Here is a 253,297-nt window from a genome sequence, read left to right on the forward strand (position 1 = left end):
TTTACGTACATGAGAACTGGTGCAACAACAAGACAATTATAGACAAGCGCTGTTCCCCTGACCTCCAGTAAATGTCTGTAAGATGCCGGCCTTTTTTCCTACCAAGAGAGCTCACAGTAGTGATTGTCACGGCTGTGTACATTGCACCCGACGACAATATAAACACGGCGCTCTCTCTCCTGCTGAACGCCATTAATGAACAACAGTGGACCCACCCTGACGGTATTCACATCATTGCAGGAGACTTTAATAAGGTCAACTTGAAGACTCTACTCCCAAAATTTTATCAACATGTTAAGTGTTCTACTAGAGGGGAAAACACTCTGGACCATGTTTACTCCAACATCAAGCATGCCTACAGAGCCAAACCCCTCCCCGAACTCGGCCAGTCCGACCACCTTTCTCTCCTGCTCTCCCCAGCCTACACCCCCCTCAGACCAGGGTCAGGCCCATCACAAAGCCTATTACAACCTGGCCTGAAAATGCACTCTCCACACTACAGGACTGCTTCGAACAGACAGACTGGGACATATTTGAACACCAAGAGCTGGAAACACGGTACTGGACTATATCAAGTTCTGCATCGGAAATGTGACTATGGACAAAAACATTTGGGTTTTCCCAAACCAGAAACCCTGGATGACCAGCCAGGTCCGAACACTCCTCAGAGCCCGCGACGCCGCCTTCAGGTCAGGTGACAGAGCTCTGACCAGCCATAACACACGGGAGGTGTGGCAGGGAATACAGAACATCACAAATTACAGAGGCTGTGATGCAACAACAGGAGATCTGATTGCGCCGCAAGTAGAGGAGCTAAACTGCTTCTTTGCTCGCTTTGAATCATCACAGCAGCAGCACTCACCTGCTCCAGCCCTGCTCCCCCCCGCCGGGTTCCTGCACCACTATACTCACTGTAAAGGAGCACGATGTCAGACGGGGGGCAGTGAACCCCAATAAGGCTACCAGCCCAGATGGAGTCCCTGGTAGGGTGTTCAGAGCGTGTGCCCACCAGCTCACCCTCATCTTCACCAAAATCTTCAACCTCTCCCGAGCCCAAGCAGTCATTCCGTCCTGCCTATAATCAGGCACTATCACACCGGTGCCGAAGACGACTCCCATCACCAGCCTAAACGACTATCGCCCTGTGGCCCTCACTCCGGTAATCATGAAGTGCTTCGAGAGACTGGTTCTCCAGCACATCAAGGACTATTTCCCCCAAGACTTCGATCCCTACCAGTTCGCATATCGTGCTAACAGATCCACAGAAGATGCCATCGCCGTAGCTCTTCACTCTGCGCTGAGCCATCTGAAGCGGCAGCAGAGCTACATCCGGATGCTCTTTGTGGATTATAGCTCGGCTTTTAACACAATCATTCCTGACATTCTCATCACCAAACTGGTCACTCTCAGCCTCCCCCCTCACATGTGTCTTGATAAAGGACTTTCTTACCAAGCGGCTCCAGACTGTGGGACTCGCCCCCCCCCTCTCCTCCATTCGCACACTGAACACCGGATCCCCACAGGGCTGTGTGCTGAGCCCCCTCCTGTACTGTCTCTATACCCACCACTGTAGTCCAGCCCACAGCAACAACCTCATCGTCAAGTTTGCTGACGACACCACAGTGATCGGACTCATCTCAAAGGGAGATGGGGCAGCTTACAGAGAGGAGGTTCCATCTCAAAGGGAGACGGGGCAGCTTACAGAGAGGAGGTCCCATCTCAAAGGGAGACGAGGCAGCTTACAGAGGAGGTCCCATCTCAAAGGGAGACGAGGCAGCTTATACAGAGAGGAGGTCCCATCTCAAAGGGAGACGAGGCAGCTTACAGAGAGGAGGTCCCATCTCAAAGGGAGACGGGGGCAGCTTACAGAGAGGAGGTCCCATCTCAAAGGGAGATGGGGCAGCTTACAGAGAGGAGGTCCCATCTCAAAGGGAGACGAGGCAGCTTACAGAGAGGAGGTCCCATCTCAAAGGGAGACGGGGCAACTTACAGAGAGGAGGTCCCATCTGAAAGGGAGACGAGGCAGCTTACAGAGAGGAGGTCCTGAAGTTGGCAGCCTGGTGCTCAAAGAACAATCTGACTCTGAACACCAAGAAAACCAAGGAGATCATAGTCGACTTCAGGAGGCACAGCACCGACTTAGCCCCCCTCTACATCCACGGCGAGTGTGTGGAGAGGGTCCACACCTTCCAGTATCTCGGCATCCTTATCTCCGCTGACATCTCCTGGACAGACAACATCACAGCAGTTACCGAGAAGGCACAGCAGCGGTTACACTTCCTGAGGGTCCTCAGGAAGCACAACCTGGACTCCAACCTGCTACTGACCTTGTACCGCTGGTCCAGCGATAGCCGGCTGACGGACTGTATCACAGTATAGTACGGAAACATGGCAAAAAAAAATAGTGACAATAAAATGTATTCTATTCTGTTCTATTCTGAAAAATCCCTCTGATTAAATCTGAGGTGTTTAAATAACTAGAGTTTATGTTAATAAGGAGATGATCAACTATCTACTGTGGTGTCAAGACCACATCTTGGTCACGAGTGATGCTCCTTCAACACTGCTGCACTGGCTGCCCTCTGGGACCATTAGCTTCCTCAGCAGTGAAATGAAAGTGGCTGCAGTGCGATCCCGGAGACTTTTCCAGTGGTCCTACTTTAAAGTTAGGATTTAATTGCCTTGCTCACTAAAGTCAGTAAAGCGTGAGAGTCTCGGACGTCTCCTAATTGTGAGCAAAGAGGCTTCACACCTCAGCTCCAAAGGCACATCTGCATGTGCAGGAAGAGTTGACAGAAAGGAAGTAAATATCTTTTGGACATCAGTTATTTCTCTAATAGCTGAATATGTTTTGGTTTTAAGGGCACTGTTTCAAGAACCGTCAAATCAGACTAATATCGCTGCTATTTTTATCTCCCATGTTTTCAGAGATTCATTTGTATCTCCTTAAATCAGGTAGTTTTACATCAAAGTTTTTTTTTTCCATAGAAGACAGTAACTTTTATTTCTCCAGAAAGATAAATTGGATTTTGTTTTTCTGAACATGGGTGTAAATTATAAGGGGGATGTAACCCCCACAATAACCAAAACCCCCTATACCCCCTTACATCAGTGCCCCTTACAATAAGCCCCAACCCCAACCCCCCCGTGATTGTGCCGTTATTCTGCATATTAATTCCCACGGGGTTTCCGTAAGCAGCACAGTTAATAACTCTTTTCCAACAGCCTCGGTCTGTAGGTGGGAGCCAGCGGCATTGTTAAGTCCGCCGTAGGGACGCGATGGGGAATCCCGGCGGTGCGATAACGGGCTCAGAGCCGCGCTCTCCGCTCCTCTCCCGCCGCGTACAGACAGCTTGGAGTTTTAATGAACGTCATGGCAACAGTTTACGGGGAAGTTATTATCGCGGCGCCGCACAGTAATGAACACGAAAGCAGACACCTCAATTATCAGAAGCAGGTAAACTAATGAGCTCGGACCTTATTTGCATGCACCATGGTGATGGGTCTGGTGCGGGGTGACTATTTGGGGGGCGTCCGGAGGCCTTTTGCGTCAATGCATAATTAAAACCAAAAGGCAGTTTCTGTTTGAACGCTGGTTTCCCTGCGGTGTCGAGGACTGGCGATACAGAAGGGCATCCGGGGCGATGGTTAGGGGCAAGGGCCGGTTGGGGTCAGGTCACCCACTGTTTGTTGTTGTCTCTGGGGAACGGAGACTGAAAGAGATGTAAATTTGAAACATTACATCTACTTTTTATACCAGTAAATCTGTTATACACAAGGGCGTATGGCCCTAAGGGAGTGTGGGTGTTGGGGGGGTTGTCAGCTTTATTTACCCCCGCCCCTCCCATATGAACAGACCTTTGTATTCAAATTTATAAGTCTTATTTGTAATAATGAATTTATTTGCCGCCCCCTCAAATAAACAGACCAATATCAAACTCTCAGGCATTGTTGTTTGCACATCCATCATTTTGAAATATTGTTCTATCGTAGTATAAAATGCGAAAACATCCCATCCTGACCGCCCCATCTGATAGACAGCAATAAAAATTAAGCCAACCGCTGCTTTGCAAAGGCTCGTGGGAGTTTTACTTACACTAAAATGTTTTTTTTTTTTTTTTTTTTTTTTTTTTTTTTTTTTTTTATGTGAACATGAGACTTTTTAAATGTGTCATTTTCTGTGAGACCAAACAATACGTTTTTCCACAGTAAAATAAAGTTTTTAACAATACGTTCAGAAATAAAATTACAGAGGTTTTGCCAGAAATTCGTGACAACAGGGCAATGCCAAAACAAATGCACAACAGATTCCGGGTGTTCATTACAGAAGTTACAGGTAATATCAATGTCCTTTTTAAACCGTCGTTTAATAAACCATTTAGCTGGGTAGAATCTGTGAATAAGTTTAAAATAAATTTCCTTAATTTTATTGGTAATTAAATATTTATTAGGGAGAAGCCAGACCTTCTTCCAAGTCACATCATCCACAAACTGACTCCAGTATGAGATCACACAAGGTATAGTTGTAATATCTCTTTGAAACAGACTTCGTAAAGCCCTTTTGTTATTACGAGAATCAATGGAAAAGCATATCTTACCCACAGAAGTATGCACCAAAGATATATAGGGCAGATGTTGGGCAACCCTAATTCTCTGCTGAGATTTAAATAGCATATTAAGACCAGAAGGTATTGCACCAAAAACTTTTGCATAATCCCCTGGAGGAATAGGAATTTTATATTCTGATAAGAACTCCTGATACGTGAAGAGAAGACCATCCTTATTAAATAGCTGATCCACCAATACAATACTATTATCAAACCACTGCTTCATAAAGAGAGATTTATGCTTATACAAAATGTCCTTGTTATTCCATATATAATAATTGTGAGGAGAAAAATTATGTTTGTAGATGAGAGACAAAGACAAAAAAGCCTGGCGATGAAATGCAGACATTTTAACAGGAATTTTATCTATATCATAATTGCAGACAAGAAAAAAATGCAAGCCACCTAACTGAGATAGAATATGAAAAGGTATAACATTCCAAATGGAGGTAGGATGTTGAAAAAAATTCTTTAGCCAATTAATCTTAAAAGTGTTATTTAAAGTACAAAAATCAAGAAAATTAAGACCCCCATTTTCATAAGAATTCATAAGAACACTCTTCTTTAAATAATGGATCCTATTTTTCCACAAGAAGTTGAAAAGCATTTTATCAATCTCTTTTAACATCTTACCATCAAGATGTAGAGCCAAAGCTGCATAAGTCAACCTAGAAATTCCTTCTGCTTTTGTAAGCAATACTCTACCTCTCAATGACAAGTCTCTTGAGAGCCATTGGTTTAATTTTCTTTGAGTTTTTTGTATAATAGGATTGAAATTTAGAAGTGAGCGACTTTGTTGGTCCTTAGCAATTAAAATCCCTAAATAACGGACTTCATTTTTTACTGGAATGTTATAAATGTCAGATCTAGAGCATTCCTTAATGGCCAAAACTTCGCACTTATTTACATTCAAACATAAGCCAGAAGCCTTAGAGAACTCCCTGACTACTTCAATGACAACAGGAATTTGGTTTTCATCTTTCAAGAATAAAGCAGTGTCATCTGCCAGCTGTGTCATGATCAGCTCTCTGCCAAAAAGGTTAAGACCTTGCACAGAGCTAGATTTAATATGGTTCGCCATGAGCTGGGCCACTAAAAGAAAGAGGTACGGAGACAGAGGACAACCCTGCCTAATACCTCTAAACAGATTAAATCTAGGAGATGTCCCCCCCATTAGTTTAATAGAGCTATTACCATTTTTATAAAGAGTTTTAACAGCCGTACAGAAATAACTACCAAAACCAAACTTTTGTAAGGATTGCAAAATAAATTGATGCTCTACAGTATCAAACGCTTTGTAAAAATCTAAAAACAAGATGAATCCATTATCATTCACTAAATCTGAGTAATCCAAAATGTCCAAAACTAGTCTGATATTATTTGTAATATGTCTGTTTGCCATAAAACCTGACTGGGTTTCTTCAATAACTGAGTTTAATACTAACTTAAGTCTTTTAGCCAATAGCATGGCAAATATCTTATAATCATTATTCAGCAAACAAATTGGACGCCAATTATCAATCAGTAGTGTATCTTTGTTAGGTTTGGGAATTAATGTAGTCACCCCTTGAGTCATAGTGGCAGGAAGACACTCTTTTTCTATACTCTCTTTAAAGGTTGCAAATAAAAAGGGAGCCAGATCATCAACAAAAGCCTTATAAAATTCTGCAGTCAAGCCATCAGTACCTGGCGACTTGTTGTTCTTAAGAATATTCACGGCAATCTTAATTTCCTCAAGGGTAATGGGATTATCACATAACTCCATTTCACTCCTGTCAATAGAATTAACCATCAGAGAGTCCAAAAACGAATTAGCTGAAGTTTGACACAACTTAGAGCTATACAAATTTTGATAAAAATTAGTACAATAACCTGATATTATTTTAAAATCCTCGACAACAACCCCATTAATATTCAATCTATTAATACTATTATTATTGGCATGGTGTTTTTCTAGATTAAAAAAATAGTGTGAATTTTGTTCCCCTTCTTCAAGCCATTTTGCTCTAGATCTGACAAATGCACCTTTTGCTTTTTGGCTGTATAACTCATCTAATTTGATTTGCAGATAAGCTAGCTCCGACTTTTCCTCTTCTAACAAAGTAGCAGGGTTTTTATGAGATAAACAAGTTATCCTTGTTACTATCCCTGCCTCCTCAGCCCTATTAGAAATGGCCTTCTGCCTGCCAAATTTTCTAAGGAATTTGCCAACTTCAAATTTTAAGAGTTCCCAATTAGTGCGAAACAGTTGTTCTTCTTCAGCTTTGGACCAAAAGTATGAGATCAGATCTTTAACCTTTTCTTTAACTTCATTATTACATATTAAAGAGCTATTAAGTTTCCAATACCCTACGTGAAAAGAACCAATTTTAGAAGTAGAAAGGTTCATCTTAATGTGTATAACTTTATGATCTGTTAGAGGCGTAGGACATATATCTGCAACAACAGCATCTTTGTTAAAACTTTCAGAGACCAACCAAAAATCTATCCTTGACTGTCTAGAACCTGTTTTGTTGCTCCAAGTAAACAATCTATCACTAGGATGTTTTACTCTCCAAATATCTACGAGATTGAATTTATCCATAAAGACCTTAAGATTAGAATTAGTTCTATTATGCTGACCAGGAGGCCATTTATCCAAATTGACATCCAGAATATCATTAAAATCCCCTCCTAACAGTAAGGTGGCATTTGGAAATTTATTTATCCAGCGTAACAATATATTTTCTAAAGATAAAATAAGATACCTATTTTCCATGTGTGTATTATAACCATAAACATTGCACACTATGAAAATAAAATCACCATGTTTAATTACCTGGCAAATAAAGTGTCCATCTGAATCACATTCTGTGAGTAAGACATCTCCATTAAACCTGTACTTTAAGGTAGACACCCCAGCTGAGCGTTCAGTGCCATGAGACAGCCATATGGAGTTACCCCACTGAGTCCTCCAAAAATTGACATCATTTAGGACAGAATGAGATTCTTGTAAAAAGACAAAATCTGATCTAAACTGCTTGGCAAAAAGGAATAAAGCTTTACGTTTAACATTATTACGCAACCCCCTAGCGTTAAATGATACAAAAGAAAAAGTAGACAGATTGACACAAACAGTGAAAAATGAACAAGTAACAACTGTCTTATAATTACTTTGAGATAAACAAACTCAGAAATAGCACCGAGATCAGCACCATAAAATATTTGTAACAAAAACTAAGCCAAATTCTAAAAAGTTGGCTAAATTTTGGTCCATTAAACATTTATTACCTTTAAACATTTTCACTTTAACCATTAGACACTATCAATGCTACATAAAAACTAAACAAAACGACAAAAGGCAAAAATTGTATGCTTCCCAAAATACATACAGAACGTCCAGTGAACCATCGATACGAGTGAAGATCAAACCCGTGACCTCATCGACCACTTGCAGTAACTTCTTGCCGTGGATGGATTTCAGTACCATTTATGAAGCCTCTACCTCCCACAAAGTATGCCGATTTCCCCATCTCACGTGCGTTCTTAATCATAGGCCACAGTCTATGCCTGCTTTCTTCGATCTTCTTTTGACAAGTCCTCGGTAAAACGCAGCCCTTTTTTCTTAAGGAAAACGCTATTTTTAGCAGCTTTCCAAACTGCATCCCTGTGCTGCCGGGAGATGAACCTGAGGAAGATGGCGCGAGGTTTTGGATTGTCTCGGTGCGGTTTCCCCACACGATAAGCAACATCTACAGCGTCCGATATCCTGTCCTTCTCAGAGTGTAAAACCTCTTGACATATACCAACCGCCTGCGCACGAACATCCTCCTTTTCAACTTCTGAGACGCCATGAAGCCTCAGATTCCACCGCCGACCATAACTCTCCAAGACAGACACACGATTCATACACTGTATCAGAGTTCCCTCACTCCTCTCTACTCTTTTTTCAATGCAAATGACCTTATCATTTATGTCTTTTATCTGGTCACGGACAGATTCCACCATTTTCTCAATCGCGTCACTCCGAGAATTAATAAGGTTGGCCAAGGTACGAACTGCATCATCAGATATTGAAGCATTATCATGATGAACCTGAGCAATGGTAGGCTTTTTAGCGACCGGTGGCTTGCTTGGGGTCACAGGCAATAAAGGAAACTCTTCCTCAAAAGCCGCCTGCTCGCTGCATCCCATCTCCTTGTCGTAGTCGTGGTCGCTAGACGAAATGCTAGCAACTCCTTTGCTCGGCTCACTTGGTCGCTTTTGAACAGATTTACGCATTTCTTCTTTTATTCCTAAACCTGTCAGAACAATATTATGTGTCTAAACCAACTTAAAGACAAATACTGAAAAATAGCTTACAAAACGCATTTAGTGCCGAGAGCTCGATAACTTTCCAACCAATCACACCGCCATCTTGCGCCTCCCCCCCTACACTAAAATGTTGTGAGAGCAGAAGGAACAACAATTAGTTCAGAGAGATAACCAATCAGATTTTAGAGTAGGTGGGTCCAAGCAACTAGAGGAGGCGGGACCATGACATCTGATTGGTAGAATGTATGATAAAATAAAAAATAACAGTAGTAGCAGTAGTATTATTTTAGTATTATTTTAGATATCCCCCTAGGCTACCTGAGGTGGTTCTGTCCAGAGAGCCCTAAAGAAAGACACATTTTTGGTGTCTTTCCATCCTATCCATGCTAGTTCCCAAATTAGGATCCTGAAAACTCTACTGCTGCTTCTTCGGGGTCAGATGGAAAAGCCAGTTAAGTCCATTGGATCAACCTGGAATGGAGCAAGGAATCGATGTTTACTGTGATGTGTCTCTCCCCACATCTGTATGTCATGCCAAATACAAAGAGAAACAGCGTATCGAAGAGATCAGTCATCACAAAATACAAATAAAATAAATGCTATTGCCGCCCCTCTTACAGCAAACTACCACCTAATGAGCCCGTTCACCCTTGTGAAAAACTTGGTTCTTCATTTTGGTGAGAAAATCCATGGGGCTAACTGGTCAGGCAACTTGGATGAGATGCAAATAGACGGTTTGCTCTCTAATTTGCCCTCGATAGCCAAACCAGGGCTCCAGGGCTCTCTCTCCCACACACATACAGAATGACCTCATTTTAAATCATTTATCAATCAGTCACAGGTAAGTAGAGGTGCTTGGCCTTCTCCCTCAAAACATCCCTGCCCTCCGAAAGACTGTTAAATATAATCTCTTTTCTTGGCGTTCTGTGTGCTGACTTCCTGACCCAGGGAGGACGGAGATGCAAATTCTGACACATGCTAATGTCCAATCCCGTCTTTCCAGATTCGCTCGCCGCGCCCCCGGTCTGCGGACAGCATCTGATTATTTTGATGCCGCGGTCGTTACGAGCGCGTTTACGTCGGCAGAAGGTGACGTGTGACGGGATGCCAGCCTGGCGCACATGCAGGTCCGCGGGATCGTTCTTCTGCTCTGGGTTGAGAAGGAATTTTAAAAAGGGGGGGGGAGGTGTAAAATCACATGTTGGGGGTCTTCACAGGGGGGGCAATCACTGAAGTGAAGCCGCGCAATTTGTCTGTCGACCCTCTAGACAACTAACCTATGGGCCTGAAAAAAACGACTGAAAAGAAAATCCATCATATTACACTGAAATTGAGCACAAAATTGTGATGTATGGGCAGCTTCCATATGATGAACATAACCAGCACAAACCATCATAATTCTGCATAAATTAATATTACATAAGAAAGTGGAGTTTCCCGAAAATGTAGGTCAGTACTAGCAGGTAACCCAGAGATTAAGGAAATGTACACTTCATAGACAAAAGTACTGGGACACCTGGCTATTACACCGACAGGAACTTTTATAGCATCCCATTCTAAATTCATAGGCAACAATATGGAGTCGGTCCCTCATCTGTAGCTATAAGAGCTCCCACTCTTCTGGGGAGGCTTTCCACAAGGTTCTGGAGTGTGTCTGTGGGAATTTTTGCCCATTGATCCGGAATAACATTTGTGAGGTCAGACACTGGTGCTGGATGTGAAGGCCTGGCTCACAATCTCTGTTCTAGTTCATCCCAAAGGGGTTTGATGGGCTTGAGGTCAGGGCTCTGTGTCAGAGCCAGTCAAGTTCTTCCACACCAAACTCACCCAACCATGTCCTTATGGACTTTGCTTTGTGCACTTTGGCACAGTCATGCTGGAACAGAACACAGCCTTCCCCAAACTGTTCCCACAAAGCTGGAAGCATACAATTGTCTAAAATGTCCATCCATCCATTTTCCATGCCTACTTACCCTATGCAGGGTCGTGGGGGGGCGGACTCTGTCCTGGAACCTACTGGCACAAAGCAGGGAATAACCCAGGATGGGGTGCCAACCCACCGCCATTTCAATGAATCATGGGAAGTAAAATATTCCATAACAACCCAAAGATGCCAAGTGGTTCTGGTTCAGGTTTTTCTGTGTAGCACAACACTTGGGCCCCCGACAGTCACTGAAGATCGAATCTGGTGACCCTGAGGCAAAGATAGTCTGATCCCAAAACCAAAAAGAAAATTTAAGCGGATCTTCCAGGCTGTAAAAGTGAAGTAGCAGGACGGCAGGCTAATTGCTACCGGTAATAAAATCCACATCGATTCGTACCTTTAGTTTATATGTTTCTCTTACTTTTCTCAGCTGGCTATGTAACTCAGTAAGCAACTCAGCAAGAAAAGTGAACAATTCCAGAGCTCTATATTTCCGAAGGAGATTTTTTTCTACACATCACGCCCCATCTGTCTGATCCTCCTGTGTGCCACGCCCCCCTCGTTAACCTCGTGTGTAATCCCGATGTAACCAGCTTCCCGTGTTATTTCTGATTAGTCTCTTGTATTTAAGTCCGCGTTCAGTCTGTCTCCCTAGTCTTACCATTAACGTTGTGAAGTCCTGACGAGTTCTGCTGCCCGTATGTCCCGTATTTGTTGTTTTCCCTTCAATAAAACCCATATTTTCCCCGTATTATCTCACGTGCCTCCCTGCCTGCACCCGGTCATGACACTACATATGTATTCATTTGACTTATTTCATGTCCGTTTTGCCTGGAGTGTTAGAAGAACTTGAATTGTTTTGCTCTTTTTATTTTCACTCCTTGTCGTGACGTTCACACATATGGTCATATATGTTGTGCACAAAATTGCAGTTTAAGTGCATAGAAACACATTGTCAAATCACCATAGTATGAATAAAATATTTTTTTTGCTCATATATAAGCTTACCAAATTTTACCACATATATTAAACAAAGACTTCAATTCCATCCATCCATTTCCTGTAACCGCTTGTCCTATGTGGGGTCACAGGAGGTCCAAGAGCCTATGCTAATAGCTTCAATTATAAACAATTATTAAAACAATGGCAATTACTTCAGGAAGAGGCTTCTTAAGGAAGGAAAACAGAACAAACAGCCAAGATAACTAAAAAGGCATCCATCCATCCACCCACGCATCCATCGATTTTCTATACCTCCTTGTCCTATACAGATTCATGAGCACCCACATCGATTAATCTAACAGTGCAGGTTAAAATGCACGGTAATTTCTTGTCATATCGGCGAAAATGCACATAACATACCTATTCGCGCTGTTACATTAATCGATTGCCGCACGTATCGCATTTTTAAAAGTGAATGCGTACAGTACTTGCGTACCAGTTACGTCAATCCCTGTCTATAACTATTGTCCATAAACAATTCATACAAAATTAAAAAATAATAATAAAAAAAATAAATAAAAAATAAACAATTCATCCATCCATCCAGCTCCCATAACTGGTTACCCAGGAAAGAATCCTGATAATAAACAGATTAAGTATTTTTCTAAAAATACCCATAATTATTGTGTGTAATTGTTTTGTTTGTCTCATTATTTTTGTTACATTATCTCTCACGAAAATGAACAAACTCAAGATGGATCCAGAGATTCTTTTTTTTAATTAATGTAATTACAATCTTTCCCGTCCACCTCAACTGGAGCTCCTATCTCTAAATCATTAACTAGATGTAGCCATTTACAACCTTATTTCAAAGAAATCTGGACGCTTTTTGATTCAAACACAGTAAGGTGCTGAAGATAGCTTTCAAATGCAAATGGAAGAGATTACATCGATCTTTTAAGTCCTGCCTTGCCCAGCTGTACTGTTAATGGTTCTACATGAGTTTGTCATTTTTTTTTCCCTTCCACAGGAGGCTGCCATTTTCAAGCATAAAAAAACTAAATACCTATCCCCTCCAGCAAGTTCTTCCAGAAGTGCTAACAAGGCCTGAATCATTAGTTCTAGGCTTACCATATTTGGTGAGACGAACAAGAGGACATATCCAGGGATCAGAATATTAATGAGCCTTCACATTCACTGACCAATCAGGTAGTGCTTCTCTCATAAATATTAACGAGACCCCCCTGCCCACCTTGTAAAATGAAAATTTGCGTCTGGGGAAACCCGGACGTATGATAACCTTTTTAATTCCTTACAGTTTTGCCCACCGAACACAGAAGAGAACAGCAGCTAGATTCCTGTCATGTTCACCTTCTTGTGCAGTGCGAAACAAAACCAACATCCTTTGATGGGCGAATTCAGATCCGCCAAATGGCATCCGTACCCTACAGTCTCTGGAGTTTGTTCCTTTCACTGTCATGTAAGCTTATTTTTAATGCAACTTTTACAAATGGAGTGATTTGGTTAAAATCACTGGCTTCAAGACACCCATGTGGAAACTGCACTGTTGACGTTGAAAGTTTGTCAAAAACTTATGTCATGGTGACCCTACAGGTGGGAAGTGAATCCTTTCTGCGAATGGGAAGTCATGTCGAGTGATGCCTAGGTGTCACTGTTGGTTTCCAGTGAGGATCTGACCAATAGGAGGCAGGTGAGCTGCCTTTTACCCAGGGGAGCGCAGTGGGATAATCCTTGTAGTTTTGTCCAGATGTGTTGTGGTTAATCTTCCTGTCTTTGGCAAAGGAGCCTGGTGCTTATATCTGTGCCCACAATGGAGTCTCTTCACATCTAAAGAGGAGGTCTACAATGGAGTCTCTTCACATCTAAAGAGGAGGTCTACAATGGAGTCTCTTCACATCTAAAGAGGAGGTCTACAATGGAGTCTCTTCACATCTAAAGAGGAGGTCTACAATGGAGTCTCTTCACATCTAAAGAGGAGGTCTACAATGGAGTCTCTTCACATCTAAAGAGGTCTACAATGGAGTCTCTTCACATCTAAAGAGGAGGTCTATACGTCTTTCCGTGGGTGGACGCTGCTTCCTGTGAGAGTGACGGCTAGACTCTTCTTTTCTTCTTTTCTAAGGGTATTAAGAATTTTGTTAAAAATCCATCAGAAAGTTGTACATCTCTGAGCTCAGGAAAGCAACAGAAGACAACAAAGGGGGGGGGGGGGGTGACTTGGATTCATAGTGAAATAAACCTCTAATATAATTCATTAGGGTTTAGCAGGTCGAATTCAAGCACAACTGTTGAGAATAACAGTATGTTTCCCTGCCATAATGTTATTTATCAGAACTCCGCATATATCAAAACACCAGAAATGTAAGCAGTTCTTTTGATCTCGAGTGAGTGTACGCCACGCTGACTCACCAGCGCATTGACGAATGAGGCTGCATTGAAAATGATACTCCACAGAACAGAAAGGGAGTTTTATGATGTTTTTTTAGTGGCACTAGAACAGTTCGCGTATCACAAATAATTTTCCGGGTCATGGATATAGCTGCAGACAATTTCCACACTTAATTAACACCTCACTAGCAATGTTACTCTTACTACGCTCCTGGTACTATGCTAAAATTTATTTACCCAGCCCATAGCCATGCAGTCAGTTATATAAACATTTGTGAAAAAATGGGTCATTCTGCAGACCTCAGTGAATTCAAGCGTGATGCTGTCAGGATGCCACCTATGCAGTAAGTCAATTCATGAATTTTCTTCCCTGCTAGAAATTCCAGGGTCAACTGTAAGTGGTATTATTTCAAAGTGGAGGCACTTAGGAAGAACAGAAACTCAGCCCCGAAGTGTTAGACCACATCGAGGTTACAGTATTATTGATGAAATAGTTGGGCTGTGGTACCTATTAAGTAATTGTTTAGGTCATCCAGCAGGGATTTACTGGTGCAGTACGGCATATCCAAGATGCACAGATGTAACTAGGTATTGTAAGTTAGCTATTGAAATAAAAAACAGTTTGTTGTAGATTTGGAGAATAGTTTAGACTGGGAAATATAAATTTCAATGAGAAACTACCAGTGATTATAAAAGCAATTTCAGAAATTTATGAGATTGGTGCTGTGAGTTTTTCACCCATTGATACAGTCAAGTATCGACCCAGACGCTGCCTGGGAAATGGAACCCCTCCTGCGATTTCAATCGGCCAATTCAATTCAATTCAATTCAATTCAATTCAATTCAATTCAATTCAATTCAATTCAGTTTTATTTTGGTATAGCGCCTTTCAATACAAATTCACCCCGAGGTGCTTTACATGGGTGTGTTGTGATACATTCTTGCATCATTTAAACTGAGAAAAGGGGAAAACAAAGAAAGAAAGAAAGAAAGAAAGAAAAGAAAAGAAAGTCAGGTGACAATGGAAGAGAGGAACCAAAAACCTCCAAGTAGGGAGAAAAAAAATCTTCTGGGGGTCCAAGGTCAACTGGCTGCCCCCCCCCCATGGAAATGTCAGCATTATAAAGAAAAAGAGGGGGGGGGGCTGCCAAATCCAAAACACTACTGGAGCCACTTTTTAATTGATTTCCCATCTATTGTTGAAATGTTGTTGCTAATTTCAGACAGGGAAGAGAATATGTCACGTTCCTGTCACGACGTAGAAGTCATACGCAGTGCATGTATTTTTAAATGTCATGAAATGTGAAAAATGACCGACTCCAGTTAAAGGGGTCACCGTGCACAAGTCCGTGGGCGAGAAATCCAATCAGATCAGCTAACCTTTTCATCCAGTGAAACTAAACTTGGATTTGTTACAGAGCATGGCAGTGACCAGGCCTGTACCCAGGGACACCGGACATTTCCGGAAGCAGGGGTGTAGGTTTCAAATTAACATGGGGGGGGGGGGGGTGGGTATGTGTGGGTCAGACATGTGACATCACATCGCATCATAAGGCGATTCTGCAGTCTCCCTGTATTCAGTTAGTTTTTTAAATTCATTAACTAATTACTGTTACAAGTGATATTCATCTTCACTAATATGGCAGTTTAAGTCCGGTAATGTCCCACATTGTGTACACTGAATTTGCTGTAATTATCAAATTATCATTGTACCACCTTCAGGGTACAATGTTTGGACCATTGAGTTAACACAGTCTTCCAGAATGGCTGGGTAGTCCTTGGCAGGGACACACTCATCCACAACAAGCAGTGGACCTGGGGAGTGCCATGACATTGCAGCCCAAACCATCGATGATCCACCCCTGTGCGGTGCTCTCGGTGCGCAGCCTTCCAGGTGGGGAGCCTCTTTGGGGCGTCTCCACACTGTAACTCCCCCGGATGTGTGAAAGGCAGTGAAGATGGACTCATCGGAGAACGATACATGATTCACATTGTCCACAGCCCAAGATTTGTGCTGCTGTCACCATTGAAACTGACCTTTGGCATTGGCATGAGTGACCAAAGGTTTGGCTATAGTAGCCCAACCATGAATGTTGGCCCTATGTTGCTCCCGACGGACAGTTTTGGTGGAAATAGGAGATTTGAGAGCAGCTGTGGTTTTATGATTTATTGGATACATTCCGGGTTAGTGCCAGGACATCCCTTTCAGTTACTCCTGTTAGATGTGGTCCGTCATTCATGGCTGGTATGCCAACATTACCCTGGAAACCGTGACTCTCAATACACCACAAAGACTCGCTGTCCTGGTCACAGATGCGCCAGCGAGACCAGCACCAACAATTTGTCCTGTTTTGAACTATGATACGTCTCCCATTATGTTGTGCGGATTGCAATATTTGATGTACAGCAGTGCTAATTGAACCTTCACTCTCTGCTCTTTTTGATGGAATGTGCAAATAGTGAAGATTGGGTACCAGACCGCACATATTCATGCGTGAAACCTCAAACACTATTGACCAGTAGTTTCAGGTTTTTTGTCCACCCTCTTTATGTAGGGGCATAATATCTTATTTGTACCCGATCAAATAAAGTGTTACCTGTTTTATTAAATGTAGGTGTTGCCATGAGATAATCCACTAGCTCTTCCGCTGATAAGCGCAATATAAGCCCACAAAGTCGACGCACAATTCCGCCCCAAGGTGACGGCGACTTTGGCCTTTCTGTGCTCTTATAATATGACTGTCAGCGCCCAGCCATGGATCAGCGGGAGGTGAAAAGGCACAAATCACTCAAGTGTGAAAGTGCAGCATTAGTCCGGTGGGGGGAGGTGGGGGGAGGGAGCAAAGAAAACGATTTGAGTTTTGGGTGCGTGAATTTTGCCAAAGGTTGTTTGACTCCGTGATTTACAAGACACCGTGTTCTATGCCGGCAATAAACAAAGATGACGGAGGAGACAGATAAATACTATTCCACGTAGAGAGGGGTTCCACCGCAGGCTTCTACACAGTGCTGTGCAGTTTACTTCCTCCCACAACACGTAAATCCCCTGACAGGTGCTGTTATCTTCAAAGCGGAGCTTCAGAATCGTAGCATCTCCCCTCAGAGACTGTAGAGGCAGCAGCCCCAAAGCACGGCATTGTGGGACAGCCACGGAATAATCCGCCGTGAATTGCAATGCGATGTGCAGTCATCGTAAGGTACGACATCATCATCCTTTTTGCAACAACTAATGAAGACAATTCATTTATGTTGCTGGTATAACATTTTGGATAAGGTCACAGGACAGAATGCAGTTTCGACTCAGGTTACATGGCATTAGGACCAGAAATATGCTTATTACTCATAGCTAATATACTGCATATGTAATGCTCACGGAAAGTCTTGGAACGCTTCCTTAATTTGGCAAAAATATTTCAAATATTATTAAACAAAAATCATTACCATCCATCCATTTTCTGAAACAGCTTGTCACAGGGGGTCTGGAGCCTATGAGTGCAAGGCAGGGAACAACCCAGGGTGGGGCAGAAACCCATCGCAGAACACGCTCACACCCCACTCACTCACAGAAGCACTCCTACAGGCAATTTGGTGAGTCAAATTAACCTCAGCACGTTTTTGGACTGAGAGGGTAATACCTGAGTACCCAGAGGAAACCCCACAGTGACACAGGGAGAACATGCAAACTCCACACATATGCAACGGCAGTGGAGACTCGATCTCCAGCCCCCAAAGTGTGAGGCAACACCTCACCACCATGCCCTCACCTACTGTTGTCTTTTGTTTACAAAAATACACATCGCTTTAGAAACAACCATTGACACCCAAATTATAGTTCATTGACAAGCAGTTCATTAGCTGTTCATTAGCTGTTTATTGTTAAGCAGTCTCATTGGGTGCTTTTTAATTAGTGACACCTTTGTAATAACATAAGACACCAAACATTTGCATTTAGTATCCCTCTGGGAGCCAGTGACTACAACTACAATTAACAACAAAATGGCAAAGTGAATGACTCAAGCAAAAAAAATCATGACACTTAATAAAAGGGAAATATCTGTGCATATGATACATCGTCTTTCACGATGAAACCAATAAATTTGCAACATTGTTACAGAATTAAGCAAGTGTCCCAAGACTCTCTGTGAGTGGAGATAGTTATTAAAGCCACTCAATGGGATGTTTTACAAGCTGCACATTGGAACCATGATTTTAGTAAATAACAGCCATTACATGAAGTGCAGGAATAGCATGAGCAAACCAAACCCACAAACATTTCTGGTAAATTCCATGGTGGGTCATGTCAACAGGAGGGCAAGGAATCCCGAACCGGTGCCACCTTCACCATGGAAAAACTGTAGGAACTTCACCGCGAGTAGGTCCTGGATTTCCAGCTTCTGCCAAATCCTGGCGTCTTCATGTAGATGTAAATATCTGCTGACTGCCTGGCAGTTGCTGTGCTGAAGGAGCCTGAGACGAACCAGCCAAGCCTGCTATAGTGCTTTTACTCGTAGGCATTTGCATTAAGGGCCAATCAACACGTCCAGCCCGGCCCCCATCAGCCTGAATGTCATAAGAAAGCTACAGTCATATGATGCATTCTGTGTATAAGTACTTAGAGGACAAACATTCCCCCTGGTGTCAGTATGGTCTAAGCTTGTGTGTGTGTGTGTGTGTGTGTGTGTGAGTGCAATAAAAGCATGAAAACACATAATTATTTGTGTGGTATTAGTTTAAGCAGACTGTGTTTGTCTATTTTTGTGACTTAGAGGAAGATCAGATCAGATTTTATGACCAATTTGTGCAGAAATACATATAATTCCAAAGGGTTCACATACTTTTTCTTGCAACTGTATAGATATATTCCTTGATGCCGAGGTTATAGATGCAGCTTGTTTGTTATGGTGGCATTTTACATTGAGCAAACCCTAGTAATTGCAGTGGTAATGTGAGCGAGAAGCTGAGTGTCTTCAGTGCTTTTAAAGGCTGTTTCTAGGCCAGTGCATTAGTGCATTTCTCAGTGCCCATTGTAAGCACTGACATTATTAGGCTCTGCCATATTCATATTGCCATTTTTTTAAATAAACACACAATGAGAGAGCAGAGTCATGCAAAGGAAATGGGCGGCAGCAGTTTCATCTTGGAGGTACAGTGCCGTGCAAAAGTCTTAGGCAGTCAAAGAAAATGATGTTCAAATGATCTTCATGTTGGTGTAAAACTATGATTGTCTGTCAATCTCTCCTAAAATCACCCCAGTATTTGCGGAAACCATCCAACACAAAGATGTATTTTTTGACTCATCAACTTCCCCCCCATGTTTGGGTAATTAAAACCTCATTGAGTTATTTAACTAATTACGTTCATTAATTAATTAAGTTAGTAGCGACATTTTGGGAACTGAAGCTAAGTGTTTATCTAGCCATCCAACAGGATATCAGCAACGTTTTGGAGCACAGAAGATATTTTAGTAGCTCTTATTGTGTTAATTTTAATCTGCATATGTTTTAATGTTTTGAACTGTGTTTTGTCTGAGCAAATATACACTTATTACCCAGATAAATAGCCTTAATCATTTTCTTTGACTACCTAAGACTTTTGCACAGTGCTGTATAAATCAGGATGTTGCAAAATGCTGAACCGTGGATGGGCGATCTTGCTCAGACGATAGGGAAGAGGCTGGAATTGACTGGCCAATCACACGGCTACAAAGCCCACCTGTGTTCAGATACTGGTTTTCCTCACTTCTGAATTGGCTTCGAAATCTCACCAAATCGTTTTAAGGCAGCTGTGCGGCTTATACTTCATAAAATGTAATAAAAATAGACACCGGACAGAGTGTTTCTCCTGATAACATAACAGCCGTATCTTAACCAGCATAACTCATGTCTGTCTCGGCACGGCAACTGCAGATTTTAATTTTCCAGAATCCTTTTGCATTACAAATTTTAATTGCTGATGGACAAGTTTAGAATGGAAAAATAAAAACAAATTCTTCGAGACAGAGAAGTTATCTCGATCCTATCAAGTCAAACCCGCCTTATCAGATTGTCCAAAATTGGTTTGGAGCAGCACATTCTTCGCACTTCCACTGAGGAAACGGAACAAGCTAGGTGGTGATCAAATGGGATCCATAATAGATCTGCTTCCCACTGGAGGTTAAGTGGTGATCCACACCCTAGCTTTCAAGGATAGACCTGCTTCGGCCTTTCTTTGCAAGGGAGCTGTTACTTTATGTGGAATTTCTGCCAAAGTACCAGTTTCAAGGAAATGTGTGAAACTCCTACCCAGAGCTATAGACATGGCTCCGGAGGCCCAGCTCTCTAGGGGAAGATCCATCCCAGCATCTGTCAAACCCATCTGTCCCAAGCACAACTGACCCACTCCTGTCCTATCAGCCAGGCTCAGTGTGATCACCGACAAAATGGGCTGGCGATTTTCTGACAACTTAATCAACTAAGTCATTGTGATTCTGCTGTGTGTAAAAATGACAAGGTTTCTGATAAAACAATCACAGTTCATGTTTTACAGCTCAAACAAAAAAAAAAAAACAATCCAGAATTCTCTTGAATTAATCCTAGTATTTAACAAAGAGTCTCAGTAATTAATTATATTATTTTCTTACTTGGGTTAGCGGCCTTTACCTGTGCTTAAAATTATTATGTATATTTTTCTAGATTGGAGAGAGGTGCTTAAAATAAATGTTGCATATAAAAACTGCTACTTTGTATTATCATTATTTAATTGGTTTAGTTCTACTTATATGATTGGGTGATACTAATCGTACGTTAAAAAGATCACCCTGCAGTCGTTTGTAAAGTTTGACCGCGCCTGATGAGCGCTCCCCTGCCCGCACGCGGAGCTGCCCACGCTGCGGACCCGGCGCCTCACGTGTCACCCCTTCGGAGCGCGTGCGGTGCCAGCGAGGATGAGCACGTGACCGTGCGGTCTACCTCCGCCTTCTTCTTCAGGCAACTAGGACGCAATTAAAGTTGCATCTCATGAGTATATTAACATTATTTTTTAAAGTCGATTTACGGATGAAAGCAAATATGTGTCTATATCAACAGCGCTATTTACCACCACCCCCTCAAATAAATGTACACTAATTAAATAGTGCGTTATCATTAATTTTCATGAAAATCAGACCGCTTTAGTAAAGGATGAGTCCTTTCTATAAATCTGCAGTGACGCGCCTAGTGAATGTATACGCATATATTCTAGCATATATTTACGCTACATATGACAAAAGGGGAAGAATGTAATTATGTATCGAATGTAGCCATTCCTGTGTAGTTCTGTCACAGAAATGTTTGTAGGACTTAAAATACACCAGCTATTGTAATACGGCCAAACGTGCATGCTCCTGCAAGCAATATAAGCACCTTCAACCATGATTTCCTTTCAGTCCGATATAAAACAAACGAATGTTACCGTGTGTAATGGAGTGACATTAGCACACTGAATTCCCACGCCGGCGGACCGAATAAATAATGCAGTGTGTTTCCCACTCGTTAGTATGTGACGTATTTTTGCAGGAGAGGGGAGAGCGGGATTCCATTTTCCTTGGCTCACTTTCAGGGGGAGAGTACCCCATGCACTGAAGTGCCATGCACATCACCTTCTGCAATTTCCAGAATTAATTACTGGACTTTCGTTTTATTGTACGTGACTTTTGAACATTTATAATAGTTTTTAAATAGGCTACGTTTTTCGTGAGGACATATATAAAGACAAAGAAAAAAAAGACTCAATGTGAATTCAGTTCGACAACTGATAAATGTAATGGAGAATTAAGATAAGTAAAAATCATTTGAAATTTAGTGCATCCGTAATTTCTTTGGAATATCCGGATCTATGCTGTATCTGAAAGCAATGCAGTATTCAGCGATTTCATAGAGGCGATCGCAGAGTATGCCGTGCCAAAAGGATTTGGAGAAGACGCTGATCCACTTTTGGGAACAGACTGGTAGCTTTCGTACCCTAGTCATGCATCCACTCACGCCTTAGCTGATTAAGCCTGATTTCTCGTAGCTGTGACGGACATTCCCGCTGTTTAGCCTACTCATATGAAAGTAGTGACGTGGGATGGAGAATATTTTCTCTTCGGGATATAACTGGGCTTTCTAGCCACGCAGGCTGAAGGATATATCCCGCAGTTAACACCATGCCATTTTTTAGCTGCCGGTGGTTGGATACAATTACCGAAACTCCGGATATCTAAGCGGAGCGCATCATGGACACGGCGGAGGTAATTGTCTCTCTCCTGGTAGTCCTGATTATAATCGTGTCGTTGCTGTCCAACGTGCTGGTGCTGATCTGCTTTCTGTATAACCCGGAGATACGGAAGCAAGTGCCGGGTTTATTTACCCTCAACCTCACCTTTTGCAACTTGTTGCTAACTGTGTCCAACATGCCACTGACTTTGGTGGGGCTTGTCAACAAGGTTCAACCTGGCGGGGAAGGTTTCTGTCACATAATCGGATTCTTGGACACCTTCTTAACCACAAATTCCATGCTCAGTATGGCAGCGCTGAGCATCGACAGGTGGATCGCCGTGGTTTTCCCCCTGAGTTACCACTCCAAGATGCGCCACAGAGATGCCGCGATCGTGCTGGTCTACACGTGGGCGCACTCCATGTCTTTCTCGACCGTAGCCGCCTGTCTGTCGTGGACGGGATACCACCAACTTTACGCCTCTTGCACTCTCTGCAATGCCAGGGCGAATAACAGCCGGACCCAGTTCGTTGCTTTTACTGTGGTTTTTCATTCCCTTACCTTTCTCATGTCTCTGATAGTACTGTGCGTTACTTACCTTAAAGTGCTCAAAGTGGCGCGGTTCCACTGTAAGAGGATAGAAGTTATTACAATGCAGACTTTAGTGCTGCTTGTGGACATTCACCCAAGGTAAGTCATCCATTCGACTTTCTGCTGCATAAAATTGACCCATATTTGTTATATAAAGGATGTAGGGATGTACATACAGTAGTATGCTTTCATAAATGATAGATTTAATGAAAATATGTGCAATTTGTTGACTGGTGCCAGGTGATGTATCTGTCAGCCGCATTTCCGCGCCTTGGTCAGATTCACGCAGGTCTTGATAGGGAGTCGCACTTTATCAACGTCACCCCTACACAGTTCCTTAAATAATACTTAAAGGTCACATATAAAATCCATCATATTTAGATGATGGTGCCTGAATACCCTACGTACTTATCGCGGACCCACATAACAAGTCGACATCGCACAAATCACTAGAATATCTCATATGTAGCCTATATACAGATATTGCAGTCGAAACGCATTTATTTTAATACATATCGGATAAAAATGTTCCTAATGTTACAGACTTAATTTTAGTTATTTCGTTTTAAAACGTCATTTTATATTCAAGAGAGAACGGCAAAATGACTGTGATTCAAAGCAATGCTGTTTTGGCATAGAAGAAAAATAAATTATTCAAAAACTAAATCTGTACATTAATTCACCTGGGGGAGATTATTAGGCCTACTTAGTTAAACATTTCACATTTCACTGGTACATGAATTACGAGTTATTTAACAAATTAAAGATAACGGCTATTTTTCCAAGCATCAAAATAGATTGCCCAATATATTCCCGGTGGACGCATTCTTTGCCATGTAATATTCACATGGTAACTCTCGGTCAGCTTTGTGTTTAAAGTAGCCGCTATCGCTTGGGGTATACAGTAGGATACGCGTGAACTCGCTAAATAAATAACCGTGTTATAAGTTGCGGATGCATTTATAAATGTAACTAACCAGCAGATTTACGCAGTTTTTTGCAGCCTTGTCTTATCTTTGTCACTTTCAGCATAAGTGTGGACAGGCACCAGTGTAATAATGAAATTAAAATGGTACTTTGGAAATCGGCAGTCAGTAAAACTTTAAATTAGGCGGATTTGCATGTTTAACATGTGGTCCCACGCTCTGATTTCCAGAACAGTGACCCACCAGGCATGTTCATGAGCCCTTGCCATCTGCCCTCATAGTAGCCTTGCATGGCGTGACGGCGGGGTACGTGCCCTGACACAGCCTTCTCGTGCCCCTCCCCCCCCCACAGTGTTCGGCAGCAGTGTCTAGAGGAACAGCGGCGACGGCGGCAGAGGGCCACCAAGAAGATCAGCACCTTCATTGGGACCTTCGTGCTGTGCTTTGCACCATACGTCATTACAAGGTGGGGACAGCGATGATGTCATTTTCACCACCCTCGAACCCCTGTCCTCACAAACCAGTGTTTGGCATCCCCAGCTTCTCTTTCTATCCCTCGCCACCCCCCACCCTAGTCACGATTCTTCAGACCTACGCAGTAATCTGACCTCCTGTTAATGAATACCCTGGCACACTCGCATTTGCACTTTTCCCCCATTCCAGAACCTTCCGCAGTGGATGGGTCATAGCTGCCGACTCCTGCTGGGCCCCATTTTTTTCGGGGGGGGGGGGGGTCTCTGTCAGCTCATATGGCCCGACATGGGATTCTGGGCCTTCTAGCCCTGGATGTGGATCGTGCCTCCTGATTGGCCCGATTTGACTCTGGATGCCTGAGTGCTAAGGAGCATTCATGCAGTACCAGATCGGATCAGGCACAAATAAACACAGATAAATTACGGATTTGAACTGCTATACTTTCCCCCTCAAAAAAAAAAAAACATTTATGGGTACTGGTCAGGTTCAGATACAGTATATCCTGAGCTCAATTTTCATTTGGTTGATTAGTAAAGTAACTTTGACTCCTTGCCCAATGAACTACAGGAAATAACCTGGTTAATTATTTAAAAAGCAATAAACTCAGGCACTGGGGTAATGTAGAGTTACACAAATGTAGTGGTAAAATCTTATCTTATTTTTTTAAGCCGTATGAAAAGATTGCTGAGCCAAAGATCCATAGTACGGTTGCTTTTTTCACACAATGTTAATCTTTTTGACCTTGAAAACTTAACCAAGATTTAAAAAATCTCTTTAGTGAGATATTGGACAGTTGGCTTATAAATGGGTTACGTAGAGCATTAAGCAAGGATAGAACCATTTCACACTAAAATCCCTTCATGACAAAACCACTTATATAAAGTATTATCTCAACACACAGAAAATGATCCAATCTTTTTCCACCCTTTGGAATGTTGTGTTTTGTTAGGAAGCCCAGCTATCATAGTCAGGATCATTTCACAACGCTGGGAAATTCAGCTAGAAAAAAAAAAATCACACAAACAGAAGCCCAAAGAAGTGGATGTGAATTGATACAAACACACCTGTAGGCTTGACGGCAGGTGGCTGAATCTAAAAAGAGGTCGAGGGCAGCTGTGAGTTCGCTTCAGTAAAATCAGCTCTCCAGTTTGTCACGGAGAATCAGAATCAACGACCCACTGGAGGGGGCGGAGTCTTGGTGCTCAGGCTCACGGTGATGCAGATGTCCTATTGGCCGCCCAACACAGATGGATGTTTACATTACAAACAGACTGATCAGTCAGCATCTAGAGGTCACACAGCGCAGAGTGTCTACTTAGGCTTTTGTGTCGAGACTCTGCATCAGAACTCAGCATGATATTAGCGACTGCTTCTCCAGTTACGTACACTTCCGGCATAAGTGCATCCATCTATGAGGAGTAGGTGTGTGGTCTTGTGTGGGTGCATGTTTGCATGCAGCCCATACCTTACCGACATACCATGTAGCAGACATTTATATTCATGGTGATCTGCACAGTTTACTGCTAGAACATTCCTGCAACTGAACAGTGAAGTCATTCGGGTGAAGCTCCCTTGTTGATTCTTGAATATCAGCGAGTGGATAGAACAGGACCATACAGGGAAACGTTGTGATGTTCTCACCAAGGCCTGATCAAGGCTAATTAAGGATCTGAGTCCATATTTGTGAGCTAAACTATCGCTTTGTGTAACATTTCTCAACCCGGTTCTCAGGGACCCCGAGACGGTCCATGTTTTTGCTCCCTCCCAGACAATCCACATTTCTCCCAGCTAGATAGTCCCTGGTAGGGAGCTTGGAGGCAGCAAAAACGTGGGCTGTCTCGGCGTCCCCGAGGACCGGGTTGAGAAACACTGCCTTAGTGTAACCTGAGTATTTACTTTACCAATTCAAAGAATATGAGAAGACTTATTTTTTCCCACATTCATATTCATCATTAGTGAATTTCTTTTGAATATATATTTGTGATGTATTTGCCATTTAATTACAGGTGAATGCTAAGCAGGAGAATGCACTGTGAAACTTAACAAGACAGTAGGAATCCATCAGCACTGTAAAATGGCATCTATTAGTACAAATTTTTACATTTTGAATTGGTAACAGATTACAGTTATTTGTGATATTTAAATGTAAAGGGAGACTAAAATTATTGCTATCCAAGACTAAAGGCTATTTGTTTTTCCCACTATAGTACAATAGACTTAATTGAATGCTTCTTAATTGAAATTTCTTCGAGATTAATGTACCATTAGATTTGTTCCACTGTTTCATGCCTTGAAATGCATTATTCTTAGGCAGTAAAACTGATAGCAGCTACAAATGTAACAGTAAACTCCCATGGCACATGATGCACAGTCTGATAAGCATTAAAGAGAAAAAAGCAGGAAAAGGCAATTTCTGTTTCATACGGACAGCAGTTTGTTGCTGCCATGATAATTATTTATTAGTGCAGAGGAGACTTTTATCGAAAAGGCCTAAGTTTTAGACATGAATAGATTTGGATATAGATGGAAGCACCAGACTCGAGGATTAAACAGTGACGCCTCTCCTGAGGATTGACCTGGAAGTTAATCGGTCAGGAATCACATTTTGCTGACCGTGACCTGGAAGTGATCTCAGGAGTGCATGTGGAGCCTCGCCCTCCGCCTCCTGCACACTCTCAGTCTGTGTGTCTCGGCAGGATTCTGGAGCTGTTCCCGGCAGTGCCTATCAGCCCTCACTGGGGACTCCTGTCCAAGTGCTTGGCCTACAGTAAGGCCGCCTGCGACCCATTCGCCTACTCCTTGCTGCGGCACCAGTACCGGAAGACCTGTGCCGACATAATCAACCGGATGCTGAAGAGGAGGGCCCTGAACGCATCGGGACAGGGGAGGGGGAACCATGTGGTGCAGACGGCAGACTGAAGTCTACCTGCAATGGGGAGGGGGGGCGGCTTTGGAATGGCAGGGGATGCTGAAGCGGGCGCTTGTCATGCTGTCTGGGAGACACGTGTACCAGGGTCTGCTGGAACAGGCCTGTGTAATGGATCAAGTACAGCCTCCCCCCCCCAGGGAACCGCCCCCTCGTTCCCTGCACCCTGCACCATCAGCGCTCCATGTCCGCTTGCTTTTGCATTTCCATACGTTCCCTGTGCTGAACACTTATCCCTTAGTCGACAGTGGTCATTTCCGAAGGTCATAGAGCATGGATCTGGGTCTCGGGGACAGGATATCGCTGCTGTAGGTGACGACCGGCTCTTCCGGGGACGATACACAACCTGAGGAGTGTGTGATGTCCTCGTGGACCAACGTGACGGAGAGTCCAGAGAAGCGAACCGCTCTACCTTCACACCTCCTCATTATATTTGCCTGGGTGCGTCTGTGTGCTTGGGTGGGATGCAGGGATGTGACCTGGTTGGTTTCTGATTGATACGTTTGCCTGCAGGGATGTCAGCATGTAGCCACTATGTCAGTTATCTACATGATCATCAGTAGTTTAACCACAAACCTATGCAAGAACAAAAAACTCATCCCTTGGATTTGGTGAAACGTTTGGCCATTTAACCAACTGAAATATTTAACTGATTTCAGCAGTTTAGAGGCACATAGAATCACAATGTGAACTTGTCCGGATGCATGTGATACAGAAAGTAAACTAGTCTAAAAGCAGTACATCATTAGTTATTGCCTGTCTTCACGAAGTGGTGTTTTACGGCGTGATAAAGTGATATTCACCCATGTTCCTTAGTCGCCCAAGTGTTTCATCCAGTGAGACATCTGACTTACACTGGCGTCTGCAGAACTCTTCTGAAACATCGTGGTTTATCGGCCACCTGTGCAGACAGTGTGCGTCTTACGTCTTGGAAGAGCTTTTTTGTGTTCTGGTAGGTAGCGATATGGAGTGTAGCGCCAATGACGGGTTGCCTGGGTTTGCTGTCGTGGCAGAGAGCGTGTGTCCCACCATCTGCAGGCCGAACTGGTGTTATGGACAGGCACGTAGCCACGTAATAAAATTACAGGTTCCAATCCCCTCCGCCACAAAAATAAAAAATGTATTTGCTATGTTCAGACACAAAGCCAGTCATGAAAAACTACTAATTTGAACCCCCTTCGAAATCTGATCGCCCTGATTTACCAGGGACCGCCCCCCGCCACGATCATCAAAATCGACCGATACAAATTTACTTCTGCCCCTGGGTATGGTTGAGGTGAGAGTAAACCGAAGGGCATCTTAACGCAACTCTGTCTGCAGCCTCTCATGCTCCTAGCTCTGCTTTATGGGTTTTTGCACACACCTTAATGGAACATCCTGCTAATGAAATAATTACCGAGTGGAGCTTTGCTTTGATGAGAGCTGGAGAGGGTTTTACTCGCACTTACACACGGAAGTATTGCCAGTGCCGCTTTCTACCAGTCTAATCAAGTATTTTTAGACCAACTTTTTGTGTTTTCAGCAAGAAATATACTTTCCCTAATGTTACAGGACTTACTGTCAGGTAATTGTATTTAAATGGATGTTTAGGATGTAAACGTACAAAAACACTACTGAGAGCCACCGTTACAGCAGTTTCAAACATTCAAACACAGACACTGTTTTTTGACTTGGTTAAGTTAGTGTGCGTTTTCGGTGTCAGGACCGTATCCTATATGAGACGAAAGTGTTTTACATCTTACAGCTCGCTTTCTCTTGTCAATTGTAATCTTCTATTTGTCTTAAGTATACAGCAAGCGATTGCCGCCGCTATGTCAGGCAGGTATGCTTCCCGCAGTACATTTTGTGCAATTTCACATCGATGACGGTCTCAGTAGACGCGTAGGAATTGCTGGCACAGTGCGGACGACCCGGGTGTCCTGATGAGACGCGCGGATCGGGTTGCAAGACGGGGTGGGGAGGGGGGCTGAGTCATTGAATGAACAGCACGGTTTGACAGATATAATAGCGCAGATAATTACAAAGTGGCTGCTTTTCGGGTCGCACGGATAACCGGAGCGATCGGTGTGGGTGTCCGGTTACACGTGGGCAAGTGTAGGACTTCACTAGCTCTGCCGTTGAGCGTGATACATTCTAACCCCCGATCATTGTTTTATGGGGCTGCAGTTGCTGCTTCTAAGCGTAAAAGGACACCTACGCATACACTGGGCGGCAATTATGGAATTAATCCTAGAACGTGTTATAAGATTAAGCGATTACTGTGTGATTAATCCCGTGATTGATTAGTGAAGTTGAACTGCCATATAAGGATCGCAGGCATATGGATAAACTTTGATCTTTTGATTTGAAATATTCTGTGATAACAAATACATTGAAACAGAAGCTGCATGCTGTATTATCAGCATTCATTTTGAAACTAAAGTTCCTCTTGAAATGTTTATTCAGCCAAGAATGGAAGAAATTAAAGTCTCCAGTTATATAAATCGTGTTAATCTGTCTTTTTATAATGCATTGTTCGCGTAATTATCCATAACAAAGACATGACACGCAGAGAGAAAACTGTCAATGATCTGAAAGCTTATTTACTGAAAAGGGCTACAGAAGCCATTGTGCTGTACGTTTCAGATAAGGTTGTTTTGAAGTTAATTACTGCATATGCCATTTTGATAATCTTAATCATTTACCACACGTGACCGTCAAGACAATGGCGTAGAAATCAGTCACAATTAGAATGGCAACCACCGTAACCTTTAACAAAATGCAGTTGTACTTATGAGGCAAAAAAAGTGAACACGAGTCGCGAAAAGGAACGTAAAACACTTTCATTTTGCTGTAAAAGGAACATAGCTTTGTTAGCATATCTGAGTAGAGTTTAAAGGTAACTTCTTCCATTCAACCTTGAATATGATTTCTATATTGCTACCCCTGCGTACGTATGGGAGCGTGGGAACTATTTTCAGTTTCATACCCTATGTGTTTAATCTTACACGCATCTAGCAACGTAGCTGCACTTAAGAACAAACTTTATAGTTTTCAGAGTTTTGCTTTACATACACACATGTGGGGCCGGTAAACTGGTCTGTACTCTTTTACTTAAAATACTACACAAATTCTATACTCATAAGTATACTCTTGTGCTATGTCCCAGGGAAACTCCACTCTGTCTCAGTCACTATGACCATTAAGCTGTCACCAGGCTCTAGAAACAATCTCTTTCAGTACTACCTGGGAATGATCTCAGCCTTAGATGACCTTAATATATGTTTACCCGGGCATTCTGAGCACTGCCAAGTGTCCATCTGACTGTTTAACACAACGCAAATATGTGAGTATGAATTGTCATGTTTGAAAATGTAGCATATTTCCAGAGCAGCTGCCCAGAGCAGGAGTCATGAATTAATTACCAGCAAGGGGAAGTAGCCTATCGCGTGCATGATGTAGCAAGTAGGCCTAGCTGAGTTAGCAAAAAAAAAAGGCACAAGAGAGACTTTTGAGCAGTGCAATCGTCCATCATTTACATTTTCTCACCTTTTTATTTTCATTAATTTAAATGTTTGTGCTGATCTCTGTATGCATATTGTTAAATACGAAACAATATAAACCTCAGCAACATCAATATTCAGAATAAGGCGGTGCATAGCTGCCATTCAGCTCACCTAATGATTTCTGCATGATCACAACTTCCAAGGGAAAGAACAATACCTCAGATGCTATCAGACATACCTCCTGTACAACGTGATCGGGATTTCGGAACGCAAGCTACCAAACCAGAACATCTATAGGAAATGAAGTTAGCACAGAAGGAGTGACTTACGAGTAACTTATGGCCTTATCAGCGCTTATCTGTCTGTAAACTGCAGGATCTGGTGTCCGCATCCGTCAGACTCCGCACAGTCGGTGCCTGCTGAGGATTTCATACATCATTTGCACTAAAAGAGTATTTGTGGACACGCGTGCTTTGTACAAACTAAGTTGTGACTTGTTGCTTTATTAGTCAAAAAGTAGAACAAAATTAATTGGCAGTTATGTATAAAATTTATATAAAGTAACGACAACATAGACTGTGTTTGTTTATCGGTAATTTTATTAAAATGTGATTCAACGATACATACTTTGTACAGAATGTTCTAGAATGTGGTTTACCATTGTAATTACAGGTTTTTATACATTTTCACAATTTCAATAGTACAGTGACGACTGGTTTTAGCTCTATAGTGTGTTGGTTTATGGAATCTGAAAGTTAATATGTGGTTTATATTATTACCCTCTGTGAAGAAGGTAAGCTACGGCACCAAAATCATTGTTTATGGACAAAATATTTTTAGATTAATGCATTTATCCGACCGCAAGCATTTAAAATATGGTTTAAGTCATACTGAACAAAAAAGCTTACCTATAATGCTCAGTTGTTCATAGTGCATATTTGATATAGAGTTAGATTTAATATTGAATAAATACTTAATATCCAATATAACTTTTCTATTTATTAAAAGACCCACACGTTAATTCGCTGCATCAGCTATACAAAAGGTATTATTTCTGTTCTTAATAATTATTCTTATTGCATTACTGAATTTATGCTGCCAAAATTACAATGTTTATTTTTTCCCCTTGTGTTTAGGTGTCGATGTAAAACATGTTGGTTTATATTTTTGTTAAAAGCAGGTATTATTCGATTTTCCTATCATATATTTATTGTATATTTATTGTAAATTTGTCAGAATAAATAATGTAATGTTGAAAGAACATCCATCTGTTTCCTGGACTATTTTAAACACTTTCGACTGATAGGTCTAATTATGCATATTAGTTGACAGTAATAATACTGCATTATCTGTTCTGAGGCTTTACTACTGCGAATTTTGAACATATTTACGGTAATACTGACGGGAAATGCCACGAACGCTGTTTTACGGTGAGCGGAACAGCGCGCGAGGCCATCACAGTGTCACGATGACGTGTCCTTGGCTGCAATAAAAGACGCTGACATTCAGCAAATCCTTTATCAATCTGACCACCAAAGACCCCAGCGATCAAATCACTCTTGCCGTCCTTGTTGACATTTTCTTCCAATTGGCCAGTTCATGGTTGCATAGCAAATATTTAAAAAGGTATTTAGCTGGTGAGAATATGGGCGCTATACTCAGGAATGACTCAAGAGTTAAGAGAGGTTGTGCTTTTTAAAAGGCTGCAACGCCAAATGTTGCTTGGGTATTAAATATACAGTCTTGTACACAGTTGCATGTCACAGTATTTATTATGGGACTGGACAATGGTAACGGCCACTTGTGGATCGTCTGCCTTCTACAAATAATTTCTGCTTCAGGGATAGCTCTCCCAATCACTCCATGCTGCTCTCTGTAATGGAATGACAGCAGAAGCCTCAGGATTTGCATCTGTAAATGGCTGCGATCTCGATCCCTGACCCCTGCCCATGGCACCCCGCCTTTGGGTGGGGTCAAGCAGAGAGGCTAATCGTGGCCGAGAGACAAATCTGTCACCCTCACCGGAGGCTGGCAAAGCGGCCTGCGAATCACTGGGATGGATTCAGTCATCCTGTTTGTTTTGACTTTGGGGTCAGGATGTTTACTCCCAATTGCCTGCGAGATATTACACAGATACTGTAAAAGGAAACTTGATGTGTTTTCACACCGGTGTTTACATTTAATCTGTACTGTACCTTAAAGCCCGAGTTTCACACCATGCGACGTGCAGAATGATAATCCGGACCTCTTCTTAAAAGGGGTGAACGGTATTGTTGAACCTGACATCAAAAAGCTTTATGTGAATTTAATCATGCCTGTTTAGGTAATCAGGGGTTCACTGGTGTATCCCGACACAGTCTTCTGAACTTTGGCTGATCATGGATGCAGAAACATATACAGTGTAGCAAATATTATTTGTACATTGTGAAAAAATGGATGATGATGAAATTAATTTGAAATCGTTTGAAAACCACTGCGGAGTACGTTTTGAATAAAAGTTCATCTTGTTTCTGTACATAACACACAGACATAATTGTAACATTTTAGACAGTTTTTAAAGTTTGTTCTTCAATATCCTCAATATCATTTCCATTTTTGACCATTTTTTCGCAGCGTACCAATCATTTTTGGCTACACTGTAGTTATTTTCGAGGCTAACGGATGCCGCCCCCACCCCCCCTTCCCCCACGAACAGTGCTCCAGTTATCGAACTGCCCTGGCAGGTTCAGATAAATTAAATGAGCTATTTCCGAAGCCCCACCCGCTTCCTGACCCTCACCCCCGCAATCCGGTCAATTTTCATTTTTAATTTCTCATTAGGAATCAGGGACCGCGAGGGGGAATGTCACGGAAAAGGTGTGATCTATTTGGGACGATCCACAAACAAAAGAATTTAAATCAGAAATATTCAGTCCATCCCCTGTATATATTTATTGACAACATGTTTGTGTAGTATTGCATATAATATAGGGAGCATCTGAAATTGCCCCCACCATCCTGGTAATGAGGGATCCTATCTCATCTGGGTCCATCTCTCCTAGTCATTTTCAATCTACAGTTCTAAAGTTCTAAAACAGCCCACTAGCTTAACCTAATATTTTATATACCTAGATCCAGGCTTCTTGTCTCAGGCCCACAAGTTCTCACAACTTCCCCAGGCCGAGGGGGGGGGGGGCGGTTGCACATCAGGGGGGCCCTTTTGAAGAAATTTTGTCTCAGGCCTGGGATTAATAACTGGTGGGCCTGCCTGGAGCAGCCCCCCCACCCCCACCCCCAGACACACACCTGTTTATTAACATATTCAGTGCTTTTCATTGTAATGTAGCAATAATTAAATAAAATGACTTGCACACGGGATGGTGGGCGAAACGTAAGGTACCGCTTATTCTGACACCTATATTTGACATGTAGACAGGTTTTGAAAATCTCTCAAACTGAAAACATTAGGGTGTTGTTCCTGAGGTCACATCAATTCTAGTGAAAAATTATACATACATGTATTTCACAGGATTCCACCTGGGTATCAGACTGGAATTAGTGGTATTTCATTCAGCTTTTTGTATGCTTGACCCGTGCCTGTCGAATTACTTTCTGGAAACGATTTATCTGGTTTCATCTGTGGGTGCGTGGCGAGATCTTTCTTCTTGTTTGATGTCCATTGACTCATCTGCGTGTCTAATCTGTTTCCCTGACGCGAGCGGATCAGTCCTGTCCGAGGGCGGCCGCCTGTTTAAGCGTATGTGATGCTGGCAGACTGGTGTCCGTTTCAAAGGCTGGACGAGCTTCTGAGGAGCCGCCGTCCTTTGAACCGCTTTCGGGGGGGGTCGCTCAGGTTCTCTGCTCTTACTGCACATCTGCATGGCATTAGAGTGGCAAGGCTGGGCAAGACGGCATAACCCTACCCCGACCCACCATTCTAGCCTCTAGTGGGGGGGATTTGAGTCAAATTTGTCAGTATGATTTCTATCGCTGAACTCTACCACCTTTCCCCCCTCCCCCACTTTGAAAATGTAAATAATTAGGTAAATTTAGTGAAAGCTGCCATGTATATCGAAAACTACTGTATCTCCTTTTCTGAAGCTACCTGTAGGAGGCGCTGTGACAGGGGCCCCCATGGACTCCTGGCCCGTCTTCAGAGTGCGGAATCTCCTGGTTGTTTTTCCACAAAAAGCAAAGAACAAAGGAACAAAAAAAAAAAAAGGGACTGCTGCTATGAGCGAAAATGGCAGCGCCCCGGAGGAGATAATGGAAATCAGCATAGCAAAAGGAAGACACGGCGCCCCCTGATGGGAAGCCCCAGGAAGAGCCCTTGCGTGGCTGATGCTCCAACAGGCAGAAATATCACGTGTGGGATCACCATGATTACACAAAAAGCAGGACCGGACCACCGCCACGCCCCACTCGCACTCCCTCTCACAAATGTCCCGCTTTCCAAAATTAAACCCCGACCCCCCTTTAAAAACCACCCACCCATGACTCAACAAAGCCAAGAAAAGATAATTGGTAACCAATTACCATTTTTTTTTTTTTTTGATAGGAGTACAGGGTGTTTCTTATTTTTTAAATTCCCGGGAGGGATACAATGAAGTCGCTCTGGAACGGAGGCCTTCCAGCAATTGTGGGGCTGTGTGACTCGGAGTATGTGGGCGATTCTCTGCTTTTTTTTCCTCCTTCTTCTCCCTTTCGCGAGCAGGCAACCATGACAGCTCGCCGGAGCCTGAGCAATTAGGCTCTCCTGCCTCCGGCAGCGCGGTACACGGGGCCCTGTGGAAGCCGCCGACCGGGCAGAAAATAGACAAATATAGAGCAACGTATAAGAGCCAGGACCCCGAGTATCCGGCACAAACTGGAATGAGAGTGGGGAATCCACTGAGTCAGCTTGCATCTCTCTACCCGAGGGAACGATAGAAAAAAATCACACAGAAAGCGGAGAGAAAGATGGAAGGATCAGTAACAGTCATGAGCTTCTGGATATTGTTGATGTGTATAAAATGTTTATTGCATATAACACGTAGAATTGAATAGTACTGTTCAGTATGACAATAAGACGATCATTCATCAAGCCTTTCTGTCGCTTATATCTAAGACCAACTTCAGAATAAATGATTCCCCCTCTGAAAAATGACACATATCGGAGAACCAATGCCACAGCTGAATGCATTTCCCAATTTTTTCCCCCTTTTTATATATATTTTTTCTACACAAACATTAATTTTCGGCATTTTTCTTGAATTTCCTGTTAAAGGTTTTCTGTATCTTGGAGATACGGTCGAGGATATTCTAGGACTCAAGACGAATCGCCCGTTAGAGTCCTGAAGCTAAGGACACTAACTCCAGACAGCTATTACAATACAACCAGCCTAGCTACAGTAAGACTAGCTGCTGCTAATTTATACTCGGATTTGAAAACAGTAATGTTATAGACAATACATATTTTACATAATGAATACGTCATACTATTTATACTGTGAATATAAATTAAGTTTGAACAACATACGTAATAAACTGACACAAATGAGAACAATTAACCCTCAAATGAGAAGAACATTCCAGTACAAAGAAACGCCTTCGTACAGAAGTACAACATGTCTGAAATCTTAATTTAGACTTAAAGATACGTCTCTGGTCTCTGTAAGTATCGTAATTCTGATAAATAATCACAGGGAACGGGATTGGGAGGGGCTAATTTTTTTGTAATAAATGATATATGCTGGTTGTCACCTTGCTATAACTCACAAGATGTTACATGAAACATACGAGATAATCACAAGGAAACCGGACACTGCAGATTGCAGTTTTTCTGTTCACCCTTTGAACTGATGTCACCTCAGTGCAATGGCTGTATATGAACTAATTTTCACGATGACAACAGGGCATGCATTTAAGCAAATGCCAAACTAGGGTCAGAATCAGTGTGTGAGTAAGGAGCATCAGCCACTGTCTCACTCTTCTTCAAGCATTCAATCCAGTACATCACCTTATTATAATTAATAAGTTCTGTAAATGCTTGGAGTAAGCTTTGTGTGAGACAATGTATCCGTCAGATTAAAGGCGTGATGACTTTTCTGGAAGGATGGGCAAGGAACCACAAAACATGGACTAGCATTCACCATAACTGTCATTCTGCTACTGTAACAAGCAATGTTATACGAGTGTGTATTTTAGAGTTAAAGAAAAGGATAGAAACTGTCTCTTTTTAAAGATGCATTTCATCTTTTCGAAAGACACAGCTCTTACATGCGGATTTCCGTATTTTTTCACCGCTTCCGTTTTTTTCCACAGGTCTCACCATAATTTGCATAAAATCATTGAGAAACCCAGTCGGGGCGGGTGGGAAGTTTGGTGTCAGCTTCCCTGTCCTTTACGATGATGGGTCCAGTCTGTCCCAGTAAACGCGGCATGTCCCCATGCCTATGCCCCGCATCGTCGTTGTGGGCGGGGCTGCGGCGGCCGCCTGACAGGAAGGGGGCTGTCACCATGCTGCTTGCTAAATTTATCCATGATCTCCTTGATGCGTGACAGGTTGGTGCGGGTGATGACGAAGTCGCACCGCGTGGCCCCGATTTCGTAGCCGACCTCGCACACTTTGCTGGTGGAGGTGTAGCCGTCGGCCCTGACGATCACCTTGTACTCCCCGGGGTTCAGCAAACGCCAGTAGTCTCCGTCGGCCACTGGTTAGGCAATAGACAAACCGACAGAACGACTGAGCTATAAACGTCAACACTGAGAACACAGGGGACCATTATCAATTACTGTCCATGTGTTACATTTAGAAACAATGTGTACAAAGTCTAGCGGTTTCCAATGGGTGTATTAGCATGTTAGCACATTAGCACAAAACAGTAAAATTAGCATGTTAGCACATTAGCACAAAACAGTAAAATTAGCATGTTAGCACATTAGCACAAAACAGTAAAATTAGCATGTTAGCAAAATAGGACAAAACAGTAATATTAGCATGCTGGCATATTAGCACAAAAACAGTAATATTACATCATGTTAGCATATTGGCACAAAAACAGTAATATTAGCATGTTAGCATACTGGCACAAAAACAGTAATATCAGCATGTTAGTATATTAGTGCAAAAAGTAATTCAACATGCTAATCCTACTGTGACTATTCAATATGAGTTCTAATGTCATTTTGTGGATGCTGTGTTCCTCTGTGGGTTAATACTCTGTGTGCCCATGAGCAGAAGTTTGCCTGTTAAAATCCCATGGCTGTAGTATGACTGATATCATCATCGGCCATTGAGCAAAACATTTAATCTCAACATATCCAGTGACCCTGCTCTCTGATCCTCAATTGTATGTTGCTTTGGAAAATGTGTCTACCAAATAAATGTAATGTGATACATTTTTTGATTCTACTAATAAAGATTTTAAATATCTTGGTGAGTCCCGTCAGAGCCGGCAAAGTGAGATCAGGAAGCTGGGAATGAACGGCAGCAGGAATGCTGTTCATGTTACGGCTGCATATTCCCCCGGAGTTTCAAAACTAGATCGAAATCAAGCCTGGTCACGTTTTCCTGGTCCAAACTGCGCAATTAGTTGATCAGCCTGGCCTGCACACTCATGCACCACTGCGAGTCTCGTTCAGCTATGGCATTTTCAGAAATTTTCAAAAACGGGGAACAAATACATCCCAATCGTTTTAAATTCTGCTGCCCAAAGAGAGTAAAAAAGCCAGGGGAGGAGAGGTGGAGATTTTAAAGGTTTCCTGTCGCTATCTGAAGCCCATTTGGAGAGGCTGTCAAGTCACCGTACGCTGTTATTATGGTCGTAAAAGCATCGCTTCGGCGGCTTCTCACCTTCAGAGGAAAAAGGCAGGTGTGGAAGTGGCAGTTTGGTTTGTTCTTTTTTATTTTATAAATGTTTGTAAGAGAATAATTACAGCACCGCACAGTAGGAGCACTGCCCTTCACAGACATCCTACACACCAGGACTCTTCATTTCTGCACGGCAACCAGGGCGAGAGACGGACGCGGCGTTTTTCTGCAGGAGCAAGGCGGGAATCCTGGTCCCCCACAGCCGAGAAAAGCCCTACGGGTCATGTTCCGACGGAACGTAAAGCATATGAAACGAGCACCTCCCACAGAAGTTATTCGGGGCCCTATCTGGCTGAGGTTAAGAAAACGGACGGTAAGTAGTCAAGTTTGATGAAGTCCCCAGGCAGTCCCACCCCTCCCCCGATCATTCAGCATGGCCGGTGACACGACTGTCGCCCCCCGATGGCTAATTAGTGCAAGTGCGGTAGCTGCTGTGAAACTGTCAGGTACTCAGGTAAAGAAGCAACCAACATGAGAAGGATTCCCCCACGAAATAAAAAAATAAAGTCCAAGGACCAGAAGGTCACATTTGAGTCCCTAATGATGACAAAACAGTGTCTCAAAGTGACAAATAGCAGAGTTTTAATAAAACTGCAGGGGCTGAGGTGCACTGCTTGTGTTCCCTGGATGCTAAAAATAGTACAGCGTGCCGTCACACTGCATTTACCCACCTCGCACCCCCTGAGGAATGGCATCGCGTGTGGGGGGGGGGCGAAGTCAAACGTGAACATCCCGCGAGCACTGGTGCTGTTCCAGCGGGGGAGGGGGTGCTTAATCTCACACCGACTAGCCGCAAATTAGCATTTTCTGGATAGGGTTTGGTGCTTCCCGGACAGCCGCGAGTCCTAACCGCCGACGCGGCGAGTTCAATGCTCCACGTTGGAGTAAATATTAAACGATCACCATAGTGAAGCATGGCAGTCGTGCGAACAGGGCTTGAGGTTCCATCTGAAGCAGATGAGCAGCTGTTACCTTGACAATGAAGCAGACTGATGGGGAACAAGCCGCGCTCACACTGCCTGCCTCCCTAACGGAAAATTCTGCGTTTTGATACCTCAGTGGACAGACCGTTCTAAATGAAATATATTTTTCCACGTAAAAATTTCTATTTGGAAAATGAACAAGCCAAGACAGAAAGACGGACGGACAGACAGACAGATAGATAGATAGATAAGCATAGATAGATAAGCACACATGAACACACACATATATAAACTCGAGCCATATGAGCTATAACTTATATTTAAGACAATGGTAATGTAATTCTTGGAGGTTTGTAAAAGTAACGATTGAGACTTCCAAAAAGGTCTTTTAAAAATGCCCTAAGGACTGTTCCTCAGTCAAAGAGTCAAATCTAAGACACGAGTCAAAGCGATAAATCTCTATCTTGCAGTAATCTAATTTTTCATCTAAGAAACAGTACAGTCAGGCCTCAGCACAGTTTCCCTTTCTTCTCTTGGGTTGTAATTATTAATATCGTTGGTCTAAGTGACAGACCATGTAAAAACGGAGACTGTCATTAAGGCGGCTGGAGACCGGGCTCTCTGATTCACCCCGCACGTCTGCATTTCACATCTGACGTGCGCCTTGACACTTTCGTGCGAGGTCTCACAAGACAGAGACCGGCACAGAGGAACTCTGACTCCACTGCACTTGATCCCCGGGGGGCATTTTGAGGCAAAGTTGGGTTTTAATAGTCATGATAGAGAGACTCTACCTATTTACCAAGCGTCCTTTATTGACGGCAGGCGTTATGAATCATCATTTATTATTAACTTCACTTTCCTCGTTACGCCACACAGGGCCAGACAGATGTTCCGTACTCAGGGACATGACCGTGACACGCAGAACACGCTAACTCCTGCCTCGGAATACACTTTTCAATCGTCTAATTCGTGTCACCACAACTTCTCTGGCGCTCGATGAATCATTCTCTTCTTCTTCCTGCCTCTTTCGCTTTCTTGAACTCTTAAGGAAAACTCTGTGTGCCTCGCCGAGTCGGGCCGCTTGCCTCTACCGGAGCAGGAGAGCCTGCTACACGCAAGGATGCCATAGGTGAAGCGTCGCTCGGAATGTTCCGGCTACCAAGGGACCGTCATTACCAGCATCTCTTTACGGAAGCCATAACCAGCTCTGACATTTAATCACACTGGCGGGGATGTAAAAAACAGGACATACAACAGCGTTCCGGGCTAAATTAATGTGCTCTCTAAAAGTTATTTTGAGATCTATAATCATTGTGGAAAATGGCTGCTAATGTCAATTTTATGCCATAAAAAGGCATTTAACTCAAATATATGCTGCACAACAGAAATTATTTTAGGAAACAGGTAAGACTCACTCGATACGCAAATGCACATCACAGAATATTTAATATTGAAAATGGTACTTTGTCAATAGCATATCCAAAAGCCTGATGATAAACAGCTGTTTGGGCTGCTTAATCCACTCTGCTTGCCCAGTGTAATCAGGGTTCATTTATTTACTTCCTTTTCTCTTCTGTCAAACAAAACAATTTTCCGCACAAATATCACGCGCTGCAGGCAGCCCCGGGGCATGAGGACACGCTGGGGCCAGGCGCCTCACCGGTGTCGCCGCTCTCTGACACACGTGCTGTCATGTGACCAGACGCTCATGTGACTTTCAAGGGTGTCCAGTCATGGAAGCGCAAGACACTCCGTTAGAGAGGTAGGTACAAAACCGACGCGAGACGGGGGCTCTGCAGCCAACAGCATGCGCGTGGGAGTGCACGGTAAGATGTTTACCATTTTATTTTTACCGGAGACGCGCAAATTTGATTGCACTTCATCGTTTTGCACACTGATCATTCCACATAATGAAGCCTCTGAGAATTTCAAATCCTTCAACCGTAATAATGTAAACAAGTCCTAAATTACGTATCTTTCATCAAACCGGGGTTTGTTGATTCAATCGTTGTCTATTAAAGCTGGTTCAACTGTGGGATTTCTGCATACATCCAAACTTGATTCCCAAGTTATCTTTTTCCTTCCCGTTCCTGACATTGGTAATACTTCTGCTAGTGCTATTACTGTGAATACATAGTAATCCCTCAGCGTTCTTAAAAACACTTGCAAAAGGGCTTCCTGTGCCCCTCCAGAATGTACAATGGGCGAAACTCAATGTCCTGTCTCACAGTGTTGTAATGGGATCAAAGCTCAAGGCCAAACGGGGAAATTCTGGTTGTAAAGTTGCGTTTCACAAGCTGAGCACGTTTCACAAGCTGAGCACGGCTCATTAGCTTCAAACCGGTACTTTGTGTTCTCGGTACAAAATAAGTCAAACCGAGAAATTTCGCAAACCGGCGCGTTGACGTGGGCCCGGCTGGCACGATGGCTGCCTAGTTTTGCTTTGTTCTTGGCCTCCGCTTGCGAGAAACTCGTCGCCGAGGAGCTAATAATAGTGATTCCAAATTGGGTGCGATTTGGCCGCACGTCCCAAATCCGTGAGAGGACAGCGACCCCTCGTTAAATCTGGAGCTGGAAGCCGCACCACGGCTTGCAGATTCGCATTTCGGGTGCCCACGCATCTCCTGTGCGCGTCGGTGCGGCACGCGTTCATGTTGCGTGCATGCAGGGCATTCCAGCGCTGGACACTGCGTCACATCGCCACGCTGGGTTTTGTGAGCCGCTTTATTGCGGTGCTCAGAGCTCGGCCCGTTTGTGAGTCACACCCCTGATTCCTGTGTCCTCCTCGTCCTCCTACCCAAACATTTACTCGCTCCTGTAAACAGTGATGTTAAAGCGCCGTGATCAAAGCCACATGCGGTTTAGTGAGAAAACCTCACTTCAGATTACAACTGGGAAGACGAAATCAGCTTTAATGAGGCGTTACCTGAATGAGCAGAGCCTAGTGTGACTGGATTTCCATGGTGTATGAACACTAGTATTATATTTTTGGGATAATAATATGAGGAAATCGCTTTTTACAAAGTATTCGTAATGAGGAATGATCTAGTCATTTACAGGAGGATATATTATCATTATGTTATTGTAGGTTATTGGTAGCGTGAAGCTAATAATCAATTTTATATTAGGTAAATATTTGTCTGTGAATACTCTGATGACAAATGAAGGCCACAGGAAAGAGCAAAGAGGTGGAAAGTTCAGGAGCTTCAAGTACGAATCCAGACCAAGATTTTGTTCCAACCAACCAGTTGAGTACTCTGTGAATGTGACTCTTTATATTAGATTGGTTGGTTGAAACAAAATCTTAGTCTAGATTTGTACTTTCTGAACCTGAACTTTCTACCTCTGAAGGAGCGGAAATCCTACGGTGCATCTGCAGTGTGTCTGCGCCTGACCTGTGCGGACGTCGTGGTTGATTCCCTCCACGGAGACGATGGCGTTGGCGACCCCCCGTCCTTGTGTGTCCCTCACCACGCCTTTAATCCCACGATGCACCTGGACAAGAGAGGTACCGTTTAGCGCCAATGGGCTGCGTCACTGCCTCGGCTACCTTAGCCGATCCTCCCTGCACTTCATCAATCATCGGCTGACTCACTCACATGGAGACGGCTTTGCACTTAAGCACATGACTCAGTCTTGGCTCACTAGGAACGCAACCTGAAATCACTCTCGTGTGATTAGCAGCGCACAACAGCAGTTTGTTCTTTAAGAGTAATGATCACGCTATAGTTCCCCATTTGCCAATCACGTCACTACTTTTAAGACCATAAATTAAAATGACTGATGGTGCAAACAGGACTCAGCAGGTATCTCAGTCGGCTCACACCTGCCGGGTTCCTCTGTGTTGTGTGGGTTCCTTCTGAGTATTCTGATTCCCTCCTGCAGTCTAAAGTTACGCAGCCTGGCTAACTGGTGTCTTCAAGTTGCCTGTAGCATATGGGGATGTGTGTATGTGCCCCAGGGTGGATTGGCATCGTGCCCCAGGGTGGACTGGCATCCAGTCCATAGTGCTCCATGCTGCCTGAGACAGATTCCAGGCGCCAAGTGACCCTGGACTGCGTAAGTGGCTAGAAGATGGAATATTAATAATACTAATAAATAATAATAATAATACACTTTGAATGAGGTGTTATTTAAAAGCTGGCAAACTCCAACCCCATCAGCAGAGTCTAAACCTCCCCGATGTCTTTTTAGTCAGCTGTGACACCGTCAGCTGGTCTCCTGATTTCGGTCAGCGTGAGGTTGTTGTTTTTCCACGCCGAACGTGCAGGAAAGGCAATTCGAAACCACACGCGACGAAACAGAATAACGCAAGGAGCCTCTGTACAGTCGCCGGAGTCGCTGCCCACGCCCCCCGGGACCTTTCTGATTGCGGCGCTCCGTTCGGCGTTGCGCGGTGAGCGGGCAAACGTTTTCACAGCTAACCCACATTTCAACTCCCTCAGCGTAACACCAGGCTGCTCAATGTTTCATCCCCCCTGCTGAACTCGTGCTTCCTGACTGTGGGATAGTACGGCTTCCATCCCAAAAGGATTAAAGTAAATGAGGTCTAGTTCAAAAAGCCAAAAGACCTAAAAGGCCAATGGAATAAACAGCCACTCCAAATCAAACCATCAACACCTCTCCTGTTCCCCTCCATTTTTCGTTCATTTTCCACGTTAATTTTCAGCTCCAAGTGCACATTCTTCCTTTATTTTCAGTTCTCAGCATCTAAATCCTTTGGGGTATTTTTATTCCGTTTATTTTTAAATAATTATACAAGCATTCGAGGCTCAAAGTCTTCTTCTCCAACAGGAAACGCAAAAGCCAGGCACTCTGTCCGCTCTCATCTCTGCACTGCACGTTAACGCACTTGCGGTATGCTGGTTTCCGCTCAACGCACGTTACATTCTTCCGCTAACTGGCAGACAATCCAGACAGCCCACAGGCAGATGCATTACATTTATTTAAAACAAGCATTTTATCCTTGTTGTTGAGCTGCACACCTGCATGTACTAAAAATCAATGTCATTATGACTCATCAGAATTAAGGCAGACAGCGAGTCTGATTTTGTCTTGCCACCCATGAGCACATCTGAAATGTAAATTAAAGATTCATAGGAAGAGATTCTACACATTATTTCACCCCCACTGAGTCTCTGAAAGCCTGCAGTACTGACAGCGCTCCACCGGGGGTGGGAATGTGGTGTGGAGGGGGGGGGGGGGGGATTTACGACTCTGAAACACCAAAGAGCTGAGCAATTTATGTCTTAAACTGTGAATTTTTGGTTCCTATACTTAACAATAAGACATTAAACCTGTAACTGAATGAATAACTAGTGAAATAACTACCATTACAGAATAACAGATGCATGATGCATTTAAATCTCAAATTTCTGTTTTTTTTTAAGTTACAAAGTACCTTAACAATGTGGTCTGATTGATTAATTTTTATTGTTATAATCCTTAACGATTGTCAACCCCCCCCCCCCCAGTTTTTATTAGCTACATGGGCTGGGTGTCACTAATGACCCCTAAAATTCACAGGAGGATAAAGCTGTATAAGGTGTTAGATGGAGATGTCTGGGAAAAAAATCCATTTCGCATCTGAATGTCAAAGGACACCACTGTGAGTCACGGACGCCACCGGGGATAAGGGACTGTCGGCCATTCTGTCTCTCCCGCCATCCCCCTCCCACCCTGACCCCCCCCCCCCCCTCACGGTGAGTCATGCTCTGGAAGCCCACCGTTTCACCTGTGCCCCGCATCATCGCTTACAGTGGAACGTGCCGGAAGGTCAGACAAAGAGCACAGAAGAAGACTGACATACAAAAATCTACGTGCGACACGAGCCGAGCGTGAGTGTGATTTGTAATGTTTTGGGCTTTGATACTAAGAAGGCTGATTAGCTTCGACAAATCCGCAAGCTCAATCAGAGAAACTCCAATAACTATTTACGGTACCCTCTGCCTCCGATGTCATTTTAAATAAATCATTTCATTTAGTCTATTATTGTTGACGTGACAAGTCTAATTAGGACACCCGACTAAGAAAATAACTGTGCGACAACATTTTCTTTGTGCACAGGAACACCAGAAGCACGGATTTAAATAAACATATTCCACGAATTTGAAATCTTTGGTCCTATTGACCCCCAGAGCCGATTAAACTGCCAAATTATATTTATATTTTCACATCTTGTTGGCAGACAGATTAATTACATTCGAACAGAGATGGAAGCAAGGATTTTACATAGACATATTAGTTCAGGAGTATCCCTGTCTGTAACCGCAGTGTAGAATGCAAACTATCCCAACATGGCGTCCCAGTGCTCAACATCCATGGTGGCCTTACAGCTGTATCTTAACACTATATATTTATCATGTTAGGGCTGCGACAAGCCAGAGTCTGTCACAGCATAGACAGGTTGTACCTTAAACATGACACCAGCCAATCACAGGTTCCTAACCATACAATATACAAATTACGCTACCAAACCACCCAATCAGAGGATCCCTTTGAAGGGGACCGGGGTTTCCCACAAGAATGTGGTGAAGTCACGGGCAGAACATGCAAACTCTAGGTCCGGATTTGAACGCACAAACCTGGAGCTATGAGAACTTTAAACAGCCTGTCTCTACGTTATTTATAAACATTCAAAACATGTAAATCATGCTGTCATTATAAGAGCGAGATGTAAATAATAATAAGTGAAATGTTGCCAAAAAAAGCACATAAAATTGCTTTGTTATAGTGGTGTCAAAATGAGCCTAAATCAAGTCCTTCTATAATCTCTCCCACGTCTGAAATTAAACAAAAACTTCCCTGGGTGTTTCTGTCACTGAAAAGCATATGTGAACGACTTTTTCATTTAAATGTTTTGTTTACTTGGTGCTAAACTGGTTTACCTCTCATGTCTGTCAGACAGCACTTGGATATCTCCTTCCTGGGAATGTCGTGCATTTCACGAGTGCGACTCGAATAAAAGAGCGAGGTAATTCATGCGGAGGAACACCAACCCGTCACATTCGCTTAACGCTTTCATCGAGCGAGGATACGGGGGGCATGTGGGCGGGCGTGTGCATCGGCAGGGGCACGCGGGGGAGGGGCTGTCTTTGGGTTTGTCTGTGTGTACGTTCCTGTGGGTGTGCACACATAGATATGTCTACGACTGAATTCCGGAAAGTACCATTTTTTGTTATTTTTTATTTCACCGTATGTTTGTAACACTTGTTTTTCAGGTCAAATAGGCGTCAGGAGGAATTACATTTATTTACTGTTAGATGCCATTTCGTGCTTTTAAGCAAAGCGATGTACATTTTCGAGAAAACCTGTGGAGCATCTGAGGATTAAAGGTCTTACTCACGGGTCCAATAGTGAAATCACTCTGCTGACAATGGGATTGGAACTGGCAACCTTCCGATCAGTGGCGCATTAGAAGGTTATGTAAAGCTATCGATTTCATCTAACAGTGTGTCTGTGTTACCGTGTTTAACCCACCCGTACGTGCATGTGAGATGGGACAGGTGGCCACACACGGCGCCCTGTTCCCCTGTCGAGAGGGCGCCCCCTACCTGCTCCATGAAGACGAGCAAGGATTCGCGGTTGTTCTCCCACTCGTCCGGGAGCTCGCTCTTGTGGGGGAATTTGTCGCAGCCCACGAACATGGACATCTCGAAGCAGTTGGTGTGCAAGTAGCTGAAATCGTTCATACCTGTCAGAAACACAGCCATTTACCTCCCAGCCGGTGGCCTAATTAGCTCTTTGAGCAGAGGTTTGACGGCCCTCGTCCTGCCCTTCTGTATTCGGCTCTGACAGAAAGGCAGGCCTAGGAAATAAGGGGTAATTCATCTTACCGTCCGGCCCCATACCACCTTTCAGCTCCCCCCTGGTATTTTTGTGAAATTTTTGTTCTAGAAAAGGCAGGATCCCACCTAATTCCACACTATCCCCCCTACTTTTGAAAGAGGACAAATCTCAAACAGAGTTTATTATGTGTTCCAGATTCAGAGTAAGAACTCGAGTCTTTGAAAAATGGATGGATACAGGGGCGGGGTCACAGGGGCACTGGCCCAAGCTGAAAGCTGATTGGCCTCCTGAGTGCCCCCTCCTGTCACTCACTGATTCAAAAGATATTATTGGCTAATGATAAGATTGCCCCCCCCCCCCCCCCCCGTATAAATTATGGATCCTTTTTTGCCCTTCACCTTAAAAAATGCCAAAAAACGCCCCTGGAGGGGGTAGAAATGGAGCTGTCAAAAGTGAGTTAAAAACTTCCACAGGCTTGGAAGTTTGAACTGAAAAATGCAGAGACCTGAGCTGTCGTACTGTTACTTATTTAGGTACCACCCCGGATTTTCTTTGGCAAAAGTATTTCTACGTAACCATGTAACTACATTTGCAAAGTACGTTTGGTTTGAAGAAAAGCTTAAGGAACAATAAACATGATAGCTTTTATTTTCTAGGTTTCAATCCAGTCCACATTTTCACTCCTTCCCAGCTCCCAGCCAATCAAAAACACCAAATACCTGGTACAGGCAGGTTGTGAGCTGGGAGGGAGCAAAAACATAGGCTGTCTGGGGATCCCCAAAGACTGAGTTGAGAAACACTGATATTACAGCAAGTTATTGTATTACAGTATTATTACTATAGTAGAGTATTATTATTAGAGTATTATTATAAGTCAGAGTACTATAGTATTACAGTAATTTATCATAGAGTAATATATACAGACTCCCTGCAGCCGTGTGCCAGGAGGCCCCGTTGACAGTCCCATCCTCCTTGGCGAAATCCACCGTGTGGCAAACTCGCCGGCTGGCGTCCGTCATCAGGCGGTGAGTGGAGGCGTAGGAGAAGGCCAGCCAGCGGAAAACGAGGTCGTCCGGGGTGGGCGTGGCCTCCCGCGTCTTGCTGCGGAAGCGTGTCCGGTCGTAGGGGTAGGACACCACCAGCTCGCCGCCCTGCAGGTTGCCCCCGAGCACGAAGGGGATCTTCTCCATCCAGGCGATCAGGGCCCGCGTCTCCACGGCAACCTGATAATCGAAAATGCACGGGAGGACCGGGGGGACAGGGGGGGCGGCGAAGCGATCGTTACGCAGCTACAACATGTGTCTGGTCCTCGGAATAACGGGCATCTCCGTGGCTTGGTGTAGGTGGAATTCAAGCCCCCCCCCCCAAAATGTGGGGGTGGATTGGTATTTCCTTGAGGCTTTTAGTCTGCTTTACGCTCTATTGCTGTCCCCATTTCCAAGTGGGTGCTCGGTCGTTTCCGTCTGATCGGCCGCTGTCATTACGACCCCAAGCATCCCGCACTGCCCCTTGGAGCAGATCTGGGACAATCTTTTCAAGGGACTTCATTTCATGATGCAAACAGGCCTGAGCTCAATGCTGCATGTAACCTACAAATAAAAGCTTTCTCAAGTATCTAAGCCACCCTACAATCTTTACAGGGCATTTCTGAACAACCATTACTTGGGATACTTTATATAAAAAAAATAAGCAAAGTTTTTGGACAGTTTTTCTTTTTCTTGAACTTTAATCTGTATTTTATGATTTTATTTTTCAAGCAATATGTAGGAATATAACGATATTGGATTTGTGAAACTGGTTGCATGAATAATACTAGTTATATATCCGAAAAACACGACACAGGTCATGTGACCATGTGATGTCCCACCCAATCCCTGCTCTTCCCCACACTTACCGTGGCGTTCTTTGCCAGGTACCAGTCTGGGATGGGGATGTGATGGTTGAGGACTCTCCGCGAGGTCAGCTTCCTCGCCTCGGCCTCCCAGAGGATGGAGTTCAGGTCCGGAAAGTTGTGGTGGATGTCCAGGCCGTCCTCACTCCAGCGGCCCAGAGACCAGCCACCCAGCTCTGAGCCCTGATCAGCAGGGAAGCACGGCAGCCCATGGACATGAAGGGGTTAACGGCCAACAATATAGATAAAGGTTCAACAGGCTGACCAAAACAGGGGATTTAAGTACATTTTAAGGAAGAACTCAACTGATCAGAACCCCAAAACCCTGTACTGGGTAGGCAGTTATAGATGACCATGGATAGAAGAGCTTATTTTCAACAATAGTTAGTCAAATTAATATATGAGGCTGTACGGCTACTTTCCCAAGGATGACAGTGGAGGGTTGATCACAGTTAATCAACTGATTCCTTGCGGTGCCTGACCTGCTCTCTGCCACTTTGTATAAGTGTGTCTCGAATGGCAATGTTCTGCTGCCACCAAGAGCGCGACCGAACCATCAGATTGGTCGAAATGCACGGCGATCAGACAGACCCAGTGATCCGCTTCGATATGCATGGATTTTCTCAAGGAAAAGAAGGCATATTCTATATATTATTTTCTTGTTGGTAGTATCACACATCGCAATACAGACGCTCCTCTACTTACGAACTTTCAACTTACGAACTTTCAGACATATGAACGAAGAGGACTGTAAGTCCAAATTGTGTTCATTGGGCTCCCGTTTCCTGTCCGCAACATCAGTTTTTTTTTCTGCGCGCCAAATCTGTCTAGTACGACTTCTACCTGCTACTCCCACCGCGCAGCAGCGTAGCGTGCGTACTCCCAGCATCCTAGTTCTTTGTACTTGCGTACACCCTTAAAATGATGTTGAATAACGACTTACGAACATTTCAAATTATGAACGGCCATTCGGAACGTATCTCATTCGTAAGTAGAGGAGCGTCTGTATATTGAAGCCTTCCTGATAACTCACAAGTTGAAAATTTTCAACCTCCTACTTAAAAAAGGACTACAGAACAGCTAAACGGAATAGATTCATAATACAAATTGACGCAAGCGAATGCTAATTCCACTAGTGTTTGATGCTAATATAACACAGCAATTCTCACAGACGTACTAGTGGAAATTAGCGCATAGAAAATCATGATGTACGCCTCGTGAACAGTAAATAAGCGTTGCTTCGGTTTCACACTACTGTCGCTCTCCAAACCCGATGCCTTTACTGAGCCGACCCTCTTGCAGTGGAAAACCGAAGCGAGCTGGAGCCGCACTGTAACTAGTCTCTCTTGGCGGTACGGGTCGGGTTCTGTATGCCAGTGGAAAAGCGGCATAAATGTCATTGTAATATGGAAACAATATAACGTAAGGTGACAGCACTCTATAACTAAAAAGCAAACTCTCAGCTGGGATTTTCACTGTATTATCATGTATTACCCTGTCATAATTCACGCCTGACTTCATTTCCTCAGTCTATCTTATCAGCCCTGCCGTTTGGCAGCGACGTTCATCCACAAACTCGCATTTCCAAGCTACACGCACGTCCTCCCTGCTCTGCCTACATACCAAAGGGCTTGAAAAAGGCACTTGTGTTGCACACAGTCATGATACCTGCAGATAAATGAACGTGTTTCCCAAATAGTTCATCATAAATCCAGGCAGTGCGGTGAGCATTTCATCAAAGTGTCACTCCTCTAGCTCTTTTCGGTAATGCTCTTCCCGTATGGAACCTACCCCAGGAAGCACATGGCAGAAGGGTAGGGACAGCCGACATGGGATGCCGGTAATTACCAAAGGTAATTAAACCAAAAGTAATATTAATAATATTAATTAATAGAAATATTTAAATTCCTTATAGGTGCTGAAATCTGACCCCAAACTGTCATTAGGTGGAAGAAGGTCAGTGAAACACATTAAATGCCGTTAAGCACTGATAGTCGAAATACACTTTGGTTTGAATATGAAGGGAAAATGAATAAAATGAATAAAAATAAAAACAAGGAGCTCCTTCGGCGCCCGGTGGTTAAGCTGAGTGTTGGACACAAACCCTGGGCGGTCCAGAACAAACGGAGCAGCGGCAGCAGGGTCCTGCGTCTGCACCTGCTCGTCTCTCGCATGGGCTTTGCTTTTATTCCACTGGATACGCACTGGATCTGCCAAACTTTGGGCCGCACCCGCACCCAAAAACCACCACGCCACCCGATGTCATCGACATTAGCCAGACCTCCTTCCCAAACCCACCACTTCGAAGGCCTTCTCGTAGCCGTCGGGGTTGACGGAGGGGAGCAGGTGGATGCGCGTCTCCTCCACTAGGTGGCGTATGCGTGGGTTTCCCGCCAGATACTCCTGGCACATGAACTGCATCAGTAGCAGCAGCAGCTCCCGACCTAGCACCTCGTTGCCATGGGAACCAGCGGTGTAGCGGAATTCCGGCTCACCTGACCGAAAGATAGTTCGATCAGTTCAAGTTCAAGTTCATTTATATAGCACATTTACAGACAACCACTTGCTGCCCCAAAATGCTTTACATATAATAAAAATATGCCGCAAAAACATATGCAGCAAATTTAAAAAAAGAAGCAAAGAGTAAAACAACTGGAATTAAAAGCCAGTTCAAATAAATGTGTCTTAAGTAGAGAAGTACAGCGTTCCATAGTTTAGGGACAGCGACTGAGAAAGCTGTCGCCTCTGGCCTTTAGTCTAGAAGTTGGAACATCCAGAAGCAGCAGTTCAGAACGACACACGGAACCCCAGTAGAGACGTACGCAGTACTACAAACGGGTCGCCCCTGTCGAATATTGACACAAACGAATGTGAACTTAGTTGGCTAAATGGACACTTCCTCACCCAGCTCGTGCTCCCCTGGGTTGTCAGATATCTCGATGGCGTAAAGTTTAAGGCCATCGAAGCTCTTGCCAATGTTGTAGATCCTTGTGATGTTGGGGCACATTTCATTGACGATCTTCATCAGCTGTAGTGGATGAAAACGGCAAAGTAAACTATTTCGCAGGGAGAATGTATAAAAAATAAATAACAAACAAAACAGTATTCTTACTGCAGCTACCCTAAATCATTTTATATAAATTGGGAAACGACACTACAATAACAAAGCATTGTGAAGAGATTGAGAGGAACTGCAATTAATTCTTTAGGACGGATACTGGACAAAGCATTTCTGTCATTTTATGTCTGGCTGAAGAATAATGAAAAATGAACAGGGCTTCACATTAGTTCTGAGGAAGTTTTCCCACAATCTAGATGGAATCAATCATCATAACTATTATCGTGTCTTTGGGAAACCTGGACGGAAGAGGGGATGGAAGAGGGGACAGAAGAGGGGATAGAAGATTGGACGGAAGAGGGGATAGAAGAGGGGACAGAAGAGGGGACGGAAGAGGGGACAGAAGAGGGGATGGAAGAGGGGACAGAAGAGGGGATGGAAGAGGGGACAGAAGAGGGGATGGAAGAGGGGACAGAAGACTGGATGGAAGAGGGGACAGAAGAGGGGATAGAAGACTGGACGGAAGAGGGGACGGAAGACTGGACGGAAGAGGGGATGGAAAAGGGGACGGAAGAGGGGACAGAAGAGAGGACAGAAGACTGGACAGAAGAGGGGATGGAAGAGGGGACAGAAGACTGGACAGAAGAGGGGATGGAAGAGGGGACAGAAGACTGGACAGAAGAGGGGATGGAAGAGGGGACAGAAGACTGGACAGAAGAGGGGATGGAAGAGGGGACAGAAGACTGGACGGAAGAGGGGATGGAAGAGGGGACGGAAGAGGGGATAGAAGATTGGACGGAGGACTGGACAAAAGAGGGGATAGAAGATTGGACGGAAGAGGGGACAGAAGACTGGACGCTTTGAAGCAAAGGTATCAAAAGCAATTGTAGGGCAGCAAGAAGACGCAGCATAACATACGATGCTGCTCTTAAAGGCAAACAAAGCACACTACAGACAATCAAAATAACCAAACACTGGCAACAAACTGTAATCCACGTTCCATTTCAAAACGGCACCAACCTGCTAGACAAACCACTGACCGATGCTGAATGGAGGGAGACTTACTTAATGCATTCCTTTCGGAAACATAATCAAACAGCATAAATTACAGCTCAGACGTCAGTTTGCCTTCAAGAAACAGTGATACGGGGAGAGATTCGGCCACTGCGTGCCAATACCTGGAATATATTAAGGTCGATGCTCAGCGAAAATAGACAAATTCTGCACAGTACTGGGTAACGTTCAGCCAAATTCGTGCTGACGATTCAGGAGTGAATGTCATTTGGGCCCTGGAATTTCCCCAAGAAAAGTAGGCTTCTGTCATCACTGTTTTAAGTGTTCTAAGGGTCAGTGGAAAAGACCAATGACTGTCATAACGTTCCCGACAGAACGCAAGGGCAAACTTTTCTCTTCCAGAAAAGCATTCACTGCATAAACATGGCAAGTCTGTTCACAGTAAAACAATATCACACCATGCAGCTAGTCTAGTTTGCACGCTAGAGAGGACAGAATTACAGACAAAAAAATACACATCCGTATATCTTATCTGAGAAATGGATTTGGATTAGTGCTGTCTTTTTGTGTTGAAAGTCAAGCACGACGTGCATGACAAAGAGCTACTGAGATATATTTTATGTATTTCCTTGACTCACACGTTTGTCCAAAGAAAACTATCGCACACAGCTTACAATGTTGAACACCCACATACTGACAACTCCTGTGGCTGTTATTTAAGAACTTGAAGGTCCCCTGAAGTACAACAGCAGATCAATTGCAGGGATCGGGGCACGTGACAAATCAGCTGACCGCATGCAGAGAAGCGGCGAGCCGGATGCAGGCACGTCAGAGAAGCTGAATGGGGACAGCGGGACTTGGCCCGAAATTCAGCTGTACCGCAGCGCCATTTTAATCAGCCACTGGGTCCGTCTGCGATGGCGGCTTCACGGATCGCAATCCGCCAGACGAAGAGCAGCCCCACCGTCGCGAAATGAGACCAGCAGACCATTACTTAGTGAAACTGGGTTGGAGGCATTCCAAAAAAATAAATACCCCATCGTAGTGGTTTGTTCAGATGCTGCGCCGACCTCATATTCGAGTCCTTTTTCCCACCCACATTTTCAGCTGCATGGTCTGTTTTGAAAGGAAAACATTTAATTTTTATACTTGTCTGAGGCTTAGCCTATATGTGACGTATGGGGTATTCATAGTGAACTGATTCGGGGGGGGGGGGGGAGCCTAAAACTGTACCTCCCTGTGTCTGAAGAATTTTCCTTAAATTACTATGCTTTTACACCACGGTAAACCTCAAGCACGCTCAAAAAAGGAGAAAAATACCGGCCAGCGGGTCAGGAAGCGGGTATCAGTACTCTCTCCAAAACTGGATGGATAAAAAAATGATCCAGAAAAGGCTGTGACCTCAAATGATTCGTTTTATAGCTTTGAATATAAAAATACGAGCATACTTTTAAACATAATGTTATTGCGAGTAGCCTGAACTGATCCCCATCTAATTTTTCTAGTTTTTTGTGTACTGTGTGTCACCGGCTGAAAAACATTCTCAGTAAGTCTTGGCGTTCCGTCTTATTTCTGAACGTGTGACTGAGCGATTTCTCAAAAAAAAGAGAAAAAACTGGCTCCTAAAACGAGCAACACAACGCGGCAAAAGAAGCCAATCCGAGTAGCTGTGAAAGGAAGCAAAACACGTTAAAATGATAGAATAGCAACATAAACGGCTTCTCTGGATCACACCAGATGCTGTTGTTCTGGACTGTTTCCATATAACTGAATGGCGGAGCGAATCGTATATTCAGGAGTCTGTATGTCTAACTGGGAGCCCAAATAGACCCAGAAGACAATGATTTAACTGCCACTGCTGAAGGAGAATTCCTAAATGACACGAACACTAGAAACTGGTGACATACAGAAAATAAAAGTTCCCAGGACTGATACATGGAATCACAGGGATGCCAGCTCTCAGGCATCCGGCGTGACACACACTTTCAGACTCTCACTCACGCAATAAGTCTTACGGCAAATCTATAATATTCCACTATAAACTTAAAATTTGACACATTTAAAATGTTGGGGTTGTTTGCAAATCCTACAGGCTATTTTCAAGGTAATATAACTGTTACATAGTATACATGTAAATATGTGTGCAGACTTGTCTCGAATTGGAAATCTCACTCCAGCCAGCTGACCAAAGCCTACCTGTCGCATCTCTTTGTAGCTGTGGTGTTTGAAGTCCAGATTATCTGTGGTTGTTATTTCATTTCTCCTGCGGTAATAATTATTGGGGTCTGCAAAGAATTTGGAAGGGAGACACTGGGTTATCAAGGAAAAAATCATTAACATCTTGGACAATTCTGCAAACTGCACATAGCGGCAGCAGCGATTATACAGATATAACCGATTGTTTAGGCAGCCCAGCCCTCACCTGGCATGGGACACCCCAGGATCTCCACCCGCATGCAGACGCTGCCGCCGCTGAACCACGAGCGCGGGTTCACGCGTATATAGCGCGCCATCACCGGCGCCGGGAACTCGCTCAGCACCGGGATCTCCTTCTCCCTGTTCCCTGTGAAGATCTGCAGGGCATCTCCGCCATCAGTGACAAAGACCGTCAAAGATGAGAAACAGCAAAATTTAAACACTGTTTGTATTTCATTATTATTGTTTTTTTTTGTATTTTGTTTGCAAGAAAAAAAAACTAATTCAATAATAATTTGCTTATTAAATCTGGCACTGCACTAAAAGCGAAAATGAGTTGGCCAGTCAGCCGCTTTGGCGCTAGGAAGTCTGGATGAAGTTTGTCCGTCTGGGGAGAATCAATACTCAAAATTAAACAAATGTGTGTGATTTCCACGAAACAAGGGTACTGGTGCAAGACCAAAAAACTCTAATTAAAAAACAACAAACCGTTACGAAATATAATTGGACGCAGCGCTGCGGGATAAATACACCACATCCGACGTCTCTGCAGCGCATTCCTTGAAAGAGAGCCGCTAAGGAATCAATTACATAAAACCTGGCCAGAAACAAAAAGGAATACTGAAATCTTTTCAACTTCTTTTCAAAAAGCAACGCAAACTTACTTAATGTTAAATGAATGTATATTTCACATACAATATTGAGTTTCTCACTTGGTCGGTCTCGTTAGGTCATTTTGAATACTTTAATGTAATGAAATTTCAGAACTCGGGCCAGTTTCCTCTGATTTATGGTGCATTATTTCACAGTAGGCCTAATTCTTACGCAACACTGCTCAGATGGTACATTTCATAGATGGTATATTCAGACACAAAACTGTTATTTAAAGTTTTAGTTGTGTTGGATTTCAGCACTGTCTACCTCATCTATGGCTTTATATCTGGCGAAAATATGCCTGTACTTTTCTTCTGCGCCTGTGGAGCGCACAGTGTGGAAAGTAATCAGTGATGCTGTGTTTGGTCGGACAGCGGAGCAGCCTTGCTTAATATGTCAAGGCGGACACAATCAGACCCAGGCAGCCCCGTATCAGACTGCTGGCTGGCAGAAACTGTAAAGCTCACCAAGTCCTGGGATCCGTTCTTCAGGGTGACCCACGTGTGGCTGTCATTGCTGACCAGCACTCGGTACGATGTCACCCAGTCACTTCTGAAAAGAACAGCATAAGGACAGAGTAAGGCAGCTGACAGAGAGCCTCCTTCAGCCAGATCCGCTGGCTATATAATTTTTCTAAGTATTCTAACGCACAATTTATTAGTAGTACTTCAAAAGCTCTTTTGTCCGGAATTATACTAACTGCTTTAACTATACTAACGGTTTAAGCGGTTCGTCGCTTCAGGTGCATATATTACACTTCCTGATGTAGTTCCGGTTATCTCTACTGCGTAATTATCACTATATGTACTGTATTATTATTTTTCCAACTTACCTACAAACTTGATTTAAAGACAGAATTAGGGAACGGATGTCGTTCATAACCCGATGACTGCCTGTAATAAGTAATAACACTATTCTATTAAAAATGTACCCGAAACAAACTAAAAATAAGAAAGAACACGTTATAAATGTCAGTTCCTGTGCATGCTTATAGAGCGGAAGGATTTGTACCACCGTAAATTACCTTGCTGTCCCTAAGTCGTATTAAATATCCGACTTAAAATAACTCCAGTAATCATTAATGAGTTGCAATTCGGTGTTTTTCAGGAGTAGCATTTTCCTGTATATTAAAAAACTGCACAAAGTATACAATAGAAGGGAAATTAAACTGAAATCTGATAATTATAAGCATACCTGCTTTATTAAATTGCAACACTGAACATTACATATTTTTTTTTGCAAAAGTAATAAATGTTTTATTTTGTGTGTTTTGTTTCCAGGTGTGGGGGTTTATGGCCAGCAGGACCGTGTGATTCTCAGAGGACCGTTTCAGCCTTTTCAGCACCAAGAGTACATGACAAGGCTGATGACTGGAGAAACGGCAGCTCTGTCTATCTCCATAAAGATCACCTATCGGGGTGTCGTTCCGAAATGTTAAGCATATAAGTACGAAAATGACAATGAAGATCACATCCATCACGAGTTAACATTTACATCAGAGAAATTACGGAGTGTGAAACTGCTCCTATGTTAAGGACTGGAGTGGGTTTGGTGCGAGGCCTTGGTGTGATACAGGCAGATAGGAAGGTGGACGAAACACTTGCGGCTCGCCAGACAAAATGGGGTTTATTTACACATAAAGACAGTAGAAATAACTACAAAAACAAAACCAGACCACGAGTGGTCAAAACTGAAAAGGGATAGCTAAAGCTAAACAACAAAAGGATTATGGTCATCAGGAGCGGGTTGACAGGCATGTAAAGAACTAAACACAAACTACATATACATTATCATCTTCTAGTAACATTCAGACTTTACTGACATCCAACAATCAACAAACCACTGGGGAACTGAGCAGAGGCAGGGACTTAAATACAGAGGGGTAACAAGCCTAACAAGGAGCAGGTGAGATTAATCAACAAGGGTTGGGAAAACTAATAATTAACTCAAGGAACTAAACAGGGAAACTAAGAACTAACCAAGAAACGGGGAAAACAGAATCTAACACTTGGGGTAACAAAACCGATAAAACACAACTAAGGCTCAAAGGAAGAAACCAAAACAATAAAAAAATCGCTGGACTAAACTGATACAAAAGAAACCAAATACAAAGGAGGTGGGGGTTCAAAGACGAGACAGAGGGGTTCACAGGCAACGAGTTGAGCCATGCAGCCAACAGGGAGCAGGGAAAACACAAAGACTGACAACAGGAGGGACGGGATGACCAGCGACGCCTGCTGGCCAAACAGGGAAGGGACACAGAGTGGAACAGGAGATGACCCTGACACCATATAAACCAAAGTGGTGTTTCTGTTCACTGCGTACAGGGGTGCCGTAAATGGAGTGGAATGAATTAGGAGCCAAAACATGCCAGTAGAGGTTGTGTTTCACCCAAGGTGAGTTTCTGCCAAGGGGCCCGGATTTCTGGCTATATGTTGACAGTTTGCTTTATATTCAGACGATGCAGTCTTGAAGTAACCAGAATTAAATGATTATCATTATTTTGGCTAAATTCTCCTGTACAATTCAGTTCACTCTACAACCATTTTCGGCGCTGTTATCCAGATGACTCAGAAGATTGATAGCTAATTGTGTTTTAATCTTCAAATATTTTCCTTAGAAAATGATCCATAGGAACACAAAGAAGTCACAATGAATGGACTGTCTAGAGCAACGATTAGCAGGATATTAACGGGCTACTGATTTAGTGAAGGAAAAGTATTACAAGCTAAGAATGGGTGCGGGATTAGCTGTAAAAAACAGACAGACAGCTTGTTTTAATTAGCTTTACTTCATACACTGACAACACACCTGGTTCTGCTTTGGAGTCATTGGGAATAACACATGCAAGCAGTCCTGTCTTCACAACCGTGGGGCCCGAGGTATTTGGACATTCCTCACAACATAAATCCCTACACAATAAGAGTGAAAAACGGGGCCTACTCAGTGACTGTCCAGGACAGATGTGAGCAGATTAAGACAAATGTGCGCTTCTGTTCTTCAGTTTTATTTTCAGTTACAGTTTGTTGGCTATAGGAAAATAGCTCTAGTTCGTGAATCCACGCTCTACTAGAAGGAATGATGGTGAATCTGTCGTTTTCACATACAGTATGTGGCTGTTCGTGTTACGCTCCAAAGCTTCTCCACAAATGATGTGACATGGTCCACAGTCACCAGTCCTGGACGCCGCTAATGGGACATGAGGTCTGGTGTGGTCCAGTTCCTGTTAATTAGTTCAGTGCGCTAATGAGTATTCCTTTGGTAGAAGTGGCATTTCCAGATAATTGTTCACTGACCCTGAAGATTCACTCTACCTTGATGGCTGGGAAGTGAAGTGCATGTTTGTGAGGGGGGCAGAAACAGGAAATTGGGTAGATGAGTGATCCATAAATCCAGGACAGGCCTGAAGAAGATCATCTGGGCTGCGAAACAGTCGAGTTTCTCTAACCATCTCACAAATATTGAGACCTACAGCTTATACTTCAGTTCCTTAAGCTGAAGGTGAAAAATTACAACACTTGTTTACAACAGCGTTCCCCAGACATGATCCCCAATGCCCAGACGCCTGCTGGTTTTAAGGAATTTTCCATTAGGATCATGCCTGAAACTCCAGCCAAACGGACTTAGTATCCGAATCATTGCTACGACGTCACGATTAAGCGCTGAGATTCAGCAGAAAGTCACAGCTGAGTGAAAGCAGAAGCGAGAACCTCGGTGGATGGTGAGATGGTTCAGTAGGTAATACATGGCCCAGTTAATGACATTAACTGTGAGGTTTTCCATTAGTCTTTTCTTACATGTTATTGCAATAGCACTAGCAATGCCAGTTGGGGTACTGAGGGTGCTTCAGCACCCCCTCTGGTTGTTGGTGGTAATTGCAGTGTCAGAATGCTGTATGGCTGCAGCGCGCCAACGCCTATATATTAACGTAACATAGCGTTATGTTAATTATCTCACAATGGCTCAGAGGCAACATTATGATTATTTCTCCAAAATGACTACAATTGTTAACTTTTGTTAGCTACCGAGGATTGAAAAGAACTTCGGTAAATTCTACTGGTCATTCCAACTTTCAGCATCTTAAGCTCTCATGACATCTCCCCGCGCCTACAGTATGCCTTACTTAAACGTGACGCCGGACCTCGCTGGCTCGACACGTGTGTCGCCTGGCAGCTGTTCGGCCGTCTGATAATGCTAAAGTCGACTTAACACCATTTATCACACCTGCATTTTGAGCAGATGACTTAAAGACGAAAGGCGGCTAACGAAGTGTCGAAAGACGACGCCGCATAAGTGGCATTAAGCTCGTAAATAATTCATACTGAAGGGATGTGATTTATCCCCCCCCCCCATGCCAGCAAGCAGAGCCTTTGTGAAGGGGCTGTGGATGGGTCACTCAAAAGGGGGCCATTCGCTAATCAGGGCAGGCTTGTGTTGTTTTGGGGGGGGGGGTGACAGAATGGGGGGGATGTCACACATGGTCTGGGGGAAGCCCCCTCCCCCCAAATCAGAGACAGCAACATGGCTCTGTGATATACTTTGTGCGTTGCTATGGTTTCCTGCAGTTTCATAATGTTTCGGCCCCAATGGCAGGAGCCACGGAAAGGCAGAGAAGCGTGGAAGGAGAACGGCGTTAAGTGCAAGGAATACATTTTAAGATACTGGTGCAGAATCGGGGAGTCGCACCTCTAAAAACGACGACTTTAACTCAGACCTATAACGATGACCTTTCCAGAAACATCCTGCGCTAACGGGGTTAACGAGGTGGACCGCTGCGGTGGAGTGGACCTGGGGTGCCGGTCGGGCCCAGGCGTCGTGCCGGTCGGGTTGCTCCTTGGCTCGTTTGTTGAGGTGGAAAAGCAAACCCACGGCAGCTGAGGCTAAATTGGCTTGGTCCATTGTCATGTCGTTAAAGCCCTTCCTTACAGGTCACTCCCAAGGTGACAACTAATTTAAAGTACAATGCCGTGTGGGAAGAGAGAAACATGACCGCCTAAAGGGGTGAGTCAGATGACCCAAGTGTATTCTGTTCCTCATAATCGGCCGGTAAACCCAGCTAGACCATTATGCCCAACCCAATGGTTAGTTTGGGTTTTCCCTCCAAATCCAGATAAAGGGATGTTTCCTATCCGCCCCAATGTATTGCCCTGAGATATATTTTTCTCTCTCACCTATTAATTTTGGTTTCCTTTGCTCTGTTGCCCCAGCACATTCTGTGCAAATTCCAAAAAGGAAAACTTGCAAAACTCCATGTCTCATAAACCGGTTATTCTCTGTCAAGTCTCCACCTCGACTCGAGAGATTTTCAGACCCCATTGTAACAGAATAGATGATGCTAGGCAAGCTGACATGTCGCCATGGAAACGAGGGGATCTCCAGACACAAATTCTTCAAAAAAAAAAAAAAAAAAAGCCCCAGCTGATTAATGAATGAGTAATGGCTGACCCCATCCTCACAATGAAAATTTCAATTTGAAAAAGTACATGTGGTCTGCTGGGCATCCTCTGCTCCAATTTCAGACGGAAACGAATCTAAAACGAATGTCATCTGAGGCAGTTATGGAAGGGAAGCACAGCGGCTGCCCCTCCAACAAGAGGCATGTCAATCACCAGCAGAAATAAACCGAGATGAAAGACTCCCTTCATCATTCCGTCTGCAGCTCAGCGACCTTTCCGTCTCAAAGAGGGAGAGGAATTCTCGTGTAGCTAAATGCATTCATTAGCAAGCCCCAAATCAATTAACCTTCTCGCCACACCTATAGTGCCTCCACTCGGATTAACTTTGATCACACGTACGTTTTCTGCTATTAATAAATTGCCTGGTCTCAATTCAGTTTCCGTTATTTTTTTTCTGTCGGATAGTTGTACAAGATTCCTGCCTTTTGCTCGAAATCTTCAGGTTCCGAGAACATTTTTCAAACAAACGAAAAAAGGAAAGTTTGAAAAGCCCCCCACAGCTGTTATATCACAGCTCAGCTGGGTTGTTTTATTAAAAAACATGTGTAAATTAACGTAAACCTTGGTTCACAGATATGAATATCAAACGTTCATAGTTATTTTAATTAGGGGGTTTTCCTTATCAAAGCGAGGACAAAATCAAAGGATATCTGGTGGCTTATGAATCAGCGGGATATCACTGAAAACACGAACAAAGTGGTTACATTTACATCCGATGTGTTTGTTCCTGATGCAAACCTTCTTACTGCAGTCCCGACTTACTGCCAGCACACATCTGAAACAGCACTGGTACATTTCGTCAAGTGAAAAAAAAAGATTCGTTACTCTGCATGGAATTGCGTGTACCCGTGACCGGAAGGTTGCCGGTTCGAACGCCATGGCCAGCAATATAACCGCATCACTTCTGGGCCCTTGAGCAGGTTCCTAACTGCAAACACTGCTGCAGTATAAAAGGCTGACTGTCACCTGTATCTCATAGGACAGTAAGATGGAAAATGCAAAGTCGCTATCTGTACAGTGACGATAAAGGCAGGCAGTCTATTCTGTTATCTAGTCCAGTGTTTCTTGACACAGTCTTCAGGGAACCCCCCCAGAAGGTGTGAATCAAACAATGAAGAACCTGGTGCAGGTGTGCTTGGAGTTGGGAGGGAGCAAAAATGTGGACTGTCGGGGGGGGGGGGCTTAGTACATGACAGAGAAACACTTAAAATGTACAGGAATGTATACCAGGATTTCCCAACCGCCTCTGCCTGTTCTACATGTGACTGGTTGTGTTGCCGTACTACACGGTACCCTCTTCCACTGCAGCGCTACATTCTGGAACTGGTGCCTGCAAAGCATACGCGGTAAAGTCTGGCTGCCATGCGCAGATGTTACATTTGATCAATTAATTGGACAGAGAGAAGATGTTAGAACAATGACACTGTGAAAAGGCATCTTACTACGAAGTCTCATTAGAACTAAACCTCAGCTTTCAACAGGTTGCTGAAAATCAGGAAACATAATTATGGCATTCCTTACAAATGAACCATTCAACTTAATTAGATTCCGTTTAAGTTATTCGACGAATAAAGCACCTGAGTCTTCTATCAGATGCGCAAGAAGTTGAGCATTCCTGTCCATAAGCCTACACGGGCTAATTTTTAATTGCCATTGTCTTAGATAATAAATTAACAATATATCAGTGATCGCTAGGTGGATAGAAATTTTAAATGTCATAGATTGCGGCTGATTTAAAACACTTTTTCTTTTTTTGGGGGGGGGGGGCTTATTTCTCAGCTTCTGAAAAACAGTCATTAGCAGGGAATTAAAAGCAGGGTATTTCCAGCATCCACCTGTAGCTGATTACTACCCAGGTTAAATATTGCAAGGAGAACCGAAGATTCTCTCTGGTCTTTAAACACAGCCTGATGAGAGGAGTAACTCACCATGCTACATCACAGCTGAATCACCGGGTCGCTCTAATTTACTCGCACGAGAATAGTGGCATTCATCTGTGACAGCTGCTGGTGTCTGGAAGTGCGTTGCGTGCAGTGGGAGTTGGTTAGCGGTTAATGAGCTGGGCTAGCAGCCGGGAGGTTGTTGGTTCTAGACCTCTGCATTACATTTCTTTCTTCAGCAGACACCTTTGTCCAGAGCAGCCAATGGCCCAGGATGAGTTGGGGTTAAAGGTTTTGCTGAGGGACCAAACAGTGGTGTGGTTTGATAAACACCCTGCTGAACTATCCACCCTCGAAATGTAATCTCTCAGTATTCTCTATCAACATTACATCAATAGGTGGCACAGTGGTTAAGGAACTGATGTTATGGAAAATATTGCTGAATCAAATCCTTGGTGAGTCTCTGCAGAGTGTTTAAGAAATATATTTGCCCCAAACATTAAAGATCCCGTTAATAAAATTATATACAGCTTATATATTTTGAGGAGTCTGTGCACTGAGTAATGCTAAATTGTATGAAATATTTTGCCAATTAAATTAAAATGTGCTTGTGTTGGATCTGCGAGAGGGCTGCCTGCTCTGGGTGTACTGGGGAGGGCATGGTAGCCATGACGACGGTCTACTCACGACCAGAGGGAACTCCTGCCCTGCGTGATGACACCTGTGAACTTAGTGAGCCTCCTGGCGTCCACCTCGAACCACTGCATTGGGTCGTTCCTGCCCGCACACCAGCCGCCTTCGTAGAACTCATCTTCATAGATCCCGGCCTGTAGGGGGCGACAGAGGGCAGTCTCTGCGTGGGAGGCAGCACCGGGGCGAAATGTATGGGGCTGAACAGCCGTGGAGTGAGCCAAGTGTGGGGGCCAAGATCTTCCCCCCACACGGCTGATATTAGCCACACCCAACTACAACCGGGAGGCTGGTAGAGGTGTGAATCATAGCCGCAGTCATCCTACCGAGCGGGAAATTTACATCAGTTTGTTTTTGGCCCGTGTTGGCCAGTCCATTAACGCTTGTCAGAGGCTCCTCAAGAGCCTGCAGGTTGCCAAGGAAAAGACTAAACTGGCAAGATCTAAATTAGGAGACAAAACAGGTGCTTTCCTGTAAGCTTCCATAAATTTTGAGGGAAAATGGATGTGTAACAATTCAGCGCAGGGGAAAATGAAAGAGGGGCTCTGAGTAGGCCGAGGAACAGCACAAAGGCAGCCCACAGAACTGTCTGTGTCTTTGAGGCCCTGCAATTGTTCCTTGATGAATGAGGTGTGACGATTCAGAACCTCAGTAAAAAGGTAGACTGCCACACACCTACATGTTATCTGCAGAAGCTTCCTTTGTGAGTTTAACTTCAACTCAAGCGCGACGAAAAACTTTTCATTACAACGACAATATGGCATAACACCTAAGCACCTATGACATAAGTCCTATGGCATAAGTCCTATGGCAATAGCATAAGTCCTATGGTATAAGTCCTATGGCATAAGTCCTGTGGTATAAGTCCTATGGCATAAGTCCTATGGAATAAGTCCTATGGTATAAGTCCTATGGCATAAGTCCTATGGTATAAGTCCTATGGCATAAGTCCTATGGTATAAGTCCTATGGCATAAGTCCTATGCCATAAGTCCTATGGTATAAGTCCTATGGCATAAGTCCTATGGTACAAGTCCTATGGCATAAGTCCTTTGGTACAGTATAAGTCCTATGGCATAAGTCCTACTTGTATCTACAGAACCAACCTTTCGGTCTGTGATTCTTAAATAGCCTAAAACATGTGAGAAGAGCCTCTATCTGACACTGACAGTCACATTCTGAAACACATCTGCATTAATGGTTTGAGTTCTTATTTTTACCGCTCAGTTCCTTTCAGCTGAAACCTCAGCTCTATGACGCAGCGCAGACACGTTCCAGACAGAGGCAAACACGTGACACTCGAAAGCTTTGTTTGTTTGGTTGTCTGTGGAAACTGCACATTACAGTGTGTGGAACTCGTTAGCTTAATCTGTTCCAGGAGCTTTGATTCCAAAAGATGAGACAAGTGGTAGACAGGATTCAAGCTTATATCCTGATGTAGACTTTTCTCACAAAGAATCTTTCTTCCCACAAATGTTGCCCCATTTTATTACAGCTATTCCATCTTTTTTAAACAACAGAGCAATAATTTCTTTGCTCTCTGCTTAGCATAATGTGCTTTGAGGCATTTTTTCCAGCAACAGATTTCACAGAAATACATCTTAAGTACGTAGAACAGAAATTTGGATTTTGATTTCGGAAACAAAGAAGCTTAAGATGCTTATTTTCCATAAACGTTCCTGTTTACTTTGTCACAGGGCACCAAAATATCCAATAATGAACAAACATGCCTTATTTCTCCCACCTGTAGATGAATTCTCCAATTATTTTAATGGCAGTAGTAAATTAATTTGCTGTTAATTAATAGAAAGATTAATAGAAAGTGTGGAAAATGCAGCGGTTCCATCACTCAGACATAATGTGAGACAGCCAGGTAAATTCAGAGTGACATCATCAAAATGAGACACAAGGAGCCAAAAATAGTTTTCTTAGCTCATAGTCTCTTAGTCCAATCCATCAAGAAAATCCCTGAGAAGAAAATTTAATATGGAACGTTTCATGTTGTTTTTTTATGCCAGAGAATACTGATGGTAATTAACTTTTCATTCGTTCTTTCCCTTTACTTAAATATGCATGTTATTGTTTCAGTTTCTATTTATTTGTTTAGCAGGAAATTTGAAAATAAATTCAAAGCCTTAACATTAGACGAATTTTTTCCAAAGTGCTTGCTAATGGAATAACGACATCGTATATGAAGACAATGCAAAACTTTTGCATGCTGGTTTGATCTTACTGAACAAGTATATAAAACAATTTCTAAAGTTATTTCTAAAATTACTTTGTAGCAGTAGTTTAGCCATGGAAGCTTATTGAGGAGGGAGGTACACGGTGCTTCTTGAAATCCAAGCACTGGAGTGCAGCACATCTTCCGAACGGAACCAAATAACATGTCAAGCGTGTTCTGATCCATAATACGGACACGAGATGGGATATTTGTCAGATCGATACGGCCCGTTAATGTGCAGCCAAACCACCCACAATATGAAGTTTCCATGGCAACGCAGACTTGAAAGCAATCAATCTCCAAAAAAGAAAACTCGTTTGAGCAGGTCCCCCTGTTCAGTTCCTGTTAGTAAGGATGCCTGCTAATGTGCAATTCTCTGTGTTTTTTCAACGGCGGACCTGTAAGATGCTTTAGTGCTGCAATACCCATGACAAACAGGCAGAAATACAGGCTGCTTCGCACTTATTTATAGACACGGCAAGTAAAATAATTAAAGACTGAAAAATATTGCATCTGTGCAGTGTGTAATAGGTGTTGCTAGCTTATGTTTTACGCAGAATAACAAACAGATGGCAGAACAGGGCTTTCTTTATTTCATAACGAAATTAAATGCCAGAAAATTATTTTCGTCATTTTCCGACAATGCCAACGTAAGTGGCTCCATGCACCGTTCTGATTAACCTACACATCAGCTATTACGCGTGACGTCTCATTCTGGAGCCCACGGGAAGTTGAAAGGCCCATGCCTGTACAGACCTGGATGTTGAGGCGTCCTCGATGCGGGCCCAAGCTGTAGCGCCTCATCGTGGAGGCGTGAAGCTGAAAGTCATCTATTTTCAGGGTCTCCAGTCCCATGGGGGGACATTCTAGAGAAACAAAGCCAACGGTTAGGTCACGAAAAAGGCACGTGTGCACATACTCTATCATTCTCTCAATTTCTATCCCACAAACGTGATTGCAGCTTTGCAGACTGTGTAGGGTATCATCAAAGACGATTTCAGAAGATCCATATTTGCAAACGTCCCAAAAGTGCAATGAATCTCTCACAGGGCAGTTAAAAAAAAATTTTTGTGCCATGGAGGACATGTGCAGATGCTGTAAAATCGAAGGCAGATTACAGTGCAACTCTTCCCACAGAAAGGGTGGGTGTCCGGGTCAAAAAAGAGAGGAATGAGTCTTTAAAGAGACAATAATTATGTCCACAAGAAGTGCAACTTTTTGCATATATCTGCAGCAACTCAACATGTGAAAATACCAGGAAATAATAAAACAATAAAATTGTGTGTGCATATTACAACAATATATATACAAACACATAACTGGAGACTAAACCCACGTGATCACAACTCCATGGAAATCAGCTCTGAGTGTCATGTTTCCATAGCAGAAGTCGTACGCAGAGGCTGTGAGTTCTGCTACACATTCACTTCTGCATAAGTTGACCCTAAAAAGCCATTGAAAGCCACCTGCCAAACAGCATTACACTGATACCTTGCTACCAGTTTACGAGGGATGAGGCTTGGACAATCCACCATGCTCTGCCAATCACCTCCCGGTTCAACCTAACGGTAGCCAATCAGAATTGGACTAGACTAGCTGATGACTCATAGCATAGATTAATCCCAAGGGTTGCACAACATCAGTTCTCCCATAAGTACCATTGGCTCCAGCATTAAGCTTTTTTTTTTATTAATCTAAGTTTTTTGTCAGCATGGTGATAACCGGAAACGAGAAAGTTTGCACTTACAGTGAATATTTTTAACTGGGCACCATTCTGAAACAACTACAGCTGCTAGAGTAAAATTGAGCTTTTCCCTCCGGTGCCATTTCAGTCAATGGGGGGGGGCTGATTCCACACTTCACTTTACTTCCATTAATAAGCAGATGATCTATGAAGCTTTACACGCCTCGTTGCGACACCATTACAAAAGTGTCCGTGTTGGCCTCCTAGTGGAGCAATTCCCCTCCGGTTCTTCGGCTGTTTACTCCGGTTCTGTAAAGTCATTATCGCGCTATCGCGGACGTCTCCGGAAGGGTCACAGCTTAAAGCGGGGCAGCGCACGAGTCATCCCCTTGCAACGGAAAGCGGTCATTCTTAAACAAGACAGGCCTGCTAGTATGAGACTCGAGAAGGTAGCAAGCATACAAAAAACATGCTAGTTCACCCAACGGGACAAAGACAATAGGGCAAACATTGCACCCTACTCACTTCTTATTTTGGGAAATCCGTAAATTAAACAGTAATATGTTAGCTATATGTCAGTTAGCCATGGAAATTGTCAAATATAATAAAAATCAAAATGCTTCATTCTGTTATTTAAATAACATGTTGTTTTTATCAATGGGGCACAATGCTTCACAAACACAGCTACATCAGCAGCAGCAGGACGCTTGGCACTGCTAGAGAAAGGAAATAGATGAACACTAATGAATAAAAAGAATTAAATAATGTGGTTGCTTACTGGTGTAACTTTGCTGGGGGTGGACATACTGGACATCACCTAAAGTGGCTGACAGCGGCGGTGCAAATAACCAGTGTGACCAGCATGTATTGTTGCTATAAAAAAAACATGCTGAGCTTCTTGTTCCATTATGTAGGGACCTTGTCACGTCTGCGGGTCTCATTCGGCTTACCGAGGTTCCACAAGGGGGACCGTTGCTGGTTTACTTGGCAGTAGTGAGGTTAATGCAGTGGGGGATTTAAATCATAGCGTTTGTTTATCGACATAGCATAGATTTATGAGTTACAGCTGGACGTTTTATTGACGCTGAAGTTCCTCCGACGAAGACTCAGCTTGACTTATTCGTGTCCTAATTTTCCATGTGGGGTGGGGGTCCATCCCCCCAGTTTTCCACTTTAAGTATTGTGAACACCCTCCACTTAATTTGAAAAAGTGTCCATTCAAGCTTTAATGATTAATTTAAAAACACACATGAAATGTTCTGTATCTAGCATAGCAAAAACTCTGACGATCGTTATTCCGGAATCTGTGACAACGGGCGGGGCTGCCTGAAAGTGACTCCGTGTTCCTGCGCTATAGCCACCTCCCATTTCACCGTGGTGCCACACTTGCAATTAACGCGTTTAGCCACAGAAGCTACCACCAGCTGTGTGTCTGTGGACGTTTGGTTCTCCTCTGATATAAAAATATCATAACAGCAATCAGGGAAAAACAAAAAAGAGTGTGAATTTTCCTGCATTTTTAAAAATTCATCATGGATACAAAGTTAGAAAAAAATGAATGGATGATTAGACCGACGTTTGATTGGATTAGCTGGTCCTGAGATGTTCAAAGGCAAAGGTACGTGTCAGTAATGTTAGCTTCCGTTTGGCCAATAGGAAAAGCCGACGTTTCTCCTTTAAGAATAACTCAGCAGCTGTTTAAGGAGAACGAGCAATTATGGCCCACGGAGGCGTAAAATGCGGCATTAAAACGTCATTGTTTAATTGTTTAATTGTGACACAGATTGATCTAAAATGGAGCACAATCAAGCAATTATTCAATCTCCAGCAGCGGGAAAAAGGGGTAAATTGTGTTGTTGTCAAGGTTACACTGGAGTATACAAGAATTTGAGCTCCAAAATGGGTGAATTTGTAGCAGGCTTCACACGATGGTAAACCAAGGACAGGAACATGTGGGAAGAGGAGACATGGACGGCTTTTTGTGAACATAATCAATAATGATACTTCATATATTTTTGTCACACTTTCTCCCAATTTATCATGGCCAGTTACTCATTACTTATCACCCCCATGATGGATATAGATTACCTCATTTCCCCCCAATATGTGTGTGCTGTCAGCTTCCCATTTCTCACTGCACAACCTGCAGGATCTGTCAAGCAGAACACCGCAGACAAGGCAGAGGGATCCAACCATTAATCCCAGAAAATAAGTTACCTTGCCTTTCTTGAGCCAATCCAAGTAGGGCACACTTCCCAGTCAATTAGGGTCACTTCCCAGTCAATTAGGGTCACTTCCCAGTCTATTAGGGTCACTTCCCAGTCAAGCAGGGCACATTTACCAGTCAATTAGGGCACACTGCCCAGGTTAGTAGGACACTTCCCAGTCAAGCAGTGTACATTTCCCAGTCGATTACAGCACACTTCCCAGTCGAGCAGTGTACATTTCCCAGTCGATTACATCACACTTTCCAGTTGAGCGGTGTATATTTCCCAGTCAATTACAGCACACTTCCCAAGCAATTAGGGCACACTTCCCAGTCAAGCAGTATACATTTCCCAGTCGATTACAGCATATTTCCCAGTTGATTTGGGCACATTTCCATGGTGCTTTGGGCAGACTTCCCAGTTGATTAAGGCATATGTCCCAGTCAATTTGGGTACACTTCCCAGTAAATTGGAGTACACTTCCCAGTCAATTATGGCACACTTCACAGTCGATTTGGACACATTTCCCAGTGGATTAGGGCACACTTCACAGTCGATTTGGACACACTTCCCAGTGGATTAGGGCACACTTCCCAGTCAATTAGGGCACACTTTCCAGTAAATTAGGAGACACTTCCCAGTCAATTAGGGTGCACTTCCCAACTTGGGTGTGTTACCCTCCACTGTAATGGGTATAGATGCATCTTAAAGGTTATAGTTATAAGATTTTGTAGTACAGCTGGAACATAATGCATATTTGAAGCAGCCTCAATACAACTGCATGGTGAAATCATGATGGGAGTTTAAAATGTCAGCCTAGTGACTGTCCTAGCTTGGACTCAACGCTAACAAAGGAGTAACAAGTAACGTCCATCAGCTCATCAATGGCAATCGATTCATACTACCTTCACACCATTGTTCTCTTGCCCTTGGCTCTGCATCTTACCCTGATGCCAGCCTGGTATGTCTTAGATGTAAGAAGATGAGAAGCAACCAAGTATCTAAAGAGTCTTTTGTTTCTCATGAAACATGTCAGTGAGTTTCTGTCCATGTGTCTATTACATCCACAGTGCCTCTTTGCACATGGGATTCCACGTCATTATGGCAGAAAGTCTTCGAAAGGTTGCTAATTTTTCCAATATGTCACAAAGGCGCTTCAACCCAAACAAATTATTAACTCATCGCCAGTGGAAAGTACAGCCAGCCGCCAGCTCTCATTCACCTCATGGTTTTGTTGGCAACGTCGCATAGAACTCCCCATCTTCTGATTGATTATGGGAAGTGTAACCCTTGCTTATTAGAGACTAAGCCGTTCTGGAATTTTCCTTGATTTCCCTGCATATTGAGCCTTTTTATCGTTGGAAGCCTGATAGCTAACAGCTTTGCTTTCAGCTCCATCACCACGCTGCTCCTGGCCGCCCCAGGTGGCGGTTAAGGGCAACCAGGGCAGGTATTCCTGCCTCGGAGTAGGTCGGTTTTCAAGGACGCTGTATGATACACATGGTTTCCATTACTGCACTGTCATGGGGCCAAGGCCGCCGATCTCACCAGCACGACAGAACCGAAAGCGTAGAGGAAGCTACTGCAGGATGACGCATGGCATAAAGGAATTTAACCCCAAGATGTGCGACCTCCATAAAAGATGCATCTGATCCAAATTACGGAATTTGAAATGAAAGCAAATTAAGCTGTGATGAGACGGTAGTTAGGTCACATCACCCAAAAACACACCTGAACACTCAGGGTGGCCACATCACATCTCAGAGACCTAACTCTCCACCCCCCCCGTGCAAAATCGGGACACGGTTAAGTCTAGCTCAGTCCTTCAGAGAAGGAAGTTAACTTCAGCATCAATAAAACGTCCAGCTGTAACTCATAAATCTACGGTATGCTCGGGTACGGGTCAAAGCATCAGCGTTTAATTCTAATGATGTCGTTCGATGCAAAACGACAAGTTCGTGCAGGAGCTAACATATTAGATACGCCACAAATTCACCCCAGGTTGGCGCAATCGAACCCTGAGTCATTTGCCATATGGGATGGAATGAGGAGAGAGGGTGGCCCAGCAAAGCCTTGAGCTGCGTTGTGGGTCCGTTAACACCGTGTATTAAAGACACCTCCCTAATTAACTATTGCTGCTCAAAGCTTAAATGGAGCCCTAGGCGAGCCACACCAACAGCACCCCCTCCCCCCGCCCCCGGCACACGTTACCATCCAGTTTCACTCTGGGCCCCAATCTACGCCACCTAATGGGTCAATTTTAATCCAAGTTAGCATCAGTTACCAGCAGAGTGGACATTTTTTTAAGCATCGGTGAACTTTTACTTAATGTGCAGATATAAAAAAAAATAATAATGCATGGCTCCTTCATTAAATTTCTGCAGCCAAAACAACAAAGCATGCAATTAAACTGCAGCCTGTAAATATGAGAGGTGCTGCATTTACCATGTGTTTTATTTAGTTGGCACTACATGGTTGGCACACAGAAGAGCACCCATGCATGCAGGGCTGCCACTATTGATTTTAGGCACCTTTGAACAACCTCATATTGGACCCCCATCCTAGACCAGTCCAGTTATGTTATACATTTATTAGGACCCCAGTCTCTCGGGGGCCCTTGAAATCTTTCCCAGTCTTTACATCATCCCTGCATGTATGAAAACCCACACACGTACACGAAGAAAGGTGTGAACAGTGCGCAGCACAATCTGCACGGCTCTGTCTGCGCAGAAGTCAGAGTGCTGGCTTCTCCTTCATTGTTTCCGTTTGCTTTTGAAGACGACGAATCGAAATCAGAGGGAAAGCTTTTCTCATCCCAGGCTCACCTCCCAATTTTCATGCCGTCAATAAATCTCCCATTGTTGTCGCTGTCTAATTATGCCTCTGCTGACATGAATAGAGCAGCCGGTCATTCCCTGGTCTGGCATTCCTGAATCCAGAGGCATCCTAGTTCAAGACACTTGGATCTAATGTAACGTGCATCTGATACCTTATATTTTTATTGATTTTTTCCCCTCTTCAAATGGCATTTGTGGGCAGGACAGCATAATGCAATTTTTTAAATGAATTGGGTTTTACGTAATCAGCGGCTCAGTCTCACTTTTTACCTTAAAGGCTCTTTAAGCTATGAGTGGCCCCAAGATGAGTCAGCTGACCCCACTACCTCTATGACATCACGGAGGAGCAGGATATCAAACCGCGTCATTTAATTACCCAGCCCTACCCCGAATCACTGTTAGCACAATAAAAGCCTCTGTATTTCACCACCAGACATGTGTGCTCTAAAACAACATATTTACCGGAATCCATTAACATTCACATTTGCTCGGAAACTCCAAAGGCCTTGGGCTTGCATGCTTAATTTGAATAACCTTTTTTTTTAAGCATTTTTTAGTGATAATCTTAAAAGGTGATACTGTACTTTTGTTAGAGATCCGTAATTGCTCTGTAAATAAGAAGTTCCTTTCCAACCTTGTTAACGAGATCTGTTCAATTAGCGCTGTGATGTGGCTGGGAAATCATTAGAAGTGTCAATTAAGCTAATCCCCCATAACACCCTATACAAGTTTCATCGATGTTTGGGGTAAGATATGTGTGTTTATGTCTGTGTTAGTATTCCTGCCTGCACTCTGCATGTGTGATATCTTCATATTGTCCGTGTGGGTTTCCTGTAGTCTGTCCAGATTCCTTCCAAACTTAGGTCAAATTTGCATGTGTTCCCTGTGATCGGTGTCCCCTGCCTCGTGCCCTTTGCCTCTTGGGACAGGATTCAAGGTCACGGTGACCTGCACTGGAGAAGTGGTCATGAAAAACGTGTGTATGTACAAAACAATGGAAACTCCACATGAAAAGGACTTTAACTTTCATGTGACTAAATCACAATTACAAATGCAGCTGCAAAGGTGACTCATATTAGGTCGAATGCCAATTAGCAGTACAAAAGAGGTCTGTCAGGACTTTGATAGGTACCTGAACACCACAAAAGACCTAAAAAATGACGACAGAACTGAATCAGCAGGACTGTGACCTGCTGCAAGCTTCAAAAGCTGGAATTTATAGTAGGCTTGCCATTTGGAAACTGCTTGTAACCAAAGCAAATGCAAAAAGATGCATATTCTGGTATAAAGAACACAAAACCTGAACCCCTGAGCTATGGAATAAAGTCAAATGGTCTGATTAGAGTCATTTTTCACACTTTTTCCTACATCCAGATGGGCTTACTGGAGAAAACCAAAGAATGCCTGTCAGCGCTTGTAGCCATATTGCGGGAGTCACTAGGTCACATGATCACTCTGCATGGTTTTATAATGGCCAAGGTATAAGAGGCCATGTTACATCACTTCACTATGATATCCCCATTTTCCTGGATAATAATGCACCTGTAAATACCGCTAAACAAAATCAGGGCTTCATAGACTCTAGATAGAGTCAAATGCTGTCGTGGTTTTCCCCATCATCCGATCTGAACACGACTGAACCTTTATAGAAAGTTCTAGAGCACAGAGTGCAGCGTAGATTACCATCTTGTTCATCCCTCAAATAATCAGAGATTTTTCTTCTCAAAGAATGGTCTAAAATCCCAGTATATATATGACAGAGTGCAACATGGACTAAAACTGTTCTGAAGTGAAAGAGAGACTCTTCTTATTAAATGCTTGACATTAATATGTTGTTAAGTGCTTCCATTGTTTTGTCTACTTCTTGTTTGCATGTGTATATGTAACCTGCATCCCCTGCATTATCCCAGTAAATGAGTATATGGGCTCCAGTGCTGATGTTTACATGCTCTGTAATGCAATAAATATGTTGCAGTTGCTGCAGTTTTATGGCAACGTCAATTGTCATTACCCTGACTTTCATTACTCCACGTACCAATCGCTCACATCAGCCGCTGAATAAAACCAATTTGAAAAAAAAAGAAAAAAAAAACACACACACAGACATTTTCTCACCCAGCCGGGTTGGATTAAATTTCGGACCTTTGGGTCAAGTCTCATATCGGAAAGAGTCTCCCCACGAGCCCCGGTGACCCCGTGTAGACTTGCTGATTACAGGCCTCTCTTCTGATGTCAGAGTGCCTAAATTTGACGAGTCATACCGGAACGCTTTGATATTCCTCCAGGATTGCTTGTGACTTTCATTTCAGCAGGAATCCTATTCTGACGCGAATGCCGGTGCCGACACCCTGCCGAACTGTCCGTGATCCTGACGGTGTGACTCGGATCACAGCACCACCTGAGGCCGCCAGGCTCGTTCCCGCACCAGGCACACTAACAACTCTATCCCAGCTCAAGTATTCCCCGTTTTTCAGCTGACGCCAAGCTGCAGTACACGTCCGTTTGAGCTCACTTCACTTTCTAATTTTACCCGAGGAACGAGATGCCTTGTTTTACTGAAATGACATTTTTATCTGTTTAGATATCTAGATCATAACATTTCAGGTTCCCTTTTTTAACACTGCTGGCCCGAGACATCTTTATGCTCGATTTATTTTTACCATGGCAACAATACTGAGGCTGCAACCCCTGTTTTTCCAAAAGATATAACACTGCTGACAAATTTCATTTGTGTCATCTGAAACTGCACCTTGCAGCTGATGGAAAGAAAACTGGATATCCATCACTGCTTGGAATCACAAGAGACACATAATCTCTACTGGCTAATGGACAAGCGGCCATTTTTTTTTTTCTTTACTGCGTTCTGCATTCTGGATAACAGTTACATCACGAGCCAGGGCGCCCAGACAAAACATTTAATCTTTAAACAGAAGGGGATGTGTCTGTCACTTCATTTATTTGAAATATATGTCTCTTCGTCGGGTGCTACGTTTCCTCTAAGGAAACATTCGTTTTAAAAAATCCTGCCCTTGACATGACCGCCTGATGTAATGGCTCTACCTGTTCGGTCCACCCATACAGAGATTTATCCCAGTGCGTCTGGGAGGGGTGCTCATAATCGCAGGAATGACTGGCCCGCCACTGGGAAGTCTACTTAAACGTTCAGATGTGATATTGCTATTTTCAGATGTTTCATTTAAGCAAACGGAGTGTCTCTCACTTACCCTCCTTGACAGGCTTGAAATGGCTCTCTCCTTCATTGATGCTGTTTTTCATCCCACCCTTTTTGTTTTTCTCCACCTTATTGTTTCCGTTCTTTCCTAGAAAACATATTTTTTTAAAACATGAATAACAGACAGATGGTTGTATTTCCACCGTCAACCACCGGGCTGCAAGCTGTCGCCCAATCAGAAGGTCGTACCGAAACGAGGCTGGTCCTGTCCCTCAGATGGACCTCAGCAGAGGACACCTCACTTCAGACACAGCTGAGGAAGCCCCTACTCGCCTGCAGCCAACCGTTATTACGTCTTCAGCACCCCAGCACTTACGCAGATGGACTGAAATTCTGGTGATTCATCGTGTCCCATATGCAGCCCAACCGGTTTTGGTGCCTTGTGGTGGACTGAAGATGCAACATAACAAAATAACAGAAATGAGTGACATCCACACAAATGCCAAAGCTGCCCGGTTATGGAGTTGCTCCTCTGACCAGAAGGTTCACACCCCAAGAGAGGATCTGCTGTCGTAGCACTGAATGCAATCTGTACTTAAGGGTCCCTCACTAGGTGCTAGTCATGTGAACACTGCAGATTCCTGGGCATATGTGTGCATATATAAATCACAGATAGCATCTCTTATAAGGGTTGCTCCTCCATATTTAATTTCATTTTTATACTTAGCAGTGCTTTTATAATAATTGGGGATTAAGGACTTTGCTCAAGGGCCCAACGACTCTGGGATTCAAACCAGCAACCTTCCCAGGCACCGGAGCCTAACCTGTTTAGCCACCAACAACCCACCTCCAACTCTGAGTCCCTGATGTGCATAGAGGTAAAACAGCCCTTCAGACGGGCGCCAAACCCAGTTCAATAAAACACGCCAAGCAATACAAACACATCCCACCTCTGCCTCAAAGACTTCCTCTTAACGAATGAGCTACTGCCCTCAGCTCCCCTCACACCCTGTCCAGCCAAATGCGCTTTCCCTGCAGCGCTCGTCGGTCCAGCGTGAATAAGAGTGTCAGCTTAAAGAATAAAATGTTATGTAAGGCTTGTGATGTGCCTGTTAGAGAAGTGATACAGTGCCGGTAATGACGAGGGGGGGGGGGGGTAATCGATCAGGGAGCTTAAGAAAAAGCAAGCGGAGGACCCTTTACCACCAAAAGATATATGATGTGTGATTAGAATCACACGGTAATGAGTATTAATCTGGAAGGAGTGAAGCGGAACTCTGCGGCTGAGTGATTTGTAATAAATATAAGGACTTAATGAAGGGGGAAAAGTCATAACATAGCTGTAACTCTCAGAGGAAATGCACTTTATTCCATCTCTGAGGAAGGGCAGGATGGAGAGAAGCGGGACGAGACATCCTTCCAGTGGGTGATGGTTTTAAGAGGCGACTGGGAAAGGATTTTACGATGCAGATGGAGAATCAAGGGAAGATGAATATCAGAGCAAATAGCCGGAAAGCCAGCCCGACGGACCGTAGCAGCGGATGGGAGGGGCGGGGCCATAAAGGGAGCAGGGGACTGGCTGTTTGTGCAGGGGGTGTGGTTAAACGGGAAAGCCTTAAGAGGCGGCAGCCAATAGGAAGGTCAGAATCGCCATGGCAGCGAGGTTGCGGTGGACTCATCCTGCCCATCGGAAAACTCACGGGTGTTTTGACGTCCATCTCCTCAGACCCAGCAAATGTTGTGCAGGGCTCACTTCACATTCCTATTTTATAGATTTATTTATTTTATATATATTTTTAATACTCATTTTCCATAGACAGGCGCATACCTAGAAAATCTGGACCCCCTGATGAAATGTTACAATCCCCCCCCCCCCCCACCAAATTTTGCATGAAATTTTATACATACAAGGGCCCTGTAAAATTCTGGGCCCCCTTATTCTGCCAGGGTCTCCACACATCTACTATACTCCTGTCCACAGACATCAAAATCACCAAGTTGCTAATACTTGTTTCACATTATATTAACAATTATATACCTATCTTTGAATAAAAGCATTTACCCTTTTGTGTCTTCACGTGTCCTTTCCGGTAGCTACTTTCATGTGGAAAAAAAGACCCTCTTAATTTGCTTAGAAACAGCATAAACCACACTTGAAATTTGTGTTCAGCAACTGACCACTGAATCGCACTTAGGTAACCTCCCAATCTCCGTCCTGCAAAATGCTTATTTTTTCCCCGTATCTGTCAGGCTCAGCCACGTAGGGCCGAATGATCTTGTATAAAATCTCCTCGGAGCTTCCCCCCTGCAAAGTCCACCTGGCCGCGTGACGGAACACCATCCGCCCACGTCTGTCACCAATACAGCGGCCACTACCAAGCCTCTCGCACCACTGCGGCCCCAGAAATGAATGCGAAGTTATTACGGCCGAATCAGCCCCTCGTTAACGCTGATTCGGAATAATCGCACAAGACGCATAAGAAACGGCGGCTGCCGTGACAACACCTGCGAGCCGGTTGGTTCTGGGGCACCGCGACGCATTTACATTGATAGCTGACAGGAACTGATGTGCTTCTTGTCCTCCCTCAATCAAGATGCACCTCAGGCGTGTGGTAAATGCTAAGAGGTTCTTCACTTTCATGTGCGAAATTCTCCTGGGGGTGATTCCTGATTATTGGCCGGTATCTACGGCCTCTCAGACGGCGTCCTCAGATGCTGCTCGTCAACCCTGCCAGTCGCAGAAACCCCCGAACATCAAACCAACATTCCCAGGTGAGCCATTATCTCATTTCGAACGTTCCCTTTGATGGGAGCATGAACGGAAACCGCGATTCGTTGCCGCCAACCGCATTTGTGGTCCATACACGCAAGCAGGTCATGTCTTTTACGTTTTATTTCTTGCTCATCTATCACTTGATTATGCTCTTACAAAACCCTTAGATTTTTATCATGGTTACTCTATACTTTATAAGAGTCTCATTTCCCAATTTCCCTATTAAATAATCAATCTACCTCTGACAAGTGTTTTCTCCAGGCGTGACAGGTTTAATTTACCTAAGAGATGCATAAGTGTGTATTGCATAGGCACATAATGACATCTTACACCTCTGAAAAATGACAGTGTGTCACACTAATGATGCCGTAATTATACTGTAATCTGACAAGTTACAGCAGCTGTCGATCTATAGGGGGCGTATGAAGCCGGTGAGAATCGTGGTGATAAAAGTACGTGCGACTAGCTCTGCTCACATCCGCCCCTGGTAATAATTAGGAACTTTATGGTGTGTTAGACTGAGATCTGAGAAACTGTCCCGGTACTGGGGATCCCATCGTTGTCATGTTGTATTTAAGTCCTGATCAGTCTCAGGAGCTTTTTGAGGCTTTCGCACGAGTTCAAAGAATCGATGTCCCGTCATGGTAACTACAAACTGTTTATCATGATCTCTCGCTTTAGAGAGGATTACCCGCGATAGAGTATTTATCACAATTTTATAACAGGACGCCGACCCGGCCTCTCTGCTGCCCCCTGCTGGCGGCAATACTGCAGAGGGTGCAAAAGTGTGCAGTAGGAACAGAAGGCTTTATCCGGGGCAGAAAGAAAAGTGGCGGTTAACCAAGTTAGCCACCGGCTACGATCCACGCCGGGAGTAAACAGCTTACGATTTCTAATGTGCTGCTAGTGTCTCACGGCACCTTTTTAAGGGGTAATTCCGTCATGAGTAAAGGTTTTACACGATAAAGTTTTATTGCAGCGGCGCCGCGATGCAGTAAGAAGCGCTGGGTGGACGGCAGAGGGCTGCCTACCTGCTGCCGCTTTGTCAGGCCGGTTCTCCTTCTCCCTGATCTTTGGCTCCTTCTTGGCCGCTCTGAGGTTCACGCGGTCATCAGCCCCCCAGTCTGAGGCCTCTGGGGGGGACACGGGCTCCTCAGGAGCATGGTAGTAGTGCTCCCGTGAAAGCAGCTCCTGCATGTAGTAATCCTCATCCTCAAAGGGCCGGCCGTGAGCTCCATCCACAACCAGCAGGACCAGCAGGACCAGCAGGGAGAAGGCGAGGAATGCACAGGGGCTCCCCTTCTCTCCCAAGGGGGTCATCGCCACCAGGGGGGGTGGTGGTCAGGGGGCGGGCGGATGTGTGTGGGCGAGGGCGGGAGCTGGGGAGGGAGGGGGGGTTCCCAATTCCTGAAGAAGCCACTCAAAATCCGTATCCCACCACTGCCGTCCTGGACCTCCTCCCCGGCGCCGGAGTTTACAAACTTCTCAGAGATGGAGGCTGTGGAGCCAGAAGACCATGCAGATTCCTGCCTGGGAGAAAAAAAAAAGAAAGAAGGAATAGGGAGAGAGCAAGGAAAAGAAAGAGAGAGAGTAAAAGACAGACAGAGGAAGGGAGAGAAAGAGAGAGAGAGGGAGACGGGCTGGCTGCTCGGGACGCTGGCAGGTGGAGCGTACCCGGGAGTTCATGGAGTCACGGAGGACTTTTTCTGGCAGAGACCAGACTAAACCTCGGCGAATACAAGGCAATGAAAAGTGTGTCTCCTCAGAACACACGCATAGTCACTTTATTCTCCCAGGACAAACAAGAAAAAGACAGTTTGGCAAGTTTTACCCAGAATACACCTCCTCTCTCTGAGTCTCGTGCCACTGTAATCTGAGGTAAATTTATTTTCATCACAAGTATTATTTTTTTTTCTGCAGAATCCAGTTACTGTCTGACGTTGCATCCAAAGGATTCTGTCGTTTTTCTTTGAAAGTTTGTATCAAAAAGAAGGAGACTTTGCCCGATTATGTGTTGCTAGTCCTTCCCGTGTGAGCTGGCTTACGTCTGTTCTTTCTGTTGGACTGGCTGTCTGTGATACAGGTGCTGCACACGTGTGCCTGACAATCACTAACACGCTAAGGTGCTGCATCATCATGGCGCACGGACAGTCACACCGAAAAACTTTCCAGAAAAGAGTCTGGCATCTGCCTGTCAGGAGTACAGTGCAAAGCCAGTTATGTTTTTTCCTCTTATGTTTAATTTCACTCATTTAATTGCCTGATTGTCTCATTTCCTTCCCTGCTTTGTTTGCTGTTTCTTTTTGGCCGCGACTCGAATCCCTAACTTTGTCTGACAAGAACTTTTCTAAACCTGCTCAGACATAGACCAAGTCTGTGTATCTGCGTGCAGACGGGGTAACATAGACCTCCACCATGTACCATGTCCCTGCATGTCTGAACACAAAGAGAATCTCTAGCTGTCAGATCACTCAACACGAACCCCAACACGCAAGCACACACGCATGCAGAGTCCAGCACCACCAAACTGACATATTACCACCCACATGCAATCCAAAAACTGCAAAAAAATGCCCACAGGAGCCCCTTCATAGGTTAAACATGAGACAAAAATAATCCACTGCAATATCACATGCAAACATGCACCCCTATACCATACAGAAGGGTTGTGTTTACAGTGTTTATTTGAAGCAAGTCGCATTTTCATATAGCCAGTCATTTGCCAAAGTGACCTGGTGTAACCTTTTACTGAATTGTCAGCCTGCATGGAGGTCTCAAACTGACAGACGCAGTTTGTGGAAGTGGTGGAAGGCGGGGGTCACCATTAGACGGTACGCTGAGCAGGGGGTGGGCCTTGTGGCGGCACGCGGCCAATGAAACCATCACTTGCCATTTCAGCAGGTCCTTAGGTGACTTCACTGAGTCTGATATGCGACATCGTCCCCAAGAAAGACATAGAGAGAGAATGAGACAAAGTACGAGGCGGAGAGGGAGGGACGCCAGCCACACTCTCAGAAAACAAGCTATCCGTCACACTCGCGAAAGGTCAGAGGCAGAGCCGTGTCCCGCCCACACGCTCAGAGTCCTGCCTGCCAACGGGGATGAAGGTACGATCGAAGAGGAGGAGGTGTGGGAGTACGAGGCTGTGGTGCAGAACTCGGAAAAATTGGGGGGTGGGGCTGGGAGGGGGGGGGTTAGATTTCCATCGCCAAGGGATTCCTCTTAAAGGGGATTCCGGATTCTGCCGATTCCCACACGACTTCCCCCGAAATGCAATGAACTTGTCTGCAAACTCACAAGTGCCTCGCAGTCTGGAGGGGTCTCACGGCCTTTTTCAATACCCCCCCCCCCCCACAATATCCTGCCCTCCGTACGTACAGCATGTACGGCAATTGCATCACGAATCAGCTACGGAAGCTGCCAGGTGCTGTGTGCCTAGAGACTGTGGCAGCTCACTGGCAGTGAGGAGCTTCCCACGGACGGCAGGAAGCCTTGGCATTGAGGAACTGGATTTCTGAACTTTGGTTCGATTTCGGGGAGTCACTATTGGACCATTGAGTAATGTGCTTAGCCTAAAACTACTTCACCAAAATATCCATCCACTTAAGTGGATGTATCCTATCCAGGGGGTTCCCTACCTTATACTCACACATAAATGTTCTGAGGGCAGAACCAAAAATGATTGGTTCAGAGAGATAACTAATCAGGTCTTGGTCAGATGTCAGATCAACCAATCAGATGTCTTGGCCCCGCCTCCTCTAGTTGTTTGGACCCACCACCTCTACAATCTGATTGGTTATCTCCCTGAACTGAAATGTATGAATGGATGGATGGATTAGTACAGACCAACAAGCCATATATGTTATTTTGGATAAAAAGTGACATTGGCCAATAAATTAACAACCAATTAGCTCAGGCAAACCCAACAGTTCTAGTTCCCTTAGCGTATGACTCAGCGGGCTAAGCGTTTGTGTCTGTGATCGGAAGGTCGTCAGTTCGAGCCTGTCCTTGGCAGAATAGTCACATGACTGTGGGCCCTTAATCCCCAGCTCTATGGTAGCTGCCCTTTGCTGCCAAGCTTGTTCTCACCTATATGTGTGTCATTGAGATCAAGCGAATTTTGCCATCGGGATCAATAAAGTATTATTATTATTAAACCATCAGAGAAGAAAATCTGGTGTGAAGGGGTCAGGTCTGTGCACCTCGCTTTCCGGAAAACGACACACAAGTCAGCCCTGTCACTCCCAGCAAGATTGGCTTCTGCTCTCACCTTCATGTGGAGAAATAAATAACATAGAAAGCGTGCGTGTTAGATCAACCTTGCCAACGGCTGTTTCCTCTTCTGGCACAAGGTGGTCTGCCTCACTCGGCAGAGACGACGGACCACTGTCCTGATGGAGCACATTCACCCAAACGAAATTACCTCCCCCGCACAAGCAGGTTTTACAATAACGTCGCATTAGTCAGGTGTCAGAGCCCGGGGTGACGGGCTAGGCGGGGAGAATGTTCCGGAAGGCCTTTGCATCGCTCCATCCCCGTGATGCAAACCAAACAATCCTTTTCAAGGCGTTCCGGCTAAAACCTGCACGACGGGGGTGGGGGTGAGATCATTTGCATGAGAATGAAAAAGCAATCGCTTCTGCGTGTAATAAAAAGAAGAGATGAGAAAACAAAGGGAGCGAGAGAGAGGGGCATCCCCTGATTTTCTGGAGACCTTCTGTGCTCCAAAGGGAACCTCAGATCAACCGGGGTGGGCAACCCAATTAGGAAGCGGGCATTGTAGACAAGCAAACGTCACTACCAAGACCAGACTGTAGTCTTCATCAATTGCAACGAAGGACCGGTTAAAATGCCTCCATTGTTTATTTAAGGGGGCTTTCAGCTTCAATGGAAGCTAAAGTAACCATATTTTGCTTTAGTCACTGGGGGCAGGACGCAAAGAGAGGCATCAAAGCAACACAAATATGCACACAGAATGTATTCTGACCCTAGAAAGCAAATGCAAACATGAAAAAAACTAAATCGAGGACACTTCAACCATTTTAGGTCCAAAAAACGATGACAATTCCAAGAAAAAGATGACAGATGGAAGCTCTTTTTCGGTTATGGAACTTTCCCTCCACCCTTTATTTTACGGTTCTCCTAAGACCCAAACTATCCTTCCAGAGGAGGAGGATGCCTTAAGAGATCCCCCTTGTTTTAGTGACGCTGCATCCCTGTACTTGATTTTCATTGTAATTACTTGCACAGGCTCAAGAACTCAGTTCTATAGGCTTAGTGACTGTTATTGGCTGTTCCTATTATTTATTCATTGGTTGTTGTTTTATTACTTGTGTTGTCTGACATTGTGTTGTATATGAGCCAATAATGCTTTCTTGAATCTTCAACTATCTAAGCAATCGGGATGGAATGAATCGCCTCATTTGATTACTTTTCTCCACACACTTACGCTCTCAGACATCCTACCTTTGGCATATTGAATTAAGGAATTAAGGGAGGCAGGTGAGGGACAACCTAAATGGGGGGGGGGGTTACGCATCATTTGCAGGTGCCAGGAAGCTGCTGTCAATTTGTGGGAGACTTCCGGAAGTTCCTGGGGAAGTGGGGTGTCCGTGTGCAGCACAGTACAAATATTGACTCGACACTCGTACTCATTATGAGTCGGTTTGTCTTCTTGCGCAGAAAGGAGTTCATTGGTCTCTGGGGGGGCACCCTTGACGAGTAACGTTGGGGTGTGTAAGCACGGTGTGGTTTGTGCAACAACATTTAAAGAACGAAGCGCTCAAGAAGAAACATCACAAGTATGTACTCCTGCTGTAAATGCAGAGCATTTAACTGGATCAGCATCACCATGAGTTGTTAGATCGCGGGTATTTTCCCATAAATGCAGCAAGTGTGAAAAATGAAGTATTCATATTGGTAAGATTCTAAATAGTTCAGGCATAACTTTCCATCTGGGTTAGTTTTCTAGTTTTTGCCAATTAAGGAAACATTCTTAATCGATGCATATTCATGGCGGTTTGAAAGAAATATGCAAACATCTTGCAGCTCAGCGGGTTAAGGTGCCATGGCTGTGATTGGAAGATTGCTGGTTGAAGGACCCCCAATTGCTCCAGCGGCTGTCAAACCCTGCCTTCTCAATAGCATGTCACTTTGGATAAGAGCATCTGCTAAGTAAGTAAAATGAAAGGTAAAGCACGAGCCTTTGATCTAGTCACAAACTGAAAGTCACGGTGACTGGTTTTGAAAAATTCTGTCCTTGCCTGTAGGTTGACAGAGCCTATCATGGTGAAGGTGCGTGACTGCTGCAGACCACTAGGGGGCACAGTGTTAACAGCACCAGTTATAAAGAGAAGATATTGATGGGTTACCTAGCTATATTGGATGGCCAGATTGGGTACTAGGCAAAGACTGGGGTACAGCTGGTGCAAATAAATGAAACCTCAAGTCTAAAGAAGTGTAAGATACATTTACATATTTAGCAGACACTTTTATCCAAAGCAATGAGGGAGCAGGGTCACTTAGAACCCAGAACAACTGGGGTTAAAGGCCCAACTGAAACCACTGCGACAATCATAGGATCTGAACCAAGAACCTTCCACAGATCCAAACCCGCTGAACTACACGTGCTAGGCCTCTCGTCAGTGGTGTCACTCCCCAACTGGTTTGGTTGTTGGTAACTTCATTGCTGCCCTTTGATTCAAGTCAGGAAATGGTTTATAGCTCAAAGAAAATTCCCATGCGTCAGAAGCAGCATTACAGGGTACGAGCAATCAGCCATGTCCTGGCACTCAAGCACATGTGTGGAATAAGGAAACTCCCGCCTGCTCCCAGCCCACACACGATTACTCTGTCATACAACTTCCATCTCCGAATAACCACCCAACAACAACCTACTGCTGAAAATATCACCGCATCTTTTAAAAAAAATACAGCAGCCGTGATGATGTCAGAATCTGCTACGATCAACAATGAGAGGGAAAGCACGGCGAGAACGTTCCTTCAGCTCACGTCGATGGTTTGTGGGCCCGGGCCGCAAACTCGCGGCTGATCCCAAGCCGATTCAGAGCTGCTAACCTCAGGAAACAAAACCACAGCACAGCACTTACCGGCTTCCTGTACTCTCCCTGAGGCAGCGCTTAATTAAGTCTGAATTAATATCACACAGCAGCTCATTTCATCGCTGTCAGTTAGTGTTTTCCTGCAGTTTGTCGCCATAATTTGTCAGTACGAAACACACTGTTATTAATTGCTGTGGTATCTGTAAGTGGCTTGATCTCAAAATGTTATTAATGGTGTTATTTATCTTACAGTGCAAAGAGCAGAATCTAAAGACTAGATGCCCTTGAGTAGTTACTTAAAGAAAACAAATCTCTGAAGTATTATTGTTACTCTTAATCCCATTTTTATTTCCTCTTTATTTATTTTTTTTCCAAACATGTTATGACTAACAGATACTGGACTGGCAACACGGATGTAGAATATGGATATGGAACTGAACTGGAAACACAGAAGTGATGTAATGACATTTGTATTTTGGGCCAAACTCGGGGGCCTTGACATTATACAACCACACATCAAATTTTTGCAGCCCTTTACAAAATAAGTGACACGTTCATGAAGGCAGTCGAACCATCCATAGCCTTCAACTTGGATAAGCGTTCCATAAAACATGATCATCATCCACCGGGAAAGAGCAGCCCAACAAGCCCTAACATTTGCACCGGAGGAGCGAAAGGTCGCCGCTGTTTGCTGAAATTGTGCCATGAATTATTCAGAGAGTTTTGGGAGTTTGTGGCGGCACGCAGATTTGAATTTCTCTATCGGCTGTCAGCACATAAAAAGCACTGGATGTCGCACCCACTGGATGGGAAAAGAAGGAATTATCCGTCGAACTTACGAGGAAACTTAAATTACAGCATCAAATGTAAGGCAGAGGTAACAAAATATGCAACAGAAATTCACAAGTATAAAACAAGAGAAAAACTGTAAAAAAAAAAATTAAATCACATATTATGTGCATATTCACATTGGGGACCAGGACCTTTGGGGTCTTATGAGCTGGAGCCTGTATCACGAAGCTGGATTTTTGGGTTAACAAGATAATATGTTGGATTTAAGGTAGTCCGGGCGAAATGTAAGTGAACAAAGATAACGTGCATTTAAAATAGGCTACCTTCAATCTCTCAAGTTATCTAGTTTACCAACAAATCTCACTCCAAGATACCGGCCACTGGTTTCGGGCCCCAGAAGATTGCTAAACACATATTTACCTTCAAACTCACACGCCAGTTATCAAAAAATGATAAATAAATCTTGGAATGTCTCCTGTGTATTCCCTTTGGGTAACTCTTACAGCAAGTCCTCATGGGGATTTTCTGAAGACAGAAATAAGCCGTACCTTTGAGATGGACTGGTTTTAACCAGTACATTCACTAGCCATTTACCACTTGCCAGTCAGCAGACTAATTAACTACTAATCAATTACAGTCAATCTTGGAACACCCCTATGCAGTCTAATTGAGAAAACGCCACATTAATTTGCATTTGAAATCGACTGATGCGACATTTAAGAACGGTCTCTTAAAGGTACGGGAGACGGGGTATGATATGTGTTGAAAGCATCCTTTCTCTCCGAGTGACAAAAGAGGCAGAATAAATGCTGCGTCTCACTTGTTTGTTTTTCTACGGCGAGGCTGTGGCAGTGTGACCAACGCAGCGGTGGCATGTGAGCCCGGCGGGCCTCGACGCTGGTGATGAGTCACGGGGCACCAGCCTCTGCCAGCCGACCAACCAGCACTGGCACTAAAATGTCAGCAGACTTCTAGCGACCTGGCGAGAGTCGTCCCTCTTTTACCGTGGCGGCTGTGAAAGGCATTTGGACCGCAAACAAAGGCCAGGCATAAATCAGCCGCCGGAGAAAAGGTACTGCAAATCAATCTGGCGGAGCGCGGCCGTGACCGAAGGCCACGTGACTCAGCGGAGGTGGCGGAGGAACGGTGATAATCACCCCCTTGCCATTCGGATTAGATGGGAAAAGAATCCAGACTAACCTGGTTAGTGCATTTAAGAAGCCTGATCTTTTCTATCTGGTACTCAAACCTTTCTAAATGTATTTTAGTTCCTCCCAGAGTGTCAGGGAACCTTACTCAGTCTAAAACAATCACAAACACTGAATACCTGGCTCAAGTGTGCTGGGAGCTGAGAGAGAACAAAAATATGGACTCTCTGGAGGTTCCTGAAGATTAGATAGAGAAACACTGGTTTATCTCATAGGTGGCGACTACAGACCACTGCTTTTCTAACACGAAAGTAAACAATCCTGATAATGAGAAAAGCATTTTTGGGATGATCACTAAAGATTCAGTCGCTCAGAAAGATCGGGTTTCTGGAGTGGGTCAAACTGAGATGACGATGTTTCAGAGGCACAGCTCAAGGACTGAAATGGAAACTCACGCCTCGACGCCGTTATCTTTGCGTGATTAGATCCGATAATATAACGCGCAAACTCTCAAAAAAGTGAGAGGTCGTCCATTTGAAAAATCAATCGCACATATTTTTTTGGCTATTACTGTAATGTTATTCACGCTCTGTAAATTTTTATTTAACATCAACTGTACTGATATTGCTGTTAAAATTTGGGAAATCCTATGCATACAGTACATTTGTGTCATAAAATAGTAAGAAAGCTAATTAAGCCATTCGGCTTAAATACCAATAAATTAAATATCTGCCCTTGTTCACCTGACCTTCAGCCAACTGAATATTAGCTTCACGCCAGCTATTCACTTGTCATTACATCATTTGTGTGAGTCTGAATTTGCTCCCAAATGAAGGTCAAGAGTTAATGAAAAGCTCAGGGCAAACAGCGGAGCCGCGGGAGAAAGACCAGTTAAAACCTGAAAAGCAGACGGATTTTAGGTGCTAGTCGAGAGCTCTCACAAGCGGCCAGCCGGATAGTGCGGGTCCTCAGGGCTGTAATTCCCGTAGTGATGAAGGGGCCATCAGTGCCTGCTTCGCTCTACCAGGTCCGGATTCTAGGCCTTTTGTTGTGATGTAATTGAACGTCCTCATTAAAGTTGGCGTCTGTGTTTCAAGTTTCTTTTTGACTATTTCATATAGCCAAGTTTACTCTTAAAGCTCCCACAGCTTGCAGTTATACATTTTGTATTTCAACACCTTCACGTTTAAAGATTTTCTCAAAAAAACAAATATACAGGCTTTAGATAGATAGAGCCAGGAAGTGAGGTCACAGCCTTGTGATGTCACTGGTCACTGAGCCGCCACGCCAGCCTTAACATGTTTAGTGTTCTTTTAATTCGAAAGGCTCTGGAATTATACAAGTTTTGTGAAATACTCAGCCGATGCTTCCCAGTAATAAAAACAACCCTGGTTATTTTAACATCAGTGCCTAACCTGCTGAGAACCTGAGGGGGAAGCCAGCATCCAAACGATCGTCTGGGCTGCGGCTCTGCTGGGTATGCGAAGGCAGGTCCAGCACACTATACATTTCCCAAACGGATTAGAAATATGGAGATTTATAAGAAGGCAAAGACAGAGACAGCCTGTCGAAAAACAGAGGACAAGCTCGGGTCACATGGACACTCAAACAGGGACGTCTGCTCTTCTAATCAAGTGATGATTTCCTAGTCTGCTCCTGTCATTTAAAGTTCAGTGGCTGCTCCTTGTCAACATCAGGTATTTTATAAGACATATATTAAAGCTTTCAATTAAAACATAAAAAACAATGCCAGTTTGTTGTCAGCCTGGTAAAATGATGATTAAAAACGCATGTGGAGACTGGGGACAAATCAGCCTTCTATTCAAAGAGGCTCACATGACATTTTAACCTCTTTGAGTGGAAGGATAGTTACTGAATCCAAAACAAACCTTCAGTGACAACTTTCAGGTTAAAAGCCAGTGTTCTTAACTGCCATGGCTGCAAAAAAATAAAAGAGGAGATGAATTGTAAGGAATCGCTCATTTCTTCAGATTCAGCCCCCAGGAACTCAGAGCTCTCAGCATCAGGGGCATACGACCCGAGGGAACCCGAGGGAACCCAGGGAACAGGAGATGACACACATGGTTCATATTCAGCATGGGCAGGATTACTACCAGGGCTCAATCACTATTTGTTTAAATCCAGAAAGTAACCAGTGATAAGTAGTTTAATCTGGGTGTGACAGCATATAAAACTATGTGTTTTAAAGCTACATTTATCCTTTTATTATATATCATAGAATCAGGGGATGAACTGTATATCGTGTCATTGAAATCATAAAAAAGAAAACATATTAACCCACTGATCTGTCTGGGGGGTGGGGGGGGGGGGGTACAGTGTTAACCGGCAGTAACTCCAGCTCTCCTGAGATCCCAGAGCACATGGAAAACCTTCTTGCTCACCCTGGCAGTAACTTCAGCCCGAGGGCACAGAGTTACCAAACCCGCGGACAAATTTCGCAATATCTGGCCACAAGAGGAGACGGAAAGTCCCGCTAATGAGAGCCGACACCAGAGACATTTTGCAGGAAGCAACAGCAAACAAACGATTCTTTTTCAGAAGACGACCAAAAGTCACAACTTCTTGAGTGCCCGGTCTCATTATGCAAGACCATCCTATTGAAGAAAAACAGCATCTCTGCCACAGTCACACAACAGTCTAAGATTCTCGGTAATGTTAAAAATAACTCGGTTAAGTTTCACGCAGCTGTTATTTTTTCCATGCAAAATTTAAACCTTTATTTAGATCCAGTTTTCTACTTTAGATAAACTACCTTTCCACAGAACTACTTCTAGTGCAATATATTTCTTTCTCTGGAGTTGAGACAGACAAATTGCCCACGGCTCTAAAGACTCGAAATCTTGACATGTAAGGTAACATTTGATGCCTATGCATTATTATAGTGTGAATCCATCACATTTTCTTTCCTCAGATTTAACAAAACCTGTTGGTCAAACAATGTGTGAAAAATTTAAATATTTATGCTTAAACTCACCGATCAGGCTGCTTAAAACATTTGTGGGAGCGTCGTGTGGCTCTGAAGGCTAACTCAGTGCCTGCGGTCATAAGGTCACTCCTTCAAATTCTGCAGTCAGCAGAATTATTTTGCCGTCGGGCCCTTGAGTAAGGCCCTTAACCCCACACGGTTTGTGGGGCACACTCTCTCAAATATTTTTCACTTTTAGGTTAAATATTCTTCATAGGTCTAATGGATTCACATACTGACAGATTCCTGTCACGGCAGACATTTCCCTCTGTTTTCTGCTAGCTAACTGTTCACTGTTACCTATCAACGTCTCCTGTACTGGGTCCAAAGCCACATTTACAGTATGCTTTGTTTATTTCCAGTGTTCAGTGGTCGCCTTATGGAGCTTTTCCCCTCAGAGTTTCCCTTCCCCAGGCATACTGGAATCGCAGCCTCGCCGCCTTTGGGAAAAGGCACCTTGAGGCCCTGAGAGCTCGGCCCAGCGAAGCCAATCTGCTCTGACATCTGGAATGCAGGCCTACCTCATGAGTGCCAGGGTCTTTGCAAATATCCTCTACAGGTCTGTAGTTCTCTCCACCCGCTACAGCCCCCATCTTTGTTCCACGACAGCATGTTATGGCAGGGATTTAGACCAGGATGATAAATGTAAACATCCTGAAAGGACTGATTACGTTGTTGGCATTACATAGGAGGCTATCCTAGTCCACCTTCCACAATGACAACCCTGCAAACTTTTCTAGGACTAGAACCAGCAGACTAAAGATACAAGTTCTTCCCTGCCAGCAAGGGCGCCAAAAATGCGGAGAAAGTTATGACGATTTCAAGGGCCCCTATTGATAGGGGCCCTAAAAATTTACAAAGATAATTAGATTGGTTTGGGTTGAGGGCCCAAAATGATACGCTTCCATGGGGCCCGGAATCCCTAGTAGCACCCCTGCCTGCCTTGGTCTTTTTTGCTTTTTAGTTCACTGCCATCCACACGGAGTGGATGGTTTAGGTGCTTGAGGGTTAATATGTTACGTTAACTACTTGCTGACTGGTGCTCTCAAGAAAGTTGTGTTGTGTTACAGTGGCTAATATATTTCAATCAGAGGGCCGGTAGGTGATTAGTGAACTTAAATGGTCTCAGAAAGCCATAAAGCAATCCAGGTGAATCGAAACGATAAGCATGAATTCTCTGTCAAATGCCAGTTAGATCATGACCAGTGACCGATTCTTTTTCCGAAAAAAATAAATTGTTCGCATATGGAAGCCATTTCTTACCACGTCTAACACCATAAAGAAATTCTGTTTCTGATGAACATAAGAACATAAGAACATAAGAAATTTACAAACGAGAGGAGGCCATTCGGCCCATCAAGCTCGTTTGGGGAGAACTTAGCTAATATCTCAGAGTTGTTAAAATCTTATCTAGCTCTGATTTAAAGGAACCCATGGTTTTAGCTTCCACTACAATAGCAGGAAGACTATTCCATACTCTGACTACACGCTGTGTAAAGAAGTGCTTCCTCAAATTTGTTTTAAAATGTTCTCCCGCTAATTTCCACTTATGGCCACGAGTTCTAGTATTTAGACTAATATTGAAATAGTCATTTGGCTGAACAGCATCCAGACCCGTTAGAATCTTATAGACCTGAATCATATCCCCCCTTAGTCTCCTTTGCTCAAGGCTGAACAGATTCAGTTCCGCTAACCTCTCCTCGTAAGACATTCCTCTAAGACCAGGAATCATTCTCGTAGCTCTTCGTTGCACCTTTTCTAAGGCAGCAATGTCCTTCTTGAGGTATGGTGACCAAACCTGCACACAGTATTCTAGGTGGGGTCTTACCAAGGAATTATATAAGTGTAACATCACCTCCCTTGACTTAAACTCCACACATCTAGAGATATAACCCAACATTCTGTTCGCCTTTTTTATTGCTTCCCCACATTGGCGAGAGTGGGACATGGAAGCATCAACATACATACCGAGATCTTTCTCGTAATCAGCTACCTTTATTTCAGTGGAACCCATAAAATATCTGTACTGTATATTTCTGCTCCCTGCATGGATTACCTTACATTTATCTGTGTTAAATTTCATCTGCCAAGTATCAGCCCATTCGCTAATTAAATCCAGATCCCGTTGAAGCCTCTCTGCTGCTTGATTAGTATCTGCTACCCCGCCCACCTTAGTGTCGTCTGCAAATTTAACCAGTTTACTGTATGTATTCGTGTCAATATCATTAATGTAAATTAGGAACAATAGTGGTCCTAAAATTGAACCCTGCGGTACCCCACTATAAACGGAGGCCCACTGTGACATAGTGCCTCTAATAACTACTCGCTGCTTCCTATCAGTTAGCCAGTTTTTGATCCAAGCTGCCACAGTTCCTAAAATTCCTGCAGCTTTAAGCTTTAACAAGAGCCGTTTGTGGGGGACAACATCAAAGGCTTTCTGGAAATCTAAGTAAATCACATCATAGGCCTTTTTGTGATCAATTTCACTTGTAGCTTCCTCAAAGAACTCAAGCAGATTCGTTAAGCAGGATCTACCTCTCCTAAATCCATGTTGGCTATCCTTTATAATGTTATTTGCATCTAGGTAATCTACCATTTTCACTTGAATTATAGCTTCCATTATTTTTCCAGTAATGCTAGTTAAACTGATTGGCCTATAGTTTGCTGGATTACTTCTATCCCCTTTTTTGAATATGGGTGTTATATTAGCATGCTTCCAATCTGATGGTACCACACCCGCAGAGTGTGACATATTACTTTACTCACGAAATCCCTCTCTACCACTTTCATTTATCATAGCTGATATAAATCACTCGAGAGTTACCTCAGGGCCTACTCAACCCTTCCATGTCTGAGATTCCCGTTGACTGATTTCAGCTGGAATGCTTTGCCAGACTTTGTCCCTTTAAACGACTCCTAAACATTTTAAAATGCTGTAGGAATTCAAAAATACTAACTTTGAAGCAATCTTCACCATGCGATCTGCTATTTTCGAGAAGCATAAAGAACAAAAGAAGCAAGTACTTTTTTCTGCTCAAAACTTTGGCCTGTCTTCATACAGATAAAATAACCATGAAAATCAACCAGAAGACCAAGTCATTTAGACGAAATTGAGCAGTTCTTTAGAAGAACAAATTATTCTCAGAGCCAGGACAAAAACTTCAATGGAGCAGTAAGCAGATAGGAGCAAACCAAAGGCACGGATATTGGATTTACATCAAACACTATGGGAACTAATGACTGTCTCATCAATGCTCCCCTGGACCTTGGAGAACCTCTAAATAAGCTTGACTGCTCAAGATCCCACCACAAACATTCTCGTCAAAAGTTGATAGAGAAAGGAACCTCTCTTTTTGCGGTCACTCCAGTATGATGCCTATAGTCTTCGTCATTTATAGCTTATACCATTGATAATAAATCGTATGTAGTCACCCATCAACTTACGTCCAATCGAGTAACATCCGATCGTAGAAACTTCCCGTAAAAATCTTAATAAAATGCATCGAGATGTCCGAAGCAGGCATAGTGGACATATTTTAGGTGTGGCATACTGCATGACCTAAAACAAACTGTATCTTCCGTATTTTATATCTTCTGTTATACAGTATATAAATGTTATGCAGTATATTTGACCTCTCCCGTATAACGATCGAGATACATCCAGATTAACATGTGCCCTCACTTTCGGGGACGTGATGTGGACGTAAGACAATGGATACCTGTTTACCTATCCATGCATCTTCTGGGTGCTTATCCCGTATTGGGTGGTAGAAAGGCCTGGAACATCTCTGGCAAACTACACACTCACAGACCAGAGGCAGGACTAAAAACCCCCAGCCAGGAGGTGTGGTGACACCCACTGAGCCAACGTACCCCCCTACCTGCTTTCCTGGGTATGATAAATAATCATTTATACACCTGCGCTTCGCTTCAGTATAATTACAGAAGTTGGTAACGCTTTACTTGAGGGGACACAAATACTCATTAGTTACTCAGTTACTACTGAAGTACAAATAATGAACAAATATAGTCTCTACTTGAGATAAAAGATGTCGCAATTTATTAATGATGAACAAACATGAGATCAATATTTCTGTGTATCACGTGTTATTCATTACTTGTTCCTTCAGTAGTTCATAAAAATGTACAGAATTTACATATATAGTAACAAATATAGTAAATGCTCGCGATTAACCATACATCACGATTCATTAATGATGAACAAACATGAGAATAATGTGTAACTCAGACTTAGTTTAGGATTACTTAATACATAAGTCATAGCATAATACTACATTATTTGTGCCCTCAAGTACAGTGATACCTAAAAGTAATTGGGATTTGCCTACGTTTAATAACACCTAATGCTTACGGTTACTCTGCTTCTGTTCCTGTGGAGAGTTAAAGTCCCATAATAGCAAAACTGGACCAAGAACCAGGCCAGAACATTCCATTCCATGCTGGCTATGTTTGTGCTTTATTTAAACACCGTAATAATGTTCTCATTTCTGAAACTAACAAAAAAATCTGAATGAAACAGACATAAATCACAGAAATTCGGAAATTATTCCCACTGATTGTGTCACATCATCTGCAGGAATAGTATCAGCGATTGGCGTGTTTTGTGACACCTTAAATCAGGCCAGCCTCATCTGCACCTGAACATTGTCTCTGTGGTTCATGCTAAGTATAGATCCAGCTTCTTAACACTGACAAAGAGAAAGACGACAGTCGGTTGGGGCATCAGCAGTAGGTTGGCATGTCTGGCCCATAACTGGAGCTGCAATGAGCAAGAGAAAATAATGCTTTTGGAAGTGAAAAGGAACATAGTCCATCTCAAGCTAAAAGGTCTGTTTCTTAGATTGTCCACGCCCTCCGAGGAGAGAAAGGGTGTGTCCCCAATGACTGCCTGCAGCTGTCCCTATGCCGTTTGCCCGTCCAGTCCCAGCTGTGCTTTTTATGTGTTTGTAATGGTCTGCAGTTGAATTTTGTAATGTCTCGGCAGCTGTCGGTGAGCAAACTGGCCACGCCGTTGGGCAGTGTTAACCCCGTCCCTGCCAGATGCAACTGCGACCTCATCTGTAGCATCTGCTGAGATCTCCGTGCGTCCTCCGCACAATCACCCTTAAAATAAAGTTCTCACCCTCTTTAAGAGCCACTGTTTACTCCACTGATCTAGAAGATACTTATCAACTGAGCACCGATGACTATTTCTCTTACGGAATTTGCTTTCGTCATTTCGAATCCAAATTTACCTACATTCATAATGCACTTTTTCTTCTTTCAAAAATAAGGGCTTCTTGCGCAGACTTACACACCCTTTTCCTGTTTTGATATTTCCCCACACAATTTACCCATCTGCTGATGTCTCAACGTCTTCCAGATGCCTTCAGACTGTGCGGGTGGTATCTTATCCTCCATCCATCTATCCAGTAATACACAAGTGGGTACACTAAAATTTACGTCTTCTACATCATTTGCAAATACACATGTCAACTTGAATGGTTCACGATATTGCAGTGACAACTAGAACACACCTACTACATTTGATAATAATTATTCCCTCAAAATAGACTGAAGAATACGTACATCTGAAACGTATCTAAAATAATAGGATTAGGTTAGGATGGATTAAGAAAAAAAATAGAAAAATCACAACAGGGCAATCAAAGATATGCTTCAGAAGTACACTTCAGAAAAATACTCCTGGAGATGCTTAGGAAACGGCCGTACGGTTAATTTGATACCAGAGTGGCAGCAGCACCATCGTCTTAGTTCTGCTGCACAGATGAGGCGATCACAAAAACAGTTGTCAGCTCAGCCACTTCCAACATCAATACCCACTGCGGAGACGCTCCCAGATGTTGCTGGCAGCGTTTACAGACGACGCACGCAAGTGAACCGCAACCCTGCAGCCCACAAATGATGTTTGCAGCCTGGGTTTCTCAGATATTTTTTTTCCACGTTCGTATTTACTTTAGACTGTCATTAAACGCCGGGATGGGCGGTAAATTGGTGAATGGCTCACCAGTGATTACAGACGTTTCGATACATGCGATTCTCATGTTGTGCAGAATCATGCAATGAAAGTAACGGGGCTTAAAAAACAGGGTTGGAGAAGACCACTCTGAACACTCTAACCAAGTAATTAAACATTATGTTAAGATAATGAGATCAAAGTTATCTCTGAGTATTAAAGCTTTTCTTTTACTTTGAACACCTCAGACTTCACAAGTGCGATAGGCCTATAACCTTCAAACTTAGTAATTATGACCTGAATGAGGTCGCAACGCAAACATGCCGTGGACGAAAACACGAATAACATCAAAGTGAGATTTGTGTTACTCAGACCCCCCTTCACTTGCTTTGGTGCAAAACATCGCGTATGGAGTGACGAGATTTCGCTCTATTATTGCCCATTGGTGCTTTAGTAAGAGCAGTTACAGCAGAATTGCCGCATGCAGAGGGGAGCGTTTAACACCCTCTTCTGGGCCCTTCCATGTGAAGGCCCTCATACGTGTAGCAGCTGTGTAATTTTCTGTTCACAGTAGGATATTCATATTAATTTTCCTTTAGTTAAAGGGCAGAAGAGGGATCAGACTTGATCCTGCAACCTTTCAGATATAAAGCGAGTGTTTTAATCATTACGCCACCTGTTTCCTCGCAGTCCTTTGAACAGTTTGCATAAAGAGAAGCTGGAAGGGCAGTGACACCCACTGCAGGATGTCGGAGAGAGCCTCGCTGCTTTGGAATTACATTAAAGTTTAATTTGACAGCTCTGCAAGGCAGGTCACTGGTCCTCGACCCCGCTTCTGGAAGGAGAGTGCACACGTTGGTTTTTTTTCCCTTTCAGCCTACACTTAATTACTAAGGCTTGATTGGGTTTCTGCAAAACAGTAATTTTAGTGTCATCTATCAATGGTTACAAGTTGCAGGTCCTTTTAGGAAAATAAAGGTCTCTGGTGAAGCCGTTTTTCTTATTAACCCATATATTGGTGTATTTTACATAAGCACTACTTCACTTGCGGTGGGAATTTTATATATATATATATATATATATATGAAATATTCCCTAAGCTTTCTTTATACCCAATGCTTCAGCTGCTCAGTGAGTAATATCAAAGTAGTCACTGAATAGTTTATAAGTTTTAAGAATAGTTTATTATTATTATTATTATTAGCCTAATTAGCTAAGAGTGTAATTAACTTGAACAGATGCTGAACAGCAGAGGTGGACAGGAGGCTCCCTGCATGGGAGGGGGGGGTGCTTTGAGGGTCCCAGAAATGATGACGTCAGTAACCGTGTTGTCGCAAGCAAAGCTCCCCCCCCCCCCTTTCGGTCACCTTAGCCGTGCAAAAAGAGAGCAGCAGCTTGAACGCACTGAGACAGCCGGAGGAGTTCCGTGAGTTGTTTCACGGCTTGGGGGGGCAGTTATTAGCACCGAGGCTGACTTGTTCCGTTCCAGTGAATCACACGTGCGCAGGGGAAGCCTCCCATTCACCACCTGCGTTATGCTTGCTCTGGGCTTTTTAGGGGGGGGTGGGGAGCCACTGCACCCCAGAGATTCACCACTGGGTCTAAGCGAAGTGGATTTTTTTCTTTTACGATCTGTTATTTCCACAGACTCCAATTAGGGAGACAGAGAACTCCTTCCAATCTCTTGCACTTGCTAAACTGCCAGGAATGATTAATGTTCTCCCAGTACTTTTACTTTTTAGAGTGTTTTTTTTCGCTCTGAAGAGGGGGGTAGTCTCCAAGCGCATCACCCCCCCCGCCCCCCCCCCAGCCCCCACCAGAAACCCTTCCCTCTTCGTGCCTCTCCCACCTCTCACAATTCTCATAAAACGTCCCCCATATTTCATTTTCTTCCTTCTGTGTGTATATTTAGCAAACAAACGTTCAACGTTTGCAAACAAACTTTATAAGTGGTTCGTCAAGAGAATAATATAGGGCATGGCCTCTTTTTAACAAATAATTTTGAATGTTCTCGCTTGCTTTGCATATGAGATTTGCTTTCTAATAAATGTGATTATTTTAAATCGTCATTCAATACCAATCAATGTCGAGGGCCTAAACAGTTTCTTTTTTGATATGCCAGTGCTGTGGCAATTCTATGGGCTCTCATTTTCATCGCATCAGCCTTTTGTATATCCTGTTACACCTGAATAAAACATTTTCAATTCTTTAAGACAGACGTCTTCTTCCTGCCCACGTGGGTAAACCAGTTAGTCGCGAGAACAGCTAGTTAGTGTGAAAAAAACCACATTGGCTTCAGCTTCAGCGTAACAGAACGTTGTTCTAGGATCACCTTACTCCAGGAGTTCTGGGACCCTCATTAAACGGTGCGGGGCCGTATTGGTAAGTCATAAATAACGTTCTGGAATGTAAAGCACACCAACAGTCATCCTTCACGTGGACTGAGAAACAGCAATTTGTAAGATTAATGAATGGGTTTAGGGAATAAATAAACGTGCAGATGAAAAAAAGCAATACCGCAGGCTACATTATCACCGAGGGCTCTGTGCGGCTTCCAAAAATCATCATAAGTATTCTGAGCATAGCTGGGCAGACTGCTTTCATGTCATTGTGGGGAAAGAAAGTGGTTTCTGCACAAATCAGCCTAAGAGCTTTTTAACGATGACCGCTGAGAAGAGGTTCACGTCCCTTCGGAAATGATTCTAACAAAAAGTAGATGTCCTAAACTCTGCAGCTGGTCGAAACTGGAATATGCAAATAAAATGAAGTCATCTTAGGCGACCTAAGGATTTTGGAATTGGGGGTGTATTATTTTTTTTGCCATGTGCTTGCCGAGCTATCATGCGTGTTCCCATCTGCCCGACCATGCCGACATGTTCCCCTGCTTAGGAGGAAAACAAGCAGGACTTGTGCATGAGTGAGCAGGAGAGAACCCTCACATACTAGAACGCATCCTTCTAGAACCGCCATTGCATATATTTATTACTAATTGTTTAGTCATTGTTATTGGGCTCTTTGTCCTGCACTCTCTTGTCCTGTATTGCATTGTCGTTTGTCCTATTGTCCCTCCATGCATCTGCTCTCTGTCCTGCAATGTGGCACAATAAGTTCACTGTGTTCCTTGGAAGACGTGACAATAGAACTTTAAACTTGAAATTGACTCTTGAACTTGGAAGCTGGAGTTTTAGCAGCTGGGAATCTGTCAGGAGGATCTTAAGTGGCACAGTGGTAAAGGTGAGGTCATGCTTTAAAGAAACATTCGTCCAAAGCCATTACAACCTTGTTGCCCAGACTTCAGCATGCCTTGCCGCACGTGGCATTATGTCATACCCTCCGGGCAACAGATTTTTTCAAAGCAGCCTGCGTAGGTTGGGGACAGATAATTTCAGGTGCCCAATAAACGTACCCAGTTGGATGAATTGTCTTCTTTTTAAGTCTGGAATCACCCTTTTGAACCTGAAAGAGACAGATTGTAATGCAATAACAAAGGATTAAACCTGTGCTTATAATATAATTATGGATTGTTCACTGTGATTCACATGTTTCCTAATGAAGGCTACTTTTTTTGATGGCCTGACCGACATCCCTGGTTCTTGAACCTAAAAGCTGTAGCGTTCATTTTTTTCTTTGACTTGCTGCTGAAATTGTATCCAAATGATTAATCTACCTGTCTGTTTTTCTGTCGTTTATTTATTTATTAAACAGAAAACTCTGTGGCCCAGATGAATATAGATTAAATAATAATAATCCATTAATCTCCTAACACCTTTTCCTGGTAAAGGTCTGAGGAGTTCTGCTGTTGATAGACTGACATCTGCCCTAGGGGGCCACACGGTGTCTTTCCCTCTACGGCCTGGGACGTACTCCAAGGCCCAATAACCCAGTCCAAGTTAAGTGGCTAGCTGATAGATAATAATAATGATGCGTGTAATTTATACTGGGTCAGAATGAAATACTGTTTTTCTGAAGTGACTTCCTGCCCCCTAGTGTAGGACAAGGGTAATACTGTCAGTTTCCATAAAATTATTAAAAACAATCAAAAGAAAAATGGCTTGCTTTGCAAAGAGAGATTAGCAAGGGACACATTCCAATGATCCCACCTGATTTTCCACACAGGGATCAAACCCCCAGAAGCGGAGTTGTGAGGCAACAATTTGGGTCACTTGGTCAAGGTTCTTAACCCCCCCCCCCCCAAAAAAAATGCTCCATGGGGGCTGGTCTGTATCTAAGCAAAGAAAAATGTGCCACTTGCCAAATATTAAGATTTGCGGTTAAGATTTTAACAACAAGTCATTGGTCAGATAATTAGCATGAACTAAAATGCATTTCAGAGACCTGTGCCATCATTTGCTGCTCGCTGCTCGCTGCTCGCTGCTGCAGTGACGTGTGGTGGAAAACAATCTGGAAACAGAAATTCACTCGCATAGCCTTTTTGTACACAAAGATAAAACGATGAAATGTCTGATATAAAATTCAAGCTAACAGATGCCTGGGTGTTTCAGATTTTCCAAAACATCTTCTGGCTATTTGCTGTTAAAAGCCTCATGGTTTGCAATTTCGGGTCTGGCCTGCGTTTTCGCCCAGGAATGGACACGTGAAATCTGAAAAGACGCATTCCAATGTACTTGTGCAAATAAAATCAGTTTCTTTTACCTTTAAACTATTTAAACTTTGAAATAATACAACTGTATCACATCAGAATTCTTCAGTTTAATTATTTAATATTTGTAATAGGCACTTCACAGTTATTTATTTGAATATATACAGCTTTATGTATAAAACTAGATTATTTTCTTTTAAGTCCAACTGGGCCAGGTGAGGGCTGAATGGAGTCTATCATGTTTAAGTTCTTTTTAAACTAATAGGTTATGAATTAATAGGTTTCAGGCTCATTATAATAACAATGGGTGTATTTTGCTTATTTTGCTTTATTTTAATCATAAATAGCATGCTATTGTAGTTCTGCGAAACTGATTAGTTCTCAATCGGAAAACACAAACATTTTCCCTTTTAATTACTTATAGCTTCTTCAAGAACAAACCCCTATTTAAAGTTTTGAAGATTGAATTTAATGAAATTTTAACTAGCTGTCTTCTCAGGGGAAGTTGTGTGAAGCAGGAAAAATTGTGTTAATTTAACACAATTAGCTGCGTTACGTAGTATTTCTCCTACTGAGTAATATATAAGACCAATATGAAAGTATGGTTTTCTGTGAATGAAATCAGCTGAGATTTACTGACTTAAAACATCCATAATGCCTCTATTGAATAGCTTCTGCATGGCGATGACCATCTAGTACTTGATGAAGCCACTGAGAAAAGACAGCTGGTCACTGCAGAGACCCTAGTCTGCGGATTTACTGTATTGTCATTTCTGCGTCATCATACCTCTGCCTCTAACCTGTCGCAAACTGCTGCTGGCGCTTATGCATAATAACGGCGTCTTTGCTAACTCCTCCTATCTCAGTATTGTTGGGCTTTTGGCAAGAAGAGACAATTTATGAGTCAATGTGGGTTGACTCAAGGTGAAGTCTAGGCCAGTTTGTACCTCAATTGTGTGGAGCCGGGAGATCTTGTGGTGTACCTTACCTAACCAGCAGAGGGCGACAAAGACACCTTCAATGCATCTCCGAAATTATGATTTTCTGAATATGAATTGAACAGGTTTAACTGGCCTGCTGGTACAATTTTTATTTATTAATTTTTTTAGTACAGACACAATCACTATCATGAGTGAGGATGTTATATGAAGATATTAAACGGGGCTGTAGAGGTTAAGATAATATGACTATACCCAGGCTGAGCCGTTATACACAGCCATCTGCCAGCCTGCAATCAGATTGGCACAGGAGTCCATCAATCTGAAATAAACCCTGCGAGGTAGTAAGGGAAGCATTGTATTGACTTGACTGCCTCACTGGGCCACTGGGTCAGGACGTGTTGGCAGATTGCAGACAGGAAACACTGTTCTGGAAGGCAGACTTCTATCAAAATACGCCGTGTAGAATGAATATTAAGGCATGAAGGCACCCGACACATTTAGCTAATACCCCAGAGCAATGCACGGAGCAATCAGCAATAAGGCAAAATCTTGCAAATAATAATTAATAATTCATCCCAAAAGTCACATCGGCATGTAACATTAATACGACCTCAATGGGTCTGATCGTATCATTTTTCATGCATTTGTTTATACAGCTGAGAAATAATAGCGAATTAACTGCAGAAATATAAATGTCATATAGGTAGCATAAGGCAAGCAGGGCTAAATTTTCCTTTTAATGCTGGTACTTTTGTACCGGCTTACGAGCATCGGTGACCTAACGCCATGATGAACGGGAAGAAAGTGTCATCCCATGTCAAGCTTTCGTTTCGCGGCCGAAGGGATACATATAAATAGCTGTAACAGATGCCGAATGAGGCTTGAATTTATAATATCAGTGACGTGGTCACTAGTCCTACGTGTGCATTTCTGAATTTTGTCACCAGGGGGTGGTAGTGTAACATATCTGCTTGAATTTAGAACGTGACGGTGATCTGAAGTGTTTGAGTCGTTCTTTAAATGCAGCACGATTATATTACGTACCTTTTTAAGAAAAGGCAGGAACGCTGTGTATGGAATTGGATCGTTTTTCAATGCCCTACGATAACAGCCTATAGAACATTTCTTCTCCGTGACAAAAGCACATAGACAAACTCCTTATGTAATATTTCCTTTAATGTAGAGCCGTTAAAAACAATTCAGGACAAAAAATGGAAAAGTGCTCCCTTTAAACATATAAAACAAGGTCATAATGACTGATTAATATGAGTTGTGCCATTCTGTATGAGATATTCTCTCCTTGACAATTTATAATAATTTAAATAAAAATGGAAAGAGCCCTGTCAGGGCTGGCAGTCTCATAGAAAAGCCCCGCGTGGCGGTAATCTGAGTGGGGGTCCTTCACGCGATCTTCTCGCCGCTTCCCCACAGGAATGAGTCATTGCGCAGCACTTTGGCCAGCTTCTCGTTGAATGGCGAGTAGAACTCCTGTAGGATCTGCTTGGTTAGGGGCAGCATGGGTCCCAGGCTCTTGTCCGCAGGCCTCCTGGTGTTGGATGCCGGGCTTCTGGTGATCTCTGCCTCCAGCTGCTCCGTCAACGGCCCTGGGGAAAGGAGACAGGAGAGCCGGCGGTTGTGAGGTCAAGACGCAATGTTTATCCCGTTTTTGTAACAATGAGAACCTCACTGGGGAGTTTTGACAGGGGTACGAGCTTTGATTCTTAAGATCTAGGTACCTGCCGTCTTTAGCCCACGGGTCTTTAATGCTAAATGAGGGCATCGACGCATCTTTGTAGGGGGAATGAAGGGTTTTCCCAACAACACGTTCTCTTGAGGGGCAAAGTCACACGCGTACGTGTCCTGACATCCAGAAAGAGGCCCAGGCCTTTAAACCGAGCTTGTGTACTTTCTACACACAGTGTTTGACAGAAGAATGTAGTTTGCGTTCATTCACCGGCATCATAGCGATTGCAGAGTTCACTATCACATACCCAGACTGAGGAAATCGAAGACCTTGTGCATGGTATATTTTCGGTTCGAGGCGTGATCTTCCAGTCGAAGAACTAAAATCTGATCCTTGTGGAAGACTGTCAGCCAGTCGAGTATGTATACTATATACAGTCCAACTTGTAATCTGACCTGGAGGCGGAAGCAGAAAGCAGAATGAAGACTTGATATTACATTTTAATACGGCCTCATTGCATTGGCACGAGGATTCGCTTTGGTGTCAGAGCCAGAGCTGGCGACTGGAGTTACTCCTCCTGGGAAACTTATGTGGCTCCTTATTTTATCTACCCAGGCATTTTTCTCCCGTAGAGTGGATGGGGGGGGGGGGGTCGTTTGTAACAAGTCCCTGTAGCGGTAACAGCAGGATACAGCCGGTCCATCCGGAGAGTGAGGACGGCTCATTTCACAGACCCCCCCCCCGTCTATCATCGCCGGGCTCTCAGCCTCTCACACCCCCCCCCCCCGCCAAAACGAACGTCTGGACTCACAGGCTGGCTGTAGCCCTTGCAACAGTAGACAGATGGAGATGCCACCCTAGGCTGTATTCTCCCCCCCCCGGAAGTCAAACAGGGTTTCTTTCAACATGGACACTTCATATCTTTGTCTTGTGTTTCATTACATTTTCTAACTGCGCCGATGAAATGCATATGCTAGGCTTCTACTTCGCTCTGCGTCAGCTGCCACGTTTTGGATTGCTGACAACCTCTATCGCATGACACAGGTACATCAGCAAGACGGTGCAAAATGGGAAACTGGCAGCTGTTGTGTCTATCGTCCATGCAGCTATTTCAGAGACAATTAAATATGCTCTCACCTGTTTCTCAGTGATTGTCAGAATGATTATCACCGACTGTCAGCATGTTAAATAACCTAATTATATTTTCTCTAGCTAGTCTGTGTTGCATAAAGTAAATTGCACTGGCTAATTGACTGTGGTGCTCTTCTATGTGAACTCAGTTATGCTTGATAAAACACAATCAGTCCATCTCCTCCAATCAGAAGTCACGAGTTGCCGCGGCACACTTCAGTCACAGGGAAAAATGAGACGTTGAAACCAGCAGTGGGCGGGATTATCGCACGCCGCCAATCATTTTCCTCACTTCCCATTGGTCGCCTCGCCGATGCCCTTCGGATGAAAGCAGGCAGACTGACAGAACAGAGTATCCCCACCCTCCACATGCTCCGAAGCACCATTCCTCTTCTCCAGCCTTATGTGAGCGCTGGACAAGGAATGCACCGCGGGTCTTAAGGTATCACGATACTCATAATTCAGCCAGCAGGAAATGGCAGCAGTCGTTCCCATGATCTTTGCACTCTCCACTACAGAAAGAGGACAGACTAACAACAACAGAGCCCTGGAGTCCAGGACATAATAAAATGGATACATTTTGGATCCCGGCCCACTATTCAGTAGGCGGCTACTCTGGGCTTTACTTACTTCCACTCTCCTCCTCTTACTGAGGGATACTGACCACAAAAATGGTCGCACTTACCCTGCTGAGTCAGTCGAATGTTTACTGCAGTGTGGAACATGCGGTAACCCGCCCCCCCCCCATTCAGAACAGATACTGTGGCTCCTCTGGGCTTTTTTCTTTATTATTAAAAGGATAAACACATGCCTCTTCCCCCCCCACCCCACCACCATCTTGAACGTTAAAACGGCTTCATATATTAGATGCCATGAACAACAGGACGAGTCCGTTTTTGAGCTTACAGGCATGGCGTTGTTTAGGGTGGTGTTGTAGACGCAGGAACGCATGGAGAACTCCATCAGGCAGGCCTCGAACAGCTGCAGGGACTCCGACACCTTCTCGTGGAAATCCTCCACCGATTTGTTGGCGATGCCAAAGTACAAATAGTCGGAGTATAACCTGCCAGAGAGTGTCTTTAGTTAGCAAGTGCAGCGGTACCAGGTTACCATTCCATCAATCAGCACCATCCTTTCTGTGCCTATGAAATCAAACGAAGCCTTTGTTCTTCAGATTTTCGGTAACCCTTTACTTGATGGGGTACAAATACTTAGTAATAACTCAGTTACTACTGAAGTACAAATCATGAACAAATCATGAACAAATCATGAACAAATATAATGGCTATTTGTGATGAGATGCGTCAGGATTTATTAATGATGATAATGATGAACAAACATGAGATCAGAATTTCACGTGTTGTTCCTTGTTCCTTTACTTGTTCCTTCAGTGGTTCACAAAGGTTTACAGTATTAACAGATACAATAACAAATACAGTGAATGCTTGAGATATAACCTGCATCACAATTCACTAACGATGAATTAACATGAGATCAGTATGTAACTCAGATTTAGTTTGTGGTTAATTAATACATAAGTAATAGCATATTGCTGCATTATTTGTGCCGTGTCAAGTAACATGTTACCAGATTTTCTATTCCTTATTTTCAAGAGATTGAAAATAAACGTGATGCATGTTTTTTTTCTTATATAATTTTAGGAAATATTCGCAGAACATACATTTTTGAAAAGCAATTAAAACAACTGAACTGGAAAAAAAAAACTTAGGAAATCTATGATGATTTTGGATACTGGGTATTTCTTAATGGAAAAATCAGACTGTAGAATTCATAGTAACATTAACATTAAATATATAAATATATATATATACATATATACGTGTGTGTGTGTGTGTGGGGAGAGAGAGAGAGAGAGACAGAGAGAGAAAGAGAGACTCACATAATAGTACATTATAATGTGAAACACACCTATGGGCATTTGAAAGTATAACTCTTTCTCTTCCTGGTACAACAAGCTGGGCAGTAAATACCCATAACCCACCTCTCCACAGGGTCCCTCAGCATCACAATGAGCCGGGCATCTGGCTGCACAGCGTGGACAAAGTCCTGGACCAGGAACGGGGGCTCTCCATCTGTGGCATTCTCGTAGAAATACACCCATGCATTATTGTCCCACATGGTGGATGCGCTGGCCTCGCCTGTTGGACAAACGCCAATCGCAGTCAACTGAAATAGTATGACAATCACAGCCGGCCCACCAGAGACAAAACACCAATAACAGTCAACTGGAATGATATGACAATCACAGCCTGCCCATCAAATATGAAATACCAATCACAATCAACCAAAATGATGAACAGCAATCACAGCCTGCCCACCACAGACAAAACACCAATCACAGTCACAGGGCATCCACCAGGAAAATCACAGTCCAGTTTGCATCAGTTACATGGAATATATATGAATATTCACAAAGGATTACTCTGGCTAGAGTATTCAAGTCCACAGGGAAAAAAAACAGCTGAATCACTTTCTTTCAAAAGTCTTGGGTTGTGAAAATATCTACACTAGATCATCTGACTTAATAATCCATAGTAAATCCTCATATCTGAGTGCTATTTAATGGTCTTCTGTAGTTCATTAATGTCTTTTTAAAAACTGATTACAGCTCCAATCAATGGATGCCTGAATAAATTAATATTCAATTAACATACTCAAGAGGGTCTAATGCAATACGTAAAGGACAATCGGTCTCATATTTTTCCAAGCTGTAAGCATAGACTGTACTCTTAATAAATGTAATAAATGTAGTCTTAAAAGCTCAGACGGCGGATGCTATATGAGATACAGATTGTTCGCCAAGGGTGTCCAAGGATTCCCTAGACTGTACCTGGCATCAGTGAAGGGCAAGGGCCTAAGCCAAGAGACAGAGCTTTTAGGCACTGGCTAATTAACTGTGGTGCTCTTTTATATGAACTCAATTATGCTTGATTAAACACAATCAGCCCATCTTCTTCAATCATACGTCGCGACTCAAGACAGGATCAGCCGCCTGAGCTTTTAAGACGACATTTATTAAGAGTAGCAGGGAGGTGAGGGACACTCCGGATTTCCCGCTAACTCCAAGCACCAAGTTGTAGTATTAGAAGAATCAGAAGAAGCAGGAGGGAGCGAATCGGAGGCCTTCTGGAGTGAAGCACGAGCTGTCGCGGCGTACGAGCGTCTATTGGGAGGCTCTGTATTCATTTAGTGACATCGGTGATGCTGGGCTGGAGCAAATGACTAAAAACACAGAAGCAAACGTTAAAAACAAAAGGACCGTCACCAAAACAAAAACAGAGCGAGTCACGGAGTTCTTCAGCAGCTGAGCAGATGGACAGCACTGATTGGTTTGTTGTCGGTTTAGTCTTGTGATCACGAGTTGTGACCATTGACTGTTAAATCAGAGCAGCCTGCCGTGTAATGTTCGGCATCGTCACGCACGTCCCCCATCCATCAGAAAGTGATGCAGTTGGGTGAGAGTTAGCATGTTATGTAGCTTTGAGCCGAAACGCACCGTTCAACGTTACACTTTATATTCTGCTCAGCTCATCACCGGGAAACAGCGCACATGGCCAAGTAAAAGTGCAACAATAAACATTATATTGCAGCAATCAAAACTGATGGAAAAGTTTACCGGATTGGTGAGGAGCTATTAAATCTTTTTATTTTTAATAACAAAATGAAACGAAACCAAACCAAATGAAAAGCTCGGCCCGTGCGGAATGCAAGGAGGGCACACAGGATATAACGTGCCGCTAATGCTAATCATGACCACGGATGCTAATCAAAATGGGGTTGTGTGAGATGGGGGCCTCGTGGGGCTTGGAATCATCGCCAGCAACCCCCATCATGCCTCGACTCACTTTACGAGAAGACAAGAGAGCCGACAGAAGTTATAAGCTTTGCAAACACAGTTAAGTTTCTTCTCCATTAAAAGTCATTTTCAGAAACTTTTTTATATGTTTGAGAAGAAATCGTGGAGGCAACAATCAAAAGTCTTTAAATCCATGACAGCACTGAACTTTATGGAAAGAGTTAACAAAAAGAAGTGGCAAGTTTGGTGAAATGTCTAGTGTTGATATTTTCACAGTAATACAATTTCGCAGCAATACAATTGTTCTTAATGGCGCCATTGAGACTTGGCATTGAAAAGATGTTATTTCCAGGAAATGTTTTTCTTTTCCTCACAGTTTAGTGTCTAAGCTCAACTTCTGTTTCACATCAATTTTCACACTTGAACTAGGATAATGGACACTTTGCTGGCATGAAGTCCAGGTGGACTTCAACTAAGATCTAGTGGCTTCCTAGTTGAGTGCAGGAGTTACCTATGATGATTTTGCGCTGATCGGGATCCCCGGTCTGGTTCCACCGCAGGTAGTCGTGGATCTGGTACGTGGCCATGTCGAAGAGATCCAGGTAATCATCGACAGGGTAGCGTTCGTGGAATCCTTCGCTCAGCCGGATGATCCCTGCAAGGTGCGGATTGGCCAGGCTGATAATCGATAATCATTCACGTCTGTTTACTGTTATGGGATCTTCCATGTTACACGGCCAGGGCTGAAGCCTGCACTTCAATGTAAATGAGTCCCGAATGATTTGTTAGCTCAGATGCTGTAACAAGCAGGCTCTCGGTTTGAGAACCAGGGCTAAGCTGTGGATGTCTTAAGCAATGCTCCTGGTCTGTAGTATAGTTGAGCGTATTGCTTCTCAAGGTGAAAAACCCTTCCCTACAAATTAGCATCTGTAGCAACGCGAGAAGGAAAGACACCATTGCTTTGACTTTGATTCTGTAGAATAAATCGAGCCGGGGGAGGGGGGGGGGGGGGGGGGGGGGGGCTCGTCTTCTGGTCTACGCAGTGATACGCCACACTTGGGAGAGCGCGCAATGGTGAAGTGACGATTCCAAAAGCGGTAATCGCACATGGTCTATCGGATGCTAATGACCGGGACTGCAAGGTGCATCTCCTCTGGAAGGCTGAGCCCAAAGACACGAGAGAATCTGCACTGTGGGCCTCATAGACATCCAGGCTTGGCTCACGATCTTTAGAGGCACTTGGGGGGAGGGGGTGGTGGGAGAAATGGGGAGAAATGGGGATTGGGACCCACGGTGGGGGGCGGTAAGAGCCGATAGACAGCATGAGATTGTAGGTAACAGCATCGCTTCTTTCATCACCTCAACTTAAAAGGTTTTCAGGCCGTTAATGAGGAAGCGCACCACATGGGATGTGGACGCCCACCCATCACGTTACGGTGCTTTTATGCCGACTGAACCCACAGCACTGGGTGAATGTGCAAACAGGCCAACAGGAACGTGGCAACTCTGGGGGAATTTCCAATGAAAGAGCCTGTCGCGTCCCTTAGGACAGGAGGCAGATGAAAGAAGATAAAAAAGACAGGGACCCCGAGCTGGAAATTCAGTCCTGGGGGAGCGGAATTCCTCAGCAGCCATGAAAGCAAAGGCAGAAAATGGTGTCTCTCACACACACACGAGCCACAAGGTAAATGCAAGCTAAGCAGAATTATAGCAAAACTATCCCTGAGTTTCTCTTAATTAGAGCCACTATTTCAAACATTAATTTAAAAAATATTATATACCCTATATATACCCTAATCACATCTCTTCCTGCTTTTATAGTTTGCTATAAACTAACTTCACCATAACAGCTGATATTCTTTCAGCCCAGAAATGATCATTTTATTAACCTGCTGTTAGGATTTTTCTTTAGATTTAAGTCGTTGGCTATATGCATTATGATTTCAAAACTCTCTGCGTTGTTTTGTATGTTAGACAAAATGGTGCTGTCCCATGTTATCTGAGATGCACTTTAACGCGACCAGGGCCGGCGTCGGAAAATGTGCCCAAGTCAGTCTCGATTTATCGTAAGGGTGCTGGACTTCTCTGACAGCAAAGTCGACAGCATTTGCCCTCCCTGGGAAACGCCACCAATATTTATATATTCCTTGAACACAATCCGACACCCGTTCCATAAATAAGAAGTCTTACAGGCAAATAAACATGCTTGTTTAGTGTTTGTAGTGACATTGATTAAGGAATTAAACCTGTAAGTCATCTGTACAGCAATGACAGTTGACAAGTGAACCTTGATACCTGAACACTAATTTCAAGTTGAATGTGCATCTGTATTCCATTTACAAGCATATTCTACAATTATATCCTATATCTGTCAGTTTTCCAGTATTATTAAATACCAGTACTGATATATTCTGCTGTATTCGTCACAGATATTGTAATGCAAATAGAAAACGTGAATTTCTGAGATTTCTATTACTATTACAGGTCTGGGGAAGATAATGTCAATGAATGAAAACACTTTGTTCTGATTCGTATTAAATTAGCATGTCTGTAACTGTCAGAGTTTTTTTTCCTCCTTGTATTCCCTTGCTTTACATTCACATCGTCTGCTGTTATTTTCATCCATGCTGCTATTGCTGTAGCCAAACCTTTGTTAAGGAGGTAAAGGTGGTCTCCCGGCGAAAAGTGCTACATACAGAACTGGAGTGAGATATGGGGCGGCGCAAATGGGCTTCCTCAAAGCCGCTTGCGTTTGCCAGTCTCTGTCACTGTCACTCTGACACCTAGACGTCGTCACCGGCTACATATTATTACTGATCGTTTGGTGGGTAGACATTTTCAGCAAGTAAGGGCACTTCATGAATTGGGAAAGGCTGCGTCTTATCAGAGGCTCTGGGATAGGGTTGAACCCCCCCCCCCCCAAAGGGAGGTCAGGGGTAAACCCACCCCCCCTCCACCCGCCGCCGCCCCCCATAGGGAAAGAACTACTCTGCATTCTGAATAACGCTCATATGAATCAACAGTTTCATCCGGCAAGATTATAAAAACGATTACGGGGAAAATGATTATTGAACACTTACCGATAAATGTGCCAGGGCCTCAAGCGAACTCATTTTAATGTCCCCTAACTGTGCTATTCTGAAATAAGAACGTACAAAGCAGAAGAATATTCTCCTCTCTGACAAGATCCCACCATCTCCGCTGGTGATTATTGTTTCATTAATAATTCATTGTGTTACGCTTCATTCTTTTAATTCTTTTTGGAATGGTGAATACGAAATAAGGAAAGCATGATTGGTCGGTGGGAAGCATGTTTCCACCGAGGATGTTGGTTCGATTTCTGACCCCAGCTTTGGTTTCTGTAAACTGCATTTTACTCAGTGTTTGTATGGGTTTACTTAGCATCCTCTCACCTCCTCTCTTACTCCAAACCCATGCTATGAGGTGTACTTATGTCATGGGGGGCGGTGCAGGTTAGGACGCTGTGCTTGTGACCAGAAGGTCGCTGATTCAAATCCCAGACTCTGCAAAGTGGTTTCACCACTGGGATTTTGGGCAAGACCCTTAACCCCCAAATGCTCCTGTGATCATCTGACTCTGCTTTCTCAAAAAAGTCATGTCACTTGAATAAAAGCATCTGTGAGGTAAATGAAATGTACATACTGTATAAATAGATTGTCCATGGCGTGTGTTTGTGTGTCACTATGTACCCTGCAATAGACAGGCATCCTGTCCAGAGTATCTCCTTACTAATGGCTCAAGCTTCCTGGAATGTGCTCCTGATGCTGTACTGGATAAGAGGCGATCAAAAGGGCATGAATGGATACAACATTAGCTCCTTTACAGTGATCTCAACCACGTGAAGTGCCACGTGAGATAAGATTCTAGAGTTAAATAAAACAGACTGAAGGTCCCACCTGCACTTTACTACAAACGTTCAAAAAAATGAAAGATCTGTACTTACAATACGGTTTAACACCTTTAAATCTGACCTCAAAGTTAACGTTACGTTTTGCAGCGTGTGAAGTATTTAAACTAAACACGAACAAAGTCAGAAGTCTTTGAAAACCCAAGGTTTCTTCATGCGTGCTGCAATGGCTGAAGTCATTGTGTAAAGCTTGCCCTTTTCGGGGGCCACGTCTGTCACTTTCGTGCTAATATCCGATTACACTGTTGTCTGACACAGCAGTGCTCAGCTGCTGCGGGGCGGACAGATACGCTAAGGACGGGGAAGCTGTAGTTACTGCAATTCTTTATTCTCCAGCACACTGCACCGGTACAGGCCAAACCCTGCTCTCTCACTGACAAGAAATTGCTTGCTGTGCGCCTGGAATGCTGCCACAACAAAATGAATTAATAAACGGTGATGCACCATGCTGGGGACCTGTTACCGTTTTTTCTAGGTTCTGCTTAGTTGGACTCAGAGGGACAGCCTCTCTAAAGCGCCGGCAACTTCTATAGTCTGTGTTGTACCTTCCTTTTCCCCGACACTCATTGGGCCGGACTTCGGGGGGATTGTGAAATGCTCAGTCCGAAAGGCATACTAATGTATAGAGAAAAGCCTGTAGCATTTTCTTTGAACAGACACTCGCAGCAATAGATGTTAAAATGTTGCAGCAGGCTAAACACGCTTTATCAGACACCTATTCTTTTCACTACCTGTACTGCTCTGTTCTTCCTTGGAAATGAAGTGCTTGACTTCATTAAAAAGTATTTGGCTTTTTAGAAACCGATATCCTTAAAATGTACCCGATTAATCAATATTCAGCATCAAGCCTTAGATGAGAGTGCCCAGACAACAACAAAAAACATGTTTATTTCATGTTTTGATGGTTATCTATAATCAGCTAGATTTAAGTTGCAAAGACGTATTGAGAAAGAATTTGCCCGCTTACCGAAACGTTTCCTAGTCCACCAGTGCGGCTCCTTGAGCGTGGCGAACCTGACGTCAGGGTGCAGCCTCAGCCTGTCGTACAGGTCCGTCGTGCCGCATTTCGGCTGCCCAATGATGTAGAAGTATGGCAGACACCGCATGCGGTAGTGCTTGTCGCCGTGGCGATGCAGGTGTTCCCAGAAGGAACGCCTCAGGTAGTCGAAAACGATGCGAAAGCGCCTGGAGTAGTGGGCATACAGGTTGCTCCCGTACCAGGTGACATTGCCAGGGTGCTCCTCATACCAGCAGGGGTTCTTAACGTCGGGCAGGAATTTCCGGGGGATGACGGAAAACATCTGTGATGTTAATGAGATCACACTGTGAAGCTCATCACACTCAACAAAATATGTAAAATCAATATGATCTATGTGTCAAATATCAATTACCAAAATCATGACATACATAATGTGGCTCAGCAAGTTAGGCTTCCAGGCCCATCATCAGAAGGTCACAAGTTTGAATCCCATCACTTAATCCCCCCCAGAGAAATTTACATTATGTATTTAAATTTTGCCTGGGGTGCCCCCCCCCCCAGGAGAGGCTCAGACTCATACTTTTACCACCTGGCTACGGTGTCTGATAGGTAATAAACATTACTATTTGCGGTCAAAACCCATCAAAATGGGTCAAACCCATTATTGTACTATGCGGCAATATGCCTGAAAGGAAAATAAACTTGAGTAAGTGAAAAGGAACATTCCAATGCACTTGCGCAATACACACATCAATGTGTTGATGACTATAATGCATAACTAGTTGATGGTGGGGGGGGGGGGGGCAGGCTGTATACATATTTATCAGAGCTCATCCTAGGAAACACAGGTCACGAGGTAGAGGACACCCAGGATGGGATGCCAGTCCATAGCAGGGCATGCTCAGGCATACGCCCACTGAATCACTACGGGAAATTTCGAGATGCCAAATCTGCCTAACTGCATGTTTTTGGATCCACAGGAGGAAACCGGAATGACATGGGGAGATACGGGGGAACACATGCAGACCCCACACACGCAGACAGGAATCAAGGCCACAGCGCTACCCACTGAACCACGGCACAGACGGCCCTAATGGGAATACATCTCCATCATCTTCCTAAAAGTGAAACTGCATGGTCTATCAGTCTCCACTATGTTTCATGTCTAGTTGTAACTATCTTCTGTCCTTGACCCAGTCTCGGCATCTCAAGCCAGCCTTCGGAGCGGGCGTTTTATTTTCGAGAAGCACGCGGCCAACTCTGCCATCTGGGAATAGAGATTCAGCCACATGACAGACGGCCAGGATTCTCGCACCGCCGTCCCGTGCAGAGGTGTGAAGGTGAGTCATTCTCGGCGTTTTTCCCGGGAGAGACGAACCCGCAGGTCAGCAGAGAGTCCCGGTGGCCTCTGATCAGCTAGAATGTAACGGATCTTTGTCTGAAAGCTGTGAGCTGACTTCCAGGTATTTCACACAATTCTGCAGCCACGTTAAAATCCTTGGAGTTTATTGCTCTCTACTCATACATTTATGTCACAATTCAGTACCAGTTACACATACTTTACTTTGAATATTTATGCTCCTGCCTAACATATCATCATTATTTAGCTGAACAAAACATAAATAATAAAATCGGAAATAATAATACACGCAGAAGTTCTCTGTGTTTAAATTTCGGTATAATGTTTTCAGGGGCGTAGCTATAGATATTCTAGACCCCCTGACAAAATGTTACCTTCGGCCCCCGCTATGGTTGGCACTTTTAATCTAAAGGAAATGCAGGTCCGAGCCGGGCGGGGGGTGGGGAGAATTTGAAAGGTATGATGTATAATTTTTCATATCCAAGGGACCCATAAATTGTTGCCCCCCCTTAACCTACCAGTGTATCTATGCCCCTCCAATGCCCCATAATGTTTTATTCTAATTAAATGGATTTTCAGGTTATTTTTCAGTGAGGCTTTTGTAGCGCATTTGAGGAATAAACACTCAGACTTGCTACTTACGTGTGGTTCACTCTGCATCAGATCTTTCGTGTCTGGAAGCTGTCTGGCACTGAAGTGCACTTTGGAAGTTATGGATTCCACCACGAGCTTGATGCCGGCGTAGTCCTTAGATGTGGTGATGTTAAACGGAAAAGGTCCCTGACTCACCAAGCTGGGTAAATGGTACGGAGATGGCGTCAGGAGGAGTCTCTTCCTGTCGCCCGAGAGGACGTAGGAAGTCATGATCAGGAAGGTCAGAGCCAGGCCAAAGACCAAGCTGTAGAGCTTCACCTTCCGGAAGTAGCCGAGGGACCTCCACCATCGATGAGGTTCCCTCCTCACCTCCATCACGGCGATCAGGCCCGTGGGGATATCGTCCGCCTGCAACAGTACCGGCTTCCTCCTGTGCTCTTCCAGAGTGGGAGCCAGAAGGCCGTATCTGCAGCCCGTCCTGCTCATTGCACCAGTGGCGAGAGCTTTTCTGCAGCTCAGACTCGGAGTTGGGCTCCGGGTACAAAGGCAGAGAGATGGGAGCTTTGTGGAAGAAGGTCACGACCTCCATCCATGCTGGCACACCCAGGGAGCTTCTTAACATATGCGAGGAGAAGGGTCTTCATTCTGCATTGGGTGTTTTTTCCTGTAATGAGGTGCAGAGAAGGTGTTTTACTTAGGAACTGGGGGTCATCTTATGCATTTTGCAAAAAAAAGTGAAAGGAAAATACAAAGCAGAAACAAAAGACTCATAAGTGACGTGAATCTAGCTCCTGCGATACGTGGCATCACCCGCAATATGGCTAAGCGTAGCAACTGCCTTCATCTGGATGCAGTGATGCATCTCGACCACAACGTCAATATCGCTCCTTGATGCCGCCCGCCGGGTGACATGGCGGGGAGAGTATGGCTGGGCCAACGCTTGGAGCATTTCGGCCGTCGCGTGGTCCAAAGTCACAAAACCCAGCCTTTTCAAGAGCTTTGAAGTGGAATCCCATTGCAGTGCAGTCAAATCCTCTTAGGCGCAGAAGGAAATTGGTATGTCCAACAGAAATCACAGAAGAAATGTCTTCTGTCCACTTTCTTTGAAGTAATAACAATGTTGAAGGAATCGTTAGAAGTGCTGGACGAGGGAGGTACCTTCATAAATGCTGGTTCAGAAATCTGCCAACCATACAAGCTAAAGCCATAAACTATAAATTCAAAGGAACTAATCATGTAATATACCACTCTTAGTACCTGCAAGAATTAGCCTGCCATCTGCAACAGAACAAATGCTTAAATTGCAATGAGAATATCTCACTTTGTCAGAAACTCTTCATTTAATGGGGAACGTTTAGGTTCAGTTTGAACAGATGATGTCCTCACAATACAAAATCAAATATTTTTCTTCTTATTCTAAAGCCACAAACCGTAAAACACAGCATGATTAAAAGCAAAAGCTGGCTAAAATATGTAGAACGAGGTAGGTGTATATTTAAAATTCATTCAACGAAGGGACATGGCTTATGCGTAATCAGCAGAAGCATTCTGAACCGTGTCCTGTAGGATGACATCCATCTTCGAGGTTTGCGATGTCTGGTTTCAGGCCAGCCAATGGAATACAAGGCTGTGTAGTTTCTTTTCTGTGCAATACACACTGCAAATGGCCTTGTTGCATTTTGATACACATAACTGGAATGGAGCGTGATAGAATGAGCGGCTCAATCGCATACAGTAATCAGACTCCCCCTCCACCTTCAAGAAACGCCCCTAGACCCGTCTGTGCCATGAATTGCTGTACTGACCTGACCCCTACTTACATTCCCCAAATCTTCGTATGTCGCTTCTAGCCTTATGAGGTTCTTGCTTTGTTACAGGTTGTTGAGTACCTCCTGCTCCAATACTGCTCACATTTGAGCTTTAACTGGAAGCTCAGCCTACAGTAGCTGCACTTATACCCGGAAAGGTCATGTGCTATTTGACTCACTTGAACGTCGCTTTGGAAAAAATTCGAAATGTGTGAAATGTAAATGTAAACATGACGTGGCAGGTGAGCATACAGGGGCGGGGCCAGAGGGAAACTGGCTCCAGGTGAAAGCTGATTGGCCCTCAGAGTGCCCCCTCTCCTGTCATTCACCGATTCAAAATATATCATTGGCTAAAGATAAGGCTGGTTCTTCTGTATGAATTATGCCCCCTCTTATACCTCCCACCTAAAAAAAAATCCTCTAATCGCCCCTGTGACATGGTGTAGCACACAGATGGCTTAATGCAGTAAAGTCCATCTTAGGGGGTTATAATTGATTTTTTTTCCCCTGATGACTGACTTAAACTCCGCTGGTCACCCGATTCCGATTCTTCATTAAGGTGCAGACTGCAGCCCACCCTTCCTGCAGGCTGTGTCACAATGTGGAGGGTGCGATAAGGACGGGGGCAGGGCGCCGTGTCTGTGTACCTGTCACCCCCGCGGGCAGACAGATCAGGTGTCCGGCAGGGGAGGATTAAATTATCAGAAAATGACATTCCTCACTGACCCGATAAAGCCCGAACCATCCATCTCTGTTGAGAAAGCGCAAGTATTTGGTGACACAAAAATCACAGTCCTTCTGTGTCTCTTGGCACTTGTTTTGCCCCCTCTCTTCCATTCTGGGCTCAAAAAACAAGGATGCAGATTAACTTTTTGCTTTTTTTTTTTGCACGTCACTTGATTTTATATATGAAAAACAAAGAATTTCCTTCCTCTCCAACAGCTGCCATGAAAGCTGGCGGTATTTCTACTTGCCAGGGGGCATCGCGGTCAGGCTTTGGCTGGGTCGCCACAGGCCACGGGCGGGAAGCTAGGCGGCGACATCGCCAGCTCGTTACAGACTTCGGTCTGCACCCAGCCAGCTTCTGGGATCTGCTAAATGGGAAGGACCTATTTGTCACAGTGATAAGGTCTCTGTAATGTATACTTTGGCCAGAGTGTGACTTTCCACCCAAAAGCCAGTACAAACTGCGATGTGCACTTCCGACTCCCTGCCATCCGCCCTCAAACCCTTTCCAAAACATAAACCATCTAAGAGGTTTCTAGAAGCTTCCACTAAACACACTTGCAATGCAAAACCATTTCAGAATAAAGTCCAAAACTATTCTTGCGTTTCGAAGCATTAAAACGAGATGTCTGGTTTTGTGTATTTTTTTCTTTCACAATTGTGCTGCATCCCAGAATGCTTTCAGAATTTCAACCAAACACTGACCTCATAATGACATGTTTTGAACAGCAGCTTTGGTGGTAAACATTTAAGCTTGTTTTGTAACTAAACGTTGTTGTAATTTTGTACAATCATATTTTTTCTACTGCGATAGCACAACTGGGTTATCCACTATTTCAAACAGGAAATCCGGGATAATTTTACAACGGTGACCGAAATCAGATATCGACAACAAGCACTCTGTTTAAGTGAAGCACAACGTGACCTATTTTTAGCAGATTATGTCAATGAGACAAACTCAGCTCCAGGTCCTAATTACTGTGATAAGTAGACGATCAGTTTGTCCCCAATGGGCTGCAGACAACAACACAGTTAAGCCCCAGCCTGGACAGGAAGTGACATAGAGGAAGTGGTGATGGTTGTAGGGAAGCTTAAAATGTGGGAATAAACTGGGACTGGGCACTTTCATACAGAAGGGGATAGTCCAGGTCCAGAAAGTAAAAATCCGGACCAAGATTTATTTTTTTTTCAATGAACCAGTTGAGTATATTCTGTGACTTTTTATACTTAACTGGTTGGTTAACACAAAATCTTGGTCTGGATTTTTACTTTCTGGACCTAAACTAAGCTCCTCTGCGTTCACACTGCACCCATGAACCAGCGCTAACTGGTTGTATTGCTTGGCAGGGCTGGACTGGTCACCTGGGCATGTTCCTGATGGGCTGATGGGTTTGTGGGCTGGCTAAATGTAACCACCACCCCCCCCCACCCCCATCCCAGCAAAATTTAACATGCAAGTCCCCCAGTAGCTTGGGTATACAGCTAACACCACAAAGATCCAAATGACCAATTCAGTTTAACTCAATTTTATTTGCATAGTGCATTTTTATAATATTAGTCTGACTCCCAAGTGGGACCAATGTTGGTAATGTTGCTCAAGGCAGCAAGTCGAGACTCAAAGGTTGGATCTCTTTGCACTGATAGTGTCATCAGGGCAAACAGACCACGAACATCAGCTGCCATGTTTACATGTCGGATGCGAGAAGCTTTCGTGTCTGCATGTCCCGTCTCCTTGTCATACCAAAATGTCATACTCTGGAAGTAACCTGATATCAGGATTGCTGCCTCGGATTTCAAGTCACATGACCTCAGAGAGACAGTCCATGAGGAGCTAGTTAACTACACCTACATGTGATGCAAATACTGTAAGTACATAACAGTTTGTATGCTTTTCCCCAGGTGAATACATACAGTCTGTTCTGCTGTGTTTATAAAATGAGTATTTGGTCATATGCGATACTTAAGTAGGGGATTAATAACCAAGGCGATTATTTTGTCGGTTTATACATGATTGTGTCTCCGGCATGTTTATGCTTTACGCCAGAGGGTAACACACCTGCACCTGTCAGTCCATGGAAAAATACACCCAATACTCAGCTGACGTGATTTGCCTTGGAATTGCTGATTTTCACGAAATTGCAAGTAAACAAGATTGCATGAAGTGTACTTGTGAAATTTCCAGCGCTGAACGTAAAGGAAAAGCATTAAAGGACACAAAGAACAAGCTCAATCTCTTTTTTGACCATAATGATTAATGGTTTGGTTGGGTTTTATGTGATTTGGCCCAACCCTATTTTTCCATAAGTCCTGCTATGTTTATTACATAATTTTGAATAACGAAAGGGTTGTAACTTTTGTGAACATTTAAAGCCTTCAGATCTTTCAGCCAACCAGGAATACGATGGAAACTTTCTCCAATACGATGCTTAGTAGTCACAGTAGTTGTTTTTTTGTGTCATCCACATAATACCTTCAAAGGCCTTTTTTTATGAACACAGACGAACAATATTTTGCTTCTCTTAAGACTTTCAGCCTTTGCCAGAATTTTTCCGCCAAAGCCCTTTACACATTAAAGGTCCTGATTCTGAAGAAATTTAAGAGCATCACTATTTCCTGTTTCTGCCCAACCTGTGTTCTGAAGAGAAGCGCACTGGGAACAGTTACTGAGTTTATCGCGAGGCTGCGGAACCTCTCACGCAGCCCCGGCCAAGACGTGAAAAGAGGAATGGATTGTTTTCCTGCCAGGCGGCCGTTTTAACCCAGAGTGAAGCATTGTGGGACCTTGACATGGCGGTGAGTCATATGGATGGAGGTTCACAGTAAGGATAATGTGCTTGCTTCTGTTCTTTAAGGAACTATTAGGCAGGGACTGGGGGCCGTATATGTGGGGGGGAAAAAACGATGAACTCATGTTGAGGACGTTTCTCATCTTGCTTATTGCTGATACGGCAAATGCAAATGTCTGTTTTTAACAATCCCTTCGACTTTTTTAAAGAAAAATCTGTCGTCTTTTTTCATCATTCACAGTCACCATTTCTGTGCCTGCCCCGGCAATATGAAGTCGTCACAACTCGTGCCAGATTTTTTTTGTTATTTGTGTATGTAAAAGATTACGCATTATTTACCCCCGAGGAGTTACGAAGATTAAAGGACACTTTGATGGCTGGAATGGAACAGAATGCCGTTTGAGGTTTCACCGAGTCAGGCCGATAAGCCTGGGAAGCCATCTTCAATGCTGCCAAAAGTCCCAATGGGAATTAAATAAAAATCCATTCGAGATGTGTTGCTGTAATGCTGTGTCATGCAGGTCTCCGGGAATTAACTGCAGGAAGGTGAGACATCACCCATTAGGCAGAGGAACAAACCGATAACAACAGTGTATTCGCCTCATGAGTGCGAGTCATTCATCTCATCTGCCTGGTGACAGCATCAACCTGGGCTTGTGTGGGGGGGTCTATTAGGAGGACCGGCAAGGTGTTTTCCTTTCCCAACAAAAGCCACATGGTGGGGTTTTGCTATCAGTGCCAGGTATTTGCCAGAAGCTTGCCAACCCCCCCCCCCTTCAAGGCCAGCAATTCACCCCCTTCTTACAAAAAGCGTCCAATAAAATTCTCTCTTACTGCTCAGTCTCAGTTTAGAGAGCAAACAAAGATATACATCCACACATGGAAACACCTCAGCAACAATCCGTCACGTATTTCATTTATTTCCTAAAACATTTAATTCAGAATCAAAAATTAATTTCCTAACCGCCACCGGCAATCGCAAACAGTTCCTGCGTCAGGCAGATCAGCGCAGAATCACCAAGAGAAGAAACACCTAGAGCCAGCTTGACTTCCTAAAGCCTGTCTACCCATGGCCTTCAAAGGCAGCAGAGACACTCCCACAGCCCCTCCTCCTCCTCTCTCCTCATCTGCCACCGAGACAGACCCCTGATGAGGGAGCCTCGGTCACAGATCTCCGTGGCAACCCTCCAGCGGAACCTCCAGGCGAATGGAAAGCCGGTGGCATGTGCCTACGGATGGGACATCACCCACATCGTGCCCTATCTGCTCACCTGTCACGATTCACCCAGCAGTCACACACTGGCTACTTATTTATAACTCAGTAGACACAGTACACTCTGTAAAGTCAGCATTTACAGGAAAGAGAGGCCACCTGAGAATACTTTACAAAAGCAAAATACTGCATTCCAGTAATTATCTGCTTGCATAGAATAAATTCCTTTACTTGCACTGCTGCAGAGTTTAGAATAACAGAAGTAATTGTTCGCTAAAATGTCAAATAAGTAACATACCTCCCGGTGCGCACTGAACGTAACACACCTTAAACAGGCGTGGAATTACTTATTGTATGTGAATAACAGCTTGGGGCCAGGTCGCACAGTTCTTTAAGAACCTGCCGGGTTACCCTGGAGCAAGATACTAATGTTTAATTATATCTAGTGCGAGAAAGGGGTGAAGAATAAATAATCAGTAAGTTCATATGAATAACAGGAAATATTCTGTGAGAATCGTGCCTGACTCATACGCATCTTCATTTCTTGTAAATGCATCATCAATCTCTTTTGACATAGCGGAAGATCTGCTGGTCTGGTGAACACCCACCCCCCGCCCAAAAAAAAGGGGGCGAAAAAAAAATACTCCGACCTTGAGTCCGTATCGGGTCCCTGGCGGTGAGGGAGTCCCGTCACGCGCAGGAACCACCCCCCCCCCTCGTGTCAGTGTCCCGGAGGGGAATCGGAGGAGGAAGGCGGCTTCAGCGTTTTCCAGACTTATCTTTTATTCATTATCGTAATCGCGCCAGCAGACTCCCAGAGCCGTGGCCAATCTGCGGTGGGTAATGGCTCATAATGGTGTCATTAAAAAAAAGTGAGCAAAACAAAGTCTGAATATTAAATTTCTAACAATAAGCGGCGTATACCTTACAGCTCTTGGAAGCGTATATATGAATAAGCAATAATGGTGCAAAAAATGTTGACACTGCAATGTTGACGTATTTTAGGGTACTTTGGATTAGGTCCATTTGAAGTTAAGCGAGTCGGTTTTACCTAAAACTATCATTTTGAATGGCGTTAATTAATATTCAGGGCTAGTAAAACATCATTATTCTCCAACGGCTTATTCTCTTATTCTTAAACGTGGCAAAGCTGCCTGATAATAAACAACTGCATTAAAAAAATGCTTTTCGATTAATTATTAATCAACTGAAACTATAAATAGCCATGTTTCTTTTTTTTTTCAGGAGGCAAATCCAAATAAACTTCGTTTCCTCTACCTTTTAGATCTCAGTATGTCTCAGCGTCTTCCTGGACTCTTAACTGTAATTTTTTATCTTAATATCTGAGTGCCGGTTTCCGTTGGCTATAGCTCCTTCGCCAGCTCTTTCCAGCTTAAGTCCTTAAAACCCCTTTTGCCGGAAGCAGGTACTGCTCACTAAATCGGTGTTGTTTCTACTGATAAATTGTATACAAACTCCGAGTCTAAGATTTTGTTCCTGTGATTCTTTTTTATGTGTCTTGAATAGGGCTAACATTACCGCTATTACAAGATCCGGTTTTCTTCTTCCACAAATCCTCAGGAATAATGGGGCTCGTCAACATTCCTGCTCACCGTGGCCTCTCTCAATTTGGGAAGACTTATTGTTATTCATTTGTTTTAGGGGCCGGACGCTTGCGGAGTTTGGGGTGAGCAGGGTCAAGGATTGAGGATAACTTAAGAGCAGAAAAGCTGATGGACCCTCACGCTCCCAGTGTGCACTTGGCTCAGAGAAAAACACACGCTGTCAGATGTAATTAGATTTAAAGGGCTGTCAAAACCAAATGTCAGATTACTCTTGTGGCAGAGAAGCTTGCATGCAATTTCCACAGTGGTTAAAACGACTGTGACGTTTTTAAACCAAATACCCCTCCCCCCCAAGGACTCCCCGGCCACAAAAGACCACTTATTTGAGCCATCGAGCACGTGCTGCATAATTTACGCGAGGTGCTGAACTTTTAAGGGTGACAGCCGTTGTCACCACACTGCTGATGCCTGCACTGGTGATTTATTAGTGTGAAAGGTAGACGGTAGATTCTGTTGGCCGCCAGATGGTTCATAATGCAGGATATGAAGGTAAGCAGGTACGTGAAAATACCACAACGGCATCAAATTGAGAAATCTAAAGGCTTTGCTTGGACCTCAGACTGTTGTTTCTGTCGTTGATCCACAAGAGACTTATACCAGTAGACTTTAAGCTGCAGGTGCAGCAAACAGCACGTTGTGGAAGTACTCAGGGTGACTGCCACCATCTCTCCGGTAATTGGTTTGGTGGGCAAGTCCAGAAAGCAGCATTTCCCGCCCACCCAGGGGTCAACACCCCAACAAATTGTGGAGGACATTTTGATCAAAATGCAATTTTTACCACGTACTTGGTATTTAAAAATGTAACCTACATAGTACAAAATACGTCATCACAATTTTTTTTTTTCATATCAGAATTATCACAATATACAGTCTTATGTCGAGTTACGCCTGATCATGACTGATCGCATTTATGTCCACAGTAAATAAAAAACAGTGATTAGACAATAAATACTGATAGAGAGATACCTAAAACTTATGTAGTAGGACATTAGGGGCTGTATCACTTAGTGTAACATGACCCACTGTCCATGTCTAACTTGTAATACAGTATGCATACAGTAATTTGTATGTGACGGACAGCTACAATATTGAGATATGCCCAAACTGACTTGTTTTCATTGGTCCCGGTTCCAAATGTAAACTCAAGTCAATGCAAGTCAATTCAAGCCATCTTTACTCCAATGTGCCATTTTTCCTTAAATTGCCCTAGAATTGCCCAATAACAGATTCAGGACATGAACAGAGGAGACAGATTGAATGAACTGGGATCTGAAATCTAATTTTAGTAAGTAAATCAACTTTTTGGTGGTAACACTAGAAAACACCAACAGTACAGTCTGCTGTTATGCGTCTCCTCTGACTGCCTTGCTGTTCGTTACAGGGAATGGCTTTGACACTGCTGATTGCTGATAGAGTTCCCACCCATCCCATAAGATTAAATGCCGTGTCGCATTTTTAACCAATACAGAATGCAATTTTTCCCGTATATCTTCAGACTGAAAGCAGAAATCCTAATGGCTGGTGTTTGTGACTGTAAACACCTGCATTCTCATTGTTTTATTGGATAACAATGATTCAGTTAGTTAAATAAGTTACAGTAGTAGTATTTCCAGTTTTAGTTGGCAAGGATTTGGCATAGTTTACAGTACACAAGCACGAGTCTGGTACATGTCGGACCTTAAACAGTTAAAACCCCACTACCAACACCTTACTGTACCTTGTTTATCCAAAATATCTCCTTTTTAAAAAGCCATTGTGGCTGCCAAGCTGTCGCTTTCATCACCAACTCTTGAAGTTTCCGCTGACGGAGTGTTCCTCTCTTCCACTATATTACCAAAACAGTAGTATGTGACATGCTCCACTAACTCAGTCAACCTTGCTGTGCATATGCTGAGCGTGGATTGTCCGTCATATAATTGGTGGGAATTGCGTTCGTTTCTGGGATGTGACTGGCTGATGTGTGCTATCGAACTAACTGAAAATTCTTATAATTTCAGTTTTATATGACGATGAGTCGGTATATCGTTAATATGAATCAGCTCTTCTATGTTTTTTTTTCCTCAATCAAAACATTTTTCCATAGACATGTTTGTCCGTATACAGACAGGTTGATGGTCCCTGTACCCACCAGTGCTTCTCACATAAACATTGAGTGCGTCCAGAATTGCCTACCTACAGTACACAATAGACACTGAATTTTGTCCAAAGCCTACTACTAAACCAGTAATTCAGTATGTACTGTAAGCATGCAAGACAAGAGTATGTATATATTTACCAGCGATATAGCTTGACCTCCATGAAAGTTAAAAAAAATACTTTATAAACGTATTCAAGTCAACTTATGTAACTGGGTATTTTTTTCTACTTAAATTAGTACAGAGATTCCACTTCTTCTGCCATTTCCACAAAATTTTCTGAGCACGCAACAATCTTTGCTGCTCCAGCTGCCTTGTGAAATAGCAGAATGTAGTATATTGTCCATGTTCCCTTCGCCTATTGTCTCATCACAGAGTATTCAGACATACTGCTCACACCGCATACTATATTTTGCTTGCTACATACCGTACATGCACCCAATTGCGGACGCACCCGTTGTGACTAACTAAAAATACCCACAATGGTGTATCTTTATACATAATTCATGGGAGATGATTGTCAGTGTAATTTCAGTCGACAGTTGATTCTTAAAGAGAAAACATACTGCTTTTGGCCCCATGCCTCCTGCCCAACCCAACCCCACCCAACCCAACCCCCAACCCTACCCAACCCCACCCAACCCAACCCCCCAACACTCCAACAATAAGGCATCATCGCGAGGAGAAAATGGCAGCCTCCAGTGAGATCTCTAATAGCTCGTAGCCTTTCAAAGACCTAATATCCAAGAAACACCCCAAACAGAGGCTTTTCTCTTCATCTTTTTTCTGCGGGTAAAAAAAATAAAACCTTTGGGTAACAGATTTGTGTGTAACACAAGACTGTCAAAGGACAGCTAGCATGAAGTCTGTATCGCTTCACGGTGAAACTACCATAATGTCGTCAATGAGAAGTTAAAAGCTGGTCACGGGAAACTCTTCTCTGTCATGTTCCCGTCCTACTCATTCTCTCCAGTTTTTCCTTTTATCTCCTACTGCATTTTTTAATCGGCTTCCCAACATTTATATTCACTGCTCAACCTTCTACCAGACTAGATCAAAGGTCTTTCAAAACCATTCTGACCGCATTCTTGCTCCTAGCGACACTGCATACAGTACATCGGCAGCGCAGCTTCCAGCTCTCGCTACCACGGGCTGGAGAGGACTCCGAGAAACCGGAAATGTCCACGTGTGCAAATTCCACCGGTCAGCGCGGCTCAAACGCAGTTCAAACAGAAACCAGGGGCGGCTGTGGGTGTTGTTTCTGAATACGATAAGATAGCACGGCACGCTAATGTATTAGGAACCAAAAAGACCATAATATGCCAATAGACCATAAAATGTGCCATATTACACAGACTATTTAGTAAACTGGCCAGCTGTCTAAACAGGGTTGGATGTAAGTGATCAAAGTGTCTTTGGACAAAGCAACAAGAAGTTTAATACCAGTAACAAGGGTGGTATCGTGCATAACGGTACAGATTTGTTACTGAATGGTAGCTGATTAATGTCTCTTGAAAGGACCTACGTTTGGCCCCTTTAACAAAATACTCAATTGTTCCAGCAACAAAAAAAAGCTTCCCATAAAACCTTGGATAGACTGATGTTAAAGGCCTATATAACAGCGGAGGAGTCCAGTGGACTGGGGTGTAACAGAACCAGAGGGCACTGACAAGAATGCAGTGGAGTTTAGAATTCATTACAATCATCTGTGTGAAAGATAGTTTCACTTTTAAATCTGACTGAATGAAATGATTATGATATTCTGCTCCCCTGACTATGTTAACTCAGGTTAACTTTATCTAGAGCTGCAGTGGGTAATCTTACCCAGAAAGGGCTGCTGTGTATGTGGATTTTCGGTGCAACTCCCTACTTAGATTATCAGTCAGAGGACTGATTGAACGAAGAGTCTTCACGCCCGGATTTGAACAGAACCTAAATGACCTAAATGTCATTCCATAAAGCTGCATATACACTGGCCCTTAGTGGCCAAGATTGATCTGGGGTCATGACTGTAACATATTGGAACTGGATCTTGAAAATACAGCTCAGTACTAATTACCAGGATAATCCATCCATCCATCCATCCATCTTTAAGCAAATTATGCTGAGAAGGGCCACAGGAGTCCAGAGCCTTTCCCAGGCAGCATAGGGCACAAGGCATGGGTAACCCCTGGACAGGATGTCAGGTTACCAGTGTATTTTAGCCAAGAACTTGTTTGACTCTTCCTGGAGTCTACATACAGCCCAAAAGACACTGACTCAAACTGCACGTAAGGCAAAAAGCACAAGGAAATGTTTCAGCGACCTCTAAAATGACATTTTACAAATGTCATCTCAGTCTCTGAACCACACTTAAAAGCTGTCTGAATTCGAAGAGGACGGCTCACAAAGGATTCAGGGTAGGGGAAGGTCGTACTATCTTCTCCAGTATCTTCTCGTCTCATAGAACTTTTCAGTAAAACGTCATCATTCCTACAAGGGCAGGCAAAAAGATGGGTTCCATCCATCCATCCATCCATCCGTCCAGGGTCGTGAGGTAGCCTGGAACCCACCACAGGGCCGCTTCATTGATGGGTCCAAAGTGCTTGGCCTCCCTCTCAATATCTTTCTTCACTTGTTTCACAGGCAGGTCAGCCCCCCCTTCCCATAAGCAGCTGAATTGGAGGAAAACACCCCATCCTTAATCTGTTATCTGGCTTGATATCCACCCAGGCTGAAGAACGCAGTGCAAAATTACTCTACTCTGTCTATTTACAGTTTCCAGAAGAACGTCCCGGAACACACTGTTCTGCGGCTGAATCTGGCCCAAAAAAGTATATTTACATCCAGGGATTAATTAATGGGAAAAAAGAGAAGGGGAAACAATTTTGACAAGTGTATGAAAGAATTTTGGCTTTGTTATGTTTTTCGTTTTGTGGGAGTGATTTATTTAAAGCACTAGCACACTGCGGCTTCTGTGCGTTTTTTTCTACTCCCAGTTCAGAGTAGAAGCGGAGGCTTTAACAGATATTGGCACGCCCGCGTGAAATATTTTTCATCCCGATTTTTCCAAAGCAATAACTCAAAGGGGCGAGGATCAAGTGTGGGAACAAGCTCATTTCCAGCAATGCCGTCCACAAACTGGCAAGGGGGTCGAAAAGCAGGTAGAAGAAAATGAAAACAAATATAAACTGCGATCCAAATCCATAGTCCAAACACAGGCAGAAATTCACGAGGGCGATAGGGGCAGTGTGCTGAAAATCACAAGACGGACAGTTAGAGAAACTGGGAAAGCCAGCTGGATTCATAAGGAGAAACGAGACAATGACACAAACAGCCAGTGTAGTGGAACACTCAATACTTCACAACTAGGTAACTGAAAACCAGGGCTTAATATACAATGCTAATTAATCAGGCAGATGAGCTACAGGTGTGAGGCAAAGTGGAAACTGACTGGGTGTGGCGGGATTGACGCCTAGGTTGATGCGGACGTGACATTTAATACGGATGGTACAAAGCATCCATAATCGATAACGTGAAATAATATTACATACACGGATGCTCTAAAACACACCATTGATCAAAGGATCGACACTGTGGCAAGCACGCGTCTAAGTGACATTTTGCGATCAGAATTAAAATTGGCATCCTAAAGCCTTGATAAATGGCCCAGTGATGTCACAAAGTATGCAGCACATTACGGCTCCATAGGCAACGGAAAACAAACGTCCAAGTGGAAAATGGTCAGATTTATAGCCATCTTGAAATCCAAGATTCGTTTCTGAGAAGCAATAAGCAGCTGCTTTACTTTGTTTATGAATGCAAAAAGATATGAAAACATCTCTGGGAACACAATGATACCAAATGAAAACACGAGGCCGGAAGGACAGGCACAACGCCACGTTATCTTCCGGCTGATAGCAGGAACAGCAAGCTAGCAAAGGCTTTCCCAGCCAAGTGAACCAAAATGGTTGCATACAGCATCCAGAAGCTCCTTTCAAAACTGGCCACTCTTCATGTAACCCAGACAACAGAGGCTGATTTGATGGTTCATTCAATGTTGCTAACTGAAATGGTATCGGGATGTAATGGGATCCTAACGATTCTGTTTAGCCGCAGCTGATTTTCTGTTAGCTAAACGGCACTGAGCAGGTAGAACAGTAAACATGGGAGGTCATAGGAATTTAGAATGTCTGCCCAGGTATTTTGTCTGGGTTGTGACACTTCCTTCCTTTAAGCCAAAGTCGGTGTCCGATTCCAGCCATCATGTTCAATCCAGCTCATGCTTCGGGAATTATACACGGAGAACATTGACGGAGCCAAGGGAAAAAGGAACCGTTTGTGTTTAAAGCCAAGAAGGAACGAGGACAGCAAAATCAAAGCAAATTAATAGGTAAACCCCACTCTGAAAATTTGTATTTGCCCGCTAATAATCTTCTTTTGGACGTCTCGAATAAGCACTCACTCCAAAAGCAGCCTTCAGACTGCAGAATGTGACAGTCGCTCTATTGAGAATAAATCACCATAATTCATTCTTTCTTTTGCAGCCGAGAAAGTAGATGGTTCCAGGGGCAATTTAATCACCACTGAATCAGCTGGGCCAAGTCATAACAAATGGAGGTTGAGCCAGTAGCTATGACAGTGACAGCACATCCATCTTCTCCATTTAAACCCTGCATATCTCCAGCTCTCCATGAGTCGCTCGGCTTTACGGACGACATACAAATAACTCTGGACGTGACGGCCGATCCATAAGCAGCACTGCGCAGATTCTGCCCACAGCCTACTGGGAAAGCAACACACAGCCCGGAAACCTGGGGTTCTTCCTTACGGAGCCAGCCGGAGAATCGACCTTTCACCTCAGGAGAAGACGCTGACGGCTTCAGGAAGGGTACTCTCCTCAAATGGACAGAGGAAAATATTCACCAGTCTGATTTTCTGCATGATAAGACGTACATAATCAGACCTTCGGCTGCTGATTAGATACAAGAGAAAATCAGTGAACCAATAACACAATTTTTCATGCTATAATTTTTCTTTTAAAAGAGACAAATACCCAATGGATACCCATTTTGTAAAAAAAAAATGTAAATATACATTCACACACAACCATCTACATTACATATATAACGGCAATGGCTCTTGCTAAATGCTTCTTACAGTTATGGATCAATGTCTCACAGCAACATTAAGGACTCTGCCCCCCATGCAGAAAAGCTTTGACTTCACTTTCAGGAGTTTATCAGCTCATTTCAGGTCTTGCCAAGGCAGGTGTGGACTTTAAATGGATCTATCCAAAACTTCTTCACCTTTATAGATCTGCTACTGGCTCATTGTTCTGCTGAATTCAAAGCTCCTACAAAAAAATGACAGTGTGTGGCTCAGTGGGTCAAGCCTCTGTGGTTGTGATCAGAAGGTCATTGGTTCAAGCCCAGCCTCAGCATGTTTGAGAGCCCTTGAGCTATGTTCTTAACCCACAGCTCCTGGAATGCCACTACAGGAGGCTGCCCTTAACAGCCAGCTTGTTGTCACCTATGGAGGTTTCTGCAAGGGGATCAATGAAGCATTAATAACCATTATTAAAGTTCTTATAGAACACAAGATTTCATTACTGCCGAAGATAGTGGAGCCCAAGTTGACCAAAAAGGTCCAAACATCTTCGCTGCTATAGGTTTCTTTTTGAGTTCCTAAGATTCATTATTTATTCATCTTACAAAGATTTTTGCAGGATAGGAACTTGTGCAATGATTCACTGCTTTTCCCAAAATATGAGGCTGACTGTGGTTTCCTGGAGCCCTAGGATCCTTAGAAATAACTTTGTAACCCATTCCAGAATGATCCAAGCAGCATCAGAAAACTTTTTTTCAAAGAGTCTTCAACACATTATTCTGACGGTAGCACATCTCTAGAACCTTTATCCTGACAACTTTAAATCAAATCAGTTTAAATCACTGAGTTCTATGCTAGGCAGAGCTGATTGTATTTAAACAGCTGATTCAAAATAGACGGCTGCTTGGGGAGAGTTAATTGGTGAGGCATTAATTCTCTTCCACAGTTGAAGATTACACTTCGCTTAAACCAAAGTCTGGACGTGTTTTTTCTCGAGAATTCCTACAGCCAAGAAACAGGTCTGAGATATTCTAAGTAAAGCGGAAGATGTGCCAAGACGCAGAATACCAAGCAAAGGTAACTTCAGAGCTTTGCTCGCAAAAAGACATTCGAGAAAGTCAAGAGGCACAAATAAAACCTAAAACCACAGGAATACAAACACTGGCATGATCTTTAATGAGTCGCTGCCCCGTAAGTTGAGTGGAATGCATTTCCAGACAGACAGACAAACTTACAGGAAAGTGATGAAAAAAGTCATTTTCTGTGGAATTCCCAGAAGAACCCAAGCAGAGCATTCCGGATTCCGCCTTTAAATATTAACACACAAAAGGCCACTGTAGTGTTATAGCTCTGTGGAAAAACAGAGGATTCACGGCAAATTAAATCATATTTCTCTCAACTCTTCCCGTTGCTTTCCAGATACATTTTTTTATGTTCTTCATTGGAGAGATTTCATTGGTTGTAGAACACGGTCGGGACAGAAATCTGCCACATACAGAAAATCCTCTCGGGTCCAACAGACAATTAAAAGTAGTGAGAAAGTTTATTAACAGAATAATAATCTTTATGTTCTTGTTAATTTTCTAACAAATGATGTCTGTGATGTTTTAAAAACAAATACCTGTATAAGTTTGAGTTTATTCCATTACAGAATTCCACTATGATGAAAAATATTTTTTATTAATATCTGTATAGTGTATAGATACTGTTGAACCGTGGAGGAATTAATTTTTCAAATGAAAGGAACATAAATACAGCGAGAAGCTGATTGTAATTTGTCACACTTATTTTTGTTCCCTCCTGCTTCTCAGCAAATTAACGACCCTCTCCAGTGATTAAAGTGCTTTGCCGCTAATAAAACAATGCTTTCAGTCAGCCGTCTTCATCTTTTGTTGTGGAACCAATCCACAGGAAACGAGAGAAAGAGGAGAACAAAAAAAGAAAAGAAAAATGACAGCCAGTTGATTTTACACGCTCCATAAAAAAGACCAACGGCCCAAGCTTCGACGCACACAGACAAACCCACCAAAATCACCTCCCAAATTCGGCATCCGATTTTCACTGCTGGAGGGGACGTGTGCTCCTATGGTCGGTGGCCTGCTGGGGACGCCAGCGCTCGATTGCCTGACCGGCACAGCAAAGTGAGATGCTTCTTCAGGTTTTATCTTCAGAAGTTCTCAGAATCTCCATCTCTCTACTCAGAGGCAGCCTGCAGATTCGTCTCCTTGGCCAAGCTACACTACAGTATATGGCCAAAAGTACATGGACACCAAGCTTTCTAACATCTAATTCCGAAACCAAGAGTATTAATATGAAGTTAATCAGTCCACAGTTGCTGTAATAGCCTCTTCTCTTCTGGGAAGGCTTTCCATTAGATATTGGGACATCGCTGGTGGGATTTGCTGCCATTCAGGTTGGGTGTTAACGTTGGGTGATCAGGTCCCTTCCTGGGAGCTTGTGTGGCTGACCACTGTGCAGCTGATCCTGGTCCCGGTCACTTTGACCTTCACATCACTTGTGACTGACCGGGGCAGCTCTAGCAGGACAGAAATGTGGAGAACTGACTTGTTGGAAAGATGAGGTGTCCCATGACGGCGTCCTACGATGGTTCTAAGTGGAAAGTCACTAACGTCTCCAGTAAACCACCCACTCTGCTGCTGATCATGTGACTGTGTGCTTAATTATTCACCTGTGTCAGCAATGGGTGTGGCTTAATTAGACAAATACTCTGATTAATTGGGGTTTCCACAAGCTTTTGCCCGTATGTTATATCATACAGTCCCTCTATCCCTGCGACGCAGGTGTCACTGGTTACTGAGAAAGGTTGAAATTTATTTGTTTTATGGTTTTGTAATCCTCAAAGAACCTTATGCTATGGGAAACTCCCCTTAATTCCCCCACAGAATAGACCTAATTACCCACCTCGACACACATCGGCCATTAGGGACAATAACCATTAGCTTCATGATCAGAGGCAACAACGAGCACAAGAGCTCCTGTTAATTGTTGTAGGTCTAAGTCCTCCTGTCAGGTTTCATTTGATCTTGCCAGTTACTCACTAATTCAGCTTTGAAAAGCAGGGCATGTTTTTCTGCAGCCGCTTGCCAATAGGGCACTGGACCAGATTAATGCCTCTTCCCCACTCGCTGTTTCAGGAGGCCCCTGCTTAACTAGATTAAATAAAAGTTAATGTTAGTTCACAATCAAGACAGGGGTTCGCCAGGCGACCTTTGATGGATTAAAAAAACACAGCACAGACAAAGAATAATATTAAAGGAGCTCGAAGCAGAGTGTTCAGTGGTAAAGATTTCAGGCACATTTGTGGTCAATTAATGGGATTTAGATCTGTCAAGTGCTCTGAAGGGCAGACTGATCTACGGCATACAAAGTTGGCCTAAAAGAAAGAAAAATCACGAGAGGATCTCAACATATCAGTCGAATGTCTCCGGATGACAGCTTAACCAACAACCACTTCCAGTACTAACCCCCACCCAACCCCCCCCCCCCCCCCCCCCACCACCAAAACCGCAGAATGACCTTTCTGCGCCCACTGCGGGGGATGCCGGGCCGGAATACATGGCAGCTCATAATCAACGTCTGCACATAGATTGCTTAGATTGGTGGAAAGTTCCAAAAGGCGAGATGAAACGGAGAACGTCGGCAGCCGAGGGATACTCCGAGGTTTGCCGTTTGTCAGAAAACAGTGAAACGACGCAGCATTGAGGCTCAGGTGACGACTAACTGGCCGTCGGGTGGAGACCTTTGCTGAGGGAGGGAAACGCCCGAAAAAATGAAGAGAGTTACAGTTTATGCAAATGTGCATAAAAAGGCAAAAGCAAACACTGTGGTTGACACAGCAATTATGAGAATGTAACCAAGAGTCCCAGTGCTGTTAAGGAAGATGCTTAAAAATCACAGTTTACAGAGTAATTACTGTGTCTTTACTATTTAGTCACTACAATTTCCTTCTTACTAATTACATGCATCCCATTTCTCAGCCTAGTGAAAGGACATCAAGAGGGTGTATGTGGGAAATTCCCTACTTCCCCAGGTAATTAATGAAGTACCTCTAATCTACCTTTAATTTTGAAAATCCTGAGAAAAAAAAAAAACTATTTCTTTTTCATGTGTTGTATCACTGCAGATTTCAATTGGATTGTTGCCTCAGTCTGAGCTAGGAGTAGATCAAAAGCAAGACCTTCAAAGAAGACCTCGCCTTCAGTGTCCTTCAGCTTGGTCAAACGCCGCTCAATCAACCAACAAGGCAGGCAGGTGAGGTTGGCCGGCGACCAGGAACCAGACCTCAGCGCACAAGGCGGCCGGCAGCAGGCATCGGCACCATCTCTGACGCCCATGTTCCATTTGCAACCGCGGCCCAGCGCAGTTCTGCGCCACATGCAATCTTCCAGGGGGCTTTTTGATGGCAACAGTGGTTTCCATGCGTTTACAGATTCATTCATCTTTCCATCCCAACTGAGGGTCACAACAGCTTGCGGTGTCCATGTGAGACACGTGTGTGGAACAGATAGCGGAAATTAACTGGAGTGTATATATACGAATCCACAGAGCGTTAACTTTCTGTTACCAGTTGACCTGAGACTCCCCTCTGTTACTGAAGCAGCCAGTTTCCACGTAGAGTGAATCCATTCCACGGCCATCAGGAAAGTTGCCTACGGTTTGCAATTCTAGGAAATGAAACTGGTTGAGCTTTGGATAACGAAATTTTGGGGGGCAGGGGGCTTAGAATTGCCAGATTACTGACTAGACACGGGTACCGATGTAAGGACCCCCTAACACAGAGACATACACACCCAGACGTACGGACACAAAGACGGCCGGCAGAACATATGCCTAGCTACCACTTCTCAATTGTTCCATTGACGTCATTGAGCAACCAAGGCACAGGAGATGTGCTTCTCAATCATCTTCATTAGCAAAGAATCCAGAGAAATCTCATCAGCATATATTACATCAGTGGTCAATGACTTCTGTGGTCCTTCAAAAGAGAAATTCGGAAGTTGTGCATAAATATGTCAATTTATTATACACATAATGAAATTAAAGGGCGTCTTCTCAACAATTCTTCTAATACACCTTATTAACTGGCAATTGTTTACTTAAATAGTGAGTCCCCTGTTTGTGGACTGTGTAGTATTTTTTAAAATATATTGCCATTTCTGTGTTCTGAGCGTTGCACTAGTGGAAGAAACATGTTCCCGAGGTCTTCACTGATAGTAAACTGTAAGCTTGGCACGCGCAGTCTCTCTACACACAGCACAAATCTTATCACAGGTCCCGTATAATGGCTGATGGAAATGGTACTCCAGAGATATGCCGTGATGACGGATGGCTAAGCCCCCTGGAGAGCTTGTTTTGCTATGGATTTTTCTCTCCATGCAGGGAAGCGGCAACCCCAGGATCGGGACATCCAGGCCAGGTCCGTTTGCGCCCTCCCGAGGGTCTACCGGCTGCCAGCTAAAACGTAGCCTGATGGGGACCTTGACGGTGCCGGAGGTGCCATAGCAAAGGCCAACGGAGCTGATTCCTTGTAGCGTGTTTCAGGAATTAGGGACACTAGTACAAAAGCAAGAAAAATGAGGCAAGTCCACTTCTTGAAGACGTAGTAAACTGCCGATCCGATAGGCACTGCATTATGCGCATCTACGACTGGCATTGGGGCGAAATCGATACAGTTTGCATCATGCTGAGAGCCTCTGCACTCAAACGCAGGCGCACCAAAATAGGTCACGAAGATGTTGTAATTGAAAGCCAGGGATCGTAAAGGGTCACTGGAACTTGCGGGTTGGACAAGAGTCTCAGACTCATGGACAGTGTCTCAATGCGTGGGGGGGGGGAGGGATTGTACTCGGGGTTAGGAACCCTTCTGGATGGGCGTGAGTAATCTCCAAGCTTGCGGGTTGCAAAACACAAGGCTGACCCTGGAGAGGACCTTGGCAACCAGCTACAGCCCCCCCCCCCCCCCCCGCAACCACCCCCACTGCCTCCCAAGGCCATTCCGAGGAAAAGCGGGCCGTGCAATGTTTACTGGAAAGGCAGACTGGGGGCAGTGAAGACAGAGTTTGGCAGCCCGTTCCAGCATAACAGTGTGGTAACAGAGTGGCCTAAAGTGCTTTGCACTGGATAACCAGTGTTGCTATTGCATTTCTCAAAAGATTTTTAGAGGTCAGGCAGAAACTAATTGGGAACAACCCCACAAGCACAACTGGAAACAAAACAGGAGCCATAACCATACATGTCATTATTTCCATACCATGGAGTGGATCACAATGAGCATTTCATCCATGCGCGTGCAGATTTCGTTTCTTGGTTTTGAGGTCACTTCAGCGAGCAAAAGAATGACTTTAAAGAAAATCCGAAGTTCCTTTAATTATTAATACCTCCGACCGGGAAGTGAGACGGATAGCAGTAAAGAGCCCTTATTGGGAAGCTGTCTGTCAGCAGATGTCTGTAAACTCAGACCACAGACCGTGATCCCAGGAGGGACCCTGAGTGTTAACGGCCACGTACGGGTCAGTACATGAACCCGGGGTGAAACGTCAGGCTCTCCTCCTGTTTTTTGCCTAATTGTTTTCCTCTTTCCTATAAACTAAAACCCAAAGCACTACATCAGGAACAAAAACAAGCTCCAAAACAAATTTCCCCTTTTTAACTATTTCTCACAAGACTCACTCGATGCACACAAAAAACTAAATTAGTAATTTTATTTAATGTTACACTACAAAACGAACCGATTGAAAGCCCGACTTTCAAAGAAACGTCTTAACCTTGACAGGAAGTCAAATATTAATGGTTGCCAAACTTTCAACAAAAAAACATGCTGTAGGATTACACTACATGGCCAAAAGTACATGGACACCAGCTTGTTCAACATCTCATTCTGAAACCAAGGGTCTTAATGTTAAATTAATCGGCCCACGGTTGCTGTAATAGCCTCTTTTCTTCTGGGAAGGCTTTCCATTAGATATTGGGACATTGCTGGTGGGATTTGCTGCCATTCAGGTTGGATGTTGACGTTGGGTGATCAGGTCCTTTTCTGTGAGCCTGTGTGGCCAAGCATTGTACAGCTGAACCTGCTCCCAGACGTTTTGACCTTCACAATCACATCAGTTGCGGCTGACCGGGGCAGCTCTAGCAGTGCAGAAATGTGACGAACTGACTTGTTGGAAAGATGGCCTCCTGTGATGATGCGAATTGGAAAGTCTCTAACCTCTTCTGTGCAACCCCCCAACTTTGCCGCTAATGTTTGCTGCAGGAAACTGCGTGAATGTGTCTTTAATTAATAAGTGTGGCTTAATTGCTTAAATTCTACAACTAACATGGGTGCCCACATGCTTTTGAACATACAGTGAATGTTCTATTTAGCAATAACAACAAGCATATTAAACTGCTGTAAGAGAATCGCCAAGTTCTCTGCTCCTGATGAGCAGGTGTGCGGTGTTTTCGTACTCTGTGGTCCAGTTTGCTTCTGTGGAAATTTCTGGAAGGGCATCCCTTTGCAAAGGTGAGCACAACCGCTCAACAAATCTCCCTTAGCCCCCGCTCCTTCGGAACCAGTGAAACTAAAATAAGGACTCCCTCTAAAAAATGGCCATCCCAAGGTGCCCCCTCTCACAATCCAGCTTAACGTCTCCTGCGGCTGACGAGTATAAAAGTACGCAGCCACACGAGGAAGAAAAATGAGTTAATGCTGATACAGTCTGAACGACGGAGGAACCGCATACAAAAGGATCAATAACAGATGGAAAGCGTAAAATGGCAAATTGTCATTTAGAAATCCATCTTGCCACTCTAGCCTTCGCACTCAGAAACAGCACGCTCTATAATACAGCTCAGGCCACATTGTTCCGTTGCATAATGATCTAGCGTATAGTCATTTATTTTCCAAAAGTGTCCTGCTTTATTATGACTAGGAGACGTGGAGGAAGTGATAGGAGAAGAGAGGGAGGGAGGGAGGGTAAGAAGGTGCCAGGTCGGGGAGGACGGCTGCTGTGTTTCATTCACCTGCTAAACCTTCTAAAGCAGGGCTCTGCAACTCCAGTCCTGGAGAACTACTGTCCAGTAGGTTTTCAATCCTACCTGGCTTCTGATGAGCCACACCTGTGGCCTGTACTACGAAGTGGGGTTACTGGCTTATCGGGGTAACTTGTCGGATTTAAGGTACCACAGTTTAAATGGACTATATATTCGTTCACTAACATTTTGCCCAGACTACCTTAATTCCGACAAGTTACCCCGATAAGCCGGTAACCCCGCTTCATAGTACAGGCCCCTGCTCTTGGGTAAATACCAGGAACAGGTGTGGCTCATCGGAAGCCAGGTAGAATAGAAAGCCTACTGGACAGTAGTTCTCCAGGACCGGAGTCGGAGATCCCTGTTATAAACAAATCAGGAACTGGGTGGCCACTCATTGCTTTGAGTATTGGGGGCGGTCCTTACGAGCCACACCTGATTGGCTAATCCCATGCCTCAGATATGACCTCTACGGTGCCCACCTGCCTGTTTCTGAGGGGCTAAGACCAGGGGGAGGCCTCCTCAGTTACATCACCCGTTTCCTGACAGCACCAAGCATTATTAAGAATTCTACTAATTAAGGAGACGGGTATAAACTAAAGAAGAACTGACGCACCACCGACGTAAAGCGCAGGGCCAGCGGGGACATTGGTGAGTAGTTCAGCTGGTGAACTCGCTGCCTGAACTTTTCAGTTTCAAGTCCTGCGGGCCCCTGCTGTACAGCCAAGCACTTACCCTGAAAATCCAGCAGAATAACAAAACAGCTGAGAAATAAATAAATTGTAAGCGGCTTTGGATAGAAGCATTATCGGAGCAAAGAAAAGCAGTATAGCGTGGAAGACTCACCATGCGAGGGGCGGCGGGAGACGGAAGAGCCCGCTTATAGCGGGTCTAAATTGGAGCCATTATCCAGTGGTTCTACTGCATAATTATTTTAACCTTTCACTGAATCTCCTCTGTGTGCCCCCCCCCCCAACCCTTCCAGATGCTGGGGAGGGGCGACGTGTCATTCTAAGGGGCCAATTTTCAACACAAGTACACAAGAAGGTCTGTCAGAAGCAGCATGAATAAGATAGGGATAGCCAGACAGTATGCAGGGGTCAGAGGACCGTTCGCATCGACTCATACGCAGATTAACACATCGACTCCAGGGAGCCAATCAGCATTCACAGCAACCAGAGAAAGGTCAGCCTTGAACTTGCCCCGCTTTAATTCCCCCCTTGGCCTCGTTACCTCTGGCGTGTGCCGGCAAGGTGAAAACGCTTCACAACACACGTTCTGAGAAGGATTCCTGCAATACCAGAACAATGCTGCTTGACATTCAGCCGTTAAATGCACGTTCAAATTAGGTCCAGCATGATGGTCACCAGTCTATAATACAGGGGCCTGACATTTTGCATTTTCATTGTTCCAAATGATCACTTACTGGACATACTTCTAAAATAAGTAAATACATAAATAAAATAAATTTTAAATGTGTCGTTAGACAACACGTAAAATGTATTACTAATGAAAGTCATCTATTCAGCCTGGGTTAATGAAGAGAAATCCTTCAGTGAAGTTTGTCTGCCTTCCGGAAATTCCTTAAGATAATATTTCACATTTAAACTAGGGGGAAAGTCGTTTTGATGTCAATGTCCTGCACGTAAATTTAAGTGTGTTTCTCCTGTTTTGCCTTCCAGTTCTTTTCACATCATGCAAAATTGATGGTTTTTTTTTGTTTTTTTTAGGAAAGATTAAACTTGAACCCTGCACTGTTAGACGAATCCCCCCGTGAACAGGAAATCGCGGGGGGTGTTGGTGTTACGCGAGAAATCCCCGATACTTTCAAGTCCGACCATCGCAGGCGTCAGAGTTATACAGCTTATTCTGTGAGTGAAGCACAGAGATATCAGCTCTTGCGCACCTGGCGTGACACTCACGCTTTCAGACTTACGGAAAATCTATATTATTCCATTATAAACCTAAAATTAGCTGCATCAAAAGCGTTGGGGTTGTCTGCAAAATCAACAGGCTATATACAAGGCAATAATACTCTTACATACATGTAAATTGACAATCCCACGCCAGCCCGGCGCACAGGTGAGGCCAGCGGACAGCACAGTGATGCTCCGATCATCTCGGCCACCTACCCACCGCTTTATCAAGTCGCACAATGCTGGACAATGGGGCCCATTCATTTCTATTATATAATTACTTCCGTAAGAGCGCACTCCCTTTGAAATTATTTTATTAAGGGGGAAATCGGTACTAGCCTATATTTATTCACCCGCAACTCTTTCACATACCGAGGACCACCGGCATCAACCGAAATCGGAAGTATAAACGGAGAATCCCGGTCAAACAAAGCCGAAGTCCCGGCTCAGATCAGCACACTTCCTCCACACCGAAACAATCCACACGTGTACTTCGCCCACACTTCTCCCTCCCCATGGCCCTTGTAAAAACGATGCCTGTGCTGGGAGATCGCCGGGTCAATCCAACATTTTTCGGAGTTATTGCAGATACGTATAATTGAGCCCTTCATCCTACGCCGGAGACAGCGAGCCTCTCAAAGCCAGTTATACGGGCTAGACGCACAAAACGCGCAACGAAATTAAGGTTAATATGCCGGTTTACTTGGTGACATTTAACTGTTCATGCAGAAACACGTGGAATGAATATTAAGCATCATGCGTTTTCAATATACGTCGGATCTGAACTTGCAATAGAACAGCGAAAGGCAGCCGGCAGCCCTCCCCGCACTCAGCCTCATGAGCACGTCAGAAATAAAGGCACGGATAAACCGCGTCGGAATAAGGTTTTAATAAATATAAAATGCATACCTCCGAGGATGGGTTCTGTCCATCAGTCCCCAGCATCGGATTTGATGGAACCTTTAATAACTTTCTTCCCGATCGCAATTAATCCGCATCCAGTTTAAACAAAAGACGGGGAAGCGTGTAGCCAGTCCGACTGGTGGTGTAACTTTATTCTGCTGATAAAAAGCGAGAGGCTTGAGACTGTTGGGATCTATTAGCGGCGCTTTGCCATCTCAGTCCATTTCCCTCGGAGCTAAAGCGACGGATCCGACACGGTTTTTCTTGAGGTGATATTTTAAACTGCGCCTGAGGAGGGAAAAGGGATGGGTGGGGGTGGGACGGGACGGGACGTAGTGGGACGGGACAGCTCGCCACGAAAAGCCCGATCACGGACACAGACTTAAGTCTCCCGTCACCTTGAATCTTTCACGACTTACCAGACGTGAAAAAGGTGAATGATCCTACTGAAGGGAAGAGCAACCTAAAACGAGACCATTAAAGTGATTTACAAAAGCGTAATGAAGAAGCGCTTATATTTGTCATTTAGGCGCTGACACATATTTTGGACCGTAGACATTTTTTTTTTTTTTTAAAGTTTGACGATTGCCATTTAAGTAACAGCATGATTAAACCACTGGATTACTTTAATTTACTCTGGCCCGTTGTAATTGCTTGACGTTTTGAAAATATAGCTACTGTTGTCTGTTGTGTGCTTATGTTGCTTTCTGTTTCATAACTGGCAGAAGTTTGACACTTTTAGGCGCAAATTGCACGTGACACACTAATTAAATTGATTTTATTTAAAATACGTACAAATCAACAGGCTAAAGAATATTTGACGTAGGTCTAAATCCAAGTAGGCCTAGTTGTAGTAACGTAAAATGCGTTTTGTAATATATTTAGGATAGCTTCAAACAGATCTAAAACAAATCTAAGAAATATATGACTAGGCCTATATGAATAAAAGTTTTGAAACGTCACAATTGACTGTTTTTGGCGATATGCATCATGGTAAAATAATTGAGAGCAAATATGAGAGATCCCACAATCGATCCGTTGCTGAATTGTTCGCTGTGATTAAATCAGTTAATCAATACATAATGTCATTTTTCAGATGTAAGGTGCCACGGCCTCGTTTTTTTGCGCACAACAATTTAATAGTTGTCCTATCAACATAATATATTCTCACCTGAAAACGCTGCGAATTGAGTTTTTACGTTTGCCTTTTCACTGTCTATGGGAATAATTTGCTAATCGGCGCACTTAACAGTCCGCGCTCGATTCATATCCATAAAAGCCAACATCTGTCAAAACAACGACTTCCATCAACTGATTGCTGGAGCAAAATGAAAACCCACAGACCGTGGAGCCTCAACAGGACACCCCGGTCTGGAGGACAAAATTCACCCCAGAGTTATTATTAATTCTGGCGGGAAATGTTTCATTATTGATGCTGCTTGACTCAATTCCATCTTCATAAGCCAAAGAAATATTTCTGAATCGGTAATGGCAATGGATCGTGATTACTTTTTTCACTTTTTAATCAATATTTTGTTCTATTTGTTTGATTCCACATGGTCTATTTCATTGCATTTTTTTCACTGTTTGGACAGAAATAAAAGATGGAAAATCCAGAAGAGGTCAAAAAAGTCTAAATCTATCTTACAAACCGGGCACAAGCTGAAAATTGAGTTTGCGGGAAAGTGCCGGATTGTCTAAGCTGTGATGTAGCTTCCAAATGCCATTACTTAAGAAGGTCTTCGAATCTGTTTTGCTTCCCAACCATAGAACTGGAAAGACCAATGCAGCTATTGCCAAGAATGAAAATGCAACAAATCATAACTTTGGGTGACCAAGCTGGTTTTTTAATTACCTGATCTCATTATTCATAATCTATAGTTTTTCAGCACTTCCAGGTATTGAAAAGAAAAATACCCGTTTGCATGTATGTTTCTCTGTTCTTATTTTATTTTATTATTATTATTTTCTTAAACCCTATTGTCCTTTATTCCTGCTTGCACTGTGCCCTGTTAACTGTAGTCGCCTCAGTGTTAACTGTTTGCACCCATGCACAACCAATTACAATATGTTCACATACTGGCAATAGAGTTCTGACTTCTCTGAGTTCTGAGTTCAGTTTTTAGTAAATTTGTCTAATTTACAGATATATCCATTTTCTATGATCCATTATCAAACAGGTTGATGTTAAACCCAGGGTCACATCAGTAATCAAACTTTAACATGAAATGTGTTTGCAGAATCGGCCATCTTCAGTTTCTGTGAAAAACTGAAGTCACTATATTTGTGGTGTGAGTGGTGATGCACACCAGCACTGGTGGGTGTGTGTAGAATGTACATGTCTTTCCTGTGTAAAAGACATTCAGACACTGGTGATTGACAGTAACCCGTGCAGTGCCAGTTGAGTTTGTGTGCATCAAGAAGTAGACATTGTCTCATGCAGTGTGTACCCTGGCTACAGATTAGGCTTGCCGAAAAGGATTTTGTATGATTGTTATTCTCTGATTTGAAATGGGAACAACTATGTATTATATTGTACTTTTTAAGTGAATTGTTGTATTGTATATTGTATTTTTAATAAATATTACATGAATGGTCTAAGTGATGGTTCATCGAAGTACTCAGCTGGTAATCTTCTTTTTAATAGGCTACTTTGCAGCATCCATGTTTAAAATAGCAAACTATGCTGGTAACGTACGTAACTGAAAAGCAAAGGGAAAGATTAAAATACAGGAGGAGGCAGGTAGGATTGAATATGAGTGATGAAGCTCTTGTCTTCACAGTCAGTACTGTATGCGGGGGAAGAAAACGGGCCTATATGTCAATTTCCCGGCGACGTAAACGCGAACACACTGGTGTGAACTGATGTATCCTGACTGATGTGATGTTCCGACTAATTAGAGTCCATTTAGAGTGAAGGATGATGTTTTCTTAATGGCTGTCTTCTTTTTGCCTTAGTGATTGCCAGATGATATCGTGCATTGCTCTATCTCACATGCTGGTGAAAAAGACTTCTGGTAAATACTCCGGCGGTTGTATTTGTTTATCTACAGCATGTGCTTTCTCAAGGATGCAAAGCGCAATCTTGTCATTCTATTGACCCCTCAAGCTGTTTGAATTGCAGGGGGGGGTGGAGGGGGGAACCTATCATGGTGACAGAGAGAACAGCCTGAGGCGATGACATATCCACGACCCGCATCTGGTGCAATTATGTGATTATCCGCAGCAAGCCAGTGTTCTTCAGCTTAACATGGGCCATTGTAGTTCTGGTTGGGTTCTTTGGCATTATGGCAACAGATACTTAGTAATTTGCAATGTTACATTAACATGTGTGAAATGAGAAATGCAATATGAAAGGCCATGCATCAGATATTCCCGATGCCTATTTATGTTCTTGTATACCTGACGAGAAATATGACATTGTGATATTAATCTTGGTCAGTGAGGCTTGTGTGTGTGGGGGGGGGGGGGGTGAATTTTATAGAATCACAAGTAAGCTTTTAAAGCTATCAGAGATATTTATTTGTCTTTGGTTTCCAGAAGATACTTGGGCTTATGACAAGGTAATGATGCCCATTGTCAATATTACAAATGAAAAAATCAATATTCGCCCATTTTTACATTTTAAAAAATCTTTGCGGGTTTGACAAGCTGGTGTCAGATTTGTTGATGTCAGAATGACTTCCGAGTGATGGTGTTTTGCTTTGCCACAGCCTTGGCTTATCAAAATCCCATATCCAAGAAATCTTCTGTTTAAGGCTATCTGATTCTGCAGGTTATTGTTTTCAGTGTCCGTTCATGGGACACCAGTGTGGAATAGTTGAGTAGGGCTATGATGACTGACTAGTTTGTTCCTCAGACATCAGTCAGACCTGTGAATCTGGACTTTGACGAAAATAAAATAGTCCCTGACACAGTGGAAAGGGAAGAAAGGCACTCAAAGGCAGTGATCAGCGATGGAGCAGCTGAAGACAGCATCAGCGTAATTAATTTAAAAAACAGCTAGGTGTTGAAAGGCAAATATATCATCAGTCTAGTACAATTTGCGTGTCTGGGTGCCATTTCTACGATAGCTGGCAAGGTTGGAAAATCTTCATATGTCTGAACTTTCAGCCGTGTCTCTGGTTTAATTTTAGACCTTCTTTTGTTTCTTTAATGTTTAAATATAGCCAGAACCAGGATGCTTGATTAAATCTTAATGTCCTCCGCTTCAGCTTTCTACAATGACCTAAAACATCATAAATATAAATATATATATAATTTTTGCTATGGCAGCTACTTTCCCCTCGGGTCTGTTATTCGCCACTGCAAAGTTCAGCGTATTTTAAAAACACACTTTGACTGAGCGGGTGCCAGTGTTTGAGTCGCAGGCTTGGCTCGGGGTTGCAGGGGGTGAAGTGCTGCAAATGGGCAGGTTTTCACAGCACTGGCATTGAAAGAAATCAGAGCAGCGGGTCACCGTTCCCAGGCATCTTACACCCAGAGCATGCAGAGCCGTGCTTGAGGTTCAGTACCTGTTACAAATCAGAAAAATGACGCGAGAGGCAGGAGGGCGGTCTCTTTTAAAGCTTCGTAGGAGTGGATGAACTCCCATGAACTCTCAGCCGTTAATATAAGAAAGCCCGGCTTGTCAGGATGATAAATGTCTCCACTCCATGACACAAGGTGAGAGAATTGTGCCCTGATTATTGAAAAAAACCATAGACTGGAGTCCTTTGTAATTCCTAGCATGTTGTCTCCTAAAACTTCCGCCGAGCTTGATGGAGAGTTATTTGCTTTCCTCTAGCTCCCCTGTGGTTTCTCGTCTGAACTGGTGTAGGTGGTTCTCTCTCGCCAACAAAGTGTTGCTGGACGGACATCAAGTTTTAAGGCTGAAATTACAGGAGTTGATGACGTTCTTACCGGTCCGCGCTTGTGGTCGATCGGGTTGAGTGTTTGATGACACTGATCTGCAGTCTGAACACTAAGCTGAGTGTCTGAGAAAGGTCAGGGACTCGCTTGATGTTTTCTTGTCTTCCATAACATCTGGTCATCATTGCATCCTTCGTGTGGCCCATCATCCATGGCTTGTTTTGCTGTTTCTGGGCTGGTGGGAGCCGCAGTAATGACACACTGCTAGGCCTTGGTGACCTCAAGCCTTATAATAGTGATTGATCATAAGCCCCATGCTGACAATTGCCTTATTTAAGGAACTTCAGCTGGTGTAGATTATACTAATTTAGGATAAACAAGGTCAGCTGGGTGGATTCTGGAGACTAGTAAGGGAATGTGCAGCATTTTTAGCTGGTGATGGTTGGGTGGGTGAGATCTCCTGTTTTCACTTAGCTGTGACTCTTTAAATATTTGGGGTGCGTTTATTTTGCACGGATCTGGGTTCAACATTTTAATGGGTCTCTGTGCCATTTTTTTGCTCCGTAATAAAGACCCATCGTCTGCCTGAGCCTCAACATCCTGCAGATTCATTTGCTAATTTCTCCACGATGGAAGAAGAAGGTTTATCTGCCATCCAGAAATTTGAGCCACCTCCTCCTCTGGTTGGTCATGTTTGCATGATGGGACGCTCTCACATGATCTCCTGGGGTGATTCTAGGGATCTCTATTGCGACCCAAGAGGCACTTAAAGTCCCTCGTAGTCTGACCATACTGAGCATGTCACCATAAGGCGTTTTGACATACATCAGATAATCATTAATAATGTATAGCCTTGATTGTGCTTAGAAATGCCCAGTGGGGTGGTACAGTAGGACACCTCCCTGCTAGTCTGCTGTGTTTCGTTGCGGGGGAAGGGAGTCAAAGTCAAACAGCATTACCCTGTCCACCACTCAATATCACTAATTTCTGCTTTGTGTCGAAAAAATGTTAATTTAACTGCTGACTTCAAAGTTTTAATAGTGCACTCAATTTTTATGTGCAGTTAATATACTATATTTTATTTTCTTGTAGCAAAGAAGTGGAACCTAAGGGTCTGGATGAATATTAAAATAAATTTATGTTGCTGTGCGATAGCCAGCTCAGCTTGAGGACAGAAACATATGGCACAGGGAATTTCAGGACAATGGAGCCGGGTTTTGTGAGAGGTTTTCCAGTAAAGGGAGGATTCCTTTGATTTTTGGGAAAACTGAACATGGAAATCACATATTTTTACACGGTCCTACAATAATTATGTTACTGTGAGAACTCAGCAGGCCTGTGCCTTTGGGGTCAATTTCACCCCAGGGTAGGTTTGAGAGTTGATTGAAATCACGATGACTGTGCATCTGCAGCGGTTTGGTGCCACATCCTTGTGCGAGAGGAAAAATTGGTTAAAGGGGTATTTTGTAATCAGCTTTTAACGTTTATCTTTGTGCAACTCATGCAAGGTGCCTGGGTGTAATGCAGCTAACACTCAAGAATATAAGCGTAGGAGGATTAAGGGTTAATCTTGGTGTAGCAATATCTGCTTGAACTTTGTACTCATAAGACTGAGCAGAAATGTAAGCTTGAAGCGCTTGTCGGACAGAACAGGAAAACCGCAGAAAGCTACAGTAGAGTGGGGGCTGCTTGCAGGCTGTATAAAGGGCATAAGCCTCACCCAGCTGGTTTCCGTGGACGCAATCTGTCTGTGTACCACCATAAAAAGGATGTTAACTTAAAGTTCGGTGGGCATTTCCGTGGTAACTTTCGCTGGAACGGTGGTTGAGCTCAGTATTAAAGCTTCGTCACAACCCAGAATACCGTGTGGGATTGAAATTTCTACGACACTTGCCACACATCTGATGCTTCTGAGATGCTCTGGAATGACCCCACATAGGACAAATGGGTAAGTGACAGATGGGTCTGTCCTACATGGTCTGGGTCCTACATGTACTTGTTGGTGCCCTAGAATGGAGTCCTAACATAAGACCAACTTGGGAACTCCAACCGGCCTTAACATGTTTCTGGTTTGGCTGGGGCAACCCCTCGACAACACGCAAACATACAAACTCCACACACATACGGCCATTGCAGACACTCGAACCCTGGTTGCACAAGTATGAGGCAACAGCGCTAACCACCGTGCCACCATGCCGGGCCACTTCGGATAAAAAATAAATGAATAATCACCGAAGGCACATTCCCGGTGAACTGGGTAAATATGTGACTTACTTCAAGAGGTGAAAATTTCAGGTCCAGAAAATGAAAATCCAGACTGTGATTTTGTTTCAACCAACAGTTGAGTATAAAGAGTCAGAGTTACAGAGTACTCAACTGGTTGGTTGAAATAAAATCACAGTCCGGATTTTCATTTTCTGGACCTGAAATTTCCAGCTCTGCTTACTTCCCCCTTCTGCCCATCAGAGACATCGTACCATTCAGTCCTGGAAGGACTTTGGTGCGTTTAACACTGATCTCTCTCTCTATCAACAGGTACGATAAATGGCAGCGTGCTGTGATACCTGGCATGGTAGAGCATCCCGTCAGCATCTCCGCAGCATGTTCCCCATCTGCCTCTGAGGCAAGCGCTTGTTTAAACAACTGTTAACATGAGGAATCCGAGAGTTGATTAATGCGGTCCTCCTTGTCGCGTTTTACAGAACCCCCACTGGAAAAGCTGGCGTTGTTTACCAGCTCGCGAGCTTAATAGCCGCCTTCCCTTCAGTGGGAAGACAGTTCGTCCCCACGGGAGAGTAATGTGAAAGACTTATCAGGAAAACAGACAGGCCCCGTCCGATTAACAAACGTATAGCTATTTCCTTCCTGGGAAGCGTGGTTCAAATATACCCATCTCTGTTCCTCTGTCAGTCTCTTTATACCTGTTTAGCTTGATTTTAGTCTCTTTGTCTGTTTATCGCTGTGCATTTTGCCACTGTTTGTTCCCATTCCCACTGTCCCCCAGGCTAGCTGGAACACTACCTGACAGCAGTCGATCTCCAGCTATGTGCAACTGTGAATTAATGGTAAGTTTTCCTGGAGAAACCCATAAATATTTGACACCTGAAGCCACAGGAAATGTCCAGTCAGATGCAATAGGAATGCATCAGCTAGGTATTCCACAGGCATCAGCGTGTCATCGCTCGTTATCCGTATCTGGAGATGGAGATGCTCTTCACGCAGATAATGTAGAAATGAATTTCACATGGAATCGGCGCTCGCTGCCTGAAAGTAACCCCAAACCCAATGGTACGCAACAAGTAAACACAAAAGGATTCAAGAGTGTCATGGAAATGCGACTTTTAGCGAGTGCAAATCTGGAATGCACTCGTCTCCTTCCCTGTTAACAATATCTGCGAATCCTTTGAAATGCAGACATTGTTCTGCAGCGTTGTCGAGCGTCTAGCTGGCCTCAGAAGTAGTTAAAGCGTGCAAGATATATTTTTTTGAACACTTTTCAAAAGTGAACTTTAAAAACAATCCCACTGAAATTAAGCACTTTTTGGTTTCAGCTCCCCATGTTGAGAAGTTTGCACGGAAATGCAGAGCATCTCCACATCACCTTTTCATCCTGTACAGAAATACAGACATAGAAAAACATAAAAGTCCTTAAAAAAATTTTGAGCGTAAGTCGATGTCATCGAGATTTTTTTTTTACTTCATGCATCTGTCACACAAACAAACATGTGGGCATTGGTTATGGTGTTGAGCCCAAATTGAAAGCAGCTCTAGAATCCATTATGACTGAGTAAACTTTGTATTTTTATGTGGTTCAGATTTACTATGCCTGGTCAGACTCTGCAAGGCTGCGTGGTTGACTCTGCCGCCAGAGTGCATAAAGATGCATTACTTGCTTTATAAACTTTATAATAGCAGTGTGAAAAGGTTCAAAGACAATTGGTATAATGTTTCATAAGTAATTTCTTTCCAAATTAAGTAATGCTCTTCTATGTACGTAACCAATCAGAATCCTAAATTTAAGGGGTCTAGCTTTATAGCAGAAGCCAGAAAGCCTGTTCCACAGAGGACTAAATGTCATGCTGAGTTGCGTGGCACCACAATCCTAATTTGAAGCAGTCCATTCCTATTCGGAAGTCATTCATTTTGTGGTATTCCTGGTGTCCTTGTTTTCTAGCTCTGATACATTCACCGAAAATCCCAGTTTGCACCGTGTTACTCTACCAGTCCCAATGGGAAATAGTGGCTGTTTTATGTCACAGTAAATAATAAACGTGTAAAAATCGCAGCTGGTAACATGTTTTCAAACCTTTCAAACCATTTCCCATGTGAGATTCCCCAGGCAGGAACATCTCAGGGGCGGCCGTAGGGAATTACGATTTCAGTAGCAGGTTTACGAGGGATGCTGAAACTATGTAAGACAATAATGCAAACTTAATATAAGCTGACTTGTATTACAAAGCCAAAATAAGTCCTATCGTGAACAACTTGTGAAAACTGGAAAAAAACAAAAACGCAATCAGAATAATACATAATATTCCTGCAGTTATGGTGGAAACCATCCATTATTGCAATTTAAATTCATGTATTTCCTACGAAAAAGTACCAGCTCATTTCATCTCAAGTTCATAAGCAGGTTGCCACAGTTTTTCTGCGCCTGGCCTTGGATGTTTATTTCAAACTTAATTAGCTTTGTGTCACATTTTCAGCACACAGTTTGTGAAAAATCACTCCTTTCAGGAGTCCTGTCTTCTGCTTTTGAGTGCTGAGTCTATTACAATTTTGAAGCCTGTTTCTGAATATCTTCCTTTGCTTTGCAGATTATCCTGTATACTGTTGTGTAAAACACGTCTTGACTATAAAATATGCCAGTACCGTTTTTCTCCTTTATTTCTTTTGCTGAAAGAATATTGCACTTATCTTAAAATTACTTGAAATGCATGTATCGTCTGCCTGCAGTGCTGCACTAAATAAGCAGCAGGAAGATAAAGGGATGGATGAATGTATTCTGTGTCTGTGTGGTTTTTTTCCACGCGAACATTCTTGTCACCGTTTCCGTGAGGTTTCGGGCTGTGTTCGCATTTTCGTTTCTGAAGCAGTGAGCTGAGAATAAACGGCGATGGAATCACAGAGACCTCACCCTGGTTTCCCAGCAAAACGAAACCAAACAAAGCCTTCTGAGCACAACAGCAAATTTGATGCTATGTCAGGTAGTGGTCCGACATAAACGCTGAAATGTAATACACAAGCGGTGTCTGGTGGGTAATAACAGCGACAGGCCAGGGCATGTATTAAAACATCGTGCCACCATTTATTTGGCAGATAGTTGGTAACTCACCAACCCCCCCCTTCCATGGTCCAGCCTCCAACTACCCCCCATAGCGGCATTTTGGGATATTATTCATGGCAAAGGACTTAATATGAACGCAATGTTTTTTCACAATCCAATTAAAGAAATATGCAATACAAAGAGGGAGGAAGTGAGGCAGATAAGCAGAATCAGTGTAGGTAAGAACGACCAGGAATGTGGGAGCAGATTCAACATTTAAATCAGACAAAGGCGTCATAGCTCTGGCTAAGAAGGACAGAGGTTTATTTAAAATTCTGGGCAGATCAGTACAAGGTGAAATCCAATTTATTTCACATTCAGTTCTCCTTAATAAACATCAATCTTCTAACTGCCCATTCTGGCCAGAGTTGGGCAGCATAGGGCAGAAGGCTGAACTTCACGCTGGACAGACAGAAAGACAGACACACAGTCTATGGGCAGATTAGTGAAGCCAATTAGCCTAACTGCAGCCTTTGGAAAACAATCTGACTCATGGAGAACACGCATATACACTAAGGAGTGTTACTTCTCAGCCGATTAGTTACACCAGTGTTTCCCAGCCTGGTCCTTGGGGACCCCAGACAGTCCACATTTTTGCTCCCCCCCCCAGCTCCCATCACACCAGACCCTGGGAGGGAGCAAAAATGTGGGATGTCTGGGGACCGGGCTGGGAAACACTGAGTTAAACTACCAACATATATACTGAGGAACTTAGCTTTGCTCAGTTTTTAATTGACATTTTCTAATTAATTACCTTTTTCAAACATTAATGCTGGGTAGCACTGTTAAATTACGGCTTATAATGATAGACCGCTGGTGTCTTCCTCCTGTTCATGGTGTATTCAGAAACGTGTAGGGCAGACTGCGGATTTCCCCGGCGAAGAGCAGCTTAAAACCCACATCACAGCCGCATCGCATAGATAAGCACCACCCCAGCAGGGATTAGGGGAAGTTTTATCTGTAGAAAATCATCTCCCCAGTACATCTTGTGAGCAGTCGTCCCACCTGAGGCACACTGATGTCATGGAGGAGGATGAGGGACAACTGCGGGGGCACAGGCTTGGTTTGGGTGGTATTATGATAACCCCCCACCCCCCGGGAAATTTTATTGGAAAATTCCGGAACGGCATTGCTTTTTAAAATACCGTAAACTGTAGTATCTGGCTTGTGTGATTTGGGGGGGGTCGGGGGGTGCTGGTGGTAAAATTAAATTTGTCGACCCAGTGGGACAGGGTAATAGGACTAAAACTTGCTAGCTAATTTTACCGCAGCTATATAGCGGAACAGCAGGACATTCTGCATCATTAGCAACTTTCAGTTTAAATGGTATTCATCTTTGTCCCCTTACGTTATCCCAGACTACCTTAAATCCGACAAGTTATCCGACTAAGAGCAAAATCCTGGCTCGTGATACAGGCCCCTGCTGTCAATTTGCGGGAGACTCCCAGATCTTCCACAACAGCTGAGATGACTGTGTGAGTGGATGGGGAACGTCTACGTGATGTTTTTAGCTGCACTGTGAAGAGGGTGCCCTCCCCCCCCCCCCCCAGTATGTTGTCCTGGAGTAGGACACCCCATATTGGGGCTGAGATCCTCGCTTTCCTACCACAAAGGTTAGTTAGTTCTTGAATTCGGTGAGAAAAACACTTGTCAGAACTCACAAAGAGACCATTTCTAGTAATCGTCTATTGAGTACAGACATGGGCCATTATAGAGCACGTTTAAGCTGCATGACTTTGAGAGGACACTGGAGTGCCAGGAGAAAACCCAGACAAACATGGTCAGGACGTGCAAACTCCACACAGGCAGATTTGTGACCAGGACCCCATGACCCTGGAGGAGGGATTCCACCGTGCTGCCAAGAGAGACACCAAGCCGTCCACCCAAATGTAACTGACAGTGAGAAATGCAGAAGGACAATGCCAAACAAATGAAAATCCCACACTTTACTGAACAGGAGTCGCTCCGCATTAATGACCTACATCGTGATCCCTAACTGCCCCCCCCCCCCAATCTACTTCTTGAACCTCAGATATCACACACAGCATCACCAATGAGGCACTGCAGATAATGGAAATGCTCTTTGGCACTGATGGATCTCAAACATACAGATTACGTACATCGTATTCCAAACTGAACACCTCCGCCCGCATTGCCGGCCGCTTATTCATCTGTTAAAGCAGCTTCCTATTATTATTCCCATGCGACTTCTCCAAACCCAGAGCCAAAATGGCAGAGCTGATCCTACGTGGCTGATTTCCAGAGAAATCTGACCACAAACAGCATTAATATTTGCAAATTTCGGGCTCTCTTTAATAAATCAGCCGAACAAGTTACATCAGAAATGCAGCCTTTTGCGCGCAGTCTCGGGGTCTTGCCCGCTAAGGTCACTTCTCCTCACCCATTGTTCCTATTTAAATCCAGGAAACAGAGAGGAAGTGCCTGCAGTGTGTGCAGTGTGTGCGTTCCCTCCAGGTGCTATTCCCAGGGCTCCCGAGCCAGCGGACTTGACTCCATTTCCTCCTTCGGCCAAGCAGCTCGGATTTGGGGAACGAGAAAAGACAGGAGGCGACAGGAAATAATTGAAAACGGCCGGAGTCAGGTGAAGGAAAACGGGCGGATGTCATGGACAGGAAACCAGGAACAGAGGCATCGCAGAACATGGCCAGGTGTGGTTTTTCCGGAGCTGTATTTATTCAGTGGGCTGGATTGCTACATCTGAGGCAACATGTTACATCAACCGAATGTTTGGCTTCTTAATAAGAGTCAGGCGGTGCAGCATTTAAATCTCTCCTCAGTCTCACCTCCTTAGACCTTGGTGCAAATTGGCATCCATTCGCGCACTTCCTCCCAAGACTGGCCTCTTTCATCTGCCAAGATGGAAGCAGGTGCCGACTGCCAGACCTCTCCTCGCCGAGCTCTCATAGCTGTGTGGATATTCAGGGGATTCTGCTTTTCACCTTCTCAACAACGTTCCCAACAGCATTCCCAATGCCATTCCCAACAGCATTCTCAGCAGCGTTCCCAATGCCATTCCCAACAGCATTCTCAGCAGCGTTCCCAATGCCATTCCCAACAGCATTCTCAGCAGCATTCCCAATGCCATTCCCAACAGCATTCTCAGCAGCGTTCCCAATGCCATTCCCAACAGCATTCTCAGCAGCATTCCCAATGCCATTCCCAACATAATTCCCAACAGCATTCCCAATGCCATTCCCGACAGCATTCCCAACAGCATTCTCAGCAGCGTTCCCAATGCCATTCCCAACTGCATTCCCAATGCCATTCCCAACAGCATTCTCAGCAGCGTTCCCAATGCCATTCCCAATGCCATTCCCAACAGCAGTCTCAGCAGCATTCCCAATGCCATTCCCAACAGCATTCCCAATGCCATTCCCAACAGCATTCTCAGCAGCGTTCCCAATGCCATTCCCAATGCCATTCCCAACAGCAGTCTCAGCAGCATTCCCAATGCCATTTCCAACATCATTCCCAATGCCATTCCCAACAGCATTCTAGGCAAGCCTTCCCTGCAGCATTTTCAACAGCATTACCAACACCATTCTTAACAACACTCCTAAAAGTATTCCCAACAACATTACCAACAGTATTCTCAGCAGCATTCCCAATGCCATTCCCACCAGCATTCCCAAAGCATTCTCAATAGACTATCCAGTGCTATTCCCTGCAGCTCTCTTAGCTGTGCAGATATTCAACAGATTCTACTTGTCACCTTGTCCCCGTACCTCTTAGCAGGGATGGTCCCCCCACACACAATGGGGTCTGACCTTTCTGCTCCATCTGACGGGCACACGGTGTTTTTCCCACCCTCTTCGCTGCTAGATGATTTTTCTTCCCCACTCAGACAGCTCAATAAGTGTCCTGGGCTGCCCTTTCTCCTCTTGTTTTCTAGCATGTTTGGCACTGGGACTGAGGAGCAGCACATTTCTGTCAATGAAGTAAAACGGGGCCAGCAGGTTGTGTGGACATGAAGTATCTGTAGCATGTAGGGCAGGATTTGCTTCTTCGGGCGTCGAGATGAGCCCTGTTGTGATACCCTTGAAGAAGGTAATACTCTAACACAGTGTTTTCCAATCTGGTCTTCGGGGACCTACAGTCGCTCCATGTTTTTGCTCCCCGCCTACAATTTGGAACTGGGAGGGAGCGAAAACACAGACTGCTGTGGGTCCCTGAGGACCAGATTGGAAAACACTGCTCTAACAAAATGTGTATGAATGGATGCATTTTTTTATGTGGATTTGAACAAATGCAACAGCCAAGCAAGTAAATGTGATTTTTGTCCTTTATAAGCAATCTTCAGATTATTTGTGATCCTTGGGGATTAGACATGGTTGCAAAGCCAGAGATTGAGCTAAATCGTCTTCCCTTTTTACCACTGTAGGAAAAAAGACTCCCACATACCACTGAGGATAAAGCTGTTCTCCTGAATTTCAGGACTTTTCAAAGGAGGCCATTGTGGACCAGGACCAGCAGAAAAGGTTCCATTCATTGCCTTGGGCCCGGCTCTGTTCCTCTGATAGTGGACCACTCTCTGCTGTGTAACAAAACACTTTACTCAACGGGGGGAGGGTGACCAAGCATCTTGCAGATGGTAGTGTGCAGATCTGCCAGTCTGGGGAGAGAGAGAGTCTGGGAGAGAGAAAGTAGGACATGAGTTCACAGTCAGGATTTCACTCTGCGTGTTACCCCTCATGTTGGGGGGTGAAGGGGCACAATGGCATCGTGGTATTGGGCTCCTCTGGGCGGTGCCAGTCAAACCAATCTTAATGCCATTCTCAGCAGCATTCTTAATGCTGTTCTCAATGCAATTAACATTCCTAACAGAATTATCAATAGAATTCCCAGTGCCATCCCAATGGCTTTTCCAAGAAACTTCTAAACAACATTCCCAACAGAATTCTCAACAACATTCCCAACAGAATTATCAGTAGAATTCCCGGTCTCATTCCCAATGGCATTTCCAACAAAATTCTCAACAATATTCCCCACTGAATTCTTAATAGAATTCCCAGTGCCATTCCCAATGGCAATTCCAACAAAATTCTCCACAGCATTCTCAGCAGTGTTCCCAACAAAATTCCCAACACCATTTCCAAGAGAATTCTCAAAAACATTCCAGCAGCATTCTTAATGGTATTTCCAGTGCCATCTCAACAGCATTTTTAAAGCATAATGGCTCTCTGTGGAAAACGACAGTGAAGACCTGGGGGCATTTTTCATCACAAACCTTCAATGCTGTCCTTATCGAGAGCAGGCCCTTAGGCTCCAATGGTGTGGAATTCAGCCTCGATGGGAAAGAAGTTCCTTAAAACACGACGTGCCTGCATTCCTCGCTGCCTTTTCATTGGCTGAATGGGAATTACTCACACCTCATTGGCCTCAGTCTTAAGGAAGTAATCCTCACCATCATTCTGGCCACGGCCTGTACTGGTGGCTGGCATCAGTCTGAATATGGGAAACAAAACAAGCCATTTCCCAAATGAAGGCTGCAGTTCCTCATCACCCAAGGACTCCTCTGTCTCTCTTTGAGGTTTTAAGCCCGACTGTCCACACGTGGACCGACTGTCCTACTTCTGATACAAAGGCAGCTGTGGTGCCATAACTCACTTGCCTAGTAACAGCATCAATTGGAGAGTAATATACTCCGAGGGTATGAAGTATCACCTGTGACGAAACAAAGAGGCACAGACTTGTACATCCACAAGGAAACCACTGTGCTGGAGAAGGGAGGGTCTTGCTGGTGGTTGTCAGCCGATGAAGCTGTTGTCTTCGTAGCTGAACACCCGTCCGAAGGCTCCATCCAGCATCCAGAGCAGATCCCCGCTGCCGATGCAGGCTGTGTGCGTTAAATGGGAGTGTGTAATGGACAGTCCCGTCCCAGCAAGACTCCATCAGAGCCAGATGATTACCTTACCGCCTCAATTGACACATCTGATTACCTTTAGTTGCGATTTTATACTCATGCAGATCATAGACTGCCTTTTCTTGATGCTTAACTGTATATTTAAAATGAAAAGCAGGGATTCTGACAATAACCTTCCTGATCTGGAACACCAAGACAAGGGAGGAAATGTCCATACAGACTGCATGTGCTTGAGGAGTCTTGCGTGTCTGATCCTGACATATACATAGCATTCTTCAGTAGGGCAGAAGATGACATGGGCCAATTATATAGGTCTGTACCCTAAAGGGGCGCTAATTGTTATTTTTATTATTTTTGTTACTCTTGTTGCTGTTGTTGCTGTTATTGTTGTTATTGTCATAATCATTACTGCTATGTCGCATGCCTCCTCACACTGAACCACCTAACCTCATGGCCTAGATTTAAATATCCTGGCACTCATCACTTTGCATATAGTACAATCCCAGGGGGGTGTTCCATGAAGCAGGGGGGTGTTCCACAAAGCAGGATTTCTCAGTTAGCTGGGTTAACTAAAGCTAGAAGTCACAGTCGTCCAATGAGAGTTTAGGTAAGGAGCATTCCTATTGGACAACCATGATTGTCCAATAAGAGTTTAGGTAAGGAACATTCCTATTGGACAACCATGATCGTCCAATAAAAGTTTAGGTAAGGAGCATTCCTAATCATGATAGTCAACGATTCTCAATTATTTTCTCCGAGGTCCAAATTTCATCAGTTACACAAAGCCAGGGTTTTTTTTAGGGGGGGAGGGGCATCTTGGTAGATTTTACCGACTGGGGGGCGTCCCCCTTGATAAATTGATAAGTCGCGTGGTCTGGTTTGCATCGTGTTTCCATCTGAATGCAGAGTAATGCATTTCTACGCAGGCATGCAGATAATGCTCAGGTGCTGAACATGCGAGCAGCCTCTGGTTGCGTGTGAAACCTTCCACCGCGCAGGTTGTTTCCGCCGACCTCCTCGTCCACCGCACTTGGCCGACATCCCGTCAGTATCAGCACAAATAAAAGCTGTGTATTATAAAAGACATCCAGCCACGAATACCAGCAATAACTTACGACCAATGTGCCAGATATGAAAGACGACAGCTGGTCCTGGCCGGGACCCAAAGCCCGTGAAGATCAGCATTAGTCGGTAACAGAGGTCGGCCTTCAGCGTCTCTGCAGAAACGTGAGCAGATTTATTGCCCTGCTCTTGATCCTCCTTGCTTTCTCTTTTTATGAGGCTGTCCGTGACTGACAGGGCAGCACACAGGAGCACATTCACAGCACGTGTTAAGTGTCCAGTAAGTGGAAAGCAATTCGTTTTTCCTGTTCGGTCAGTCAGACAGGACCCCCTTCATCGTGTTATTCGTGGAGCTGCGCTCACAAAGAACCACGGAAAGAATCTATACACCTTCAGGTGAACCTTGAGGAAAAGGACTTTTTTCCTTGCTCGCTTCTTCGTTTATTTTTTTGGAAACCGTGAGCTGCGCTCCGTGAGAGCCTTTCCAGCGGGCCGGTGCTCGTCCGTTGAGGCGGACCGTAACGGCAGACCGCGAGCGTTGCGTCCATGAATGGCCTCAGTGACTCCGCACCGCCAGGGCCTCATGTTCTGTGGTTTTCCAAAAAATTCCCAGCCCCGTGATGAAGGGCGTTTTCAAATCAGCCCTCCCCGGCTCCTGAGGCCGGGCCCCGGCACGGAAAATGTGAGGAGGCGGTGCTGAAAACGCCACTCTGTTCGGCCGCGCCGGGTCCAGCGGTCATTAAGGACTGACTGTCCTCCCCCCCACCGTGCGGTGAGTACCCCTTCAAAGGTCCTCTCCCTGGGCTCCCATAATGGCATCACTACAGGGAGGGGCTGCCCCAGGCACCCTCCCCCACCCCCAACCAAAATGAAACATGCTTCACTGCCCTGGCCAGTCCCGATGCAGCGACGGCATAAGCACGTGGCATTGCCAGTCTCGCCATAGATCCCCAGCCAGAGACTCGCTTCATCTCGATCAGACATCGAAAGAGGCCTATTATAGCTGTTCTAATGAATATGTAACCAAATCAGATGGATATAGGTTACGACCTTAATATGTACCTAATGCAAATTTCACAAATAGGTCAGTTAATTTAGGCTGGGGGGAGGGGGAAGGTGGCTCAGTGGGCGGCATTGCTTGGTTAAATCCCCCCCCCCCCGGCTCTGTGAGTGTGTGTTTGTGTGTTGAGTTTGTTGTTTGTTGTGCTGACAGGTTTCTTCCAGGTACTCAATCCAAAAACAAGCACTGAAGGACACTGAGGAATCCTGATTTCCCATTGTGTGTGTCACGTACCACGGACTGGCATCCCATTCAAGCTCTTCCTTGCCTTCCGCGCTAAGCTTTCCATGACAGTCTTCAGGCTGGCCGCAATCCTGCGCTGGATACGCAGTTATGGAAGACAGGCGGGTAAAATTTTGGCCCGGGATTCATTCCGAAACTGTGGACGCCTGTGGGCATTTTTGTCATCCGTTCACCGAAGGCGACGACTCGGAGTCGTGTGACGAACTCAGGCAAACGTTTGCGAGGAGACAAACAGACTTTAAGTGGCAAGAAGAAGAAGAATCCCTGGGGGAGGATAATGGCAAGATCATGGCTGATTTCAGACTGATTCCTTCTTTGCGGATGCATATTCATGAGCCTGCATGTCTAATTACAGACAATCCTGCACTTCAGTGTCCCTTATTTACAAACAGCGCGTGTGGGAGGTGCACCACAAACCAGAAAAACATTATTAGCCCCCGTCCTCGTACCCTGGCAGTAGGTTGACCGATTGAAGTACTCATAATGACTTATTACCAAATAAGTCAAAAATCTGAGAAAAAATCTAGATAATGAATCTGTGGAAAAACACTGGCCAAAGAATACTCCCGGCTTATATAAATAACATTCCATCAGAGCATAATATGACTTGTTTCGCTGGTTAATTTGTGATTTATAAATGAGGCCAGGCACCGCAGTGGCTCGGAGGGAAGCGTCAAAGCCTCATGCATGCAGGGGTTGGCCGTTTGTTTCCTGTTTCCATGGCGGCCCGAGTTCCTCTCCACATCTGTGCGCGTCTCCTCCTCGTATTCCAGTTTCCTCCAACCGATTAAGTGAACTTCCGTCTCTGCACTGTGCAGATCGCACGCCCCGGTAGCCCGTCCAGGGTGTCCTGTGCTGGGCTCCAGACTCCCCGAAGCCCGGTGATAGAATCGGCGGACGCCAGCCTGACAATGAGACGGCAGCGGGCGGACAGGCCTCCGGCGCCGTGAGACTTCGCTCGCTTTCTCCATCTTTGCGTTTCAATCTGCAGGCCCCTTCTGAGGAAAAAAAAAGTGAAGTAACAAAAACACACGTCTCCGTTTCCTGCCTTGGATCTACGCCGGTGGCCCTGGAGATGTTATGCTGCCCTGACTGTTCCACAGGAAGGACAGACAATCCTGCCGAACCCTCCTCGAAGACAGATCTATGCTTCTTGTTTTTGCACCGCCACCATCCAAGGCCGCTTGGCTAGCTAACACAGGTGCTCATTAAATTCTTACATACGTCGAAAAAGCTGAACCCCTACGTGGCAACAGAGGCACCAGGCATATGGTGCTAAGCCTTCTGGGTCATTATCACTTCCTGTTATTATTCTACTGACAGAAGAGAAGTGCAAGTCACGCGGACTCTCTCACTCTCTCTGTCTTTCTCCTGCCTCATATGAGAATTAATGTATCTTTGATTGCGACGTCGACCCTCCTCATATAATGTGGCTCTTGAAGCTGCAAAACAGGGTCACTGTAGTGATTTATCACTCAGGTGTTTTTATGTTTACTTCCAGACCGCAAGATGCATTAAGACGAGCTCCATTTACTGCCATTAGAGCACGCAGTGTGCTAGGCGGGTTCATACCAGCCGATGCCATTTTCTTTGAACGTCGATGACCTTGTTTATGACAAAATAACCGTGCGGAGATTATGAGAAATAATGAGTACGTGTGGATTCAAGTCTTTGTCTTGAAGAGCACAGTATGTGACCAGCAGCTTTAAATACATTTAGATCTTGCCAAAATTGTTGTCTTTCAACTTTAATTATTGGCTGTACTGCACTTCTGTCCACCCACAGTCTTCATGTGTTACATAATTTTGAACGTGGGGCTGGTGGCATCTCAGCACAGAGGCCTGAGCAGTGGGGAGCGGGGAGGAAGCACAAGTGGGGCATTGCACTGTGATGGTCATGGGTTCAAATCCCAGAGAGCACAGAAAGCCTATAACCTTTTCCTCTGCTGTAAGTTGTTTTGGATAATTGTAAGAGAAAAATACAGAGAACGTGTTGTGGTCTTCAGACCGCATGCCATCAAAACGGTGGTTTTATTACCAAACACTCAACGCATGCAAGACTATCCCTTGTTCACTAAAATATATTTGAAATCTTGTTTTTTTTTAATGATGGGATTGTTAAAAACAAAGTCATCCATCTGAGTTACGTAAAGAGGAGCACAGAGGCACAATGGCGACGCGCCGAAATTCATTTTACGCCCAAAGTTGGCGTCGCCATCCGGCTCACACTGGAACCTGCGTTTCAGGCGTCCTCTGCGTGAGGAGAACAGCGGCCGGCGAGTGAGCGGGGTGCTCAGGTCAGGAGTGTGAAAAGCAAGGCAGGCGGGAAGGAAAGACTTCGGAATTCTCTTTGAATCCCGCATCTCTCCGGTAAAGTCTCATTTAAAATGTAGAAAGAGGCCCATCGCACACCTGCCTCTCTGAGGCGGCCTGTTCCCCGTCTCGCAAGCATCGGTCTAATGTTACGGGAGGTTTCGTATCTCCGCTTGTATAAACAATGGAAGCCTGTAGTGTGAGTGTGACAGATATCAAGCGTCGCTCGAGGTTCTGCCTATACAAGGAGCACAATAAATAAATTGATTGATTACATGGTCTGCCATGAAACTTGGCTAGCCTTCTGCCACCGGGGCGGCGTAATTCGTGCAGAGTATGCGTCTCTGCGCCTCGAGTCAGGCCGGGGTTTGCACACAGCAGCCACCGATGTTTGGATCTTCCGACCTACTCAAACATCAAGAACTCCTGCAGGGCGACCTTATGGAGTCTCGTTCCCGGGGATTATTTCCAGCACATTCCCCCTCCCCACGGCACCTAAATATAAGCTTGGCTGAGAGTCTGGGCTCGGGCTGCTTCCGTGAAACACTCGCCTCCCTGTGAAACAGCACCGTAGGAATTCCTCACGCTGTTATACGAACAGGCCGGCTAACGCTAGCACCGAGGCTTCAGTCACGGGGAGCGCTGCGGGACGAGAGATGGAAATATAGACTTTTTTGCAAAATTAACAAGTCAGACTTTTTTGGATATGCATGATGGCAAACAAACCTGGAGCATTGTCACCTCACCTCCCAACCGCCCAGGTAGAGGAACCATAGACGAGAGACCAATGAAGTGAAAGAATGAAAAAAATAAATTGATGCTGTCTCTGTAGTTCTGGTCCTTCTGAAGAAGGGACTGCTGAAAGTAATTCACCCCGAGCCTCGATAAAGGCATGAGGCCAAGATACTAATTTCCTCACAAATTCTACCCTCCCACGGATAGTTCCGGAACATTCCGTGCCACGTGCAGGCTTCTTTATCATTGGCGACTGGCTCCTTGTACCGATGCGAGGCCCAAATGCTGGGGTGGGATGTTTCGGGGAAATAATGACTGGCTGAGCTGAGGTCGGCTCGCACCACCACTGGAATGTGACCCGCTGCTGACCGCGGCTGTTTGTGCAGTGTGATGCTGACAGCGAGCCAAGGCTAGTCATTAGGAGAATCCATCCATAGATGGAGCCATCTCAACAGCTACTGACATCAGAGGCGTATACAGGGGCGGGTCCACAGTGACACCGGCCCCATTTGAAAGCTGATTGGCCCCTGGAGTGTTCTCTCCCCTTCACTCTTCCATTCAAAACATATCATTGGTTAGCAATGAATTATGTTCCCTCTTTTACCGCCCACCCTAAAAAAAATGTACTATAATTGGCCCTGATTGAAGCATAATGAAAAACACATGCAGGGGTGGGTCAGGATGGCTCAGATGGTTTGAATGCTGTATCTGTGAGCGGAAAGCTGTGGGATCAAATCCCATTGTAGGCAGAATGATTTCGCTGACGTGCCGTTGAGCTTGGCCTATCTGCTCTAGGGATTGTCTCACCCTGCACCCTGCTTTCCGAATTATACATCATTTTGGATAAAAGAGTCTGCTACCGTAAACTAGCATAAATGTAAACAATGAGAAGAACAGCCTGTTAATCCATTTAGAGAACCTTGCAAAAAGAATGTGGGGTTATTCAGGGGAAGAATCCTTACTAACGAGGACCGAGAGCTTCTCTCCACATTCCTTGAGTTCTATTTTCCAAACGAGCACAAGATACGGCATCCAGGGAAAGGCAACATTTATTTTTTACATGCCAGTAATCAGGTGGGGGGGGGGGCACAGACTGTGGGGGGGTAACATCCAAACGGCGATAACAGGCCTGAAACTCTGTCGGTCTGTCACGAGAGCGGGACACCGGCGTGGTGTTCGGTTTCCGCCGGTTTGCTTTTGATAACGGTGCCGCCCTTGTGGCTGATTCCAGTAGCGGCTTCCTCAGATAACAGGGCCCATATGCTCTGCTTTCTCTGACTCCTCTTCCTTCATGACAGTCATATTCTGTTCCCGTCACTTCCACTGATATCACCCCAACTTCATTTTCGACTCTTTTTCCATCATCTTTTACATAATGCGTTTTATGTACCTTGGTAATAAGACAGTGACACACTTACGAGTCTATCTCTCTCTCTCTGATTTATTTGCTCACTTACTTGAACTTGGGATAATTTAGTTACAGCCAACAGTACACTGTCACTGTCTGAGAATACATATCAGTAACGGCTATTGTCATATGACAGCTTCAGGAAGCATAGGCATTGATGCCAGAAACATAGGTTTAGTCTATAAATATTGCAGCAACCCTCACAGAAGAGGGACTGAATCTCCCACAATGAGGGCAATGATCTAAGCTACAGGAGCCAAGACACCTGCTCAAAACTGTTAAATCACTGAATCTGAAACATTGCGTGGAAATTGTTCTCAGGTGTGAGGGCTAAACTCAAATAATCAGCTACTCTGAACCACGGGTGATATTATGAATTTTTAGGTATGGGTTGGGGACAGGCAATTTAGAAGACGAATTCCATGGATTATCCAACTAAGTAAAAGTAAGTTATGGATCTCTGAGCGGGGGGTGTGGCTGTGTTTGTTTCTGTGCATGTGCCGCATAGTTTTTCATTTGAAAACGCAAAAGGAAAAGTGTTGCTTTTAACATCTAACACCAGGGCGGTGAAGTTTAGTGACAATTACCGTCACTCATGGAATATTTCACTGCTGCGCTCCCCCGCGATCCGTTCCTTGCCGCGTTCGGAGGTAGCCGGAACGAGCGACGCCGTCACTAATTAGGGAAGGGGAGTCGGAAGAACGGTAGCGTAAATACTGCAGGTGGTGCAACACACTGCCCAAGAAGCAATGGAAGAAAAAAATAAGTACAAAACTTGACATAATAGGGAATCGTTGAAGAACTAGGTGACAGGTTTAAGAGTAAGACATGGGGACACACATGTTGCGTGTCTCGAAATGGGATTTGTGGCAGGAAGCGTCTTTGGCAGGAGGGAGCAGAGATTCGCCATCTGTAATCAACTGGACTCGTATGACGGTGGGCGGGGGGTTGATAAAACTGCGCCGCATAACAGATAACGGTGATCACCATACACACACGCATGCACGTACTGCACGCACACACCCAGACCCAAACAGAATGAGGGACCGGCCCATCACGCGTGGATCCAGATGCCGGTAACCCGTTATCTCTGCAAGCCCTCACAGGTGCGGCTGACGACAGAGACGTCTCCCACAGCTCGGGCGCGTTGCTGCGCTCCGCTGTCTCCATGACAACCTAATTAGCTGTGGGGGAGAGGCAGATGTCAGACGGTGGGATGTTGGGCCCGCAAAAAACTTCCAGAAAGGGAGGTCTGAGGGCAAGCGAGATGGAGAACGACAGGCTGCATTACAATCACCTAATTCAGCGGGTGTTGACCACTGAGAAGTGATTTACGTAAAATAGTATTTAACAAAAAGTCAAAATAACAGACGTGTCTTCTTCTTGGATGGTTGGACCCGGCCTGGCTTATTGGAGGCGTCCACTGGGGCATGAATTCTGCCATTCATGCTGCATGTCAATGGTCTTACTTTTCGTTGCGTTGTTATCGGAGTTCAGCCAGAGAACTAACAGTGTTCATTTCAATGGAGACGACTTCATCCCTCAGTAAGTCAGTGTTGAAGGCTGGAGGGATTATACTCTGGATGATGTACTGTGCAGGAATTCAGCCAAAAAAAAAAGGTGCGTGAGTGGGCTAATGGACGAGAGTAAGAGAGCAGCGGTGAGAATTCTGTACGAGGTCAGCGCAGAGGGAGTATCTCAAATAGCAGCTAATGGATGACAAGAGATTGGGGGCAAAACGAAAGGCCAAAATGCAGCGGTGGGCAGAATTACCACCTGCGTCCTTCTGCTTGAGTCTCACCATGGTACTTTTAAAACATTTCTGGATCGATGTCTGTCAGATATTCTCCTTCTTTTCTGTTCAAGCTCCAAGACGGAAGGTCTAGTTAAGCCCAAAAATGCATACCACTCCACACATTTCTCAAGGCATTGTTTATCGCAGGAGACGAGCAAAGGATTTGTGTGGTCACCATGGTTTCACGTCGAGCGGAGGACACGGAATGGGCCTCCACACCAATCAGAGCCCCCCCCCCCAGCAGAGGCATGTTATTGTGGCTGTCAGTGTGTCTCTGCGCTAATTACAGCTTGCAAGCTGAAGAGTGTGCGGCAGAAGAAAGTTCCCATGTTCAGTTTGATGTTCGACTCTGTTTGTATTCATGCAATTGCCGGACTTGTCAAAGACGGAGACGACGGCAGTGAGACGTGGCATGAGTCAACTGCACCGTGACAGTTTGTCATGACTCGTAATTTGCCTATTGTCTTATAACATTCGGCGTCATCTTGTTATGAATCAAAACCAGGGCCGTACTCCGCATTAAATGTCACCAATAAGAGAGCAAAATTTGCTCCAAGAGAAATTTTAGGAGAATATCTTCTGGGCAGGGTAATCGTCCCTATGTACTGAAATCAGGGGCAATTCTAGGATTTTTTTATTTATTTTTTTGAGGTTGAGGCATAAACAGAGCCAGGATTCATACAGAAGGGCCAGCCTTATCATTAGCCAATGATATGTTTTCGAATTGGTGAGTGACAGGGGAGGGACCACTCAGGAGGCCAATCAGCTTTCAGCTGGGGCCATACCCTATATATGCCCCTATCTTTAATTCCCTTTCTTCCTACCTTCATCCATAATTATTTGGAATGGGATCCTGCAAGGACATAACCCCACATAATGAATACTGTAGCTCCAAAGAGGATGTTGGTAACTATGGAGAGTTTTGCCTTTGACATTTTGATTGGAAAACGCGTTCCACGATGCACTGCACAGAAACGTATTGCACAGGAAGATTGCAATCCGCACTCGCACTCATTTGAGTGAATTTCAGCACACTGCTGGAGCGCAGTTAACTCTTGCCCTAGATTTTTTTTCCGCGGATTTTCTAAAAGTTCGCATAAATCCAAAGAAACCGTGTTGTTTTATGTAACACATTCCCGTGGGGCTGGCTGGGCTGCCGGCAGCCACTAATTTCATGTATTATATGGAAACAAATGCTGTCAGACAGGTGCCATGTTTAGCTTGGTGGTCGTGACCTTAACCGGACGGCGCGTCTCCCAAAAACACGCAGAGGCATCGCCACCAATAAGCTGCTTCTCCGCTTATGAACATTTTCAAAGCAAGTGAAGTTTCAAGAAAAATAAATAAATAAATCATTTATATCTCTTTCCAAACAGACTTTTTCAGCGGGTCGTGACTTTGGAGGTGGAGCGCCTTAAGGTCATCCAGAAGCTATTGTTCTTGATAAGGTGAGTTTTTTTCGGTGAGCTCCCAGGCAAAAATGATCCGGAAGACCCTCATGATTAATGCTTTAGCAAAACTGAATAACCTGCTCGGGCCTCAGTGATTTCAGACATGAATCTGTGTTAGTGAGTGCTGCTCTCAGGCCAAGGCCTTGCGGCCTCTACCCCACATATTGTAATTTGGTTCAGTCCAAAACAGTGTCATGAAGTATTCATGGGGATATACCATCTGCAAACAGAGAGCGGGGGGTGATGTAATAAGTGAAGCATTGCTGCAAGGGCAGTTGAGGGGACACACAAATGTTCCAGACCATGACAAGGGAACTAGGGGAACAGGCTAATTAGTTTAGGAAGGAACCCTAGCTGGTAAGAATTTATCTATACATTTTCATATAGTTTCTCTAACCCACACCTATATTAGTTTAGGAACTTCATTATTCCTCACTAAAATAACCTCCAGGGATGCAGGTGTTGAGATATGTATTACCCCCCCCCCCCCTGCTGAGTTCTGGTATTCTAAAGCCCTCCCCAGTGTATGGAAAGATTCACTCAATTAATTTTTGTCCAGACTGGGAGGTTCAAATTGTTGTGCGCGCATGGGCAGCTAAGGATGCACAGAATATTTCCGTTGAGGTTATTAAAATATTATTAGACAATGTGCTGCTCACTGTGTTTCTTAATGGGTAACTTTTGTGCTCACATCAGCAACACTGGTGATACCTGGATGGCATTAGTTGGAAACAATGTTCACCCGGTCTACACCTAAAACTGTGATACTGTAATGAAGAGATCCGAGTGCAAAGCGAGCAGCTTTAGTAACTCGCACCGCATAAAGGTCAGGACACAAGCTAAATTAAAAAAAAAATAAAAACAATCCGGGGCAATGCGAATACCAAGTCCAAACCATTTCCTGCAAACGGCGTCGGAAAAACAGGCGAGAGTTCAGAAACCAACATGAGCCAATCAGAAGCCCAGCAAGTCAACAGTCGACCAATAGCAGCCCCGCAAGTCAACAGCTCGGTAACAAGCGGGCTCAATACCTCACAAAAAGCCTCATTCAGATAAAGTCCTCATACCTCCCCTAAGGTTAATCAAGGAATGTGAAATAGTTGCATGATGAATTCAAGCGAGGTGAGGTGTGCACTGGTGGGACTGCCCATTGGTGGGACTGCTCACTGGTGGGACTGCCCATTGGTGGTAGGCATTACAGAGATGCATTTCAAATCCCATTACAGTCATGGAAATGCTATATAGCTCTATTTGGGAAGAGAAATAGATTATCAGCTTAACAGTTGAGTCATACATTTCGGACAGGTGCAGGTAGATTTTAGCTCCCATCTCCAGAGCCTCTGTTACCTTCCAGGCATGGTGCTGAGCAAGGAATCTTGTAACTTACATTTAAGACCTTAGCCACTGAGGCAGGAGTTCAAAGCTGAAGCAGCAGGGGCTTCTTAAATGAATAGACCCCAGTAGCAGAAACTATCAGTTAGGGAAGCCGTCAATCAGCTGGTAACCTTTTTCAACAGATACATACGGGCTAAAGGGGAAAAACACCACGGTTCAGTCCTGACTTGAGTTTACAAAAGGTGTGACAGCCTAAAATCAGCTACTTTGTAAGATGTTCTGGCAAACTATGCAGTTAGCCAACCCATACCCTAAACTTCAGGGCACTAGAAAAATGGTGACCTTCTCTGAAGGAGGTCACTTCTTCTGTGGGAACATTCCGACAGCAGCCAGTGCTGAATATTTCTGGGTTGCCTCAGTCTATCGATGCCAATAACTTCTGTAGTGAAGCAGCTATTAACTCCAAGACAGCTGGACTGCCTGAATCAGAGAATGAGAATATTGAGATGCTAGAGGCTGTGGATGCCAGGACTGAGACCATCTGAGAACAGGACTTTGAGGTCGCAGCATTCAATAAACCACAGACGGTGGGGACAGTACCTCATTTATGGACATCCAAGCTTCTATATTTTCAAGACAGGACAGCAGAAGGTATACGACAAATACAATGGGGTCAGACTCTTCAGTGTCAGTACTTGTAGAGGATGCTGAATCTCAGCTGCCATTAATCATCAGGCTCTGGGGGGGCTTGCGGCTGTATCCCTGCCCTCACCTATGTTCGGAAGCTGTGAGTAATGATTGAAAGGATAAAATCACAATTAAAAGCAGTTAAAAATTAGGTTTCTTGCGAGTATAAGTGGGTTCACTCTTTGTTGTAATATGTGGTGCTCAGCGATCCAAAGAACCCTTTTGGTGGAATCCCAACTTAATTATAAGACAGTAAAGATGACAGCGAGAGTATGAAGGCAGTTCAGGGTCTGTGTCTCGGAGATGGTTTAAACACCGGCAAATTATTACAGGAGTAACAGTCCTTGGTTTACGGTGAGGTGGGATCTAGGCTGATCTAACAGCTTACGGTTCAAAAGTTTGATGAATGGGTATGTATATGTATGGGTGAAATACCTATGGTCTACTACCCTGTCTAGGATAAGCAGCTCGAAGATGGATCAATAGATGGATGGATGGATGGATAGTCTAGTATATTTTCTATTCTTTTCAATGGTATCCGTTAAGGTGAAGAGATACCATTAGCTGATCATGTTAACCATTTCTGTAAGACAACCAACCTCCTACTGGGACAGCCTTAATTCCCAAACACGCTTTAAGTATGACTGAATCTGTGTTACAGTGCCGCCGGCGGTCAAAAGTACCTTAACGTGATGTCATGCATGAACGTCCGGGGCCTCCCGCAGGTCGGGATTCGCTGGTGCTGCTGTGCACCCAAAGCCAGCTGCTGAGATAATGGATTACCTGCAGGCCTTGCACTCCACCAGCTCCCTACTTTACTGCATTCTCAAAGCCTATTAAAATGGATTTGTGCAATCCATGAATTGTCTGTCTCTCATGGCTCCCCCACCAAGCCTGGCTTCGCTTCAGTCCACTGCCACACCGCTGGTAAATAATGCGAAGTAATGTTGCCTGTGTGAGCATGAAAGCCTTTTTTCAGATGCCATTTTCCCTCCCTCGAGGTGAGATGCCGCTTTTGTGCTTTAGGAAATTGCATTTTATACCCCCCCCCCCCCTTTTTTTTTATTGTCGAACAAAGAAAACAATTTTGTTCCGGAGCTAAAGGAATACAAGTCACAGACGTTGTACACAGAGTGAACTCATAAATAAGGATGTCTAATGTATAACAAGGATTTTATACTAGGGGTCTTTTTAAAAATCCTACTTATCTCGCCATTATATTAGATTTGTCCACTTTGTTTTGATACACATATTGGGAGATACTTACGTTCTCTGAATCCCAGAACATTTTTGTGTAGGTAAAACTCCCATAAGCTTTTGGGTCGTTTTTCTGTTTCCTTCTTTGGTTTGACACCATCTCAGTGCTATTATTGTACCATTGTGCTGTTGAGTGGATGCTGGTTTCCAGTGCACCTTGCACCCATTTGTTCTGCTGCACCAAAACACCAATTACTCACCTTTTTACTGGAAAAAAGAGATGAATGAAGGATTACAGTCTTGCAAAAGGAAAAGTTTAGCTGCACTGATTTCCATATCCTCCACAATCAGTATATTTTGTCGTCTCCCTACCTTTTATAACTCATTATCTGATGAGCAGTGAACTGACAGTCCGTTAACTATACAAAAGAAATATGATCAGATAATAACAAAGAAAGTGGTCCAGGCTGTAATTTGCCAGGTGACTGGGATTACTTTATCACACAATGCCTCATACGACTCCGCCTGCTATTTCTCAGTGATAACCTTTTCCTTAACCCCTGCTGGCATACGGTGCGTTCTCAGATATTTTTTTCCGCCGAATGATAAAGTGTAATTATCACAGAGCACGATTGCATGCTTCTGAGAGAAGAGTTTTTTTTTTTCTCTTTCCTCTGTGGCAATAACCTCATAAATACTCCTGCTCACGAAGACACGCAAAGTTGGATTCACGAAAAAAAGTGAATGAGAAGCACAACAAAAGACCCAGTGCTCTTCCAGCATCTTTCCTGTGGTCAAATTAAACTTTATATGAGTCAGTAAAACATGTCAGCAGCAGATTAGGTTAAACCTGCAAATCTAACACCCAGAACTCTTGTTTTTTTTTTTTCTCTGTAACCCAGTAGGTCTGAAAATAAAGTTTCACCACCTGCTTATTTCTCTCTCTCTGTTCTCTTTGACAGATGGCAGCAGTGGCTTGTGTTTAACAACAGGAGATGTTTTATAACCTTCCTGTCAACTGCTGTGCCAGTCTAGTGCCAGAAAAACCCTGGACTGTATGTTGTGACACACAAACACACATGCTTTTCTGTCTCTCTGCTGAACACGTCTGTATAACCGTGACAACAGGCAGAATGGCTTATTTTTAATACGTTTTCTCCAGCTGTTTTGTATTGGTTCTGAGTCAATTAAGCATTTTTTCCAAACAAAAAAAAAAGAATCAATAAAGGTATTAAAATATTAAGTGAATTTGCCACAAGTTTGTTTAGTTACAGGACAATCACTGATAATAATAAAGGGCAGATTTCCCATTTAAATTATATGAAATACTGTTGTATGAAGTATGAAGTACAGATGCTCCTCTACTTACGAACAAGATACGTTCCGAATGGCCGTTCGTAACTTGAAATGTTCGTAAGTCGTTATTCAACATCATTTTAAGGGTATACGCAAGTACAAAGAACTAGGATGCTGGGAGTTCGCACGCTACGCTGCTGCGCGGCGGGAGTAGCGGCCAGAAGGCGAACTAGGCGGAATTGGCGCAGGAAAAAAAAATTAACGTTGCGGACAGGAAACGGGAGCCCAATGAACACAATTTGGACTTACAGTCCTCTTCGTTCGTATGTCTGGAAGTTTGTAAGCTGAAAGTTCGTAAGTAGAGGAGCGTCTGTATATTGATTAAATGAAGTATTTATTATAAAATCAAGCTTTAGATAGCTGTATAACTTGTATACAATGTGCATAAGTAATTATTCTACTACTGGCAGTCTGCCACTATCAAAATGTCTCTTTTGTTTCATTATTTGCAGTTTTCCAGCAAAATGCATGAGGTGAAGATATCTAGCACCACTTTATTTTCCAGTTTGACATTTGAGTCAAATCACAATTTGACCATATATTCTTTAACGACCTAGCAGTTGCAACGTCTCTGTCGTACAGTACTTGAGCTTAGGTGTGGCCCTGCATCCCTGGGACCATGCATAGAAGCACACCTACGTGTGCACGCGCACACCAACACACGTGCACACGCATCCTCGCACCCTGAGAAATAGGTTGACCTCCATTTGCCACAGGCTCCTCCCATCACCCTTGGCACCCGCGCTACTGCCAAGAAAGCATAAACACACCTGCTCTCAAATTAATTACGAATCCTGCCCAGGGTGGATACCACAATTCTATCTACAATAAAGTGCATTTCTCTGAATCCATTTGCCGGCTGACCTGGACCATCTTCCATATGTATCTCCCGATTTACTCAAGACGGCACCCCCCCCCTGCCCCCCTACCCCGTGTCCGTACCCCCTGTCTCACTCGATTAGAAGAAATAAGCCAGACCATGGCTGAAAACCCGATCTCGCTCAAAATAAATGAAAGCCAATTTCCAAAGAACCTGGGTTTTTTATTTTTTTACTTGAAAGAAATGTTTGGAGGGTTTGGATGCAGCGGAGCAGATGCGTGTACCAGAGCCCAGTCTGGCCGCAGCAATGAGATCCAAATTAAGGTCAAAACCAGAGCAGATGGAAAAGAGGGGTGAGCTTAGAGGCTATTGGTTTTTAAGCTGCCTCTCGCTGTTACTGTCCCTTCCCGTGCTCCAGGAGCACCCATCGAAGCAGCCTTTGAGAAGATACCAGGGCGGGATTGTGCCCAAAGCCGTACGACTTCCATTGTCCCAGTCGCCACAGGCCACAGACAAACAGAAAGATTTGTCGGACCACTTGGCAAAACTGCTCTGATTGGAGGCAGACAGGAACATTCACGAACATCATGCTGACCGTTCCTCTTTTCTCCAGAACGTGACCCTCTTCGGCGTAAATTGCTGGCAGACTTTAATAGCAGTACAGTTGCATCATATTTTGTTAGAGAAAGTTCAAAAGGAGATATTTCTATGTATGAGAGCCCCTGCAGTGTTTATCAAGGAATTTAAAAAATCGCAAGGCTGTTATAGTATAGTTTTCGTAGTTCGATGAGGACACAACCTGAGAGAATTGCTTTATAAATTAATAATGGCACCATTGACATGTGATGCAGAACAACTTAAGTTGTTAAACCCCTTAGCGCAATACCTAAAACACCTTTCAGGAAACTTCCAGATTTCCCCTGTGTGCATCATGTGTGACAGATCCATTTCCTGTAGTCGCCCTAACAGAATCAGGGAGGGAAAGTGCAGCGGTCTGTAACTTGATCCGCGGTACCTGTGACGCGGTATTCTGATTGCCGAGTCAGCCGTGTGGTTACCGGATGCCAATACCTGCATCTCCCTGAGTCATCCTGTCGAAAAACAATAAAGGCTTATTGATCACTAAACCTGCTCCGTTAGCAATATCCCAGCTCGGGAACTGATCACTGGGACGACCTCAATTCCACCTCTGATTTTAGTGTTTTTTTTTTTTCCTTTCCATCTCAACGCAAAATACTAAAGGGCAGCTTGACCAAGCTGTGTTGCTTTATATGCTGGGAAAATTCAGCTAGGAGCTCAAATGAGGAGTGGTAGCTTATTATATTAAAGCATAGTGTTCTGTTTACTGCTTCCCCACACAACTAGAACAAAAAAAAGAAAAAATATAATAATCTTCATTATAACACTGTGGGTAGGATATTAACTTCACTCCTCCAACTTCTCCTTCTGCACCCAGCTCAGTGTTGTGTGGGTTTATCCATGTAACTTAGTTTTCCCTTATCATCCATAGTGTGTGATGGAGAAGGAGGAGAATCTTCCAGCAAGCCCTGTTGCTTTGCTGGATGATCTCCATTGGACAGGTAAAGTATCCAAGGCAATCTTGTGACCTTGGTGTAACAGGCCAGAAAGTTTGGTAAAATGACCCAAAGGTAATTGGGAAAGGGGTTATTCTGGAATTTTTTAAGGTGGGGGGGCATAGAACAGACAATAATTCATACAGAGGCGCCTGTCTTGTCAATAGCCAATGATATGTTTTGAATCGGTGAGTGACAGGGGAGCCAGTGCCCCTGTGACTCCGCCCCTGTATAACACTCCTGAATTGTGATCACCCATACTTCTAGAAGTGCAAGTTGCAGTTGATCAAATGTGAAATATGCTGAAGGACAAGTTCACCTTGGTAAACGAGACGAGGCCCTCAGCCTCATGGTGAGATGACATCACAAACTTCAAATGTGCCTTTTACTGACAGCTTGAAAGCATTAATGTGCGTCGGCTGTTTCATAACACTCTAGCTGTTTACAGTACGGTTTAAGTAATAGTTACTCTGAGCACGGCTGGCCTGTTATGAAAAGTAACGACTTCGGGTAGGGAACATCTCGTCCCACTCAGGAGACTGTGAAGGTAGAACGAGGGAAAGACTGTGTCATCAATCGCTGGCATCCAACAAAAGCAGTTAACAAACCAGAATGGCTACCAAATGTAGCACATTGTAGCGCAATCCACCCAGGTACATGTTCTAGAAACCTCTAAACTGCTCTCCCTCCTTAACCACTGTTTTCATATTTTCACAGACCACACACTGATGGGCCCCAAGTGAATTCTTGCACCGGGGGTGACGATTATCCATTTTCCCAAGTGGTTCTTCCTTAGTGACGACGTCAAGTTACTAGCATAGTGATGGATCCAGGTACCACCTTCCCAGTTTCTTAATGTTAGGGATGACATCATTGGTTCGTAGCATAATACTCGCATTTTCTCGGCCTACGAGCAGGAATGTTGCCAGAAGACCGATCTACTTTATTCGAGGTTTCCCCTTAAGCAGCCAAGGCCAGCATAAACATATATAACTCATCACATGCTCTGGAAAATACCCAGGGTGCACTTGTCACTGTATTTTTTGTTTTTTCCCAGTGTTTTTTTATGTTAGACAAACAGACTGTGAAGCTAAGATGTTGCCAGAGGAATATTTCAGAAGATGGATGAGGGCAGCTGTCAGGAAACGTGTTATAATCATTACTTCTTTAAATTACTTTTCTTGGTAATACTTTGAGACCAGAAAGGTGCATCTGGCTGAGACATATTAACAATTAACTCATAATAGCATATAAATTGCGATTAATCGTATAATATTATGAAAGGTGATTTATATTGGTTTAATATCCATCTATCCATCCATCTTCCATAACTGCTTATACAATCCAGGGCTGTATTTGACATTATTTTGCTAATTTTCTGTCAATCTGTAAAAAATTGTCCAAAACATTCTTTTGCTCAAAAGTCCATGTGCCCAAACCATAAACAAACCATTCATTCTGTCAAAGGTAACTCCACTGTATAAGAATAATAAACAATTTTGTCAACCGGATCACCAGCTAGCTGGAACCTATTAAATTTGCCGTCTAGGAAAATGGACATTGGCGTTATTTAACTTGGAAAGGATCTGGCTGTGTACCACACATGTGACAGGGTACTATATTATCCAATGCCAGTATGAGGGGGATATTCCATCTCGTGCTCCAGGGAAGCCAAGGTGAGCAAGAAAAAAAATAGAAGATGCTTTTCAGGTAGTGAGGACTGTATGGAAACCACCAAGATCTGGTGCCGTTTGAAGTCCACCGTTTGAAGAAGTCGCTCGATTGGCCTCTGGCTCCTTCATTTATCTCTGGAAGCCAGGCGGATCGTGTGGATTTTAGCATCGAATCATGCACTGAAGTCTGCTCTCATGCAGCCGGGCGGGGGGAGGGGCATTCTGTGTGTGGGCAGTTAGCCAACAGGTCAGGGGACGAACACACCCCTCCTGCTCGAACCACCACAAGCTGAAACCCTTGGATGGACAGTCTGAGAAGAGAACCAGCCACAGAAGCGTGAGAGACTTCCCTTTCGCCATGCATCAAGCACTTGTTAAAGTGTTATGCACTACCCCGCTTTGCAATATTCATGCGCATGCAAACCCAGAGACTCTAGAGCATCATTACTCAACCCAGTCCTCGGGGACAGTCCACAGTTTTTGATTGTTTGGTTCTGGTGTGTTGGAAGCTGAAAGGGAGCAAAAATGTGGACTGTCTGGGGTCCCTGAGGACCAGGGTGAGAAACTGCTCTAGAACATCGACAGTCTCCCAGTGGGTTACATTACTGTGACAATAAACGGATGGTTTATCACTCCGCACAGCTACTGCAACTACTAGCGTTGCCACATCTGAGCTGCTGGGTTCCACAATGATAAGCGTTTGCTATTAAAATCAACTGTCATAGGTCAATACTGACAAAACAGATGAGCAGAGAAGACGGAACTAATAGGAATCAAAGGACAGCATTGATAATGAATTCCAGAACATTGTGTAAAGCTTTTTACTTTCAGAAGCTGCCTTCTGTTCGGTTAAAGTTCTATGTAGTTAAGACTTATGCAAATCAATAAAAGGCGCCGTTTATTTTGTGGATCTGCTATGAGAAAAATCATTGCCTACAGGAGACCATTACATCGTTTTTGTGATGGGCAACACTGAGTTTTAGAATATGCCGTTAACTGTCAAAAAAAAACTGGAATAGCCTGCCCCTTTCACATACCTTACAGATGTTCGTTTTGCTTAATTGACGTGCACAGTAAACCTACGCCCCTCCACAACGCCAAATCTCATGCCTGAGTCTTCTCCTCACAACTCTTTTTTTAAAATTTACTCTTATCTGAGCTAAATAGCGGTATACATAGCTGGTGATTCCATCTGATTAATTCGAAATTTCTTACAAAAGCAGATTGAGTGTTTTGGGGCTTTGAAAAATTCAAAACATGAAAAGCAATGCAAACCTTGCTCCTTTTTAAGACTACTGGCAACAAGCAAATTAGTCCAAAATCAAATCATGGATGCAGCTCGCCTCCAGGTCAGATAAGAATACTAGTTAGCAAACCAAGCTCCGTGGCATTGATGATCACTGATGCTGAACTCTGGGACTTGGCTCGCCTACCACTCAAATGATAAATTAGCTTCTCTTTGAAAGCTGGAAACTACTTTGAAGTGCTGTCAAATTTATTTGAATCGGTAGAACGATAAAATTCTGCAATTCACTGATATTGGGACAAAGTTCTGGATGATTAACACAATTTTTAAAATCAGTTTCATGCACGGGAGAACTATCATACCTGACATTAACCATTTTGCTTTTCTAATCCTCGCAGCTTGTTTTTTCAGTTCTTAATTGTTTAAGTCATTAAGTGGGTGGTAACAAGTAACCTAACTGGTTGCTTCAGACAGCATTGGGGTTCTAGTTAACATTAACGAGTCCTCGCGAGCTCGGTTTGGTAGCACGAGCTTTATCATCTATAAAGATCCGCCTCACAAGATGGACCGACAAGTAGACAATGTTGAGCTCATTTATTCAGCTGGTTAGATAACTGTATCTTATAATGAAAGCAGTTTTATTATCCATATTCATAAATGTATTTTTAGAAAATCAGCCATCCAAACCGAATATTCCCCGTTTGGTTTTTAGTAACCAGTGAAATGAGCGGGGTTTCCTGGCAGCGGGGTAGCGCGCGGGTGACCTCGTGCACGAAACCTGCACGCGCTCTTGTCCATATGCGTGCCCGCGAAATAACGCGCAAATTTAAGATGCGCGAGCGCGTTTCCGTCAGCGCGGCGGATATAAACAAGGCTCCTCTCCACGTGCTTCACCGGAAGGTTCGTCTCTCGGGGCGCCGAGTCCCTGTTTCGTGTCCCATGCATCGCATCGCTTCTCATTCCCCCGAGCTCGCTGACAGATTGGGGTCAAGTTTGCGGTGCCTCCCTGCACACCGCTCGCGTGTCTTCGCATCCCCCTTGGTGGGCGGGGGCGTTCGGCGGCTACGGTTCCCACCGAATTGGTGACACCAGTCATATTGCATAAATTGGTTCGGATCTGAACTGGTTCTTCCCAGTGCCATAACAGTAACCCAGCCGAAATATTGAAATTCTTGTTAAAGAAATACTTATAGGAACATGAACGTGAAATTAAATTAAATTAATCATATCCCGTATAAGGTATTTAAATATTAAATGATTAAGTATATTGGACTACATAAAAAAATAGTTAATTATTTTTAACAACCCAGCGCTTACAAAAAATCACTAAAAATAAGTATATTCTGTAAGCCTATAGTCAAACTTCGACAAAGCTGAGAAAAAGGTTTTCCCTTTCACGGATTTGTATTGCGGGGTGTGAATGTGTCCTGGGTTCTTCAGAAGCCTGTATCTTGTCCCATTATAATTACTGTCTCAGATCAAGGCAGCCTTGATATTGCTATTGATTTGCTGCACTTTGGTCGGTCACTCCCCTAAATCAATGCTGACGGACCTTGTTAGTAATTAATTTGCCGGAAGACAACCAAGAATAATGCGGCTGATTCATTTTGCGACCAGCCGTAATGGAGGCGAATCCTTTTTCGCCCTTGGATTGTGTAATTCATACACGGCAGGTAAACAAAAGCATGCATTTAGTTTGCGGCGAGCGCTGGGATGCCTCAGTGTCTCTGCGCGCTGCAGAAGCTTAACCCACGTCAGCCTTGCTAGAATCGTTGGCTTTATCCCAGGTAGCATTCCCATATGGGGCCCATATGGGAAAGACATGGGCCATCTGGGCTGGCCCAGCTCACATTTTACCCATGTGGGGCCCATATGGGCAGAATCTGGGCAAACCCATATGGGGCTGAACGATATGGGTCCCATATGGGCAGGATCTGGGCAAACCCATATGGGTTAAATGTGGGCTGAACGATATGGGTCCCATATGGGCAGGATCTGGGCAAACCCATATGGGTTAAATGTGGGCTGAACGATATGGGTCCCATATGGGCAGGATCTGGGCAACCCCATATGGGTTAAATGTGGGCTGAACGATATGGGTCCCATATGGGCAGGATCTGGGCAACCCCATATGGGTTAAATGTGGGCTGAACGATATGGGTCCCATATGGGCAGGATCTGGGCAACCCCATATGGGTGAAATGTGGGCTGAACGATATGGGCCCCATATGGGCTGGATCTGGGCAAACCCATATGGGTGAAATGTGGGCTGAACGATATGGGTCCCATATGGGCAGGATCTGGGCAAACCCATATGGGTTAAATGTGGGCTGAACGATATGGGTCCCATATGGGCAGGATCTGGGCAAACCCATATGGGTTAAATGTGGGCTGAACGATATGGGTCCCATATGGGCAGGATCTGGGCAACCCCATATGGGTTAAATGTGGGCTGAACGATATGGGTCCCATATGGGCAGGATCTGGGCAACCCCATATGGGTTAAATGTGGGCTGAACGATATGGGTCCCATATGGGCAGGATCTGGGCAAACCCATATGGGTGAAATGTGGGCTGAACGATATGGGCCCCATATGGGCAGGATCTGGGCAAACCCATATGGGTGAAATGTGGCTGAACGCAATATGGGTAACACGTGATTTTGTCTAAAAAATTACTGCTGTTATAATTGTTCTTAACACGCATACAATTGCTTGATTCTTAATATTTAATTAAGTTTCTGAGTGGAAATTTGAAACCCCCAGAATTACACGAGAATTAACGTCCCAAATGTTGAGCTCCGGAATGCGATCTTGAAAAGTTCACACCAGGAATTGATTTATTTATACCTAGTCCTGATAAGATTGTGGAGAATAAAGGTGGACAGAGTGGAAAATGAAAAATAAACATATGGTTCTGTACTGTGCTTTACTTTTTGGCTTTGTCCTTTACAGTAACTTTTTTGGAGTACTGAATACAGCAATTAATGTTATATATTAGTTATTCTGTTTTTGCAGTCATAAATGTACAGTATACAAATATTTTTGGTAGACGACCATACTCTTTTTACTATAGTCTTGCAGTTTCTAATTTACATGCCAGCAACAGTTTTGACTTATATACAAATATTTGACTTGTATAGTGTTTTCAATTTTTTGCTGTAGTGTGTAATGACCATGTTCATTAGCGTTTATTTAACCGACTGGCTTGATGTGTGATCTGAAAGCAGTGTTTGCTTTTGAGCAAAGATAATAGTTTTCAGAAGATTGTTTGATTTTGCAAGACGAGTGTAAGGTATTGTGAGTTCAGCTTGAATTTTAGGATTTGTGCTTATAGTGGTTTGAGAAAAAGAGAGGAGATTTTAGGAAATGTGTTTTAGCAATTCAGGAAAACTGTAAAATGTCAAGGCATGTCAGACGACTTTGAAAGTGGGTGATAGGCCTCAGACTTGATCCAGAGGGTTACAGTAAATACTTATTATTCTGTTTCTTTTATGGTCCTCTTTTTGTATCTGCTACTATGACAAAAAAAATCCCAGTCTATCTACCTAGTGCTGCTTCATTATTCCATCCTCTTTGTGCAATGTACAGTACTGTCAGCAAAACAGCATGATACTACCACCACCATGCTTGACCGTTGGTTCAGTGTTCTTAAGTTAGGAAAACAACCTCACCCTAACCCCTTCAAACATATCTCTTTTCATTGTGGCCAAGCAGAGATGACACATTCACACGTCATTGTCTCTGCCCCCCCAGCTCCCCCGTGAATGTGCAGTCACACGTCATTGTGACTGCTCCCCCATCCCCCATCCCCCGTCCCCCCCCCAGGGCGCATTTTAATATAGGCTACAGCTTTTGATAAGATCTGTGTTTTAGCTGATAATTACATCTAATGTTAAATCAATATTTTTATTTTTTTTGATAAACATCATAATAAAATAGGAGTGAATACATTTTAAAAATAACATACTTGAAGACCACATACATACAGATTCATCAAACAAGTCATCAAACAATCAGTCAGAAAACAGGCACCTTTTGAAAAGGCCTGGCGGGCTAGAGCTGTACTGCGCATGCGCGATACATTCCAACGGCTATTTCACCGGACGTCCACCCGAAAAACTCCACAGAAGTTGAAAACTTTCCCGGTGCGTTTTAGGTAAGTAATTTTACAGTTGATTGTTTGATTGAAAAATACATTATAAACAGAGAGTTATATCAATTTGCATGCATCTGAACGTTCTTATATTTTTAACTACAGTTTCCAACTCAAATGCTTTTTGAGCATGTATGCGCTTTATTTTAAATTTACAACATTGTTTAATGTATATGACCGCCATTGTGTGTGTGTGTTTGTGTGTATATATGTATTAAAACGCCGTCTAATCTATACTGTGATAGATGTTAAAGTATAAAGTACAATATTGTAGTCAGATCAGTTTAAAACATTTGTAACCATTTTTTCGTAACATCATGTAAAATGATGATTATTAAATTATAACTCAATTCAGCGGGAGAACAAATGTTATTTGCCAATGTAATCTAGTTCCTTTTTGATAATTATTTCAGAACGTCCTTTTTAAATGCACATGATGGACATATTGCATGTATCAAGCATTTTCCCAGCGCCTTGCTTTAGCGTCTCTCGTCCTTCACCTTAACGGGCCTGGGGGAGGGGTGTTTTAAAAGCCGAAACCTGTTTGCAAAGAAACACCATAGAGATGCGTAGAAGCATGGGCGTAAATTACGGGGGGGACTGAGGAAGAGGAAGGAGGGTTCAAATTTCCGTACATCGCGGTAAATTAATTGGCAGTCTGGCAAAGTTTTAAATAAATTGAGAAGTGGTAATATATTTAACATTAGTTTTTTTCAGTTTTAAATTTGTTTATGCTCTGCTGCTCCCAGTACAATAAAAATGCAGATATTATTGTATTTTTAGGTTGGTAATTGTTAGGTTGGTGATTTTAAACTTGTACTCTGGGATTGACTGATATAGTAATTTGATTATTTTTAGATAAACAGATAAAATATCACTTACTGCCAAATGGAATGCACAAATTTAATTAGATTATTCCTCACTTTTTTCCAGGTGCTGTGTGGAAAAAATCAAAAACGAAAGAGGCTACAAAAGATGAGGTGAAAGGAAGCATTACCTCATTCCTCTACAAAAAGAGACGCAGACAAGAGGCAGAGCAGAAGAGTGGCCCTTCCAAACAGGGGAGAGTGGAATTGGTGGACTAAGAGGTTTTTTTAATTTGTAAAATAAATGTAAACTGGTTTTTTATTTAATTGTGATGTCAGTGTGTGATTTTCCTTAAATAAATATTGCATAAAACTGATTTTAGGCCTATCTGCTTCTTTACTTTTGGTTCAGCCACAGTTTAACTTATCAGTTTAAGACAAATCCCACATCCTTGCCCATATGGGCTGGCCCACATTGTGCCCAGGTGATGTGGCCCATGTGGGGCCCAGATAAATCCCACATCTTTGCCCATATGGGCCCCAGATAAATCCCACATCTTTGCCCATATGGGCCCCAGATAAATCCCACATCTTTGCCCATATGGGCCCCAAATAAATCCCACATCATTTGCCCATATGGGCCCCAGATAAATCCCACATCTTTGCCCATATGGGCCCCAGACAAATCCCACATCTTTGCCCATATGGGCCCCAGATAAATCCCACATCTTTGCCCATATGGGCCCCAGACAAATCCCACATCTTTGCCCATATGGGCCCCAGATAAATCCCACATCTTTGCCGATATGGGCCCCAGATAAATCCCACATCATTTGCCCATATGGGCCACAGATAAATCCCACATCTTTGCCCATATGGGCTGGCCCACATTGTGCCCACATTGTGCCCAGGTAATTGGCCCATGTGGGGCCCAGCAATAACCCATACCGAACCCATTTGGGTTTTCTGGGCTGGCCCACATGGGGCCCATTTGATTCTTGGGTGCAGATTTTGATGGGGCCCATATGGGCCAACCCACATGGGCCCCATATTTTGGCCCACATTAAGCCCATATGGGGCCCATGTGGGAATGCTACCTGGGATTGCATTTCAGGGCGATAAAACTGAGCTTTTAAACAATTTAACAGAGTTACACTTTTCTGTGGTTGGACGTGCCATGCGCATCGGCGGCAGGGGATAAACACACGACCTGTAGCCCCGCCTCTGGGAGAGACCGGGCTTATTTGTTTTAAGATGAACCCCCTTAATCTCAAAATTAAATTAAAATAAATACAGAGTCCTTGGTGGGTGGATGTGTCCGGGGGCACAGTAGCTCATTCGGGGGGGGGGGGGATGATCCAAAAATGAACCCAGGCCATGCGGAGTAGGACATGCCAGCCTGCACCAGAACGGTCATGTAACTCCTCATGGATTTTGCACCCCCCCCAGAATCATAAGATTGCCTATAATTACACAGCACACACGAGATAAGGGCTCATGAGGCTACCCAGTATAGTCTAGAGATACGCTGCCTTACGCCACATCAGATACCGTGCTGAGGCGAAGCAGCAAAACAGCAGGTGGAGAAACAGCCCCTTGCATGCCAGAAACAACTCCAGCTCAGGGGGGCAGTGCTCTGCTACATTCCTGGGGGGTTGTGGGGGCCGAAGCAGCAGTTATAAACCCAGCAGTTGTTTCTCAACACAAGGAGGCTGAATCTCTTACCCTACTTTTATCCAGCATGGTTTTTTATCTGAGGTAATTATGTTCACTTTATCTCCAAGAGAAAGATTGTTTTATTTACCCAACAATAAAACCCCGACATAGATTTACCCCCTTCCTTCACAGGTGGTTTCTATCTGCCCTTTCACAAGGGCAGCTTTTTTATTTGGGGGTGGCATGGCATGTGATATGATTGCGCCATAGGTTACATCTGGCAGAAGTGAAAGTGACCCACCTTAAGACGTCCTGCGTCGTTATCCACACGCCACGGCGCACAGACACCCGCTTTGGGGCAGTCCGCACCCCTCCATCTGTCACTGTGGCGCTTGGTCAGTCTGCCGCATGACTCCCCCCCCCCGCATGTGATCCTCCTGTCTCCTGGGGCAGCCGGACTCTGCTGCTCTCGTCCGCCCTCATTCTGGCAACGGGCCGTCGAATCTGCTCTCCCGGTCCCTCGGGGGGCTGGAGAGGGGTGGGGGATGCATCCCACGACCCTCACGCCGTCCCGCCCGAACGAGCGCAGCTAACTCGATCATAATTGCGCCCCCACGCGTCCCATCCTACTTTCGGTAATGTATGTGCCTCGCTAATTGCCTCCGTATGTTTAACAGCATAAACACATGAATCACTGCTGACTGGAGCGGCTGCTCTGCTCAGAGGGCCCAGTGATAAATCAGGGGTGTGATTTATCATGTGCGCCTGCGCCCCCTACAGGTCGGGCTCTGCTCGTAGCATAATGCATTGGAACCGGCACGGCACCTGGGTGCCTCCCCGACAGCTGCCTCCCCAGGGAGGCCAGAAGGGTCAAACCTGCACATTTGCTACGCTTCCCCTGGTACCACTATGTTATCAGGGAGAGACCATTCGGCCGGGGGAGTCACAGACAGGTTGTTCCATGCCCAAGTCCTCAACTGACCTTCAGGAGAGGGGCTAAAGTGTGGGGGGGGTGAGGGCGATGTGGGACAGTCCATTGCGGTGGCCCAGAAGATGTTTGTTTCCATTTGTGAGTCAGTAACTTTACCATAAATAACTTCAGGGCTGGCAGGTAAGGTGACTGAACCTAGTCGGGGGGGGGGGGAGGGGGTGGGGCTAGAGGGAAGGACAGCAGTTGGCCAATCAGAGCGATTTATTCAGAACGCAGGTATAAGCTATATTCTGTCAGCTTGGTTAGCGAGGCACTCGATGGAAAGGCACACAGGTGCGAGATAAAAGGGACGCGTGACTCACCCGGCCCCTCGACCTGTGCCGAGACAGGCGGCTCTGCCTCATCCCCCGCCGTTGCCATGGTTTTAGATGACTCCACAGAGATAGCGCTCAAGTGCGAGGCAGTTTGATTACAAATCCGGCACTGCTTCCACTTAAGCCCGTGGTGGAAGGGGGGCACAACTTGTTTTTTCTCACAACATGGAAACACGAATGTTTCTTCTTGCAGGAGCACAAACCTGTCGCATTAAAGAGCCTGTCTACTAGTCACTGCCGACAGCAAGAGGGGGGGGGGGGGAGAGAAATGTTGGTATTGGGACTAACTGGCCCCCTTTAGGATTTGTTCGGCAGTTAAGAAGACAAGCTTCAGACCGGCAGAGTAAGGAGCGGCAAAGAGGACCCTGCTGTCATAAAGCCTTCATGTTAAATATCACTGGTGAGGCGCTACTGACTCAGGAGATTAGCTAATTAGTTGATGATTACGGGAATCTGTCAGCCATGCAGAGGGTTGCATAAAAGGCCCCGTCTTGTACTCAGACGGGGAGGAACATGCAAAGACGGAGGAGGCGTGTGAAGTTTCGGCACCCCCAGCCACAGCATCTGTATGGGGAGTCGGACGAGGATCTGAACAGCCAAAGGAGATTCGAGGCTGGGCTTCTGCCTCAGTTCAGGTCCGTGAGGGTGAGCAGGTGTGTGTGTGTGTGTGTGTGTGTGTGTGCCAAGCAGGGGCGTCAAACCCTTCCCGCCACCATGGCGACAGTGGCCACTTGGGTGTCAGTCGACCTGTTTCTCCTGTCGCCTTGGAGACGGGCGCTTTCATCACCGTGCCGAATGTGTACCGCGGCTCATTTGTGGAATACGGCTAGCGTTCGCGGGGAGGTGAGGAGCAGGGGGGGGTTGGGGGAGGGGGCCTCAAACCGGCCTTGGTCTGATCAAAGGACTGGGCTGTGGAGACAGCTTCACACTGCAGCCTGCCACCATGGGTGGATCCCTGCCGACAGTCCAGACTGAAAATCTCAGCCATTTCACAGGCAAATACAGGGACCGGTCTCCATTCTCTTCCTTCCTCTCCTCTACTCATGGTGGCCTGTTTGACCCACTGTCTTCTTAGCCCCCATCAACCACCCCTTTCCTGGGATGACCCCCCCCCCCCCCCCCCGCCCATCAACGAAATTGTCTGGGACAATGTGATCATTAAAAAGGGGGCCAGACTAAACAGCAGTGAAAAGGGGGGAGGGTTTTCTCGAGGAGGAGAGTCAGTGACCATGAATAGGCCACTCATTCAAGCCCGGATCATGTGAGACGCTGCCTTCGGGGTGCCGTGCAGACCTCATACACACACACATACACACACACACACACACACACACACACAGGCCATTCCTATTTGCGGAAGAAATGCAGGGATTATCTGCGTCTAATTAATTTCCCAGTGTAAATATGTCCAGGTTTTTCCGCAAACAAAACGACGGGGCTCTGGGAGCTTCTAGTTTGGCAGCATAAACTTCAGGCCCCTTTCCCACCGATGGGCGACATCTGTTTTCCAGAGGAGATTAGCCAATAACGAGCTGGCGATTCCACGGCGAGTCCGGGCGGAGGACGGCCATGCGGCCGCAGGTGTGGGGGACGAGGCCAGGCTGAGTTCTGATGCCTCCTATCGCATCTCGCTCACAGATAAACGAGAGAGACGTGTCTTGCGGCTGCTCATGCAAGCACACGTGTTTGGAGATTTGCAGAAATTATTTGTTGAAGGAGACAGGACCCACTTAATCATACCCGGAAGGTGCCCCGCGAATACAAACCACCAGATTCATCCACAGATCCTCGTATCATCCCAACTCCCTCCGCTCAGCAACACTAAGGCCTATTAAACATTCGTCTTCATATAATCCTCAGAAAGTAATTGCACATGACGTCGTATTCATGCTGGTAGGTCAAAGGGGAATCCCACTATGTCTCCTTGACATTAATCTCATTCCCTCCAACTCGAGGCAATATCCTGCGGATGCAAAGGAAGCCGTTTGACATAAGCTGTGACCCCATGTGACTTTTTTGCGTCATAAGCGGAGTAAAGGAGTGATTCCTTGACATTTTTCTCATACCATTTTTCCTGATAATCATCTGCCAATCAACTTGTTTAGCTTCATAAAGCAATATTGCTGTGAAATAACATAAATTTTGACTTTTGATATTACAATATGATATTAAAATATTTCCAGTTTGCAATACTTAATTTTATTGCTGTGGTTGTAAGGTCAGGGCTGCTAGTGGGGTTAGAATTAAGGTTAGGGTTAAAGTTAGAGCTAAGTTTAGGATTAGGATAGCAGCTAGTTTTAGGGTTATGTTTAGGTTTGCTAATAGGTTTTGGAGTAAAAGATTGGGCATCCCCAGCTGCCCCCCCCACCCCCCACGGGCCTGTTGTTGTTGTTAGGTGTCATCGTGATGGAGACACTCCCCCAGTTTTGTCTCCTTCATTTTAGTGAAAATTTCTGTCCATCTTGATGCTAGTCCACCTCACTTTCTTATACCTTCCATATGGTTCTTTTTTATTATTATTATGGTTTGTTCTAAATCACTAGGTCTTCTCACAACATGCCCTTAACAAGACAGCTTCGGTCTGACCATTTTTGCCTCAAACGAAAGTTTTGATAGGCTCAAGAATCGACATTTTGTTTACCTTGCGGTCCACAGAATTTTAAAAATATCTTCACTGGCACAGAAGTTCAAAGGCATCAATAATCTTCCCGTCCTCCTTCATTGTCCAGGTTTCACATACATGGACGGTCTTAGAAAGCACCAAATTCTGAACAGTTCTGATCTTTGTTCTTTGAAATACATCAGTGCTTGAATTTTAGATCCTTCACCGCAGCTCAGCCATTCACTGGATCCCTTTCCTGATTACTTTTCCAAGGAAGCAAAACTTTTCTATAACCTCTTTGTCTGCAATGTCTGCAGTAAAGTTAGTTACCTCCTGTTTTATAACCTTTTTTCTTCACATTTAGGATTTTAACTCTGTTCTTTAACTTTTTAAGTATCTTCAGATCTTCATTTTCTGATGTTGCAGTGTCGCTGGCATATCAAACATCGTTGATTCTTCTTCTAACCGGTCTTGTGTTCACTGCCGCCTTCTTCCAGTCTGGTTTATGTCATTATATGTTATATGTGTAGAGGCTGAATAGGTACGATTTCACACCCTTAATCTGCCATTTAATTCTTTGCTGCTACGGAAAGGTAAGTGTTTGCCTTAAGGTACTGCATGAGAATTGTTGAATTAAGTTGCCAGTCTCTGGCTGTGATCCACAAGCCTTGAAAACAAAGCACTGAAAATGCCAAATTTATCGCACACGAAACATAATAAATGCAATTTCTTAGCAATTTCGAACAGTAAATGCAATGAACAGCATGAAATAAGTTCCCCTTGATGACAGGAGGCAGGAGAGAGGCGGGTGAGCGGGTGGATATGAGATGCATTGGGCTGAATGACGGTGTCCGATGCCTCCCCAGCGGTGTGTAACCGATTGGCCGGGACAGGTGGGTGTGGCCATTTAGGGTGCCAATCAGGGTCCCACACCAAAGTCCCCACACCGAGTATATCTTCTGTTTTCACTCTGTAGTGTCTGGCAACCAGCACACAGCACCAGCTGCTCACGACCACGGTCTGCCACTGAATACAGCCATGACCCGCCTCTCTCTAAATGGCCACAAGGGGGCCAGCCAATCTCCCCCCTCAAGTTCAGTGTGGGTTTCTCTGCTCCAGCTAATTTTGAATTGGAACATTTAGAGATTGCGGCAATGTGGCGAGTAATTGTGTGGCAGAAGGCCAACGGGGAGAGGAAAGCGAGGTTGGTGAGCTGGTGATTCACTCAAACCTGCCTTTTCAGCTTAAACTGCGCCTCTCTGGCTGCAAGCAGGTGTAAACAATGACGAGAGGAACGTCTCTATTGGCTCTTCCTGCCAGGGTTCAAGCTGAAGACAGGGAATGTTGGGTAATGCACTGCTGACAAACTAGTGGTCAATCAGACAGCCCCCCCGTAACTCCTTCATTTCTCATACCAGCTTGCGCACTCAGACAGCCAGAAACACTAGATATCGCTCCTCACATACGGGACACGGCAGCCCTTTTTATGGTGAGGAGACGGCAAGGCCAAAGCCGCCAGACAGAACCGCCCACAGATGGGGTCTGGTGAACAATCCAGGGATAGCTGTGTGAAACGGTCCCAAAACATCGGCTACAGTGGCAGCTGGAATATGGCCCAAGTAGGAAATTTGTGTCTCATATGTGGCCATCCAAGTAAATCAAAGGCATGTGCGCATGCATGCAATAATACTATAATAATACTCTGCATGAACTGACTGCTGCCGTAATAGAGAAAAAGCACTTTTGGGAACCATTAGCGGCTGGTTAAGTTTTAGAAGGTGATATGCTGACACCATGTGGCCGCTGTGTGTAGTGCATCTCAGAATCACAAACTATATTGGAGCAGCTAATATCTACGAAAGACGTGAAATGGAGTTAAAAATCGTTACATCTCCACAGTGCTTCATGCCGCAAAGGTCACTGGTTGCTGCCATCTCATTCGGATAAAGTTTTCGTACAGCCAACGACAGCGATTACTGTGTTCATGTGAGGTCACAATAAAAATAGTCTATTATCCAAAAACCACTTATGCCACAAGTGAGAGGCAATAAACACCCAGAACAGACTGTTCAAAAAATGTATTTTCAACAGATGCTACAATTCAACACTGGGTTAACATAGCTCAGACCATTACACACTTCAGTGAAATTAAATGATTAACAATAACAAGGCTTAACAATAACAAGGCTTTCATCAAAGCAGTTTTCAACATACTTCTAGGTGGAAAACACACAAAAGAAGTGCAAGAGTTGGTGTCCTGGAAATCTCTGGCGCAGCACAGCAACCCTGAGTTACCTGGTTAGATAAAACACTAACCGACCAGTCCGGTTTGCCCAGAGCATCTGCTGAGTTTCAGAGCAGCAATAGACTATACCAGTGATTAATTCAGACGCAGAAATAAACCTTCACATGACAAGTTTCAGGAACTTCCAGTTCTCCATTTTCAGAAATAAATGCTGACTGAACATTAGTCACTTTTTTGAAGTTTAGCTGCTTTTTTTTTGTAACAAAATAACCTTTTTAAACTGTTTCTGCTAAACCTGTACCTACACAAACGTTTCTACTCTCAAAACACTCCAGTGTCACCTCTGGTTCATACGTGCCAAACATTTCCTTTTTGCCTTATGAAGCAGCTGCTGTTACTGGCCCAGACAACTCTATACCCTGATATGTCTGCAATCAGTTTGTTTTAAGGGGATAAAATTTAATTAATTAAAATTCAGCTTTTAAAAAAGCATGTTAAATTAGGCTGGAGTGTAGTCTGTTCCACATTCCAGTACAATTCCAGTACAATTTTCAGAATACTTAATAAACTTTTTTTTCCGTTTTTCGATCTGTATCAATTTAGACCACAATAGCTAAAATCCTTCAACACAGATCCAAATTCAAAGTCTTCAGGGGATTGTCCTAGCATACAATGATGAGGATGTTGACTTGGGGCAGGATGGTCGTTCAGAAGGACAGGATGGTCTTCTGAATAATATCCACGCACTCCCGGACCTCGTCCTCCTTGATGACGAGAGGCGGAGCCAGTCTGATGATGTCACCGTGTGTGGGCTTGGCCAGCAGCCCGTTGTCCCTCAGACGTAGACACACCTTCCAGGCGTCATAGTCTGAAAGATCAGAAGTGTCAGGCTGGGGGCAACAGTGGCAGCTGTAAAGTTGCTGCAGCTACATCTGGCAACCCGTGTGGTCTTTCTTAGGGTCTGTTTCTACTCCACGCTGGCAACCCGTTCGCTTATGCTTCATGGCTGCCAAATGTTTTCTGTGTTTCTGTGTTCATTCCACACTTCATTTGTGCACCTACTCGAATGCGTAAGATGCTGCACCATCCCATTGATCACCTTTTGTCACAGGATTAAGTGTTTATATACAACACAGTTAGTATTAAATTAGAATCTGATTTTAAGAATGAGTGGCTGGAAGATAATCAAAACTGAATAGGCAAGAGAAAAAATATTGCAAACACTATTGTGTGCCTCTGTGTACCGAGTCTTCGAAATTTAATGCCAGTTTAAGTTCCTTCTGCTTCTGAATTCAATCTAAGAAAACAGTATTATGTGTACAAAGTACAGTGTATAAAGTACAATGAAATTCTTACTTGACTGCCTTCTCCACAGACTACAAACAATTATCAAGACAGTGCAACATTACAGTACAAAAAAATATTAAATAGGGCTGGGTGATGTGTGATATTAATATTAAGGGCACATGCAATTCTCACATTGTAGCTGGGTTGAGGTCAAGCTTTTGAATACCTTCATACTGTACCGATGTTTCGTGAAGTTATTTAGAAATCTTGGTGATAAAATTTGCTGAGTGCAGGGGGTTTACGTTTCGCTAAAACATTTATATTCTGTTACAGGAAACAAAACTTGGCAAGCTTCGCAATTTTAACGATCATTTCTTTTCAAAGCTTTCCGCCGCTGCTTTTGCATGAGGTCTGCATGCGCTCCCTGAACCAATCATAATCATTTTCATCCTTCCTGTTTAAATCACTCATATGCGTGTTTGTGAGAAATTGATTTTAAACTCCTTTTTGCTTTATAAATACTGTAATATTTATTGCTGAAAATTCGATTTTTTTTCTTTCCCCAATATCGTGCAGTCATAATACCAAGTACGAAATACTATCTACTACAAAATATCCAACGGCATACAATTCAACATTTAACACGAGGTAGTAAAGTAATATGTGGCAGAGCAAAGTACCATTACGATGTGGAGCAGTGGGTAAAATATAGAGAATGCTGCTGTGTCAGAGTCAGCAACTCGCTGTGGAGGCAGCCAGTATAAAACATTTCATACCACAACCTCATAGAAACCAGAAAGAGTAGAAATGAAGGAGCCGACCGAGATAGTTTTCTCACACTGCCCCCTGGTGGACATAGCTTTTAGTCCTCCTGATTGACATAAAATACAAGTATGAGCCGCAGCACCGCTAGCGTAGCGACAGTATAAGCGCATGCGTGGAATGTAAACCGGCCCTTAAATACTGTAGTATCCGTTCAAGTACAACCACTGACCCAGCAGTGTAGCTTTCCCTCACCGAGCCGTTAACGTTCTAACCTTTGGTTTCCTTGATGACGATGGCATTGAGGAGACCCTTCCCCCTGACGCAGGTGACGACGTCATTGGGCAGCTTCATTAGCTCCGCCCTCAGGAGCTGGCCCATGTTCTCCGCATTCTCTGACAGCCGCTCCTCCTCCAGCACCTGTGGACCAGAGGTGCTCACTCAGCGTCGGTGTGGAGGCCCGACAGACGGCAGGCCCAATCGGATACCGCGATGCCCCACACTGACCTCCAGGGCGGCGATGGCCACCCGGCAGGCAATGGGGTTCCCCCCGTACGTGGATCCGTGCTCGCCGGGCTTGATGGTCAACATCACCTCGTCGTCACACAGCACGGCAGACACCTGGGTAGGGGACCGCAGAGTCACGTGACAGGAAGCCAAAGGGGTCAAGAGGTCATGCATGTGTCAGACACTTAAGGAAGAACACAAATTCATGATAAGATCATCAGGACCCAGCAGCTATCCAGGAAGGGATGCTACAGGAGAGACTCACGGGGTAGACACCTCCCGACAGAGCCTTGCCCAGGACCACCAGGTCCGGGCGCACCGCTTCATGGTCCACAGCCAACCTGCGGCCAGTGCGAGCCAGACCCGTCTGCACCTCATCGGCGATGAACAGAACCTGGCCGGGACGAGAACAGAGCAAAGTGTAACCGATGGGAGATAACAGAAACTTTTTTGATCCGTTGGGGAAATTCATGTGCATCTGCTATGCATAAAAATAACAGCGCAGGGCAGGAGAACAAGCTGAACAGCTGAGTTTAAAGATGAATATCAAACTGACTGCGCTGAAGTTGTAGGCATTGCAATGCATAAACTGTCCATTAGAGGGCAATGTTCTGTAAAGTAGCACATATGTAACACCTGTTCAATATTCTATAAATGCACAGGGGAAAAAAGCCTATAGAAAGGTCCTGATGTGTAACTTTCCCAGTGAACATGTCGGGGTGGAGGTGAGGCGGGTTGGGGGGACACACTCACATTGTGCTGGGTGCAAAGCTCCCGCACTTTAGTCAGGTACCCGGGATCCGGGACCACAACTCCAGCCTCGCCCTGGATGGGCTCCACCATGAACGCAGCCACATTCTGGTCCTGCAGGGCGCGCTGTGGAGCACAGCCCGAAAAAACATCTTCAGAAAAGTGATGACAGAGCTTGCTGCTTGACCAGTCAGAGTACAGCATTTGGCACGTGCAGACATTCGATATGTTAAGGGTGAGATCATTGGGATAAAAATTGCAACAACCAGGAGGCATAAAGCCAAAAGCCACACCTCCAGTGCAGGGATGTCATTGTAGGGGATGAGCTCGAACCCGGGCATGAACGGCCCAAAGCCGTCGTAACTGCTAGGGTCCGTGGAGCTGGAGATGGCTGCCATGGTTCGTCCCCAGAAATTCCCGGCTGCAAGGCAACAAAAGGGGGCACTACTGAGCTCGCAGCCAAACTAGATCCATACACAGCGCGTGACTGACAGCAAGCCAGTCATGCTGTACCAGACAACCGTGCCAAATCTACAGCTTTTATGATTTCTGCATGCGGATAACAGCTGGGAATGAGTTAATCATTCAGCCGTGGACACAAGCTATTTCACGATACAGCACTCATCTGAATTCCAGTGCTGTTGTAATGTAACCGATATGTTATCAGTCATCTCACACATACAAAAAGGGAAAGTCTGGCTATATGCCGATATAACAGAAGTCTGCAGACAGTGGAATCCAATAAAAATAAAAAAAGACAGTGATCGAGCGAGATCTTCACCATGTAGCCATTTTCAAGACAAACAGACATCCCATAACAAAGTGGAAATTCCCCTTAAAAAATACTGATAAATAGAGATTTTGAGACCACACGTAAGATATGACTCACAGGAAATAAAAATTGTCCGTATCTAAATAAAAACATCCTACAGAATTATTCCTTCACTGTTAAACCTTTCGATAAAAAGGATCAACTTATTTATGACCTTGATTTAAAGGATTGCGCTATTCTTCCACATCTTGCGTATTTGTGAACTTTATCTCATAAAATAAAAACAGACAAAAGCTCCACATTAGCGTCAGTCATTTGCAGATTAAGGAAAACCTTGGATGTTAGATTACTTACTTGCAAAGATAATCTTCGCCTTGTATTTGGGTACGCCCTTCACCGTATATGCCCACTTACGAGCCAGCTTGCACGCAGTCTCTCCGCCTTCGACGCCTGAGGGTGAGGGGAAGTGGGCGTCACCTCAGTAGAAGGTTACTGCGAGAAAAGGCCAGACCAGGACGTCTCCTCTGTCCCGGCTGTCTACGTACCTGTGTTCATGGGAAGCACTTTCTGGTAGCCGAACATAGTGGTGATGAACTCCTCGTACTCGCCAAGCACGTTGCTGTAGAAGGCGCGGGAGGTGAGCGTGAGTTGCGAGGCCTGGGCGCTCAGCGCCGCGATGATCTTCGGATGGCAGTGGCCCTGGTTCACGGCACTGTAGGCGCTCAGGAAGTCAAAGTACCGCCGGCCTTCCACATCCCAAACATAAATTCCTGTCACGGGAGTGGAGACAGTGTGGTCAACCACAATGCACCTCTTCCAGCACCAGATAACCATCCATGCAAGTCAGTTAGAGCAGCACAAGCCAAACTATATGTGGCATCCTGTCTACAGCATACCCCTGCACTGTGTCCAGCCCCCCCTCCACAACACAGTACTTGTGACGTGATGGATGGAACTATACAAGTACAAATTTAACACATTTAACCCTGAATGTGGCATATTAAATGCACTATTGTATATGGCAGTTTTTCCACTAAACTCAATACGAGGGCAGTGTGTGGCTCAGCAGACTAAGTCTCTGTGCCCAAAATCAGAAGGTTGCAGGTTCAAATCCTGTACCCAGAAGAACAACGTCACCTTAACCTGAATTCCTCCAGGAACGGGCTGACCCTCTTTTTTCACTTTTACGTCATTTTTGATAAAAGCGTCGGTTAAATAAATAAATGTAAACATATATAATATATAAGTACCGGGGGTTAGGCAAGTCTAGGTCTCTGAAATATCCTTGATGTGCAGGACAGTGTGTTGGTGACTGGCACCCTTTGTAGGGAGATCCCCTGCTGTGTGCCCTGCACTTCCTGGTATAAGCTCCAGGCCTCATTTTCCATTCCTTGCATTTCATGCAATTGCAGTTGCCGCCAGCCCATTGGCCCGTAGCCCCAGTGGGCGTGTCTCACCTTCTCCTTTCTGCAGTGCCACGGGCAGAGGGTGGTAGTTGTGCGCTCCGTACTTCTCCTCCCGGGCGTACACCTCTTCGGAGGACAAGGGGCGCTCCGTGCGCCTGGCGGCGGGGGCCGCGGTGGAGGCGGGCCGTGTGCTGGAGCGCATGCCGCGGCTCAGCGATGGCGCCGCCTGCCTCAGGACGTGGTTCAGCCTGGAAAGCATGCCTCGCTTCCTCTATGCTCTGTTTATCTTTTCTGTGCGGCAAGAAGGACAGGAAGTCAATTAGGGATTAGACCTGCATACCACCCAGGTTTTATACACAGCTAAAGGAGCTTTTCAATATGCCTACTCCCTATCACCTGGGAGCATGGCTCCGTGGGTTACAACGTTGTACCAGTGATCAGACGGTTGCTGGTTTGAATCCCAGTGTCAGCAGAATGAAATCACAATTAAGCCCCTGAGCAAGGCCCTTAACCCCCAGTTACCCCAAGAAATGTCTGATCCTGCTTTTTCTTGCTAAACCTACATGGTTCTGTAAATAACTAGAGCTGTGCAGGTTCTGTGACCAGGAACTGTGCTACGTGTGCCGTGTATGCTGGTGTTCCAAGTGAAACGCTAACACTGCTAACGAGACCACTCCTGAAGAACTCCTCAAGTTCTTGGGTTCTCCATCTAGAACGGGAGAACATAGGAATGAGACTGGGCTGAAGGCCGACTGGAGAGCGGACGCGAGACCAAAACCTGCATCTCAGCGGAGGAGTCTCCGTCGGGGGCTGCAGCAAACAGACGACGTCTGAAATTTCACCCAGCCGCCAAACAGGCAACAGGCCGAAATAACCAAACGTCAGCGCCTCGGACTCACAATGGCCAGCGGGACGTTACCGGGAAACAGATCCCCCCCCCCACGGCACCGGACAGTGAATTTCCATTGTTGTATCTCAGTAAACAGATCAGTCTTTGTAGATGCTGTCTGTATCCAAGTCCTTATTCTTTGCATTAGGAAACATATCCAAACTTATGGTATTTATGGCCAAACAAATACAGACCATCTGTAACTTTTTTTAAGAACGTGTCCTGTGTTTGTTGTGTGGTTTTGCCTCAGTTCTGTCTTAAAGTGAAACCTTTGGTAATAGCCGTTTAAGATGAGGGCGGGAGCGGGGGGGGGGCGGGAGGTTGTAATGTGGAAATTCTGGGACATGGTGAAGTCAAGCCAAAAACACATTCACTTCCTTCTCCTGAGCAACAGTCACATAAGAGCAGGTCCTGTGTTCTCTCAGTTCCCAGCAGGCTGATCTGGGAGCTGGTGCCCTTGTGGCCTTTTCCACGCGCCCCTACACCCAAACCCAGATAACGTCCCGCCTCTCCTGTCTCTCCCCCATGTCACGCCGTCCTGGTCTCTGCCCAATACGTCCCACACTCCATTTGTATGTGTCCTTTGTCCTTTTAACAGACTCTGCCTTTGCTACAAAGAACACAGTACTTTTTTTTTGGGGGGGGGGGGGGGGGTGTTTTTAGCCTAACGGCAATATCACACCACAAAAGTTTTACTCTTAATGTATCTGTTGGACACTGGTGCCAGATCACCTTATGCTGAGCTCCTCCTGGTTTTGTTTGCTCAGTTATCCTTACAGTACCTGGATTCAAACATTAACAAATTAGCAAATAATTCTTAAAGACAATCTACAGACGTGGACAAATTCGTTGGTTCTCATGTGTACCTGTCATATGTCATTGAGTAATGCAAAACAGGTGTGAAAACAGATAAACTATTGCTTATTCTACAAAAATGTTCTAAACTGGACAAATTCGTTGGTACCCATAAAAAAAAAAAATGTATAAATTATTGGATTGTGTGATATTTTTTTTTCCACAAACTAACCGTATTCTTTAATTAGTATCACACATCTGTAATCTTGTAATCATTCATTCAGCCTATTTACATGGAGAACAGTAGTTACTCTGCTGTTTGGTGTCACCCTGTATGACACTGAACATGGACCAGAGCAAGCAAAGGGGGGAGCTGACTGAGGAGAAAGAAAAATATAGACAAAGGCCATAAAGCTATTTCCAGCAGCTTGATGTTCCTGTGACTAAGTTGCAAACATTATCAAGAAGTTTAAGGTCCATAGGACTGTAGCCCAGTGTCTGAAAGCTCTGTCTCGGTCGCAGGTCATGGGTTTTCCAACAGGATAATGAGCTAAAACACACAGCTAAAGCACCCAAGAATGAACAAAACATCAGAGTATTCCGACGTGTCCTTCAATGACCCTGATCTGAATCCTATCGAACATCTATGGAAAGAACTCAAACATGCAATGTGGAGAAGGCAGCCTCCAAAGCTAACAGCTGGAGCAGTTTGCTCAGGAGATGTGGGCCAGACTACCTGCTGACAGGTGCAGACGTCTCACGGAGAGCTACAGCAATCCTCTGTTTGCAGTGAGTACCTCTAACGTCTATGCAACAAAATATTAGATTAAAGGTCCCATCATTTTTGCCCATGCCATTTTCATTTGTGTCATTTAAAATAATCCGTTGAATCAAAATTCTACATCAAAGTCTGATTTGTACTAAATATGGAATAAACAATGACAGTTGGCAGTTTCAAGTTATTTCAGAGACAATTGTGGGTTGTTCCTTTTTTATGGAAGAGCACCAACACGTTTGTCCACGTCTGCATGAAGATGGTCTTAAGCAGGATGGGAAAGCAGTAAGATTTTCTATATCTATATATTTTGCCCTTTTCCATGGCTTGTATCACACTGGCTTGTGATACACAGCAAAAATACAACAATAGACTTGAGTCCTAACAGCTAATCACAAAAGATTCCAGCTACATAGTACATAAAAAATGTAGCCACTCAACCTGGGATTAAGCTCTCCTGACAGGAATCCCAAGGCATAGAAAAACTGCTCCCTGTAGAGCTGACAGGGTATATAACTGGGGAACATATTTCCACTACCCCCCCCCACCCACACACATACGCCTGCCTCAACAGTAAAGTGAGAGTCCCCAGTCTTGCATTACAATCTTTTGAGTCATCAGATCCTAGGTGTTACTGAGGTCAGAGAAGCTTGCAGAACCTGTGGTGATTCCATTGGCTATTCGGGAGGTGTTAGGACCGCACCGCAAGGCGATAGGCTGTCAGGGCACTGCCCCCTTGGCCAGAGCCAGTAGCTAAAAGGAGACTGACATGCTTCACACGCCCTCATCAAGCCAACATGCCACCAAAATGCAGGCGGGAATGTGGCCCTAACACGGAAATAAAAAGATATGACTAACCTATAATACTGTAGATCGCCAGAGTCAATTCCACATTCTTCTCAATAAGATTACATCATTAAATTGCCTTGTGGTGTATTGCACTGCTGCCTTTGAATCAGCTCAGGATTAACCAATAATAATCATGTGACTTACCTCCCTAATTCATATTTCATTAACTCCATTCACTCCTTACAGTGGAATGAGACCTTCAGGTCAAGTCGAGTATCAGGTAGCGGTGAAATAATCAGCATGGTCACTAACTAACTAAGTAATCGTTCTGTGTCTCCCCAAGACGGAGCCCTGATATTTGTTAGGGCCCTAGGGATATAGACGAGAAAAGTCTATGCATTAATCTACCCCTGAATGTAATAACTGAATGTGCCTTTATCCAATGACTTTGTCAACCTTGTACCTTAGTAACTCCATGTCATGAGGTAATATGTCAGCTATGGTCTCCCTCTGTTTGCCTTTATTTGAGATCCCCCCCCCCCCCCAAAGCCTGACGTGGAGGTCTTACTCAGCGAACAACCAACTCACTTCAAAAGTCCATATGGCGGCTGATAAAGCACATTACTGTTTGTTTCCCCCCTAAAAAAAAATCCAGACTATCAGACGGGAATTGTTCTCTTTTCGTTGATCAATATTATCGCAAAAATCGATGGTGGTGACCATGACCTCGTTATTTATTTTTTTTCCGAAGTTCATCATGTGCTTAAAACTGTAGGCCTACTGCAATTTTCTTCTATTGCGACTCGGCAGAAAATACTTTTGAAATTAACGCAGGCTAATTAAATATCCTTTTGAATATAACGTAACAGTTGCTTGCCGTAACAGTTAAGCGCAAATTATGAAGGCATTACTGAACAAAACTTAAGAAACAAAACCCGAATTACTCTGGCATGAGTTTACACCATAATGCTAATTTAATCCTCACATATAAGTCAGAAGTAAGAAATGCGACGACGTGTATTAACAGAAAAAGATAAGCCCCTTCCCAATCCCTACGCCAATAACTGTTTTATGACCGACTGAATGTATTATGATGACTTAATACAAGGACTCCCAGAATAAAATTATCGTGACAAACACGTCAATTTCAAAATCACACGTTCTTATCGTTTAAAATCCTCAAATATTTTCAGTTACATTACGGAAGCTCCTGAAAAAAAAATACATTTTGTTCTTAATTACCAGTTGGATAATGACTTATAATTAATGTCAACATATAGGCTACGACCTTGTAACTAAATATTTTTATAAACCGGTGCATAGTATGCAATTACCTTAAGGGGTCCTTAAAATCTCAGTTTTTCATAAATTGTTTCTTAAAGCAGATGTGTGCGTGTACCCGCTTAGGGATACATTTCCTATAATTATTTTATTACGTCTGCGTTCATTCCCATCATTCTAAGTAAACAAGGAAACGCCACCCGGCTCGTAAACTAAATAATAACGCCAGAAATTAATTCGGATTTCTTTTTGGTTTTAGAAAATAGAGACACGGGTAGCTGCGGAGCAGGTGACTTCCTTCATCCATCCCTCTGTCACACCATCATGGAAAAATACCAGCCACGACGGCGATGGGGGGGGGGGGCGCAGGCTGATGGTGGGGGGGGCGCAGGCTGATAGCTCCCCGGCTAACCAAGCCACTCGCAAACGGGTACTAACTAACTAGCCGGCCGGCGGAGCGCTTTTCCGCACCGCCGTTGCAGGTCCGATGAACCAGTGGCGACATGTCGCCGCCGGTCCGCCGATCATTGTCCCCGTCACGCTACGTAAGCCTCGCGCGCCTTTAGCCGCACATGCTACACGCGCTAAGCCCCAAAACCGGCTCTGATGCTGCACCTCCGGCCACACGCATCCTGCGCTGCCTTCCCCCTGCCATACAACTCCCTCCTCACACTTTATTAAATATCAATTATTAGCCCTATTAATTTACGAATCGATGATCATAAGTCGCGCCCACCTGCATTTTCCAACCACAGTAAAAAAAAAAAAAAATGCAGCAGAACCGGGGCAGGCGAGACGGACATAGATGATACGGCCGCACCGGCTGATCTAACAAGTCAGATGTTCGGTAAAATAGGCTTTAATGAAACTGACTGCGCAGCAAAGATGTACGGAGATTAGAGTGAATACCTGTTATGAAAGCGGCCGGCTCCTCGTCTCTCGTTAGTCTGCTGCCTGCCTTCAGCTCTTCTGCTGCCCAAGCAGCTCCTTCCTCCGCTCTTACGTCATACTGTGACGCCCCAGGGGTAATCGATTATGCATTTAACTAGTTTCGAAAGAGACACCGACAGAAACCCACTCGCTTCTTTAAATTAATCAATCGCTTTATGTAATCAAATCATCATCATCCTTTGAAATAAACGCCAGAATGCAGATACCGGCTTTTCCCCCCTGATAAATTGTAATTAGATTAACTGCTTTCGAGTCCTGTAAAAGAGACCGTTCAGGTCACACATCTCACACAGCTGGAGTGACAAAGCAATTTAGGGTACATGCGCTGCCCTAAACATCATATTCTTTCTGCGCAATAGTAAAGGATGAGAGTCTATGTTGTTTGCTTATTCGATTACTTCTGTAACTTCATTCTGCTATAGCAACATTAAACATTAGATATGTATGTTAAGGAACAAAATAATCCATATTTCAACCACTTTTCCTGGACAGTGGATATACAGTTGTGTTCAGAATAATAGCAGTGTGTCTAAAAAAGTGAATAAAGCTGAAAATCCTTATAATAGTTTTTATTTCCATACATGCAAATGCATTGGAAACACTACAAATTCTACTCCAAATCAAAACAAGAAGAGAAATTCATCACATTTGTGTTACTCCTTTACAGAAAGTGAAGGAAAGGGAATATTAGGCTGCTCAAAAAAATAGCACATTCTTCTTTACAAACTCAAAGATTCACAGTATGAACTGAAAAATGTTTTAAGATTTTGCTTTCCTTTGAATCATTGAACTAATATTTAATTGTATAACCACTGTTTCTGATAAATGCTGCACATCTGCGTTGTATGGAGTCGACCAACTTCTGGCACCTGTGAACAGGTATTCCAGCCTGATTGGACTACATTTCTTGGTTTTGCCTCAGAAACAGCATTTTTGATGTCACCTGTGACGTAATTAAACCTAATTAAAACTGCTGCTATGTTTTCTGACATAAACGACTGTAATGATATTGCAACACATTTCTGGTAAATCAATAGGATCTTGTAATGATTCACTGGCCACAAATATCTTAAGATTGTGTTGTTGATGAGAGAATCTTTGGACAGGTACAACAGTGAACAGACTTGTCTGACGTGTGCTCCAGTTCAGACAGACCTCCCATCCATTTTCTGAAACTGCTTGTCTGTTTCAGGGTCATGGGGGAGATCCATTGTCTGCTTCAGTCTGTTAAAAAGACCCATCTTTGGTGTTTTAGATTGATATGTCAGGGATAATACTTGTGATAATTGTGATTTCCACCAATGGCCTAGGAGAACGGGAAGGTTTGAAAGTTCAGTTAAATAAAACCTGTATAGCCACACCCCTGCCAATCATTTATGCATCCATTCCCTTTTTACAGATCAGGCTGCTTAAATTAATTTCTGAATGTCTGAATGTACCGTATTAATTTGATGCCAACTCCAGGATCAAATGACTGAATAAAATGCGTTTAAATATTTATGCTAGGAATTAAAATATTAATGCAGTTATCAAGATAAGCCCCCCCGCGACCTTCATCAAGATACTTGGTTATAAGATGGATGGATGGATCAAGATGACTCATGAATGTTATTTCCCCCGGAAACTACATGTCCCATGATACATCGCTCGTAAGCGGCAGGGATTCAGGGTCTCACCATGGCCGAAATGGACTGGAAACATACTATTCGCGACCTGAAAGGCGTCGTGTTAGATATGTGCGGCGTTTTGTATGACAGCGGGGAGGGGGACGGCGTTGCTATCGATGGATCGATAGAAGCGGTGAAAAGGTGGGCGCTGCTTTCCCTGTATTAAAGCTCAACCTTCTTTAAGTTTTGAAACTGACGTGTCACATGCCCGTGTTTTGTTTTTATGTCTATCAATGAAAATATAAACATTTAGCTGCATTCTGTGTACTGGAATAATCTTCAGACCCTTAGACTCACACTGTCGTTTCAAGTGGGTTATTATATAACCTACGGTTCATAACTATAGTTTAGTGGCTGTTCATCGCTGTCATTTGGTGACGGATAAAATAGAAGTTTACAGTAGGTAGAATTGGAGCCGTGTACTGTCGCATCATATTACAAAACACACGTCAGTTTTATAAAAATCTATACCAAAAAGTCACTCGGTACAGTAACAGCGAAACCCTCACAGTTTAATCTTTGAACGAGCCACGTAACTCGGCGGCGACACTACAAAAGATCATGAACAAAGACCAAGTACTTACGTTTTTGTGCGTGTGGCACCACCTTAACCATTGAAGATGCGCTATCGACATACCGAAATTTGTTAACTCATCAAAGCATGTGACGAACTGAAGTGCAGTGGTGACAATAGCAGCGACAATGACAGCGGGAGCGCGGAATGCGGAGAAACTGCACAATCTGGTCTCTATATGCTTTCTGGACGCAAAAAGCGCGTGTGTTTTTCTGCCTAGCGCAATTCAGACTACTGAGAGCTCTCTCCCAGAAACATTTTCTGCGCATCTGGGACGATGATGTGAAATTTCTACTGATGCTTGCTGGATAGGCTGGAGCCGATTTTACGTATTCAATAGGCTATATAGTAGCAAAGGGACAATAGCAGTCAACAATGTGAAGTAAGATTTCCCTATTATAGAAAAAATACATGACCAGCTGTCAGACCAGGTAAAAATAAAAAATACAAATAATAAGCTAAAAAAAATTATAGGTATTCTGATTCTGATTATAACTACAGAGCCCCAAAACAGAATACCACCAAAGATATACATGGAGTTTGGATCTTCTGCTCCCCAGTTTGATGATACACCTCCTGACCGCCAGCTACTGTATGTGTAAAATAGCCGTGGGATGGTGAGCTTCCAAGTGCAAAATTTTAACATGACCTTCCCTAAACCTCGCCTCTTATCCCACTGCCCTACTCCTGCAACCTCCCACCTCCAGGCTCAAAGCGTCGGACCTGCAGCTGCGCTTCTGCACCAACGAGACCCAGGCCACACGGGAGAAGTTCGTGGCAAAGCTGGGGCGCTTGGGCTTCGACATTTGCGTAGATGAAGTCTTCTCCCCAGCACCTGCGGCCGTGACCATCCTGAAGGAGCGTGGCCTGAGGCCCCACCTGCTGGTGCATGACGGTACTGCATAACGTTATGTTGTCACAGGGGGAGCGTGTCCTTTTGCAGTCACGTGACCATAGCGATTTATATTCTGTATCAGTTAATAAATTGTTGCACAAGCTGATTTCCCCTCAAACCCACTGTTTATAGAACTTGTGCTATTTATGGATGGATGGATGATCGGATGGATGTGAAAATGTTAAAAATTGTTTTGTTTCTTTTCACCTGAAATGCTGCTTTGACGTTCTTATGGTAGTCTGGAAGCATTTATAATCAGTCCGCTAACTTGTTCATAGCACACATCACCAAACTAACCAACACCATTGTTATTAACGGTGTAACGTCCTCACTGCAGATGTGGTGCCTGAGTTTGACGCAGTGGAGAAGACTGACCCAAACTGTGTGATTATTGGTGATGCTGCTGACAACTTCTCCTACCAGAACCTGAACAAAGCCTTTCAGGTCCTCATTGGGCTAGAGAAACCAATACTGTTCTCCTTAGGAAGAGGGTAGGACATCTTTGGGATTGTTATTTGGGAATGTCTGATTCAGTGGCCGATTGCTGTATTTCCTGTTTGAACTGTAGAAGTGTTGGGGCTATTAAAATATTTCATACTAATTGTTTACAGTCCAGGTTATTAGATTATTCAACACTATTAGAGCATGGTCAGGTTTGTAAGTGACGTACCCCCTTCTGGTCATGTTTGGAATTGCAGGCGTTACTACAAGGAGATGGATGGTCTGAAGCTGGATGTAGGAGTTTACATGAAGGCCCTTGAGGTGTGTGTTGCCTCACAGCTGACCGGGACATCCTGTGCCCCAGCACCGATTCTTTGTTTCTCTTCCAATCCATTTGTACTGTCAGATGATTTGAGATGCATTAATAGAATGATACCTGTGATTTCAACCAATGGCCTACATCATGAAACCTTCTCTAAGGACTTAGGAGTTACCTGCGTATTTTGTTCGTGTGTTTGTCTCCTCCCAAAGTATGCCTGTGATGTGGAGGCGGAGGTTGTGGGAAAGCCTTCCCCAGTGTTTTTCCAGAGTGTTCTGGCTGACATGGGAATCCAGCCCAGCCAGGTAGGTGTCACGTAACTGCCATTTTCTCCTGGCGTTCTCTGGGAGAGAATGAGCAGTGATGTTATCATGGACCCAGCTGGAACTTCACGGACCCATTTGGAGGACACTTAAAGCAACCACGTCTGGCTGATAGTAGTGATGGCCAAATGAAGCTTCATGAACCACTTGCTATATTTTGTGACCCCACTAGATGGTGCTCTTGGCTTTCGTTGGGTCATGCTTTCAGATCTTTATTGAACAGAGATCACCATCTAGTGGGGTCAGAAAATACAGCTAGTGGTTCATGAAGCATCATGGCTGATAGCCCCAGATACATTAACTGGGAGCTGTGCTGAAAAACATGTTATGAAACCTGGCTGGCATCATAGATGGTTTTTGATTGCATAAGGAGCCACTGCCAGCCAATCACGCCGTTCCACTTCTCACCTCTACAACCCCAGGCCTTGATGATTGGAGATGACCTGGTGAATGACGTGGGCGGGGCCCAGAGCTGCGGAATGCGTGGGCTCCTCGTGAAAACGGGCAAATACAGGTGAGCAGTTGGACTGACTTGTGCGTTTCCTCCGGTGGCGTTGAGATGTGGAATTAATATTTACAGAAATACAGAATTTGTCATTTAATTTGAGTCCATCTTTCACCACGGTTGCATTCTTGCATTTCAGTTCAGTTGAGATTTATTTAATTGATAGTGCTTTTTACAAGACACTGTCACAGACCAGCTTTAGACTGAAAGCATGAGAGGTGGGAAGGCTTAGAAGGATAGAACTTAGGCTCCTCCATTTGGCACCTCGTTGGCTTAATGATGCGCAGATATGAAGGTCACCTATATTGCAGATGCAGAGGGAGAGCAGTCTACTCTATTAATGAGAGAGAATGAAGGCAGACCTCTTTATAATGCATGATGGCCTTGTTCAAATATTTATCTATAGGCTTCACTAAACAAATTTGTTTTTAGCATAGATTTGCACATTGACAGTCATGAATTTGAATTGAATTTAGTGATCAGTGGTCATTGTTGACACACCACACAGTGCACAACAATGAAATGTGTCCTCTGCATTTAACCCATATGGGGTTAGTGTGAATCCCAGCAATCTGACGGAAGTTCCTTCTGCAATCAGGGAACTTTTCAAGAAAAAGGGACGCTTAACAGCAACCAGAGAGCACAGCATTACAATAACCCAGTAATATATAAATCTGATACATAAATAAATGCATTTTCAACGCCATGAAGAGAGAACAGTTTGCTTGGCGATGTTTCTTAAGTGAAACACTATTGTCAAAATATTTTGATGAATATGAGTTAAATAGGAGTTAAGTCCAAAGGTTATGTGGGAAAATTCTATTTGTGTATTACTTGAGATTATAGGTAACTCCTTGCATAATATTTGCATTTTTCTGAATTTTATAGAAAATGAGGGGAGAAAGCTTTTGTAGGAGAGTCTTTTTCAGGTTGACATATTTCCGGTTTGTCTAGCGATGTAAATATTGTACATACGTAAATTTTAATGCCCTGTTGTTGTTGTTCCACGTCATGCCACAAGATGGCACTGTATCCCCACAGTTAGAATTACATGCGCAGCAGGCGTCATAAATGTGTGCATTTTATCTGTTTTCATGGATTCTATTAAGTCATTAGAAATTCAGATGTGTTACTGTCATCGTCGTTTTCATACTGTGATTTTCTTTGCCACTTTAATGTGATTTTAACGTCATATTCCAAGTGTTACTATGGGTTATGGGTGATTTTTTTGCTGTCATAGACCTGGAGCACTTATTAAAAGAAAAACAGGAGGGTGTGATCGAGACTTTGTGAAGGTGCACTCTGCAACAGACGTTCATTGTTATATATGAAGAGTTAAAAACAAAAAAAAGAGTTTGTGTAGGTTTTAGCAAACGTGGGTTATTAGGATTTGATTAATGTTTGATATCAAGGACATTATGCCTGAGTCCCAAGCTGTCTAGCAGAAGTTAAACTTTCAGGATAATAAGGTGATGACATGTTATTATTCACAGTATTAGGACATAATAGGAGTATTATCTTGGGGTATGCTTTCACTTACAGGCTTTTAGTGCATTGATACTATTTCCTGAGTTCCTGGAAGGCAGCCCTAAGCAGCACAGTTTAGCTCAGGGAGAATGACCGCAATATTCTTCTGTGTGAGAGGACACTGATACAGCTCCACTCTGAAAATGTCTATGCTTACTCCAGTCTGAACTGTTAGAGGAACATAACATTAATTGTTAGGTAAAACACAAGTAAAGGCTAATTAAATAATAAGCTTTCTGTGTTCGGTACAGTCAATTCTTTCCGGAGTTGTAAGGTTACATTTTTGAGACAGAAGGAAAATCCGAAACCAGTGTTGGGCATTTCAGGTCCAGAAGTTACTAATCCAGACCAATATTTTGTTTCTACGAACCAGTTGTGCATAAAGAGTCACAGTCACAGAGTGCTCAACTGGTTTGGTAGAAACATAATCTTGGTCTGGATTTGTAGTTTAGAATATACATCTGGGACAAATGTCTGTGGTTTATTACTGTTATTGCTGTTTTTATTTATCTATCAGCTGATACCTTTACAGAGAAAAGGCTGCGATACAGACAAAGCTGCACCTTACATGCACTGAGAAATTTGTTCGGGATTTAAATAGTTCTAAGTAAAATTCACGTAAAACTCATTAGGGAAATGTTTTTTTTGTTCTTTGTTGTGCTTGTAACATTGATCACAGCTCTCCGAGTGATCATTTTGGGAGGGGTTATTATTATGAAAGATGGTACGGTTTTGTGGATGCAGTGTGAGTTTATAATGTATCAGCAGCATCCTCACTGGGTTTGACAGAAGCGTCAGGGTACGCAGGTTCCCAGCAAAGCGGGGACCTTTATGCAGGAAACACTCCCACAATCCCTGCAGCAGAACACAGCTTTCTGGCACCTGAAAGGCAGTAAGATAGACACAGGCTGATTCAGGATCAGCAGGTGCCAGCGTGGCGAAAAAGTCAGCTAATGGAGGTGGCAGGGACAAAGAATGCTTTTATCCCAAACAATATGCATTTTTGAGCTAAAGAGGTCAGACTGTCTCTGGAGCATTTGGGGTTTAAGGGCCATGCTTAAGGGCTTGGTGGTGACATCACTCTGCTGACCCTGGGATTTGAACCAGCGGCCTTCTGATCACGGACACAGCCTCACACCCTGCTGAGTCATACACCACCCCCGATTAGGAACCATACCTACAATAACAACGGCTAATCCCTAACTCCAGCCAGCTTAATCAGGGACATAAAGGCAAAGCATGCTGGGAGTTTACATGAATGTCCAAGGACAGGCTCCCCCTAGAGCATGGGTGAGGGATGACAGGCAAGAATAGCAGCATGGTGTACCGAAAGGGGGGTGGCTGGGAGTCGGAAGCTGCAGGTGCACCGTGGGATGTGCTCTGGGTAGAAGGTAGACGGGTCCCACCCAATTCACCCAGTTGCACAGGCTTCCTACGCATGCACTGGGTGTGAGCCAGCAGAGCGATGCTCCAGCTTCTTCACGCCTGTGGTTCTGGAATCCATTCGCCCACGGTGTTTCAGCCGTTCTAGGCAGACCTAGAAAAGGACTTCTTTTATTTCTCCGGCATATCTCTCTGCTGAAGGAACATCCAGCTGTTTATTAATGCAATAACCCCCCCCCCCCCCCCCGGCACCCCCAATCCCTCAAACATATAATTCTGAGTTGTGCCTCATGAGTGTTTGGGGAAAACCAAATGGACGTCCGGAGTTCTGTTTTCCCAGAGGTGACCACACTGGCATTAAAAGAAAGCTTTCAGAAGGGAAACATGACACACGGCACTGGACTGCGGCCCCGGAGGTCAGCGGGCGGAGCCCCGGTTGCATTCACGTCATCGGCCGTCCAGCTGAGTAAATCAGGACTGGGGAGCGTTCGTCATGCAAGTCGCCCTCAAGGGAGGCAGCATGGAGGACAGAGTATCGTGGCGGAACCGCGGATGCTCTGCTGGTGACCCTCAGGGTTTGTCGAGATCTGCCGCCGATGTTCCCCTGTAGTCCGCATCACCCCACCACAAATTCCCAGTGGCATCCTGACCTCGCAGATCTTCGCTGATGACTGTTACCTGTTTGCTCTCACACCCACTGGCTAGCTGCCTGCATCTGTAGGGCACAGGGCTGGGGTGCGAGTCCATCACAATGCACATATGCACACACCTTCATCCTGTGTGGGAGATTGAGAGACACCGGCTCACCTACACAGATAGTATTGAACCTTGGGAGGAAACTGGAGTACCTGAAAGAAACCTGCACAACATGGGAGGGGGGGGGGGGGTTGCAAACTCCACTCGTACCGAATGGACGCAATATTCGGACCCCCCAGCCAGCACTGTTACCCCAGAGCCACCCAGCTCAGTGACTGGCTAAGCTGTACATTATATTAACATTTCCAGGCACCCTATACTAGATAGACAGTTGTTGGTGGATGCGAAGGGCAAAGTCATGGGGTGGGGGGACAAATCCAAGGGACCCTAAACATTTTGGAATATAGTTGGATTGGTCTGGGTTAGAGGCCCAAATCCTCTAGCAGTGCCGATGGATGGATGGATGGATGTATGCAAAAATACAAAAGTTTACTTATTGGGGGGGGTGAATGAATCCAAATTAAGTGTTGGGGGTACAGGTTCCCATTTCCTATGGCCCTGCATATATGAACCTTTTAAATATACTTAATGTCAAGTTGTCGATCTTGGGACGTTTTTTTTTTTTGCTTCGGGTCAGTTCTGACCCGGGAACACCCAGCACGCTTTTTCCCTGATCCTGTTCCTCCTTCCCGGGAGCCTTTTCCATCGCCATCTTGTAGCACTTTGGTGGGGCCGTGCATTCTGATGGTTTTCTAATCGTGTGAACGTGCGAGTGTGGCTCCCAGCTGCTCTGGCTCCCCTCCGCAATGACGTCGCTCTCCCCCAGGCTCGCGGGGGCGCCGACACGCGGCATGCTAACCGCTAACGGCTAACGCCACTCAGCCACTTCCACGTGTTTTAGTTTTCTTTAACTCTGTGGGGGGTTTTTCCTGGAGGGAGGGCCAGGATGACGGGGGGGGGTTTAAACACTGTATTGTGCCCCTAGCCCAGAGAACCGCACGGCTCGACAAGCAACAATAAACCTTACCGATATTTTTTTCCAAACACATAGTTATTTCCATGGCAACCAGATACCGTGGGAGGCTCTTCCGTTCCCGCTGGGCCACAAGGACCCTGTCTTTAAAGCCCTTGTAATGCAAGAACAGCAACCACCGCACTGAGCGATGTAATCGCTACAGCAGCTACTGGATGCAGGTCATCCCCCTGCGAGGACTTTCAGAGATTTCCTGTCATGTCTCACTTGTGTTGGGCAAGCCAAAACTGGCTCCAGGTGCCATTATCATCACCCAGAGTTGATGCATCCGTTCAAATTGCACAGTTTTCCCACCCGCCTGTGTTTCTGCCTGCAATATTTGGAAGTACCACTAGGGGGACATCTTTTTAAACTCTTGGCGAACCAGATGCATTAGTGTTACTCTAACCAAGGATTTTCCTCTGAGCTGCAGTTTCTAGGTTCTTTCAATGATTCTTGATGGGATTCATGTCCGGACTCTGGCCAACCCACTCAAGGGCTCTCTTTTTCCCCCCATAATTCCACTGTGGCTTTTCCCAAGTAACTAGGCAAACGTTGAGCAAATGTGCAAAGAAGAGTAACTCCAGACCTGGTGGGTGGGCTTACCCCTTAAAGACTCCCCACTGTCACCCCCAATAAAGGCCCTTTCACTCATTTCCTAATTTTTAAAATATTCCTCCAACAGTTACACAGTGGTGGGGGCCGGGAGAGTTTTGTGAGACACTTGGTGGTGCATAATCTTAATAGGACGTTATTCAGACCAAATACGCGCAGCAGTACTGTGTGACGCTCTCAAAACGCCTGTGTGGGCTCCCATTACCAAAGGCTAATTGAGCCCCTTCGGTGTCCATCAAGCTTTGACTCTTCGCTCCGCTCGTTCACCGTCACTGCGAGCTGCGATTCGGAATGCCAGTCGGGCACGGTGGCACGGTGGCATGGTGTTTGCGACGAAAACCTCTGCGGGACAACGGGCCACTGGAAGCCACTTTCAATCAAGGGGGGGGTGTGGGCCTCAGGATGTGACGTGGATTTGACCAGACGGGACTCATATCAGTGAGACAGCTGTGAAACTGCCCCCCGCCCCCGCCGGAGTGAGATGTATAACCAAACAGGACAACTTTCCTGCAGGGGTCTACTAATGCAAAACAGGCTTCACTCCCCGACCTCAGAAAAGAGCAGGAAAACATGAGGAGCTCTTTAACGATCTTTAACGCTCACATTGATGATGTGTAACTTCTTGTTATTGTCCTGTTTCTACTCCTTATTGGATTTTGAATAATAATAATAATTTTAGAAGTTATGGAAACTTGCTATGTGAGTGTAGTTTTACTATAGCCTATAACTGAATATGTAGTGAATAAGTTGCATTATTGCCATATTTACTATGTTTGTATTCAGACCTTATGGAAGTTTTACTTACACAAAAATGTTCTGAGGGCAGAAGGAAAAATGACTGGTTCAGAGAGATAACCAATCAGATTGTAGAGGAGGCAGGCAGGACCAAGACACCCAATTGGTTGGTCTCACCTCCTCTAGTTGCTTGGACCTATCTCCTCTACAATCCTTCTGCCCTCAGAACATTTTTGTGTAAGTAAAACTCCCAGGAGCGTATTCAGACCACCCCTTATGCTGGCCTTATAGAGTAATACTCTAAAAAACTGCCTTTTTGCTGGTGCTGAATAGCAGTGGGTGCTTTTTATAAAAGGACTGGGGGTCCCAAACGGAACCAGGCTTTCAAAAGCGGAGGTTTTCGGTGCTAACAGTAAACAAAACAAGAAACATTTCAAAACAAGCAAATGTAAAATTACAATTCCAGTAGGACTTGGGGGGAGCGGGGACACAGAAACGCCTCACTTATGTTTGGGTCTGACGTGGAATGGGGTGGGGTCTAGGGTTACTGGCAAAACAAACAGGAAAGAGCGACAGGTGAGACAGATCAGTATGAGCACAATGACCTCACAATCCCTAGGCCCCCAGGACGCTGCCCCCCCCCCATGCTCTCCCACATCCTCCGCTAACTCTCGCTCTTTATAGGCTGACCTTCTTTTAGCTCCTATGCAAATTTGCTGGTGCTCAGACGCCTCTGGAGCTCGGCATGGCTCACGCATCAGCAAATGAGGCAAGTGTTCCCATGCCAGTCTCTGTGCCAGTCCCCGTGTCAGTCCCGTGTCAGTCTCCGTGTCAGTCCTCATGTCAGTCCCTGTGTCAGTCTCTGTGCCAGTCCCCGTGTCAATCCCCGTGTCAGTCTCTGTGTCAGTCCCTGTGTCAGTCCCCGTGTCAGTCTCTGTGTCAGTCCCCTGTCAGTCTCTGTGTCAGTCCCCGTGTCAGTCTCTGTGTCAGTCTCTGTGTCAGTCCCTGTGTCAGTCCCCTGTCAGTCCCCGTGTCAGTCTCTGTGTCAGTCCCTGTGTCAGTCTCTGTGTCAGTCCCTGTGTCAGTCTCTGTGTCAGTCCCCTGTCAGTCTCTGCGTCAGTCCCCGTGTCAGTCTCTGCGTCAGTCCCCGTGTCAGTCTCTGTGGTGGTGCATGCTATGTATCTCGTCCCGTGGCTTAGTGTTTTTTTTTTTTTTTGCTAAATTAATCAGGCTCCCCCCTCTCCTTTCCAACACTTTGGCATGCTAATCAGCACTTCTGCCCTGTGTATGCGGTTGCCATGGCAGCAAAGGGGGCAAAGCATGCTAGAAATGTGCTGGTTCGCAGGAAGTTTTTCTCTTTTTTGACAGCCTGCTCTGTCATTCAGCTTTTCGACATTCTCTTGTCCGGAAACTGAAGCCGTTACCCTTTTACTGCTCATATCAGGCTCTGCGTTTCTCTACCAAACTCATCCACCCATCTGTCCATCCACCCAGCATCCATTTACCCAGTACTGGTTTGTAATGACCCTGCGGCCTGTTCCAGGAAGCACCGAGGACAGGATGACAGTGCATCACAGGGCACAGACATATATAACACACCCATCAGCAGTCATAGACACTAATTCCCCTAACTGCATGGTTTGGAGAGCCAGACGGAACCTGTAGGAACTCGTGGAGATCCTGCAAACTCCACACACCCAAGCCTACAGGCTTCAGGGTATAGAGGCACCCCCTGAGCTACCATGCTATCCCCTCTACCAAACTAGCACAGATTATGGCCTGGCTGCTTGCTAATTAGCTGCTGTATCCAGTTACCAGAGATCAGACAAGTACGTTCCCTTCTGTCAAAAGTGATGCTCGTGTCTGTTTGCGGTGATTAATCCCCTCATTTTTCCCAGGCATCCACCCTCCCAGCCTACACCGCTGTGCGCTGGTTTCCAGGGTCACATGTTCCAGTATCATCGTCAGCAGGCCTACCGCTTTGCCCCATTCCAGCATTTGCTGATTGGCCCGTTTCCCCCATGAACCACTGATTGGCCCATTCCCCCATGAACGCCCCTTCCCATAATGCTCAGCTGCTATACCCTTCTGCGACTCCTTTCGCCTTTACTTGCGTTGTAGCCGTGTGGGTACCTTGAAAAAGGAGCAAAGCGTCACATGGGTATTTTTCATTTAACATCTCAGCTGAACAAGCAAATACATAAAGTGCCTTCGTCCGCCACCTTATCGCACCGTCACTGGGCCGTGCTGCCTGCGATAAGCTAGTGTTTCCTGTGCTGCCCGTAGCCCATTTTAGCCAAGGCAGCTAGCTAAATAGAGGCAATTATCTCAGATGCATTGGAGGAAGGAAAAATCATTAGGAAAGGAATCTAAACTAAGAAAGTTAAGAAGCTCGGGGCAGCAGAAAACCCCCAGCGGTCCCCGGCCACCCCTTTGTTCAGCATGCGGGTCGGTAACCGCAGAACATCACGCTCCGTTAAATCCATTCACGTGCGGATAAAGGAACCCGCCTCCGCTGTCAGACGGAGGGACTGGTGGTGCATGTCTCCATTGTCTTAAGTACCTCCATGCCGCCGTTCCGGAGGGAGATCAGCAGCAGGACCGGCCTCCAGGTGGCGCTGTGGCGGCCCGGCCGCTTTCTAAGCGAAACGAGACCCGAAGGATGGCGTTCAGGCCATCTCTGGGCTTGACGCGTTTCACGACCAGCAGAGATAACGACCGGGCATCCTGGAAATTATTTTTGAAAATTATTCTTGTTAAGCTTCCCTGCAGACGATGATGAGTCCTTGTGTCTGTCACTATTGTACCTCTAAGTGTTCCAACAGACAGCTATAGAACTGGTTTATTTATTTATTTTGGTTGAAGGTCACAGTGGGGACAGTGTAAAAAATACAGTACGGGTATGGAACATTCCTCAGGTGAAGTGCTGTTCACTGGCAATCTGATAGGCTACCTCCGCAGGTTAAGAAGGACCCTTCTGACTGTTTGCTGTGACAGTTGCCCGCTCACTGCGCTTCCATGAACATGCGCCTTGAACGGCCTTTTCACAGGGCGCTTTCGCTGGCTATCCTTGGGCGGTCCTGCTGGCATGTTTTGTCACGGAGGGAAGGAAGTGCACTTATCTCTGCTTGGTTTTATTTAGGAGATCTTGGAGCTGCAGGGCAGCGCAGACACATGAGCCAGCTTGCGGCCGGGGGACCAACTCACCCCCAAACACACCCGGTCCAGTACTGCGGCTTGAGGCCCATTGAGCTTCGACAGCAACTAGGTTCAAATCCCAGGGTCGGCAGAATGATCTCACTGTTGGGCCTTTGAGCAAAGCCCTTAACTACCAATTGCTCCAATCTGACCCTGCTTTCCTAAAACTACGTCACTTTGGACAAAAGTTCCTGCTAAATAAATTAATATATATCAATGCAAATGTACCAGGATTTCTTGTGGGATCGATTCCTCCTACGACACATCCCACAACATGAGCACTGCTTTAAAAAAAAACTCCCCAGCAGGCAACAGTGCTCCATCTCGGCCTTGCTCCCTCCCTGCTGTGGAGAGCTTGGCGATCTTCTGGAGCGTGACTGTCGGCCTGGCCTCTGGCTGTCACTCCCAAACCACTGTCCCACCCAGCTCCAACCCAGCCTTTGTTAAGGTCCCCCGGGATTCGCGTCACCCAAACACAGGGTTGTGACTGCACACGTGGTGCATGCTGGGAATATCTCCAGAAAAAAAAAAACACATCTGAAACATACCTTTCTGGTTTAAAGGTATTTCAGTCACCACACATGCTTCTTTTTTGGTATGATTTAACAACCACATGGCCTGGGTCTGTGGACCTGCAGCAGCAATATCTCATCTGTTTGTAGGTCTGTCTCAATAGCTCTATCGGAACAGATGCTACTCCCACTTAGCAGTGTCAGGATTGAGACTCACCTGGTTACAGTCCCCTCCCATTACCAGGACATCCCGGTCTGATCCATGTTCTCTGAATGTTCTGCACTTTCCAGAATGCTCCAGAACATTCCATACTGCTGTGCTTTCCACTGACTGAATAGTTGCCTTATTAGGTTCTTGCTTTGCTGTTGCTGTGTGGCTCCTGCTCCAATCCTGCTTACACTCATACCTGGGCTTTCACTGGAAGCTCAGCCTAACTGCACTCATACCTGGGCTTTCACTGGAAGCTCAGGCTAACTGCACTCATACCTGGGCTTTCACTGGAAGCTCAGGCTAACTGCACTCATACCTGGGCTTTCACTGGAAGCTCAGGCTAACTGCACTCATACCTGGGCTTTCACTGGAAGCTCAGCCTAACTGCACTTATACCTGGGCTTTCACTGGAAGCTCAGCCTAACTGCACTCATACCTGGGCTTTCACTGGAAGCTCAGCCTAACTGCACTCATACCTGGGCTTTCACTGGAAGCTCAGCCTAACTGCACTCATACCTGGGCTTTCACTGGAAGCTCAGCCTAACTGCACTCATACCTAGTTGCCCCCTCGACAGCACGTATGTGTAACGTTTGTAACATGCTTTTTGTGTGACTTGTACGTTGCTTTGGAAAACAGCATCCTACATGTAAATATATATTTTTTGATCCGGCCATAACGTCTTAGCTGAAGTGAAATTTTTTTAATGGAAGTCTTTTGGATCAGAATTCCGGCATTTTGGATTAGTTACTGTTGATTTAGTGTAATCTGTGCACAGTAGTGTATTATCTTACCTTCCATTTTTCCCAAAGCAGGGTGGGAGCCCTGACGTTTGCCAGGGCCCGAGGCTATAGCCTGGAACAGCCAATCCACCTCTATCTGTGCACGTCCTAGCGTAGGGCTGGGGCTCCTACAGCGGTGGCTCTGGTTCCCCCAAACATCAGGCCCCATCTCAGACGAGTGCCTCTGTGTTGGTTTTCCTGCTTCCACCGAGGTCAAAGGCGTGCTTATTGTTTTCGTTGGATACTGAAGGCCCCCAGGTGACTCTTGGTGGGGGTTTATGACAGCCTTTATCGAGGCCTTTTGTTGGATCTGGGATCTCTTCCCCACCATCTGAAAGCTGTGAGCTGAACGCACACAACTCAGACAATACAAAAATAAACAGAATGCCGCTCTTGGCCTCACGCACACATGGAGGCCTCCCCTCTCCTGCTGGTGCTTGTTTCTCGCCCCTAATCCCTTCTTGTGTGTTTTCTGCAGCTGACACAATCGTGGACAATACGAAACTTTCCCCTGCCTTCCGGTCGCTTCTGTGGGGGGCTTTAAGTGGTTTGTCGGGAAACTGCCTGCGTGCGATGTGCTTTCTGATGTCTGACCAACAAAGACGTAGATAGAAGAATATGAATGCGGAGTGGGGAAATAAAAAACAGCAGCTTAAACCGTGGCAGATAATGACAGCCGCTGACTTGCTTTCAGCTAAACTGTCGAAGACGGTGGTTTGTGTCAATGAAAGAATAGTGATATTTTACTGTTGAAACTCTATTAATCTGAATAGTTTATGTACAACCATATTGTGGAGAATCACTGGAATGGATGTGGTATGGAACTGCATCCTACGTATTTTCTTTTGGACACAATTGTTTATAAAGCCACTCAGAGTTAGGGTCTTTATGTTTCAGAAGCCGCTATAACCAAATTTCAGATTGAAACATAAAGGATATAGGGGCCATGTAGAGGAGGGGCATCAGCCTGGCAGATGGTGGCATCCTTTCTCTGATTGGCTCTCCAACACAGATATCACTAATCTAGCTCACGCCTACAATCGACGGGAAGCTCCCAAACAGAAGGCTTCAAGCCATTCCAGGGGCATGGGTTACTTCGCAGTCATTTTTCCCAGAATGCATCAGCTGAGGAGGATGGCAGTGGTTCGAGTGTAATAAAGTGACCCACCACATGTCTAAACGGACACAGTTTTGGTGCCCTGAGGCCAGAGGGCTTGGTAATGGGCTCCGTTCTTGGTAAAGGCTCCGTTCTTTAGTCGGCCATTTTGCAGTCACATGTCAGAGATTGTAGTGCCTTCCAATCCCTCTTGCAGTTCTGCCTTGCAGTATGACTGAAAGAAGTTGGTGCTTCTGCAACCGAATAACTCTGCACCACTTTTCTGCATGGTTTCAATGCTTTCTAGAAACTTCTGCATGGTTTAGCAAGAGGGTGGGGCACTCCCACAGAGTGCTTGCTCTGGTAATGAACTTGGCGGCACTGGAATTTGTGTCACAGATCTGCAGCACTTACACAGCTGTGATCCATCTGCGATCAAATTAAGAATGTTTAGTGGAGCAGGCGCTCCATTTACGGGTTCTTGTTGGGTCCAGGAGAAGCAAGAACCTTGAGGGCAGCTGCCACTACCATGTCGAGAACCTGTCCTCCATCTGCATTGTTACACCAAAAGTCTGGTTGCTATGGTTTGAGAACAGCAGTAAACGAATGACAGCAGGGGAACAACCTGGATAAGCTGTGATGGAAGGTATTCTTCTTCTGACATGTCTGAACAAGGAGTGGATGGATTTATGAAAAAAACTTTGGCTTCCTCTGAGCTGATGCACCGACCTGCATCTCTCATCTTGTCTGTTGCTCTCAGCCGTGTATGTTGCTTTTTTCTCTGTTATTTTTCTAAGTCGTTTACTTTAACAATCCTGCCCAACGAGAGAAACAAAGGGACAATGATGATAATGATGATGGAGAATAGCCAGTTTAAACCCTATTCAGTCATGTCTTCTGAGAATCCCAGTATGCAGTAAATCACTCTCGGTACTTTAGTCCAGAGAAACCGAACGGAGATCATGTGTTTGTCCTTTGGGGCAGGGTGGCCTCAAGATAACTGAGGAGCAGTTACTGATCACAGGGATCTGGGACACGATGCTGATGCTATGTGAGCTAATCCCTCCAAGATGTGTCCCTGTTTCAACTGTAGTCTGTATTCTGGTGAACATCTCATCATGTACAACATACACTCCATCAAGCAGCTCTATTACATAGAAATCCTCGCATGAACATTCAATCCCACACCACAACATGCAGCTAAGGGTGAAGCCCAATGCATTCACTGTGGCTACATTATAAGGTAACCTATCTAGTTCTCATTCAAGGGTAGATGAGTAGAACACTAAAAGAATACCAGTGGTGGGCACAGCTAACCAAAAAGTTATCTTAGATAACTGCTAATCTGCTAACGCCGAAGTTTACTTTGATAACGCTAAACTGATAAACCACTAAAAAAAAATTAGCAGAAGCTAACAGCAACCGCTAAGTGCTCACCGCTAACTTTTATTATATGAATTTAGCTTTGGTTTGGTTTTGGGCTCTGAAGCCCTTAAAAACAAAGCTGAAATTCTAACCTGTTTAGTGATTTAAATCCTCAGGGCTGGATATATTACCTGAGGATATTTAGGACTCGGTTTCTGTAGAGTCTCTGGAATAAGTTGTCTTTCAATGATATTCCGTTTGTGAGTGTTTTTGTCGGAGGAGTCCTATTCCGTGACTGGCTCATGCTTTTACCCTCAGTGAAGCCACCTGGGGACTACAAACATGGCACCATTTACCCAGAACTAGGAAGGAGGATCTCAGCTCTTTATTGGTCTATACACCAGAAAATAAAGGAAAATAATCATGGACTGAAGCAGGATTTCTTTCTTAGCCGGATAACTTGTTGTAATTAAGGTAGTCTGGGCCAAATGTAAGTGAATGAAGATAAAGTCCATTTAAACTAGAGTACCTGCAACCCAACAAGTTATGCAACTATGCAAGAAATCTGGTTTCATGATACAGCCCCCACTTAGTTCAGGGTACCCCAATTTAAATGGATTTTATCTTTATTCACTTACATTTAGCTCAAACTACCTTAAATATGACAGGTTATCAACCAATCACATCTTCTATTCACACATAGTTAGCCAACAACGTGCCAAAACAGACCAGAACAAATATGTGTGAATCTTTTAACGTTAAACTTTATTTACTTTACAAGTGTTAAAATGTTAGCGGATTTACAGTTACCGGAAGTAAATGTCGCAGAAGCTAATTGGTCCTGTAACGGTTTTCAGAGTTAGCAGAAATGCTAATCTGCTAACGAACAAGTTAGCTTTGCTAATTAGCAGTTAGCGGATTAGCAGAACCCTGCCCATCACTGGAGAATACACACAGATTGTTGTAATGAGCTGTTCTCAACTGACCAATATTATTTACAAGATTCTTACGTCTACAGAATGTACTTTTGTTCGTTTATTATCACTCCTCGGAAAGTAGCTGTTTTTGAGATTCTGGAACCATCACCTCTGACCTCCACAATCCCACCGCATTCAACATCACTTTGATCACACATCTTAGCCATTCTGTGTTTAGTTGAACAGAAACTGAACCTATTAACTGTGTCTTTGTGCCGTACGGATTCAGTTGCAGCCACATGATTTGTTTGTTTCCTGGTAGAAGTTGCAAGCAGCTGTGCCTATTTTTATGTGATTACAAATATATTATAAATATATCATATATATGCATGATAGGCCAACTAGCTGAGCTGATAGAGCATAAGACTCTTCATCGCAAGGTTGTGGGTCCAAGCCCAACATTAGGTTAGGTTTAGGGTTAGGTTTGGTATTAAAGTTAGAGTTGCCATTATGGTTAGACCTAAAGTTAGGATTGCCTATTTAGAGAATTTTCTTAGCATTGATCTACTGGAACAATAGGTTTTGTGCATGCATTTATTTTTTTTGCATTAGCTACCGCTGGTGTCTGCGACCGCAGTTTCAGAAGGTGACTGCAGTGACCCCGTCTGCCGCTGCTCATGCATTTATGCCGAGGCGACTGTCAGTAGCGACGTCTCTCAGCGACCACAGTGAATTATTTATGGTAACAGAAGAGAAGCCGCGGGACGAAAGCAGCTGCACGGATGCATGCATAGACAGCGTCCCGGGTGATGTGACTCGCCTGACACAGTGGGTTCAAAACCTCTAAATCTAGTGCAGGTCTTCCTTTAGCATTAGATGGAAGATTAACTTATAAACCGTGAGTCTCTGCTTATTACCAGTGTTTCCCATTCCGGTCCTTGAGGACCCACAGATTTTTTGATAAAAGGTGGACTGTCTGCCAGGGAGCAAAAACGTGGACCAGCTGTGGGGCCCCAAGGACCAGATTGGAAAACACTGCCTTGTACCGAAAGCTCCACTTCACCTCCCCAGAGCTCCTCAGTACCCGCAGAACTGAAGGCACTAGACCAGCCCACTAGTCAGTCTCACATTACCTCTGACCATAATCTGTGAATAATAATCCCACCCCAGCTCCTCCCAAAGGGCGGACACTCCCCCCTCACATTGCCTCCAGGGGACTGACTCACCCGGCTCTCTCAATCATACATGGCTTTGGATAAAAGTGCCCGCAAAATTAATCTCATTTATCTGTGGCTTCTTGGAGAAATCGCCGGAATGGAGACCAGGAAGTTTTAGACTCTGTAACAGATGAGGATCTGACTGTGGATGGCGTGACACAGCCCAAGAAACAAAGATCATCCTAAATCGTGGGCGCCTGTTTTACTCGGGATGCTAAAACATGCTCCTTGGGACCTCAACTAGTCCAAAGGCCCTGTGTTTAGGAATCTTCCATCTGTGTTGGAGTTTGGCAATAGCTTAGGCCAATGTTTCTCAATCCAGTCCTCGGGGGGCCTCCAGACAGTCCACATTTTTACTCTCTCCCAGCTCCGAGCCAATCAGGAACTCTGAATACCTGGCACAGCTATGTTGGGAGCTGGGAGGGAGCAAAAATGTGGACTGTCCTGGGGTCCCCAAGGCCTGGGTTCAAAAACATTGGTTTGAGCTATGATTCAAGGTGCCATTTGCTTCTTCTGCCTCTTCTCCATAGTGTCTCAGGCTGCTTAGCATGTAACCCGCCTCCTTTTCCTGACAGGCCGAGCGACGAGAGTCACCCCACGGTAAAGGCTGACGGCTGTGTGGACAACCTGGCTGAAGCAGTCGACATCCTCCTGAAGCACCGGGGGCAGTGACCCCACCACCAGCCCCACTCACAGACATCCAGCTTCGTCCCCAGGACAGAGACTAACCCAGAACCTGCACACCCAACTTAGGGACTAAAGACTGTGATCCTAGTTAATGATTGAAATAATGTGACATTTTCACCGTCTGTCTAACCAAATGTATGAAAGAAGGTTGGGTGGAACCAGTATAACTTAACTACCTTACTAACAAAATAGGGAAGGGCAGGGAAAAAAATAAAATTTGATACCTATCACTGTCACGTTTACTTAGTGTTTCCTGGCCGGTGCGATGCAGCGATTACTCTCGAGTTGAGCACGACGGCAAGAAATAGAGGCACAGCGGGACCTGTTTTCTTCTCTGGTTCGCTGGTAGAGAAACAAAGAGTGGAAAGACATGTTTCAAAGGGAAGTCCATTTATAGTTTCTGGAGCAAGGCAGTAGAGAAGCTTCTAGACAATACACAATACAGATGGTTTCTCTGTGGGGATAACTCACAACAACAGCGGAGACAGAGGGACTGCTTATTTCAGGAATAAAAGAATTACGAGGGGTGTGTCTAAGGCTTTGGTGATAAATGTACCAAATAAACTGTCCATTTTGCACTTTATGGCGTAATGTAGCTTAGCATAAAACTGAATTTGGATAAACCATTTAATTTCTGTTCAAATTCCAGATTCCAGCTGTACTCCTTGTAAATCAGAGGGACATTGCTGACATGCTTAGTGTTTACAGCATTATTACACTCAGATCTTGATACATTCTATGTTGCTGTGATTATATGCCAATCCACACAAACACCAAATCCCGCTGGATTATGGTATATGTGTATTGGGATGTGTTAGCAGTGGCAAACAACGTAAGGGAACTGTTGTCTTAACCCTAAATAACCTTGATTCTTTGCTGACATCAGTATTTAGATAATGTAATGTTTCAGGTTGAAGATAAGCACTTAAAAAAATTTAAATGCATTGTTAAACCTATGGAAGTGTACTTAGATACCATCATGCATGTGGAATACCTTCATCTCAGGTTGGTCTGTTGATCTGGTGTGTATCTTCTGGGTATTCTCATGATGGCAATCTATAGGGGCCTGGCATTGGAGTAGAGGTAAGACTGAAGGGTGGGACTTTTATTTTGATATGGGGTTCTTTCTGTCCTAGAACAAACATCCTTTGTTGTACGAACCAGACCATGGGATACCCACTTCCGCAGTCACTCTTCTAGCAATCCGGTTGGGTACATCACATGCTGGCTAGCAATGAACATACACTGTTGGCATTCCATCAGGAGTTACGAGATGTTCATAGCGACCAGACTATGGTGCATGGCATTATCAAAGTGCTCTTAAACACTGAAGACATTTATCTAGCTGATTCAATGCAGTCAAACTTGTGTACGTTGATTTTAGCAAGAAACTGGCTATGGAATGAAAACTTTTGGGTGCGATATCAATGGCTGGTATTTTCTTTAGATTTACATATTATTTACATAGGCAGATACCAGGCTTTACTGAGGAAGGTTGTGTTTAAAGGGGGAACAAAGACATTTATCTTCAAATTTCAATGGGCAGTTGGCAGAAGTCGGTTAAAACACAGATGAATAAACTGTTTGTTTGCCTTGAGGCTCATTTCAACTTCTCTACTGTCAAACTAAGGAACCTAAAAAAAACAAAGTTTGTGAAGTGAAATTTGATCACACAGACTTCTTTTTACTTAATATATAATCTGTTCTCTTTAAAGACAAGTAAATTATGCTCAGAATTTATGACCTTGGCCTTACTAATCAACATGTAATTCTGCCTCTGTCTCCGGGGATACACACCCTACTTGCTCCTGCCAGTAAGCTTTCTTTTACATCTAGTGGATGTTGTTGGTTGTTTTGAGTCAAATGCACAACCTTTGTTTCGGAATGATTTTTTTTTCTGATTTGATTATACGGATGGTTGTGGATTAAGATAATTTTATAATAAGCGTTAATTTGAAAGATCAGCTTTAAACAATTCGGTCATAATCTGGAATCTGTCTCCTAGTGGTGATATATTTTGTACTGCTAATATTTGGAGATTGTACAACAAGCTCATTCATGCAGTCTGCGTTCCCAGCTTTTGAATGTACAATGCAGAGCACACCGAAGGTGAAACAGCACCGCATTTTTACAAGGTCTTTATCCAGGGAGGACATGACACACTATGTTGGAAAAATCACTGCGGCATTCAGGAACATCTGCTCTGATTGATAAAAACACAATGAGGCTTGTTAATTTTATTCCTTCACAGAACACAGGCTGCAGTGTCTGCCCCCACATCATACTGCTGGCACACCATCCGCGCAGTGTGAACGTGGTAAGTCGCATGATGACAGGTATCAACAAACAGCTGCTCTGAGCTGGCCCCAAGGTCGAAGGTCACCAGCCATGGCTGGGGTACCACATCCGTACGCTTCTACTGGAATTAAGTGTCTGGAGATTTCCTTGACTCAGTGGACCGATTAGCCAGCTGAACTCGTGGACCTAGTTTGGTGTTGCCTCAGAAACTAATCATGTCATTTCCAGAATCAGGTCACAGTTGCCAAGGTTGAGACTCCGCCATTTGGCTTAACAAACGCACCGTTAATAACTTTAAACCCACGAAAAAGGATTTCCGCTCTAAAAGCTTTCTTTTCAAAACACGTCATAATCAGTAGCTAATCTGAGATCATTGACGGATCACATTCTTTAACTTAGAAGTCTTCAACTCCACGAGTAATGCTGATTTCCCCTCATCTTCTTTGTCTCTATAACATAGCTTCCCTGAAACAGAAGGTGCTCTTCCATAGGGCAAACGAAGGCAGAGATGGAAATACTGAAGCTTCCTCACTAACTAGAATTTACAACTAAAAATTCATTTTAAAGCCCCCTGCCTGCACTGCACAAGCATATTCAGCCCTTCTGGGGAAGCCAATGGTCACATCAAGTCAACGGTGTGCAGTCCAGCAGGTGGGAGAGGCAAGAGGATTTGTTTTTAGCTCAGGAGCTGCCAATATGAAAGATAATTATTTTTGCACTATTCCGGGATGTTCCCACATACTGTACTGCCACTCCACTTCGATGCTCTGGGCCTGAAAATGTCAGGCCTTGAAGGCAGCGACCCTGAGAACGGTCGGCATGTGGACAGCGTCTGTCAGGCAAAACACGATCCTGCAAATGTTACAATGCTCCGCACCTTTCTGCCATGTACGCCTGTCGCTCAATGAAACTTTCTTACGCCTCGACCAAGCTCTGTTACAGCAAAGGTATCTTTAGATTCTGGATGGCAAGTGGCTCTTACAAGTGGTGCATGTCACATGTCAGACAGTCTTTGCGGTCCTGCTAAGTGCCACTGACCTCTTCGAAAACAAGCACTGCCCGGCCAAAAAAATTGTCACCATTTGAATTTAAATCAGCAAGTACCTAAGAGCCAATGATTGCAATGTTATGCAGCAATAAAGTGAAGTCAGTTGAGCACCTGAATCTCCTGAATGACCAGGGTATCCCATCAATGGGTATTTTCTTTCCTAATGGCACGGGCATATTCCAGGACGATAATGCCAAGATTCATGTGGCTCGAATTGTCAAAGAGTAGTTTAGGGAGCACGAGGATTCATTTTCACACATGAATTGGCCACCACAGAGTCTTGACCTTAGCCCCATTGAAAATCTTTGAGCTGTGCTGGGGAAGACTTTACAGAGTGGTTCAACTCATCGATACAAGATCTCAACGAGAAATGAATGGAAATCTGGATGAAAAAAAAATGTTGAGATGTTGCATAAGCCTGTGGAAACAAAGCATAAACGAATGTGCACCATAATCAAAGCTAAAGGCGGTCCAACGAAATATTAAAGTGTGCGAAATTTAGGCAGTGTGTATCTGGGGCAAATCATTCAGAGACCAAGGGAAAGACGCAGGATTCTGACAGACATTTCATTCCGCTGTGTCTCTTTCTAATATTTGGCCTTGTGGCTCTGGAGGCATCGACAGACTGATATTCCCACGTATGCGTTATCTCCAAGAACCCTCAGTAACCCTAACCATCCATGTGCCCTTCATGCATTTTTTCCAACTGAAATCAGTAATCTGTTTGGCTCACGTTTTTTTGCCGTACATTTTCTTGAAAAGTGAGGCAAAACAACCAGTTTAGCGGCGACACTAGCCGAACTCTCACCAAAAAAACCCCTTGATCACGACAACAGGTTTTTAAAGGCAGAGTAAAACGATCAGCTGTCAGATATGAATGAGAATGTAAATATGATTATAAAACAAGATTTTCCAGAAGTTTTCTTTTCTTTTCCTTTTAAGTGACAGCATTTTCCATCATGGTACTTTGATCACTGTGAGCAGCCGCAGGGTAATAATAATCTCCGACTTATTAAACAAGATCGCTGATGTGAAGAAACTACCTCACATAAGTTGTCAGAGCACGCAAAAAAAAAGTCAACTCCCAGATAGGTTTTCTACAGCATCGAGGCCAAACTAAAGACACCTGAATAGCTGAACCGCCTTACATTATTCCTAAACACTGTAAACTAACTAAAAAAATCACTGCTGATGTCAGTACCCTGGAGACCCTTCATGTCAACAAGCCAATCATCAAGTGTCTTGTGAAATCACTGGTCCAGAATTCATCCTTTATCCCATCAGTCTCTGTATGCCACCCACCCAAAAGACATAGCAGTAACTAAGTTGTTTGTGTGTGACTCAGCAGACTAAGCCTCTGAGTCTATGATCGGAAGGTTGCTGGTTCAAGCCCAACCATTACAGGACGGTCAGGTCTGTGGGGGCCCTTGAGCGAGGCCCTCAACCCCCAGCTCCATGGGTGCCGCTACAGGTGGCTGCCCTTCGCTGCCAGGCTTGGAGCACTTATCTGTGTGTCATGGAGAGCAAGATGGGGTAGGCAAAAAGGGAATTTCCCAACATGGTCAATAAGGTGTCATTATTATTATTACATTTCCAAGCCATACAACCTGCTGAATCAGGAGAGGTCCATGCAGAAGGTTCTTGTAGGACTGTGGACTGGATCTGGATATTTCAACTTTGCTAACAGCGGAACTTCAACCCCTGAAAATGCACCGTTGCCATAGGAACGGGCCTATAAGGCGGCGGCTGTGAGTGCTACGTTAGGGGGTGTTTGGTGCGGGTCTATCCAAGCTCAAACTCTGCCTTGGCCTAGAGGCACCTAAGGCCCGATGAGGGAAAGGCCCAGTCGCACTGCGCAACATGCTTTCGGGTTCAGGTACCGTGTCGCTAAGAAAAACATTAGCAATTAGCAACATTTTGCCAGTTAGCCCCAAATTAATCTTTATTTTTCCAGTATTACAGCTTTAGAGGATCTGAAAATGGCAGCTCATGGGGAAACAGATCGCGAGCTTGACTAGTTGTTATAAGGAGTTTGAGAAACATCTTGGCAGATAAGTCAGGAGCATCACCTGGATTTACAATCATCCACGTTATAGCGTCCTTTGGCATACAACGTCCTCATGGGATCAATTACGTTTTACATGTGCTGCTAGACGCATATAATGGATAGCCAAAACTCAGGGCTAAAAAAAATTTAAACAAATGAACGTGAAATAGCCAGTGCTGAAAGTCAAAGCCACTTAGGAAGAAACCCCATTTGAATTTCACCCAGAGAGTTCTTAAAAATTGCAGCCAAAAACCATTTGGTCAGATTTCAAAAACCGTAAAGCTGCAGGAATTTGACAACTATAAAAAAAAAAACTACAAGGAACCATTTTATTAAGACTCCGGCTCGGCGTGACTGATGAATCTAACCCTTTTCACAACTCAGGGCTAATTCACAAGTGACCTTACAAAATATGTCTCTTACATAGCTTTACAATTCAGTGTTTATTGATATAGAAATATTTGTATTTCATTTTTTTTTTGCTACAATCATAAAAAGAAAAAAACTGATGCTGATCAAATGTCCAAATGTAGGAATCAGTTATCAGTTTGCTCCGTCTTTACAAAATATCACTGCCGTTTACTGAGCAGCGCTGTGCGTGAGGGGGTGTCCATTCATGGAAGGTGGCGTATCCCATGAGCCACCTTGGGGTGCTTTCCTTCAGGTCCTCATGTGTCCTCGTTTTATTTTTCTTCCCCCGACTGAGGGAATGCTGGGGGTGGAGAAATCAGGCGACAAAGAAGTTTCACAAAGTGCTAATCATCTCATTATAAAATTATGGCGTGAAATTCACCCCCATGCCCCCCACGATGGGAGAACCAGTCGCATCAGAGTCCACAGCGCCCCCCCCCCCCCCCCGGATGAGTGCACGTGAAGTAGGTCCCTTTCTATACGTCCCAAAAAACAACCACAATAATAATAATATATATATTAAAAAACCATTGTGCGTGTCCAAGGTGCTGCCAAAATATTGTGGTCTTTCCGAGTCAGGTGGTGTCCACATTCTGCCAGTGACGTCCATCCTGAGCCTGGCTGTGCCGTGTTCCCCCCCCCCATCTCAAAGACACCCGCATCAGTTCCTCTCGATCTGCTCGATGTCCAGCTCGCCCCCCAGCCGGTCCGCATCAGTCCCGGAGCTGCGCGGGACCCGCCAGCACCCACCCGCGTCGCCTCCGGCCGAATAGCCACCCGCTTCCTTTCCAGACGGGTCTTTGCGACGTGTCATCATGTGCCGAGGCTCCACCCCCTGGTCGTCGCAGTCAATTGGCTGCTTGGTGCCATTGCTACAGGAAGGGGCGGGGCTACAGCAGGAAGTCTCCGTAAAGCCCGGACAGCTGAGGCTACAGAAAGTCGAGAGTTTCTGTGAAAACAAGGAGAAGAGAAAGTAAGCGATCGGTTTCACATGCCTGCGCAACGCAGCACAGCATCCATTTTGTGCACCTAAGAAATGCTCATTTTCATTATCAAAATCCCCAATGTTGTCATACATGTCAGCCCTGTCAAGTGTCCGACACTCCCTCCGTGTCGCTGCCGTCGCCACGGTAACCGGGTGTTTGCATTGTAAATCATCTGCTTTCTTCCAGCCACACGGTCCATTACCCCCCCCCCCCTGCATCTCGAAGGCAGAAAGGCCACCAGGCTTCGCTCAGAGCTTCAGCAAACCAGGCATGGGGGGGGAAGTCGTTTAGATTTATGGATTTAGCGTTTCTCCAGGTTTTTTGTGGTGGGTCGCCCGGCGGCTGGGCTAACGTGCCGAGGTAGCTGGGCGACGGGACCAATAGTCCACCTACAGCCCTGCCCCCCCCCCCATACTGCACAGAGTCCCCCCAGCTGAAAAGAATGAAATAAAAGTTCCAGCAGCATAGTGACTCAGAGCGGCTGGGGAGGGGGTCACTGCCACCACAGTTTCAGTCATGTGCCACCCCAGGAACGAGAAGTGCATGCGGCTCTCAGAAAGCGAGAAGTGCGGGGGGGCGGGGGTGTCTGAGTATCTGGAGCGGATGTGGAGGGACAGCAACACTACTCAGGACTGCGCTGTCTCTCTGGGGGTGCGCTTTCTCCCACGCATGGCCTAAAAATCTGTCGGGGGGGGTGGGGGGGAAGGTCAAGGTAGTAAGATCCATTTCCCAGGCATCCTGGATCCTTCGGAGGGGGTGTCACCGAAGTGCCCCTTATTTGCTATTCAGAGTGTCTCCTTGCTACATCCATTGCGTGAGCCCCCCCCCCTCCCCCGTACCCCCCTCTCTGGATGCTCAGACAGGGAAGGAGAGAGGGAGGGAGAGAGAGAGACCAGGCCAACCGCTGATCTGGTGTGGTCCCTGGCCCCGTATGGCCGCCCACATCCTCGCCCAGCCAACCGGCGCCGCCCCCCAGGGATAAACAGACAGATAGAGAGACAAGTCTTTGGTAGTCAAAGAATTGTTTGAAGCTTTTTACCCCAGGTAGTGAGTTTATATTTGCTCAGGAAAAAATGTAACATGAAAACATATGCAAATTAAGGGTAACAAGAAAGATGAAAATGAACCTCTTCTGTTCACCAGGCAGTTGCTGATATCTCATTGGATGGTTAGACGCACGCCGCTTCAGTTCCCAAACCTCTCCTCAGGGGCACCTCAGCCGTTCCATATATTTGTTAAATTTCCCCAGCAACCCAATTAATTAATTAATTAATTAATTAATTAACTTAATTAGTTAAATAACTGAATGAGGTATTAATCGCCCAAAGATGGTAGGTCAAGTGTGCCCTGAGATGGGCTGGCCCCCCATCCAGGGTTGTTCCCTGCCTCGTGCCCGTTGCTTCCAGGATAGGCTCCGGACCCCACGCGACCCAGTAGGATAAGCGGGTTGGACGATGGATGGATGGATGGTAGGTCAAAAAATACTTGCGCATGTTGGATAGTTACTGTAAATACTGGGATGATTTTATGAGAGGTGACACTTTGACAGACAAAATCGTAGTTTTACACTAACATGAAGATCAATTAAAACATTTTCTTGACTGTCTAAGACTTTTGCACAGTGTGGTAGAGACAGACAGACAGATCCAGGAAAAGCACATATAGAAACACGTTTGTCATAAGAAAGTTAGTTCTAACTTGCGTTCAGGGTGACACACTTAGGCGTCACACACCTGAGCCATCTGCTGTCCCCACAAATGACAGTTTACAATTCTCCCAAACAGGCATTCAGCTTAACGATCCAAGAGCTCTCCACCCGATTTACTAATAGACAAAGGAATGGCCCGATATGTCAAAACGGCAGGACCCCCCAACAGGAAACGCAGGGTAGATACGGGAGGGATGAGCGCCATTCTGGAACGCCGGAGCACAGACCAGGAAAACTCGCCTGGCTTTTTTATGAGCAAGGCTCTGTGCCAGTAAAGTATTTATAGTATGTGAGGACCCTGGGTCAGGCCTGTGCACTGCCTGAGCTAAACTCCTAGCGCGTAGTTTCCTGTGGACCAAATCACATCTGTCGTGTTTACAAAACTACGACATCTGAGAGCTAGCTAAAAAAAATTATTCAGGGAATACGCATAGCCTTTCAAAATAAATAGATGATCGGTAATACATCATATTATAATTAATATTTAAAATCCAGCTTTCACTGTAGTGTTCTGAGAAGCTCTTGAGGTTCTTCACCTCACAATAAAAGGATGAAGTGAATGATGTTATCGAAACATCCCATAATCCCAGAGACCTGGGTGATGATTGGCGCTCAGGAGCATGCAAATGCTGCAGCAGCGTCTCTCGGGGAAACAGCTACAGTTCTCCTCGCAGACGAGCACAGAAACCGGCCCGTCACCAAGTGCCTAAACAGGAGCACACACAGGAGACACCTGGCCAGAAGGTTCTGGAAGCTGCAGTTTATCAGCTTGTAACAGCATGGAGGTCCACTCTGTCCCCGTGAGACTTCACGTGACTCGTCCAGATGTGGCTACAGAGACTGGGGGGGGGGGGTGTTCTGCCAAGGGGTCTTTATTGACTGCTGAGCTGCAACATGAAGTGTGTGTAGGGGGGGGGATTAGTCGCAGACGACTGAGGCAACCCAATCATCAGCCCCCGCCCCGTGACGGCCCCCGCCGCCGTAGTTCAGGGAGTTCAGGTCCAGAAAGTACAAATCCAGGCCAAGGTTTTGTTTCAACCAACCAGCTGAGTACTCTGTGACTGTGACTCTTTATACTCAACTGGTTGGTTGAAAGAAAATTTAGGTTCGGATTTGTACTTTTTGTACCTGAACTTTCCAGCTCTGCCCATGGCCATCTGTTTCCTGTCTGGATTACGGCCTCTGGGTCTCTTTTCTATGAAAATGATGTGAGTATAACACCCCCCCCCCCACTGTGATGAGGTCGCCCCTGTTTACCACGCGCATGGAGCTCTGAGGGTCACGTTCTTCCTCCCTCTCAGCAGACGCTCAGACCGCGAAGGGCTGTTCAGCCCTCCGAGTCAAATCAGCCATAATCAGGGGAATTCTGCAGCGTTTTGGTGCTTCAAGCTTTCAGATTCAACAAGTAATCTGGGGTTTCAACTTCGAGACGGGGTTTTGGTCTTGAGGCTAATTTCAATCATTCCGTCTGCTTCCACATGTTATAGATTACAAGATGCAACAATGCAAGCTGACAGCTTCAAGTTTGTGTCGTATTAAACATATAGACGTCATTTAGTTAGCGGATGCTTTTATCCAACGCGATGTACGCTTTGTGAAAAAGCAGGTTCAGCCAGTCCATGGAACAACTGTGGGTTGAGAGCCCCACTCTGCCGAGCCTGGGATTTGAACCAGCAACCTTCTGATCACAAGCAGAGTGTGCTACCCCCCGCTGCCCTTGTGGCCCACTGACCTGGGTCATCTTGGCCAAGTCCAGGGACGGCCTCTGCTCCTGCACCTCCTCCGGCCTCCTGCGTTTCATGCCGATCTTGCGCTCATTGAGCACGCAGGGCTGCGAGTGGCTCCTCGCCAGCCCGCCCGCGCCCATCCGCCGGCCCAGCTCTGGCGTGGAGTCCGGGGAGGTGGCGGGGGAGGCCTCCTGCCCTCCGGGGGGGCTGACTCGTTCCTGAGAGAGATAGAGGACGTGCGGGGGCTCCGCCAGTGAGGGTGAGGGCATGCCGGTGAAGCTGAAGCAGGGCAGTTCGGGGAGGCCGTTGGCACGGGTGGGCAGGCTGAAACTGGAGCTACGTTGCATGGCGGGGAATGCGCCCCCTGGCTGCGAGGGACCGCGCTGCACGCTGCCCCCGCTGTGGCAACGGCGCTTCTCCACCGTGGTCCACACCCGCGAGCCCTGGGGCTTCCACGCGCTCCGGCTGCTAGGCGGCTCGTCTGAGCAGGACAGAGAACGGCACTGACGCTTGCTAGGGGGCGCCGTCGGCACCGCCGCTGACGGGTAGGGGGACGCCTTGCCTTCGCTCAGCTTCAAGTCATGAATCAGGCTGGTGAGGCCGCCGGCAGGGCCCGCATCCCAAAGGCTTTCCAGACCAGCGCCTGGCGCCCCCTGTTGGATGGTGAGGCAGCGGCTGATGTCTCCCCACATGCCCGTGCCTGTAAAGCACAGAGAGAAAGGTCAGGGCAGCTAGACGAGCACCGCACACACCCCGACACACCAGGGCAGCTAGACGAGCGCCGCACACATCCCGACACACCAGGGCAGCTAGACGAGCGCCGCACACGTCCCGACACACCAGGGCAGCTAGACGAGCGCCGCACACGCCCCGACACACCAGGGCAGCTAGACGAGCGCCGCACACACCCCGACACACACCAGGGCAGCTAGACGAGCGCCGCACACGCCCCGACACACCAGGGCAGCTAGACGAGCGCCGCACACACCCCGACACACACCAGGGCAGCTAGACGAGCACCGCACACACCCCGACACACACCAGGGCAGCTAGACGAGCACCGCACACACCCCGGCACACACCAGGGCAGCTAGACGAGCACCGCACACGCCCCGACACACCAGGGCAGCTAGACGAGCACCGCACACGCCCCGGCACACACCAGGGCAGCTAGACGAGCACCGCACACGCCCCGGCACACACCAGGGCAGCTAGACGAGCACCGCAGACGCCCCGACACACCAGGGCAGCTAGACGAGCACCGCACACGCCCCGGCACACACCAGGGCAGCTAGACGAGCACCGCAGACGCCCCGACACACACCAGGGTTACTAGATGAGCGCCGCACACACCCCGACACACACCAGGGTGTCAGCCCTATGTTTTCATCATAAGAGGAACCTGCTCATTACATTTTCGATTTCGAAAGTAATAAAAATAAAGATTTTCGGGTTTCGTTTCCCAGCGCGGCACACGTGGTTTCATCACTTGGGCGGTACGGTGAAAAGGAAAGCGTACCCAGACGGACCTGGGGGGTCCTTACTAAATACCAGTATCACCATACAGGAATGTTGCTTTAAAAGCGATACCTAGGAAAAATAAAGATATTGACGGGCATTTGCTCTGCTCCCCGCCGACGTCCAAGACAAACAAACAAAAGTCTCCCAGTGATGAAATAAAGAATCGATTTCCAGTTCGAAGAGCATGCAAGCCTGCTTCCCTTTGGACACCATGGAGAGTATTCGCCGTCACGGAGGGGGGGGGCACTAATCGATACATGAGCAACATCAACATCAGCTGGCACTAAGTTAGCAATCCATATTAATACATCAGCTGTGCCCCCCACCACAACAGGGGCCTTCAGTAATATTCATTCACCTACATGCCGATTCACATGCTTACGCAGCACTAAGTATGATTAGCATGGAGATTTTGTGATATACAACTAAAACCTAACTGATCAGCTGCTGGGGGGGGGGGGCAGCTAAGTACGCCAGACTGCTTCCCCCCAAACAAGCATTAGCAAGGCAGAGCGGGGGAAAGGAACAAGAGGAGACAGAAATAGAAGACTGTGGTCGCTGGCAGGCCGCCACCTCAGGGGGGGGGGGGCTGCAAGGCTGCACTTGACGTCGTCCACAACATCTGGTGAGCAACGGGGGGGGGGGGGCTGCTGCCTGCCCCAGCAGCACAGGGTGGCAGCGTGGCACACGGGACCGGTCGTGTCTTTACTACCTCTAGAACTAGAACCTACAACCTCTGAATAGTACTGATCCACAATGTTAAGCACTATTCAAGTGCCTTTCTTCAGGGGGCAATATGGGATTCTTTGGGGGACAGATTCCCTTTTTAGTCACAGTCACCTTTTCTAATTTTACACAGCGGCAAATGCCGCGTATACGAGCCAAGGTACGCGCAGGCAGGCAGAAAACGCGGAAGGCGAGCGCAGCCGTGCTCGGGGGTACAGATCTGGCGCGTGATCAATCCCCGGCCGATTCGAACCACGTCTCTCTGCTGCGGTGGAGGGGAGGATGGAGTTTCTCTCAGGGCTCAGTCGGGGCGCGACCTTGGATCCGTGGAAAACAGGGAATCGGTATTGTTCAGATACTCTGTGCCTGGGGACAGTTGCCAAGCTGCAGGTCAGCTAACTGTCCAGCTGCCCACCCCCCCACCCCCGGGCAGAAGCGAACCCCCCCCAAAGCCCAAGACAAAATCCTGAAAAAAACACTCAAGCCTGCTGCTAAACAATAAAATAATACCGTGTGCCATCTTAGATTTTCATCTAAATATGGAGGACTGTAACCATCCAGGAATCTTAAATAATACCATTATTCCCGCCGACCAGCAGTTTATTCAAGCCCAGCCCTAAAAATACACGTCTGCACTCCTCCCAAGACTAATGGGCAATTAAAAACGAGCCCTTAATCCCCCAGGTAAAAAAGTAATTAACGTAAGCAAGTAAAGATTGCATGTATTCTTGAGCACTTTTTAAATGCCATAATTTGAACTCTGACCCCATTGAACGTTTCATGACCCGAGTTCACAGCCTGCAATCTGTTTCCGAAGCGAGGCAGGCAGACTCTAAACAATGGCCGTCCTGTTCCTCCATGTCTGCTCAGATCGCAGACGCTGAGATGACAGGTCTGGCCTGCGGGGGCCCTTTCCTCACCCACAGGGTTGGCGGGGCCCCTATGGCGGGGCCCCCTGTGCGACGCGCAGGCGGACGAAGGAGGACTCACCCCCGCCTCCACGGGAGAACAGCGCCGCCCCTTGGCTCATGGTCGGAGGGCCACACTGCAGACAAAAAGCACAGCCGCTCAGAATGGTGGAGAAGAGCCCCATTTCCAACCCCCCTCCCCTCCAGCCCTCCCCTGTGGGCGGGGCTGACTGTAACCCTGGCTGCGCGTTTCTCACAAGCAAACAGGAAGTGCTGGCTTCTCTCTCCACACCAACCTGCACAGAACCGTGACATAAGACAATAGGCCCAAATTTGCACGCGGCACTGGCTGGGCCAGCTCTCTGTACCTTTTCCAAGGGTCGCTGTGCCCTTCTCTCCCCCAGCCTGCCGCAGGACCAGGTCATACCAAGGGTGATGAGGCCGCCCCGGGACCTTCCATGACCTCTGGCTCCCGCCCACGCGCCACCGACTCCCTCGTTAGCGAGACGCACACCCCCGACCGATCGTTCGAAAACCAGGCCGCCGGATAAAATATAACAAAGGCAGGCCCTTACGATAACAATTACCAGGACGGCAGCGCAATCACAGCAGAAAGAAAAAACATCCCTTTCATCAGCCGTGCTATAAATAACCCCACGGGGCCGTCCACCGACGTCTCAGCCCATTGTTGATTTCCCACAATGCTCAGGGTTTCCTGCTTAGCCGCCGTTCACTGGAAAGTCGAGCAGGTCGGGTTAGGGCCGATCGCCAAGTCTCCTCAAACCCTCATCCGCTACGCTCAAGTCTTTTTCCCCGTTTTTCTCCTTCAGGTCTAGCTATCATTTCAGCACACACTTCCGGCCAAAGAGGCTCGAGGAACAGTACCGAGTGGATTTAACGGCGAGATTGTCATAATCAGTGAACGTGACTCATCTGCATCTCCTCAGGTGAATTGTAACACTGTAACACTGAATTAGGTATTCATCAAACAAAAGATGTTAGTCATACTCTTTCAAAGCGGCCCGACGAAGATTTAAAAACATGTCTGAACATATACGGGTATTAAAAATACAAACTACACCCGCTTTAGAAGATGGCAACACCGTTTTTTTTTGGTAAACATCTTACCAGCTCCAAACGGGAACCCCTAGTCGTTACATCATCGGCCTTCTTCTTTTCCAGCGTCTTTGCGTGAATGATCACCATGTCACCGCGTGTCCTTGGCGTGTCCGCTCCGATCCAGGAGGAGGCCGTAAGGAGCCATTTTCACTGCTGGCGTAGTGAGGGCAGGTGTCCTGCTTCCCTGCCCAGATCCCCCAAACGGTGCTCGAGCCTCCTCTCAATCCAGTCCCTGTTCAAACAGAGGCACAGCAGTCAGTATTTCGAAAGCTGCCGCTTCGCACTTCACGGGCCACTAGGGGGCAATAGGCAGGTGATCCTTCATCGGGGTTGGGTCACTGGGTTTCGATGACCTGATGACGGTTCCGCTGCAGCTGAGTGGACAGCAGTGGCATTGTGTCTGTCAATTTAGATAGGCCTGTGCCTACCCAATGTTTTGCAAAAACGCAATGCAAAAATTCATTTTTCAATCAACCAAAAACATGCCTACATTGTCTGCAAATATGTCATTAAACTTGCAGTGAACTTGCAGTCAGTGTAATCCGGCCAATGAGTGAGCTTCCTCCATCAGATCGCATCTCTCAATCCCCTCCCCCGTCATTCCTGTCTTCTACCAATCGACCCTACACATTATCAAGTTATCACATCATAACATTCATGACTCACATCTCAGCTGCTGTAAACAAGGTTAGCTGGACATGTCTGAATGTATAATAGTTAGATGAAGTTTCAGGAACATTAATATCCGAGTATGTGTATTTTTTTTATGTTCTGTGGGTGGTTTTGAAATGGTGCCTACCCACAAATTTGGTTTGCACAGCACCCCTGGTGCACAGTATCAGAAATGCAGGGGGATGTGGCTTCACTTTCGGGTTTCTTGCTGAAGTAAAAGCCACAGATTTTTAGCACAGACTTCAGCTGCAAAGGAGCTCGCTCTGCTCTTGCTCAGACACGGCCGTACCACAAGTGTGACAGAACCACCCAGGGTTGTGAGCTCGCAGCCGTCGAAACAGCAGATCTCCACAAGCCTTGCGTCGGCGGGGAGCGAGAAGCCAGGCCTGCTTAGGGGGGGTGCAAACCTCCCAGCTTTTAATCACCGTCCTCGGTCAAGCAGAGCCAGGAATAGTGCCAGCCTGCCCAACTGCCCCAAGGGTGGGGCCTATCTGACCATAGCCGTGAAGACCAGGCTGGAGCAGGCAGGACAGGCAACCCGGTCTGGGCAAAGGGTCAAAAACAAAATCATCAATGTGAATTTTTAGGGGGGGGGGGGGGACACAAAAACAACGACGAGCTAATAGCATGAGGAAGATCGCGAGAGTTGAGGAAGGAAAACCAGCAGTTCATCAATGGGAGTCAACCAGGCTGCCAGCTATTATCAGACAGCATTTAACTCCCCTCGTTAACCATCACAAGGTTCAGGGCAACACATCGGGGGGGGGGGGGGGGGTGCCCTTCACAAAAGACTGGGGATTTGTGTGCGGAGTGGAGCCCACTGATTGGCTGAGTTTGGAGACAGAGGACAGGTCTGCTACCAAATCAGTAACGGGGGTGACAAATAGGATTGATGGAGTGACCAATCAGAGTCACAGAATCAGCAACTAGACAGCCGGTAGGGGAAGACTCAGGTTAGCCAGCCAGGTTAGCCAGCCAGGTTAGCCAGCCAGGTTAGCCAGCCAGGATAGCCAGCCAGGTTAGCCATAAGGACCCGTCTTACAGCAGCAGACCACCCTGCTCTCAACTCCCCCTTTAACTCAGCATATACTGGGGCTACACAGAATTTAAATGTGAAGGTAATGAATACAAAGCTTCTTGAAATCTGCTATATATATATATATATATATATATATATATATATATATACGCACAGACTGGCAGAGCGCGTTCCATTTTTATGACTGCCAACAACTGAGCGTGCCAGGCAGGCCTACTTATTAGAAAATTAAAAAAAAAAAACTCAAGCAGAATGTTTCAGATGTTTAACATGAAGGGTAATTAAGCCATAAATCCTTATTAACTCCCCGATGAATACGCCCATAGGAGGCATCCATGCAAGAAGAGGTGCTTGTGAGTCCTGCTTTTAGGTGTTTCTGCAGGGCGTTTTGTACCAAAACAAAACAAAAGCAGAGCAGAAGGCCTTAGCTGGTGGTGTAATTGGTTACGGCCAACAAACTCGACATCCAGTTTGTTCAGTAATGGATGGATTGTTAGAAAAAGAACTGATGACTCAGAGATAGTGGCTCGTCACAACAGCACAGGGACACTTTCTCTGGAAATGCTTTACAGTTGTGAATCACTAACGTAAAACTGTGCCGGGTTTAACGTAAACGCATACCTGAGCAGGAGTGACAGGCCAGAAACAGCCGGCGAGACGCGTCACTTTTGGTGGAAATTCGATAGCAGCGAAGACGCCCCCGAGGCTTTATCACGAGCATTGCACGCAGGCCCGACCGGCGGAAAGCCAGAACTCACACCCCTCCGACTTTCAAAGCGCGAGGCGGTGCGTGTTGCGTAGCCGTGTTACAATACAGGTTCTGACACCTCTGCAGCGTGGCAAAAATAGCTTCTTACTTTCGAAATGAAGAAGGGCAATAAAAACAAAAAAAAACTAGGTTGTTAAGCTGAAGTAATGAAGCACTTTAGTCCCCATGCCACGATATTGGGAGCCGATCCCAGGACAGGGTCAGAAGGTGGGGCGCTGATCTCCAAGCCTGGAGGGTCCGCAAAGGCTCGTGAAAGTGCGACCGATCCGGAGGGTGGGGGAGTGCATGGGTGGGGGGGGGAGGAGGAGGATGAGAGTGAAAGGTGAGATCCCAAAATAACCAAGCTGGCCCAGACTAAATGATTTCTTCAGCCCCACAGAACACTCCCCAAAAAGAGGCACGCTTGCCAGCCGATGCCCTCCTTCGAACGCAATTTAACTATGTTTGCTTTTTATTTGCAGAAGTGCCTTCCCACGTGCCAACGCCCTCTCTATCTGCGAGCGGATGAAGTCCAGTCGCGGCAGGGCCTAATCTGAGAAGAAAACCTGTGATTCTGCCCCCAGTTCAGCTCCGCCGTGGTGCTGAACTCAGCTGATGTTCTGCGCCACGGGCTGAGTGACAAACTTCATCTGTAAGAACTGCAGGCATTTAAAGGGGGAGCTTAAGAAACTGCAACTTCTAAATGATTTAATATCATAATAACGAAAAGAAAAGGCGTCCACTAAATAAAATGTAAATCAGTCTATTTTACTCGTCCAGCTCGTCGATCAGGTGGGTAAAATAAGGTGGCTCATAAGTACTGAGGTACGAGGATCCAGCGCCTTAAAGCTCGATATACCCTAAGCGGAGACAAGGGAAGGGGGCGAATTTTGGAAAAGCGATAGCTGTGAAAGCAGCAGGCAGACAGAGGGCGGTGACTGTGAGCCGCAAGTCGGGGGGGGGGGGGTAAAGGGGGGCAAGGAGAGATGACGGGGGGTTTATGGGCAGACAGCAGTTTCAGACTTGGAAAGGTGCAAGTGAGAGAAAGGCAAAAAAGGAAGTAGCTACAGGTGCTGCTCGCTTTACGATGCTTTGACTTACGATGTTTCGACTTTACGATGGTGCGACAGCGATGCTCATTCAGCAGTCAGCTCTGATTTTTGATCTGTTCCCGGGCTAAGCGATAAGCGATAAGCCGCACGATACTTTCTGCTGATGCCGGCGATGGCAGTATCCAGGCAGCCGCGCTTCCAGTCTCTGTAGCGCTTATGAGCCTAAACATCTAACACAGTGGTTTTCTGTGTTTAACCAAATATGCTTATATTCATTCATTTACTTTTCAGTTATCGGTATTTGGTAGTTAGCAGCTAGTTAGTTAGTTAGTGACAGTACATACTTATTTATCATACCGTATTCATATTTGACTTACGATATTTCCCACTTACGATCGGTTCATCGGAATCCCATCGTAAGACGAGGAGCATCTGAATGTTTGATACTATTCTACAAACAAACATTAGTAAACCGTAAACGGTAAGCAATGCCGTTCCGGCCAGTTTGCCCGAGGCTGCCGGTCGCCTGGTAGTCGGGACTTGGGCCAGGTGTAGTGTCCAGGGCGGGTTCGTCTCTGCGCTCCGACAAAGGCGGGCGTCGCAGCCACGGGCGGGATAGGTGCTTTTCCGAAAACAGTAAACAACAGTCAGCCTCCAGGCTTTTGTCAGCACATTTTTGCGTTTCGTTTCCTCCCCAAAACACCAACGTTTGACTAATAATGCAACAAACATGAACTAAATCCACAGGACAGGGAGGTGAAAAAGAAAAGTGCTATGTGCATTTGGGGCGAGGGGGCGGGGCAGTGTAGATACAGAAATGCAATCATGTCTCGTTGTCACCATACAAGTTGTTACTGAAAATAAAAAACAAAACTGCGGTCGACTGCTGCACTATTCCCACGCAATGTGGCTTCCACTCGCAAGTCCTGTCAATAGCGGCGTCCTAAATAGATTTTATATAATAGGCCTTTTTTGGCTCCATACTACACAAGGAAATGCTATTTCATGCCTTTTTGGAATGCGTTTTCTTTGGGCCTCTTCCAACCTGTATTTTGCTTAGATGGATAGACTTTAGTGTGACAAAACACACCCAAACAGCGCAGTTCCATCTAAGTGACTGCTGGTAATTGCTTGCACACCCTCTGGTCAAGTGATGGGTGTCACTCTTGGGCAGTAATAAATCTTCCCAGAGGAGGGGGAGGACAAAATAATAAGGAAGAAAAAAAAATCCACACCCGACAACCAGTCTCCTGCTTCTGGCCTCACCTGGAACAAGAAGGATAGCTATGATCTGGAGAATGTAGTAAATAAATTTAAAATGTATGCTTCCCCCTGCTGGCTGGAGGCCCCAGTGCAGCTTCAGGCCAAACCAAACCAAATTACTTAAAGACCACATCAGGGTGGTAGGGGAGGGTTCACAACCACACAGGTCTCCATCAACTTGGTCTATTAACACAGCAGCACGACCACAAGGCCTTAACTGACCAATCAGTAAAGGTTACATGTGTACAGGCAATGGCTTGGACGGAAAGGAGAGCAGAGAAGAATGACCCTGGAACCCCCCTACAGCAAAATCCTCAGAGACAGCTGAGATCAGGACTGGCAGGATTTAAGCTTTTTTTTTTTCTTTCGGGGGAGGGGGGGGGTTATAGTGCACTCGGGGTCTGGGAAACGCAGGAAGCAGAGAGGAAGAGGAGGAACCGTGGAACAAACAGAACCATCATAGCGTTTAGGAGCAGTCTGAGCAGTTGAAGCAGACAGATTATAGAGCGACACTGATTTACCTACTGCATCCAAACATAATGCTGTTTTTAAACATTAAATATTGTTACTGTTGTTGTGAATGTAACAACAACAATGACATTATTATTTATTATTGTTATTTTAGTAGTAGTAGTAGTAGTAGTAGTAGTAGTAGTAGTAGTAGTAGTAGTAGTAGTAAGATGCACTTTATTGACCCGAGGGGGAGGTTTTGGTGCATAAAGCAGGAAAAATGCAGTGCAGACAGACATATATGGTGAAAAAAGTGCAATCAAGTAAATGTAGTGCACACAAACTGAAAGAGTACAAAGTACACAAATAAAATATCCTGGAAAAAAAGCTCAATATTGGTAACAGAAATAAATATTCTACGATAAAAACGACAATTTTTATTCTTATAAATATTATCGTATGTGTTTGTTCAGAACCAGAACCACAAATCCTGAACACTACACAAGGTCCCCTGTACTGGCTCTCTGGCCATTTCTGTCTGACTCAGTCCACCTCTACCCCTGGAAAAGGTGCCCCAGTGCCACAGGCACTCACATGAGCAGCCCGCCAGCCCTGGTTGTCATGGGAACCACCTACCCACCTCCTTCGCCCGAGCAGGGCCTGGGAAATCCCCTCATGGGGCACTAGGTCTTATGAAGATGAAAAGCTGAAGGTGAGGTAACAAAACTGACAGAAGAGCATAGGAAGACGAAAAACATGCAGAGTGTTGCCCTTCTTACAATAGCTACTCAGTAACTTTAAAAGTGAAGGACCTTCTCCCACTTCCAGTCGCTTCATTCTGTTGCACATAAGTTGTTCAGTTCCCTCATGCACCCCGATATTTCTGAAGACACTTTGCGCTGGTTACTTGGGCATAACGTTCTCCTCAATGCACTTCCCAAACGCAGATAAAAAGGAAATGATTTTGGCATCTGTTAAGAACTTGCTTCTGTAATCTAGGCTACTTCAGAGATTTAAAGGGGAAAATAAAAACGGGATAGGGTCATAAAATGTTAAAACTGCTTTCAAGAATACCACTTTTTAAAAAAAAAAAAAAAAAAAACGACCGGCAGCTCACTCAAAAGCTTCTGGTAAGGAAATGTTTACCAACAGTCTGAAAAAACAGTTACAAATTATTCCAACGTGATTTCCTGGTCTGTTCAACATAAGCTTATATTCAAAGTCAGTGCGCAGATGTATATCACAAAAAAGCACAGTAAAAACCCACAGCAGGGAGATTCGCCCGACGCACTTGCGCTTAATCACCGACTGGACCAAATGCACCGATGCATTGTGAAGCGATGAAAGAAATCAAAGGGAAACCTTGGTATGTGGTCTCAGTTACATAACATCTGAGCCACCTGTAAGTCACACCGAAATGTCAGCCGGACTCGTGTATAGTGGGAGCTGTTTGTGCAGCTAAAACTAAAAAACATCATGAAACAGATATAAGGGCACTCCGCCATCTATTTAGGTCACTGCTGTATATCTGACATTGAGAATCACGGTTGTAAAGGTAAGAAAAAACAATGCATACATGCATGCTGGTACAATGCATGACGAGAGAGCAAAGACTTGGAAAGTCTTCTGGGAGTCGCAGAAGCAGCTGAATGAAGCCCACCACCCCCCCCTTTACTTTCAGCTGCCTTATTTGCAAAGCCAGCCCAGGCCTTCTACAGCCCGAGCCTCCAAACACAGGAAAGCTTTTGTCCGGGCAGCGTGCACAGCCCCAGCAACAAAGCATTGGTCAACAAACTCTCCTGCACTTCTGCCCGAAGCGTGCCGAATCCGCACGGCAGCTGCGATCGGGATTAAACGGACGCGTGGAAATAACGCCAGAAGGGCGGCCGATCGCTGAAAGCCAAGGCGAGAACACGCCAAATGACACATTGCTGGTTAAAAAAACAGCTCTCTTTGGCAAACTTTGAAAAGTTTTTTTTCCCCCTTGAGTCTTGATATATACTTGCTACATAACTACAAATAAAAAAAATCTCTTAGCTCATCTAGAACTCAATTCAAATGTTTGGTAATCGGGGAATACAGAACCAAGCAGTGAATAAACTATACAGATTAAATATATTAACATTCACATTAACACAACATTAGGAACAAATTAAATATATTTCATGGATTGCTGGGTGCCATTCATATCTCACAAGTGACTTCGCATCAATGAAAAACATTTCCTGTTCTAAATGTAGATCGGCTCGCACCGGGATCAATACAAAAGCAGCTAAACTTCAACAAGCCTTCACAGAAACTTTTTCGACAGAAATGTGCAAAGCAGAACTTCTGATAAACAGGCTGGTGGGGGTGGGGGTGGGGATGGGGATGGGGATGGGGGGGGGGGTAGGAGCTTAATCTATTCATCCACCATGCGTCTCTATCTATCTGACATGCATTAAATACTCACAAAAACCAGGCAGCGCATTGTCACGTCTCCCAGTGGGTGCAAATATGCTCAGGTATCTCAGTGACTGCCTTCCAAGTCGACTGTCAGGTCATCTTCAGCTTCAGCCTCTCAAAATAAGAGACTTCTAATTATCTAGCACCACCGAATAGCACATTGGACCAGCCGACCGCCCGACTCGCCGTGAAAACAGACCGTTCCTTCACTTTACAGTGTAACACGCACGGCCGGAGCATTGCATGGTAAAGGGGAAACCGGAACACATCTTTAAGGAACTACCCAGAAAGTTACGTTTCCTTTGCCAGTTTTGTTTTACAGAAATAACTCATACATACTATAATCCACTTCTGTGGAGATGTAATAAAAAAAAATCGCGTTACTGCATTTAACAACTCATATAGCTTATACAGTGCCCCTATGAACTCGAAATGGTCTTTCCCTTTAAAAGTAAAACAAGAAACGTCACTGTTTAGGTGAGAATATATTATAACTTAGTAAACTAGTGTGACTTATCGTCTTCGTTTTTGGACTGCAACAAATAACGATATAGTTAAATTTGATATGACAGTGTCTCCTGACGATGTCTCGATGAGAGGTGTGATTCCGACTTGTTACATTTACCATTATATACCGCGCATGGCACATTACAGAGTTGAACAGATACACGTGGAGCCGCAGCAGGGGTGACCGTCGATTTACATCTGTGTTCACACTGTTCAATAAACACTTAACTTTAAAATAAAGCCCTAACAAGTATTGAAACGTTTCCAGTCATATTGTAGCCATTCACTTTATAAATCCCTAGAGAGGAAATATTCGACGTGCCCTGATTAAACAGGCATTTGAAGTATCTATAGGCTAAACTGTGCATTGAATATAGACTGCAGATTATTCCTGTGCAACATTTGATTTCGTACAAAATACGAAATATTAAAAGTCAGGCTACTTAAAATGTGGGGTTTACTTCTTTAAGAGTTCATGAGCGCCTTAAGACGGACAGAGAGGAATCTCTCCCACTTCCACATAGCTAACCAGCCTGGAAAAGAGAGGAGTAATTTAATCAGCTCTCGAAAGTCGCGCCGAGATGTTTCCTTAGCTACCGAATTAAAAATATATAAATATTTGCTCTGCAGCACTCGAGGCTGAAAAGATGGTTTGTACACACGCGGGTGTAATTCAGCTCCAACTTTCAATTCAGACTGAACTTTCAATGACTTTTCTGAGTGGGATGGTGTGACTTAAAAGCACCGGAACTAAGACTTCGGCTCTGAATTTTCTTAGCCATAAATTCACACGATGCTGTTTTTTAACGACACAGTAATTGCAGTAACCGAACACATGGACTGGTTTATTTCAAGCATACTTGTGCTCCTAGTTATAAAATGCCGGTGCAATCTCGGCCTAGTTCTTTGATGGCGCAATATTTTCTCCACATGGGTGTTTAATTTAATTCCTGCACGTATTTTTTTTTCTTTACTCTGCCAGGTTTAATAACAGTCGCATGTGCGTCTAATGCACGGATGTCATAAGACAGCATGCAGGTGCACGTTTTAAGCTGTTGACACGCTAAGGCCAAAGCAGCCTTGGACTATTATAAGTATCACTTTCAAGTGTTTCTAACAAAGCTCTGTGCAAAACAGCTGCTTGAGAATGAGCAGTGGATTTAGCGGACTTTCCGTAGGGCGATGCCAGAACGACAGCACCATCACCGGGGACTGCTCTCCAGTGACAGTTCGGGATGCAAACGAAAATATCTGATGTCTAGTTGGATGAACTGTGCAATGGGAGACAGGGCATCGGTGAGACAGCCATGTACGGCTCATGGGGAACGGTGCCTTACAGCAACAGCAAACACTCCGCCCAGCGTGTTATCTGGAAAAACTGACTTGACTGGACTCATGCGTCACGGCATATCTGATAGGATTACAGCTTCTGCCCATTGTGCCGTATTTATCGTGGTGTTCCTTAGCAACTTCCTCAACAAGCACCTTCCAGCAGTCACCGTAAAGGCTGACAAACAAACAAGGGGAAAGGACAACATCGCAGTGGAGTGCGTCCGCAAAAGGAGCGCAAATGAGGGGAGCGATAAAAGGAGCAAGGGTCTGATCCTCGTGGTGATCATGCAGGCGCTTATTTGTTTTAGAGCCTCATTAGGTCCAGTGTCGTTACGTGTGTACGCGGGGAGTAGGTGCAGCTCAGCTCTGTAAACTAAGTCGCAGACGGTAATAACTTTTCTGTGCATGTTTCATTCACGTGGAGTGCTTAAACAGTCACTCGTAAACATTTCGTTTTTAGTTATTAAATGATTGAATTTTGCTTTTTTTTTGAGAAACCGGATTTACAGCAAAATTTGCCATTGCTATTGTGGACCACATTTTTTCAGGAAAGGTGTAAGAGGTGTTATATGTGCGGTGGCCGTTTCTCAGGCCTTCTTGGCAAAAGGTGTGAATTCAACACATCTACGCTAATTCACGTGTGATTGTGTTATGTAGTGAAACCAATCTTGAGCAAGTCAGACTTCAACAGTGCAATAGCTTGATAAACATTTGACGTATTATGTGTCCGCAGAAACAAACCCAAACTACAGCTGAGTAAAATAGCAACACAGAAGCTTTTTAAACATTTCGATTATGACCAATGTTAAGTTCCCATAGCGTTACCTTTGTCATAATTGGGTAGTAGTGTCATTTATTACTCGTTGAAGGATTGCATCACACTTTGTAAAGTCCATATCAGAGATTGAAACAGATGTGTTGGACTGTTACATCATAAAGTACATGGTTCTTTTGTGTACTGAAATACACTTTACCATTGTAGCTGAACTGTTCCCCGTGCAACAACACCTTCACTTCCTTTTAATAACCTATGCATTCGGACCCGCAATGTCGACGTCATTGAAAGCGGGCCTGCTTTAAGAAACTATTAGAAAACAAATGAAAAATGCACCCTTTCAGTCAAGTTGAAACACGAATACATTTGCAATTATGTTAATTACATGCATCTCACGTTTAATGTGTTCATCCAACTTTTGTTAAAATATCACAACATAGCTTTCTGAACCAAAGACCTCTGTTAAAACTGCTTAGTTTTTGTTCATAACAAGGAAGGTCCCATGTTACACTCCTGTATATGGCTTATGCTGAGCTCATCTGAGCTCTGCAATGATCCCCCAGTCCATGGTGATGGGAGTGATATTTAAGCTAATATTGATACTACCAAGGAGGCCATTTCTGCTGAGAAATCGCTCTGATCGACATTCTCTAGAGCTCTCTGACAGAAATGTTGCAGGACGAGATTGTCCAAGAATAACATGCTCTGTACTCGCCTAGAAAAACTAATTGTCTATATTAATGCAGCCAAAATAAACTGATGATGAATGGCCAGGCATGGCAGTATGGGCAGCTAATGTGAAAGGTGTTTGCCTGTTTCCATTGCAAGCAATGACAAATAATGTAATTATTAATCAGCACTGTGATTGTTGGTGAAGCTTTGAAGCAGGTTTGAAACCAAAAAAGAACAAAACCTGGCTGAAGCAGCGGGACTGCACATTGACCAGAACGCCATAGAGGAATTCATAATCTGCTGAATCCTCTGAGGTACTGTAAATCTTTAACGGGTCGACACAGTGACTGCCAGAGATGAATAGCATACTGTTCGAGTCACGGGCTGGCCCTGGGGCAAAGGAACGTCTAAGCTTTACACGCGAGTCACAGACAACACCTGCCAATGCAGTCCTGCTGCTGAGGCCACGAGGAGGCGTGTCAAAGCAGGCGACACACTCAGGGTGCACTGGGGCTCGTGTGGTGTGTTCTTGCCAGCGTCCGTGCCAATGTGGAGTAACACGGTCACGCTTATGGGTGAGGTAGCTTTTCTCCACCTGGTGATGTTACGGCTCTGGGGTTTCAGGTGTCAAGGCCCATGCCGTCCACAGCAATGCGCCGTGGGGATAGAGTTTCCATCATTGAGGTTCTTTTCAATCACACTATACGTGCTTTACATCATGCAATGTGAGATGGTTCTCTCTGCAGGGAAAAATGTGGCCTGATACCAACCGGAAACAGAAGCCAGATTTGGGGTAAAAACAGAGGCCTGTTACAGAAGGCAGGATTTCTTGCTTCTTCGCTGGATACCTTGTTGGATTTATGCTACCCCAATTTAAATGGACTTTATCTTCGTCCACTTACATTGAGCCCAGACTAGCTTAAATCTAACGAGTTATCCGGCTAAGCAAGAAATCCTGCTTACTGAAACAGGCTCCAAGAAGAACCTTCTGCATTACTTTGATCACAAATCAGAGTCCTTTTAGAGGTGAACAAATAGGTATATGATTTAAGTGGCCAGGAAGCAGATACTTCTAAAGAAGAACTCGTGGCTGTTGTTTCTAAACTGAACAACACATGTGAAAAGGCTGTTAATTTGATCATGACAAATGACTGCGCAGACATTACATTGTTGTGCAATGAGTATGTTCTCTAGTTTGCATCTGGCCACAATGCTCTGTCCAAGACCAATCAGACACACACACAACTGCTTTAACAGAGGTGGAAAGTTCAGGTTCAGAAAGTACAAATCCAGACCAAGATTTTGTTGCAACCAACCAGTTGAGCATAAAGAGTCAGTCACAGAGTACTCAGCTGGTTGGTTGAAATAAAATCTTGGTCTGGATTTGTTCTTTCTGAACCGGAACTTTCCACGAATGGCCCAAAACAGCACAAAGCTTAGCTGTGGGATGAACAGTTGGTTTTACAGCTTGGGTGCACATTTTCAGATATTTTGGTTAGGCTGAATTTTCAAGGTGTACTTACGCCATACATTGTTAACACAAGGAAACAAGGCGTGAGAAATCCCCTCATTACCGTCAGTTTGCTGTGAGGCCATTCCCCATAGCGAGAGGCAAGCGAAGCTTCGCGAAGCATGCCTGAACATCGGCGCGGCGTCTCACCCACGGGGCTTAAAACATTTAGTTTTCCCCAGGTTGGCTGTGCTATTCTCCAGACTGAAAGGTAGCTCTGGTTTTGACAGTGAATGTGCAGGATGAGCTTCCAAAATGAACAAATTTCATATCCGATATGACAGAGGAAAGAATAGCACGTTTGGTGACGGAAAATAAGCCGAGTTCACCTTGATCCTCTCAAAAATACATGTGTTCCTGGATTTCAAAAATACAATGGCTGACATCCTCCTCGGTGCTAAAATTAAACCAAAACACAGTCTCTGCAGGACAAGCACACGGCCATTCTTAACAGCCTCCTCCAGTTGAGCGATCTAACCTTTAAATTAACATCGCCAGTAAATGTCCTGCTTGACATGTACATTAATCATTTTCATCTGGGATCCCAACCTGACAGGCTTTATATGAGCATGTGACATCTCATCGCACTCGATTGACGATATCGATCGCACTTCTTTAAATCTTAATAGCTTATGTTAGCTGCAATCCTTCGGGCTGCCAGAGCAGTGAAAACTATGTACTTGTCCTATCAATCAAGTAGTTTGGTAGTGCAAATATTTACACTCTGACACTTTGCAATTTCTCTATACGGGAGGACAGCGCTGTGCACGATTTGCGGTGAGAGAGGGGAGCTTCCGTGCCACTACCAGTCAGGTTGACAGTTTCAGATTGATTATTTTTTGTCTCATGCATTATCACGGCATAGAGTCTGTCATCAAAAATTACCACTGAAACAAAACGCACCATGATAAATTGTTTTCTGCCTCCACCTCTTAAAAAAAAAATAGACAGGTAACGTGACTGGTTTGCACATGGCTGTCTCTGCCAGCCTCTGCTGTATTAGACTCGCCATCAGATCTGAGCTCTCGGATTCACTCACAGGGGAGGAAGCCATTGTGAAGTGGCGACCAGCATTTCCAAAGTCACGGGTGAGAGGTGACCTGAGTGTTTAGAAAACAGTAACCTGAGCTGCGGCTGTCACTTGGCTGATGCGTGGCACGCACAGACTGCCTGTAAGTTCATGGGACGGCAGGGTCCCGGGTCCCCATGCGCCAGCTGTATCCGGTACCTGTATCTAGAAGCCGGAGATGGAGACAAACGGGCTTCCCTCACCCAGTGGAACACTTTGTTTTTGTCCTGCATGGACCACCGGCTGCACCTGGGCCAAGAATCCATGCGGTCGTGGCCTTCAGATCAGCCTTGTGTATGATGGCTGGGGGGGGGGGGGCGACACGCCCCTCGAGATGATATTTCTTCAGAGGTTGTTTCCGTTAGTCGGATTCCCCAGGAGCAATGGGTGTTCGATTTGCCCCTGTGGGCCCAGGTATGGTTGGATCAGCCATCTGGCATACCGGGCATTTTCCCCGGGGCGGGTCGATGGGTTTGTGGGCCGGCAAAATTTACGGTACACGAATCCTCTTCCCACCTGCTGCCCAGCAAAATTTATCGGGCGCAACCCCAAAGCCCAGGGCCGATTTTTAATCCCTGTCTAGCCCTGGGGCGGGGGGCTGCACATCCTTCCTCTCTAGCTCCACGAAGGTACGGTAGATGTGCTTAATGATCACATCTGTCTGCACAGGCGTGTGTCTGCGCTCTCCAGGACGGCTGCCTCCCGCTCGCAGAGGGCCGGCGGGCCTGTGCCAGATCCTGACCGCGGCACATGCAGACACGCCCTGGGCTGGCTGCCTTTCCCGCTGCCCCGGCACGCCTGGCACACGTGGGTGCCGGTCTTGCCGTGCGTAACGTTCAAGCAGCTTGTGGCTGAAAAAACTATGCAAGTAATGAAACGTTGGGCAGAGGGGGTGGCTAGTGAATGAAAGCAGTCCCAAGTTTGCATCCCTTCGTTTTTCACAAGGGTAAACTCCATTCCTGCTCGCGTCTCCCCGTGACTCTCTCACCCCCATAGAATAAACAGGGCAGAATTTCCTCCTCACTCTGAACTGACTGGCGGAGCAGAGTGCTGAAAGGCGGTTTGTGCCCCGGGTTGCCGTGAGGGAGCCCTCAATGGACCCTTCTGTCATGTGCCTGCGACGGCCCACGGAGGTCCGACGGGATGGCGGAAAAAATCAGGGGGGTCTGCTTCCGAATTCGCTTGTATTTTATACTTTGACCCTATAGCCGGTCGCTTAGTGCGTGTGTGACTTGAAGAACTAAAGTTACAGTCTGAGGCCAAGCTGTTTGTGGAGCCCGAAACCCCGCAGATCAGACTCACCCAGAAGTGTGGAAGGGAAATAACATAGGTTGCAGATACATTATTCATGAAAGTTGAAGTAAAATAACAAGTTAAAATAAAAACTAAAACAACAATGCCAATGCAATATGTTTTTTCTCCATGATAAGTTAATTCCAATTACTTTTTATTTATGATATGACATACAGTAAAACTTTAATTGGATGTAATTGTGCTTGGATTGGACATTTTATTACATATTTTACTACAATAATACAGAATAATAATTATGCTTGATACAATTGTAGTGTCTTTATCTCAAACGTAAAGATATTTTTGGATTCATCATGACTTCAGAAATACTGACATTATGAGATTATACTACTATGTTTTTAACTATGTTTGTTTTTTTTAAATCTTGTTTTTATCTGTGGTAGGAGCTGAGTGCATTATGGGATATCACATTAACAAGGACATTCATTTAGCTCAACAAGCAGAGCATTGTGCTAACATCAGTACAGTTGTGGGATCAAATCCCAAAAAGCACACATATATTGTAACCCTTCCCTTTACTATAAGTTGTTTGGAATAAAAGCACGAGTGTAATGTGTCACAGGAATTTACACAAGCTTGTGAGTGTCACCTAGGCAACCAGTCATGTCACACTTTTGGTTGTGGGAACGGGGATGAACTAGGAGGGAGCGTCGTCGTCCACTCTGCTGAGTTCTGCTTTTGTTCTGACAGTAACCTGCAGCAGAACCGCATGTGTGTGTGTGTGTGTGTGTCAGTGTGCTGCAAATAAGGCGAAAAAAGAAAATAAAAGTCCGGGCCTGCTGGAAATTCCCTGTGACACATGGTTCAGTTCACAGAGCCTCCCAGACTTTCCCACAACTATATATCCATATTAGCTTTGGAATGGGAGACTGCTACAGAGAAGGTCTGCAGTCAAATTAAAATCGCAAACTGTGGTTCACATTTTATTGCATGAATTATGTTGGTCAGGCCTGCGCAGAGGTCCATAATACAGGAATGCAGACATTGTTAGCTGATTTAAAAATGGATAGT

The 253,297-nt window shown here is 44.8% G+C and overlaps 6 protein-coding genes and 2 long non-coding RNA genes across 13 annotated transcripts; 3 read left to right on the top strand and 5 right to left on the bottom strand.

Moving 5' to 3' along the window:
• The first annotated feature begins 22,206 nt into the window (after nt 1-22,206).
• LOC111853757 (G-protein coupled receptor 26) lies at nt 22,207-31,963 on the top strand. Its single transcript, XM_023831028.2, has 3 exons — nt 22,207-23,076; nt 24,256-24,369; nt 27,074-31,963. The coding sequence occupies exons 1-3, from the start codon at nt 22,406-22,408 to the stop codon at nt 27,294-27,296; spliced, it is 1,008 nt and encodes a 335-aa protein (XP_023686796.1). The 5' UTR covers nt 22,207-22,405; the 3' UTR covers nt 27,297-31,963.
• A 3,799-nt stretch (nt 31,964-35,762) lies between these two features.
• Nucleotides 35,763-81,766, bottom strand: cpxm2 (carboxypeptidase X (M14 family), member 2). 3 transcript variants are annotated; one of them, XM_023831022.2, is made up of 14 exons: nt 80,319-81,766; nt 76,567-76,662; nt 67,371-67,480; nt 64,389-64,528; nt 56,833-56,917; nt 55,719-55,869; nt 55,493-55,581; nt 52,129-52,252; nt 51,523-51,719; nt 49,228-49,407; nt 48,259-48,556; nt 47,099-47,238; nt 42,941-43,040; nt 35,763-37,459 (listed from the first exon to the last, which is right to left on the bottom strand). In XM_023831022.2, the coding sequence occupies exons 1-14, from the start codon at nt 80,605-80,607 to the stop codon at nt 37,200-37,202; spliced, it is 2,259 nt and encodes a 752-aa protein (XP_023686790.2). In that variant the 5' UTR covers nt 80,608-81,766; the 3' UTR covers nt 35,763-37,199. The 3 variants fall into 3 exon arrangements, with proteins under 3 accessions (XP_023686790.2, XP_072559641.1, XP_072559640.1); XM_072703540.1 differs by lacking the exon at nt 80,319-81,766 and adding an exon at nt 76,764-76,874; XM_072703539.1 differs by lacking the exon at nt 76,567-76,662.
• Nucleotides 81,767-103,950: 22,184 nt separating this feature from the next.
• chst15 (carbohydrate (N-acetylgalactosamine 4-sulfate 6-O) sulfotransferase 15) lies at nt 103,951-142,826 on the bottom strand. Its single transcript, XM_023830923.2, has 8 exons — nt 142,523-142,826; nt 116,334-116,949; nt 114,320-114,653; nt 109,936-110,079; nt 107,610-107,766; nt 106,514-106,670; nt 104,784-104,931; nt 103,951-104,396 (listed from the first exon to the last, which is right to left on the bottom strand). Exons 2-8 carry the CDS (start codon nt 116,769-116,771, stop codon nt 104,194-104,196), a joined length of 1,581 nt encoding a protein of 526 aa, XP_023686691.1. The 5' UTR covers nt 116,772-116,949; nt 142,523-142,826; the 3' UTR covers nt 103,951-104,193.
• A 10,114-nt stretch (nt 142,827-152,940) lies between these two features.
• On the bottom strand, nt 152,941-164,325 carry LOC111853669 (uncharacterized). Of its 3 annotated transcripts, XR_011984409.1 has the most exons (5): nt 163,981-164,325; nt 157,942-158,550; nt 157,116-157,343; nt 156,440-156,641; nt 152,941-155,620 (listed from the first exon to the last, which is right to left on the bottom strand). It is a non-coding gene; the product is annotated as an uncharacterized lncRNA (long non-coding RNA). The 3 variants fall into 3 exon arrangements; XR_011984410.1 differs by lacking the exon at nt 163,981-164,325 and having other exon boundaries at nt 156,440-156,623; nt 157,942-160,571; XR_002840499.2 differs by lacking the exon at nt 163,981-164,325 and having other exon boundaries at nt 157,942-160,569.
• Nucleotides 164,326-182,369: 18,044 nt separating this feature from the next.
• Nucleotides 182,370-183,869, top strand: LOC140581356 (uncharacterized). Its single transcript, XR_011984451.1, has 2 exons — nt 182,370-182,689; nt 183,620-183,869. It is a non-coding gene; the product is annotated as an uncharacterized lncRNA (long non-coding RNA).
• A 7,249-nt stretch (nt 183,870-191,118) lies between these two features.
• oat (ornithine aminotransferase) lies at nt 191,119-202,376 on the bottom strand. Its single transcript, XM_023830920.2, has 10 exons — nt 202,223-202,376; nt 196,836-197,075; nt 195,924-196,148; nt 195,733-195,828; nt 194,900-195,027; nt 194,610-194,732; nt 194,122-194,250; nt 193,857-193,970; nt 193,625-193,769; nt 191,119-192,168 (listed from the first exon to the last, which is right to left on the bottom strand). The coding sequence occupies exons 2-10, from the start codon at nt 197,041-197,043 to the stop codon at nt 192,008-192,010; spliced, it is 1,329 nt and encodes a 442-aa protein (XP_023686688.1). The 5' UTR covers nt 197,044-197,075; nt 202,223-202,376; the 3' UTR covers nt 191,119-192,007.
• A 1,519-nt stretch (nt 202,377-203,895) lies between these two features.
• Nucleotides 203,896-223,172, top strand: lhpp (phospholysine phosphohistidine inorganic pyrophosphate phosphatase). Its single transcript, XM_023830921.2, has 7 exons — nt 203,896-204,072; nt 205,213-205,400; nt 205,738-205,891; nt 206,099-206,162; nt 206,373-206,465; nt 206,906-206,997; nt 222,828-223,172. The coding sequence occupies exons 1-7, from the start codon at nt 203,942-203,944 to the stop codon at nt 222,922-222,924; spliced, it is 819 nt and encodes a 272-aa protein (XP_023686689.2). The 5' UTR covers nt 203,896-203,941; the 3' UTR covers nt 222,925-223,172.
• A 5,475-nt stretch (nt 223,173-228,647) lies between these two features.
• Nucleotides 228,648-245,359, bottom strand: fam53b (family with sequence similarity 53 member B). 2 transcript variants are annotated; one of them, XM_023831009.2, is made up of 5 exons: nt 245,115-245,351; nt 237,448-237,670; nt 236,402-236,456; nt 233,170-233,864; nt 228,648-229,692 (listed from the first exon to the last, which is right to left on the bottom strand). In XM_023831009.2, exons 2-5 carry the CDS (start codon nt 237,523-237,525, stop codon nt 229,405-229,407), a joined length of 1,116 nt encoding a protein of 371 aa, XP_023686777.1. In that variant the 5' UTR covers nt 237,526-237,670; nt 245,115-245,351; the 3' UTR covers nt 228,648-229,404. The 2 variants fall into 2 exon arrangements, with proteins under 2 accessions (XP_023686777.1, XP_023686778.1); XM_023831010.2 differs by lacking the exon at nt 236,402-236,456 and having other exon boundaries at nt 245,115-245,359.
• Between the last annotated feature and the right edge of the window lie 7,938 nt (nt 245,360-253,297).

The sequence above is a fragment of the Paramormyrops kingsleyae genome, chromosome 20, assembly GCF_048594095.1.
Source record: "Paramormyrops kingsleyae isolate MSU_618 chromosome 20, PKINGS_0.4, whole genome shotgun sequence".
NCBI classification, from domain to species: domain Eukaryota; kingdom Metazoa; phylum Chordata; class Actinopteri; order Osteoglossiformes; family Mormyridae; genus Paramormyrops; species Paramormyrops kingsleyae.

What these genes read in the sequence shown, in the direction of transcription:
- fam53b (XM_023831009.2), bottom strand. Translation starts at nt 237,525, where the DNA reads ATGGTGATCATTCACGCAAAGACGCTGGAAAAGAAGAAGGCCGATGAT. An exon ending in GTTCTCCCGTGGAGGCGGGG is followed by an intron (nt 233,865 to 236,401) that starts GTGAGTCCTCCT and finishes TGTGCTTTACAG; the next exon opens with GCACGGGCATGTGGGGAGAC. An exon ending in ACTTGGCCAAGATGACCCAG is followed by an intron (nt 229,693 to 233,169) that starts GTCAGTGGGCCA and finishes TTGTTTTCACAG; the next exon opens with AAACTCTCGACTTTCTGTAG.
- oat (XM_023830920.2), bottom strand. Translation starts at nt 197,043, where the DNA reads ATGCTTTCCAGGCTGAACCACGTCCTGAGGCAGGCGGCGCCATCGCTG. An exon ending in ATGACATCCCTGCACTGGAG is followed by an intron (nt 194,733 to 194,899) that starts GTGTGGCTTTTG and finishes TGTGCTCCACAG; the next exon opens with CGCGCCCTGCAGGACCAGAA. An exon ending in TGTCGGGAGGTGTCTACCCC is followed by an intron (nt 193,971 to 194,121) that starts GTGAGTCTCTCC and finishes TCCCCTACCCAG; the next exon opens with GTGTCTGCCGTGCTGTGTGA.
- LOC111853757 (XM_023831028.2), top strand. Translation starts at nt 22,406, where the DNA reads ATGGACACGGCGGAGGTAATTGTCTCTCTCCTGGTAGTCCTGATTATA. An exon ending in CTTGTGGACATTCACCCAAG is followed by an intron (nt 23,077 to 24,255) that starts GTAAGTCATCCA and finishes CCCCCCCCACAG; the next exon opens with TGTTCGGCAGCAGTGTCTAG. An exon ending in GCACCATACGTCATTACAAG is followed by an intron (nt 24,370 to 27,073) that starts GTGGGGACAGCG and finishes GTGTCTCGGCAG; the next exon opens with GATTCTGGAGCTGTTCCCGG.
- chst15 (XM_023830923.2), bottom strand. Translation starts at nt 116,771, where the DNA reads ATGAGCAGGACGGGCTGCAGATACGGCCTTCTGGCTCCCACTCTGGAA. An exon ending in GTGGACTAGGAAACGTTTCG is followed by an intron (nt 110,080 to 114,319) that starts GTAAGCGGGCAA and finishes CGCACCTTGCAG; the next exon opens with GGATCATCCGGCTGAGCGAA. An exon ending in CTTCGATTTCCTCAGTCTGG is followed by an intron (nt 104,397 to 104,783) that starts GTATGTGATAGT and finishes TCCTTTCCCCAG; the next exon opens with GGCCGTTGACGGAGCAGCTG.
- lhpp (XM_023830921.2), top strand. Translation starts at nt 203,942, where the DNA reads ATGGCCGAAATGGACTGGAAACATACTATTCGCGACCTGAAAGGCGTC. An exon ending in CTGTTCTCCTTAGGAAGAGG is followed by an intron (nt 205,892 to 206,098) that starts GTAGGACATCTT and finishes TTGGAATTGCAG; the next exon opens with GCGTTACTACAAGGAGATGG. An exon ending in TGGGAATCCAGCCCAGCCAG is followed by an intron (nt 206,466 to 206,905) that starts GTAGGTGTCACG and finishes CTACAACCCCAG; the next exon opens with GCCTTGATGATTGGAGATGA.
- cpxm2 (XM_023831022.2), bottom strand. Translation starts at nt 80,607, where the DNA reads ATGACCCCCTTGGGAGAGAAGGGGAGCCCCTGTGCATTCCTCGCCTTC. An exon ending in CCTGGGGTGTCCCATGCCAG is followed by an intron (nt 55,582 to 55,718) that starts GTGAGGGCTGGG and finishes AATTCTTTGCAG; the next exon opens with ACCCCAATAATTATTACCGC. An exon ending in CCCAGGGGAGCACGAGCTGG is followed by an intron (nt 51,720 to 52,128) that starts GTGAGGAAGTGT and finishes TCTTTCGGTCAG; the next exon opens with GTGAGCCGGAATTCCGCTAC.